This window comes from Eretmochelys imbricata, chromosome 1, assembly GCF_965152235.1.
Source record: "Eretmochelys imbricata isolate rEreImb1 chromosome 1, rEreImb1.hap1, whole genome shotgun sequence".
Lineage (NCBI taxonomy): Eukaryota > Metazoa > Chordata > Testudines > Cheloniidae > Eretmochelys > Eretmochelys imbricata.
Window position 1 is genome coordinate 346439078 of NC_135572.1, and position 233267 is coordinate 346672344.

The 233267-nt window shown below is 41.2% G+C and overlaps 1 protein-coding gene across 4 annotated transcripts; it reads left to right on the plus strand.

The window, feature by feature from the left end:
• Positions 1–15800: 15800 nt before the first annotated feature.
• Positions 15801–230765, plus strand: USP6NL (USP6 N-terminal like). 4 transcript variants are annotated; one of them, XM_077836674.1, is made up of 15 exons: positions 15801–15889; positions 21683–21772; positions 117723–117796; positions 121560–121642; positions 147373–147412; positions 155564–155644; positions 173642–173749; positions 182121–182230; positions 186608–186656; positions 188725–188845; positions 193175–193269; positions 205984–206049; positions 206139–206238; positions 210258–210410; positions 226782–230765. In XM_077836674.1, the coding sequence occupies exons 2-15, from the start codon at positions 21769–21771 to the stop codon at positions 228230–228232; spliced, it is 2535 nt and encodes an 844-aa protein (XP_077692800.1). In that variant the 5' UTR covers positions 15801–15889; positions 21683–21768; the 3' UTR covers positions 228233–230765. The 4 variants fall into 4 exon arrangements, with proteins under 4 accessions (XP_077692800.1, XP_077692807.1, XP_077692815.1 ...); XM_077836681.1 differs by having other exon boundaries at positions 15805–15966; XM_077836689.1 differs by lacking the exon at positions 15801–15889 and adding an exon at positions 15907–16039.
• The last annotated feature ends 2502 nt before the right edge of the window (positions 230766–233267 follow it).

Genomic DNA, 233267 nt, shown 5'->3' on the forward strand with positions numbered 1-233267 from the left:
ATGGCAGCCAGTATCAAGCAGAGTGCCCTGGGGGATTGGTCCTGGGGCCAGTTTTGTTCAATATCTTCATTAATGATCTGGATGATGGGATGGATTGCACCCTCAGCAAGTTCGCGGATGACACTAAGCTGTGGGGAAGTAGGAATGGGACCAGAGTGACCTAGAAAAATTGGAGGATTGGGCCAAAAGAAATCTGAGGTTCAGCAAGGACAAGTGCAAAGTCCTGCATTTAGGACGGAAGAATCCATGCACTGCTACAGACTAGGGCCCGACTGGATAAGCAGCAGTTTTGCAGAAAAGGATGTGGGGATTACAGTGGATGAGAAGCTGGATATGAGTCAGCAGTGTGCCCTTGTTGCCAAGAAGGCTAACGGCATATTGGGTTGCATTAGTAGGAGCATTGCCAGCAGATTGGGAGAAGTGATTATTTCCCCCTATTTGGCACTGGTGAGGCCACATCTGGAGTATTGTGTCCAGTTTTGGGGCCCCCCACTACAGAAAGGATGTGGACAAATTGGAGAGAGTCCAGCAGAGGGCAATGAAAATGATTAGAGGGCTGGGGCACATGACTTATGAGCAGAGGCTGCGGGAACTGGGCTTATTTAGTCTGCAGAAGAGAAGAATGAGGGGGGATTTGATAGCAGCCTTCAACTACCTGAGGAGGGTTCCAAAGAGGGTGGAGCTCGGCTGTTCTCAGTGGTGGCAGATGACAGAACAAGGAGCAATGGTCTCAATTTGCAGTGGAGGAGGTTTGGGTTGCATATTAGGAAAAACTATTTCACTAGGAGGGTGGTGGTAGAATCTCCATCCTTAGAGATTAAGGCCTGGCTTGAGAAAGCTCTGGCTGGGATGATTTAGTTGGAGTTGGCCCTACTTTGAGCAGGGGGTTGGACTCTATGACCTCCTGAGGTTTCTTCCAACCCTAATTTTCTATGATTCTTTGATGATAATAGTATGCTGCCTTTATTCAGTACCTTTCATTCAAGGATCTCAGAGTACTTTACAAATACTAGTTAAACTTCATAACCCCAGTGAGGTGGATACACAATTGCTTATCTTATCTCCTTTCCCAGCTTTCAGTCTTATTTCCCTCTGAGAATGAGAAACCCAGCTACCATCCAATCTGTGGCAATTAAAGGGGAAACAAACACCATATATTTTAATGGAATAATTATTTTTCCTTTTATTCTTCAATGTATTTCACTATATGTCCTCCCAAACTGGAAACTCAGCCATGGGTACTTTGTTTCAGTTGCTTGCTGCTATACGTTCCCTTGTTTTTAATTGCTTCCTTGTAAGCCTCCAGTTTGTCTGGTTCCATTCATGCCCCAGGAAGAGGTTCCAAGTTTTTAAAAGTTCATTTCATTTCATTTCAGAAAGGTTTCATAATAAGAACAAGGGAAAATAACATAATCTTGTTTTAAAACATTTCCTTCCTCTGTTTTGCTGATAGAATCTAACAATTCACTACCATCTGGCTGGCAACTGGTACAGATTTTGTTTTAAAGGTATTTGTTTCTTTGGTTAAAAGGCGTAAGAACAACATAAAAACAGCCATACTGGGTCAGACCCAAGGTCCATCTAGCCATCTTCTGACAGTGACCAGTGCCAGGTGCCCCAGAGGGAATGAACAGAACAGGTAATCATCAAGTGATCCATCCCCTGTCACCCATTCCCAGCGTCTGGCAAACAGAGGCTAGGAATATCATCTCTGCCCATCCTGGTTAATAGGTCCATTGATGGACCTATCCTCCATGAATTTATCTAGTTCTTTTTTGAACCCTATTTGTCTTGGCCTTCAGAACATCCTGTGGCAAAGAGTTCCACAGGTTGACTTTGCGTTGTGAAGAAATACTTCTTTTTGTTTGTTTTAAACCTGCTGCCTATTAATTTCATGGTGACACCTAGTTCTTGTTCTTAGAAGGAGTAAATAACACTTCCTTATTTACTTTCTCCACATCAGTCATGATTTTATAGACTGCTATCATATCCCCCCTTAGTTGTCTCTTTTCCAAGCTGAAAAGTCCCAGTCTTATTAATCTCTCCTCATACAGAAGCTGTTCCATACCCCTCATCATTTTTGTTGCCCTTTTTTGAGCCTTTTCCGATTCCAATATATCTTTTTTGAGATGGCGTGATCACATCTGTATGTAGTACTCAAGATGTGGGCATACCATGGATTTATACAGCAGCAATATGATATTTTCTGTCTTATCTATCCCTTCTTAATGATTCCCAACATTCTGTTACCTTGACTGCTGCTGCATATCGAGTGGATGTTTTCAGAGAACTATCCACAATGACCCCAAGATCTTTCTTGAGTGTTAACAGCTAATTTAGACTCCACTTTATAATCCCAGCTATACATATGTTTTCCAATGTGCATTACTCTGCATTTATCAACATGGAATTTCATCTGCCATTTTGTTGCCCAGTCACCCACTTTTGTGAGATCCTTTTGTAGCTCTTAAGTCTGCCTGGGCCTTAACTATCTTGAGTAGTTTTGTATCATCTGCAAATTTTACCACCTCACTGTTTACCCCTTTTTCCAGATAATTTATGAATATGTTGAATGGGACTGGTCCCAGTACAGACCCTTGGGGGACACCACTATTTACCTCTCTCCATTCTGAAAACTGACCATTTATTCCTACTGTTTGTTGCCTATCTTTTAACCAGTTACCAATCCATGAGAGGAACTTCCGTCTTACCCCATGACTGCTTACTTCGCTTAAGAGCCTTTGGTGAGGGACCTTGTCAAAGGTGTTCTGAAAATCTAAGTACACTATATCCACTGGATCCCCCTTGGCTACATGCTTATTGGCCCCCTCATAGAATTCTAGTCGATTGGTGAGGCATTATTTCCCTTTACAAAAACTATGTTGACTCTTCCCCAACAAATTATGTTAATTTATGTGTCTGACAATTTTGTTCTTTATTATAGAGCACCTACTATTAAGAATGTTCCTCTGATCAGACAGGTCCAGATCACAACCCCAGATCAAAACATTCTCCCACTTTTTGAGAGGGTTAAAAATGGTCTCTGTAAATGGCCTGTACCTTTATAATGGGCCCAAGTGAAATGTTAGATCCAAGCTGCTGCAGACATGTGGGTGGTTGTAAAATCCAGATCTGACCCTTTTGCAGCTTGAACCAGACTCTAAAACTAGATAAAACCCTGAACTGGAATCTGAAATCCAACTAACTACTCCTCAGTGAACTTTATAGGGACTGATTGGACTTGAAAACCACCTCTTTGGCTCGTGGGTTGAATCCAAAACCAGAAGGGACTTATTTTCTGGATCTGGTTTTTGTGACTCAAGGTGGTGGGAAATCTCACAATAACAGATCAAGAACTTTTGATGCTGTCAGACCTGGCTGGTTAGCCTCCGTCGCAAACTCTGATCTATAGCCTAAACCCAGTCCTGTTCTAAATCTGAACACGCAATCCTTGGCCTGCTTCCTAATTTGTAATTTCAGGCACGGAGATTGGCAGAACTGTAGGTTAGTATCACTGGCTCAAATTCAATCTGGCTTTAAGAAGGTTCAATTCCACTGCAGTCATGCCCACTTACAGTGAGGCTAAATTTGACTCATTGGGTCAACAGAAATTACAGTGAAAATGAAGGATCAGTCAAAATAATCTCTAATTGTTTAGATTCCCCTATAGCCCTTGACTCCAATTTTTCTAAAAGTAAATGCTATGCTTGTAAAGTTATCGATCAACTAGGGATGGTAGTCCACCATCTAGCCATCAAGCAAGCAAGCACAGCACAGCAGTGGCAGTGCAAGCCTCCACCAACTGCCCCACCAGCATAAAGCTGGAAGCACCGGTCTAGTTTCGATGCCCATTCAATCCACAACATTGCTCAGAGACCTCTGCTTATGTTCTATGATGCAGGCACTTGTTTAGTGACCACCAGCTCATTTCGTATGGTCCACAGACAGGTGGAAACAAACCTGGGTCAGATTCAAATTCATCTATTCTCAGTCCCACAAGCCATCACAGTCCTCAGGGATTGGCACTTTAAAGAAAACTCTGTCCTGTACTCAATATGTGGCCTTTCCCTGCATACTGCACTGTTTTTATATATTCTCATATCATTTCATGATTAACTACTGTGTGTATTCTTTTTTCAACCCAGTATTCTTTTAATTTTTACATGGAATTATTTCAAATGCAACATAACATAATTAGCTTCCATGTAATCTCTTCTCATTATGATCCCATACTTGACAGTGTTTGCAAAGAAGCTTACTTGAGTCTTAAGTGCGCAACTTTAAATCATGCTGACGAATGAGAGAATGACCCTGTTACAAAAGCTGTTGATGCAAAGGACACAGCCCTGTGAGTTTCCCAGGTTAAACAGGCAATTCCAGTGGCTTTGTCATACAGGTCTGTTTAGAGACAGCCTTCATATGCTGGGCACATAATTTTTTTAAGTCCTGCTCAAAACCTATGACAAGTTGATTCAGTCTCTCTCACCATCCGTCTCTCCCCAGAATCAACAATAACCCTTATTAATTTTTGCTTCTAACAGAGTTCCCAAAGAGATGGTATAGTTTCTATTAAGGTGTCAACTCTCAAGATAAACTGCATTTTGGAAGCGTTCTCAAACAGCCATCACATTCCTGGTAGTATATTAAAAGAGATTATGTGTTGCCTGAGACAGTCAGCCTTGTCAGGTCAGGGCAAAACAACATTTCAAGCCGATTGGCTCATATATCTCAAGGTATGTGTGCCCTTGCACAAATTCACTTTTTCCCCCCCGGTATTTAAGAAAATCGATGCTTCCTGTTCTTGATTGATCTGAAATGCAGTCAGATTGAACCCTGAATATATTTTCAGCTTGGGAAGGGGGGGGGGGAGAGCATGGCAGTGATAATAGTAAATTACTATGATAAATAGGAATCTAGGATGACTGAAAACTCTATTATTTGGTGTCTTGGCTTTCACAAAACTCCTCATTTGCTTAATGACTTTTGTGATGTGATAAACAATATTTATATCCCACAGGTGGGTAGGCCAGTGTCTCTCCTTTGCTAAGGTAGCTTTGTGATGCTCCAATGCTGCGAAGCTGCCTTTGTGGTCAGATGTAGGGGAATCCTCTGGTGGTGTACTGCTAATGTAATGGCTACGATTCCAGTTCCACCCTGTAGCATAGGGGGTATAGTCAGGTCTTCCATTTTCCCTGGCAAGTTATGCTGAGGTAATGGCCTGTTTGGGAACCTTAAGGCTGCTTTATCTTGCACTGGGGACTGGTCTAATATACAATGTCCCATGACAGGGGGAAGATGTGTTTTAAAGCCACGTTTGTACCTCCACCCTGTGTTTTGGCTGAGCATGCCTCAGCTGAACATGACTATCAGGGCTGCAGATGTATAAATTACAATTTTATAGTCAATTCTGTTTGCATCACTTACGTTTGAACAGAAGACTTGAATAATTTCCAATACTATTCTGTGGTAATTTTTAAAAAGGTAGCTTTGGTGTACATTTTATTTAGAAATATGCAAACAGAAGAGTCAGGGAAAAGACTGTGAACATCACACTCTTGAACAAATGTATTCTGATATCCCACAAGGAGCTCTACCTGAGTGAACTGAATATGTTCCTTATCCATCAGAATCCATTACACTTCTCTATATGCCTGTCTGCTTGTCTCAGCAGCAAATGGAAAAGATACTGAAGATTAACTTTTGCACTATATTAGACATGTAATTACAGCTTTTGCATTAACAAACACTATAGCTCCGTGTACCTACAATTTTCCATTATAGTCTCCTGTTTTCATTTGTTTGTAACTTTATGGGAAATTCTTTCTTGGCATTGAAACTTGCCATTCTTGCTGTCAGCCCAGAGATGAATTTTTCTGCTAAATATGAGGAAAATAATTTCAGTCATTTTTTGAGCAGTGGATGAATGGCATAAATTAACTTTAGCTTTAAGTGTAGTTGTGTTCTGAAAAGTGACTCCATAAAAATGGTATCCTTATATTCCAGATTTATTGCTCATAATGGCTCCCTATCAGATCTGCACAGTTTACAAAAACACACCTTTTCCAATTGCAAGCCTTGAAAACACACATGGGAATGCAAAACTCTAAGCTGGCATCTTCCCTTGTTCTGCATCATCACCAATAACCCTCTGCTTTATCTTAGTACAACTTAATTGGTTTCTTTCCTGTTCTATCACATCCCCTTCTCCTTATGGTGTAAATTACACCATCTGATTATGTCCTCTTTTTCTCTCCATGATCGCCTCCCTGCTCATTCTGCTTTGGGAACAGGATCAGGCCAGGTAATTCTAAACTGACACCCCAATTCAGGAAAACATCCTGATTCAGGACAGCACTTAAGCATCAGCACATCATAAAACACATGCGTAAGGGCTTTCCTGAATTAGGCTCTTGGCCTTTTCTACACATCCAGGTATAGCTGCCTGTTCTATATAGAGTCATGGAGAAAGCTCTAGTGTAGCATCCGTGTTTGCAGTTTCCATTTGCTGACAGGTAATGTATTTTTTAGTATCTGTGTAGCTTTTAATTTCTCAGAAAGGCAATGGGGTACAACAGAAATTCTTTAAAAAGTGGTGTTGTGTTGTATCCATTTATTCAATTTTTCTGTGTAAACACTTTTTATCAACCCTGCGAATGTACTGAGGGCTCAATCAAAATTAAATAAGTAGAGAAAGGGACAAAGAAACAAAGAGGATATGAAACAGAGATAACAGAGGGGAGACAGAGACAGGAAGAGGTTAACGGAGAAAGGCAAGAAAATGGGAGAGGAGACAGAAAATATGAGAGAAGAGAGGGAGGCAGAGAGATGCAGAAAATTTGTCTTGACAGAAACAGCCCATTTGATCAGGCAGTGACAGGATGCACTACATACATTCAAAACCGATTAGGAAGACAGCAGCCAGCAGGAGCGGAGGCCTCAATCAACTGAGCTGAACCTAAGAAAACAAAAGAAGTCAGCTGACAATGGAACTATATGAGGCCAAATGAACAATGGGAACCAAAGGGAACAGAAAATAAGATTTAGGCAGCCAGAAAAATGAGAGGACTGCAATTCAGTACTAAAACCTGAATGGAGTAAAGGGCAAACACTCCTACTCAGATTCCTAGTTCCATCCCTTCCCACAACACACTTTTGCTCTGCTGCAATCTGCCCCCACTAATTATTTTCAATAACAGGCACTATTTTAAAGTTGAGTACATTTAACTTTACATAATATTGACATGCATTATTGCATGACACTGGAATAGCTGCCTGGCCCGTACTGTTCCTACTGCTTTAATGATTTCATATCAAATCACATTTCAAAAATATCCTTTACAATGGTTAGTGTAGTTTTTAAAATTGACAAGCCTCCAAGACTGAACGGTGAGTTTTGATTTTAAGGCTAAAGCTTGTATTTATTCAGATACTTACAGGTTCTCGGGCTGCATGACCATGCAATAATCAGTTTACACTTCAAGTGACACAGACTAAAACACCAAATCAGACACCTTAAAAGTGATCTGCAAGAAAAAAGGGAAACCCCACATGCTACACAAGAATGTGCTGAATTTCCCCACACTAACCAGGCTAAGATGAGTATGCAGCACAAAACCAAAGCAAACCAAAACCTTTTAAAATTTGTTTGAAGTCCAACAAATTCCTACTGGCTCTGCTATCATTTGAAGCCCCAGAATGCATCATTCTGTAATGTCACAGCTATGCTTTTCAGGGCCTGGAACGTGTCTTTGTCTGGGTTTGTACAGTGCCTAGCATAATGGACTTGCTCAGTGGGATAGGCTGCTACAAGCACATTACTACCATGCTCTGATACTTCTGCTTGGCTTCCAGTCTGCTATTGCTACCAATTTGAAGACTTGGTCCCGATTTTCAATGCCATTAGTGGGGTGGAACCTAACTACCGCAGCGATTCCATTTATACTGTGACCCACAAAGACAGCTGATAAAGCCCAGGATACAATGCCTAAGACTTTGAAATAAGATGTACCCGTTCAAAGAGTTCACCTGTGAAATGAGCTAGTGAAGGAGATGAGGCTCATTCAAAGTCTGATCATCCTCAAGACACAATGGAAGACCTTCCATTTAATGCCACCATAAACAGAATAGCGGGGACACACAAATTATACCCCCAAGCAGAACCTCTAATAACTATGGAAGGGAGAAGACGACACTGTGAAGCCCCCACAATGTCAATCCAGTTTACCTGGGAAGATCGTAGATACTACAGTGAAAGGCTCTATAGAAAATTTGCTGTTAGTCAAGGTTACAACAATAAGATGTCATGGTTCCGTTGGATGGTTCTGCACACATGTTGAAGGTTTCACAAATGTTTTAAAAATACTGTTTTATTGAAAAGAGTGATAGGTTTTAAAGACTCCATGGAAGGACAAAAATAAAGGGCACATCATACTGAGAAATAGTTGCCTAGAAGATCATACAGTCCTTATATTATGAACTTTGACATTTGTCTTGCATCTGGTAGAAAGAAATAGATTTAGGGTTACCAACTTTCTGATTGCAGAAAACCGAACACCCTAACCCTGCCCCCTGCTCACTCCATCTCCCTCCCTCTGTTGCTCACTCTCCCCAACCCTCGCTCACTTGCTCATTGTCACCGGGCTGGGCAGGGGGTTGGGAGTGTAGGAATCATAGAATCATAGAACATCAGGGTTGGAAGGGACCTCAGGAGGTCATCTAGTCCAACCCCCTGCTCAAAAGCAGGACCCATACCCAATTAAATCATCCCAGCCAGGGCTTTGTCAAGCCTGATCTTAAAAACTTCTAAGGAAGGAGATTCCACCACCTCCCGAGGCAACGCATTCCAGTGTTTCACCACCCTCCTAGTGAAAAAGCTTTTCCTAATATCCAACCTCCCCCACTGCAACTTGAGACCATTACTCCTTGTCCTGTCCTCTTCCACCACTGACAATAGTCTAGAACCATCCTCTCTGGAACTACCTCTCAGGTAGTTGAAAGCAGCTATCAAATCTCCCCTCATTCTTCTCTTCTGCAGACTAAACAATCCCAGTTCCCTCAGCCTCTCCTCATAACTCATGTGTTCCAGACCCCTAATAATTTTTGTTGCCCTTCGCTGGACTCTCTCCAATTTATCCACATCCTTCTTGTAGTGTGGGGCCCAAAACTGGACACAGTACTCCAGATGAGGCCTCACCAATGTCGAATAGAGGGGGACGATCACGTCCCTCGATCTGCTCGCTATGCCCCTACTTATACATCCCAAAATGCCATTGGCCTTCTTGGCAACAAGGGCACACTGCTGGCTCATATCCAGCTTCTCGTCCACTGTCACCCCTAGGTCCTTTTCCACAGAACTGCTGCCTAGCCATTCGGTCCCTAGTCTGTAGCTGTGCATTGGGTTCTTCCGTCCTAAGTGCAGGACCCTGCACTTATCCTTATTGAACCTCATCAGATTTCTTTTGGCCCAATCCTCCAATTTGTCTAGGTCCCTCTGTATCCTATCCCTGCCCTCCAGCGTATCTACCACTCCTCCCAGTTTAGTATCATCTGCAAATTTGCTGAGAGTGCAATCCACACCATCCTCCAGATCATTTATGAAGATATTAAACAAAACCGGCCCCAGGACCGACCCCTGGGGCACTCCACTTGACACTGGCTGCCAACTAGACATGGAGCCATTGATCACTACCCATTGAGCCCGACAATCTAGCCAACTTTCTACCCACCTTATAGTGCATTCATCCAGCCCATACTTCCTTAACTTGCTGACAAGAATACTGTGGGAGACCGTGTCAAAAGCTTTGCTAAAGTCAAGATACAATACATCCACTGCTTTCCCTTCATCCACAGAACCAGTAATCTCACCATAGAAGGCAATTAGATTAGTCAGGCATGACCTTCCCTTGGTGAATCCATGCTGACTGTTTCTGATCACTTTCCTCTCATGTAAGTGCTTCAGGATTGATTCTTTGAGGACCTGCTCCATGATTTTTCCGGGGACTGAAGTGAGGCTTATTGGCCTGTAGTTCCCAGGATCCTCCTTCTTCCCTTTTTTAAAGATTGGCACTACATTAGCCTTTTTCCAGTCATCCGCGACTTCCCCCGTTCGCCACGAGTTTTCAAAGATAATGGCCAATGGCTCTGCAATCACAGCCGCCAGTTCCTTTAGCACTCTCGGATGCAACTCATCCGGCCCCATGGACTTGTGCACGTCCAGTTTTTCTAAATAGTCCCTAACCACCTCTTTCTCCACAGAGGGCTGGCCATCTATTCCCCATGTTGTGATGCCCAGCACAGCAGTCTGGGAGCTGACCTTGTTCGGGAAGACAGAGGCAAAAAAAGCATTGAGTACATTAGCTTTTTCCACATCCTCCGTCACTAGGTTGCCTCCCTCATTCGTTAAGGGGCCCACACTTTCCTTGGCTTTCTTCTTGTTGCCAACATACCTGAAGAAACCCTTCTTGTTACTCTTAAGGAGGGGGTGAGGACTCCGGCTAGGGGGTGAAGGCTCTGGGGTGGGGCCAGGGATGAGGGGTTTGGAGTGTGGGATGGGCTCCAGGCTGGGGCAGGGCGTTGAGAGGGGGTGTGGGCTCTGGGGTGGGGCTGGGGATGAGAGGTTTGGGGTCCAGGAGGGGGCTCTGGGCAGGGACGCAGACTCCTGGAGGGGGTTCTGAGCTGGGGCAGGGGGTTGGGGCACTGGAGGAGATTCGGGCTGTGCGCTCCAGGCAGCACTGATCTCAGGCAGCTCCTGGGAAGCGGCAACATGTCCCTCTGGCTCCTAGGTGCAGGCGCGACCATGGGGGCTCTGTGCACTGCTCGCAGGCACTGCCCCTGCAGATCCCATTGGCCGTGGTCCCCAGCCAATGGGAGATTTGGAGTGGACACTCGGGGTGGTGCCTGCGCTGCGGTAGGGGAAGCGTGCGGAGCCCCCCTGGCTTCCCCTCCGCCTAGGAGCCAGAGGGACATGCCAGCTGCTTCCGGGAGCTGGCAACTGCGGCTAACTGGACTTTTAGCAGCCCGGTCAGCTGTGCTGAGTGGAGCCACCAGGGGCCCTTTTTGACCAGGTATTCTGGTAAAAAAAACAGGTGCCTGGTAACCCTAAACTGGTTACTTTATTATAGAGAGACTTTAGCCTGGTGTGTTGGTCTTTTGAGTATAGTGTGTTTTTAATTATCACAGCACAGTAATATCAGAATTCAGCCCCTTGCAGTACTGGGTCCTAAATAAAGGCATAAAAAGATGAAGTGCTGACCTTCAGAGGGCTCAGTGCCTTCACTTAGTTGGCATGCAGTGTGCCCAGAACACTGTAAGATCTCGGACTGTGTCAGCAATAAGGGCCTGCAGCTGCGCCTGACCAGTAAGTCAATCAATGTGTGCAGCTTGGCCACAGCAAAACCACCTGATTGGCTAAGGCAGTGGTTCCCAAACTTTTTACATCTAGCCGACCCCCCCATCTGCACTTCTTCCCCTCTGGGAGCCATGGTCAGGAGCTGTGGCTGGGAGCGGGGCCGCAGTCAGGGGCCGAGTTGCATCCAGGCTGGGGACCAGAGGCCGAGGCCAGGGCCACGGTTGGGGGTGAGTCTGGGGCCAGGCCTGGAGCTGTGTTTGGGGCTGGAGACCAAGGATGGGGCCACGACTGGGGGCCAAGGCTTGGGGTGGGGCTGGGGCCATGGCTGAGTGTTGAGCTGTGGCCGGGCTGGGGGCTGCGGCACAGCTGGAGGCAGAGTGGGGCTAGGTGGCCATGCCCCCCATAATGTTCCTCTGTGCCCCCCCCAAGGGTCATGCACCACAGTTTGGGGACTACTGGGCTAAGGTATTCAGATGGCTTGCTCTTAAGCCAAGCGGCTTCAGTAGATCAGTGGCTGCTCAATGAACATACCTGTGGATTCTCTGCCTCCCTGTGCTTGTCTCACTCCAAGCCCTGCATCCAGTCTTGCTTCTGCCTTGCAACTGCTCCTGCGTTCCCTGACTCCAGATAATCAGTTCTTTGACCATCAGCACTAATTCCTAGGTCTGGCTCTGTCTTGACCCTGGGCTCAGGCATTTGGACTCTGATCCTTGGCCCTGGTTCTGACTCTCTGTCTTGATCTTTGGTTCTGGCATTCAGACTCTAACTTTAGTTCTGACCTTCAGCTCCAGTCCCCAGCTCTGACTGTGCCTTGACCTTGGGCTCTCGCATTTGGACTCTGTCTAGTAGGCCTGACTCCTGCTCTGACCATGAGGACTGCCTAAGACCTGACAGACTGTAACTTTTTAAAAACTAGGATCATGGGCGAGACTCTTTGTTGATGTAAATCAGTACAGCTCCATTGAATTCAGTAAAGACACCAACTGATGAGCTGACCCTGTGTCTCTTATTTGCTTCTAAAGTACCACATATATATTTTTTGATCTGTATAAATAAGACTGATTGTTGCTCTTCTGTCTAAGCACTGCAATAAAAAGGGAGTGCTGGTGGAGACATTACCTGTGAATTGTAGGGTTATTGCTAACACAAGCATGATATCACTGTCAGCCACTCTGAAAATTCCACTTTTAAAACAATTTCACAACCACTGTTGTAACATTACAAGAGAAACCAATGATCATGCAGGAAACAGAAAATGATGACATATAGTTTGAATGTGTAGTAAGTGGAGGGCAGATGGGTTAGGTGAGGGAGAGCGCACTCTTTGGAAGACATTTATCTTAAGTAACTAGCCATTTAGGAAGGGAAAATATCCCCAGCTTGAAGAAAACTAAATGTGTTTATGTATTCGAAGAGCTTCTAAAATCTTGAACAAGACAATTAAGACTTTAAATTGGAAGGAGTAAGAAAAGGCCATTGTAAGTCTCTCCAGCTTTGTGAGGTGCTGACATGCCAGTCAATCACAATTACTTTCTAAAATATTTGAAAGGGTAAATCACTGCCATTTGTGACTTTTCCTCTGAACAGGATGAGAACAGAGGAGACATATAGACGCTACAGATTTGATTCTCCACTGTCTGCACCTTGGAGTTATATTATCGCTGTACAAAGTCAGTGTGAAATGCTACTACTCTCACATCCGAGCACCCTGATTTGCCAGACTTTTTCTGAGAGGCTGTATCACTGAGATGGGGGATCTGCCATAGTAGAAACCTTGGGTTTTACTTCCAGCTCTGCCAGAAGCAACCCAGTGCAACCTGTTATTCTTTCTGTAAAATTGGGAGGGGGCTTGTACTTACCTCCTACTCAGGATAAGCACCTGAGATCTTGCTCAATAATATGCACTGGGCAGAAAATTCTTAACACCAGTTAGTAAAAGAGGTTATCTTTATCAGCCACATTTGAAATCTATTAAAAAAAATAAGCTTGTTTGACTAGATCTCCCATTAAGCTATGCTGATAGACATTCAATTATATTATCATCATTTAATTCTTTACTGATTGAATCCCATATCAGGTATTCCATTATTTTGCCTGGGCTTGTTGTCAGGCTAGCCAGTCTGTAATTACTTGGGTCATATGGTTAAATAGTAGCACGACAGTAGATTTTTTTTAGTCTTCTGGAACTTCATCAGTATTCTAAGATTTATTAAAAACAACATCAATGGTCTAGAGAGCACAGCTCATGGATGCAAGTTATCTGGAGCTGCAGATTCTAAAATGTTTAACTTTAGTAGATTCTTTTTAACGTTGTCATTAGTTACTGTTGAACTAGAAAGTATTTAATCATTATAAAATAAATACATTATCCAGCATCTTTCAAAATACAAAACTTCTTATTTAACATTTGTTTTTTCTGCACAGTTACTATTTCTGTTTAGTAATGTATCTATATCCTTATCAGGAAAAAAGGAATCCTAATATGTTTTAAAAAAGAATCATACCGTCCTTATCTTCCTAGCTGTATATTCTTCATACTTCTTTTCCTAATCATGTCCTATGTAGTTTCTTAACTTCTAATTTATGTTCATTGCTGTCAACCTTCCTTTTTTTCAATGTGTTATATATATATATAATTTATTGTTACTGTTTGCTTCCCTCTTGACTACAATTTTTTTTTTTTTTTCTAAATCAAAGTAGCTGCCTTTGGTGATTGTGGAACGGAGAGATTTTAGGCATCTAATGAAATGTTTCCAAACAGCTCCAGCTACCTTTCATATTTTTCTGTTTATTTTTCCTTCCCAATTTTGTTCCTAATTATTTTCAACTTTGGTAAACTGGCCCATTTTAAAGCACCAGGCATGTATGTGTATATTATTTGTACACAACTAACAGGACTGCTCACATGTGGGAAGTTACATGTGTGCATATGTAGTTCTAGGATCAGGGGCATAGAAGTCCCTACCCTGACAAGTAAACTTAAGGTTGATGCCACTCTCCACTCTGTAAGGTTCTGCCACTACCTTGCATATCAGCTCTCATATGTTTGATAATCACTATGCAGAGCCTTCAGCAGTTCCTAAATAAGGCATTTAAGTAATTTAGGAAGGTAGTGTTATCTAGGGATAGGATGAGGAGTTAAGAATACTGGATTCTGTTTCTGGGTATGGTTGTTTGCTGGTAGTTTTGTGTGTGACCTAGGTTATGTACTTAGGCCCAGATCCTCAAAGGTATTTAGGCTTCTAAATACCTTTGAGGATCTGTGTCTTATTCTCACTGTGCCTCAGTCTCTATCTATAAAATGGAAATTATATTTGCCTATTACAGTAAGTATAGGGTGTGGTGAAGAAGGATTAGTTAGTGAATGTTAAAAAGCTATGAGATTAAAGACAAGAACAGAACCCAGAACTACTAATTCCCAGAGCATCTCTTTTCCAAAATGTCTCCATTTATCTGTCATTCCTCTTCTTCAAATCAAATCCCTCCTAACAACTTGTTTCTTAAAGCCAGCCTCTACATAAGCAACTCATTTCTGCAGCTCTTAGCAGCTGCCCGAACTACTGCACTCCCCCTATACACTATTAAAAAAAAATTAAAAAATCAAACTCCCAACCACCATGGCAATGCTGTTAGATCTTGTGATATTTGCTGTTTTGCTTAAGATCCTAGCTCTGAAAGAAATAATGGGAAAATCTGTTTTCTTTCATTTTTTTTAAAGTACATTTCTAATCTTCCTGGTGGTGGAGAAAAGCTCAATCATGTGCTCGTTACACTTCAGAAACAGAATAATAAAAAGCATTTCAAAGGTATTAATTCTTTTTAAATGTCACCATTTTTTTTAAAAGATCCGATTTTGGGGGCTCGATTGATGCTTTCAGGAGACGAGGGGGTCAGGAGTCTTGTACAACTCAAATGAACACAACCAGAAGTGTCTGTAATACAAAAAGAAAAGTGATCCCCCTGCTGAACTTCCCTTTCCCCTGCCTACTTGTATTGTTACCCCACTAATTCTCCTCCCAGCCCATCCCATCCAAGTCTCAGTGCTGGCCAGCTTATCTTCGCCTTGTGTCCACATGAGATTGCAAGCGTCTTGGGCCAGGGCCCCTGCCACATTTAATACCTATACAGCACCATGCATGCCTAGCCGCTGTCACAGGGAGCCATGCCCAGTGGATCCAGCGTTACCTGACTCCAGCAAGGGCCAGCCTTCCCTTTGCACACAGGGAGAAGCACCTGCTCCCGCACAGGGCAGCACCTGGGCCCCTCAGCCTCGTTGTGAGCCCAAGATGGCGGCGGCCGCGGGCTCGCCCCGTGTGGCGACACTCGGTCCCCCTCAGCCTCGTTGTGAGCCCAAGATGGCGGCGGCCGTGGGCTCGCCCTATGGGGCGGCGCTGTGGCCGCAGGCGGGGTGGGAGTGGGGTTTCCATAGCTGCAGTGAGTAGGTGTCACACACCGGGGCGCTTCCTGGTTGGAGGCCGCTGGGGCCGGGGCACTGTACGGGGAAGCGCCTGCGGGGAGGAGGCGGACGGAGGCCGAGGCAAGGTAGGGACGGGACGGGACGTCCGGCCACTGCGCTCCGACTTGGGACCGGCGGCCGCCCCGCTCCGTCCTCACGGCCGGTGGGTCATAGGGGAGGCGGACTCCTCCATTCCGAGCCGCGGGGGGTGGCGAGCCGGGCCCCTCCACTCGCGGGTAAGGGGTGGGGCGGACCTTTCTGTTCCGAGGGGTTGAGGAGGCGGACCCCTCCATTCCGAGTGCTACAGGGGTGGAGCGCCGGAGCTCTCCATTGCGGGTGGGGGGAGCCGGACCCCGCCACTCACGGAGGGGGCAGGACCCCTGTCAGCTGCAAACCAGAGAAGGGGCGCAGGCCCCTCTGCTAAGCCTGTGTGTGTGTCTCCGCCCTGTTGGGGAGGGGGCCGGTGAGGACAGTGTCAGGAGGTGGGGAGTTCCGGGGGCTGGCTGGGGAAGCATCATCGCTGTGGGGAGCCTGGGGGGCGGTGCCAGCGGGATGAGGGGGTTTGGGTGATCCAGGGGGAGTCTGATGCCATCGCCGTTGAGGAGATGGGGGAGCTCAGATAAACTGGGGGCTCTTTGGTGTCACTGCCTTTTGAGCCGAGGATGGGCTCTGCCTCAGGGCGATGGGGGGGGGGGGTATTGGATAATTTGTGGGCTCTCTGGTGTTGTTGCTGTTGGGTGTGTGTGTGTGTGTGTGAGAGAGAGGCGTCACTCTGCCAGATAACCAGGTCTATGATAACCTCTCTCTGTTGTAATTGCTGTTGGGGATGGGGCTCTGTGTCAAGATGGCTGGGGGCTCTTTGGTGCCATTGCTGTTGGAGAATGGCGGAGTTTGGGATAATTGAGGTCTGGATATTTGAAGTAGCAATGGGAACTTTCTGGCGCTAATAACTATGGACACTATCAAAACTCTGGGTTATTTTCTTGAAGGTGCCAGCTGGCCAAGCCTTGAGACTGAAGTGCGCACGCTTAGTATAGAACAGCCTGACTAAACAGGGTTCCCACATAGCGTGCTGCTGATATACTTCAATCGCCATGGCGTTCTCAGTCCTTGGCATCTACTGAGACTGCCAACAAAAGAGCTGGTTGTCAAACTATATTGTGGTTTTTGTGGACATCTGTCTGCAGGGAACTGGAATGAAACCAAAGTTATTTCACTGTTGACTGGGGCTGGATTCAGATGAAGACAGAAATGGTCTGCCTCCTTCTACCATCTCACGAACCATTCAGTTGCTCGTGCACACTTAAAGAACAACTTTCTTTGTGTAATTGCTGTTTGGAATAAGTAGTGGCACAGAAACTCAACTGCTAGGGGCTGACTGGACTTTAGCTTTAATGGTGAAGTTTGATGGAATGAAAGTATATTCCTTCTCTACCACAAATAAGTAGCTTTCACGGGGGACCAGTGTTGTATAATATCTTCACAAAAGAGTAACTTTTGTATGATTACTTAATGTGTCACTAAATTTGAGTATTCTATTAGCTTCTAAAGCTGCTATTGCACCGTAGAAACACAAATTTTGTTAGGCTTACATATACTAAATCCAGGAACCAATTAACATTGCAGAGAGCCAAAAGCAATTTGCTGAACACTTTTTTGTAGTATAAGTACTCCAGCTGTGCTCAAAGAAGAGGGTGTGTCATTGTGCTTATTTGATTTGTGCTTCTACTGTATGCTTCCTCATTTGTGGTTAATCAGTGAGTCAGTTTAGATTATTAAACAGTAGTATGCAGTGTTGTAACTGTGTTGGTCCCAGGATATAGAGCAAGAAAGTGGGTAAGGTAATATCGTTTATTGGAACAGGGCAGAAGAAGAGCTCTGTGTAAACTCGAAAGCTTGTCTCTTTCACCAACAGAAATTGAGCCAATAAAAGATATTACCTCACCCACCTTGTCTCATTAAACCATACGGCAGTTTCATTATTGTGAATTTTATGTTCTCTCTCTCACTTGGGCATAACTAAACACCAGATCAAATTAAGTTCTTAATTTGTTGTAAGTTTCGCTTTAGTGGCACTGCGCTTAGGTGACTGTGCTTGCCTGTTTTTAAACTTTAACAAATCTTTTATATAATGTTACTGATTATAACTTCTTACTTCAGATGCAAACTGAGTGCAGGGTGAAATATTTTTAGATTACTGAAATTGCCTTTAAACCAGCAGTCCCTTTGCTCTCTCATTATGTGTCTTGGAAACTAATAATTTTAGATGTTATATTTTGTTCATTTGCTGCCTGTCAGAATTTCAGATATACCCTTGTGAAAGCTCTGAATCTGTTACCTTTTGAAGGATAATAGCAGTTTAGGCTTCTGGGGAAAGTAAATTACACCAAAATAATTTCTTTGCATTTAGGCTCTGTTTTGATCACTTTATCATGATTTTATGTATATAAACTCTGTGGGTATATGACACACTTGGTAAATCTTCAGGACAAAGATCCTATGGTCTCTCTGCTTCCTGATGACTGGAAATGTACATTCTTTCTTATTTGAAACGTCTGTCCATCTAAGTTAAAATGGTACTAAAATTGAGTATGCACAGAACAGTAATTAGAGCTGAATTTCTAATTATAATTTTAAAGGAATCTCATACTCTTGTGCATTGTAAGATTCTACTTTGGCATAGCATGGATGATGCAAACTGCATAGAACAAGGCTATCATATCCTGTAATTTAGTTACAGCCCTGATTACATTCATGATGGTTTACGTAGAAATTACAGTTTACAAGAGGAAAGTTCAGAGTCAATGCTGATACAATGTTAGGTGGGATATGATGTATTTCGATTTTTTTTTAAGTAGATGTGAAGTTGGTGTTTCCTTCCCATACCTGAGATATCTAAATACTCCTTTCAAAGCTAAGAGGTATTGGTAGCTCAGTGACTGTGTGGGCAAACATGTCAGCATTTAAAGCTCAGTAATAACTTGCATACCCTGGAAGGATATTAGAACCTGCTTTATTCATAGAGGCAATATTGGCCAGGCTTAACTGTTTCGGAAAAGAGTACAGGACATAAGGTATTTATTTTCTACCTGGCTAGCTACCGGAAGGCAGAAAAGACGTTGATTCAACATCTTACATGAAGATAACCTTTCTAAGGGACACATCTTCACTACAAAAAAAAACAATTAACGGTTTGCTGTCTCACTGAGGAGCATGTGTGTTACAATACTTCTTAATGTTGTTGGTATGTAAGAAAACAGTCTGTAACTTTTGCAAAAAAAATCACCAAACACCTTTGTTAAAAAATAAAAAAGATGCTAAGTGACAATTCTATAGATACTTACTACATCATTTTAAACATCCCCTCCTTCCCCCCCGCCCCAAATTTTACCACACAGTAATAAATATGCTCTTCTTATCAACTGTAAAATGCATATTTGGTCACAACACAGTAGCCTCCACTCTACCCCCTACCCCCATATTATTCTTTCATCAGTAATCTAAAAATACTAACAACACACAATCTTAAAAAACAACAACAACAAAAAAAACTGCATGTACATATTGATCAGCCTCAAATGCAATCCATGTCCACACTTTAACTATAAATTTGACAATGTTACACCTTTTTTAAACTACATATGCAGCATTATTCTTGAGGAACAGAAAGTATACTTCAGCATAAAAATATTTACTGATATGTCTCATTTAACAACGTATCTTTAAAGAAAATATTTAGTTAGTGAAATCATTTATCACCGCCCTTCTTACCCTCCTCCCTCCCCCCGATTAGAGTTCAGGTTACAATATAGTGAAATACGCATTTCTTCATACTTAATAAACACACTTTGTACTTAATATGCGGGCAGTGTAAAATTTATGATCACCTTAACTACTAATTTCCTTAGTTTTTAGGGTGCTTGGATTTTGTAAATGATGTGGTGGATAACTACGTTGTTGTCACTTAACAACACTGACTGTTTTTCAAAACTAAGGGTTTGCTTTTGTTTATAGAGCTGTGTTTTCCTGTCCACGTCAGCAATAGAAAGTATTGTAATTCAGATATCCCTACTAAAGCAGAGCGCTGTGCTAGTATGCTGTTTTTCCTGTAGTGTAGGTGAGACAATATCCTCCTAAAAACACATTTGAGTGCAGGGCTCTGATTCGCCAGTTGACTCCACACATGCAGTCCAATTGCAAGATTGGGGCCCAAATCTGTATAATTCCAGCCATAAGGATACTCTAGTATAATAACTGTAATTAGTGTAGTAAGTGATTAAATGTAGTGAACATTACATTTGCTAATTTTGACATCAATAATCGAAAGAAAACTGACAGGACTGCAGTTCTAATGATATATTTTAACTAGGCATTTTATTTTTGTTTAAGCTGTATGTGCTTAGATGTTCAATTTAGCAGTCATTCATGGAGAGAATCAACAGGACTTGAAATGTCAAATTTTTTCTTTAGCAATTGCAGCATCTCACAACTTTGTGTTCTTTTGTTTTTAAATATGGTTACTCAGTGTGCTTCCATTTTCTTCTCCCTCCTAAGTCTGTCCTTCTCACATTCCCTCCAGTGCACAGGGGCTGGTTGCAATGTTCATTGGTGTTTGTAAAGCCACAGCACTGTTGCATTTTTCTTTCTAGCTGTCCCTTTTGCCCGTTTTAGCAATTGATCCAGGAGTGGGAGCTGGCTCAACAGTACATGACTATGCTCTTTCCTTTACTCTTTTGGCATTTGCTGCAAATCTGTAAATGTTATGCTCAGTCACACTTTTAAAGAAGTTTGATAATTGTCTCTCCTTGTGTGTATTCTCTTTAGCCTTATGAGATGAAGAGAGTTGAGACTTGAAATCTGAGTCAGCAGAAGGAATTATCTGGTTTGACTAGCACAGGTGGTCAGACTCTGCAAGTTATATTTGGTTCTGGAAAGAAGAAATAGATCATATTAGAGAATATTCCTTAGTTTACAGAAAGTCTATCCTTATGCAGGTATTGAAAGAAAACTCTCTTTATAGCCTAATATATAATGGATTTTGCGTTTCTTGTTTTTGGTTTTAAGTTAATTATGAGAGAGTCATCTCAATTTTAACTGTTTTCATACATCTGTATAAAATTGCTCATAGCAGCAGGATGGAGGTTATTTAATAAACATTCTAAAGCGTACTTTGCTGTGCTTTTACTATTACAAATTAATGTTGCATGTTTAGCTATGGATAAAGCCAGGCATGTATTGTTTAAAAAAAATAAAAATAAAATCAACATCTGTCCTACTTAGGTGTCTTGTTTCGGTTTGGATTTTTATATTTGACAGATATGATGGCTTACACTCACACTAGATGGAGTTGTCACTTTTCAAGACTTGGTTTCTTGGAGGAGCGGGGAAAGTATAGAAGTTAGTGCCAACAGCGTATTTATTTACTAAATTTTGTGTATGGTCATCTCGTTATAGAGTACTTTTTACTGCATCTTCCTGCTAACTGAATGTACTTGGGAGGAAGTATGACTTTTATAATAACGCTACATCTACTAGAAAAAATGTGATCAATCTTGTATTTCATGCCTTATGAACATTTATTACCCATAAGGGAGCAGTTAATGTTTATGAATTAGTCTTTGAAGACCTACTAGAATGACTTTTACAAGAAAGTGAGAATTTTAGAAGATTAAATTTCAAGAATGTTGTTTCATATCATAAAACAATGAAATCCAACAATTAACAAAGACACTTTTTGGTGTGAGGTTTCTTTCTTGAATTTTTTTTTTTTTTTAGAAAGGGGATGACAAACTAAGGAAAGTAATTTATTTTGAAAGAATCATTTTTAATTGTTTGGGTATAAGTTTGTGAGAATAATACCCTTTTCTTTCTTTGTTCAGGACATGTATACCTCTGAGAAACCTTTTCCAAGAAGATACCTTGGTTCTATACCTGTCTCGGGCTATATGCAAAGAAGTTTCCAGTCATGAGTGAGTAAATTCCTTTATTTTACCATATCCTCATAATAGAGTTCAAAATAAGGATTTGTAAAACTTGTTTCACAGTTTAAAAGAAACCTATGCGTCTGTGTTAGGTTTTGAAAGTTCCTCTTTCACAAAAAATATTTAGGTAGAATTGACATCTGGAAAGGTTCCTCTTTTATTTAAAAAAAAAAAATAAGCCAAGGTGATTCTTAAACCAAAGAAAAATTGATTTATTGAGTAGAATTTATTTTATGAACAAGAAAAAAATATGGTTATTTATGTTTTTATAAGAGTTGCTGTGCTGACAAGATTTTGGTATAATTTAGGGAGGAAAGTTCTGAAACAAGTTGATCTTGTTCATTTGAATCAAATATGCCACAGGCTTTGAGCTAGAAAACTTCTTTGTGTTACTAAAGAACTCCAAAATATGTGGGTGTCCACTAAATTAGAATATTTGGTACAAATCTAGCATAAAATGAAGGGATTTCATTTAAGGGAACAGGGAAATATATTAACCAAGTTCCAGTGAAGAGGTGTGAAAGCAAATGTGCTTTGGCTTGTGTTTAGGAATCTGATGATGAGTCTGGCAAAAAATAGAGAAGGAAGGAAGCCAAAAGCTCCAATATCGGGTCTAAGACCATATCTGATTGTGGAGGTTTCTCTTTTATTCCTTTTCTAGCAAATTGAGGTGGTGGTTGATCTTTTTAAAAAAAAAAAAAATGTGAGTTGTTTGTTAAGAGTTTCACACTGGTAAGACCTAGTAAAATCCATGACAGCAACACTAACTGGAGTTACATTCCATAGAAACTACAGTGAAACATCTTAATACAGCCCTTTCACAATTACAAGTACTGTATTATGTAGTCAGAGGGCCATATCAAGTTTAGTTCAAGACTTAATCTGCTTCTAAATTGTGAGTTCACTGGTTTGTCTTTTTTTAAATCTATTACTTCACTTCCCAGTGCAAAGAACCACAATGGTATTCCTCTTTCTATCTGTGTTAGCAATAGCTAACTAATAAAACCATGTCCATGACAGTGAAGTCTTCATTAACAACATAGGCATGCACAGAACCTATGGCCTGGATCCCCTGACTGTTGAAGACATTGGCAAAAGTCCCATTCATTTTTAACGTGGCCCTTGCTTAAATAGCTTGCTTTGAGGAAAAACAGACGTTAATTTCAGCGCCATTCAAAACAAGGGAAAACCATTTTTTCTTGTCAATTAGAAAACCGGCAAAACTGATAGAGTAAATATTAATTAATCTGCCCCCCTCCAAAAAAAAAAAAAAAAAAAAAAAGACTGCAGCTATCTAAAAAGAACTATCAGGTTAATTTACTGAATGTAAGTGGTATTATTTAGCTGTCACTGTGGTTGGATGCTGTTTCTTTATGTAAAATCAGTAAAATGTTTTTTCCTGCACACAGCAGTTTGCATGGGATCTGGTTCTGTTTAAAACATTTATAATATTGCATAAATAACACCCTTCACTGATGATTCTTATTAAATATACCAAGCATTCCATAAACTTGAATATACCAGTTTGTCAAAGGCTGCTAGTTTAGTCTTCCTTGATCTGATACAGCATCAAGGACGTTGTCAGTGCCTGGTGAAGTGTGGATATTTTGTTTTGTCTGATAAATTTAGTTTCCTCTCAGAGCATAGTTGCTATGTCAGTCTGGTTCATAAAATATTCTTGTGATTGTTGTTTATAGAGTCATTGCAGGTTTTGTAACAATGAATGATTTCAGTGGAGTTTTGGTTGAGTATGGACTGGAGGATTTGGCCTGATATTGGGAAGCATAAGAAGTCCATTCTGAAAATCAGTTCAGATAAAAGTTAACACTAGCATTGCTAAGGCCAACATTGTCAACCGTGACCACAGATTTGGGGTGCTAGTCTGAGGTACTATAGACCTGATTTTTCAGAAGTGTTGAGTGGGAGCTATGAGCTCGGCACCTTTTGAATATCAGAACTCCAGCATCTCAAGTTGGACATCTGTAATCAGTGTCTGTTTCCGAAAATTGAGCAGTTTTTGTTTGTTGGCATTAATGTTACTCAGTATGTAGTCACCTGTATTCAGGGGAGCAGCATATCTTTCGGTCAGGTGCAGTTGCTCCTTTCCATGATAAGTCATGGATTTCAAGGACAGAGTTGTAAAGATGCCTTTTCCTCTAAATGAGATTAGAGGAGAATGTTTATTTACAGATGTTAGCTGTAGAAAGTATTACAACTATATTGCCTGGGGGAAGCATTAGTTAAAGTTTGCTTCCTTAAAAATGTCTTGCAGTAAGAGTTGTTCCCTGTAATATTAGATTATGCTCTTCTAAATGTCTTGTAGACTCAGAGGTATTTCCCATGTCAGGGAAAAGATATTTACTTGTATCTATCTCAACGTATAAATTATGTCATTATTCACCCTTGCATTGAGAAGAGCTAGGGCCTTATCTGCAGTCAGATACCTTTAAAGTAGTTTAAGTATGCAGTTCTCGTTTTTCCTAATTTTCAGACCTGGTAGTGAAGTTCCAAATGCACGTTTGATGTGTAATATAAAATATTAAAATTTCAATCTCTTTAATGTGCTATGAAATATTTTAGATTATATTGTCTGTTCTACCATCTGAACAGTGTGATTGAACATAAAAGCTAACATGTAAGGCCTTGGTACTGCAGATGCTTATCAATAACTTTTAAGCATGTGAGTAGTTTCGATTGACTTCATTGGGACTACTCCTGGTCTGAAAGTTAGGCCCCAATCCAGCAAACACTTACAGGTTTAAGTGAAGAATATCTATGGAAAGATAACTTCTGTGTATGATGGATTCTATTGCCCATGGATAATTTTTCTTAATAGATTATATGACATGTTCAAATGTAAGTGGCTTTTATTGTAGTATTTGTTTCACTGGGTTGATATCTAGTGCTTTTTATAAATGTCTGCTGAGTTTACAGAAAGACAATTAAATCCAGCTGTCAAATCACACATATAGTAAAATTATTTGTACAGTGTGGCAACCAGATGATACATTGAAGACATGGTAAAGATGTGCATTATGTTGTAGTTAACTATTCTGGATTTATTTCATATTTAAAGATAAATTACTTACTGCAAAAATCCTGGCTGTACCTAATCTTGCTAAAATCCCACAAGCAGGAGTTTGTTCAATCTGTTTGTAGAAGTTTTTTCTTCTTAGTGACATTTAGCTGCAGGAAACTTTTACAGGCTGTCATTACAATTTTCCTATGATTACAGGCTCCCTGCTTTTAGTATTTTTTTCTTTTCTTCTTTTTTGTTTTGATTACTCCATTGAAGAAAGAGAAGGTCAACGCAGTGAATTTTATTCTTTGAGCTGCTACATTAACTTGAAATTTAGAAACAATGAAATTTAAATGTTAGTACACACTGTTGTACTAAATACTAACATTCTTGCAACAAGCTGCTAACAGCTTCAGTTTTTTTAAATCAATGGGATGTAGTGCTAAGGCTCTTTCCTCCCTCCCCCCAGATCCCTCCAAATAAATTCTACTGTCCTATTTATTTGTATAAAATGATTCTGCTTTGACTACGCGTACATCAATTTCCCACACCCCCCAAAAATCTTACAATGCACAAGTTTGGGAAAATAACTTGCTGTTTTGCACGCATCAGTAACATTTCTTACTTTATAGATACATTGGGCTTTATATATATAGGGCAAGAACTCTGACGTCTTTTTTTATTTGGAAAGTGGATGCCACTGCGATCTAAATAATAAATATTGATGCCTTCAGATAAGAACAGACAAGGTGGGACTAGTAATGATGAGATCTGAAGCCTTTTACTTCTTCTAGGCCAGTGTACATTACAGACACTGGTAACATGTTCTGTGGATAAAGCGGACTCAACTGTCAATCTGACACTTTTTCATGAGAAATAAACTCATACATAGATGACCCCTGCTCCCCCCCGAAAAGGGCCCAAAGAGAATGGAGCAGACAGGCATCATAGAGAAAAGCATTGCGTGTACACATTTGCTCACATGGTTGCAATTGAGAACTGAATATCCTGGACCTCTGTTTTTGTAGGGCTTCCTGGCATTTGCACATATCTTATCCTGTTAAACGAGATCTGAACTTTGGGTTATATGTTCAGTTTTTCTAAGCCAGGTTGTGTTTGGAGTGAACTTGTAGGGCTAAGTTACGGTGTTCTGTAACACAAATGCTGGCAGACACACAGTTCTCTGTGCTATCATGAAGTGTGAGGCTATGTGTTTTGTGTATTCCATATAAAGAGGTTTTTCAAGTAACTCGAAGACTGATTGATTAAAAAGGTTTTTAAAAATACTTTTACAGCTGCTGCCAGTGAGTTGCAATAGAACATCAAAAAAGGAAGAGAGACCAAGTGGCTCTCATCCACAAAATAAACTGCATCCCTTGGAAAACGAAAAAGTGAATTTAAATGTACTTATAATGAAGGGTAATAAAGAGCTGCCAAAGAAGATTAAGTTATTGCTTTTTATATGCGATGTATTGAGTTATTTATACAATCATTTTTTAACAACACACAGCTTTATAAATTCTGCCTAAATGTATGTTGTATGAATGTGACTTTTTTCCAAAAGTTGTCCTAACTTCACAGGATAGTATATGTTCTTCCAGTCATTATATTTCTAAAGAATAGGAAGATGAAAAAATGAAGTTTTTGTTTCTGGCTCTTTATCCCTGAAATTTGAAAACATTAGTCAGATATCAAAAGTTTGATGATAGAACCATGGGGGATTCTATCCTGGGAAAGAGTGACTCTGAAAAGACTTGAGTGGATAATCAGCTGATCCTGAACTCCCAGTACGATCCTGTGGCCAAAAGGGCTAATGCAATCCTTGGATGTATAAACAGGAGACTCTTGAGTAGAGAGGTTATTTTACTCTGGAATGCTGTGTCCAGTTCAAGAAGGTTTCAGAGTGGTAGCCGTGTTAGTCTGTATCAGCAAAAACAATGAGGAGTCCTTGTGGCACCTTAGAGACTAACACATTTATTTGGGCATAAGCTTTCATGGGCTAGAACTCACTTCGTCAGATGCATGGAGTGGAAAATACAGTAGCAGGTATAAATATACAGCACATGAAAAGATGGGAGTTGCCTTACCAAGTGGGAGGTCAGCCTAAGGAGACAATTCAATTAACAGTAGGATACCAACGGAGGAAAAATCACTTTTGTCGTGGTAATGAGTGGCCCATTTGACAAGAAGGTGTGAGTAATAGTAGGGGGAAATTTACTATGGGGGAAATCAGGTTTTGTAATGACCCAACCACTCCCAGTCTTTATTCAGGCCTAATTTGATGGTGTCCAGTTTGCAAATTAATTCCAGTTCTCCAGTTTCATGTTGGAGTTTGTTTTTGAAGTTTTTTTGTTGAAGAATTGCCACTTGTAGGTCTGTTGTTGAGTGACCAGGGAGATATAAGTGTTCTCGTACTGGTTTTTGAATGTTAGAACTCCTGATGTCAGATTTGTGTCCATTTATTCTTTGGCCAAACCGGACACTCTCTATGCAAATGTACATGGCAGAGGGACATTGCTGGCACATGATGGCATATATCACATTGGTAGATATGCAGGTGAATGAGCCCCTGATGGTGTGGCTGATGTGGTTAGATCCTGTGATGGTGTCCCTCAAATAGATATGTGGACAGAGTTGGCACCGGGGTTTGATGCAGGGTTTGGTTCCTGGGTTGGTGTTTTTATTGTGTGGTGTGTAGTTGCTGGTGAGTATTTGCTTCAGGTTGGGGGGCTGTCTGTAAGTGAGGACTGGCCTGTCTCCTAAGGTCTGGGAGAATGAGGGATCATCCTTCAGGATAGGTTGTAGATCCTTGATGATGCGCTGGAGAGGTTTTAGTTGGGGCTGTAGGTGGTGGTCTGTTACTTTCTTTGTTGAGCCTGTCTTGTAGTAGGTGACTACCACTACAAAAGAGATTTTTTTCCTCCCTTGGTATCCTACTATTAATTGAATTGTCTTGTTAGACTGACCTCCCACTTGGTAAGGCAACTCCCGTCTTTTCATGTGCTGTGTATTTATACCTGCTACTATATTTTCCACTCCATGCATCTGACGAAGTGGGTTCTAGCCCATGAAAGCTTATGCCCAAATGAATTCAAGAAGGGTCTTGATAAATTGGAGAGGGTTCAGAGATTTGCCACAAAGAATGATTAAAGGATTAGAAAACATGCTTTATACTGATACTCGAGGAGCTCAATCTATTATTTTAACAAAGTTGAAGGGATGACTTAATCATAGTCTATAAGAATCTACATGCGGAACAAATATTAATAATGTGTTCTTCAGTGTAATGGAGAAATGTATAACATAATCCGTTTGAAGCTAGACTAATTCAGACTGGAAATAAGGTGTAAATTTTTAAGTTTGTGTAATTAATCACTGGAACAATTTACCAAAGGTTGTGGTGGATTCTTCATGAGTAGCTGTTTTAAATGGATTGCATGTTTTTCTAAAAAAATGCTCTGGGAATTATTTTTGGGAAGATCTATGGCCTGTGTGGTACAGGAGCTCAGACTAGATGATCACAGTGGTCTCTTTTGATCTTGGAATCTATGAAACCATGAACTCGGAATTCGAAAGAGCTGTAGTGCGTACAAAGTCACAAATGCTTAGACTGAAAAACTCAAGATGTATTCACAGTGAAATAGTTTAATATTTTAGTGATCGCTTTTATTTCTGGGTTGTTGGGGTTTTTTAAGTAATGGGAATGAACCAAAATTCACCAGTTAAATATAAGATTAGTAAATTGCTAAGCACTATTGCATCTTAAAACTTGTGTGACTGACAACATTCAATGCAGGGTATTTACAAAGGGAAATATATACTGCATATTGTGATGGATTGTCATCCCTGGGGTGCAATCTGGGTGCCGTGGGAACTGCTGTGCCCCCTAACCAAAAACTGAGTTGGCCCTTCTCACATTGCTCTGCTGGTGATTCAGCCAGCCTTTCCAGGCCCTGTTATCACCCAACATGACAGCATGTGGCACCACACACCCAACTGAGCTACCTGAGTGCTTTACCTTAGCCACTCAAAGACAAAGAGCCAGTTTCCCAGCTCCCCAGCCTTGCACCCTTGCTGGAGTATAAACCCAGAAGTATATAGTCTTGCACTGCACGGGGATCTGTACAATACAAGCTCATTAATATTCGCTTCCCCCTCGGCATGGAAAAGATATGCCACAGCCTTTATTTACAGAGCTGAGAGTTTCCCAGACACTTCAGTCAAAACACACTGGTTAAGATAAAACCTAAAACAAGCTTATTAACTACAGAAAGATTTTAAGTGATTATAAGTGATAGCAAACAGATCAAAGCAGATTACATAACAAATAAAAAGCCACAAACTAAATCTAATATGCTAGATAGATGAGATTTGAATTAGCAGTTTCTCACCCTGAAACAAGCAGTTTACTAAGTTTCCATACACAGGCTAGAAATCCCTTTAGCCTTGGACCAGCACTTCCCCCAGTTCAGTCTTTGTTCCTCAGGTGTTTCCAGGAGTTCTCTTGTGTGGGGAGTGGGGCCAAGAGATGATGTCACTTCCCAACTTATATAGTTTTTCCATATGGTGGGAACCCTTTGTTCCAAACTCCTTTCCCAGTTCAGCTTGTGGGAAAAATACAGGTACCAAAATGGAGTTCAGTGTCAGGTGGTCTGATCACATTCCCTTGCATGCCTTGCTGAGTCATAGCAGCCATTACCATAGGCTGGGTGAAACGTTCACAGGAAAGCTAAGCTCTTCTGCAGTCCATTTTCTTTGTTGATGAGCCATTAGCATTGTCTAGCTTCTTCGTTGTTGTACCTGAAAGGCTAGTTGTGGGTGTCACCCAGAGTAAGCACATTTGAAATACAGATATATAGTCAATATTCATAATGTCAGATACAAAAATGATGCGTGCACACAAATAGGATGATCAGATTCAGCAAATCATAACTTTTCCAATGACACCTCACATGACCCATCTTGTACAAAATGCATCATAATTATGCCAAAATCATATCACAATCAGATTACTATAATGAATATGGGATGCAGTGTCACACATATCTTGGTTGAAAAGACCTGTGAACTGCCTCTTCCTGAAGCTACACAGCAGAGGAATTTAATAGTAACTTGGTGTGGCATGGCTCTCGGGCCTTAAGGAGAAAAAATAGGATAATCGTGTTAAGCCCAGTCATGGGCATAGTAGAAAGACAGCGTAAGTAGTTAAAAACTTAAATCTGTACTTCTAGTGACCTTTTTCAGTTAAACACTTTTACTTTCAGGGGTTAATACTTTCCTCTCTTGCTGTTTTGTTCTTGGCATATCTTGCCTTTTGGTCTACTCTTCTCTTCCTTCGGTCTGCAGTTTTTTACTTTAATCACCTGGCTGGCTTCTCTGCACTTCAGAGATTGCAGTCAGCACTAGAGGGAACAGAGTGGTTACAGCAGTAGCACCATGCTAGAGGCAGGTATCTGGCCTAAATGGAGAATTGGTGTTTAGGTCAGAATTACTAAGTTATGGAAACTTCCTTGCCTTTGAGAAAAGGCCTTGACTGAGCTGTAATTAGGAAGTTCTGGAGAGATCAGAGATTGGACTAAGATACTGTATCTTAATGTGTAGAGCACTTGAAAGTGGAATTTCTGTCAGCTGATATATAGAAAAATGTACGTTACTATCACTTTTACTCCCATAATCTGTTTTTTGGCACATCATAAACTATAAGTTTACTTTTTAATAATACTTGTGGATAAACTTCACTGAGGTCAGTACTAGATACCTCACATAGCTGGATTATACTGCCTTTGTCTAGTGCTGTCTGGTAACTTAATTTCAGTGCTGTGCTTGAAAGTGTGAAGCACTGTCTAAGTGTTAAGTGTCCTTACTACTTTATAGCAAACTGTCAGACAGCTAGTTAGAGGCTGCATTTTGTGTCTGCAAAACAGTGATAACAACATGTCACAATGATGAATTGCTAAAGGGAAGTGGCCTCCACAGACAAGACCCTGTCCACTGATCTATACCTCTGTCAAGGTTCCTCCCCCACTCTGAACTCTAGGGTACAGATGTGGGGACCTGCATGAAAAACCTCCTAAGCTTATCTTTACCAGCTTAGGTCAAAACTTCCCCAAGGTACAAAATATTCCACCCTTTGTCCTTGGATTGGCCGCTACCACCACCAAACTAATACTGGTTACTGGGGAAGAGCTGTTTGGACGTGTCTTTCCCCCCAAAATACTTCCCAAAACCTTGCACCCCACTTCCTGGACAAGGTTTGGTAAAAAGCCTCACCAATTTGCCGAGGTGACTACAGACCCAGACCCTTGGATCTTAAGAACAATGAACAATCCTCCCAACGCTTGCACCTCCCCTTTCCTGGGAAATGTTGGATAAAAAGCCTCACCAATTTGCATAGGTGACCACAGACCCAAACCCTTGGATCTGAGAACAATGAAAAAAGCATTCAGTTTTCTTACAAGAAAACTTTTAATAAAAATAGAAGTAAATAGAAATAAAGAAATCCCTCCTGTAAAATCAGGATGGTAGATACCTTACAGGGTAATCAGATTCAAAACATAGAGAACCCCTCTAGGCAAAACCTTAAGTTACAAAAAAGATACACAGACAGAAATAGTTATTCTATTCAGCACAGTTCTTTTCTCAGCCATTTAAAGAAATCATAATCTAACACGTACCTAGCTAGATTACTTACTAAAAGTTCTAAGACTCCATTCCTGGTCTATCCCCGGCAAAGACAGAATATAGACAGACCCACAAACCCTTTGTTTCTCTCCCTCCTCCCAGCTTTTGAAAGTATCTTGTCTCCTCATTGGTCATTTTGGTCAGGTGCCAGCGAGGTTACCTTTAGCTTCTTAACCCTTTACAGGTGAGAGGAGCTTTCCCCTGGCCAGGAGGGATTTCAAAGGGGTTTACCCTTCCCTTTATATTCATGACAACCTCTTAAGTAAAGAGTCCCAGAGCATATTATGTGACGGTGTGAATTTTGTTCAGGTGGATGAGGTGATTCCACATGGACTATATTTCAACATATTTCCCTACATTTAAAGAAAAAAAACAGTGCAAAAACTTGAGGAAATAACTTCTCTTGTGTCGTGATTTTACCCTTGCAGATGATAAAATCCCTTTGCTGCTTGTCAAGCAAGTGGCCCAATAGAAAATGAGCATTTTGGTAATATGCAGAATCTAACTCCAGTTTTCACTCCACAGGACAATTATACTTCATGCCTCTGAGGAAGTGAGCCAAATGGAGGTTTTTTTGAACATGGTGTTTTTTTTCCCCCAGCAAGTGCCTGTTTTTGTTAATCACTAGCTTTGTGGAAAGCTATTTTGTTTCCCTTATATGGGTCTTCCTTTAGACTGAAGACATTTTGTTTAGTTCAGTACATTGCCATGTTGTTGTCTTTTCTTGGGAAGAATGGACGTTAGTGCCTGACATACAGTGACGTCCTTCAGGACCCTATAGTCAGGTCTTCCTGTCCCACTTGTCAGAGGATGAAGAAGGAAGAACTGCCACTGTGAAATGGCAGCTCCTTCCTTTTGAATTTATGGGCAGCTAGGCTTCTACAGCCATAGTATCTTTAGCAATACAGCATCGAAGGTAAACTTCTGCAGCCTCTCCCTGGCACAAGGACAGCATGATTCCTCTGAAGAGGAATTGGAGAATGGCAAGTCTCAGTGAATCAAGGCATGCATTTGCTGATAGATCTTTTGTATTAAGCTGAGTCTGTACTAGAGACTTCAGCTGACGTAACTACATCGGTCAGGGGTTTGAACAGGTGCAATACCTGACCACTGTACCTCTTCCGACAGAAGTCCCAACTGTAGGCATAGCTATACTGGCAAAGCTGTGCTTTTACCGGTACGGCTTGTTTTGCTCCTGGGGGATGGCTTTACTTTACCAGTACAAAGTGCAGTAATGCTTGGACAGCTGCGTCCACACTAGGAATGCCTTGCCAGTATGTATTCCAGTAAAGCTATACCATCAAAGCCTTCCTATTCCTGGGAGTAGGCAATAGTAATACTCTCTTGGTGATGTGAATTATCTTCAAATCCATTCATAGGAGAACATTTCCCACTATATGTGAAGGGTTGGGAGGCTTCAGATGGGTTGAAGGGAGATTTCCAAAAGCAACTGATCCTGAGCAAATAGAAAGCTTTCTAATGTGCGTCATGATGTTCCTCTCCTTTTGTCTGTGCTGTTGATCAAGCAATAATCAGCATTGCATTGGAAAGACTGAGCAACCACCATCCACCAGTGGCATAGAATTGTTGATAACACTAAACATTAAGGAACAGCTTTTTAAATGGTTGTTTCTTATTGTTCAGATGTTCTAATTCAGCATATCAATTTGCTGATTTTAAAGATATGCACTTATTTTAAACTACAATGATTGATTTGTGGTTAACCAAAAAGCTACACTACTCTGTGGCATTCCTCTGTTCTTAACATGTTTTCTTATTGGATACAACCTCTTTGATTTGTAGTACAGATGGAAGATGCTGGGGATTGATACCTTATGTGGTGTAATGCAAGTAATCCCAGCAGGATTCCACGACTGGTTCTGTTTTTGTTTAAACTTAAGATCTTTTCTTCATTTAAACCATCTAACTTGCTGACTCTTAACTGTTGTTCAAAGGGTGTTTGCAGAAGTTTTGTGCATTAGGTAGCTATGTTGAGGTGCTATTATATCTAGCAGCTGGTGAAAAAGTTGTTTAATCTCTCATTGGAAAAACTATAGTTAAAATCCTTGCCTCAAAATTATACAGAAGAATGGCCAGACTGGACGGGGGGGACAGGACAGATCCAGTCTGGCCATTCTTCTGTGCCTTCTCTGCTGGCCAAAATTTTTAAAGTGAGTAGGAAAGTATATACAGTAAAAGCTGTTTTATACAGTACTTCACCAACCAGAAATCTCTAGAAACCGGCATTTCTGATCTTCATTGAAATTCTGGTTTATAGTCTGGTTGGCTTGGGGTTGGCAGGCGGTTGCGGCACGGGAGGCGGTGTGGAGCGCGGGCTCTGGGAGTGAGTTTGGGTGCGGGAGGGGGTTTGGGGCACGGGAGGGGGTGTGGGGTGTCGGATCCGGGGGGCGCTCACCTTGGGTGGCTCCCCACAAGTGGCAACCTGTCACGGCTGCTCCTACACAGAGCCGTGGTGGGCAGCTCCTCACACTGCCCGTGCCCCATGCGCTCACTCCACAGCTCCCATTGGCTGGAACCCTAACTTCTCAGAATAAATTTGGAAATTTTGAATTAAAAAGTCTGTAGTTAAAATATGTTGGTGGTTCCTTTATTTTTTTAACTTCCTCCCTTGGTCTACATAATATATAAGACCAATCTGTAGGGTTAAAACCAGCAGTTCTCAAACTGTGGCTGTGGACCCTTGTACTCTGGAGAGAGCTGGCTGATTACATGATGCTGTATGTTTTCTTGGTTTTCAGTTGTTAAATTGCCTTAAAGGCAGCTACAAATACGTCATATACTTTCCTGGTGTTACATAGAAATGTAAGTGATTTCTGTAGTTACAAAAACAGTATTTTTCAATAATAAATGGTAGGGTAGGTAGGCTGCAATGCACTGTTTGTATATTATGGTGATTGGTAAACTTACAAAAAACTTACGTGCAATTGTTCAGGTGTGTATGTAATCTGCACAAATGTGATTGGAGATGTCTTTTGAGATATGAACACACACTGAAATAGCTTGAGGACTTCTGGTGTGTACATGGGGAAATAGCTGCATGATCTTGATCATTTTGTTGACCACTATAAATGTGGTCAGCTTGTCGTAGTCAGTTAAAAGTATTCTGTTGTAAAACAGATGTAAAATGATGCTAAATATTAATGTTTTTTTTTGGTGAGGGAGGGAAACTTACCACCAATCTGTGAACAGAAACATCTTTTGATTATTATTTTTGCTGTATTTTTATATAGAATTAAGTACAAACAGTACTGAAATTATTCAAACTAATACTAAAACGTAACTCAGATTCTTCTAAACCAAGATCTGAGGAGGTTAGATGGAGTGGAATAAGCACAATCTACTTCCTGAATCAGTCTAAAAATTCCATGTCCTTTCTAGAAAACAAATTGAATGAATGTCTGTACGTTTCCAGCCTCCTTCTCGGCCGTGCATGCACGTCCATATGTCTCACAAATACCCCAATGCCTTGTTACATGTGTGTAGAGTGCTTAGCACAAGGGAGATGCGCTCTCTCTCTTACACGTTGATGTAATACACTTAGACTTCTGTAAGACATTTGACTTGGTACTCCATGATGTTTTAATTAAAAAAACAAACAAACTATAATGAGAAAATTAACATGGCACATAATTAAGGCTACGTTTTTGTCACTGATATTTTTAGTAAAAGTCATGGACAGGTCATGGGCAATAAACAAATTCACTGAAGCCCATGACCTGTCCCTGACCTTCACTAAAAATATCCCTGACGAAAGGGGTAGGCGGGTTCAGCACCCATTCCTGCTGGGGCTCCCAGGTCCTCCACCGCTGTGCTGCATGGGAGCTCTGGAGTCCCCCTGCCCATGGGGCTGGGCTGCTGTGGGGTCGCCTTGCCCCTGGGGCAACTGGGAGCTACAGGGTCTGCTAGCTGCCTGCTGTGGCTGGGCAGCTGTGGGGTCCCCCCACAAGGTGGGGCTGGGAGCTGTGTGGGCGGGGCTGGCTTGGAGCTCCAGCCCTGGGGCAGAAAATGTCACGGAGGTCAATGGAAGTCACGGTTTCCGTGACATAATCATAGCCTTATACATACTAAATAGATTTAAAAAGTGGCTGACTGGTACCAAAATGTAACTGTGTAAACAGGAATCGTCATCAAGTGGGTGTGTTTCTAGTGAGGCCCCACATGTATTGGTTCTTGGCCCAATATTATTTAACACTTTTTTCAGTGTTCTGGAAGAAAGCAAAATCATCACAGATTAAGTTTCCAGGTGACCTAAAAATTGGGGGACTGGTAAATAATGAAGACAGGTAACTGATACAGAACAATTTGGACCACTTGGTAAGATGGGTACAAGGAAACAATGTGTGTTTTTTAATACAGCCAAATTATTATTACTACTTATTATTTGTATTACTGTAGTGCCTACAGGCCCTCGTCATAGACCAGAATCCAATTATGTTAGTTGTTGTACACAACACAAAGATGAAAATGTATATGTATAGGGACAAAGAATGTAGGCCATAGAGTCCCCCATCCTGTAAGTATCTGGAACAGTGATTCTGAAAAAGACTTGGTGGTTAATCAGCTGAACATGAGCTCCCCATATGACTCTTTGGTGAAAAGGGCTAATGTTGTTCTTGAATGTGTAAAAACAGGTATCTTGAGTAAGATCAGAGTGGTTATTTTACCTCTGTATTTGACATTGGTGCGACTGCTACTGAACAACTATGTTTAGTTCAGGTGTCAACAATTCAAGAAGGATGTTGAAAAATTGGAGAGGGTTCAGAGAAGAGCCATGAGAATGATTATAAAAGATTGGAAGACATGCCATATCGTGATAGACTCAGGGAGCTGAATCTATTATTTTAACAAAGAGAAGGTTAAGAGATGACTTGATCACACTTTACAAGTACCTGTGTGGGGAATAAATATTTGATAATGGTCTCTTCAGTCTAGCAGACAAAGATAACCAGATCCAATGGGTGGAAGCTAGACAAATTAACATTGAAAATAAGCTGAAGCATTTTGACAGTGAGGGTAATGAACCATTGGAATAATTTACCATGGGTTGTAAATTCTCCATCACTGACCATTGTTAAATCAAGATTGGATGGTTTCTTAAAGTAATGTTCTAGTTCAAACAGGAATTATTTCAGGGAAGTTCTGTGGCTAGTGTTGTGCAAGAAGTCGGGCTAGATGGTAACAGTGGTCCTTTCTGGTTTTAGAATCCATGAATGTGTTCACTGTACCTAGCACTATGGGGATGACCCTTCTGGCTGGGACATCAAAATGCTTCAACATAATAAGTACCGTATATACTTGTTCATTAGCCCGTTTGTTTACAAGCTGATCCCACCCCCCCAAGATGGATAGGTTAAAAATAGTAAAAACTGTATGACCCTATATTTCAGGGGTTGGCAAACTTTGGCTCCTGGCCTGTCAAGGTAAGCTGCTGGCAGGTCGGGACGTTTTACCTGGAGTGTTCACAGGCACGGAGCCCCTCAGCTCCCAGTGGCCACGGTTCACTGTTCTCAGCCACTTCCCGCAGCTCCCATTGGCTGGGAACAGCAGTTCACCGAGGGGCTCCATGCCTGCAGACTATGCAGGTCATATGGGTGTAGGTAGGATGGAGGTTTGTGAGTTTGTTGTTTATAAAAAAAAAAAAAAAAAAAAAAATTGCCTAAACCTGGTTGGAACATTGGGCACTGTCAGACTGAGGCTGCAGACCAGACCACTGAGAACAGCAAGTGTATGCAATCTGCTGCCTGGAAAAACAGGTGATTGTGGAAGTTTTTGTTAGGTCAGGTCCCCATTCTCCTACATTTTGGTTTTATCATCTTTACTTTCAGAAAAGGGAGGCCCTGGCTGCTCCTGTACACCCATTTGACTGTCTTCTAAGTGAGAATTGCTGCATACAGAGGCCTTGTCTACTAGTGCTTTTCCTGCCCTTTGTCTAGCATCAGTGCAATGCCACTAGTGGTAACAAAGGCACACAGAAGTTTTTACCATGTTATTTTATAGATCGAGAAATTGTGATAGAGAGAGGTGCAGTGACTTGTAGATGCGGTGTAATCCTAGAGTTAACCATATCTAGCCAACATGTTTTAAAACGCTGCTTATCCCAGTCTACTCTGAGTGCCAAATTGTATTGTATTTTAACTTGCAAGTTAAAATATGTTAACAACATGTTTTAAAACACAGTGCTTTGTCTGAGTAAAACTAATAGTGCTGGTAAAAAATATGCACAGCAACAAGTACATGTCCTAAAAAGGAAGGTGGAACATTGTGGATTTGCAGGCTCTTAAAATCAGTTTTCCAAATTTAAATGTTTTAAATGGTAAAATCTCTGTATTAGCCTCCTTTTACTATTTATTTTAAATTAATAGTTGAGTAAAGAAAGTTTCACTTGTCTGGTGGTGTTGGCTAGATTATTATGAAAAGATAAATAAAATCAAAGTCTAATCAAATATATTTAAACTGAAGGCTTTAAATGATTTAATTGGGGATTGGTCCTGCTTTGAGCAGGGGGTTGGACTAGATGACCTCCTGAGGTCCCCTCCAGGCCTGATATTCTATGATTCTATTTCCCATTGTATATCTTGGCCTTATGGGTAAAGGAAAATTCACACTTTAGTGAGCAGTATTTATTACTGCTGTCTGTTCTGTGCAGCTAATGAATCCACATATTTTGCAATGGTTAAATAAGGTATCGTATCTTCTCTGCAGTGGTGGTGGGCAGCTGCATCCTATTATTTCTTGAATTAAATATCAACAAAGGCATGTTTCATTCAGTGAAGAATTTGATCTTGCTAACAAATAGAGACAGATGGAATTGTGTAGTTACCTTGGTGGTGTGTAAGAGGGTAAAATGATCTTGTTAATATTTTTCTCAGCAGAAAATTGAAGAAAGACTGTTTAAGGACGAAAATATATTCTTTTTCTCCATTGTCTCTTTGAATTGATCTATAGTCTTGTTAGTCTTTAATATAATTCCTTTTGGCACAATATGTAGATTTTACAGAATCACTTAAAACCACAATAGAGTATTAAAATGCAGTTGTGAATACCATTAAAGTTGTGACACAAAAGCCAGGTTGTACAAGGTTGAAGAAACATCTTGCTGTACCTGTTATCATGATATATTAGTAACTTACATTTCTGCTTTGAATATCTTTTTTTGGCTAACTGTTTTATTGCAACAACCTCAACTTCATAAAATATTATTTCTATTTTAATCTTCTAATATGTAAATTTTTCCTTTGTAATCTGTCAATTGTTAATGTACATAATTTTTTAAAAAGTGTATTATGGCTCTAACTGTAATATATAGTGTATGAGAAATTGTATACTTTTATTTTTTCCCTACAAATGTACACTAAGATGAGATTTGGTGCCTGGATTCCTATGAAGGTTTCCATTGATTCCATTTCTCTGTCAAGTTTTATTAGATGAAATCTGATCTACAAATGAACTGTTAGGATATAACATTTTAAAAAATAGATCAGTTAAAACGGTATTTATAGTTGTATCATATTTGGCTTTATTTTTTAAAAAAGTGTAGACTTGGTTAATGTGGATTGGTGTCTTGTGAAATATGTTTTGTGGAAGAAGTGGGGTGAAGAATCATTAAGAATCTGTATTCACTGTTTTCATAACATCCAGGTATCTAGGCTGACATGACTGTATTGAAAGGACTTAAGAATAGTTACTAGGGCTGTCGATTAATCGTAGTTAACTCATGCGATTTAACTAAAATAAAATTAATTGTGATTAAAAATTAATCACGATTAATTGCAGTTTTAATCGCAGTGTTAAACAATAGAATACCAATTGAAATGTATTAAATATTTTTGAATGTTTTTCTACATTTTCAAATATATTGATTTAAATTACAGCACAGAATGCAAAGTGTACAGGGCTCACTTTATTTTTATTACAAATATTTGCACTGTAAAAATGATGAAAAATACTCTTTTAATTCCCCTCATACAAATACTGTAGTGCGATCTCTTTGTCCTGAAAGTGCAACTTACAAATGTAATTTTTTTTGTTTTGTTACATACCTGCACTCAAAAACAAAACAATGTAAAACTTCAGAGCCTACAAGTACGCTCAGTCCTACATCTTATTCAGCCAATTGCTAAGACAAGCAAGTTTGTTTACATTTACGGGAGATAATGCTGCTGGCTTCTTATTTACAATGTCACCTGAAAGTGAGAACAGCTGTTCACATGGCACTTCTGTAGCTGGGGTTGCAAGGTATTTACATGTCAGATATGCTATATGTTCATATGCCCCTTCATTCTTTGGCCACCATTCCAGAGGACATGCTTTCATACTGATGACGCTTGTTAAAAATTAATGCATTTAATTAAATTTTGACTGAACTCCTTGGGGGAGAATAGTATGTCTCCTGCTCTGTTTTACCCTCATTCTGCCATGCATTTCATATTATAGCAGTCTCGGATGATGACCTGGCACATGTTCGTTTTAAGAACACTTTCACTGCAGGTTTGACAAAACACAAAGAAGGTACCAGTGTGAGATTTCTAAAGATAGCCACAGCACTCGATCCAAGGTTTAAGACTCTGAAGTGCTTCCAAAATCTGAGAGGGACAAGGTGTGGAGTATGCTTTCAGAAGTCTTAAAAGAGCAACACTCTGATGTGGAAACTACAGAACCCAAACCACGAAAAAAAGATATTCAACCTCCTCCTTGTGGTATCTGACCCAGATGATGAAAATGAACATGCATTGGTCCGCACTGCTTTGGATCGTTATTGAGCAGAACCCATCATCAGCATGGATGCATGTCCTATGGAATGGTGGTTGAAGGTGAAGGGACATATGAATCTTTAGTGCATCTGGCACATAGTTATCTTGCAACGCTGGCTACAACAGTGCCATGTGAACGCATGTTCTCACTTTCAGGTGACATTGTAAATGAGAAGCGGGCTGCATTATCTCCTGTAAATGTAAACAAACCTGTTTGAGTGATTGGCTGAACAAGAAGTAGGAATGAGTGGACTTGTAGGCTCTAAAGTTTTACAATGTTTTATTTTTGAATTCAGTTTTTTTTGTACATTTGTAAGTTCAACTTTCATAATAAAAAGACTGCATTACAGTACTTCTATTAGGTGAATTGAAAAATACTATTTCATTTGTTTTTTTACAGCACAAATATTTGTAATCAAAAATATAAAGTGAGCACTGTACACTTTGTATTCTGTGTTGTAATTGAAATCAGTATATTTGAAAATGTAGAAAACATATTTAAATGGTATTGTTTAATTGTGTTAATCACAATTAACTTGTTTAATTGCTTAACAGCCCTATTAGCTACAGTACCTTTGCTATTCTTAGAGTTTAGAGTTACAGCTAAACAGTTCTTTATCAAAGTTTCTCAACAACACAATTGTGAAAAATAAGGCAGGCTACATTTCTCAGATTTCTGGATAGCTACTGTTGCACAATTAGTGTACAGTACAAATGGACTAAGGGCATGACTGCACTTCCAGATGTAGAGTGCTTTGAGTTAAACCCACCTTTGGAGAGTGCAGTAGGGAAAGCGCTGCAGTCTGTCCACACTGACAGGAACAAGCGCACTGGCGTGGCCACATTTGTGGTATTTGCAGCGGCATTGGGAGTGGTGCATTACGGGCAGCTATCCCACAGAGCACCTCTTCCCATTCTGGTGCTGTGGCTTGTGGGAAGGGGGCGGAGGGTGCAGGGCATTCCAGGTCCTGTCCCAATGCCGCATGAGGTATTGGTTTGCATCCCAGCAATCCCTGTGCTTCCGTCCACATTTAGCTCCATCTTTCAGTGTTTTTTGTACTGCGCGCTCTGTCTTTCCTTTCAGTCTGCAGGAATGGAACCCGAACTGCTGAGGAGTATGCTGACAGTCTCGCGAGTATGTCACGTTTGACAGTCAAGTTATTCCTTATGATCCAAAGTGACAGTGAGGGCTCAGTTGATGATGATATCCACTCGAATAACGCATATGACACGAGTTTGCTTGTGCATTCATGGACATGCTCGCCACCGTGGAACGATGCTTTTGGGCTTCAGAAACCAGCACTGAGTGGTGGTATCACATAGTCATGCAAGTCTGGGATGATGAGCAGTGGCTGCATAACTTTCGGATGAGAAAAGCCACTTTCATGGGACTGTGTGAGGAGCTCGCCCCCACCCTGTGAAGAAAGGACACAAGACTGAGAGCTGCCCTGATGGTGGAGAAGAGGGTGGCTATTGCAATCTGGAAGCTGGCAACTCCAGACAGCTACCGATCAGTCGCTAACCAGTTTGGAGTGGGGAAGTTGACCGCTGGAATTGTGTTGATGCAAGTTTGCAGGGCCATTAATCGCATCCTGCTCAGAAGAACCGTGACTCTGAGTAACTGTGACTCTGGGTAACGTGCATGACATTGTGGATGGCTTTGCACAAATGGGTTTCCCTACCTGCAGAGGGGCGATATGGCGCACACATTCCAATTCTGGCACCAGCCCACCTAACCTCTGAGTACGTTAATCGGAAGGGATATTTCTCTGTGGTTCTCCAGGCACTTGTGGATGACCGTGGGCATTTCACTGACATTAACGCAGGCTGCCCTGGAAAGATGAACGATGCATGCATCTTTTGGAACACTGGCCCGTTCAGGAAGCTGCAAGCTGGGACTTTTTTCCCAGACCAGAAGATCACTGTAGGGGAAATCGAAATGCCCATTGTGATCCATGGAGACTCTGCTTACCCTTTAATGCTGTGGCTCATGAAACCCTACAGAGGGAGCCTTGACAGGAGCAAGGAGCGGTTCAACAACAGGCTGACCTGGTACAGAATGACTGTGGAGTGTGCTTTTGGGCATTTAAAGGGCCGCTGGCACTCTGTATTGGAAGCTGGACCTGGTCGATGACAACATCCCCATGTTTCAGAGTAACAGCCGTGTTAGTCTGTATTCGAAAAAAGAAAAGGAGTACTTGTGGCACCTTAGAGACTAACCAATTTATTTGAGCATAAGCTTTCGTGAGCTACAGCTCACTTCATTGGATGCATACGTCGGATGCATCCCCATGGTTATATCCACGTGGTGTACCCTCCGTAACATTTGTGAAGGGAAGAGTGAAAGATTCACTCAGGCATGGAACGCAGAGGTTCAACACCTGGGGGCTGAATTTGAACAGTCAGAGAGCAGGGCTATTAGAGGGGCCCAGCGCGGAGCTGTGAGGATTAGGGATGCCTTGAGGGAGCAATTTGAGGCTGAAAGCCACCAGTAATGTTTGGTGCCCTGCACGGGAGCGAAGTTCAGTGGTTCCAATGTTAGTAGGAATCTGTGTTTGTTACACTGACTTGCAGTGCCTGTTTCTTTTCTGGGCTAAGGTATCTTTTACTTTATGCAAGAATAAAGAATGTTTTCAAAGCCAAAAAATCCATTTATTGAAAAGAAAATTCATGTATTGAAAAGAAACAAAGGGCAAAGGGGTGGGGTGGGGGACGGTACAATCACAGATTTGCGTATGTCCTGTTATCATATTCAGCCTTCCTGTCTGGAGTGCTGTGTAATGAGTGCTGCACTTCAGGATGGCTATACTGCATGGTGATGGGGATTGAGTGCAGTGGGTAAGGGTCGTAGTTTTCAGGGCTGGGTGCTGAAGCTACAGGTGTTGGAGGCAGCTGGTGGCGGTAAGAACCCGGATGTTGGGGAAAGTGGGTTGGAGGTGACATGGGGGCACAAGGGAAAGAGTTTTGGGAGAAGGGCTGCAGGGGGTGTCGGGCACGGCAGTGCTCCGCCTGCATGGCTATGAGTGCCTGGATCGAGTCTGGTTGGCACTCCATTATGCTTATCAGCTGATCCATGCTTTGCTGCCAGAGCACTGCGCTTTTCTGTCGGCGCTCCTCATTCTGCTGGCGGATCCTCCTTTCACTGTCCCGCCACTTCTGCACTTTTCGATTTTCATTACTTGAATGCTGCATTACTTCATGCATCATGTCTTCCTTGCTTCTACATGGCCTCTTTCTGATTCTTTGGAGTCTTTCAGCTGGTGATAACACGGACGGCTGCGAGCTCAAGGTTGCATCTGTAAAGCCAAAATGCAACACTTAACAGAGGCAGCATTGTTCACACCAGACAGAGCAATGATTCTTCCGTATTTAAGGGCAAGCACAGTCTACGCAATAGCATAATTTGCCCGTCCTAAAGTGAGCGCACATAACCCATGGGAGTCCGAAAATGGTGGGTAAGCACAGGGTCAAGTGTGACTGATTGTTTCACGGCTGTACTGTCCTCTGGGTTTCTGTGCCTTGGGGAGAGCCAACAGCTGTAGGAGGCCCCCATCCTGAACACGGTCCCCACATTTTCCCCAGGAGTTCGTCCTGGAAGATATCTTGCTGCTGAGGGTGACCTGGGAAGCAAGGGAGGGTCTTCTACTTCAATGCGGATTCCGCCCTGGCCCATTTGCAGCTTGCCTGTGTGGAGCAATGGTCCCCCCGCCCCTCACGGCACAGTGGTGTGGACAAGTTAACCTTACTGGGACAAGGAACATAGCGGCTCTCCCGAGAAACCTGCACAAGCATATTGCCCAAGTTCTGGATGAGACCTTTGAAGAGATCACTGATGCCGATTATCATGATGTGAGAGAGCACATCAATGCCCTATTCTGCATCTAGGCATGCATGCAGCCCTAACCCTCCTCACCCCAAGATCCCGCACCGAATAACTTCCTTCCAAAAATAAAAGCCGCTTACCGGGAACCTCCTCTGGTGTTGTCCTTCCCCAAGCATTGGCCGCTGCGACTGGCTACCTTTCTCCTGGCTTGAGAACAGCTCCTGGCTGCATGCGTCTAGGGATTCCGGGGTGTCTTCCTCCACCTCAGCACCCTCACTCCCGCTTTGCTGCTGCTGCTCCTCTTCATCCTGCGTTGTTGAACTGGGCTCTGAAGTGTCCATGGTGGTACTCGGAGTGGAGGTGTGGTCGGCCCCAAGTATTGCATCCAGCTCTTTGTAGAAACAGCAGGTTGCAGGGGCAGCACCAGAGTGGCTGTTTTCCTTGCAGGCTTTGTGGTAGGCATTCCATAGCTCCTTCACTTTAATCCTGCCCTACAGCGTGTCCTGGTCATGGCCCCTTTCCATCATGTCCCTTGCTATCTGTCCAAAGGTATCGTAATTCCTATGGCTGGATCGCAGTTGGGACTGGACAGCTTCCTCCCCCGAAACACTGATGTGGTCCAGCACCTCACCATTGCTCCATACTGGGAATTGCCTGGCACGTGGAGGCATGGTCACCTGGAAAGATTTGCTGAGAGCGCTCCACGCCTGGCTGAGCAAACAGGAAGGGGATTTTTAAAATCCCCAGAGAATTTAAAGGCGGGTCTGACGGTTGGTCACCTGAGGGAGGGCAGTTGCGTTCAAAGTGATGACCAGAGTGGCTAGAACAGGCATTGTGGGACACTTCTGGAGGCTGATCAGAGCGCACTAATAGACCAGGGCGTCCACACTGGTGCCATGGCGCTCCAGTGGGGGTGCACAAAACATTATTCCACTCGCCGAGGTGGAGTACCAGGAGCGGACCAGCCACGGAGTCAGTGCACTCTACGTGCCTTGCCAGTATGGACGGGTAGTGAGCTAGTGCACCTGGGGCTCCTTTAATGCGCTGTAATTCGCAAGTGTAGCCAAGTCCTAAGATTGTTGCAGGTACTTGAACTCATTTATTTACATGCTTAAATTTGATGAAACGTTTTGCATGTGACTGGTTCAGTTACCATAAAACTGTACCCAAAAACTGCACAACTCATGCATTTTGGTGGAAGGGACTATTAGTGTAAAACAGATCCCTGTCAGAAAAAATGCAGGATAGAGTACCCTACAAGATTGCTTTCAAAAGCTGTATCTGTCATTTTTTCTGATGTATATTTTAATATGTGGTTTAAACCTGGCTTCTGAAATTATGCCAAATACAGTCCGTCCTTGGCTGTGCTTGGAGCTAAACTGTGTTCGACTGCACCAGTGGCTGGCATCCATTATCAGCCGGTAGTAGTTTAGGCCCTGATCTTGAAAGATGATCCATCTGGGAGAACCCCATTGACTTCATTGCGTCTCTACAGGGGCACAGGAGTTTGTCTAGCCTGGCTCGTAGAATAAGGGTTATAGCTAATGTAGAAAAGGCCTAGGAGGGAAGTGAGGGAGGAGTACATGAGTAACGGCAGTAATACCACTTGATAGCTATGTGCACAGTTCGATAGTTATTTCAAAGCTTAAAAAAATTATTCATGACTACTGCTTAATGTAACCATCCATATTAGCTGGCTTCTTGTATGCTCTCTTCCCGTCCCCGTCATTCTTACGTTCCTGGTTGGAAGTTTGTGTACATTATGGATGAATGCTGGCCCCACTGAAGTCTGTGGCAAAATTCCCATCGACTTAGTGGGGTCAGGATTTCACCTTATGACTTCCTCCAGTTCTGAAATGCAGACATGGCCAGAGTCTTCCAGGAAAAACCAGTAGAGAAGTCTGGAATTTGTAGTGTGTATTTAAAAAAATACACAAAAAAAATCAGACTTTTCTGAAAGAGAATTTTCATGCCCCTGTACATTCTAAATTAGAAAAAGGGGGTGCACACTTTTTTTTTCTGCTTTGCAGGTCTCCTTTTAAAGTGAGAACTAGCAAAAAGAAAAAAAGTATCTTTCTTCTGAAAAAAGACTTTATCCAAGAACTGAAACACTGATTCATAGCCCGTTTTTGGTCTTCTGTATTTTTGTAACCTAATAAACTTTATAAAATAAAACTTCCAACCCGTTTGCTTCTGAGCCTAATTTTTCAAAAGTGTTAAGTGATTTTTAGAATCTCAGTTTTTGAGTTTCTAACTTGAGGCACTTTTAGAGGGGGCCTGACTTGCAGAAAGTGCTGAGAACCTAGTCTCTGAAAATTGAGCCCTTTTAAAGTATCTCAATCTATGCCTTGGATTTTAAACTGGAACATTTCACAAGATGCAAGCAGTTTCCTAGCATATGGTACCACAATTGCCGCTATGATCTCTTGAGGAAAGTAGATTCTTTTCCCTTTCATCTCTCTCGTGATCCTCTTCTCCACACAGTTCACTTGCACAGTGCTGCAATAAGTGTCTGAGTCTCATTAGGTTTTGGAGATTTATGGGAGGTATTTGGCAGAATCCTAGTGTTCCATATTAATAACATTCTAGCTATAGTAGACTATTTACATTCATTAAATTTTAAGTGTAGACTTTAGTTCAGAGACTAAAGAATTAATTCAAAATATTAGTGAGAAAGGGTAGATGTTGTTAATATTAACTTAAGTCATGATGTATTGCCTATTTTAGAGGTGCTTTTAGGGCCTATGTGTTTTGAGACTTTTGAAGAATAAATCCGATAGCTGAAGTCAGAGATGACTATTCTGAAACAAAAGTCCCTCACGATACTTCACTTGTTTTTAGTATTTTATTAACTTGGCAAAATTCAGATACTGATACAGTATACTGAACAACTATTTTTGGTGAAGGGAGTTTAATCTTTCTTCCCAAATTACTATGCAGATGCCTCATCAATATCTCACTGTTTGTAAGTCACATATCTACAAAGGGCCTGTTCCAAAATCAAATGTTTTACTTATGCCTATAAATTAAGAAATGTTTAAAGCCCAAAATGTCAATGGGTGAAAATTTGCCTGCAAGTGAAAGAATAGTTATTTCTGGTAAGAGTTTTGTTTCAATTTCTGAGCAAAAAATTTTCTTACTGGGACTGGTTAGAATCCATGTGGAATTGGCTAGATGCTGTCATGTGTAATTTTATAAATTGTAGCCTTTAGAACCAAATGCTCATTTCAGTCATGAAGGAAGCTAGCCCTAACTAATACTAATAAAAGATGCAAGTGGCTAGTCTTCTATGATAAATATATAAACATAAGTCTTGGCACCAACAATTGCAGAACTAACCAAATACTGTAGTACAGACCTTAAAGATATTCTTTGTTACTGTGTCATTTTATCCCTGATCATACTTACCCGCTTCTTTAGGTGGTAATGGCAAGACACAGGCTTATCCATCTGTTACTGATTTCGGTGGCAAGGATTAGACCGCTAGATCAGTGGTTCTCAACCAGAGGTACGTGTACCCCTGGGGGTAAGCAGAGGTTTTCCAAGGGGTACATCTACTCATCTAGATGTTTGCTTAGTTTTACAACAGGTTACATAAAAAGCAGTCTAGTGAAGTCAGTACAAGCTAAAATTTCATGACAGACAATGACTTGTTTATACAGCTCTATATACTGTACACTGAACTTAAGTACAATATTTTATAATTATATGATAAAAATGAGAAAGTAAGCACTTTTTCGGTAGTAGTGTACTTTGATACTTCTGCATTTTTATGCCTGATTGTGTAAGCAAGTAGTTTTTAAGTGAGGTGAAATTTGGGGGTACGCAAGACAAATTGGACTCCTAAAAGGGATACAGTAGTCTGGAAAGGTTGAGAGCCACTGCTCTAGATGATCTGTACTAGGTATATTCCCCGTATTGCTGTATGTGGTATTTAACTGTCTCCCTGTCCTTTATGGTTGGTAGCTCTTTATATCTTTGGCTTTGTCAGGATGCGAAGGCTGGTTAATTTTGAACATATTTGGACACCACGTTTTGAGTTCTTGTATGTGGCAACAAGGCCATATACAACTCCCATTTTAAGATCTCTATTATGTTGGTTAGGGTGACCAGATAGCAAGTGTAAAAAATCAGGACAGTGGTGGGGGGTAATAGGTGCCTATGTAAGAGAGAGCCCCCAAAATCAGGACTGTCCCTTTAAAATCGGGACGTCTTGGTTACCCTAATGTTGGTGAAGAAGTCTGCATAGATATATCGGTGTGCTGAAATTTGTTTGCCACAGAAGAACATGGAATTCACGTTTTTACAGAGAATCTTCAGTTTTTACAGTTCGTGGGGGGAAAAAAAAACATACAGTGGAACCCCAATTATCCAGTTTAATCAGGACTGGGGCCAGATCAGATAATGGGCAGGGCTCCTGCTGTCGGCTTAAAAATTATATATGTAATTTTATAAAATACCAGTAAAATGTGTTCAACTGAAACCTATATATTTTGTGGCTATGGAAACTAAAGTTCAGCATTTCATTTTAATCGTGGAAAAAGATGGATTTTTATTCTTTTTATTGGAGAATTTTGGTTTTTTTTTATCTCTGAAAACTAAGATGGTTGCTCATTACTGAGCTGCCTAGTAGAGTCAGAATGCAGCTCAATTCCTAGGAAGGCTTGATTTATTTAAAATTGGAAACAGAGTGGCTATGATTAAATTACATCTAGAAAATGCGTGGAGTTTTATTGTTCCTTGTTTGCATTCCCTTAAGCATTTTTTCTTTAGTAGCATGTACATCTTCCTTTCTTTAAATGAGGGCACAACAAACTCATGCTTTTTTGGGTAGCTGTAATGCTGGCTGATGCTTGATGGCTTTTTAAAAACCTAGACAGAATGCCATGAGCATTTAAAAAACTTTCCAGACTAAATATTGGAAGGAAAGATAGGGAGAAAACATTGCTGGGATTTCCTCAAACTTAAGAAGCAGACTTTGCAAGCATTTCTGACAGATTTCTATTGAGCCATAGGTTTGAAGAATAGTTTCTTGGCTCCCTTTGTGCTGTAAATGTAATGCCTCCTGGCAGTACATTTCATAAAAAGCTGTTTTCAAAGAACAGCTAATTGTAATTATGTTAAAGGAGGCATTTTTGATCTTGAGTGATGAGAACTGACTAATCAGAATGGAGGTCATTCTTTCTGTTTGGTGAAGGATTGTTAAGAGCTGATCATAGTGATCCATAAAATCCAACATCCGTTAACTTTCTGTATATAACAACTGGTTTCAGAACATTACTACCCTGCACTTAAAGTAGACTATAGCAACTTATATGGAATAATGAAGAAGGCTTGAAGATTTAACAGGTGTATATTCCATAGTCAGCTTGACAGGTATTAGTGCTGATTTCTTACCACACCAAGTTCTATTAAATGCATTAACACTAATTTAAAATTGAGCATGTTTCTTTGAACAAAATCTGTTTGATTTTAAATATTTGTATGTAGTGGAATTATATAAGGTGCACTTAATTTCCCTTGTGTGTCAATACTGAATCAGTCTTCCATAATGTTCAGAATTCCTGCAAGCTGTTCGTGGCCAGCTGTAGGTGAATCACTGTAGGTAATCATTTTTTTTTTTAAAGATTATATGTCATGAAAAGCCACATCTGTATCGAATGCATATTTCTAAGAAAACTATCAGTGGCCGATGATTTGAAGATGAGAAAACAAACTTAAACTATTGCTCTGTAACCATTCAAGAGTAAAAGGAGACTGACTACTGTCTCGTTAATTTTTGGGGATGGGGGGAGAGATCAGTAGGACTGACATGAAGCCCAGGGAAACCTGTCTGTTTCTTTAGAAGCTGGAGTCCTTGTGCAACACTTTTTTTTTTTTTTTTTTTTTTGACAGGGAAAGTAGCAGCCAGTAAAACTGGTGTCTAATACTGCAATGTGTGAGTGAGTATTCCTAAATTATTCATTACATTGTTTATCATGAATAACAATCTGTCTTTGCTTCCGACTCATGCTGGTTTCGTCACTCTTTTTATGCTTTTGGCAAACAGGATGTTCAGATGACCTTGTTTAGATTCCCAAGGCCACTTTAATACTTAGAATTCTTTACTTTCTACAGTAGAACCTCACTAAGAGTAGGAAGGGGAAACACAATGCAGGTTATTGAATGCCGAAGGAGATCAGTGCAGGTGACCTCGTTCTCCCTGATCCTGAAGTTCTGGTGCATCTTGCTTCAACACTGGGAGCATGCAGCAACTATCTTTGGTTTCACTCCGTGGCATGGCTCGTTGCCACCTGGAGCATTGAGGCAGGGGCTTACTGAAGAACATGGGAATTGGAGAGCAGTCTTTCTAAAGGCTTCCCTCCCCCCCCTCCCCTCTTGTGTATCTTTTTACATTCCCTTTGTAGCCCCACCAAAACTGCCAGACAACTAAGAGCTTGGTCATTCTGCATTTCTCTGCCTTATTACCAACAGGAAGAGGAAACAGCATCACTCCTACATTTAGTAAAGTTCTATAACCCTTTCCTGGGTGTTACCCCAGAGCCATGGAAGGGCTTGGGGACATTCTCTAGCTTTTTCCCCCGTTGGCACAGGGAGAATATAACTCCTATGAAACTACCTCTTATACAACAGCAGTTGCTATTCTAAGCATGGAGTGCAGCCTCTTCTTCACCTATTCTGTGAGTTGCTTTTACAAAGGCCACCATACTCTCCTTGTTCACACACTCCAAGAACTCGCTTTTGTGGAAGTGAGATAGTCCTCTTTAATTAAAAAATTCTTTTAACAGAATCCTCAAGATATGCTCATGCTTAACTGGGTAACAGTGTGGTCTTATTGGAACCCTGATTCTACCTCACTCCTTCCCTACTTTTTCTTTATCCTTACTTGTTATCCCACCTCAAACTTAAGTTGTAAGTTCTTTGGAGAAAATGCTTTTATCTTTTTCTATGAAGAGTCTTGACCTTAGCTTTTGGGCAGTGTAAGAATAATTTATAGCATTCTGTTCTGTGAACAATAAACTTGGAAATCAACTTTTCACTGTGGCTTTGCTTTCCCTGTTCCCGGCCAACGGGAGCTGTGGAGTCGGCACTCGGGGTTGGGGCAACGCACAGAGACACCCTCCCCCCCCCCCATCTCCTCCTAAGAGCCGCTGCTGGACATGCTGGCTGCTTTCAAGAGCAGCACGGAGACAGGGAGGGAGCCTGCCTTAGCCCTGCTGCACCGCCGACCGGACTTTTAGCTGCCTAAAATCTCTGATTGGCTTCAGTAGCCTCTGGGAGATGGAGCCCGATTCCAGGAGACTCCCGGTGAAACTTGAAGGGTTGGCAACACTACTAGATAATCTCCCCCTCCCCCGCTTTCAGTCACCTGGGGTCAGTGTCCCCTCATTGTTCTGGTCTGCTGTTGCAGTCCAAAGTAACTCCCTGGCTCTCAAGCCCTTAAAGGGGCACACACCTTTTCCAACAAGCCAGACAATGCCCCCCTGTGAGGTGAGGTCAGTCTAAACAAGTGCTAATAAAAAAAAGCCTCTGTACCACACAGTCATGAATTCAATAGGTTGCTTAATTTAAATTAACTTTCTTAGTAATTAGTCTAGAGTTGTATTTTTGCTCCCCTTTGGAATTATCATTTTCATTTCCTGCCTTACTATCCTGTGTCCAACTGTACAGGCATCTCAGGGATAGAGAAATTACAACAAAATTTTAAAATCCTTTAATTAGAACTAAAATGGCTTTTCTCTACACAGTAAAGTCACTATTATAAACCCAGAAGTCTTAGGAGATGTACCAAGGTTAGAAAGGGGGATTCCTGTTCTTCTAATAGGATAAAGCACATTTTTTGAACAGGAATAAATTGCACAGTAGTGGTTTCTAAACTTCCTATTGATCTAGCACTTGATTATTTATGGTGTAAGGGGAAGAAAGTATTTCTTTGACAAGTTGTCTGACTGAAATTCTTGATTGTGCTTTGTTTAAACCAGGTATGATGGCTGTTTGGAATGCTGTAATTTATGGTGGGGATGGATTAATGGGCAGAATGTAGATGAGTTTAATGTGATAAATGTAGTTTCTCATGCATTGTGTGTGTGAGAGAGAGAGAAAGATGCACAGAAATGTGTCAGCATAGTTAAAATCACAGACGTTTTTACTCTGCAGCTAGAAAGTGGAAAGAGCTGACCTACCTCCCCCTCCAAAACTTGAGCCATGCAGTGTGTTCAGGAACAAAAGGTCTAAAGGCCAGAGCACTGGTCTTGCTGTGCCTTGGTTGTAGCCTGTGGTTTGTTTTAATGTTATGGTTTTCCTGGAATATGTAGTTGGCTTCCTAAACTGTTCTCTGTGTGTAGTCCAGGCCACATGATTCTTCATAGGATTTCAGTTTTTAAAAACATTCACGTAGAAAGAGCTGGCTATCAATCATTTTATGCACCTTTTATAAAAATGATTTTCCCTTCACCTTTTGTTAGCTTGTGGATTACTTTGACAGAAAAGATTTCTGAATGATCAGTGTACAGTTTGCAAAACGGTATTAAAAATTAATTGTGCATTTGTTGCAATTCAGCTGTTATCATTGCTTCTGTCAGGTAATTTTAATACTTTAGTTGAAACTCTGTTCTCTGTGCCTCTGGCGGTGAAAGAAAAGAATGTTTGAAATACACCTAGGATTTCTAGTGTGCAGCATAATGTATAAGAATTATAGTGATATTGTATAATAATGTCAGAGAGGGGTGGGTGTGTGTTGTGTGTGAAGGAGGGTAGGGAAAGGAACCAAAGGGGTCTTTTTAGCAGGTGCTTGAGAATGTGCTTGATGGTTTTGGCGTTGCTGGGAACTTGGAGTTTAGTAAGCTAGATTTTTAGTTTCATTAGTAGATCTGACAACAGATTTCATTTTTCTTCATTACTATATTTTCAGATTTCTTTGAACCAAGAGTTTTCTTTAAATGTTTTGCTAAAAAAAAAAATGCACTGAAATATGCTTTTTTGGATGATGTGCCTGAGGGATTATGTTGCATCTGTCAACTTTTGATTTCAAGGAATTTTAGCTGTTTTTTTCCCTTCAGTTTTTTGGAGAAGTATTTTCTTTAAACTTTATTCATTGAAAAGGTTCATACAGCCTTTAATATGTAACTAATTTAAAATGCCTTATGCTAATACAATCGGCGGTCCTTGAGGGACTGATTTTGTCTCCATATGTAGAAGCCACTTTAAATCCCTCTCCTCAGACTGTATAGTTGTCATGCAGAAATTTTTTTTCTGAAAGGTAACAGAATTGCTCCTGCATCAGTTTTGTTTGAGCTCACTGAAGACAGATATGTAATGATCTACAGTGATGAAACCTGTTGGAAATCTAGAGAAGCAGCTGGTGTCCTTGATCTTGCTAACCAGTAATGATTCAGGTGTTACAGATTGTGAAGGAGCTTGTGTTGCCAGCAAGACGTAGAACAGATGCTGTGAAGAAAGGTAGGAGCAGCATTGAAATATTAATTCTTAGCCCTTTAAGCAGTTTATCAATTAGGATTATCTCCCAGGTTTGTTCTCGTATAATTATTTGAAATGTATAGCCAACCCTTATTATAAGGTTGTATATTGTTGCACTCTGACATTCGTTTATTGTAGTTGGCTTTGAACTACATTAAACCCATTGTTATTTGCAACTGCAGCTGTTCTAAAAAGAATCCTAATCAGATTTATTGTGCTAAAAATGGAGTTTATTTCAGTATTTGTAACTACTACTTTTTCATAAGGACCATTTCCTTCTCTTTCTGTACTAGAAATATTTGCCTTGTGCACATATCTGAGACTGTGAAAAGTTCTGTGTAATCTGATCAGAATCGCTTTTTTGAATTTAAGTATTTTAAATTGGAGTAAGAATAAAAAAAGACTTAATCAATACTGATTGAAATGAGATAGTAACCCATTTTAAACCCCTAAACAGCAACACAAATATGGAATATTTCTAACTTTAAAATCCTAAATGGCTCTTGCAAACAAATGTTGCCAAACTTTACCTGAAACATTTTGTCACTGTTTAAAATTAATTGATATTAATTGCTTTTGTTAAACTGTTCAGTGTGTCAAATATTTGCTACATTTCTTGGTTAAAGTGATAAAATTTTTTGCAGAAAGTGTTACGTTACACCTGATCAGAAACTTGTTAAAATGCTGGAGTTTTTAAATTAAATTTCCCATTTTTAGTTTAGTTTATTTCAGTTTATTTAAATATTTTTAGAAGAATGTTTGATGACAAATGTGTTGTTTGAAAGGACCCTTAACAATGAAAACTGGGTTTTAAAAAAGCCTTTTATAGAAATTCACTTCCTGAGACTACAGCAGTATTTTTCATAGTGTGTGTAATTTGCCTTAAGGCATTCACTATGTAAACATCTGTGTTTGATTTGTCTGCATGTTTTGTGTGCCTCCTTCTCAAGTAGGCTCTGAGAGGCCAGTGACCTGATTTTAAATCACTCATACCACCAGTATTAATCCAAAGTAACTCCAGAGAAGTCAGTGGAACTATATCATTGTAAAACCAATGTGAGCGCAGAATTGGGCCACCCATTAACCAAAGAGCGCAGGTATTGAATAAAACTGAACTTCCTAAAATTAGTTGCGTATCTTATTTGATTTTGTGGCAATTTGGCTAATTTAATCTGATCAATGATATTATACAATAGTTTCTTGGATGGACTCTTCAGTCAGTTTGATTTATCATTTTATGAATACCCATTTATAATTAAAAAAATGATTGAGGAGCAGAGATTCTAGTCTCCCTTTTGATCTCTGTGCTTAGCTTCCATTGATGACAGTGGAATTTATATACATGCACTGATGGGGAAATAGACTGGATTGTTTGATATGAGCATAGCTAGTTGATCAGGCAATTTATGGAGTAGTGTTTGATTTACAGAAGTAGTGGACTAACTGTGTTTAATCCCCCCAGAAGTCCACCCCCCCCAAAAAAAGAAAAAACACGTGATTATATAAATTTTCACTTTGCATTGAAATCAAGATTAGTTTTGGGCTATGTCTGGAAAAAGCTCAGGGAATTCAAATTAATTTTCATAGTTTTGTTTTTCTAGCTCTTGTTAAATGGCTGTGAATTTGTTCTTCCTACATCTTGGTCATCATATAGCCAAGGCTCACAGGCTGCTAATGACTAACTAGGTTCTAGCTGATACTTTTTAACTTCATTATACACTTGTATAACACTATTTAAGGTTGAGTTTCTAATATTAGTTTCTAATATTCTGAAGAAATCATCAAAAATGGGAAAATGTTAGGAGCTAAATACACAGCAGTGTGAATATTCAGTTTTATATCACTTGAAGCTGTAATTGAATTCAGCCTTGGACAGTTTGTGTATGTGAAGGACTACATTCTATAGAATGAGTCATTCTTGTTAGTGTATTCAGTAAATCGAAAAATAAATTTTGTAGAGGAAGAGTTGCTTGGAAGCCCAGTGTATTAGAATGTGTGGTGGATTTAGTGAGGCATGATAGATATGTGAAGCTTGTATAGATGTTTTCAAATCACTGTTAAATGGCAAAGGTCAGTCTGGTTCACGGATACTCTTCTCCCATAAATAAAAAGTGCTGGTTTTGTTATGAGCAAAATGATTTGTTACAAAAAAATCTTACTTTTTTTTTTAATTTTAAGATCACATTTCTCAAAATCTGAGACTAAATCCTGTCACGACTCTGCTAGTCCCATATCTGACACTAAGAGCAGGTCTACACTATGGGGTTAAGTTGACCTAAGTTTGCAACTCCAGCTACATGGAAAACGTAGCTGGAGTCGATGTAGCTGCGGTCAACTTAATGTGGTGTCTACACTGTGCTGAGTCGAGGGGAGAAACTCTCTGAGAGAGAACTGATGTTCAGAATGACAGAGTGGTCTTTGCCAGGTGAGGGCACTCCAGATGTCAGGTGAAAATATGCATCATTTAAATATTCTTTAATTCAGGCCCAGTGAGGGCAGAGGTATTATAAAATGGTATAATACATATATTAATGAATTTACATATTGTATATAGTTCTTTTAAAAAATTCATTACTTTCCCATTGAAATGTACAAGCTAATGACCTATAAATCAGTATTTTTTAAAACTAATTTCCTCCCCCCCCCCCCACACCAAAAAAAAAAAAAAAAGCTTATATCCAGGCTGAGACCTGGAATGGCAAATGTTAGCCAAGAGCACATTTTTACAGCCATAGCTTCAAGACTTGAAAACAGGAGTTTATAGTAAAGCCAGTAACAGATCTGTGTATTATTTCCTGGAGGATTCCAGAAAGCTTGCTAAAAGAAAACTTTTATCACCCATACTTAGAATTTTATTGGTTGCACTGTGGATTTAACAGGCTAGTTGAACAATTTGCCAAAGCAGTCTATTCTAACTGCATGTCAAAAAGAGTCTTGAGCTTGTTTTCACCCTAAGATGACCCAGGGAACCAATCAAATTGGATTTAGTTTAGAAGATCTCATGATAATGTGACTGAAGAAATGGACTAACCAATATAGCTCCAAATCCAGCAAACACTTACACATATGAGTAAAAATATTTCCATACATAATTTTTTGCAGGGCTGGAACCATACCTGTGTTTTGTATTTAATATTCGCTATTGCTGAATAATAGAGTTCATTGTCCATTTAGCTATTCGCCAAAACAGTATGTACAGTGGATTGTCAAAAATGTAATGCTGATAAACAAAATGACAGTTAATGACCAATAATTTTCATTTGTTTTATAAATTTTAAAAAAAATTCTAGATTTGATTTTTGCTTTAAAGGGCTGCTGTCAGTTTAAATCCAAGCCAAACTAGGTATTGTAAAAAAAAAACAAATTTTATACAATAGAAGTGTTTTCATGACTCTCAAAAATTCCAGTGGAAAGGTTATTGAACTATTCCTTTTGCATTACTGCCATCCCCAAACCATTATGCTAATGGAAGGCCAATTAATATTCTCAGTATCTGGATGAGACAATACAAGTGAAAGGCTAGTTAATTTTCACTGTTCAAACTCAGAGAAATATTAAAGGTAATGATATTTGTAAAAACTTTAATTTTTTTTTAAAAATCTTAGGGCTTTTTCTTATCTATTACAGAAATCTTTAAATTCTTTTAATTATTAAAGGGCAGATCTGAAGACATAGAAGTTAATATGCTCCCATTGATTTTAGTGGACTCTGGGTCAGTGCCTTTAAGCTAAGACACCCTAGACAAAAATCTCTCAAGAATTATTCTAATTCAAAGCTAGACATTCCTCAACACTTAAATCACCATTCTAAAAGGTGTGTTATGCTTATTTCTGTCAATGATTCCAGCTATGTTGAATGGAGAGTGAGTCTGGCCCCTGGCATTTACCTGTTCTCAAAATATATTCACTAGTGGTTTAGGCCTTCTGAAATTGATTTCTGGATTTTCTTCCCATGGTTTTACTGAAAATCTTGCAGGACTCATTTTCTCGGTGGCTGCTGCTTCAAATGCTTTTGTACTGAAACTTTGATTGGGGCAGAACTTACTTAGAACTTACAGGATGTGATGAGCTGTGGCTTAGGCTTAGGAGCACTGGCATAGATATAGCCATTTAGGAGGTCTGTGTTGTTACAATATCTATTGTTGTATACCTATTCTATAAGAATACTGTGGAAGTATAACATTGTATAAGTATAACGTTGTTTAAGGGGACATGCTGGATACATTGTATATGAGAGGGCATGCCAAAACATGTTACAAAGTATCTGAGGGAGCACACCTAGGGACAGTTAGCTTTTGAATGGAGAAGCAATTAAGATAGAGTCAGCACGTCTAAGATAAGAAGCAGGCATCAGAATGGAAGGTGTGAAGGGCAATTAGTTAAGTTAACTGGAAGCTGTTAAAGGAGATTCTTAAGGGTGGCAGGTAATTGAAGATACGTGACTGGTCTCAGGGATCTCGAAGGGTGGTGACTAAAATCTTTTTCTTCTTTTGTCTGTAACTTCTCTGTAACTTGTTCTCCAAAAAACTGTATAAATTAAAAGACACAAGCCCCACTCAGGGGGCTCACTTCTAAATGTATTAGCAGAGCAGCTTTGCTAATAAAACAGAGTGGTCTGATAAATTGTGAGTCTGAGTCAAACTTTGACAATACCTATTGTTGATAAGCATACAGTTGTTTTCCCCAGAATTTAGTAGTTTAGTTGTCTGGGTATAATGAACAGGTGCTGTTAGATAAGAATCCTTTGTTTGGCTGGTGTGTTCATGAATGCGTCTTTCACTCCTGGAGTTAGAGGTTCAACTTATGTCAAAATAAAAAAAATCGTCTTAGCTCTTTTGTTCCTTATCACAGAACAGCCATACAAAATTGTACATTTGGCAGATATATCATCTTAGTGTTAGAATAGCAAGGATATTGGGATGAAACACTGAAATACTTTGGTAGATTAGAAATCACAGGTAATTAAAACCTTGACTCTTAGAATTACAAAGGTGCTTAACATACCAAGGTAATAGATGCCTTAATAGCTAAGAGAAAATTGTTTCTGCCTTCTGATAGATTGTAGTGGGGAACAATAGATTTGGTCACTGTCCATTTAGCAGCACTGGATCATAACTTCAGGGTAATGCTGTTTAGATGAAAATCTACTGTGTTTCAGTAGGCAGAGGACTATACCAAAGGCAATGAATTCATGGTAGTGTATGGGAAAGCCCATGAATATCTTCCATTCTAAGGTTAGGGGATTTCCAAAAGCTTGCACCTAGAACAATGGGATATCGGTTGGGCAGGATAACCTGTTTTTGATTTGTCAGTAATATAGGTGATAACTTTTGAAGCTTCTGCCTGAATTTATGCACAAATAGTGTAGGGCCTGGGCTGTGCTCTTCATTGTTGGCCTTGATGATCAATGAGGCAGGAAACTGGCAGCATTTTTTGGTTTATCTTCTTTTGGAGGATATAGAATGGCTTGATTTTTGTTTTTCTCTTGTAAAATGCCATGGGCACTTGCTGTAGGAGTTCTCTTGTTACTTTGCTGTACCATCACTCAAAGTATCATAATCATAGTCCTTCATGGGAACCAGAAAAACTGCAGAAACTAGTCTTCACAGCATTTCAATCTCTCTATTCAGCCTAGCCTCTTTGATACAAAAGCTACTGAGGGTTTTGCCTTTAACAGGGATTTCAGCGTTAGGTCTTCCCCTTCTTATAAGGAAATCCCTTCATAGTTAAAGTGGAAGAAACTCTTAAGATAGGCTTTTGAAGAAATGGGTCATTAAAAAAATATCTTGATATTACTCTTGCTTTTTTTACTGCTTCTTTCCTTGAGAAAATGTCACTTTCCTGCATTCCCTCCCACTTCTCAGAAAAAACTTTTTTTTGTTGTCTTCGATTTTTATGCTATCTTATATTTGGATGAGACCTTGAAACCTGAGGTTCAGTCTGCTCTGCACTGATACTAGTGATTTTATGACACTGTTAAGGTAGGGATTTTCTCTATTGCCTTAAATTTCCTCTCCTCTTCCCAAGGAAACCTATGCAAGAAGTGGCTGCCTGTCTGTACTACAGATTGAATCATGTTGTAATTGGATCCTCTGATATGGTTGTACTTGTACTGTATATGTGCCCTTAGCTTAATATGTAGGTTCAAGATGTTGTGGGGAGTTTCACCCCACACTGATATATCTCTCGGATAATTAAACAATATGCTTATTAGAGAACAAATGACTTATAATGAGTGTTCTAACTTATTAAGGGGACTTTTATCTAACATGTTCAGTTTTACGCCAAGTAATATTAGTTTTTGCTACCATTCAGTATCTCTGACTTTCAATACTGCTATCTTGTACAGAATGTAAATGTGCTACTCCTACTGCATTCCTTATCCAAATAATTAATTGCCCTTTAAAAATGGATGGCTTATACATATATCTTTCCTTCTCACTTGTTAGACATCAGATGAAGTGATTAGGAAAGGTTTCAATACTGCTTAGCAATATCTAGTCATTAATGACTAGATGTGTTTGTTTTGGTTTTTTAGTATTAGGTATGGTTATATTATCAACAAAATGCTTGGATGTTATGTCAAGGGATTTATCTGTGGCTTACCAAAATTAGTTCAGATATTTTGAGTTTGATTCGGTTTTAATGAAACTTTAGAAAAGTGAGGTAATGTGAATTTGTATGCAGTAGTGCTGGTCAACTACAGTTTACTCCTGGGGGAATTCTGCGCCAAAAAATTAAGTTCTGTGCACAACATTTAAAAACTGCAAAATTCTGCTTATGCTATTTGTCAGAATAACACAATGTAATCATGCCAGTTCAATTATTTTGATAATTTTATTTCAAAATACCTGTCAGTAGGTATGTCCTTAAGAGTACAAGCAACAAAAAAGATTGAGGAAAAGCTCTTTGACAAATAAATTCCTTACTAGGCATATTAATAGAGAACTTTGAGTAATAATTCGTTTAAGCTACAATACAGAAGCATATTTCCCACACCCCTTAGAAGCAGTGCAAAGGCTTGGGGGAGTCAGGGGTAACGAAGCTGAGGGAGAGGGAAGTAATTGCTGGGAAGGAGCCTGGGAGTGAACCTGGCAGGCTGTTGGGTATGGGTGGGAGAAGTATGGAGCCATGTTTTTTTGGCAAGGGAGGAGGGATTGTTAGGGAATTGGGGAGCCTCTCCCATGCAGACCCTGGCTGATCCCTAGCCTCTTCCATTCAGTCAGGCACATCTCCCCTGTCCCCATGTGTCCCTTCACTCCCCTGTCCCCATGTGTCCCTTCACTCCCCCGTCCCCACGTGGTCCTCCACCCTCTGTTCTGTGGCTCTGCACCCTCCTCTCCTGTCCCCATGCGTCTCTTCCCCCCTACTCAGCCACCCCCCATCCTCATGTGTCCCTGCACCCACTCTCCAGCCCTGGCTCAGTGCTGTCAACCCACTACTCCTGTGCCCCCTCCCCAGTCTATGCCCCCTACCAGCCCTTCTGAGCCCCAGTCTGTGACCCACCAGCAGCTCTTTGTGGCCCGCTCTGTTCCCCCCTGCATATCCTGTGCCTCCTCACCTGGCCCCAGGGTCTGTGTGCTGTGAGGAACGCAGCCATTGCCCCCTCCCTAACCGTGGCTCGCTACTCCAGCCCATGAGCAGGCTGCTCTCTGTTCTGGTGCCACAGCAGCCCTTGGTGGGCAAAAGGTGTGACTGCAGTGCCTCTTTGGCAGAATCTATTTTCTACAGGGGTGGAGGGAATCTGCAGGGACATGAATTCTGCACATGCGTGGTGGCACAGAATTCCCCCAGGAGTAACAGTTATTGTCTGAAAAAGAGGGTTGGTTTGTTTTGCGTTGTTTGCCCCTTGGGTCAGCCAACTTCATTACGTTAAAATGTACATCTAACCAATGAAAGCAAAAAAAATTCGGAGAAAAAGAAATAACTGTTTTGTGTGTGAATTTGAGGTCAATGAAAGAAAGCAAATAAACTGGCTTGAGATAGGCATAGTACATGAAGTTGCTCTCTGGGCTTCCTATCATAACTTGGCACTCAAATGTGTAAAAAATGTAAATGAGTGTCTAAATACACACGAAGAAAAGGAGTACTTGTGGCACCTTAGAGACTAACCAATTTATTTGAGCATGAGCTTTCGTGAGCTACAGCTCACTTCATCGGATGCATCCGATGAAGTGAGCTGTAGCTCACGAAAGCTTATGCTCAAATAAAGTGGTTAGTCTCTAAGGTGCCACAAGTACTCCTTTTCTTTTTGCAAATACAGACTAACACGGCTGTTACTCTGAAATCTAAATACACACACTAACTTGAGAACTTAATTTAAATTCTTGCTTCTGCAAACACAGTAAAATCTTAATTTTTCTCACTGTCTCTGAGATCATCTTGTTCCCTTCCTCCCTATTTAAAGAATAAAAGAGTTCTGGTATTGTAATTGCTGTGATCTTTGGTAGAGAGAGAGGCATAAGATAGGCACCAGCCAACCCTTTTGGGATGAAAAGTGTGTGTGTGTGATCATATGCTCTTACACTGGAGAATGTGATTTTTGGTCCAGTCATTGGAGAAGAATTTTCATGGTACTATGTCACTGAAGCAGATTTAGCAGGAGCAAACTGAACCAAACTGGTGTTTTGTGTAGCATGGATTTCCGTTAGCCCTCTGTGACACAGAGGCCCATTTGTGGTTTACTACTCTGTGTCAGCAACTCCAGTCAGGCCTGACATATTCACTGCACCTCATACATTTTTCATGATATTTATTTAAAAGGTGACACATATTATATAGTTTAAAATCTAATATCTCCCTGGTCATTAATATTCTTGCATTACAGGGTCTGTATTAAGAGTTATGGATAAGAGTTATTTATGTCTCTGAAATGTTTGTAACAACTCTGTAGGTGAAATGATGGATACTCTCTGATTCTAAGTCCTGGAGGCTGTGAGCAGGCAAAGGAGACAAAACAGGTTTTTCCCTATATAAAAGGGAAAGAAAGTATTGTGGCAGACACCCTGTCCAGGAAAGAGGGCTCTGACCTGCTGTCTCAGGTCAGCCAGTGGCTAACCTTCCTGCAGCAAAAGAGAGTGGAGGTGTGACCCTAAGAGCATCTCGGTGCCAGAGGGCAAGGGGCTTACTGGTATCAAATAGAAAAGGAGTACTTGTGGCACCTTAGAGACTAACCAATTTATTTGAGCATGAGCTTTCGTGAGCTACAGCTCACTTCATCGGATGCATACCGTGGAAACTGCAGCAGACTTTATATATACACAGAGAATATGAAACAATACCTCCTCCCACCCCACTGTCCTGCTGGTAATAGCTTATCTAAAGTGATCATCAGGTTAGGCCATTTCCAGCACAAATCCAGGTTTTCTCACCCTCCCCCCCTCACAAATTCACTCTCCTGCTGGTGATAGCCCATCCAAAGTGACAACTCTTTACACAATGTGCATGATAATCAAGTTGGGCCATTTCCTGCACAAATCCAGGTTCTCTCACTCCCTCACCCCCCTCCAAAAACGCACCCCCATACACACACAAACTCACTCTCCTGCTGGTAATAGCTCATCCAAAGTGACCACTCTCCAAGTTTAAATCCAAGTTAAACCAGAACATCTGGGGGGGGGGGGTAGGAAAAAACAAGAGGAAATAGGCTACCTTGCATAATGACTTAGCCACTCCCAGTCTCTATTTAAGCCTAAATTAATAGTATCCAATTTGCAAATGAATTCCAATTCAGCAGTTTCTCACTGGAGTCTGGATTTGAAGTTTTTTTGTTTTAAGATAGCGACCTTCATGTCTGTGATTGCGTGACCAGAGAGATTGAAGTGTTCTCCAGCTGGTTTATGAATGTTATAATTCTTGACATCTGATTTGTGTCCATTTATTCTTTTACGTAGAGACTGTCCAGTTTGACCAATGTACATGGCAGAGAGGCATTGCTGGCACATGATGGCATATATCACATTGGTGGATGTGCAGGTGAACGAGCCTCTGATAGTGTGGCTGATGTTATTAGGCCCTGTGATGGTGTCCCCTGAATAGATATGTGGGCACAATTGGCAACGGGCTTTGTTGCAAGGATAAGTTCCTGGGTTAGTGGGTCTGTTGTGTGGTATGTGGTTGTTGGTGAGTATTTGCTTCAGGTTGGGGGGCTGTCTGTAGGCAAGGACTGGCCTGTCTCCCAAGATTTGTGAGAGTGTTGGGTTATCCTTTAGGATAGGTTGTAGATCCTTAATAATGTGTTGGAGGGGTTTTAGTTGGGGGCTGAAGGTGACGGCTAGTGGCGTTCTGTTATTTTCTTTGTTAGGCCTGTCCTGTAGTAGGTAACTTCTGGGAACTCTTCTGGCTCTATCAATCTGTTTCTTTACTTCTGCAGGTGGGTATTGTAGTTGTAAGAAAGCTTGACAGAGATCTTGTAGGTGTTTGTCTCTGTCTGAGGGGTTGGAGCAAATGCGGTTGTATCGCAGAGCTTGGCTGTAGACGATGGATCGTGTGGTGTGGTCAGGGTGAAAGCTGGAGGCATGCAGGTAGGAATAGCGGTCAGTAGGTTTCCGGTATAGGGTGGTGTTTATGTGACCATTGTTTATTAGCACTGTAGTGTCCAGGAAGTGGATCTTTTGTGTGGACTGGACCAGGCTGAGGTTGGTGGTGGGATGGAAATTGTTGAAATCATGGTGGAATTCCTCAAGGGCTTCTTTTCCATGGGTCCAGATGATGAAGATGTCATCAATATAGCGCAAGTAGAGTAGGGGCTTTAGGGGACGAGAGCTGAGGAAGCGTGGTTCTAAATCAGCCATAAAAATGTTGGCATACTGTGGGGCCATGCGGGTACCCATAGCAGTGCCGCTGATCTGAAGGTATACATTGTCCCCAAATGTGAAATAGTTATGGGTAAGGACAAAGTCACAAAGTTCAGCCACCAGGTTAGCCGTGACATTATCGGGGATAGTGTTCCTGACGGCTTGTAGTCCATCTTTGTGTGGAATGTTGGTGTAGAGGGCTTCTACATCCATAGTGGCCAGGATGGTGTTATCAGGAAGATCACCGATGGATTGAAGTTTCCTCAGGAAGTCAGTGGTGTCTCGAAGGTAGCTGGGAATGCTGGTAGCGTAGGGCCTGAGGAGGGAGTCTACATAGCCAGACAATCCTGCTGTCAGGGTGCCAATGCCTGAAATGATGGGGCGCCCAGGATTTCCAGGTTTATGGATCTTGGGTAGTAGACAGAATATCCCAGGTCGGGGTTCCAGGGGTGTGTCTGTGCGGATTGACCAGTTCAGTGTACCCCAACTCACTAGGGTTATAATCTGTATCTAAAAGGTGTCCTGTAACGTCATTGGAAAGCCATTAACTCACAAATCATTAATATTCTTGCTTGATATATGTACAGGGTATATATTGGGTTATGGATATATGCGGGAATTAGGACTAAAGTGTGTTTAAACTAAGCATGTTGGGGGAGTTGGTAGACAGGTCTGTCCTAGACAAAGGAATGTGTTTGCTTCTCTGACCAGCCCCAGTGTTAGGGAGAGACAGTGAAGTTTTGTTTACAAAGCTATCAAACTATAAGTGGGGGAGGAGACAGCATGATGAAAGGATGAGAATGAAGCCTGGTCTGGGTTTTACTTTCTAAAGAATATATTGCAAGGTTTGCTGGTCTGTAAAGACTTGAGGTTGAATCTCAAGTGATAAGCAATTGAATCAACTGATTGTATACAAATATTACTATATTATAAAAGTATATTGAGGGAGCTTTTTTATGAAAGCTTATGACACACTGGTGATATCATCCTGAAATAAGAAAAGGAGTACTTGTGGCACCTTAGAGACTAACCAATTTATTTGAGCATGAGCTTTCGTGAGCTACAGCTCACTTCATCGGATGATGTATGTTTTAACACTCTATGAGGAATTATGAATACTCGCTGCTATTATGCTTTATAGCCTGTGACCTAACAAAGGGAGAAACAGGCTTTCCCCGAAGGCAAAAATGGTAGGTATCTACCTGACTCCAATAAAATTCAGGAAGGTGTGACCAAAAACAATGGAAGCCCCTTTTACATTCAAATCAGCAGGGGGATGAGAAGACCAGAGGAAGGAAAGAACAGCATGAGGTCATCCTCCCTCTTGAAACAAGATAATTCAACTTTGAAAGATATAAGCAAAGACAGAATTTTTGGTATCCACTAGTAGATGGACACAAAGGAACAGAGCTCTTGCAAGCAGACAAAGTGGGTCCTTCAACCAAGGGGGAGTTGAAGTCTCTGGAAAGTGAATATAGATGGAAAAACCTGCTTAGGCAAAGATCTTTCACCTAGGAAGACCAGGGAAACCAGCTGCTTGTTCTTTGTGGAAGATTCTGACTGAGAGAGAGTAAGCTATGGCTGGAAAGAAGAAAGACTGGTGAGATAGCTACCTTGAACAAAGACTACAAGTCTTAGTCACTAAAAAATGTGTTCTGTTTTTACTTGTAACTCTGTCTTCATTCCATATACTTGAACTCACTAAATCCCATGTATATTTTGTTAATAAAATTGTTTTATTTTTACTATAAACCAGCTCAGTTCTGTTTGAAGGGAAGGGTATATTTACCACGGTAAAGTTAAGCTGTAATGTGCTTTTGTCTTTTTAAAGGAGCAACAAACCTTATTATTTCTCTGAGTGATCCCGGTGAGGGCTGGACACTTCAGGGCACATGGTTTTGGGAAAATCTGGGAAAGCAGTGTGTTGGGGGTTACCTTGCTGGTTGTAAACAAGGCTGGTGGAAGCCAGAGTGAGGTTGTGGGGTTGTATATAGGTGGCTGGGGTCAGAGCTGCTGAACCAGGGCTGTCTACTACACAGAGGCTTCGGGTGTTACCTGTTTGTTGGTATGCTGGCTATGATAGTCTCAGGTGGGGAGTTACAGCAGCAAAGCATTTGAGGTACTCAGGACTACAGGTCAGGTGATGATCACTCGTCCTGGATTGCACTCTGGATGCCATGACTGCTGCCTGTTCATTGGCATTTTAAACAGAGAGAACTCTGAATTCCAGCCTGATGATAGATGTGTGTGTCGTGTGTCTTTCTATCTCTCTGTTTGTTTAAGATTGTAAGATGTTTAGATCAAGGACTCTTTGTACTATATGGTGCTGAGTGCATTCTTGGTTTTAAACAAATTATATACTTTTTTAAGATATAAGCTTTTGAATGTCTTGTTTGTACAGCTCCTAGCATATTGTGGTATTAACAGAAATAAATACATGGAGACCGGTAGAGTCACATCTGCCTCCCTGTCTGCATGCCCTGCACATTTACCTATGGCACTAGAAGTGGTGCAGGAGTCACAATATTTCCTGCCTTTTCATATTTGATCTGTTGGAGAAACAGAAATTCGTCTACTTTTGTGGTGCTGGCACTAGTCATTAATACTACAGTACTTTTACTACCTCAGCTGGCTGGCTAGATCCCTGCAATAGGCAAACTTTTTTTTTTAAAATATATAGGCTTCTTTTATCTTTTTGTTTCTTAGAAAAGAAAATAGTTATCAAAATTGAAAATTCCTATTAAAAATCTTTCCATATCAGGTATTGAATTGACTGATTCTTTAACTAACAGAGTGACGCTAAATAGTCTGCACATCCACCCATCTTTATCCACATTTTCTAAAATGCTGGGAGTGCTAGCCTCCAACCGAGAGCTTGTTTGGCCAAGACCAATATCTCTTAAATAGCCTTTCCTTCAGTCTGCCGTAGCAGAGGGAACCTGGCAGTCAGTTACAAAGACCAACCAAAAACAAGGTAGTTTTTGTAAGTACCCTGATTTTTAAGGAGATTCTTGAAAGAGAAGAGGAAAGACAGTTTGTACATGAGGAATTAGTGACTTTTCAAATGCTTATGCAAAATTTTTTCAATTTTTTTTTGAGCCAGGCTGTGGGTTGACTCATCATGTAGTTTCTGGTCTTTAGAGATGATATATCTTGATGTGAATTTTGCAACATAGGTACATCTCTACTTTTGGTATAAAGAAATGTCTAGGAAGGGAGTTGTAAATTTGACTGCATGTCATTGGATATTAGCCTAGTATTTTAGAATTTGTGGCAAAGCAAATCATTTTACTAACTTAATGTAGATGTACTTTCAGGTGAACATTTCATTGATACTTATATTTGGGGAATATGATGAGGATTCTCCAGCTTTTTATGATAGCAAAAATTATTTTGGCACATACACAGGCTTTTTCTTTTGGATCCTCAGTGTTACATTTACAATAAATTATACAATAATATCTATCTTTTATTAGATAATTAAAAGGCCCTCTTTTCCCTAAAGATAAACTTGCAATGTTAATATGATGTATATGCATAAAGCAGTTAGAGCTGACCTAATTTTAAAATTATTGCTTTTATTGTAACCCTTGAGCAATTTTATACTCTCATGCTTATCAAGTTTGGAATTAATATGTTAAATATGAATATTAGCCTCTGGGTTTAGCAATTGTGACATGTACACAGAATTTTTTATTCACTAACTCCTGTGACGGGTGAGGTTTTGTGTTTGTGTTAAAAAATACAGTGTGTGAGAATAAAGAGTAAAAACAGAAAATAGCTGGTGTGTGGAAAATAGTATGGTGCAGAATCAAATGCCAATAAGTGGATTATTTGGTGAATTAGAACCTGGTAAGTCTTCAAAGTGAGACGGTCTCAGCCAGAGAGCCACAACAACAAATGATTATATTAGTCTGTTGGCTCATAATGTCTTGGCCTCTTTCCTGAGTTCACACAGCTTCCAGGATAGTTTGTCTGGCTTCTCCAAAGTGTCTTGTCTTTAGATGCTTTCATGTACCTGTACCTCTTTATGGCTTATAGGCAATCTTGCATCCAGATGCCTTGAACCGAAAAATAACTTCCACTCCACTAGACCAGAGGCTCTCAAACTCGAGGGTGGGGAGAACATGGAATGTATTCTGGGGAGGCGAGAGAAGCTTTAGGGGAAAAAGATAACCTTACTGCGCACATTCAGAGCTGGGCAGCCAGAGAGCTGGCTGGGTACCCAGCTTTGACGGTAGAGCTGCCACCGTCAGAGCTGGGCACCCAGAGGTGGCATGCTATCGTATTGGTGTAAACTACTACAGACACAAAGAAAGGGGGCGTATTCAAATATGTATGAGAACCACTGTCCTAGGCAGTAGTTTCCACTGTTAACCAGTTATGTCATAGCAAATCTAAATACTACGCTCCCACTGGAAGAAGATATTTGTCTCTTCCAGCTGGCTACAGTAGTTCCATTGTAAGAATTAGAAAACCATTATAGATCAACAAAAGTGTCTTTCAGTAAGTAGTCTCATTGGAAGCCCAAGGAATCTGTCCCTCCCAAAAATTACAAATCAATGTTAGCAGTTAAGCGACCCGGAAAAATGTTAATTCAACCCGAATCTGAAGTTCAAACAGAAAACCTAATTAATGTCAGTTAATTAAATTCTTGGTGGGAATGGGAAAATAAGTAAACAAATGTGCAAATCTCATGCTAATCAGAAGCCAGCAAAAAGCAGTCTCTAACTTCACCTGTGTTACCAGTATTCTGAGCTTATTGAGGCTTCATTATGGGGGAAAGTGCACAGACATCACTCATAGCTGTGGTGAATAGCCTTCTGTCTATAAACATAGGAACTTCATCCATACTTATCTTGCTAAAATTCCTTTGATACTGTTAGTCACCAGACCAAGCTGAATGAATAAAGATCTCAAACAGGTTATTAAGAGAGCCTACAAGGAATAGATGATGTGATGGATCCAGGGCTGGCCCACAACGTTTTGGCATCTGAGCTGGAGAGCTCAAATGACGCCTCCATGCCTCCTCGCTTGGGCCAAAACTTTGGAAGGTCTCAATTCTACCTTCTTCCTGTTCTACTCCTCTTGGTACTGCTCTGCTACCTACCCCAGTAAAGGAGAACTAACAACTTAAAATGCCCTGTTCAAAAATTTTAAGTAACACTCAACTTTCAAACCCCTGAACAGCAAATGTAACTTTTCTTGTCTGCATAGTAAACACTGACATTTGTATCTGTTTGAATAATCAAAGTGGTGCTTTCTGTGCCTTCTTGGTTGCAAAGATTTGAACTGCTTCCTGAAGGTCCACAGTCTGGGCAAGTTTATGCTTTGTTGAGATGGTTGCAAGGCCGACCAGCCTCTCCTGTGTCATTGTGGAGCACAGATGTGTTTTTATTAACTTCAGGTTGGAGAAGCTATGTTCTGCACTGGCAACTGTTACAGGAAGTGTTAGAAGTATGTGCAGAGCAACAAAAGCATTTAGAAAGAGGGTGGTCATCTTATTTATGCACATATATTCCAGAACGGCCTTTGGAGTTGATCCTGCTGAAATGTATCTTGAAAGGGCTTTCAGTTAATCACCTAACTCACGCGCATCAATGTCACACATGTCGTCATGTGTCAACACTGTCTCTAGTGCCCTGCATTGCTGGTGTAGGTGGTCTTCAGGTATAGTGAGGAGTTTTGGAATATCATACAACATCCCTAATATACTTCTGTGTTCCTTGAGCTGCATGAAACGATTAACTAACTATTGCACAGTCTATCACCCGGTTAAAGAATTCAACTTTGAATTGTTGTTTGGGGTCTCTTATGGGATTATCCTGTGCCTCGTAATCAAAATGTCGTCTTCTGTGACTCTTGTATTCCTGAATGGGGGGGAAAATAGTTTCAGTGTGAAGTTCCTCTGCCAACTTTTGTGCACTCTTCAGAACATTTTGAAATCCCTCATCTGACCGATAAGACTGTAGGTATGACTATGCTTTGTCCAGTTGTTCCATTGCTCCAGATATATCAAGGTCAGGACCTTGGAGTCTCTTGCTTACAACATTTATTTCAAGCAGTATGTCATGCCACAACACTAAGCCACACAGAAATTTGAAGTTATGTATGTTTCTGGTGATTCCATTTCCCTCTGCCACTGTTCTCCCATGAACAGTTCCTGTCATAACATTATCCTCCATAATGGCAACTATGGCATCATCTATCTTCCCAATTTGGTGTTTGATAGGCTTTATCACCTCCACTTGTCTTTCCCATCATGTGGCACTCAGTGGTTTCAGTGTCAGAGAGGATGTTGCTTCAAAATTTGCCATTGATGAGCTGATGCAGAGAAAAATACATAGATGCTTTGAATTACATCAAAAAATTCAGCAACCTCACTCGAAGCTGATGCTACATCACTGACCACCAAGTTCACTGAATGAGAACTGCATGGGACAAAAAAACCTCGAGAGTTTAACTCTCGGATCCGTGTCTGCACTCCTTTGTTCTTTCCTCTTGTGTTGGCACCATTATCGTAGCCCTGATGTCTCATGTCAGCTACCGCAATTCCCATATCTTCCAGCTTTTTAAGAAGCACATTTGTCATACCAGCTCCTGTAGTATCATCAGTGTCAATAAATTCTAGAAAATGGTCTCTGACAGTCACCATTGCAGGGACATTTTCACTAGGTTCGGTGGTTTTTACAAAATGCACCATTAAAGTTATTTTTTCCATATGGCTGATGTCAGGTGTGCAGTCCAGAATAACAAAGTAATATCTTGCTGACTTCAGATCTGCCACAATCTTCTGTTTGACTTTTGTTGCCAGTAACTGTATAATCTCATTTTGAATTTTTTCCAAGGTAGTGGTGTGTGTACATTTCTTAGGTGGTGACTCTTAGATGCTCCTGGAGTACAGTATCAAACTCGGCCATCAGCGCCACAATTTTAAGGAAGTTTCCATTGTTTGGCACATACAACTAATCTGAAGTGCCATGCAGTGCTAGGTTTTGGGTAGCAAGCATTCTCACAATGGCAATGAGCCTTTTCAGAACATTTTGCCAGTAAAGAGAAACTGATGCAATCTTGTAGCAGATCGTCTATGGTGGCCTTTAACCTTAGTCTCATCTCAAGCTCTTTCCACCTGTGGAATGTTCTCTGGTGATTTGCTGCCTTCTCATGGCCTGCCAGATTCTTCCAGTCCTTTGTTCCTGTAGAACCCAATGTGGCTGGAACATTAGACTGGAAGAGTTTGCAACAAAAACAGTGTGCAGCATTCTGGGTTTTTGAGTACATAAGCCGTGGCCTCTCCACTTTGTCACCATTGGGGATTTCACAACAGTAATGTGTTGGATGGAAACTTCTGTTTTCATTGTCTTTGGGGAACATGAAGTTTTTCACTTGCTGTGGCCCAGGCAGTATAAGAAAGTCCCTCAGGCTGCTGCTCAAGTGGGTCCACAGTCTTGGATCATCTAGACTTAAGGAACTAAACTCAGTAACAGCTGTTTCTTGCGTCTCCACCACACTCTTCTCTGATCTACACTTTTCTTCAGGAATGTGCCTGGTTACATCCATTTGGGATGGACATATGGATGCTGCAGTAGGTGCCAGGTCACCTGCACTCTGACTAACTGGAAGATCAGGCATCTCCTTACCACTCTCATCCTCACTGGGGCCGGAAGGCTAACTGTGAACTTTTGTGTCTATGTATCTCAGGAGAGCTCCTTCCTACTTAGATAGAAAAGCTTCCTTTGCTTTTTCTTTTTCTGAATGCCGCCCCAGAGGGGCGTTTTCTTCTTTCACTCATGACTGCTGTTCTGTGCCAGCTATAGTGGCTCTCAACACTCAATTGAAGGGGACAAATAAGCAGTCTGGTAGCAGGGCCTGAGTGAGGGAAGGTATCAGCGTCTTAAGGGCCTAACTGGCTCCTACTACTTCAGTTGACTGCCTGTTCTTCTCAAGTGGGTTCAGGGAAACAGCAGGAAACAGGAAGCTCCCTGAGAAACTGGTGTTAATCAGTCCAGGCTTCTGGGGTTTCTAGAGAGGTACATAAGAGGCTCCTCCTCTCTCTCCCTGCAGCTCCTGCTGCTTTGTTATTCCCTCTCACCTTTTCTCCTGCCTGCCTGTTATCTCTCTTGTGCCCTCGTTCCTCCAGCACAGCACTCCACCATCTCTGTGCATCTAGAGCAGAGAGAATACATATTTACCAGCAGAAGACACAATTTTCTATACTCTGGGTCCTAGTGGCGCCCTCCACAGTCTGGCACCTGAGGCCTCATGGTAAGGCCAGCCCTGAATGGATCAGCAAGGAAAGCTACTTCTTGGAGGTCAGAAAGTATAGGGAAAAAGTGAGCAGAGTTGGACTTCACAAAGGAAATTAAATAGGAAAGGATTATTTTTTGAAAATTAAAAAATTTCAAAAGGAAATTATCAGTAGTAAAAGGATCTATAGCCATATAAATAAAAAGAAAACAAAGATGAAGTGGGCCCACTAAGCATAGAGGGGAGGTGGAGATTAAACATAATCTAGGTGTGGTCCAACATCTAAATGAATACTTAGCCTCAGTTTTTAATAAGGGTGATAAGGAGCATAGGGGCAGTGGCAGGGTGGCTAATGGGAACGAGAATATGGAATAGAAATTACCACGTTTGAGGTGGAAGTCAAACTCAAGCATTTTAATGGGACTAAATTGGGGGGCCTAGATAATTTCATTCCAAGAATACTAAAGGAACTGGCACATGAAATTGCAGACCCAATAGCAAGGTTTTTTAACAAATCTGTAATCTCAGGGCTATGGTTGCCAACTTTCTAATTGCACAAAACCAAACAACCCTGTCCCGTCCCCTTCCCCGCTCGCTCCATCCCCCCTGCATCCATCGCTTGCTCTTCCCCACCCTCGCTCACTTTCACTAGGTTGGAGCAGGTGGTTGAGGGGTGTGTGTGGGGGGGGGGGTGAGGACTCTGGCTGGGGGTGTGGGCTCTAGGGTGGGGCCAGAAATGAGGGATTCAGGGTGTGGGAGAAGGCTCTGGGTTGGGGGGCAGTGAGGGCTCCTGCAGGCTCTGTGATGGGGCTGGGGATGAGGATTTGTGGGGGCAAGAGGGGGTTCTGGGCTGGGGCTGAGGGGTTGGGGTGTGTGTTTGGGCTCTGGGGTGGGGGTGGGAATGAGGGGTTTGAGGTGAAGGAGGGGGCTCCTACAGTCACCCTGCAAATAAGCCTCTGGGCTGGGGTGCGGGAGGGAGTTCGGACTTCTGGCGGCGCTTACTGTGGCTCCCAGGAAGTGGCTGCCAGGTCCTTGCAGCCCCCAGGCACATGGGTCACCAAGGAGGCTTTGTGCACTGCTCCCACACCCACAGGCACTGCTCCAGCAGCTCCCATTGGTCGTGGTTCCTGGCCAGTGGGAGCTGTGGAGCCAGCCCTTGGGGTGGGGGCAGTGTGTGGAGCGTCTCTGGCCGCCCATGAGTTTAGGAGCTGTAGGGACCTGGCGGCTGCTTCTGGGAGCAGCACGGAGCTAGGGCAGGCAGGGAGCCTGCCTTAGCCCTGGGCCCTGGCTGCGCTGCCAACTGGACTTTTAACAGCCCAGTTGGCAGTGCAGACCGGAGCCGCCAGGGTCCCTTTTTGTCCGGGTGTTCTCGTCGAAAACTGGACGCCTGGCAACCCTACTCGGGGTGTGTGTGTGTGAGAGAGAGACCCTATGATGGGAGAACTGCTAATATAGCACCTATTTTTAAGAAAGTGAGAAGGGGCAAGTGATCCAGGAAACTACAGGCCTATTATTAGTTTGATTTCAGTTTTACGCAAGGTCTTGGAATAAATTTTGAAAGAGAAAGTAAAGGACATATTGGTGAGTGGTAATTGGCATAAAATACAATGTGGTTTTACAAAAGGTAGATCATGCCAGACCAACCTGATTTCCCCCTTTGAGAGGATAACTTATTTTTTTTTAGACAAAGGAAATGCAGTAGATCCAATCTACCTGGGTTTCAGTAAGGCATTTGATACAGTTACACATGGGAAATGTATTAGATAAATTGGAGACAATGGGGATTAACATGAGAATTGAAAGGTTGATAAGGAACTGGTTAAAGGGGAAACTACAATGGGTCACACTGAAAAATGAACTCTCAGGCTGGAGGGAGGTTACTAGTGGAGTTCCCCAGGGATCAGTCTTGGGACCCATCTTATTTAAAAAAAATTTAATGACCCTGGTACAAAAAGTGGAAGTGTGCTAATACAATTTGTGGATGACACAAAGTTGGGAGGTACTGCCAGTACAGAGGACGACCAGAATATTGTACAAGAAGATCTGGACAACCTTGAAATCTGGAGTAATAGAAATGGAATGAACTGTAATAGTGTAAAGTGCATGGTAACACATTTAGGGATTAACAATAAGAGATTGGGCTGGGGGTTGGGGCACAGGAGGAGGCTCGGGACAGAGGTTTGGGCTATGGGAGGGGTTTCAGGATGCCGGATCTGGGGGGTGCTCACCTTGGTTGTCTCCCTGCAGGCGCCGACCTGTCCCTGCTGCTCCTACGTGGAGGCACGGCAAGTGGCTCTGCGTTCTGCCCCCACCACGCCCTGAGCACTGGCTCCATGGCTCCTATTGGCTGGGAGCCACAGTCAATGGGAGCTGCAGTGGCGGCACCTGCCACACTTCCACCTAAGAGCAGCAGGGACAGGTCGCTGCTGGCAGGGAGCTGCCCAAGGTGAGCGGCTCCGAGTTCCCGAGCCCCCTTCCGTGCCCCAGCCCCGCGTTCCCTCCTACGCTCCGAACCCCTTGTGGCCATTCCTCTGCCTAGGAGCAGCAGGGACATGTCGCTGCTTCCGGGGAGCCACGTAGAGCCAGGAAGGGAACCTGCCAGCCCCACGCCAACCGGAGTATAAATCAGACTTTCTATTTTCTATGAACACATAACTTTCTATGTTATCTGCTTGGTACAGGGCTGGATAACACAGCTTTTACTGTACTAATTTATCTAAGCTCCATTGCTTCTTTCATACCCAGCATAGACAAAGGTTCTCCACTCTATGGACTAATAGTCTGTAAAACTTCTCTAAAACAAAGCTGTATTTGCACTAAAGGTGAGGGAGATGGGAACTGAAATCCTTTCATTACCTTTTGTGTACATTCTTAGATAAAAAATGGTTAACTCAGTGCTTAATAGATATTATGCAGTAATGTCTACATCAGTGGTTCTCAAACTTTTGTACTGGTGACCCCTTTGACATAGCAAGCCTCTGAGTGCGACCCCCCCCCCCATACATTAAAAACATGTTTTTATATATTTAACACCATTATAAATGCTGGAGGCAAAGCGGGGTTTGGGGTGGAGACTGACAGCTCACAACCCCTCATGTAATAATATCGTGACCCCCTGAGGGGTCCTGACCCACAGGTTGAGAACCCCTGGTCTACATGTATTTACTCAAATTACCTGCCTCTCAATAGCTTCTTGCCATACTTATTTCTTTTAAGCTGTAGCTGTGTCTTCCTCTCTATCTCCAGCTGCAAGGTTATTTTCTATATATTTTAGGGTCCTGGTGCTCAGATATTATAGTGGTGGATGGCAGTATAAAACCCAAAGACAGGCAGTGTAAAACAAATGTAAGAAAAATATTAGCTAGGTCAGTGAAATTTTCTGTGTTGATAGGAAAATTTCTCAGTTCCATGAAAATGATACTAATCTTCTTTGTAAAGTGCTTCGAGATCTGCTATGTAAGAACTAGGCATTATTATTGAAATCTTATAATAGTTTTGATAAGGCTGTCCTACAGTCACCCTGCAAATAAGCCTCTGCTTACCAGCACCTGAGCAAACACTTGTTAGTCATCAAGAGTGGAATCTGTATGGACAATCACTTGAGGTAAGAATGCTTACTTACCTTACAGTTTCAGAGTAACAGCCGTGTTAGTCTGTATTCGCAAAAAGAAAAGGAGTACTTGTGGCACATTAGAGACTAACCAATTCATTTGAGCATAAGCTTTCGTGAGCTACAGTTGCATCCGATGAAGTGAGCTGTAGCTCATGAAAGCTTATGCTCAAATAAATTGGTTAGTCTCTAAGGTGCCACAAGTCCTCCTTTTCTTTTTACCTAACAGTGAATGTGGTACTTCGAGATGTGTTGTCCACACAGATTCCATGACTTGCCCTCTTTTCCTGCTGATCAGAGTCTTGCTTCTTTGGGATTCTTATTGACAAAGGAACTGTGTTTGGGTTGCAGCCACCTCACTCTTTTTGCCTTTGGCTTTGGGGAACACCAAGGTACTCTGGAGCTGGCAGGGCTCCCATGGAACACAGCTACACCTGATGCTGTTCAAAGGAATCTGATCTCATGTGCATGCACCCCTGGAGTGGAATCTGTAACTTCAAAAAGGGAACTAATAAAAAATGGGGAAGCTAGTTAAATGAAAGGATGAAAGCCTGTAAAGTGCATAGAGACTATTTAAAAACACCATAATAGTCTCAAACTAAATGTGTATACCCCGAGTAAAAAACAGTGAGGACCAAAAGGGGAAAAAAAAAAATGCCACCATGGCTAAACAGCAGAGTAAAAGAGATGGTTAACAGCAAAAAGGCATCCTTTAAAAATTGTTTTTGGATGAAAGTCTAAGGAACTGTCCCAGATTAAGGTTTCAGTACAGGAGGTTTTGGAACAAATTGATCAACAATACTAAGTCACCAGGACTAGATGGTATTCACTCGAGTTCTGAAGGAACTCAACTATGAAATTGTAGAGCTACTAACAGTGGTATGTAACCTATCACTTACATCCAGCCATCTAGTATGGAGGCTGATTTAACATCGATTTTTTTAAAAAAGGTTTCAGAGGTGTTCCTGGCAAATGCAGGCCAGTTAGTCTAACTTCAAGCAAATCGGTTGAAACTACATTAAAGAACAGAATTATCGGACAAATAGATGTACCCGATATATTGAGGAAGAGTAAACGCAGCTTTTGTAAGGGGAATTCGTGCCTCGTCAATCTATTAAAATTCTTTGGGGGTGTCAGCAAGCATGTGGACAAGCGTGATCTAGTTGATGTAAGGTACTTGGACTTTCAGAAAGCCTTTGATAAGGTCTCACACCAAAAGGTCTTAAGCAAACTAAACAATCTTGGGACATGAGGGAAGGTCCTCTCATGATCAGTGAGCTGTTTAAAAAAAAGGGGGGGGGCAACAGAGGATAGGAATTAATGGTCAGTTTTCAGAATGGAGAGAGGTAAATAGTGGTGTTCCCCCCGGGGTCTGTACTGGAACCAGTGCTGTTCAAAGTGTTCATAAATGATCTGGAAAACGGGGTGAATTGTGAGATGGCAAAATTTGTAGATGATACAAAATTACTTAAGATAATTAAGTCCAAAGCTGACTGTGAGGAGTTACAAAGGGATCTCACTGAACTGGGTGAATGGGCAGCAAAATGGCAGGTGAAATTCAATGTTAATAAGTGCAAAGTGCACACTAGAAAAAATAATCTCAACTACACATACAAAATGAGGGGGTCTAAATTAGCTGTAACAATCATGAAAGAGATCTTGGAGTCTGATAGTTCTCTAGCATTTGCTCAGAGTGAAGTGGCAGTCAACAAAGCTAACAAAGTTAGAAACCATTAGGAAAGGGATAGATAATAAAACAGAAAATATCACAATGCCATTATATAAACCCATGGTATGCCCATTCCTTGAATACTGCATGCAGTTCTGATCTCCCCATCTGGAAAAAGTACAGAAAAGGGCATATAAGGAGAGAGTAAAAAAACTAGGACTGTTCAGATTAGAAAAGAGGTGACTAGGGTTGGATATGATACAGGTACATAAAATCATGAATGATTTCGAGAATGAATAGAGAAGTGTTTTTTACCCCTTCACATAACACAAAATGGTCATCTGATAAAATTAATAGGTAGCAGGTTTAAAACAGACATAAGGAAGTACTTCTTCACACAACACACAATCAACCTGTGAACTCATTGCCAAGGGATATTGTTAAGGCCAAAAGTATAATTGGGTTCAAAAAAAGAATTGCATAAGTTCATGGAGGATAGGTCCATCAAGAGCTATTTACCAAAATAGTCAATGACTCAGCCCCATGATCTGGGAGTCCCTAGACCAGTGGTTCTCGATCAGGGGAATGCAGAGGTCTTCCAGGAGTTACATCAACTCATCTAGATATTTGCCTAGTTTTACAACAGGCTACATAAAAAGCACTAGCCAAGTCAGTACAAACTAAAATTTTATACAATTACTTTTTTATATTGCTCTGTATATTATACACTGAAATGTAAGTACAATATTTATATTCCAATTGATTTTTTCATAATTATATGGTAAAAATAAGAAAGTAAGCAATTTTTCAGTAATATTGTGACACTTGTATTTTTATATCTGATTTTGTAAGCAAGTATTTTTTAAGTGAGGTGAAACTTATGGATACACATGACAAATCAGACTCTGAAAGGGGTACACTAGTCTGGAAAGGTTGAGAGCCGCTGTCCTAGACCTCCAACTTCCAGAAGCTAGGACTGGATGACAGGATGGATCATGCAGAATTGCCCTCTTCTGTCCATTCCCTCTGGCACAGAATACTGTTGAAATACAGGACACTGGGCTAGATGGACCATTGGTCTGACTCAGTATGGCCATTTGTGTGTTCTTATATAATGTTATGTTCAGTTGTTATGTATGCTGTCATCTGAAGAAATATAACCAGCTGAAAAGGTGGTTGTCCAAATATATAGAGCACTTAGGTGTCATTTTATAAAGAAGTGATTATAATAGAAATTTTTGTTGTTAAGTATCTGCTTATATTTTTTGAGGTGTGTATGCTTAGAATGAATTGTTGTCCTGCTTCACTTGCTGTACTTGACCGATTCCTAAATCTTCTTTAACTGGCAGTTTTAATAATTCTCTTTGCTTCCCAATGAATGGAATGATTGTGGTTAGATTCAGATTGTCCTGTGCAGTAGTTTTCCATGAATACTGAACCATTCTTTGTAGAGGTGAACACTTTTTTTTTGTTCAGTGATGAGGTGGTACAACGTACATCCATAGAACGTAGTATGGAATGTTTGTTGTATCCTCTAAAAGCATAGTTTTTTATTGACATGGGGAAAAGTCAAGTTTCATTTTTTTCTCATTTTACTGCTATTAGGTTGAACTAGTATTAATGTCTAATGTAACTTAAAGTTTGCACTAGCTTTTAAGTTTTGTTTTTGTTAAATCTTACTGAATCCATATGTAAATGTAAACAGTTCAGGTTTGCAATACTACTTAGTTTAGAATGTATGAATGTAGCTTCTTTTAAAATGTGCAGTAGCAGTTCCCCTTAGTGAGTGGTAGAGCTACTGAAGTGCTTGCTGCCCTAGAAAAATATTTGACAGATTGTGGCAATGTTGCAAGAGAAATAAAGACTGCATGATACAGGAAGCTTTCTTTTTAAAAGAGAGAACTGAATTAAGATTGATGGGAAATGCTGTTCGATGTGATTTGTTTGGCAGAGCCTATTTGATATAAATTTTGAACATATTCATGGCTATTAATGTACTATTAGTGGCGAAATTTAGCTTTGATATTTGTCAGCTGTGTCTTGCATTTCTGATGCCTTGAAATTCTAAGTCAAGCCCTCTGCAGTAGTCTGTATAAGCTTCCTCTTCCCCTCTTTCCTTCCTTTTATGTGTTTCATGGCTTTCATCAGTTTGGTTTATTAATTTGTTGGGATGAAAACAGATTTCGAATATAAAGTAAAAAATGTTTTTCAACTTCGGACTTCAAAAGAACTTCTTTTTATGAAAAGATGTCACAAAATTGCTTTAGCAAGCAAAGGATTTCAATTCCCTCTTGTTTTCTTAATGATATCTTTTTCGCAATTAAAAAACTCAGATGAGTTTATTTCCAATGCGTACCTTTTTGTTTGAGACAAATCTGTTGAAAAGTACTCCGGTTAGGTTTGTTCTTAAGTTCTGGATTTCAGCACAGGAGCCTGCACCTGTTCAGTACATCATTTAATCTAGGATTCTGTCTGTGTCAGCCCAGATTAGTAATAGCTGTATGGAAGTTGTCTGTCTAGTTGTCTGCACTGTCTAGAATATAGCATGATGGTGAAGTTGGAAGAGACAATTACATTAAGTTACAGTCATCTTAGACCAACACTCCAAATACTTGGTGAAAGTATGGTGAAATAGGGGTAGGACACATCTGTTGAATAGGTTTCAGAGTAGCAGCCGTGTTAGTCTGTATCCATAAAAAGAAAAGGAGTACTTGTGGCACCTAGGAGACTAACAAATTTGTTAGAGCATAAGCTTTCGTGAGCTACAGCTCACTTCATCGGGTGCACTGTTGAATAAATACAGCAGCTTGTGTATACGGCAACTATCTATATCTTCTTAAGATGACTAATTCCAGTAAATCAGTTTTAATAAACACAAACTAGAATGGTCTCCCTTCCAATCCATCTCTCTCTAATCCCTTTTCATGGCCTTTAGGAAATGGCTGGGTTTTCCATCTTTTTAAAGTCTCCATGACAGTAGTAAATTCTTTTTATATTATTCCTTCCCCCACAGCAGCCTGCTTTACACAGTGCTTAAATTGTAAGGAAAGAGGTGCCAAGGCTTAAGCAGAGCGCCCTGCATGGAGGACGCCATTATGCATACCCCCCGCTAACGTGACCTCACACTCATAATGCATGTAAGATGCCATAACAGAAATAGTATGAAAAGAGATGCTGGGGCTGAGCCACTGCAAGCCCCAGGAAAAATTAAGCTGTGGCTTTACAGCTCCCTCTGGTGATGCACGTTTTGGAGTTGCAGACTCATCTCTCCTCAGTGTCCGGACTCAGAGGAAGGAAGTTGCTCTAAGAAGCTTTCCCGAGGCTTTGACTTTTCACTCCATTGCTTTGCATCTGTGCAGATTGGGTATAAAACACTACTCTTCTAACTTTTTGGCTGTAAATGACTTAATGGTTGCAAGGCAGTGGAGAATCAGGCCCAATATTTGATATAATTAGTTCTATGGGAAGACAGTAGGATACCAGAACAATTCAATAATACACTGGCCTAAACATCTAATTTGGTGTCTGCTTATTGTCCACTATATATATATTTCAACATATAACTAATATGTTGAATTATTCTGGTACCCTATTGTCTTGTCACAGTTCTCTTTCTCCACCCTACATGATTTAACTTTTTAAGTTGAAAGCTTATTGTGTCAAGCTGTTTCGGTACCTCAACCGCTCAGGCTTTATTTCCATAATTTTTAACACTGCTGCTTTTTTTTCTCATTTCCCACATATCTTCTCTGTTTCTTTCATGTGTGGCATTTTTTGGCCACTTACACAGAACTTCTAAATAATCTGTTTTCTGCTTTTCTGAGCTTAGAAAGTGCTGCCATTTTACGACACAGTAATTATATAGGTCATCTACTCTGCAAAATTTTGTGCATCTGGGTTCATTTTGTAGTATTGGAGCTGAACTATAACACTGAGGTCTGCACAGTGAATACCTCTAAAAGGCAGTTTTGACTTGTATGGCTACATTTATGTTGTGGTAGTTCATAGCTAGCTCATCACAACAGATCTGGATAATTTTATGATAGAGGAACAGTCTTGTTTTACACATTCATCATAGCCTGATATCTATTAGAATCTGATTAGTTTAATTGCAGATCCATGTACTTTAAGTCTTTATTCTTTAATATTTTTACTTTAACAGAACAAAAACAAAATGAATAAAAATGGTTTATTTAAAAAAGAAAAGAAAGCTTTGTTTCGCTGCTTTACAAAACCAGTGGTTCAGTAAAATATCTCCTCTTGCAGACAGAATAACATGTTGGGAGTTGTTTTAATAAAGGCTGTATAACAACATTGCCCAGGAATTGAATCATATTTTCATGGAAACTTCTCAGCATTCAGTTTTGGAGAGGGACTCAGTGTTACATAAGGTATCTGATGTTTTTATTCTTATTACCAGTTATTTATAGCACACATCACCATAGTAAATGAACCTTCGACAGTGCTGTTGTCATAAAGTCAGCCGCTGGGGCTATGTAAACCTGCCATTTGTCTGCAGTTTCTAGTGGTAGCACACTCCCACACAGCTGTGTGTTTGTTTGTGAACTAAGAGCTTTTTGTCACTGACTTTTATAGTTATAGTTATGTAGAATGGCCAAATTCATGGTCCATTCTGGTAAATTTCATGGTCATAGGATTTTTAATATTTGAAATTTCATAGTTTCAGATATTTAAATCTGAAATGTCATGGTGTTGTAACTGTGTGAGGTCCCGACCCAAAAGAGTTGTGGGTGTGTGTCACAAGGCTATTGTAGGAGGGTCACAGTATTGCCACCGTCACTTCTGTGCTGCTTCTGGTGGGTGGCGCTGCCTTCAGAACTGGGTGGCTGGAGAGCAGTGTCTGCTGGCTGGGAGCCCAGCTCGGAAGGCAGTGCTACCAGAAGTAGCAGCACAGAAGTGAGGGTGGCATGGTATGATATTGCCAGTCTTACTTCTGTGCTGCTGGCGGAGGTGGGTCTGACCCAGTCCATGCAGGAGAAGAGGAAGTCCTGTCCCTCTGCAGCCCAGCTGGGATTAGCAGCTGGAGCCTAGTGCACTGTAAGAGCCCCCAGCTGGGGTGCCCCCTACCGTGGCCTTCCCCAGCGCTGGTGGTTAAAGGGACCTTGGGCTGCCTGTGTGTGTGCTGGGTGACCACAGCACACCCTTGACCATGGCACCCTGAGCGGTCGCTCTCATCACCCACTTGTAAGGCCAGCCCTGCCCATATCATGTCACCCTCACTTCTGTGCTGCTGCAGGCAGCGGCACTGCCTTCAGAGTTGGGTGCTTGGCCAGCAGCTATAGATCTCTGGCCTCCCAGTTCTGGAGGCAGTGCCCAAGTAAGGGCGGCAATACTGGGACCCCACTACAATCGCCAGATTTCATGGGGGAGGCCAGATTTCACGGTCCTCAATATGTTTTTCAGGTCCATAAATTTTGGTAGGGCCCAATTTATAGTGCATATTTATTTCCTAGCTAGCACATTTTAAAATCCCTCATGGATAGGGGGCAAACTGTAGCTCTGAAATGAAATGAAATGTTTGTAGTTTTCACATGTGTTAGCAGGCCATGTACCTGGTTTTTGAAATTTTTGTTCTGCTTGTGTAAATAAAATGATAGCAAATAACTTTGACGAAAAATTAATTTATTAGATCATCACTGAATTTGTAGCCTTTCAACATCCCATAATTATTGAAATGTTTAGAGTGTTCAACCTTATCGTATCTTTTCCAGGAGCCAGGTATATTTAATATGTGTTTATGAAGTTGAGGGAAGCACTCTTACTGCTTTATAGTTACCTTCTTCAGAGACAAACCTTGGCTATATCATTGAAAAGGATTTCAGGTCAAAGGGAAGACAGCTAAGCTGGGATTTTAGTGTACTGAAGAGAATGTATTCAGTGGTAAGGTTCAAAGAGAACACTCTTTTCAAAGTGAAATATTGTAATCCCTCCCCCCCTCCCCCCCAGCCTCCCAAATTATGTGATTGTTTTAGTTTCTGCTAGTGAAGATTGTTGAATGAGTTCTGCTCTTCAGTCTTTTCCCCAGCAATATTGTTAATCTATCCAGCTATGCTCTTGGAACAGAGTCTTCTGCTGGGCTATCTCGGGGCCTCTCCTTCTGTCCCTCCACCCCCAGGAACATGATATAGTTCTGTGGTAACCTAGAATCCTATTTTCGACGTCTCTGACTCAAGGAATATGTCCAACACACCTCTGAACAACATACTAACCCACAAAGATGTTCCTACCAACACTACAAAAAGAAGGATTCTGAGTGGACTCCTCCTGAAGGTCGAAACAACAGACTGGACTTCTACCTTCTACATAGAGTGCTTCCACCGACGTGCATGGGCTGAAATTGTGGAAAAGCAGCCCCATAACCTCAGCCGTGCAGAACACAATGCCATCCACAGCCTCAGAAACAACTCTGACATCATAATCGAAAAGGCTGACAAAGGAGGTGCTGTCGTCATCATGAATAGATCAGAATATGAACAAGAGGCTGCTAGGCAGCTCTGCAACACCACATTCTACAAGCCATTACCCTCTGATCCCACTGAGGATTATCAAAAGACACTACACCATCTGCTCAAGAAACTCCCTGAAAAAGCACAAGAACAAATCTGCACAGACACGCCCCTAGAACCCTGACCTGGGGTATTCTATCTGCTAAGTAAGATCCATAAACCTGGAAATCCTGGACGCCCCATTATCTCAGGCATTGGCACCCTGACAGCAGGACTGTCTGGCTATGTAGACTCCCTCCTCAGTCCCTATGCTACCGGCACTCCCAGCTATCTTCAAGACACCACTGACTTCCTGAGGAAACTACAATCCATTGGTGATCTTCCTGAAAACACCATCCTAGCCACTATGGATGTAGAAGCCCTCTACACCAACCTTCCACACAAAGATGGACTACAAGCCGTCAGGAACAGTATCCCCGATAATGTCACGGCAAACCTGGTGGCTGAACTTTGTGACTTTGTCCTCACCCATAACTATTTCACATTTGGGGACAATGTATACCTTCAAATCAGCAGCACTGCTATGGGTACCTGTATGGCCCCTCAGTATGCCAACATTTTTATGGCTGACTTAGAACAGTGCTACCTCAGCTCTTGTCCCCTAATGCGCAAGTAGAGTAGGGGCTACACTGATGACATCTTCATCATGTGGACCCATGGAAAAGAAGCCCTTGAGGAATTCCACCATGATTTCAACAAGTTCCATCCCACCATCAACCTCAGCCTGGTCCAGTCCACACAAGAGATCCACTTCCTGGACACTACGGTGCTAATAAGCGATGGTCACATAAACACCATCCTATACCGGAAACCTACTGACCACTATGCTTACCTACATGCCTCCAGCTTTCATCCAGACCACACCACACAATCTATTGTCTACAGCCAAGCTCTCCGCTACAATCGCATTTGCTCCAACCCCTCAGACAGAGACAAATACCTACAAGATCTCTATCAAGCATTCTTACAAGTACAATACCCAGCTGCTGAAGTGAAGAACCAGATTGACAGAGCCAGAAGAGTACCCAGAAGTCACCTACTACAGGACAGGCCCAACAAAGAAAATAACAGAATGCCACTAGCCATCACCTTCAGCCCCACCCAACTAAAACCTCTCCAACGCATCATCAAGGATCTACAACCTATCCTGAAGGACGCCCCATCACTCTCACAGATCTTGGAAGACAGGCCAGGCCTTGCTTACAGACAACCCCCCAACCTGAAGCAGATACTCACCAGTAACCCCACACCACACAACAAAACCACTAACTCAGGAACCTATCCTTGCAACAAAGCCCGTTGCCAACTGTGTCCACATATCTATTCAGGGGACACCATCATAGGACCTAATCACATCAGCCACGCTATCGGAGGCTCGCTCACCTGCACATCTACCAATGTGATATATGCCATCATGTGCCAGGAATGCCCTTCTGCCATGTACATTGGCCAGACTTGACAGTCTCTATGTAAAAGAATAAGTGGACACAAATCAGACGTCAAGAACTATAACATTCAAAAACCAGTTGGAGAACACTTCAGTCTCTTTGGTCACTCCATTACTGACCTAAAAGTGGCAATCCTTCAACAAAAAAAACTTCAGAAACAGACTCCAACGAGAGACTGCTGAATTGGAATTAATTTGCAAACTGGACACCATTAACTTAGGCTTGAATAAAGACTGGGAGTGGATGGGTCATTACACAAAGTAAAACTATTTCCCCATGTTTATTTCCACCACCTACTGTTCCTCACACGTTCTTGTGAACTGCTGAAAATGGCCCACCTTGATTATCACTACGGAAGCTTTTTGTTTTGTTTTGTTGTCCCCCCACCCCTCCTGCTGGTAATAGCTCACCTTAAGTGATCACTCTGGTTACAGTGTGTATGGTAACACCCATTGTCTCATGTTCTCTGTGTATATAAAATCTCCCCACTGTATTTTCTACTGAATGCATCTGATGAAGTGAGCTGTAGCTCACGAAAGCTTATGCTCAAATAAATTTGTTAGTCTCTGGGTGCCACAAGTACTCCTTTTCTTTTTAAGGTTCAGTGTGAGCTTTGTCTTTTGACCTTTCTCTCTGTCTCCTCATGAGCATCCCTTCCGAGTGCCAGGCCTGCACTTGTATTTCTCTCAAGGTGGAATCATGCAGTTCATCCCCACTCAGTCTGAGTCACCAGATTACAGTACCCTGTTTACTAACCCTGTCCTCAGCAGGTCCAGCTGGGTTTTGGTCCCTGCTATAGGCTTTCTTTTGGGAGCTTAGGAGCAGTGGGAAAGGGGAGTGACAGAATACTGCTAGTTCAGAATGAAGTAGTATTTATTTATCCTTCAGAATATAACAGAGAGAGAGGAAATGGGTTAAAACAACAGAAGGCCTGTATGATTATTCTGTTACCTAAACCTTAGCCTTTTCTTGCATATTTAGATAAGCTCCCCTCTTTCCAGGCATCCCTCCATATTGGGGGGCTGGGTGAAATTGGCTGTACCCTTGGAACTTCTGCCACTTAGTTTGATCCTCAGTAAGTGTGTCTGCCCTAGTTTTATTTTTTTCAAAGTCCTTTTGTTTGTTGTGGGGCACCTGAATCTGGTTTATGCACCTCTCCAAGGTGGTTGCAGGTAGACTTTCAACTGTGGATTTACTGTACTATCCATTTGAGCACTGTCAATTGCCTGGTTCCTGAATACATGTGCGGATCAGAAAATTAAGCCGTGATGTTCTATAGAACCAGCCACACTACAGTAAGCAAACCGAGAGAGAGAGAATATTCATAAAAATACAGATATCTCCCACATTCTTGGCAATGAATTTTGCTATCTCTTCATTTTAGTGCTGATAAAAGTTGCAAGTATTAACGTTCCTGAGGGAAGAGAATTGCAGACATTATCAAGGTTGCAGTGGTAGCATTAAGATATAGTACTGTTTATAATTTTATGATAAATGATCAAGTGAAAAGATGCAATGAAATATTTTGATCCCTGTCACTGAATGTATTAACATGGACATCACTGAATAAATGACTGAGAAATTTCTTAAATTTAAACCAGATTTTATAAAATATTTTCAATACAACATAGGAATTAATCGAATAAGTATTCTTGTATCCTACAATACATACTATTTGTAGGTATATGAGGATGAGAACTACACTTAACATGAGTGTGTTCCTTTTGTCCAGAGCTCTGATTCATTTATATAGTTTGTGCCTCTTTTTTTCTTTTCCCTTTGCTTTCTGCTGCTTTTTTTCTATGCTCCAGTGGAGACCCAAGAGTAAAGCATACCTATGTAGGATGTGAGCGTAACTTTACTGTACCAGGTGTCTCCAATAGATTGTCAAAATGCATGTTGGCGAGATGCGCCTAGTATATACATAGGTGAATTTTAAAATCAAAACAAATAATATAAATTATTAAAATCATACTAAAATTTGAAGTGATATTGAAGGTGGTGGAACAAATAAGATGATTAGAATGACATGGCATTTGATCCATTTTATCACAAATATCTGTACTACAAAAACCCTGACAGACCTATGAAGAGCTTTGAGGGCAAGCAAATGTTTCCTTGGTCTTGGACCAACAATGAGAAAGGAAGAATGTAGTGCGTGAGCTGATCCTTCTAGGTCACACTTCAGGCACCTGGGCAAAGTGGAATGGGAAAGTCTGTCCTGCCAGTGCTGAATTTGGTCAGTGGATAAGCAAAAATTAATTTTCAGGGCTTGTCTAAACACCGTTTTTAGTATTGATTTAACTAACTTGTGGGGATACTTTATGTGGCAGATATGACTTGTCCTGCAATATCCTTGGCAAACCTTATGGGATGAAGTTTAATAACTTTGGGGTCCACTACATTAAAAATGCGATTTTTTTGTTGTTGTGGAATTATATGTAACTTCTCTAGAAGATGTGACTAATGCAATCTCTAGGAAGAACTGCTTGGGGCAATGTGTGTGAAGTGTTTTTCCTAGGAATTTCCCTTTGAAGTTACTCCTTGAGTAGCAAATTATTGTCTGGCTGATTATCTATTCACGGTCTTTCCAAAGACCCAAACTTGATAATAGGAGTTCTTGTTATGGGCAAAAGGATGTCATGAATCTGAAACTACAGGAACACCCTTGTGTGGCATTTTGAAAGACTGCTCACCTGCCAGAGCCCAGGTTGAAGTTGAAGGGTAATCTCTGGTAAGCTTATTAGCAAGTCTGTAGGTTCTTCTATTGTTTTTAATATGTTTTCTCTGTAATATTTTTAATTTAGGAATAAAATGTGCTTGCTTAAAAAAAGCTGTATAGTAATTTATACCTGTGGGAATTGCACTGTTCACTGTCTCTGAAGAGAAGGCAAAAGGCAACCTCTCTTTTGCTGGGGATTTCACAATGTAGTCAGAGATTGTGCAGTCTGGAAACACCCTGGTTTGAAGGGAGGGAGACGTGTGTCTCCACCCAAGACAGCCAAACAGAAACTTAGAGTGGGTGCACTTGCTAAGCTATAGACGCAGGGAATATAGGTGCATTTGTCCTGATATGTGACACTTCGTACTGGTTTAAATTGTTTGTATCTGTTTGTTTAGTTTGTATTGACAGGAACTGATGAGGAATAGTTTTAAACCGGTATGAGTGTCTACCCTAAGGGTCTGCACCAATTTTGTTAAATTGGTGCAAAAACTGCATGTAGCCTAGGTCTCATTGGTTATTCTGACATGTTCCATAAACTTGGGGTGGTCTTTTTGGGCCCAAAGAGTACAAGATACCCTCTGATAACTGCACTTCAGTGCTGGCTGGGGAACTCCCAGTATGGCTTGATTTATTCTCCCCTCTTCTGCAAACAGTGGGACTGGAAATAGTGGAAACTTGCTGGCTGAGCATGACCTCCCTATCAGGCGGTAAGGTTGGAGAAAGTAAGAAGCAATAGCATAAGCTGCATTTTTACCCCTACCTGGTCTGTTAACCAGCAATATGCTCTACTTATATTTTGTTAGCAGTTAACTGGATATGCCCTAGGTTCCACACCTTAAAGCCCCAACCAGTAGATTCGTTTCCCCAACCTGCATCCATCATCGGCGAGAAACTACAGACAGGCTTAACTAGTGAAACAGATTTGATTTATTTAACAAAGTTTTAAACAGTAACTGATAGGACCCCCAAATAAAAGAGTACACAAAAGGGTATTCAGGTACAGGTTGGCTTAACAAACTGACATGAAGTCAAAGTCCCAAACCCACAAGACAAGTGAGTTTACTACAGGTAAGGTACAGATACTACACTAAGTTCAGAGGAATGGACCCACGACAATGGACTTAATGGACCAGGTACAACAAGATCCTCAAACACAGGTAAGACAGGAACTGATGAGCAATAGGTAGCTGGAACAGGAGTTTGGATCTTCTTCGAGAGATCTACGGAAGATTACAGGAGTCTTGGCTAGGAAATACAATGTGCTGCCACGAGGAAGGACAGCCCCTTCTCTCAGGTGCAGCAGTCATTTATGTTCTCTTTTTACTAGGTGGAATATGTACCATGTGACCCTTGCTCTTTTTCTGCCTTAGAGGGAAAAAGGTGCCAATTATGTCATGAAGAAAGTCACCAAAATGGTGGACAAACAACAACAACTATTTAGAAACAAGATGGCAAAGTGCCTAAACAAAATGGAGTTTGTAGATTTTCTCCTACAGGTCCACTTCTCTTTTCTAGTAACCCTCTTCAGCCCTTTCTACCAGCCAACTTCTTTCCATCACCTCCCACTCATCCCCTAGCCAGCTTGTAGATGTAAAAATCATGAGGCTGATTGTGCATGACTATTAAGTGCACTTAAAATGTTGTAGGGGGGACTTTTCTCCTCCTCTTTGCCCCAATCCTATTTTAATCTTTTAATAGAATCCATGTGAGCACCATGATTTAACATAGGTGTTTGCTTACTCAGATTTTTAAAACTAGTGTACTTAATGCTGCATAAATATGACTAATGTATAAGTGGGCAGGTATCTAGAACTGCCCGAATGTGGTTCAGCAGTTTTATTCAAATATAACTTGAAGCAATGAGTAGATTGTCACAGGGGAGCTTCCGAGCACCACTCATACTTTTCACAGATCTCTCCCGGAGGCTTTCCATTTGTACTGTCATATATAAGTATGTTTGTACTTATCTGCTCTAAGTTGGTTAACTTTCAAAAGCAGAACTGTAGCAGAAGAAAGCTGGTTAAACCTGCAGCAAGCGGTTGACAAAACTGCAGCATGTAATTTAAAACTAGTTTACTCAGTGATTTGGTGGAGAGAATACTGCTTCAAACAATGAGGCTTTTAAAGTGAGATGTAGGTTAGAGAAACAGGTCTAGGTTCTGAGCCACACCCAGAGGGGGGCTGATCACAAGGGATCTAGTTGTAGCTCCCTGATTATAGGGCTGGTTCTCTGCTGTTCTCACTTTACATTAGAACAGCTGGGGGGCTGCCCTAAACCACACCAGATGGCTATGGCTCACAAGGAGGCTGTCCACCAGCCAATGATAATTGGAGGGCAATGTCCTTGGACTAGGACTCTTTTTGTTTTCTATTCTGGGAACTGTGGGAGGTAGGAGGGTGAAGTAGAAGCCAATTATACCAGCTATCTGCCTTCTGGTGACTTGCCCACACTGGAAATACTCAACAGAAGAGAGATGGCTGTGTCATTCAGGAGAAGCAATGCAAAGGAGGATGAGTGGTCCTTAGAATCTGGTCTGCTGTATTTGTAGGGGACTTGAGTGTAATTCAGAGTTAGTGTATCTACCTTGAAGTTAGAGATGGTGTTCCAGTGTGTGTTGTGTAGCTGTTGAGTTGGACTGTAAAGCATAATGTGGAGAAACATGAGATAGCCAGCAAGTGATTTATAAGTAGAAAGCTAATATAGTTTTCTGTTACTGAACAATTGAAAATGTGGTATACAGGAAAAGTTTGTAATTCTGGTTAACTATTAAATACTAGTTTTTTCAGTTCTCAACTTCTTCCATTCATGACCATCAAGCTACTTGCTTTTAGTAACTCCAAAGCCAATATCCAAGAAGTCTGTTTATTAAATGCAATGCTTAGGAACTTCTTAATTTCACATTTTGAAGTACAAAATTGTTTCTGAAAATTCTAGGAATTGCACGTTCTCTCTCTGTCTCAATAGTATTGATTATTTGGAAGAACTTGTTCACTACTTGAAGGGTTCGAAACAATTCTTTTCTATTTGCGTAATATTTTTAGTTTTCCTAGACAAGTCCACACAATAGGTTTGGAATTGGAATAGCACAAAATATTAAATACATAAACTGCAGGGACTGGAGTTTATGAACAAATATCATGGTTGCTTGCTTACTTCTAGATAGATGACCAGTATTTCCATTTTTTGTATTGTATTGTATTTTGTGCTGAATAAGGGAAGCAATTCTCTGAGCACAGTTCAGAGCAAATATGTCAGAATATGTGGATTGCTTGAAGCAGAGCTAGTGTTTAACACTTCACTGAGATGAGTTTTTTTCATACTTAAATGATACAAGTTTATTCTTCAGGACTGAGGTAGAGACCATAAACTAATCAAAGTTCATAGTGTGTGGGGTTGTTTTCTCAGTGTAATAAGAATTAACTTTAAGATAGCTTACCAATTCTTGGATCTAGCTGTCCGTAGTAGGGCATACATTAAGTATCCACAGAGTTTTTTGGACTGTTAAATAAAAAGGGTACTGGCAATCTCCAAGGGAGAAATCCTGGTCCATTTTAAGTCCATGGGAGTTTTGCTGTTAGCAGGGCCAAAATTTCACTCCAGATCTTCTAGCCTGAATGATACTTTCATTTGTGCTCAGTTCATATAAGATAAATATTTCATATTTCTAAATCATAACTAATTAATTTGAACTCAAAAAGTTGTTAAGTTAAAGGGATACCCTTAAATTGAAACCGTGCAAATTTTAAGAAAACAACAACAAACCCCAAAACTTGAACTAAAATAACTTCAGATACTAAACCAGTCTCCCTTGCCTATACTTGTAGTTTTATAGTCCTATTTTTAAAATCTTGGTGTGGAAGAATAGCACAAACAAGGGAAACTGATTGACTATTTGTTAGGGAAAAGCTGCTCACGGTGTTGTCATATGGACAAATACTGAAAACCAGAGAGATTTGTCTCTAATCTTTCAGTTTATGGTAACCATAGGTGTTTTGTTGCAACAATAATGGCAGGGAAATCAGACCAGAGATTATTTTTTTTTAATTGCTGGTATACCTTTTTAATAAAACCATGTACAATTTGAAATACAAACTAAAATAAGAACATTGTCCAGGAAACACAATTTCCCTCTTCTGGGAAAAGCATAAAGGAATATATTTCTCATGAAAATGTGTCCGGCACCAACCTAGCACCCAGCAAATACCTGCTAAGAGCTATTGATTCCTCCAGTCTGTTCGTGGAATAACAATTAAATATTATTTAGTGACTTGTCAAACCCTTATAAAGCTACTAAACACTAGTAGTACAGTTATCAAATGGTATAAAAGTTAAGTGTTTGTAATTAAAAATAGTCCATCTTTTTATCTAGGCTGCTTTTTTAGTCACTGTAGTACAGGGAAATATAGCTTCAAATCTAACATCCTTTTTATGTAAAAACTTTAAATTGGAATATTCCTTCCTTTTTAAACTATTTTGAGGTCTGACTCTTCCTTCTTGTGTCTTTGGAGCCAAACTTAAAAATCCTGTTTGTGTAAACAAGTATTTTCCAATATATTCAGCTACTTAGCATGTCTCTGGAGTTCAAGTATCTTATTTTTTTATTTAGAGTAGCTGGGTGGGGAGTAGCAGAAGCCAAAAATCTTTGATATCCCACTAGAGAACTCCTCAAATTGGAGAAAGTTACATGGGTATTATGCAGTCTCCCAAAGTAGATGTACCCTAGGTAGCCACTTTGCCAACCTCCTTCTCTGTACGCCATAGTGACTTCAGAGGAAACTCCCTATGCTCTGGAGGAAAATAGGGAATCCTGTATCCTCCTCGAGTACTTTCTGTTCCATGGGATAAACTTTTAGAAATGGATACGTATTAGACATGTGGTAGCCTGAAGAGGCCCTGGTCAGGTACGGGGACCCGACCACTTTACCGTCCTCTGTATGGCCCGGAACCAGGGAGGCGGTGCAGAGAGGAGTAAGTTCTTGCTTTAGCTGAGAACTGAAATGAATTAAATTGAGCCAAAACAAGGTCACTTGAATTTTGAATGTGCCCCCACATACGGGTTTGTTTAATGCAGTTTAACTAATCCACTTTTAATTCACACCTTTAGTTAACTACATTAATTTTCCTGAGTGTCCCCATGTAGACAAGCCCTGAATAAGTCCTTGCCACCCATACTCTTGTAATATCAAAAGGATGGCATCAGGGTATTGGGCAGCACGTTTCTCCACTGCCTTGCCCAGGTGGCTGGAGATGCTCAGACAAGATTAATTTTATATGATCCATGGCTTGCTGATCCCAAAATTGGCTAAGTAGTAGCATTCTACTCTAAATAATCTGATCCCCCTCATACCCTCCTCTGGAGACAAAATTCTCATGGAGATACTCCCTGGACCACAAGGTAGAGGGGCTATTAGAACATGTTTGGAGAAGAAGGCAATTACTGTAACTTGTGAAAAAGTAGTAAAACATTCAATGAGGGTAAATTATTGACAGTGGATTTCTGTTGTTAGCCAGTATGTAGTGCATAGGGTGCACGGGTGGGGGACTGGGAAAGCTGGGAAAATCTGTAGAACGTAATGAGCACATGATCAAACTTGTACTGCTAAGACCACCATGTACGTGGGATGAGGTCAGATACAAGTTCATTTTTAAAAAAAGAAACAACCTCACTAAAAGAAAAGGAGTACTTGTGGCACCTTAGAGACTAACCAATTTATTTGAGCATGAGCTGTAGCTCACGAAAGCTCATGCTCAAATAAATTGGTTAGTCTCTAAGGTGCCACAAGTACTCCTTTTCTTTTTGCGAATACAGACTAACACGGCTGTTACTCTGAAACCTCACTAAAGAGTCCCAAACCAACTGTGCTCTTCTGAGGTTTTTTTGGGCAAAGTCTAAGCCAGGAATAGAAAGTTCACTAGTATCAATGAATTTTAAAACAGCTTTATCTTTTGTATAATTAATTTTGGCTAATTTTGAGAAAAAATGATTGATTAGAAGACACAAAATGATGAATACATTATGGTGTCTTTACTTAAAGCTAAGTCTATTACTGTGAAGTGTATAACTCGTTTGTATAAAATGTTCAGAATTCTGTTTTTGTCTAAAATTGGAACCATGTGATTAGAGCTGTACATAATAATGCTGCAAATCTTAGTGCTAGTAAAACATTGACACATTATTACTGATAATATAATAAAGTAACTAGAAATGTTAGAATAAATGTAAAAGTAAATGTATTGAAAAAAGTTCCCTTTTTTTAATAAAGGGAAGATAGTTAAACCCTTAAATTTGAAAACCTTGAAAGCATATTTGCAATCTGCCACAAACTAAATGGACATTTAGAAGTCGTCTTGCTGAACTTTATAATGCCATTAAACATTGCTTAATATAAACCAGATCACTAGTAAGGATTCTAGTGTTTTAGACAGCAATACAGAATGCTGAACATTTTGGATGGAAGAGTTATGCACACTATACTTAATGTGTGAAAGTCTGAGAGAAGCTTATATTGTTAGACGTAGACAATTATATCTGCCTACATAAGCTTCTCTCACAGACATCTACACATACACCATCAATTTCCTAGTGAATCAGTGTTGCTCAGTCATAGTCACCAAGGAAGGTCACATCCAGACACACCAACTTTGTCCTCTGTGAATTTAACGGGAAAAAAATCCTTGCTACAACCTTGATGTGTTTCCTGGATAAGAAATAATGCAAAGCAGTACAGATACCAGAAATCAACACAACCACACTGCTAATGACACATAACTAGTGCCCTACCAAATTCATGGTCCATTTTGGTTGATTTCACGGCTGTGGAATTTTAAAAATCATAAATTTCACAGTTTCAGACACTTAAATCTGAAATTTTATTGTGTTGTAACTGTGGGGGTCAGAAGGCTATTATAGGGGGGTTGCAGTATTGCCACCCTTACTTCTGTGCTGCTGCTGCTGCGTTCAGAGCTGGGCTCCCAACCCACAGTCGTGGAGCTACCTGCAGCCAGTGGAGATTCCCAGAGGTGAGTTTGACCCAGCCCCAGGAGCGGCCCCTGCAGGGAAAGAGCAAGTCCAAGCCCGGCTGAGACTGGCATCTAGAGACCAGTACAAGATAAAGAGCTCCCAGCCCTGCTTTTCCCCTACACTTGCCAGATTTCACAAGTGAGACCGGATTTCAGGGGGGAGATTAGATTTTAAGGTCCATGATGCATTTTTCACTGCTGTGAATTTGGTAGGGTCCTACACATAGCCAAAGGAACATAAATGATAGAGGGAAAAACAAAATATTAACAATTGTTAACACACACCATTTTCATAAGGGTAAATTTATGCAAAATTTGAAGCTGCAAGTAGTAGGAAATAAAGATGAATTCCACAAGAACATTGTCATCAAACAAAGGGAATTAAGGTTGACCTTGGTGACTGGTTGAGTAGTGCTCATTTGATAGAGAGAGCTAGGAAGGGTGAAAAAAAAAAGAATCCAGTCTGTCTTACCTGGATTTCACAATGTGTTTTCTTGTTCGTGTTTAGTATATGCATGTATGAAATACATACTATTTGTAAAAATGTGTGTGAAAATAGGTTTACATTTACTAATGTATGACCTGAAAAACCAAGTGACTTTTTGTACTTAATAGTGTTTCCCTAAGGAAAGTAAAACACTAGCCAAAAGATGGGGTAGACAGGAGACTCAGTTACTTTACAGTCTCTTCTTTTCCTTTTTTCCTTTTCTCTTTTTCTTTTACATTTTCATGCAAGTTTCTAGTTGTTATGGTTGCAAAGAGAGCCTTGAAAACATGCCCTCAGTGTAACCTGTGCAGCAATGTCTGAGTGAGTTTGGAAAGAGCCTCAAACAGCTCTGATATGTGAACCATCCCATTCATTTCAGTGGGTGTTAAATCAGGTGCAAATGATAATAGTTTACTATTATCATTACTGTTAACTATTTCACTGCTTATCAAAATATGTAAGAAAAAGGAAATACCATACCCTGAAGAACTATACAATCTGTTTTAAGTGAAAGCTAGTTGTGCCTACATTTCAAACAAAATATGACATGACTGAAGGGATTGATTGATTTTATCATCCTGGTGGTTCAGCTTTCAGAATAAATCTGTGGAGCAGTAATTTAAAGGATGTTATTCTGAGAGACTGTAGGGACGATGGTGATGGTGATAAAATTCTTGGCAATGTTTGTTAATGCCACTTGTGTGGTAACACACCTCAATGCACTTTAACATTAGTAGATTAACTGCTGTATTAGTATTTTATTAAAATATAAAATAGTATAAGGATTATGGCACAAATTATTGGAGAGAAGTAGACCCTGGTGTCAGAAATCAATAGATGCAAGCTTATGTACTTTGGTCACAGGTATGGAGATGCAGATAACCTTGACAAAGTTATTATGATGGAGGGTCATTGTAATAGGACAATCAGCGAGGAAATGGATGGATAGTATGCAGTCGATCCCTGGAAGGTCAGCTGCTGAGTGCTCTAAGTTAGAGATGGTCATGAGGGCTTCTGAAAATTCTGCTATAATGTTATTGATATTCAGACATGAATAAATGGATTTACTTATTTATGGCAAAAATTGGGAAAAGTTGTGAAATTCATGTTTAAGACTGACAATGACTTAAACAAATGTGGAAAGCCAAAAGCACATTACAAGTATGTGAATTACAGCCAGAATAGGAGTTTTATGAATTCTTTTTGTCAATTTAATTTTTTCATGGAAGGTTGTAAAATGCATATTAGAAAGTATATTGTGTTTTATAGAGACTGCTCTACAGTTTCATAGCTTCTGGTTATAGTATTTATGGAGACAGTGCTTCACTGTCTTCTTAAACAGTGGCAATACAGTATGTTTTGATCACCCAACAGCTGGTTGCAGGGTTGTCATTAATCTAGACAGAATAGTGGTTAATTTCTACGTCTAGGATGATTTACACATGAAGTGAGTGATACTTGATCTTATCATAAGTGCCATTCATTCATACCAGCCAGAGACAGAAAATAATTAACTGTAAACAAGGACTGATACTGACTACACCCATTGGAGGAAGGAGAGCTAAAGATGACCTAATCTGAGAACATACAAAATTAGCTAGTTGTAGCACAAGCAGAACTGGTCCATAGATACTGTCCTGCCAAGCTCAAAATGTGCCCAGCCCAAGTCTTTCATTTAACTTTTCTGCCATAGAATATTTGTCTTAAACATTTTTACTGTATTTCCAGAATCCTGTTTGTTTTTCTTGAATGGAATATTGTCAAATCGCTTGTAGGGAATTCTGGTAGTTAGAGCAGTGGTCTAGCCGCCCTGATATCTCTGGGCTCTGGCAGAGATTTGCTGTGTTGACCTTCAGTAAATTAAAACCTGTCTCTCATCCACAAGTGTTTATCCATTTGCACATAGGGTGCAGCTGTAAAATGGGCATTTAATTCCCAGTGTACTGATGATCTCTCTACCCCATAATTCACATGATTAAAAAGTGTACTGAGCAAAGAGTGAATAGTAGGATGCTGTAGTGAAGTTTCAGATTACAGCTTCCAAATTGGATAAAAATATTAGTTATAGTAAAGTGCAGTGTAAAGGCTAAATATTAAGATTTTCTTAGTAATTTATATAAAACACTATAATGTGAAGTGTTACTAATTAAAACCAAACGCATCAAATTACCAAAATATATTTTGTGATGTGCTTTTTTGTTTGCTCACTTACTTGCTGGTAAAATTCAGTCATTTTCAGTGTTCTCGCAATAAGGAGTACACATTAGTAAAGCTCTACTATAAAAACTTGTACCTACTTAATAACGATGTTGAGGATTGATGTTAATGTTTATAAAGCTTCTTTGGATGCTCAGATGAGTTGTTATTTAAGTGTGGTGTGGCCATAGTTTATTTTTAAACTCTTTGTAACTGTGTGACAAACTCCTGAGTTCTAATCTTGTCTCTGACGCACTCTGTGATAAATTGCTTAACACCTCTGCCTCAGTCTCCTCATTTATAAAGAGTAATAATACCTACTTTATTGGAGTCCTTTGAGGATTGTTTGTAAAAGTGCTTTGAAGTTGATAGTTGCTGTAGTATTATTTATTTATAATTTATCATGGAGCCTGGTTTCCAAAGAATCCTTATTTCATCAGTGTAATATGCAGAATCTCACAGGAAATCTTACAGAACTGTCAGTCTTCTGTTGCAATGAAATTCGGTCGTTCGTAAAGGTGAGTGTTTTAGTCAAGTTCCCTACAGCCTAGTTAAATTTTTGCTTTCCTGTGTTATATATGTTACATTCTCTACCCCCATCTCTCCCCTCTTCCCCCTCACCCCCCACATGCCTATAACTACAGCCAAGTCTATTGAAGAAACCTTAATAGCGTTCAGCTTATTTTTGGCACATGTTTGAACGCACTTGGAATGTGTTTTCGTGTAGAAAATAGCCACATAGGGAAACTTGAACATTATTTAAAAATCTCTGATTTCTGAGTAGCAGCCATGTTAGTCTGTATCCGCAAAAAGAACAGGAGTACTTGTGGCACCTTAGAGACTAACAAATTTATTTGAGCATAAGCTTTTCGTGGGCTACAGCCCACTTCATCAGATGCATAGAATGGAACACATAGATAGATAGATAGATAGATACATACATAGAACATGAAAAGGTGGAAGTTGCCATACCAACTCTAAGAAGCTAATTAATTAAGATGAGCTATTATTAGCAGGAGAAATAAAAAAACTTTTGTAGTGATAATCAAGATGGCCCATTTCAGACAGTTGACAAGAAGGTGTGAGGATACTTAACATGGGGAAATAGATTCAATTTGTGTAATGACCCAGCCACTTCCAGTCTCTATTCAAGCCCAAGTTAATGGTATCTAGTTTGCAAATTAATTCCAGTTCAGCAGTTTCTCGTTGGAGACTGTTTTGGAAGCTTTTCTGTTGCAAAATTGCCACCTTTAAGTCTGTTACTGAGTGACCAAAGAGGTTGAAGTTTTCTACCAGTTTGTGAATGTTATGATTCAGCCACACTATCAGAGGCTCGTTCACCTGCACATCTACCAGTGTGATATATGCCATCATGTGCCAGCAATGCCCCTTTGCCATGTACACTGGCCAAACCAGACAGTCTCTGCGCAAAAGAGTAAATGGACACAAATCTGACATCAGGAATCATAACATTCAAAAACCGGTAGAACACTTCAACCTCTTTGGTCACTCAGTAACAGACTTAAAGGTGGCAATTTTGCAACAGAAAAGCTTCCAAAACAGTCTCCAACGAGAAACTGCTGAACTGGAATTAATTTGCAAACTAGATACCGTTAACTTGGGCTTGAATAGAGACTGGAAGTGGCTGGGTCATTACACAAATTGAATCTATTTCTCCATGTTAAGTATCCTCACACCTTCTTGTCAACTGTCTGAAATGGGCCATCTTGATTATCACTACAAAAGTTTTTTTATTTCTCCTGCTAATAATAGCTCATCTTAATTAATTAGCCTCTTAGAGTTGGTATGGCAACTTCCACCTTTTCATGTTCTATGTATGTATCTATCTATGTGTTCCATTCTATGCATCTGATGAAGTGGGCTGTAGCCCACGAAAGCTTATGCTCAAATAAATTTTAGTTCTAAGGTGCCACAAGTACTCCTGTTTTTTTTTTTTTTTTTTTTTAAATCTCTGTATTTCCTCTTGTCTGACTACTCCTCTGGAAAAATAACTGTAGTTCTCAGGCCAAAAACTAGCCCTTTCATGTGAGTCTTTCATTTTATTGGGTATGTTTTGTGTAATTCCTCTTGTGAGTTTGATTTAAAAAAAAAACAATTAAATACAAAACAAAAAAAAAGGTAGGAGAACACACCTGTTTACAATCACTATCCTTGAACCTTGTATAAGAATTTCAGGATCATTAAAATGTCAGTTATCTATTTTTACATAATTCAGAGGGATCTATGTTGAAACATACTAAGCTATTGTGTAATGAGCAAGTTAGTCAGTTTGTACAAATCCCTTTCATGCTCTTTCCCCCACCAAAGTTATACATTGAAAAGTAAGGGAATAGCTTGTAAGATAAGGAAAAATAAATGTAATTCATTTTAACAGGCTTGTTACAGTCATTTATCATAAGAAAAGTTGGTAAAATACTTTTAAAAAATTATATAGAAAAACTGTTACCCACAAGGAACCACACTACCTGAAGCAAATATGCGGAGTAGTGGAGAGCACACCAAATAGGTCTGCATTCAATTATAATGAACTCTTTGGTGTTGATCATGTATCCTCACCATAGTTACAAGGGCATTTGGTATTGGTACATTTTATTAACATACTACTTCGAGAAGATAAACCATCTAAACTTATTACTGTTGAATATCTGATACAGGCTAGCAGTTAATGTTAAATACATTGGAGCTAAAGATAATTTCCAGATTCAGTACCACAATGAAGGGTGTAAAGAGGAGGGTTAAAACCACTGGAAAAGTCATTTGAATCAGTGGGAGGCATCAGTGAATAGGATAAATAATAAAAATGAAACTGATTACTTCTGTAATAATGCCTTGCACTTTTAGGGCCCTACCCAAGGCCAACTGAAATCAGTGGGAATCTTTTCTTTGACTTCATAGGAGTTGGATCAGACCCAAATATGTCTTGCATCTAGAGTTCGCAAAGTTCAAGTTATGCAGTGAATCACTTACAGGATCTGCAACAGTGTTTGTTGTTGTGTCCCAGTCCCCAGATGTAACCCCTGGATAATTACTAGCATTTTGTTGAAGAAAATATGCTTAAAGGCTAAATATGCTTAAAGGTTAGATGGATGTCTTGATCTGTATGTATGAATATGTGAAATTTGGGATTGCTTTCCAGTTCTGAGGGTACTGTACTCACAGTTACAAGCTTTCATCACGTCACACTCCCCCTCATATCCGGCCTGGGTCAGGGAAACTAATGATCCAACCAGCGGACCAAATTTGGTGACGAATCGTGGTCACGTGCTACCTGAGGCACGTTGCTCATACTCGGAGGAGGAGGAGGAAAAAGATGGATTCTGTCACTTCTGAATATTGAGCAAGTTTGTCTAGGAAAGGATTGCCATCAACTCCTGAAAGTGTGTGGTGTTTTTGTTGCTAGGTATTTCAGATTCTAAACTTAGATACCTAGACCTAAAGAGAGACTTAGGGTTCTGTCAATAACTTAGAGAATAAGGAAACCCTGCAGTCCGTTTTTAAGGAGTGCTGACCAGGGACTTCCAGATGGGTCTCCAGCTCAGGCAGAGACTGGAAAACTGAACTATATTTCTACAGATTTACATTGTTTCCTGCTTTCAGAATTAAACTTGTTTCTAAATGAGCAAAGTTCAAAATGGGACACCTGGAACTATACCTCTCCAAAAGTTTTGAATACGGTCTCTTTAGTTTGTGGTAAACACCAAAAAGAATTCTTAGCCAAGAGTGTGGCTGTGAAGATGATGTGTTTCAGGAACAACGTATAGTGAAGCTGCTTGTTCAAATTCACTTGTTTATTATTAGTTGGAATGCTGGCTGTAGGCAGCAATGGATAAAACTTGTGTGTAGGCTGAAAGACGCTTCTTTTGAACAAACACAATCTTTGTTTGAATGATTGTGCTTCCCCCTTTTCTAATAGCAGTGATTCCATTATAGCTATGTGGACTACAAAATGACTTGGCTATCTGAAGCAGTTGGAAAAGAGGAAAGAGAAATTTAGCATGTTTTACGCCACTTACTATTTACTTGATACAGTAATATGATCCAAAAATAAATGAATTTATGACATGAAGACTAAGACAATGTATAATTACCAGGACCAGACAGGAAATCAAAATCTAAAGAATGGTAAAATATTTTAATTTAAGTGCTTTAATTTAAGAATCTATAATTCTTATTTAGCTTCCTTAAGAATTAGAAGAGGTTGTTTACTATCCTAGCATATCTAATTTCTGTTTTACTTTGCCGATGGACATCTAATAGTACTAAAATAAAGCACCCTGGCTTTAACAATAGAAATTTGAAGAAATGTAATTTAAATTTTAATACCATTTCTTTTCTGACAAATCTTATTATTTAAGTGGTATTTCAACTTTTTTCCAACCTAATTTAAAGTTGTTTTCACAGCTCAGAAAATCTGCCTTTGAAGTAAGTGTCAGGTTTCAGAGTAACAGCCGTGTTAGTCTGTATTCGCAAAAAGAAAAGGAGTACTTGTGGCACCTTAGAGACTAACCAATTTATTTGAGCATGAGCTTTCGTGAGCTGCTGTAGCTCACGAAAGCTCATGCTCAAATAAATTGGTTAGTCTCTAAGGTGCCACAAGTACTCCTTTTTTTTTTTGAAGTGTGTGTGTGTGTGTGTGTGTGTGTGTGTGTGTGTGTGAAATAAATACAGTAAAAGGGGTTTAATATTTTCCAACACCTGTTTAGAACAGGTTTAGTGTGTGTGTGGTGTGGGGGGACAGGATAGTTGCCATGATAAATTATTATTTTTAAAATGGAGAGACAAGGTGGGTAAGATATTTTTTTATTGGACCAACGTCTATTGGTGAGAGAGACAAGCTTTTGAGCTACACTGAGCTCTTCTTCAGGTCTGGGAAAGGTACTGACAGTAAAGGTACTGTCACAGCTAAATACAAGATCAAACAAATTGTTTAGCATAAATAGTTAGCACATATTCTAGGGACCATTCAAGGTACAGTGGCCTGTTAGCACCTCTTTGAGTCATAGGACAAAAAGGAGGGTTGGTTAGTGTGTTACAGATTGTTTGTTTGAAATGAGTCATAAATCCAGTGTCTCTATTTATTTAGTCCATGACTTTTAGTGTCTAGAAAAGTAATGAATTTAAGCTCTCAGGCTTGTCTTGTGAAAATGTTGTGCAGGTTTCCTTTGAGGATGACGACTGATAGGTCAGATATAGAGTGATCACTTTGTGAAAAATGTTCACCCACCGGTGATACGGTGTTTTTGTCGTATATCATTTTCCTGTGTGACTTTATTGGAGAGCATAGTGATTGTCTGGTTTCACCCACGTAGTTGCTATTGAGTCATTTAATGCACTGGAAAAAGTACAGCATATTATGATAGGCATGTGTAGGACATATAGATCTTGAAGGGTGTGTTGGGCAGGGTGTTGATCATTGTAGCAGTGGTGATGTGTCTTTAGACTTTATATCTGTTGTTCTGGCAGGGTCTGGTGCCATTTTGAGTTGGTGTGCCCTATTCTGTGGGGAGCTTGCTTCTGATGATGAGCTTGGCGAGGTTGTGGGATTTTTGAAGGCCAGGAAAGATTTCTTTCAGGATGGGGTCCCCATTGCATAGGAGGAGTTGTAATTATTTCACCTGATCAACATCCTCTACAGCAAACAGGGAAAGATTAAGAATGAGCTCTCAAAACTGGATACTCCCACTGAAAGCATCCGATGAAGTGAGCTGTAGCTCATGAAAGCTTATGCTCAAATAAATTTGTTAGTCTCTAAGGTGCCACAAGTACTCCTTTTCTTTTTGCGAATACAGATTAACACGGCTGCTACTCTGAAACCTGTAATTATTTCATGATACTCCATATGGGTTCCAGTGTGGGTGGTAGGTGACAACAAGAGGTATGCGGTTGGAGGGGGTTTAATTTCTGTATTGAATCAGATTCTCTCGGGGTATTTTGATTGATGCGATTTACTTCTGTGGTGCAGTGTCCTTGTTTGTTGAAGGCGGTTTTGAGTGCGTTACGGTGTACACCTTGGATTTTCTCCTTGGAGCATATTCTGTGGTATCTGAATACCTGGCTGTAGATAACAGATTTCTTGGTGTGTTTGAGGTGGTTACTGGATCTGTGAAGGTAGGTATAGTGATCCGGGGGGTTTCTTATAGATGGTTGTCTGTAGGGTTCCATGGTTGAAGCTGATCGTGGTGTCCAGGAAGTTGACTGGGAGTGTTGGAATGGGAGTGTTCCAGAGAGAGTTTAATAGATGCATGGTGGCTGTTGAAGTTGTGGTGGAAATCTGAAGGAGTTTGTCATCTGTCCAGAGGATGAAAATGTAATTGGTGAATCTCAGGTGTTTCATTGGTTTTGTTGTATTTGTTCAGAAATTTTTCTTCAAGGTGGCCCATGAGGCAGTTGGCATATTTGGGAACCATCCTCGTACCTTTTGGCTGTTCCTGTGGTTTGGACAAAGTTTTGTTTTTAAATGTAAAATGATTGTGGTTGAGGATGAAATGGATGAGTTTGGCGATTGTCATGTAAATATTTGAGGCAGCCAGCTATGCCGTTATTGTGAAGGATGTTGGTGTACAGGGAAGTGGCAACCACCCCTTCTCCCTGTCCCCTGACTGCCCCCTGCCACCCCATCCAACCCCTCCTCTCCTTCTTGACTGTCCCCCCAGGGACCCTTGCCCCCATGTTCCCTGCCCTCTGACCGCCTGGACCCCTATCCACACCCGCACCTCCTGACCACCACCCCAAACTCCTCTGCCCTCTATCTAACCCTCCCTGCCCCCTTACTGCGCTGCCTGGAGCACCGGTGGCTGGCGGCATGGCTGCACCAGGACAGGCAGTCGCGCTGCCTGGATGGAGCCAGCCACTCACTGTGCAGCACAGAGCACCAGGTTAGGCCACGGATCTGCAGCTGCCCTGCCTGGCAAGAGCTCGCAGCCCCACCGCCCAGAGCATTGTACCAGCGGCGCAGTGAGCTGAGGCTGCGGGGGAGAGGGCTAGCCAGCGGGGCAGGAGAGTCCCGGGGGCCGGATGTGGCCTGTGGGGCCATACTTTGCCCACCTCTGCTCTAAATGCTGCAGAGTTTGTGGAGGAAGTCAGTTGTGTCCTGGAGGAAGCTTTGTGTGGTGAGTGGTTTGAGGATGGTTTCCAGGAGTCCTGATATTCTTCGGTCAGAGTGCATTGGCCAGTTATATCAGTTACTCACTGTAAAGTACTGTGATTTTAAAATAGGAAGGGAGAATGAATATTATTGTCATTAAAAGAACCCTCTGATTTGACCACACAGTTTAAAAAAAACCCCATACCCTCCAAATATCATTCTGAGATGAGCTTTGAATGTGGTGTTGCAGATGCAGAACAGCTGTTAATAGTGCCTGCAGTTAGTAGTTTATACCAATGCAACTGGCTGTTTGTGCTGTGGAATGTGCAAGCAAGCAAGAATTTGAGTGAAGTAATGGGAAATAACTTTGCATCTTCCATGGCTCTTTGGTTCCTTTTTACCCCTGCAGCTGCAAATGAATCATGGTGAGGAAAATGACAAGATAGTGGGGCACTCCTTTTCAATATATATGAAATAATATGATCCTTTTTACTTTTATTGCACCTTTCATCTGAGCACCTTGAAGTTTACAGAACTAAATTAACTTAGTCTTTCAGCAGCTAATTATAACTAGCAGATGGAACTGAGGCACAGAGAAGTAAGTAATAGTGAATCACTGGCAGAGCTGAGATTATAACCTAGTTCACTTAATTCCCAGCCCAGTGCTCTCTGATAGTCTTTTGTTTGCAGGGTAGTAGGGCAGTTTTTGGACATCTTAAAATTCAGTAACTTTCTCATAACTTTAATTGCAAAAAATTCAATGCCGTGCTTCAGCAGCCCGTGCTGCTCATGTTACTAGGTCTTCTGTGCTTATTTGGATTAGTGTTCCGATTATGGCCCTACTAAAATCATGGTCCGTTTTGGTCAATTTCATGGTCATAGGATTTTAAAAACAGTAAATTTCATGATTTCAGCTATTTAAATCTGAAATTTCACAGTGTTGTAATTGTACAGGTCCTGATCCAAAAAGGAGTCACAAGGTTATTGTAGGAGGGGGTTGCAGTACTGCTGCCCTTACTTCTGTGCTGCTGCTGGCGGCAGCGCTGCCCTCAGAGCTGTGCAGCTGGAGAGTGGCAGGTACTGTCCAGGAGCCCAGCTCTGAAGGCAGAGTCACCGCCAGCAGCAGCACAGAAATAAGGATGGGTTGGTATGGTATTACCACCCTTACTTCTGCACTGCTGCGGGCGGGGCACTGCCTTCATAGCTGGGCGCCCGGCCAACAGCTGCCAGTCTCCAGCCGCCCGGCTCTGAAGGCAGCATAGAAGTAAGGGTGACAATACTGAGCGCCCAGTAACTCCCTTTGGGGTCAGGACACCCAATTTTAGAAACACTGATCTCCCCCCTGAAATCTATATAGTATAGGGTAAAAGCACACAAAAGACCAGATTTCATGGCGGGAGACCAGATTTCATGGACCATGATGTGTTTTTCATGGCCGTGAATTTGGTAGGATTCTAGTTATGATACTTGTAGCAGAGAATGAAATGTGGAACATTGATTGGAGGGAGGCGAATCTGAGAAACTATAAATGACAATGGGTAGAGAAAGTGGGGTAGGTATCTTTTATCCATAGGGAAAGAGAGATACTAGTGTTACTCTCTAGGGAGAGAACATTGTGGTGTATTAAGTTTCTTGAAGGCCAATTTATAAAATTATAAAGGATTAATAAATGATAAATAGTTGCTTTAATAAATGGTTAATCAGTTGCTATATATATATACTCCAACATGTCAATAGGTTACCTGTAGCCAGGGTTCAAAATCATCTATAATTTATAATCCTCTATAACACATACCACTCATATCTGTAACATGTTTATAGCATCTTTTAATCATTTATTCACTCTTTATGAACTACTTATAAAAGTACCCTTAATGTGAACAGGGATCCAGTCCTTAAATAAAAGTGTATACATAGAACTGTTTTATAATCATCAAACAACCTGAGAAAATATGTTGTGCTGATATATTGTCCCATCTACACAGTTGTGTTGTGTCTCAGCTTTCAGTATTCTTCTGAGGTAGCTGTGTGTGTGTTCACTGAAGGGCTTGTGAGATTGACATGTTCTGTTTTAGTTGTGTTAAACGTTAGACTTTGTAAATTACATTGCAGAGAGCTGAATTGTTTAAGTACCATTTCTCCTTCAGTGATCTTGTTCTTTGAATGGTTATCCTGAAAGGAAAAAACCCTTAATGGGGTAGGGGCGGGAGGGGGGACCCTTCATTATAGTACGTTCACATGCAATCTTATTCCAGATTATTTTTTAAAAGTAGTGTGGTTTATTCTTTATTTTCATTTGACTACATTATTCTTCTCTGTTTCTTTAACTGATAAGTATGGTTGCTGTACACATTTCAGTAGCTAAGTTGCTGCTGTGTTCTACTCCAGAGATAAATGCATTTCAGTTATATATTTATTTGTTTTACTACATCTCACTTGCTTTTGTTTAGCACCTTCTGTCCCTTCCTAGGTTCACTGGAATTTTCTTTTACTTTCCTAGAATACTTCAGGATTATCTATTTTTCCAGAGTTGTCTTCAGTTATCTGTCCTCTCTCTCCTTTTTCTCTGAAAAGCATTTCAGTGAGAAATGCTTGGTGCTCAGTTCTTTAAGAATCAGGTCACTTGTATAGGAGTCTAAATATGGATTTAGGAGTTTTAGCTAGAATTGCCAATTTTCTACTCGCACAAAACCAAACACCCTTGCCTTGCTCCTCCTCCAAGGCCCCATCCCCGCTCACTCCATCCTCCTGTCCTTCTGTCGCTTGCTATCCGCACCCTCACTCATGTGCTCATTTTCACTGGGCTGGCTCAGGGGGCCGAGGTGTGAGTGGGGTTGAGGGCTCCGGGGGGGGGGGGGGGCGTGTGGGCTCTGGGGTGGGGCCTGGTATGAGGGGTTTGGGGTGCAGGAAGGGGCTCTGGGGTGGAGCAGGTGTTGGGGTACACGGTGTGTGTGTGTGTGGGCTCTGATATGGGGCTGGGATGAGGGAGTTGGGGTGCAGGAGGGGGATCAGGGCTGGGGCAGGGGATTGGGGTGCCTGGGGGGCCTTCAGGGGCGCAGGCTCTGGGAGGCGCTTATCTCAAGCAGCTTCTGGGAGCAGCGGCATGTCCTCCTCCAGCTCCTACACGGAGGCTCGGCCAGACAACTCTGGGTACTGCAGACGCCTCCCCCCCCCAGCTCCCATTGGCTGTGCGGAGCCCCCTGCCTGCCCCTACACATAGAAGCCAGAGGGGGGACATGCCGGCTGCTTCCCGGGAGCCGCGGGGTGCAGAGGCTAGCAAGGAGCCTGCCAATACTGCTGCGTGGCGCTGTCACCCGGACAGTCAACGGCCTGGTCAGCAGTGTGAGGATCCCTTTTCGACTGTGTGTTCTGGTCGAAAACTGAATATCTGGTTACTCTAGTCTTTGCTTTGAATATATTTTTAAAGAAAATCTTGTCCCGTATGTATAGGAAATCTATTTTATGTCAGTTTCAGAGGTATCTGTGATGGGTTGGATCACAGAAAACCCCTTGAACTGCAACTGATGTGCTGGGACTACCTCTAAGCCCATTTTCCCTGGCAGCTTGGGACTTCAGACTTGGTTGTGCCAGACATGCTAGCCTGCTACAAACACAGACCCAGGTCTGAATCACGTCCCACACAAGCTGCAGGCTTAACTGAAAACAGCTTAAGAAGTGTTCCTGTCTTCAACTCAGATGCCCAGCTCCCAATGGGATCCAAACCCCAAATCCATTTTACCCTGTATAAAGTTTGTACAGGGTAAACTCATAAATTGTTCGCCCTCTATAACATTGATAGAGAGAAATGCACAGCTGTCCCCCCCCCCAGGTATTAATGCATATTATGTGTTAATTAATAAGTAAAAAGTGATTTTATTAAATACAAAAAGTAGGATTTAAGTGGATCCAAGTAATGACAGAACAAAATTAATTACCAGGCAAAATAAAATAAAACACGCAAGTCTAAGCCTGATACAGTAAAAGTGATTATAGATTAAACCTCAGAGATGTTCCAGTAAGCTTCTTTTACAGACTAGCCCCCTCCTAGTCTGGGTCCAGCAATCACTCACACCTCTGGAGTTACTGTCCTTTGTTCCAGTTTCTTTCAGGTATCCTTTGTGGGTGGAGAGGTATCTCTTGAGCCAGCTGAAGACAAAATGGAGGGGTCTCCCAGTGGCTTAAATAGAATTTCTCTTGTGGGTGGAGACCCCTTCCTCTTTCCTATGCAGAAACCTAGCTACAAGATGGAGTTTTGGGAATCACATGGGCAAATCAAGTGTCCATGCATGACTCAGGACTTTACAGGTGGCAGCCATTGTTCACATGCTACCTTGAATGTCCTCAGGTAGACTTCTTATATGGATTGGAGTCTTCCAAGGTTCCATTGTCCATTAAGTGTTTCTTGATTGGGCACTTAACTTGCAAATTCCTTTATTAAGAAGCTGACCAAATGCCTTACTGAGGCAACTTAAAATCAAACAAGTACACAGCCAATATTCATAACTTCAAATACAAAAATGATACATGCATACAAATAGGATGAATATGTTCAGTAGATCATAAGCTTTGCGGAGATATGTTACATGGCATATGTAGCACAAGACATATTCCAGTTATGTAATATATAGATTCATAAGCATATTTCCATAAAGCATTATGGGGTCCAACGTCACAGTAACTTAAATTTGAAGTTTTTGATTTGTTTTCCTCTGAGACCAATATGCTGGACTCCCTAACAGGTGGAGAAATACAAGAGTCTAAATATTTTTAAAACCTCTTCTAAAATATTGTTTTCATTTTAAAATATGGCACATGCAGCAAACCTGGTTGTCATGGAAGTTTTATTGATATTCATTTGGGATGTCTGCCATAACTCACTTGTGGCTTTGTCACTCATGAGTAACGCTGACATCCGAAACTCATTTGCTTTCCTTTTACAGAAGATCTATTTAGGCCTCAAAATGTGTTGCCTACGTCTCTTGAATAAGGCTATGTAATGTTTTGCCTTCCATCATCAGCTTGTTTCATCAGGGTGTCCAATCCTACTTCCTGTTTTCAGAAGGTATTCTAACTCTTCCTGAAACAAGAGGATAATCCTACACCCCCAAGTGGGGGAACAGGGAGCAAAATAAGTTGTCTGTGCTAAATATTGCTCAGATAGCAGAGGAGGAAGCAGTTATACTGCTGATTATACCTGTTGTGATTAGGGTTGCCAACCCTCCTCGTTTTGCTGGGAGTCTCCTGGAATCAGGCACTATCTCCCAGAGGCTACAGGAGCCAAACCAGGAAATTTTAGGTGCTAAAAGTCCGGCAGTGCAGCGGGGCTAAGGCAGGCTCCTACGGCCCCTGGAGTGTGTGGGGGAAGAAAGAGGTCTCCAGCACTGGGGGCAGCACGTGACTTGGTAGCTCCCATTGGCTGGGAACTGCAGCCAATGGGAGCTGCAGGGGTTGTGACTCCTGCAGCGGGGCTAAGGCAGGCTTCCTGGCTGCTTCCTGGAGTGGCGCGGGGCCAGAGCAGCCAGGGAGCCTGCCTAAACCCCACTGTGCCGCCGGTGGAGCCCTCACCTCTCCTGCTCCCCAACCCCCTGCCCCATCCTGCACCCAAACTCCCTCCCAGAGCCTGCACCCCTCGCCCCCTCCTGCACTTGAACCCTCGGCCCCAGTCCAAAGTCCCCACCTCATCCTGCGCTCCATCCCAGTGCCCCAGCAAGTGAGTGAGGAGAGTGAGAGATGGAGGGAGGGAGGCGGGGCCTTGGAGAAGGGGCAGGGGCAGGGCCTCAGGGAAGGGTGGGTGGGTGGGGCAGGAGTGTTTGGCTTTGTATGATTAGACAGTTGGCAACCCTAATTCTGAGGCCAGTCCACACCTACCCAGTTCAGCAGGCCTTACTTTCCCTTTGATTAATTTAAAAATAGAAGATGAGGTGCAAATAAGATAGCTGCTACTTTCTAATGCTCTGTATGAAGTTAGTTGGCAGTTGGAATCCAGTTTTTTTGGATAGGTGAACACATCTAAAAATACTAGCACTAATTGGCACCTTTGTTGCCAGCCTCAGAAGAGAGGTCAAGTATTAAATGGGCTTGGAAGTTTTGGGTTTCTTCAGGTCAGGTTGGAGGCCCATTGGTACATTAGAAACCTTCACTGGTGGTATCAGTACTGTTCCTGTTCTGTGGATAAATAGGGGACTTAATCTTTGAAGCCTGTCAGTATATATCTGTAACGCGAAGTATAAACATATCTTTTTTCAACCTTTATTACTTAAGGTTAGCCTTTGGTTTTAATTTGAAAGTAGCACACAAATGTGGAAAAGTCAAATGTACAAGATGAGCTGCTTTATTTCTAAGTGTCATTCTCTGAGTGTTTTCCCTGCTAATATAAAAGGAACGTTCTCCTCTCCCCACCACTCCTCCATATTCCGTGTTTAGCTATTAAACATATGCTCATGAATGATTATAAACTGGCTGTGATTAGAGCCCTTTAAATAACCAGGAAGTTTGTTTTTCATGTGTTTTTACCTGTGGATTTTTAAAAAAATATCTTTAAAGAAACAAAATCCAGTCAATACCACAATGGACCATGACAAATGTCATTATTGTTAATCATCATTCATATATTTTAAGGCGACATGGAACTGTTATGTCTGTCATGGCCTCTATAATGTAGACCATTACTGTCACTTGGGGATTCCTATGTGTAGCTCACCAACTTTGTGGTTGAACTAAAATATGTCGTAGAAAGATAAGTCACTTCTTAATCTTCTCCTTGATTAGTTAAATAGATTGAGTTCCTTTAGTCTCTCATTGTGAGGAATGTTTTCCAGTTTTCCTTAATGTTCACAAATCATTCTTATAGTTCTTCTTTTTTCCCTTACTGTCTCCAATTTTTCAATTCCCCTTTAAAAGCATGGACACAGTATTTCACTAGTGATCTCACCAGTGCTGTACACAGGGGTAATATATTACTCCTTCTCAGTGTTACCTTGGTTAATACATCCAGGTATTGTGTGTGTTCTTTTTTGTGACATCATCATGGAGTAGGAGCTCATATTCTGGTGGCTATCTACAATGACTTTGTAGTGCCTTTTGAAGTCACTGTTTTCCAGAATACAGTCCCATATCCTGTGAGTATGGACTGCATTCTTTTCTTGAGTTAGGCTATGTAAAATATGTTTTGATTCTTTGCATCCAGCCATCCAAGTGACCCTGATTGTTTTGTGTCAGTGACCTGTCCTCATTGTTATTCACTCACTGCCAATCTTGGTCATATGCAACCTTGCTTAGGAATGAATTTATATTTTCGTCCAGGTCATTGATAAAAATATTGAATAGCATCATAAGAACAGATCCCAAAGGAACCTGATGAGTTGATAATGTCCCATTACCAACTCGGATTGATAATTCCCCATTGTCAACCTCATTTGAAATCTTATCAGTTGGCCTTTGAATAAATCATTGATTTTTTTGAATAATGCAAATTTTAAATCAGAAAAGTTTAGAATGTTTTTAATCATAATTTTTTGTTGTAGATCTTCCATACAGTACTACGCCTAAGTGATTTTGTAAATTTTGCTTTTCATTGTGATAAAAGGTGGTAAAATTATTTTTTTTTTTTTGGAATTGTGCAGATATTTCAAAAATAACTTTTCTATCAGATTTCTGTTTTTAGATTTAACTCAATGCTGAGCCATTATGTAACTTCTAACTTGGAAATATTTAAGCACCCTTTCTGTAAGGAAGACCACGCTATGTCCTTTAACTCCCAAAATATACCCGGTTGTCCCCATTGCAAGCTGCTCTCCAATTTTTGTGTGTGGATGAATTAACATATAATTAAATTAGTTTGGTATAGCTTAATAGAAGGTTGAGAATAGGCCACTTCCACCTTAATTGAATTGGCTCGTTAGCACTGACCTTCCCCGTCCCCCCCCCTTGGTAAGACAACCCGCATCTTTTCATGTGCTGTGTATTTATACCTGCTTACTGTATTTTCCACTCCATGCATCTGATGAAGTGGGTTTTAGCCCACAAAAGCTTATGCCCAAAAACATTTGTTAGTCATTAAGGTGCCACAAGGACTCCTCCTTGTTTTTATTGAAAAGGACAAGCTCCCTGGCCTGAGGAATTTACACTATAAATCACCCGATAACATGAGGAAATATGACTTCAGCAGCGATGGTGAGGAAAGGAGGAGAGATATAACAAAGGGAATGGAATATAGTTTTGGAAGATGTGGGGAGGCTGTGGAAAAACATCCCACAGCAGCATGAACTTTTGGTACTTCTGCCCTCAGTAAGGGAAGGTTCATTTGAATAGGGACATAGTTCTGCTCCCCAAAATGTAGAATTCATGTCTTGATCCTGTTTAGAAATACATTTCTAGAGTTTCAGGAGTGAAAGCAGGGTTCTACATCTTTACAGTTGTCTGCCAAACAAAGATTTTGTCTTCTAAGGCTGGGATGCTGTAAAAACTTAAACTTAAAGTAGCATTTTTCAGAAACATAACTACAACGTTAAGCGAGAAGTTACTGTACAGGTACTGTATGTTGCCCGAAACCTGATTGCAGATGGGACACCTGCACGTTTTATTCTATCAGCTGTGGTTTTAAAAGAACAAAAAAAGAAAACCACCACATCAAATGCGAAACTTAATGTGTTAAGAATTTTCTAACAGCAATTACCTTTAACTGGCTCCTTGGTTAACATAGTAAAGCTTTTATTTTTTTTCCTTTCGTATTAAGGGATACTTAACTCTCATTCATTGCTCATTACAATCCATTTGTTACAGTTAATCTTGTATTGAGTTAGGCATCAGTAAGAAAATGTGTTCTTCTCAAGACTGTTCTGCCTTTATTTGTAGTCTGGTTAGTGGAAATATCTAGGAAAGCCATTGTCCTGGAAAATAGTCATAGTAAATCGCGTAAGGAAATATAAGGATGGAACAAATATTGAAAAGTATGTCAATAAAAAGTCTCTTCTTGGAATATGATGCTTTTATGTAGAATCCCTTAAAATTTACCATTTTTCATGGCATATACTTTTGGAGTGTTTCCTTTCTAGAGAAATAATACACTACAACGATGCTCACTTCAAGGAATAAATGGTGAATGAAAATAGAGTGTTGAAATGAATGTATTTTTTAAATACCAAATGTTTTTTGACAGCTGTTTTTTTCAAAATTTATTGCTATTTAAAAAAAAAAAAGATGAAAATCTTCCATTGGTGGAAGATTGTTTCCTTCATTAATTCTGATGCCATAACCATTTTTGAATTCGTTACTTGATCGTTGTCAAATGTTAGTTGGTAAGATATCTTAACTTTCTTTCATCTTACATGCCTCCTTTACCACTGGAAAACTAAGGGTTGAGTTTACTTTTTACTTTGTGATTGGAGCCAGATAAGCTAGTCGAGTTGTTCATGCTCTCATTTTATTTTCTACTCCCTTCTCTCAGTCAACAAGATCCTTTCTAAGGGTATGTCTACACTACAAAATTAGGTCAATCTTATAGAAGTCGATTTTTAGAAATTGATTTTATACAATCAATTGTATATGTCCATACTAAGCGCATTAAGTCGGCGGAGTGCGTCCTCACCACCGTGGCTAACGTTGACTTTCGGAGCGTTGCACTGTGGGTAGCTATCCCACAGTTCCCACAGTCTCCCCTGCCCATTGGAATTCTGGGTTGAGCTCCCAATGTCTGATGGGGCAAAAACATTGTCACGGGTGGTTTTGGGTACATGTTGTCAGTCGCCTCTCCCTCCATGAAAGCAACAGCAGACAATCGTTTCGCGCCTTTTTTCCATACAGATGTCATACTGCCGTCAGCAGACGGTGCAGTAGGACTGCTAACCGTCATGATCATCCACCGCTTCTGCTGCAACTCTGCTCTCCTGCTTTCCTGGTACCATGAATCCACCTCTCAGGTCCTCTCGTCGTTCTGTATAAATATCTTATTCTCGTGGCATCCGTTGTCATCCACCGCTTCTGCTGCAACTGTGCTCTACTGCAGACGCTATACTATGGCAAGCATGGAGCCCATTCAGTTCACTGCTGCTGTTGTGAGCATTGCAAACACCTCGCACATTATCCTGCCATATGTGCAGAACCCGCAAAAGCAGGCGAGGAGGCGACGACAGTGCGATCACGATAGTGATGAGGACATGGACACAGACTTCTCTCAAAGCACGGGCCCTGGCAATATGGACATTATGGTGGCAATAGGGACAGGCTCATGGAGTGGAACGCTGACTCTGGGCCCGGGAAACAAGCACAGACTGGTGGGAGCGCATAGTGTTGCAGGTCTGGGATAATTCCCAGTAGCTGCGAAACTTTCGCATGCGTAAGGGCACTTTCATGAAACTTTGTGACTTCCTTTCCCCTGCCCTGAAACGCAAGGATACCAAGATGAGAGCAGCCCTTACAGTTGAGAAGTGAGTGGCGATAGCCCTCTGGAAGCTTGCAATGCCAGACAGCTACTGGTCAGTTGGGAATCAATTTGGAGTGGGTAAATCTACTGTGTGGGCTGCTGTGATCCAAGTAGCCAATGCAATCACTGAGCTGCTGCTATCAAGGATAGTGGCTCTGGGAAATGTGCAGGTCATAGTGGATGGCTTTGCTGCAATAGGGTTCCCTAACTGTGGTGGGGTGATAGATGGAATGCATATCCCTATCTTGGGACCTGACCACCTTGGCAGCCAGTACGTAAACAGCAAGGAGTACTTTTCAATGGTGCTGCAAGCACTGGTGGATAACAAGGGATGCTTCAACAACACCAACGTGGGATGGCCAGGAAAGGTGCATGACACTCACATCTTCAGGAACTCTGGTCTGTTTGAATAGCTACAGGAAGGAAATTACTTCCCAGACCAGAAAATTACCATTGGGAATGTTGAAATGCCTATAGTTATCCTTGGGGACCTAGCCTACCCCTTAATGCTATGGCTCATGAAGCCATACACGGACACCCTGGACAGTAGTAAGGAGCAGTTCAACTGTAGGCTGAGCAAGTGCAGAATGGTGGTAGAATGGGCATTTGGACATTTAAAAGCTTGCTGGCACAGTTTACTGACTAGGTTAGACCTCAGCGAAACCAATATTCCCATTGTTATTGCTGCTTGCTATGTGCTCCACAATATCTGTGAGAGTAAGGGGGAGATGTTTATGGCGGGGTGGGAGGTTGAGGCAAATTGCCTGGCGGTCAGTTACGCACAACTGGACACCAGGGCGATTAGAAGAGCACACCTGGGCGCCCTGTGCATCAGAGAAGCTTTGAAAACCAGTTTCATGACTGGCCAGGCTACGGTGTGACAGTTCTGTTTGTTTCTCCTTGATGAAAACCCACCCCCTTGGTTGACTCTCTACTTCCCTGCTAAATTTGACCTAAACTGGTAGGGTAGACCAGGGCTAATGCTCTGAGCCCAGTGCTACAGTGAAATGTTACTTCAGTTAGCTGGAAGGCTCCATCTCCTCGCATGTGTCAGACCTATCATCCTGATGTGTCATGCTGTTCCCGCTGCACTAGCTCTTTCTTGCCTAGCTTCAGTTCCTGATATGATCCGTCTCTTCCTTCACTGCTTCCTTGGGAATAGCCAGTGTCCTAAGAGTTCATTCGAGTGCTGCTACTTTAATAGTTCTGGTGTATTCTAATCCTGCAACTTTATGAATCTTGGGAATTACTCATACACTGTTAATTCTAAATTTTTTTTAGAAGTGGTAATAACGTGCATTGTAGCATTACTTGCAATATCTGAGTTCTTAAGGGTAAGGCACATGTGGAAGTTGTAGCCCTGAGGCCTTCAGTCTTCCAGTTCTTTTCAAGATTTAAACGTCCATCTTCTGGAAAGGTTGGAGAAAATACTTCAGCATTGGCATGCCAACCCTTTTCCACATAAGATAGCATTGTAACATCTCAAATCATGATGGATGTAATTTTAAAAAGGAGAAAATCAATGAATGAAGCACTATGGTTAGTGAAAGTTGTGAAAGAATCACAAAAACTCAGTAGTGGTATCTCAGAAGTTCCTCATGCATCTTATCGCAAGAAGCTTTAGCTCTTCCGTTTCTTATAATTGTATAGAAATAAAATATGTTGTTAGATTGCAGGTTTGAGAGTTGAAGTTACATCTGTTCAGCAGTTGGAACAGTGCACAATTTTATTGATCTTGAACAATATTCAGATTGTTACTTTTCAGGTTATACCACCATATTTCATTTCACTATATTTATTTTGGTACTCCTGGGACCTAATGTCGGTGTGATAAGATTTATTCTCTAATTATTTTTCAACAATTCTCGATTACAGAGAGAGTAAACCTCAGTTACGTTTTATTTTAATCCTGAACAGATTCAGATGCCGAACAGGATGCTGCTATCAAACTTGCCCAAGAACGAGCTGAGATAGTTGCCAAGTATGACAAAGTAAGTGCTCCTGTTAATAGTGTAATTTTGGCATTGACTATTAGAAATTGAAATGTGGTCTTCCTCTGGCAAGTTCAAAAATAAATAGCCTTCTCTAAAATATTCTGTGTGATATTCTGCATTGTGTTCAGTACACATTAACATTAGGAGAGCTTGCTTTATTTTTTTTCTACGTGTTTTTGGTGATGGTTTGATGATCTTAAGTTTCAGATGTATGTAAGTTGCTTCAGGGCTATTTTAAGATTTTTGTCATTTTTCTTTCACTTGTATTGAGGTGCCTGTGTCTTACATCCAGTAGGGTTTTATTTATTCTGATTGATGCTTTTTAGTCAAACCAAGGTATTGATCTAGAGACACTATTTTTTTTTGAGGATACACATACTTTAACTCTTTATTGATGCATGATAATATAAATTTAATGCTAAATCAGTAATGACAATCAAAAAGAAAAAAAACCCACATTGATTTGCTATTGTAACCTATTTTATGTAAAGAAAATAATTTCAGCCTGTGATGTTTTTGAACCATATAGCAAGTAAGACTGTCATATAATACAACTGGATTATGCATGCCTACATCTTACTCGCATAGTCTTATCACAGTATCATTGGTAGCCATACTACATGCTAGACCAGTGATACTCAGACCTCAGTGGTTCAAGAGCCAAATTAGTGATCAACATTACTCAGCAGAGCCACAGTAGTACCTGGCTATAGTAATATATGCATATTTAAATGGTATGACGGGGAAATACTTAGTTACATGCACACATATTTATATCTATAATACATCTATATCTATAAAATAGTAGTATATATTATTCTCACAGCAAAGAAGTTAATAAATTAGTGCAGGTTGATAACTTAATTGGTTAGTAACATAATAAAAGCATCCTTATTGGTTAATAGCTTAGACTGGTTAATAATTAAATCACACAGTGTTTTAATATGTGTTGCAAAGAGCTGCAGGAGACGCATTAAAGAGCCATTTGTGGCTCCCAAACCTCAGTCTAAGCCCTGGTCTACACTGGGGTGGAGGGGGGTAGTTGTCGATCTAAGTTACGCAATTTCAGCTATGTGAATAACATAGCTGAAGTCGACATACTTAGACCTACTCACTGCAGTGTCTTCACTACGGTGAGTCGACTGCTGCCACTCCCCTGTCAAATCTACCTGCGCCTCTCGCAGCGGTGGAGTACAGGAGTCGACAGGAGAGCGCTTGGGGGTTGATTTATCGTGTCTAGATTAGACATGATAAATTGACCCCCACTGGATCGATCGTTTCACACCAATTCAACGGGTAGTGTAGACATACCGTGAGTATGTACTGTGCTAGACGGTAATTTGTGGAGGTAAGGAAACATCATGCAAAATTTTATATAAAGTAAAGCTGTATCTATATAATGTGGAATATTAATGATTTTAAGGGAGCCATAGGGATTTTCTTTTCATGGACATTTGTTTTGTAGCAATAGCTTTAGTACAAAGTTGGTAGCAATCATGGCTGAAAGACTGTTTAGTTATAGTGGTGCAGCAGTGCCACTATAGTTGAGGTTGCATCACATCATCTGTTTAAAGGTTGACCTTGCTAAGTAATCTAGAATAGACAAACTTTTTCAGGTTTCTTTGAAAGTTGGTGTGCCTCTGAAGTGTGCAGGCTAGCATTAATGACTTAAATTTGGAGTCATTTGAGCCAGGGGTTCCAGATATGTAAGCTCAGAACAAAATAGAAACTTAAAAAAATGGCTAGGTGGGGTGTGTGTGTGTGTGTGTGTCTGTCTTTTTTTCAATATATATTTTATTTTACTTTATTTTCATTGTACAGAGCTAGAGGTCAAACTGTTGATATGATGACAAGGAACCCAGCAGGTCAAAATGGTTCTAATCTGTCACATTTTACCCAAGGTAGTGCACTAAATCTTTGGGTACCCATGCTGAAAACAGTATTTAAGAAAATATAAATTTTTAATATTATGCATGCATCAATATAGAAAATCAGCTAGAAGGTTAATGTTCTTGCCATTTTATAAGCTTTAAAACTCGATTCTTGTAAGCACTCTAAAATCTGAATAGTTACTTGTATTACACTGAAATTTAGTGCCCCTCATGGGGAGCAGGGGACAGGACAGCATTAGGAATTCAAATTCGCAGTCATTCAGCCAAGGAGTTCCTGAATTGCAGGCACTTTCAAAAATTGTTTCCTAGTGCTGTCTTGTACTGAGACACGTTAATGATTGGATGAATCACGATGGCTGTGAACTTACCCGTCAATTAATATAATTAAGGATAAGTTAATCACAAGCCCCCACCTAAGACAAAAGCATTTGTTTTTTTTTTAAACTGAGCAGCTGGAGGTTGCTACAATTTGTGAGTCAGGGAGTGGCAGTTTTATTTTGTGGGGAATGTAATTGAAGTCTTCCAGTGGGAAGGGAAATTTGGATATGTAATGCAACCTGGGAGGGGAGGGGCATTAGGGGATGAAGAAGTGGGGGGTTAGGGGAATAGGGATTTGGGGTTCCAGCGAGGGGAGGTGGCTATCAGGAGGGAGATAAATGGGGATGGTGTAGGAGGCAAGAGAGGGTGGGGGCACACTCCCTAGCTCTTCCAGTGTACCCTAATCTTCCTGCACCAAACACTCTGCCAGTGTACCACAACTCCTGCACCCCACAGCAGTCAGTGGACTTCAAGCTTCCTGCATCTCAACCCTGCCAGTCTGCTCCAGACCCCTGCATTCCAGCTCACCATTCTCTCCACAACTCTGCGAGTGCACCCCAAACCCCTACACTTCCAGCTCTACCATGATTCTGGTGGTCCATTCAATATTCTGGGAGACAGGAATTCTTATAAAATAGCCATCACAGCTGGTGCTAATGGAGACCGTTTCCAGCACCTTTATCACAGGGGTTATTGAATGTATAGGCATCAAAGACTGGCCTTACCCATGGAGGAGGCCTGGGCAAGTCAGTGCTGAGGCATACTGGCTGTCAGAATGGCACCTGTCATGAACAACAAGGATGTGTGTGCATATGCTCTCATCAGCTTTGATTTATCATTAGAAATTGCCATCTTCTGTATCACTCAGGCTTGTATGTAGCCTTGGGGAAATCTTCGTCGCCTCCCTCTCACTCTTCATATGCAGACAGTATCTAAATGTGGCTGCTCTTCATTCACATATGTCTAAGACTCATCATTTTCTTTCCGCCCATACAGCTAAAATGCTGCATGATCTCCCATCTTCACGACTTCAGCCACCTCCACCACTTCCTCAGACCTCTGTGACAAACATATTACTCCCACCCATTCTACAAAATGCAGCTGCTAAAATAATCTTTCCCTGTTGATCAGTCCATATCATTCCCTCCCTTTTTAATCTCTCCACTAGCTCTCCCTTGTCCACCACATCAAGTTAAAGACACATCTTGTCCTTCAAAGCCTTTTAAAATATTGTTCCTCACTACTCATCTGTTCTTCTTTTACCACATTGCACTCCAACTCCACCAGTGACCTTAAGGGTTGTATGAAAAAGACAACCTGATGAACTCTTCTGCAGTGGAAATACTGTTTACAAGAGTTAGGTTGGTGGGATGGTTGTGGAGCTTTCTCATCCTTTGTAGGTCAGGTTGGGAGTTCTGTGGTGGTGTTCTGGGGGACAGATATAGAATATGCCTTTAACTACAGAACTCATGTCCTGACTTTTTAAGTTTTAGATCAGCTTGCTATGTGGTGCCATAAGCCTTCATTGTTGCCTCCCTTTCTCTTTTTAGGGACGAGAGGGTGCCCAGATTGAACCTTGGGAAGATGCAGACTACCTTCTTTACAAAGTCACAGATAGATTTGGTTTTCTACAGTAAGTTGCTAGTTTGAAAAGGAAATAAGATTAAAAGTTTGTTACATCAAAAAATACTAATAAGTTGTATGCCTAATTGGTGAAAGTATTGATTGCGTAGTTGTAATAGAACTGCTGTGAGAACAGAATTACATTCAATGTATACATTTTAAATGGTCTTGCATTGTGGTTTTTCTATAATTGTATTCCCAGCTTTTTTCATTCTATGATTGAAATTGATCTGTTGTTGGGAATAGAAAGGTTTTGGACTATTTTATTTGGGTGTGAATGTTGTATTTAGTTACAGTGGATACTTATAATGCATCTGAATTAAGATTTGATAAGTTATTTGTATTTTTTGAATTACAATTAAAATTTGCAATGTTATTGTAGTCATGTTAGTCTAAGAATATTAGAGACTTGAAGAAAAAAGCTCCGTGTAAGTGCAAACATTTCTCTCTCACCAATGGAAGTTGGTCTTATAAGATATTACTTCACCTAGTTTGTCTCTCTAAAATTAAAATTGTAATATACATATAAAATAGTTGAAAAGTGAAGATCAGAAGTTTTGAAGCCCTAGAGAGGGAAGCTTCTTTTTATGTTTTTACTAATTTTTCCATCTTTTTCATTTTAAAAAGTGTAGGAAATTCCATACAAAATTCTACACTAATAAAGGAAGATCATGACTCTGCAAAAACATATGCCTATGGTTCAGGTTATTCACTGACTAGTCCCATTAAAGTTATTGGGACTGTTCATATTGTGTAAAGTTAAGCTTGAGCATAAGTCTTTGCAGGGATGGGGCCTAAAATTTCATAATTAAGCACTCAAAATCAGGAAATGCCAGAATCCAGATTGTGTGCACTCCTGGTGCATTCCAATATAGACTTGATCACATACTATTTATTAAAAAAATAAATTAAAATACAGGATTAAATTGTAGTATGTGATATTGTAAGTAAAGACCAGTATAACAAATGTACAAAAGGAGGCAGAGGGAAGATTGGTATTTCTTCACTTTTCTGTATACAGTAACACAGTCATGACAGTCTGTTAACATTGTCAGTTAACATTGACTTCATAGAGGACTGGATCAGGACATAAATAAGCCTCAAGACCTGGAAATGTCTGTACCAAAGCTGCCTGTGTTCCATTAGTGCCTTTAGATGGATGTAAGAGTATATTATTAGAAGACCAATTTACAGATATTGAACAGCACTGAATGATTTGCTAACCTTTCTACTAGCCAGTCAGGATTCTTCAGCATTTTTAGGCCATGTCTACACTACAAACTGTGGTGGATGCAAGTTATGTTGGCATACAGCCACTGAAGATTTTATATCGCTTGGGCTTTTGCATACTTGGCTGCTTGTGTCGGTGCTGGTGTACTCACCAGGGGTGCTTGTGTCAATGCAAACTGTGGTGCATCATGGGTAAATGTCCCAGTGTGCCACATACCACCATTGGGTACAGTGCTTTTTGGGAAATTTTTTCCATGTGTTGTGGGATAGAAATGACTTGCCCAGGAATTTCTGGGAGCTAGGGGTCAAGTTCCAAGCATGCAGCTTTTTCCATCTCAGAATACCATTCATATTCCATAATTTTCGTGCCTTTAAAAAAAAAAATCCCACAAATCCACATGGCACTTTTCTGTCTCTGCAATCTCTGACAGAAGCATGGAGCCCACAGAGCTTTGCAGTATTCTCGTGAACATTGAAAATACAGGATTCATGATTCTCCTGTGTTTGCAGACCTGCAGAATGTACTGCAATAATGAGGGATGTGAGGATTTCTTCTAGGCCAATTTGCTGAGGGACATAGAGACAAACAATTCAAGGCTATTGGTGGTGTTCCTGGAGCAGCTGCAAACCAGTCCGTACATGGCACTTCACTGAGAAACAAGCACTGACTGGTTCTCCATGCAGTCAGTCATATTGCCCCACCAAGCCCTTTGTTCACGGTCTGACGCAGCACTGGTTTATGGGATCTCACAGAATGTGTCCTCCCTAATCCTCTTCTTTCTCTTCCTCCTCAGTGTTCTGCATAGGTTGACCATAGCTCTATGCTGTTCAGGATGTGGTTTCACTGTGTCGCTGTAGCAGGGTATTTGTCAGCTGGAGACAAATTTGAGCATAGGCACATGCACAAATAAGTTCATGTAGGTGACTTATGTCAACCTAACTTTATAGCATGGACTAGACCTTAGCGTTTCATGGAAAATTTGTCCAACAGTGTTAAAAAAAAAAAAAAAAATAGTTCAGAAATTGGGAAGTCTAGATGGTTTGCTGGCTGGTGAAGACATTATTTAAAAGACCTAATAAATATGTTCTCATAGCATTCTTCCTCACTTCCTGACCATACTGTTCTATGTTGTTACAAGCTGTTAATTAGCTGTCAAATTTTGCCTTGGGGGTGGTTTTGCTTCATTAGTGGTGGGTGAATTGCTTCATTATTCCAGAGTTGGGTGAATTGATTCTTGCATATCTGGTTTATAAAGTGTTTTTGAGTCAAGTGGGATGAAAGATGGTGTACTTTATAAACTACTATTGTTACATTGCATGTATTTTGGGTAAAAAAGAGAAACACACATACATGGGGGGCGCGAAAGAAAAATTATTTCTTGTTGCTTTCCTAGGGCCTAGATCAAAGATCACTGAGGTAATGGAAAAAGTTTCCCATTGACTTTAAGAAGAGCTGAATCAAACTGCTGGAAATTTACAAACAGATTCTACAGTTAGGCATCGCTTATGAACTACTCCTTTAAGTTGATTGTTAATGCTTGCTACGTGAATAACCCTCTCTTTCTTGACTAACTTCTGAAGGTCACTCAACCCCTCACTTCTACTATAATTCTTTTTTCTGTTCAGCTAGTCAGTGTTCTGGAAACTCAGATCTCATGACCCTAGTCCTGTATCTTAATCATTAATGTCAATATTGAGGAGGAAATATGATCTATTAATTGGTACATAGTACTGTACAAAATCCAGTCCCTGTGTACTCAACTCTCTGGGATGGAAATTGAAAGATTTATAATACACAAAGACTGTATAAATTAGCAAAGATCTTAGGTCTGTGTAATTTGTGAAGAGACCTAGTATCTGTCTACTTATGCATTAATCCTTGAGAATGAAAGTTCACTTGAGTGCCATCCCTGCAGCTCCATGATTCTCGAACCTAGAACTCATTCTAGATGACATTTATGTTATTCTGAGATGTGCCATACTGCCCAAAGAAGAATATACTCAAAACAGGAATGTCAAACTCCCTTTGTGGGAAAGCCAATTTACACTGGGTTCGCTTTTTAATTGTGGTCACGGTCTTGTATCTTTTGCAGTACTGAAGCATCAGAATTTATCCCTTTGCCAAAGAATTGTGATTCAGGTTGTAAGCTTTCATATAAGGAAAAAAATAACTCTAGCTTTATGGTTGTAAAGATAACCTTGAAAATATGTACAGTGTAGTCATAATGCAGTTTATAGAAAGCCTGTAACAATGGCCCCAAGAGATGTGAACTGCCCCATTCTTTTCAATTTGCCGTTAACTCTGAAATCTAAAGGTAACAAAAGTCTGCATTAACAATTTCACTGGTTGATAGTTTTATGGGAACAAGCTTATCTGAAGGTTTTTGTCTTCCCAACTGTTCCTTACCCAGTTTAAAGACTGACTTTTTCTGACAGCATTTATAATGTCCTTGAATTGTGAAATAAAAAAAATGTAGAATATAGAAAATTGGAAATGTGGGGAAGTGTAAAATTCAACGAGACATCAAAATAAAAAATATAGGGAAATCTGTAGTGATTGTATATTTAATCTTCATTTTATTTAAAACTTAAAAGTTTAAACTGCTGCAGAATTTCTGTCTGATGCAGAGAAATGCGCAGAATGTAGGGAACTTATCACAAGATTAGGTCTCACGAGTAACAGACTTCAGTGGGCCTTGATTATCATCCATAGTTTGTATTTTTCATTCCTCCTCCTCATTAGAAGTCTGCATCCTGTTTGTATCATCCTTTGGTGGCTCTGTGGATGTACACCTTCGACTGAGCTGGCTGCTGATGGGCAGAAAAGTTTAAGAATAAAGACTTGGAGACTTGATCTATTTGGGCGAAAAATTTATTAGTCTTCCAGCCTTCAGTTGAGAGGGGCCAATCACCAAGACCTCCTTGGCTGCTACGACTACAACATGTGACAGACCATGGCCAAATTAAAGGTCTCGTTGCCCAAAGGGTCCAGGAAAGAGTTCTGGGTGATCCTTGAAGAGGGCATGGGGGTGGCCAGAGCAGCCTTCCCAGCAGCTTCGGGCACGGCAGACTCTGCACCTTGCACCATGGCCTTGGCCATTTTGATACTGAGGACATCCTGGCTGCTCTTCTCGGGTCTGTCGACTGAGGGTAAGCAGTCGATGCATGAACTCGCCTTCGAGGGCCAGGCCCTGTTTGCAGAACAGATGGACAGTAAGCTGCGTGGACTGAAAGACTCAAGCACTACCCTGAAAATTTTAGGGCTGTATGTCCCCAGTCCAGCCCGTAAGCGGTTCAAACTGTAGCTATCTCAGGATCAAGGGAGCCAACCCCAGCAGGAGCTGCCCCATAAGAAGAGTAGAGGCTACAAGTGCTGTCCGAGCCACCCGTCTCCACCCTCTGCCCAATTGGGCCCAACCTGCAATAAGCAGGAGGGCAAGCAGGTGATTTGAGGGTGCGCTCGAGGGCAACCTACCAGACTATACCCCGGCTCCGTCTTTCCTGCTGTTTTCCGACTGCCTTTCTTTTTTCCTCCGCACATGGACCACTGTAACTTTGGACTGCTGCGTCCTCAATACTGTAGTGCAGGGTTACACCCTCCAGTTTCTTTCTACCCCGCAACCCCTTTCCCAGTCCCTCTTCAGGGACCCCTCTCACGAGAGTCTTCTTATGCAGGAAGTAGAAGGGTTGCTGCAGCTGGGTGCAGTCGAAAAGGTTCCTCGTGAGTACAGGAACAAGGAGTTCTATGCCCGGTACTTTTTAATCCCAAAAGCTAAGGGCGGTCTACGGCCCAGCCTGGACCTGCAAGATCTCAACTAATACCTAAAGAAGCTGAAGTTCCCTGGCCTCCATCATCCCTGCCCTGGATCCGGGGACTGGTATGTTGCCCTCGACTTGAAGGACGCATATTTCCACATAGCGATCTTTCAAGGTCACAGACGCTTCCTACGTTTCATGGTGGGACCCAACCACTATCAGTTCGCGGTCTTCCCATTCGGTCTTGCGACAGCACTGAGGGTGTTCACCAAGTGCATGTCAGTAGTAGCTGCTTAACTCAGACATTGAGGTATCTAGATCTGCCTGTACCTTGACGACTGGCTCGTCAAAGGCCGCTCCAGGTCCCAAGTTCAGAGGAATGTTGCGGTGCTGCAGGCCATGTGCCCATCCCTGGTCTAGCTGGTAAATGGCAAAAAGTCGACGGTTCGTTCTGGTGTAGAGGATTGAGTTCAGCGGTGCTCGACTCCATCTGCACCAGAACATTTCTACTGCAGGAGAGGTTCCAAGCATTGGTGGACTGGGGTTGCATTCCCCTGACCACGACCGGGTTTGCCTGCACCTGCTGGGCCACATGGCAGCATGTACATATGTCGGCCATGCCAGGCTCCAGATGTGGCTCTTACAGCAGTGGCTAGCGACAGTCTATTCCCAGTCCAGAGGTCACCTGGAAAAGATCATTACCATCCCACCGACGACACTTACCTCGCTGCAATGGTGGACCCGACCCCAGGGTGGTCCTGGAATGGAGTTCCATTCGATGACCTTCGTCACTCCATCGATTGATATGGGACACCTCAGACCTAGGCTGGGGAGCGCATCTCAGCAATCTCCAGACCCAGGGCATGTGATTCCCAGAGGAGATGACATTGCACATAAACGTCAAGGAAATCAGAGTGGTACGTTTGGCCTGCAGAGTCTTTCTACCGCACCTGGCAGGCAAGGTGGTGAGAGTGGGGATGGACAATACGGCCTGGATGTTCTACATCAACAGGCAAGAGGGGAGCACACTCGTTGGCCCTTTGGCAAGAGGCACTCCGACTGTGGCATTTCTGCATCAACCACGCAATCCAGCTGGAGGCCTGTCACCTCCCCGGCATAAGGAATACGCTATCAGATTGCCTCAGCAGATTATTTTCCTCTTACCACAAGTGGTCGCTCCATCCGGAGGTAGCATGGACCCTCTTCCAGAGGTGGGGAACTCCCCAAGTGGACCTGGTCACATCCAGACAGAACAGGAAATGTCATTGCTTTGGTTCCCTACAAGGTCTGGGCAAAGACTCCCTGTCCGACTCCTTCCTCTTGTCATGGTCAAGGGGTCTGATGTATGCGTTCCTGCCAATTCCGCTCATCAATAGAGTCCTGTCAAAGGTCAAGGGAGACAAGGCCCAAGTCATACTGGTTGCCTCAGCCCCTTCCTGACCGACTGGATCTGCTCTCGCAGGATCACAGGCCATCTCCTACACCCCAGCCTCACCCCCCTCCACCTCATGGCATGGATGCTGCATGGTTGAACTTGGAGGAACCGGCCTGCTCTAACAAGGTCCAGCACATTCTCTTGGAAAGCAGGAAGCCTTCCAGGAGAGCCTTCCAGTACCTAGCCAAATGGATGAGGTTCTCCCACTGGACATCTGAGTATAGCGTCTCTCCAATGCACTCCTCTTTACAATTTATCTAAGATTACCTGCTCCATCTTAAGAACCAGGGGCTGGCCTTCTTCCATCAGAATGGACCTTGGTGGCTATCTCCACTTTTCATCTGCCAATCCAAGCTCAGATGGTGTTTTCACACAACATGTTGGTCTGATTCCTGAGGGGGCTTGAGAGACTCTTACCACTGGCCCGGGCTCCTGTCGTGCAGTGGGACCTTAACTTGGTTCTTTCTAGGCTCACGTGCCCACCCTTTGAGCCGATGGGCTCCTGCTCCCTCTCCCACCTGTCATGGAAGGTCGCTCCTTGTGGCGTTAATATCCATGAGACCAGTGTCAGAGCTTAAAGCCCTGACATTGGAGCCTCCATATACGGTGTTCTACAAGGACAACAAAAATAGTACAAAAGTGAGATTTCATTTCAAGGTGAATTCCTAACCTTGATATTAACTGTAATTTAAAACCACAGTGAAATATGAATTGTGAAACTTTGGTCAGTTCCAATGATTATTACAGTGGTAATTTGTTGTTTACAGTGTCTAATACTGCCTGTATCTAATGCATACTATTTCATTTTTAATAATTACTGCCTCAGGAAAACTATTCAAATTATTCACATTAATGTTATTTTCCGTTTTGTAATTCTTTTGATGAATTTTGGATGTACTATTGAAATTGCTGGATATTGAAAAGAAATTGGTGTGGCCCAGTTATTAAAATGTTTTTTAAAAATGAATGGTCAAAATAAATTGCTGGTAAATTGAGGCAATAGGGGCCATAAATGGGGCAGTGTTCTCAGAGAAGTACAAGGCAGTACAGTAATAGGGATTAACAGTATGATATTAATAAAGGGAAATTTTTAAGCTGAATATCCGGAAAAGCCTGCTGACAGATATACTAGGTTGCAGAATAGACTCCAGGGGAAGTGGTAAAAGAAATAGTCACAGATTGAAATGCCTTCAAGCTGTATGGAAACTGTTTCAAAACACTGTAATAGAGACTCAAACTAAACTTATACCCCAAATAAAAATAAAAAAAATTAAACCAAAACAGAAAGAGGACCCTCCCCCTCAAACCACCGTGGCTAAACAGCAGAGTAAAAGGCAGTTAAAAGCAAAAAGGCATCCTTTAAAAATTGGAAGTCATATCCTAGTGAAGAGAATAGAAAGGAGCATAAACTCTGGCAAATCAAGTGTAAAAATATAAGTAGTCAGGCCAAAAAAGAATTTGAAGAGAAACTAGCAAAAAATATAAACTAACAGCAATTTTTTTTAAGTTTATCAGCAGCCAAACAATCTGTGGGGCCACTGTACAATCAAGGTGCTAAAGGAGCACTCAGAGAAAACAAGGCTGTTGTGGAGAAGCTAAATGTATTGCATCGGTTTTAATTGCAGAGAGTGAGGAAGATTCTCCTACTAGACCGATTCATTTTAGGAGACAAATCTGAGGAACTGTTCCAGATTGAGGTGCCAGTAGAGGAGTTTTTGGAACAAATTGAAAAATTAAACAGTAAGAAGTCATCAAGAGCAGATGGTATTCACCCTAAAGTTCTGAAGGAACTCAAATATGAAATTGAAGAGCTACTAACTGTGGAATGTAAGCTATCGCTTAAGTCGACCTCGGTACCAGATGACTGGAGGATAGCTAATGTAACTTTTTTTTTTTAAATAAAAAGGTTCCAAAAGTGACCCTGGCAATTACAGGATGGTAAGCATAACTTAAGCACCAGGTAAATGGGTAGAAACTACAGTAAAGAACAGAATTATCACACATGTAAGACAAGAGCAATGTGACTTTTTTAAAGGGAAATCATGCCTCACCAGAGTATTAGAATTCTTTGAGTTTGTCAACGAGCATGTGGACAAGGGTGATCCAGTGGATATATTGTACTTGAACTTTCAGAAAGTCTTTGACAAGGTCTTTCACCAAAGGCTCTTAAGGAAACTTAAGCAGTCATGGGATCAGAGGCAAGGTCCTCTCATGGATCAGTAACTGGTTACAAGATTGAAAACAAAGAGTAGGAATAAATGGTAATTTTCACCATGGAGAAAGGTAAATAGCAGGGTCTCTCAAGGGCCCGCACTGGGACCTTTGCTATGCAACATATTAATAAATAATCTGGAAAAAAGGATAAATAGTGAGGTGGCAAAAATCACAGAGGTTACAAAATCAATGTGCAGTGGCAGTCAAAAAAGCTAACAGTATGCTAGGAACCATTAGGAAAGGGATGTATTATATTTTCTGTTGTCTTATCTCAGTATATAAATCCATGGTCCCTCATACTGAATACTGCATAAGTTCTGGTTGCCCTAGCTCAGTTAGAATTGGCAAAGATACAGAGAAGAGCAACAAAAATTATGAAGGGCATGGACCATATGAGGAGAGTGTGATATACTGCAGCAGAATCCAGACTAGGGTGGGGCTGTCACCCCTGCCTTGCAACCTTGGATGCCTTACAATGCCTTGCTGTATAGCTCCCACCTGGGCTGCTCACAAACTTCGTTCCAGCATGCAAGCCACACCCTGAGTGTTTGTGTGAAACTTCAGCCTGCCAGTTATACTGCCGGGTGACCCCAGCCCCACCTCCTCCTCCGCCTCCTCCCCTGAGTGTGCCACATTCCCGCTCCTCCCCTTCCCTCCTGGAGCTTGCTAGAGCTGTTTGGTGGCAGCAAGCGCTGGGAGGTAGGCGGAGGAGCTGGGACGCAGCATGCTCAGGGGCAGAGGCGGAGGAGGAGGTGAGGGGGGACGGGAAGCTTGGCTGCTGGTGGGTGTAGAGCACCCACTAATTTTTCCCTCTGGGTGCTCCAGCCCCGGGAGCACCCACGGAGTCGGCACCTATGATCTCCAGGACAGCACTGCAAGCTTCTGTACGTTCTGCAGATACAGCAGCACTATCTACTGCCTCTACGATCGTAATGAGAAGGGCATCTTGGCTGCATCTCTCTGGCTTCCCCAAGGAGGTACAAGGAACAGTGGAGGATCTGCCTTGGGAAGACCCCAAACTTTTCGGGGCCAAAATGGATGAGTTTCTGTATACCCTCAAGGACTTGAGGGTGACTCTGAAGTCCCTGTGTATCTCCTAGGACAAAAAGACGACAAGGCAGATATTACAACCCTCAAAGATTCCGGTCCACACCATATACGCAGACACACAGGTAATATGAGCTACGAGGCCAGAAACGGTGGCCCCCAAGGAGATGACAGCCTTCAAATCAATCTACCATGTCTCATCAACTAGCCACCAGCAAGTGTTTTCAAACTTTCATATCGTGGACTTTGCCTTAATATAGAGAGTTTATCTTGTTGATGCTTCCTCTTCCATTTACAATGCATGGGTAAGTAATTTTAGGAAAGAATTTAAGGTGAAATCCTGGTTACTTTGAAGTCAATGGCAGAACTTCTGTTGATGTCCTTGGAGCCAGGATTTTACCTTTATTATTTTAGCTGATTTATTAATGAATTTTAGCAGCTGGAAACAAGAACCATGTGACCAGCCTATTGTTTGTGGAGCACTAGCAAGTACTATGAAGATCACTATTGGAGTCTGATGATTTTTACATCCTACAATGCATGTAGTGGGAGCAGTTTGAAGAATGCCTGATTTTAAAGGTCTGATGACTGATTTGTATGCCATTTGGAACTTGCTGAATTCCTTAATTGTTCATTTTTCAAGCCTTCGTGCTTGTTTTTATTGAGAGGTAAAATATTTGTTCAGAAGCGGAAACATTTTATTTTTGATGTTAGCAGAACTCCAGTGAAGAACGTCTTCTGTCTTAACTCTTTCTTACTAAGATCTTTGTTGTGTTCAAATTCACACATCACCTTCCTGTTAGCTAGCTGGAGTTCCGTTTGCAAGTTGTATTTTAAAACTACAGTAAGGCAATATTAAGGTTGGACAGTTAAGCATTCAGAGTCAAGAAATGTCAAAATTAAAGTGGAACACACAACCCCAACTTTATCCCCTTGTGCAAATACATTTTAGTATAGTCTTTACATGAGCCCCTACTGTTGCTCACACAAAACAATGCATCATTATAGTGGACTGCCAGGTATACCTATCGTTAAGGTTTATACTACCTCTTCCGCATCCTCTGATAGGTGTGTGTAACACCTTGTACAATTTTTCCTACTTGTGTCCTTACTTCAGTGCCTTAAGCTGGGATTTTCAAAGGAGCCTATACGTCCAATATTTGCATGTCTCGTGTGCAACTACATCTTTCTAGAGCTAGTGCATGTTCCCAAAACATAGGACAGATGTAGGAGAGGCAGCATTTGGTGGCCCTGAAGATCAGTGGCTTTTGCATAAGGTGACACCTGCACTTCCTAACCTTCAGGCTATTCAGCATCGGGGGAGAACTAAAGACTAATATGAATACAGCAGCCTCAGCAGCTTCCTAGGGTGGAAGGGGCATAGCCTGTTGATAAGCTTTTGCTGTAGGACAGCAAAAAGCACACTTCCTTGCTTATTTCTCCAATCAGGCATGTCCCTGGCAACATGCAGCCAGAGCCTTCACACTCCTCCATATGGAAATCACCAAGTCACTGAAATATGACCTTAAGAAGAGCTCTGGGTCAGCTTGAAATCTTGTCTCACCCACACAAATTGGTCCAATAAAAGATATTCACTCACCTACCAAATCACTGAAAGACATCCTCTTGCAAGATTAAGCAGCCTCAGTCATCTGAAGTATGCTTGGATACTTTATTTGGCACCAGTCAGAGCTAATTACTTTAGTTGCTCATCTGGTATACAGTGATTAAGCAATAGGTCTCAAATTCTACACCTGTATTTCCTTTGTTTAATCAGCTACGGAGATCTATATTATCCACTGCAGAATTGTGTATATCTTTGTATCCTCTTTCTGTAGCTCTATCATCTGTGAAGGATGTGTAGTATTTTTTTTTTTAAGAGAGCTGCCAAAGGCAACAACTACTTGGAATTCTGGGATAGATATTGGTCAAGACTTGACTCTCAAAATCTGTTGGTCAAAAATATACTGTAACAATATGAAGATTTCTCTATCAATTTACAGTTTTTAAAAAGAAAACTATCAAGACAAGTAATAATAAACTTAATCTTACCTGCTTTAAGCGTCCCTTAACTTGTTTTTTTCCTCACCCCATCTCTCACTTTGTTGCTGTCACCCATTGTCATGTCTGAAATTGGAGTATAACGCTGCAGGGCAGAGACCACTATATTTGTTCTGCAAGCATGGGTGGCGGGTGAACTCCCCCCTTGGGGAGGCTAACCCCCTGGCCCTGGCCCTGCCCCTTCTGCCCAAGGCCCCGCCCCCACCTGCTGGAGCCCCAAACCCCCCTCTTGCCATGACCAGAGCCCCGAGTGCCCCATGGCCGGAGGAGTCCCAGCCCAAGCTGGCCCGAGCCCTGAGCTCCAGGTTGCTGGCTTCATGGGAGAGGGGGACTGAGGGCGGGGCCACAGCATGGGTTAGGGGAGGCTTAGCCTACCCTGGCCTTCAGTACCTGCCGCCCATGACTGCAAGTAGCACCAAGGTGTTGGAGTCAAGCATTGTTTGGGGCTGATTCTGGAAAGTGCACATTTGTACAAACTTTTTTTAAAATTAGAAGTCTATCATTTGGTATTGGAACATTGAAATTTAGGTCCTTGGACCAGTTTCTCAGCTTTTGTAAACTGAGGCAGCTCTATTTAGTTCAAGTATTGATTTCAGTGGAGCTGCACCAGTTTACAACAGCTGAGCTTTTGGCTCATAGTTTTATTCTCTTTATTCTAAGAGTCTGTTAAAATACTGAACATGTTTCAGAATAGTTTGCTAATGCTGGAGATTATTGCTTTGCCTGGGGCATACATCAGGCAGCAGAGATCAGTACTTTTTCTCTCACTAAGAGACTGATGTGTACCCATTTTTTTCCCCATCAAACTGTATTCTTTATGTGTGTTGAATTTTTATTAGTTGCCTAATGCATTTTTGCAGCAGGCGGCAAAAATGAAAATAATGAAGCAAAAAAATGGATTTCAATCAAGAACTGTTAGATACTCCATTAAATGCCTCCAAATGAAGGCATTGATTTTTTTTTTTTTAATCTAGCTATGTAATGTTAGTAGGAAACATTTGATAAGCATAATGTTGGTTTTTTTCTTCTTCTTTTCATTTCAGTTTATTTATGCATTGGCCTTGTTGGAATATTGTCTTTAGTCCCTAAAACATTAGTTCCTTTTAATACCATCGCTCCATCATTTATACATTCCCAAGATCACTTCTACATAGCTCAGAATAACACCATGGCTTCCAAAAGCAGTCATGGACCTGGGTCCTGCAAACCCTTATTCATGCAGCTGGTCTCACTGACTTGAATTTGGATGTCAAACATGTTTTGTGTGTTATAGTGAGGCATATAAAAGTAGTAGAGATTTACAGGAGAATATAAATTGAAGATGAAAACCAGGCTGCTGCAGCTTTGCATTGAGTAATATTAAAAATGGAAGTACTGTAACTTTAATTGATCTTGGAGGTAGAAATAAATAGAAAAACCCATACACCAAAGCTGTATTAACTTGGTGTACTAGGAAAGCTGTATTAACATTAAGTAAGGTTTTTGGAAAATGTGATAAAGCCATAGTTTATGGTGAGGCATAACCAATATCCTTCAATTCCTGGGCCCAGCCAGGCATTAATGAACTCAAGTGGCACCAAATTGTGCCTGTGTACTAAAAAATATCAGTGAAATGTTTGTTCTTTACAAAGATTAATTATGAATTCAAATCTTGTTACATTACTGGTATTTCTGCCTCGCATCCAGGCTTTCTGTCAGGGTTTTCCTCCTTCTCATCTGCATGTGAGGAAGGGTCAGGCCTGTCAGTCAAGATAGTGACTTGACTCCCACTTCTCTCGGGAGATCCGAGTAATCTCCGCCTCAGGCAAACAAATTTAGAGTTCAAAACTTAGTTTTTAATTTATTTTTGTAAATTCTCTTTGAGGCCTTGTATATGGGAGTTTGACTGGCAGAGATTTTATTTTCTTACGAAGTTTTTTTTTTACTCCTGAGAATAGGGAATTATTATCAAAGTTGTAACACAACCTTACATAGTGTACCATGAATTCTGCCTTACAATATGTGATGCATTTCCCTAGATTGATTCTACTCTCTGAAATTATGCATTGCTAATCAGCACTGGTGAAATTGTAGGGGAAGTGCTGTTAAATAGCAAATTCAGCTCCAATTAACCTTTTGGCCTTTATAACCTATTGTGCAGTCAAGCTTTTTTTAAAATGAGCATAGTGGAAGTTTTTTTCTTAGGTTAGTAATGCAAAGACAAAATAAATTTCAAGATTCATTTTACTAATACAAAAAAGATATTTTTGGTGATTTCAAAGGCATTCAGGAGTTTTTTAAAAAATATTTTTATTGCATATTTTAGAAGGATTAGAAAACATAACTAACAGTATAATATACAAATACTCTTGAAGATGTACAAGCTTCAGGTCACGAAACCATCTGTATCATTTTTCTTAATTATTATCATTCCTGTTTTAAAATTAAGCAGCAAGTCTGACTGAATTCTGAACTCTGGAGCATGCAGAATAATGTCACTCAGGGCATTTTCAAATTGTGCAAACCTCTGGATGTGATGATGGTGTTAGGATATGGATAACTTTGTATTTTAACAACCAATTATTTTTATTTAATATTGCATAACATAGCAATAGTGCACATGCTGTAAACTTCAGCCATGCCTCTTGTAGTACAGGACCCTGCTTTCCAAAATGGAGGATGAGCTTTGATCTGTACATCTACATTCTTATAGAATAATTACAGCTGCATCACACATCCTTTCCTTTTAATAAACAATTGTTTTAAGCTTCTGTGTTTGAAGATTCTGAATGCATATGGCACACGTCTTGCCTTTGCAGTAGTATTGCACCCATTTCTGAAATCAGCATTTTGTTGTAGACTGAAAGGTGGTGAGAAATGGGTGCTGCAAGGTGAATTCTAGTTCTGGCTACTTTGGAAAATTCTTTAATGGTCACTATTGCCCCTCCAAAAGCACCTTCTTTGTCAAGTTTGAGTCTGTTCCTAACCGTCTTGTGGATGATAGCTAGTATCTCTATGTCCAGTTCCTTCAGGATCAGAAGGATAGCATTCAGGACATTGTTCCACCTCTTTCTACTGTTATCTGTAGGGCCTACCAAATTCACGGTCCATTTTGGTCAATTTCACGGTCATCAGATTTTAAAAGGCGGTAAATTTAACGATTTCAGCTATTTAAATCTGAAACTTCACGGTATTGTAATTGTAGGGTTACTGACCCAAAAAGGAGTTGTGGGAGAGGTCGCAATGTTATTGGGAGGGGGGGTTGCAGTACGGCTACTCTTACTTCTGCGCGGCTGCTGGCGGTGGCACTGCCTTCAGAGCTGAGCAGCTGGAGAGCGGCGGCTTCTGGCCAGGAGCCCAGCTCTGAAGGCAGAGCCACTGCCAGCAACAGTGCAAAAGTAGGGGTAGCACGGTATGGTATGCCGCCCAGCACTCAAGTCAGCACAGAAGTAAGGGTGGCAATACCGTGACCCCTTAAAATAACCTTGTGACCCGCCTGCAACTTCCTTTTTGGTCAGGACCCCTAATTTGAGAAATGTTGCCCCCCCCCCAACGAAACCTGTATAGTATAGGGTAAAAGCACACAAAATACAAAATTTCATGGGTGGGGAGACGAGATTCCATGGTCTGTGACACGTTTTTCATGGCCGTGAATTTGGTAGGGCCCTAGTTATCTGCCTACCTTAAGTGAGAAGGAAAATCTGTGTCTCAGGATGGATTTTCCTTATGTTTTCTTCTTATGGTATCCTCAATAACTTTGTGTAGCATTTCTTCACTCATTACATAAAGTCTGAAACAGCAGATGGATACAGACAGGACAGTACAAAGCCATATTGCTGATAAGCATTGGTCATACACACCAGCAGTCTAACTGTTGTCAAGTTTTGTGTAGCGTCATGGCAACAAAGAGTTTTGAGGAGGGACTTAAAGGTGGATATGCACAGCACTGACCCATGTTACCCATTACTTATTTGGGAGGCATTCTCCATAAATATCCACAAAGCTACCTCCTTACCCACCTCCAAATTAGTTTTGTTATACAAAAGGATATCTTGGTTTTTGTTCTGAGCTCAGCACTGGACTTAAAATAATGGTGTGTGTGTGTGTGGGAAAGAAACACAAACAAAATTAACATTTAGATGTACTCTATATAAGGGTAGAACAATTTAAAGATGGGGCTGAACAAATGTAAAATTAATGCATTGTTTTATTCCTATTTGTAAAAGTAATTGGTATCTTCTGGTTCATTTTAAAGGTCTGTTTTTATTTTCTGACACATTCTGTTTACAATAATTTAATGCAGTGATAAATATCAAAACTCATCCCATGTAAGATTTGATATGATAAACTCTGATTTATACTAGTAGTTTTAGTTACCTTATGTATGACAATGTCAGTTAATTCTTTAATGGAGATGAGCAGCTCTAGAATATTTTGTTATTGGCTCATTTCACATTATAGGACATCGGTTTGAAAGCTATTAGGAAAGGGTGACATGTTTGCATACACAAAACAAGAATATATCCTACTGCTAAATATCATAGTATTTTTATACTAAGTATCACTCTTTTGACGACTTTTGTGTGTCATAGATCTTTTTCTCTTTTATCTTTTTGATTCTATTAGATAACTTAGTCAATATGTCTGACGATGCAGGCATTTTTCCCTAAGGTATAATTACTAATATTTTGTCCAGCCATGATGTAAAAGTCCTAAATATTGGAAATTCTGCTTTTTCTCTTTGGCTAGGTATACCACAGCCCAATATATAGCTCAGTCTAAGGATGTTTTTCCTCATATATTTAATTTTTTTATCATATTTATGCTAGTTTTACCCTCATATACCACACTAAATAACTCATTTCCCACCTTTGTTTTTCCACCCATCAAATATTTGCAGACTTACATTGCTGCTGCTTCTAATCTCTTATCAAATCTGTGCATATTTAGCTCTCTGAAATTTTACTTCATGATCATATTGGTTGCTTGTGAAATCCCTCACTTTGTCATTCTTTTTGTTAATGTGAGGATCAGAATTGAACCTTCTGCTCTAGGTCTCCGCACAGACCTCAGAATTTCAGTCCAAAAGGTTAATGTTGTTCTTCGAGTGCTTGGTCATGTCGATTCCATTGTAGGTGTGTGTGCACTCACGTGCACAGTCATCAGAGATTTTTGCCTTTGCAGTATCTATAGGGTCGGCTGTAATGCCATGCTCATGCTTTGGTATACCAGGCACCACTGACCCTACGGCCTCTCAGTTCCTTCTTACCGCCCATGACGGTTAGTCAGAGCGCCTTGTCTTCCATTGCAAGAGCGTTAGCAGTTCTTACAGTCCATTGTTCTGTCTCCTTTATTTTCGGTTGATAGATACTTGGACCATTAAGTTAAGTGTTAGACTAGTAGTTAGAGTCCCATTAGTGACCCCCACGAGAGCTGTTTAAAATATTTGGGGGAGTTCCACAGAAAGGACAAGTGCAGGATCTACAAAAACGTTCACCCTCGAACTCAAAAGGAGCGGGATATCTGCTTGAGGGCCCTCCATGAAGGCTGTGCTTCGTCCTACCTCGGAGCCCTCTTGATTGGACTCCACGCCTGGCACCGTTCCCCTTCCCAGCCAGGGACTCACCTCTGACTCCTGAGAGTGGCGGGGGGTCCCGGCCCTTAGCAGGGTCATCTGTGCTCAAAGCGGGCCCAGCAGCCAAGTAGGTTGTCCGGCACCACAGAGGCCAAGCCATGTGATGGACCCGGCTAAGGCCCCTGCATCTACGGGCAAGCCAGTTATGGGACCACCCTCTAAAGCAGTGGAGTGTCCCCGATCCCCGGACCACATCACCGCAGCCTCGGTCCCCGGTTAGAAGAGACAGGTCCCTGATGCCAAGGTTTCCACCTACAAGGCACAGGACACCTGAGAGGCGCCCTCCAGATGGCCTGGGATGCTACGGACTCGTCGGTCAGGGTAGTCGCCTCTGTGTTGGTCACGAGGCACAGCTCCTGGTTACAATCCTCCCGACTGTCCCAGGAGATGCAGACTAGCCTTCAGGACCTCCCGTTCGAAGGAGCAGGGCTCTTTTCGGAGCTGACTGATGCACGGCTTCATGGCCTTAATACTACCATGCCACCCATCGTTCGTTGGACCTACGCACCCCTCAGCAGGCTAGAAAGTTTTGTTCTGTGCCCCACCTCCATTGAGGTCCTGGGGCATCCCCTGGTCTAGTTCCTACAGGAAGAAGGACAGAGACAAAGGATTTAAATGTCATTACCCTTCATCTTCTCATTCCTCTGCCCAGCCTGGTTCTTCTAGAGGCCAAGAAAGCCAGAAGCTGGCATTTTGAGGATGTGCCCCTGTCACTTCCCAGGATCCACCCCCCTGCTCTTTCCTCAATAGCCTGCGCCCCTTTTGGTCGGCCTGGTCATGGTTGACCTCAGACCATTGGGTGCTTGACATAAAATCTTCGGTCTGTACCCTGCAGTTCGTGGCCACCCCTCCCTACCACCCCCTTTCCCCATCCCTCTTCAGGGACTCTTCTCACGAGCAACTCCTTGTTCAAGAGGTTGAGAACCTCCTACGGCTGGGGGCGGTAAGGGAGGTCCCTCCAGACTTGAAGGGGAAAGGTTTCTACTCCCACTATTTCCTAATCCCAAAAGCAAAAGGGGGCCTCAGACCCATTCTGGACCTGTGCCACCTCAACAAGTCTCTCAAGAAGTTAGTTTTGCATGGTCTCTCTGGCCTCCATTATTCCCATCCTGGAGGTGGTACACCACCCTCAACTTGAAGGACACATATTTCCATTTTCCCAGGGCTCAGGCGCTTCCTCCTTTTTGTGCTGGGCCAGCGCCATTTCCAATTCACAGCGCTGCCATTTGGTGTCTCATCAGCCGCAAGAGTATTCACAAAGTGCATAGTGCCAGTGGCCGCTTACCTGAGGTGCCGAGGTATTCAAATTTTTGGTCGAGGGACCATCAACTCGAAGCAGAAGAAACAGTTACTTACTGTAACTGTCGTTCTTGGAGATATGATGCAAACCCACAACCCACCCTCCATTCCCTCTGCATTGGAGCCTAGCCTTCCTGGTGTGAAGGATCTGAGTGGGATTGGGGCCTTCTATCACTCTCCTGTAGCCATCTGGCCCAACCCTGTCACAGTATGTCTTTTGGAAATAGATATGTCCTCCTTTTCTGTAGTTTAGAACTTTGATTTTCAGCGTTCCGTATTTAAGCATTCCCTATCTCAATCTGGAGGGATGTTAGTGGTCTAAACATCAGTTTTGAAATGCCTATACTCCCTAGAACCATCAAGTTGAATCCTGAGAGAATAAATTCAGTCCTTCATATTTCTAAAACAGATAAACTATGTACCATACACAGAAGGTCTTTCAGAAACAGTCTAAAAAACCAGGATCTTGTCGACCATGCATGGACACTGAAGACCCTATAGCAACTTAGGTACAAGTAAAGATGTGATCTGGTGTTCCTGGCCAGTGTTCCCAGCCAGCGTTCCCCTACCTCCACACTGTGTGCTATTTGGCCTGGCTGTAGCCCTCTCTCCCAGACATGACTGCATTTCAGTATGCTATATATCAGTGAAGTTTATAAAGAGCTTTGGGATCCTTCAGAATGAAAGATGATATATAAATCCAATTATTACTACAATTTTATTCCTAAATTGGAGTATTCAAAATGTTCATTACATTTTTAAAGCCAATTCCTTTAGTATTGATTTGGTGCAGTGCACTCATACAGCAAACATGGTGCAACAGCTACACCGATTAAGCAGGTCCCTTTTCCCTTGGTAAAGTAACAGGGGTGGTTCCAGAACAATCAGGAATTTGCTGGAACCAATTAAGGCAGGCAGGCTAATTAGGACACCTGGAGCCAATTAAGAAGCTGCTAGAATCTATTAAGACAAGCAGGGTAATCAGGGCACCAGCCTAGCTGGTTTAAAAAGAACTTCACTTCAGTCTGTGAGGGGCACTCAAGGAGTGGAAACTGAGAGGGCATGCTGTTGGAGGACTATGGAGTACAAACGCTATCTGGCATCAGGAGGAAGGTCCTGTGGTGAGGATAGAGAAGGTGTTGGAAGGAGGCCAGGGGGAAGTAGCCCAGGGAGTTGCAGCTGTCACACAGCTGTTACAGGAAGCATGGTAGACAGCTGTGATCCATCGGGCCCTGGACTGGAACCCAGAGTAGAGGGTGGGCCTGGGTTCCTCCTGTCCCCCCACATTGGATACCAGAGGAGTTGACCTGGACTGTGGGTTCCACCAGAGGGGAAGGTCCCTGGCCTGTCCCCCGACACACTAGGTGGATCAGCAGAGACTGCTGGGATTGTTCTCCTTCCTTTTCCCCATGCTGGTCAGTGATGAGGTTAGCTGAGTGAACGGCAGGTTTGAGCCACTAGCAAAAGTGGCCAAACTCTGGGCTGCCATGAATCTCTGAGGCAAGCAAATCCACCAATAAGCACAGGGCCCACCAAGGCAGAGGAGGAACTCTGTCACAATACCTTGAACCAAATTGTGTACTGGCCTGTGCCAGTGGTGAATTTGGTCCTTTAGGGTTAAACAAACAAACTTTGAATTTGGAAGATCAGACAAACCTGATGACTGAATGGGGTGAAGTCTACTGTATTATTATGATTATTATTTATTAATAAAATATATACTATTATATTGTTTACATTGTGCTTTAAACTGTAACAGTGGAGCTGTATATGAGTTTGCTAAAGAGAGGCAGTAGGTTGTATTCAGTTATAGTCTAAGAATTCATACTCTTTCCTTTTGTTTTGAGACAGCAGCTTTTTTGACTTATTTCACTGGCACTGGAGCTTGCTAATTACTATATGCAGCTTATTGTAATAATGGCCAAACACATATATCTGTGGTTATAATGTTGTAAAGGGTTATAAAATATGCAAACAATTTTATATTAGACAACTTATGAGTAATGTGAGGGTCTCTGTATTTTGAAAGATGTATGAAACCCTGCACCAGCCCCTTACAGGCCATAATAAATTGAAAGATCTAATTTCATTCATCACTTCAAACCTAATAGAAATGTGCATTTGCCAGCAAAACTTTTGTATTGCTCAAAAATAAATATGGTTTCTTTGGTGTGATATAGTATTTTTCATGTGCACACTCTGCAAAGATGAACTAATCCTCAATGTTTCTATGAGGCAGGGAGGTGGTAGTATTCCAATTCTGTAGATGGGAATAAGTGACTTGGCCATTGCTACAGAGTAAGTCTGTGTCAGAGCCCAGATTAGAGCTCTGGAGTTCCTGGATCCCAGTCTTATGCCTAGACCAGTACACCACGCCCTTCTCTTTATGTATGTTTGGACAAAAAATACATCCAGGTGTAATGACCTTTAATTTCTGCCCATTTAAGCTGACTGTACAGTGCAATTCGGTGGATCCTTTTTACAGAGAATAAAAGACTTAAGCTTTTGCTGCTATTAAATCCTTATTCTAGATGTGTGTTAAATTTGTCATGGCTAAAGATTTTCTCCCTGGTTCTCTCTTTGAATATCAAGTAGCATGTCTTGAAGGTGTTTATATTAAAGCCTGATACTCTTTCCCTCCCTCTCCATATACCCCATATCCATATTACTATAACTATTTAAAGTTGTTTTCACAAGGTAGAAAATAGATGGAGGATAATATTTAATTTAGAAATTCACATTATTACTGGACAGTGTGCACTGATCTAAAAATAGAAGAATGCAACTTTAAACAGCTTTGAAAGACAAAAAAGCCACAAATTGGTATGCAAAAAAGAAGGTAATAATAAAATTAGGTTCAGTTATGACCACTATTTCCTTATCTCTGATCCTAACAAGTGGCTTCTTATATTCAAGTTTATTAGCCCCATTACTTACCAAACATATTGAGAAAAGGGGAGTTCACTGATTTTTATTTAATATCCTAAGGGATGAGGGAGCTCATCAGCTGTGTGCCTTTCTCCAACCCTTTAGTGATAGACTTTTGTGTTGGTATATGTGCATGGGCAGTGTGATGTAGTGGACTTGAATGTAGGACCAGCGGCTATGAAGTCCTGAGTTCCAATCCACTGATTCACTTTGAAGCCTTAGGCAAGTCATTCAATGTCTCTACTTCAGTTTCCCATCTGTCAAATGGGAATAATATCTCAGAGACTGGTCATGAGGATTTTTTAGTATTTGTACAGAGCTTCGATGTTCTAATGTGCTATCAAGGTGCTAGGTATATTATTGTTCAAGCCCATCATTAAAGGATTAAGTTTTAATTTGTTCATCAGTTTATCTAAACTAGCGGTCCCCAAACTTTTGAGGGTTGCATCCTCCCTCCCCCAGGCTGTGGCCTGGAGTGGGGCCGTGGCTCCGGGGAGCGGGAGGGAGGAGAGGAAAGCGGACAAGGCTAAGGGGGCCACGGCTGGGGGCAGGAGCGGGGCCGCAGCCGGGCCGCAGTGGAGACCGGCAGCCGGGCCCACGGCTAGGTGCATCTCCCGGCCTCAGCCCCGGGCTGGGAACAGAGCAGTGGCAAAGGCTGGGGGCTGGTATGGGGCCAGGAGCAGAGCTGTGCTGAGGCTGGGGACAGGGCCAGGAGTCAGGGACATGACTGGGGTTGGGACCAGAGTGGGGCTGGGTGCAGGGAGGGGCTAGGTGGCACTCCCTCCCTGCCCCCTATGGGGGTTGGCCCATGCCTGCTGCACTCCCCGCCGGACATTCCTCCCCACCTCTTCTAAGGGCGTGCCTCACAGTTGGGGGACCTCTGATCTAAACTAATCTATTATAAAGAGAAGAGAGAGAGACACACACACACACACCTCACAAGAGAAAGGAGCCTTCTTGCGTCTACTCAGCAGACCCAGCTGACTGTCTTCCTTTGTGTGGATAAGCACTGCAGTTCTGTATAAAGTTTACATATTGCAGTTCCCTTGTAAGTCAGTTGCTGTATTTCTATAGGTGGAGCCAAAATTAGAGTTAGTCGGTGTGCTAGACTGAGGTAGGACAGTGTAGAACACATGCAGTACATAGTAAACTAGTGTCCAAAACAAACCACAACTAAAAAGTTAAGCTGCCAAACCAGACTAGCTTGGTTTAATAGCTGTGTGTCTTATATGAGATGCATAGAAATATGGAGACTTTAGAACACTGTCCTGTTTGCTGCTGATTTTGATATGCCTTGGCATTGAGAAAAGGCATCTCTTGTGTGTTTGGAACTAGTTGCTTGCGTAATCCATAAGGTCATGCGGAATGCAGCTACTGTATATTCATACAACACAAATGAAGCCAGATCTCCGGGTGCAGGCAGATGGTGCCAGCAGCTGAACAAGACACTTGAGAGTTGTCACTTGGGGAAAATGAAGGTGGTGATTGAAGACCTGAAAACACTTCTTTTTGAGTGAAGTTGTATTTATTTATTACAAATTTTATTCAAGGTAGTTTAATTTTAGGTGATATTGAGTATAATTGAGGGCCTACTTTAATATGGTTTAATTGATATACAATAAAAGTTGTTTTATCCAGCACTTCACCACTAGAAAGCTCCATAAAATGTCATTCCTTATCTTCATGGATATTCCAGTTTATAGTCCAGTTGGTGCAGGGCTGGCAGGGGGTTGGGCTGTGGGAAGGGGTTCAGAGCGTGGGCTCTGGGAGGGAGTTTGGGTGCAGGACAGGGTGCGGGGCAGCGGGTTGGGGCACAGGGCAGGGTGCTGTATCTGGGGGGCACTCACCTCTGGTAGCTCCCCACAAGTGGCGACCTGTCCCAGCTGCTCCTAGGCAGAGGTGCAGCAAGCAGCTCCCCATGCTGTCCCCGCCCCGAGCATCAGCTCCACAGCTCCCAATTGCAGCCAATGGGAGCTGCGGGGGCGGTGCCTGTGGTTGGAGGCAGTGCACTGAGCTGCCTGCTGGGCCTCCGTCTCGGAGCAGCTGGGATAGGTCGCTGCTTTCAGGGAGTCACCTGAGGTGAGCACCCCCGAGATCTAGCACCCCGCATCCTCTCCCGTGCCCCAACCTGCTGCCCTGAGCCCCCTCCCACACCCAAACTTCCTCCCTCTTAGTTAATTGGAATTTTTCACCTACTGGCACCCCCCGTTCCCCCAGTATGCTGGATAAAACAGCTTTTACTGTATAAAGAAAAACTTGTATGATAGAATAATGGTGCACATAAAGTAACAAGTCAGCCGTGTGATAGTCAAGCTGCCTTTCAATAGGTTAGAAGTTGTTACCTTGCTGTTTCTTTTCAGAAAGGCATTCAGATACCTTTAAAATGTTATCAAGTTAATTGATCAAATTGTTCTACTGTAGGTATATTATTCAAAAGATTAACTGTCTGGATTTTCACGTTAGTTTCCAGTATGTGTGCTGGAAGCCATGTGACCTAAACATGGGAATTCTGTAGAGGGTGTTTCCCTGAGCAAGCTCTAATAATAAAGTAATTCTTTTTCATCAATATTCAGCTCAAATGTAGACCCCGGATTTTAAATGCCAGCATTTTTTAAAGGAAGTGAATGTGACCATACATCACTTAATCATATTGTGCTGGACTCTGTGTTCCTTCAGTTCTGTGCTGACTGCAGGAGCAATGAAGAGGTGGAAGGAGGCTTTAAACTACCTTTGCAATTTCCTTCTGGCTCTGGCAGGGGTCCCTTTAGCCCAGTGGTTCTCAAACTTTTTGTACCGGTGGCCATTTCCACACAGCAAGCCTCTGAGTGAGACCCCCTTATAAATTAAGAATGCAGCAATTTAATTTAATGTAACAGGCACTTGTGGCTGACAGCCACTGCACCTGGCCGGGCTCATGACCCTCCCCCCAGTTTGAGGACCCCTGTTTTAGCCCTTGTGCAACTTGGAGGAGCTGGCATGTAATGGCCCCCTACCTAGACCACTAGGTTGGCAAAAGAATAGATTTGTTTTCTGATATATTGAGCTTAAACATTAGTACCTTTTCAACTTTGTCCCTTTTCTCCTTACAGTATAAGTGGTGTCTAAAATAGTGAATCATATAAAGACCCCCTTTTTTTGAGTCTGTTGCTCTGCAAGCACAAAGGGTTTTGGCATGACAGCTCAGCTCTTACCCTATGTGTTCAAAGGGTAGTGTCGCTTGTGAGTCCAGAGCTGTTCTCAGGTACAATTGCACATAAGTGACCTTATTATTTTTGCTCTTGTGTTTTTTGAGGGTTTCATATACCTAGAAAGCCTGAAAGAGGCCTTGGTGGTAAATTTTCAGTTAGAGTTCATATGATTTCAAGCTGCCTTTTCGAATTAGGGTGAGAAATGAAAGAATTCTCTTTATAGGTTAGATACCTACTAAAAGCACTTCATGCACTTTTCCCACCAATCTGAGTGAGTTTACTAGGTAATTGAAATATTGAAGCTTCTCCCTCTAGCTCAAAGATGGTTTGAGTCAATCTTTGTCACGAAACTGAGTAAAATACAAAAAAATAAAAACCTGTCTTCATGTCCTTTAGCTGAAAGTGGTAGACTCAAACAATTTTTACTAAATAGGACTGGCATTGATTGAAAACCATATGGAATGGACTAAGGATTGCTGGGCCCATATTTTGGAACTAGCTAATCTTTATAAGACAGAGCTATTCATTAGAAACATTTATTTGGGTGAAAAGATTTCATTAACTTATTTGAAACTGTACAGTATACATCTAGAAATCCTGTAGGACAATGACTTTAAATTCTATTTCACTGGCTTTTTTCATGGCAGAAAATAACTTTTTTTTAATGTATTCTAATAAGCATTTGACACTATTTTTGAAGCTAGGTTAACCCATGTTGATTCAGATGGCTTACTTTCTATTTATGCCATCTGTATTTTGCTTTTTAAAATTGTTGGGACTCTCTTACTGCACAAACCCTTGCAATGCTCTTCTGTGCTGTTGTGATCGCTTGCTGGAAATCTAGCAGTAATTTGCGTTAACAGTTGGTTTTCTGCATTCACCTCGATAACTACATATTTGTAAGAACCTATGAAAAAAATGAATATGTGACAGTTCAGCAGCACTAACATCTTTTTCTTGGTTTTTAGTTCAGAGGAGCTTCCTTTTCGTGATGCAGCAATAGAAAGGGTAAGTCCTATGCTCACGTCTCTTAAAACTGTAAGTAAGCGTCAACACTTGACAGTGTGTCCTTTATAATATGTATAAGTTTTTTATAACTGGGGGCTATAGTGTCATACTATGGACTTTCATATTGAAAGAAACACATTTCTCACATCTGCTAGAGGATGGCAATCTCCTCTTAAAAATCACACTTTTGGTTGAACTGCATTTCTGTTCATATACGACTTAATGCCATTAAGTCCCTCTGGAACTGTTAACACCTCTCTTGGTTTAACCACAAAAGGTCACTGCATTTTTTTTGTACATTGCTGCCTTCACATACATCCCAGGCTCTGCTGGCCTGGATGAATTATGGACAAACATAAGTCCCTAATGTGGCTGCATGTTGAGCTGCTGCTTAATAAGAAGGCAATTCCGTTAATGAAATATTTCAAGTTACGCTTGGCTCTTGCCCTAGTTCAGTTCCCTTTGGTTAATTGATACCCTTTACTATTGTCTTTTCAAGTTAATGTCTCTGTGCTGCTCAGATCAGCTCCTCCTAGTGCATGGAGGTGGGGGTGAGTGTGTGTTTTGAACAAATGCAACTCTCATAGCCTTTAAAAGCTGTCTCTTTGGAAAATTGCAATATGCTGAGCTACCAAGAGAAGCTGATGGGGATCAGTATAGGGCAGTGTGTGTGTGTGAGAGAGTAAGAGAAAGGAGTGCTGCTTATGAGAGGAGAAGAAAAATCCCCGAGTCCCTGTCTGTTTTGCATTGCTAGGTGGTTCTTGGTTCATGACAGCGTGTTTCTGCAACCTGAAACTGCATTGTTTTCCTGCAGTGTTTCATTGCATTTATAGCATAATGAGCATATATTGTTAACTTCATTTTAATCAGAAGGACACAGCTGTGTGTGAGGCTATGAATGTTCATGGTCTCAAATATTAGACAACTTAACAATTATTTTTCATTGTCATATATGATACTTGAAGCTCTGATTCACTTAACTAAGCATGAGATATATAGTATCCTTAAGCTATGCTATGAAAATAGTGTCTAATTCTCATATCCCATGTTTTAATAATACTGTCCCAGACAGAGTGTTTGCATAGGAACTATATTAATTGTACACTTTCCAATGTTAAGTTGCAAATGTAGTTACTTTTTATAATTACATTGTATTCTAGTTATACTTTTGGTGATATCCTGACCTCTGCTGGCCTGAGGCTGCGGTTTGCATTACTCCAGTCAGTGACGCTTAGTTCTCTGAAATGTCTGTTACCACAGTAGTTGATAGGGCAATTAGCATGTAAGTTCATTGTGGGCTAATAATAAAGAAAAGATGGAGGGTTTTTTAATTAACTTATCTGGCAGTGGGGACCTGCCCAGGCTTTTTCCTGTATCATTTCTGACCTTGTGTGATGCCCAGAAGCAAATATTGGTGGTGTTTTGACCAGTTTGTAGTTTACATAAGGAGTCTTTTACTTCTTTCCCGTTAAATTTGAAACTCTTTTCCCTTTGGTCACAACCTGTCCTTCATACATGTTCCACTGTACAGCCTAAATTGCTTTTCTTTGTGTAACATGGATGGGGTTCGTGTGACTGCTCAATAACTACTTTTGATACTTCATTGCATAGGTCATTTGAATGCTTAAATGCCAGAAACCATTGAAGTATGTTATAAACCAATTCACCTTCAAATTTATGCAATGTTTTAAAATGTAAAATTAGGAGAGGCACCATGGTCCAGTGGGTGGAATACTGAACTGAAGACCTGGGTTCTATAACTGGCTCTGTCTCTGATGTCCAAATCGCTTCATCTCTCTGTGTCTAACCCTAACTCTTTTCAGAGTAACAGCCGTGTTAGTCTGTATTCGCAAAAAGAAAAGGAGTACTTGTGGCACCTTAGAGACTAACCAATTTATTTGAGCATGAGGTTTCGTGAGCTACAGCTCACTTCATCGGATGCATACCGTGGAAACTGCAGAAGATGCATCCGATCAAATCCAGGTTTTCTCACCCTCCGCCCCCCCCCCCCACACACACAAACTCACTCTCCTGCTGGTAATAGCTTATCCAAAGTGACCACTCTCCCTACAATGTGCATGATAATCAAGGTGGGCCATTTCCAGCACAAATCCAGGTTTTCTCACCCCTCCACCCCCATACACACACAAACTCACTCTCCTGCTGTTACCAGCAGGAGAGTGAGTTTGTGTGTGTGGTTTCTGGAGGGGGGTGAGGGAGTGAGAGAACCTGGATTTGTGCAGGAAATGGTCCACCTTGATTATCATACACATTGTGAAGAGAGTGGTCACTTTGGATGGGCTATTGCCAGCAGGAGAGTGAGTTGGGGGGGGGGGGGCGGAGGGTGAGAGAACCTGGATTTGCGCTGGAAATGGCCCAACTTGATGATCACTTTAGATAAGCTATTACCAGCAGGACAGTGGGGTGGGAGGAGGTATTGTTTCATGGTCTCTGTGTGTATATAATGTCTTCTGCAGTTTCCACGGTATGCATCTGATGAAGTGAGCTGTAGCTCACGAAAGCTCATGCTCAAATAAATTGGTTAGTCTCTAAGGTGCCAAAAGTACTCCTTTTCTTTTAACCCTAACTCTGTGTCAGTTTTTCCTTGCTCTGTCTTGTTTGTTTAGACTGTAAACTCTTCCGATTTTAATAGTTCTTACTATGTGTTTGTACAGCACCTTGCATGATGAAGTCCTGACCTTGGTTGGGGTCTCTACCAAGGCACTACCCTAGGCTCTCTACTCTAGGTGCTATTGCAATATTAATAATAAATAAGAGAGTGTCATAAAGATGGATATTTGCCAGTTAAGATTCATCCCTTTCCAATAGCCCATTATTTATTTTACTTGGAATAAGATTCCCTCCCAATTTCAGTTTGACTCTAGTATTCCCAGAGGCAAAAATACTTCCAAGTTTGACTGTCTACACTAGCACTTTTGTTGGTAAAACTTTTCAGTCATGGGTGTGAAAAAAAACACACCCCAACCAACATAAGTTACACTGATAGAAGCACCGGTGTGGACAGCGCAGTGTTGGTGCAAGATGCTATCCTACTGACATAGCTACCCCTGCTCGTTAGAGGTGGGAGAGCAGCTACACAGGAGACCTTACAGAAGTCCAGCTGCAGCGGTGTCTAGTGTAGACGTAGCCTTTAAAACCTACTGAAGAAGACAGAACAATGGTTTTCTTCAGAGACTACTACATGGACTCTAGATTTCCTGATAAAGCAGCAGTATCCGTCTTCTCTGCAATGTGCTGCTTGAGATGTAGCCATGTATTCCAAGCAACTCTTGTTGGATGTGAAAATGCGCATTGCTTAGGTTAAAAAAAAAACAACAACCCACAACTGTCCAAAACACAAACTTAGAAGGCTTTAAGAACCAGCATAGACTGACCCAGGAGACAAGAAGCCTGAATTAACCTAAAACTGAAAAGAGTTCAGCATTAGAGGCTCAGGGAGAAGATGGGATTTTATTTTTCTGACCAACTAACTGAATAACTTGCCCAGAGCAGAGACCTGGCTTGCTTTACTGGAGACTTGTATGCAATTTGCCCCCTTTCCCTCCCAGCCTAAATTACATCCAGAGAAATAATTTGGAAAACTTCTGCTACAGGGTTATTATAAGGGATCACTGTATTTTCTCAGCCTCACTGTGAAAACAAAAGAGTGCAATGATCTAGACCTAAGGTATGTGGGAGTCAGCAGTTTTTCTACAGTTCCTTTTTAAGCTAAATGTTACAAGATAGAAAATAAGAATATTTTTAAAAGCTGAAGATGCCAGTGTCTATCTGCAAAATCTCATAAAGGTGCCTCAACAGCATGAAACTCCACAAGAACCTCAGGGCAATGAAATGCAATGTGAAAAGTCAGATAAGTAAGACTGGCAAAGTAGCAATATCTGACTCGACCCTGTTAGTTTAATACCTGATGGTATTAAACCACCCAAGAAAATGGATATAATGTTGTTGTTTCATTATAATGTCATCCATGTATTTACTATGACCATATTTTTCATTTCCACTTTATTGTGGAAAACGCTCTATGGACACCTTTAACTTCCTAATACTTTCTTTCAGGTTTTCAGACCTGTAGTTATATCCATCTGCTTTATTTCTGCATAAATTCTGCTGATCAGAACTTAACTATTACCTTAGTTCTAAAGTGTAAATCCACATGGGGTCAATTTATGATATGGGGTCATTTATGAAATTACGGATCAGCATATTTAAAAATGAAATTTTTGTTGTGCATCCACATTCAGATTTTTCTAAAGCTATCTCATGAGTGTTTCCTTCCTTTTTTAATACCCAACATTATGAACTAACAATAGCTTGCCATATTATTTATAGGTGAGTCAGAGAAAATTATGCACATTGTGTTTCTACTCTATTATAATGGCCTGAAATGCTATAAAATCACTATTATGGTTTCTGACTGGCAGGAGCTTATTTCTGGTGTGTTTCTATTTAACACAGTACAATGCTATCATCGGCCTACACATGGCATTTGGCTGTTCCACACATCTTCTGGGGCAATTATCAATATAGTGTAACTTTTTTTTCTAGCAAAACCCTGTGTGACAGTACAGAAGTTTTGTGTGTGTGTATGTGTAAATTAAGCTTTTGTGTGCAGTTGTGTACACAGCTTTTAAAAGCATTTCTGAAATAGTTGGCCTTTATCTTATTACACAAAACAGTAGGAGTATACATGGTTTAATTACAATAAGATATCTAATACAAGTGGATTGTCCTTGCCTCTATACTTAGGCTAGATGGATGAAGAGAACAATAACTGTTAAAAACAAGTTGTTTTCCAGTTCACTTCATGAATTTTATCATGGAATTTAATTTAAAGATGGAAAATAACTGTAAGGACACTTATCGCTGTGTGTGAAGACAAGCCCTACAGTGGCGCAGCTGCACTGCTGTAGTGCTGTGTGTGAAGAAGCTACTATGTTGATGGGAGAGCTTCTCCCGTCGTCATAGTTAATCCACCTCCCCGAGAGACGGTGAGAGAAGCTGTCCCACCCCCATGGTGCTGTCTACACAGGGGTTAGGTCAGCATAACTACGTTGCTAAGGTGTTTGGATTTTTCACACCCATGAGTGATGTGATTATACCGGTATAGGTCTGTAGTTTAGACCTGGCCTCAGCCCTGTTTCTGCTAGTTCAGGCTTGGACCAACTTTTGTTGGTGAGAGACACAAGCTTTCGAGCTACACAAGCTTTCTTCCGGTCTGAGAAACTAGTTCAGGCTATGTCTACATTAGCACTTCAGTAGGTAAAACTGATGTTGCTCAGGGGCTTGAAAAAAAAAATACCCTTGAGCGACATAAGTTACACCGACAGAAGTGCCAGTGTGTAACTGCCAGCTGACATAGCTCCTGCCATTCATTGGGCATGGTTTAATTATGCCGATAGGAGAGCTCTCTCCTGTCACCCTAGACAGCAGTACAGCTGTGGCACTGTATGGGCTCTAGAGTAGACATAGCCTCAGTGTGTCATTGCTATAAACAAGGTGGAACAGATTGTTTAGCATAAGTGGCTAACATACATTTCGAGGGACCATTCAAGCTTAAGTGGCTCATTAACACCCCTCCAGTCATAGGGAAGAAAGGAACGGAGGGGGGAAAAAGCAGCTGGGGTGGGGTTTGGTAGTGGGTTACAGATTGTTGTAATAATCCATAATCCAGTGTGTCTATTCAGACCATGATTTTTAGTGTCTAGCAAAGCCTGGGAGCTTAAATTCATAACTTCACCTTGAATGGTCCCTTGAAATGTGTGTTAACTACTTATGCTAAACAATCTTTCACCTTGTATTTAGCAGTTACACTGAGTTAGGCTATATCTACACCACACTTTTGTTGGTAAAACTTTTGTTGGTCAGGTCGTTCCTGACCTGAAAAAAGTTTTACCGACGAAAAGCGCCCGTGTGGACAGCACTTTGTTGGTGGGAGACTTTGTTGTCCTGCTGACAAAGCCAGTGCTGCTTGTTGGGGGTGGTTTTTTTTTTTGCCAGCAGAAGAGCTCTCTCCTGTCGGCAAAGAGCGGCTACACAGGAGACACTACAGCAGCACAGATGTGCCGCTGCAAGGTATGTAGTGTAGATACGGGAGAGGAGTTAGATTAGATTTTTTAAAAAAATTCCTTCTCCTGCTCATTTAAATAGAATATATGCCTATGGGTACCCGCATGGCCCCACAATATGCCAACATTTTTGTGGCTGACTTAGAGCAACGCTTTCTCAGCTCTCGTCCCCTAATGCCCCTACTCGCGCTACATTGATGACATCTTCATCATCTGGACCCATGGAAAAGAAGCCCTTGAGGAATTCCACCATGATTTCAACAATTTCCATCCCACCATCAACCTCAGCCTGGACCAGTCCACACAGGAGATCCACTTCTTGGACACCACGGTGCTAATAAGCGATGGTCACATAAACACCACCCTATACTGGAAACCTGCTGACTGCTATGCCGACCTACATGCCTCCAACTTTCATCCAGACCAAACCATACGATCCATTGTCTACAGCCAAGCTCTACAATACAACCGCATTTGCTCCAACCCCTCAGACAGAGACAAACACCTACAAGATCTCTATCAAGCCTTCTTACAACTACAATACCCACCTAGTGAAGTGAAGAACCAGATTGACAGAGCCAGAAGAGTAACCAGAAGTTACCTACTACAGGACAGGCCCAACAAAGAAAATAACAGAATGCCACTAGCCATCACCTTCAGCCCCCAACTAAAACCTCTCCAGCGCATCAAGGATCTGCAACCTATCCTGAAGAACGCCCCATCACTCTCACAGATCTTGGGAGACAGGCCAGTCCTTGCTTACAGACAGCTCCCCAACCTAAAGCAAATACTCACCAGCAACCACACAACAAAACCACTAACCCAGGAACCTATCCTTGCAACAAAGCCCGTTGCCAAATGTGTCCACATATCTATTCAGGGGACACCATCACAGGGCCTAATCACATCAGCCACAATATCAGAGGCTCGTTCACCTGCACATCTACCAATGTGATATATGCCATCATGTGCCAGCAATGCCCCTCTGCCATGTACGTTGGTCAAACTGGACAGTCTCTACGTAAAAGAATAAATGGACACAAATCAGACGTCAAGAATTGTAACATTCAAAAACCAGTTGGAGAACACTTCAGTCTCTCTGGTCACTTGATTACAGACCTAAAAGTGGCAATTCTTCAACAAAAAAACTTCAAAACCAGACTCCAATGAGAGACTGCTGAATTGGAATTAATTTGCAAACTGGATACAATTAACTTAGGCTTGAATAAAGACTGGGAGTGGATGTGTCATTACACAAAGTAAAACTATTTCCCCATGTTTTACCCCCCTCCCCCCCAAGACGTTCTTGCTAACTGCTGGAAATGGCCCACCTTAATTATCACTACAGAAGGTTCACACATCCCCCTCCCCCGCTCTCTTGCTGGTAATAGCTCACCTTACCTGATCACTTTGGTTACAGTGTGTATGGTAACACCCATTGTTTCATGTTCTCTGTGTATATAAATCTCCCCACTGTATTTTCCACTGAATGCATCTGATGAAGTGAGCTGTAGCTCACGAAAGCTTATGCTCAAATAAACTTGTTAGTCTCTAAGGTGTCACAAATCCTCCTGTTCTTTTTGTGGATACAGACTAACACGGCTGCTACTCTGAAACCTTTGTTTTCTGTGTTGTAATTGAAATGAATATATTTGAAAATGTAGAAAAATATCCAAAATATATTTATAAAAAATCTCAATTGGTATTCTATTATTGTGTAATAGTACAATTAAAACAGCAATTAACTGTGCTTAATTTTTTTAATCAAGTTAATTTACTTTGAGTTAATTGCTTGAGTTAACGGTGATTAATTGACAGTCCTTATATAAATAAATAAATAAAAGCACATCCAGGCTGACAGCTCGTATGCAAAGAAATGGCTTTTTGCAAGGGAGACTAATTTAGCAAAGGTGATGCCACTGGTGCCACTATAATTCTTGACGTTAAATGCTCCTGCAGAGGAAAATATCTTGGTTAAACTTGTTTCTAATACTCTTAGAAGACTCTAAAGTAGATATTTTGGAAAAAACTAGGTCTGAAATTATTAATTGTCATTTTATTTCAGCAAAAGCACCTTGAAATTGAAAGAACTACAAAATGGCTAAAAATGCTGAAAAGCTGGGAAAAATACAAGAACAGCGAAAAGGTAAGTTATTCGTGTTTTTGGTCAGTTTCCTCTATTGAATGTAGCAGTATTAAATTAAGTATGGTGATAATTCACACCTCATTTCAGAAAAATACATTTAAAAATAAAAATGAAAAGCTGTTTTTATGATTGCATGGTGCAACAATGTAATAAATTAACAAAGAAACTGGTGTTCAAATACAGGATTTTTGAAGGACAGCATTTTGGGGGGCCACATGGCATATTCAGAACTACCATTGCCTGTAAATTCTTGTATTGCATTATAATTGTGGAGTGGAATTGGGACATGCACGGCCAGGGAGTACACACTGTTAGCGTGCATGCTGCATAATATCTGTGGTAGAAGGGGAACTGTACATCACAAGACGAGCAGGTAAATAGAGAGTAAACTACTAGTCTTCAGGAGGAATAGTCAGCACACAATTATATTTGAAAATAGTTTAAAAACAGAAACAAAAGCTTTTATAAAGTTAAGCTGAGAGAGGCCCAATCCAAAAGTCCAGATCAGAACATGAGAACTCTGGAAAAATTTGGATCTGAATCTTAAATTTATTATTTGACTTTGTGCCCGTTTGTATGCTGAACATTATTGTAGTGTTTAATGCTGAAATTTTTAATCAAACTGATATGCAGGTGGTGTATACTCATCAGGGAATCTGCTGGCTCTTCATTTTGAATCCTTTTAAAATTCTTTGTGTGATATTAAGCAGGTAGCTATGTAGAGAAACAGCCTCCTTTTGCAGCCACAGGTTTGGTGGATGGGCAAAGAGAGCCTCTGCTACTTGTATACTGAAAGTTGTCTTGGGTTCCTGCCAGGGAGTTTGACCAGTCATAAATTGTGATATCTAACTACATGTTGAACAAACCAGACACCATGAGGATGCTTTAAAGTAGCTTTAAAGGATGCTTTAAAGATTCTCTTGGAAGTGGTTTCCTAGAGTAAGCTTTAACATACAGAACAAATAATTAAAACCTAAACCTTAAGTACAGCTTATTTAGTTACATTTTCCTTGTGTTGATTTCATGTGACTAAGCAAAAAATGCAAAGTGCCCTTCATACAGGTGGATCCTCTCTGTGGTGGAAATGATCCCTCTCTCTTAGGAGGGTGATGCTTACATGTTGGTGCACTGGTTTTGCTGAATTTGACAGGGGGCCATCCCTGAAATACTGCCAGTAGCTATTTAAAAGTGCACATTAATGCCACACAACAGGTCAGGACAAAAGGTGAAGAAAAACCTTGTTCAACTGAAATTACAGGGAAATTTTAAGTAGGTATAATTAGCCATTTGGTATTTAACTCAGGATTCAGCCAGAGGTTAACATCACTAACTGTCTTGAAAATGGCTGTGGGATTTTTAATGACCACAAGAGAGTTTTTTGACAACAAATGAAAATAGACTACATCTACATGTGTAATAGCTGTACTTCTGTGTGTAATGGCTTCCTCATGTGGAGAGACAGTTGTGTAATGCTAGGGTACTAGACTGAGAGTCAGGAAACCTGGACTTTTTTCTAGCTCTGTCTTGGGCAGTTCACTTAGGGTTAGGTGTTGTCCATGTCTTGCACAGCCAAATAGGGGAATTAGGCCCTGTAGCCTCCATGAGGCCGTGTAAGATCTACTTGGATCTTTGTTCTCTGTCTCCTGCAGCGCACAGCCCTTGCATTCTCACTCCTCCTTTACTGTGAGTGAATTGGTGAGGAGGGGCTAGAAAAAGGCCAGAAGTGGGTGAGAAGCCCAGCTGTGTCCCTCCAGGCAATAGCAAGCTGAATAGGGCTGGTGTTGCTGGGGAGAAGCAACCTACACGTTTCCCTTGCTACAGCAAGTTACAACCTGCTGGAGAAAGGGGGAATGAAGGAAGGAAGGAATTGTTACTCTCTGAATCAGAGTTTCTTCCCGAAGCTGGAGCGGTGAACGTACTCTACCCTTTCTAGGGTTACATACTTCAAGGGTTTCCCGGACGTAGCCTCCTTTTTGAATTTCCTTTCTCTGTCCAGGCAGATTTTTCAAATAACAGTCAATGTCCCAGCTTTTTGCAGCGCAGACAAACTGCAGCTCAGAAAAAGCCCCGATTGGTCCCTCCCCTGCATCTCTACCTGATTGGTCCATTCTCCTGCAAGCCACAACTGCTGGATCCCACCCAGCCAGGCCCCAACTCTGGGGAGGGAGTCCCGCAGGGAGGCACTGACTAGCGGCTGTTGCTGCATCCTGGTCTTACACCAGTCGCCCTGCCACTGTGATGGAGCAACACAGTTCCCACCCCCAGTGAGTATCCCTGCTGCAGGTATCCCCAACTGTACCCCTCTCCAGCTCCTCCCCCCTTCTGGCTGTGTCCTCTTCTTGGGAAACTAAAATATGGTAACCCTAATGTGGGCTGAGAGTGAACTCTCGTAATATATCTCTACACAGCAGTTGGGAGGGCACTTCACAGCATGGGTGGACAGACACTTGCTACCTCTGCTTGAGCTAGTGTGCTAAACATTGCAGTGTGGCCACAGCAGCAAGGATGGCAGGTCAGGCTAGCCACCTGAGTGTGTACGCAGGGGGTTGGGTGCAGGATTGTACTCAGGTGTCTAGCCTGAGCTGCTGCTTGTGCTGGTGTGGCCACACTACTATTTTTAGAATACTAACTCAAGCAGAGCTAGCAAGTGTCTGTCTACCTGCTCTGAGAAGCACCCTCCCAGCTGCTGCATAGACATATCTAGCTCTTCATTTTTCCTAGTACCACTTCCCATCTGTAAGATGGGCATAATGATGTTTACACAGTTCAGTGCTAAGTAATGTGTGCTTGCTGTCGCCCTCTTTGGAAGGAGATGGAAGAGGTACTGGTTACCTGCGATAGACTTCTGCCCTCCCTTCCTGCAAATGTCTTTTAATACCCATTAATATTTCTGTAAAGGGCAACACACAAATTGCCCATTATGGCAGGTTTTACAAAACTGTTTATTTTGATACATAGTTTAAAAGTACTAGACTGTAACTATAGCAACAGTAGCTTTAAGTGATATAGGGGCCAGTTGTGTGAGAGAGATGGTGTCTTCTGTAAGAAACACCTTTGCCGGTTCAGACTGGGGATCTTAGGCCATGGCTTCACTTGCGAGTTGGAGCACATTAAAGCGGCTTCGGGCACCCTAACTCACGACATGTCCACACTGACAAGGCACATAGAGCGCCCGGACTCCGCAGCTGGAGTGCTTCTGGTACTCCACCTCTACAAGGAGCATAATGCTTGATGCACCCCAACTGGAGCGCCGTGGCGTCAGTGTGGACGCCCTAGTCAATTAATGCGGTCTGATCGGCCTCCAGAAGCGTCCCACAATGCCTGTTCTAGCCACTCTGGTCATCACTTTGAACTCAACTGTCCTGCCCTCAGGTGACCAACCGTCGGACCCACCCTTTAAATTATCTGGGAATTTTGAAAATCCCCTTCCTGTTTGCTCAGGAAGGCATGGGGTGCTCTCAGCGAATCTTTCCAGGTGACCATGCCTCCATGTGCCAGGCGATCCCCAGTATGGAGCAGTGGTGAGGTGCTGGACCTCATCAGTGTTTCGGGGGAGGAAGCTGTCCAGTCCCAGCTGCGCTCCAACCGTAGGAATTACGATACCTTTGGGCAGATATCAAGGGACATGATGGAAAGGGGCCATAACTGGGACACACTGCAGAGCAGAGTTAAAGTGAAGGAGCTGTGGAATGCCTACCGCAAAGCCCGCAAGGCAAAGTGCCGCTCCAGTCCTCCGCTCCTGCGACCTGCTGTTTCTACAAAGAGCTGGATGCAGTACGTGGGGACAACCCCACCTCCACTCCGAGTACCACCATGGATACTTCAGAGCCCAGTTCAACAAGGAAGGAGGAGGAGGAGGAAGGCGGGAGCGAGGGTGCTGAGGAGGAGGGAGACGGCCCGGCATCCCTAAATGCATGCAGCCAGGAGCTGCTCTCAAGCCAGGAGGAAGGTAGCCAGTCGCAGTGGACAGTGCTTGGGGAAGGACAAACACCAGGGGAGGTGCCCGGTAAGCGGCTTTTATTTTGGGAAGGAAGTTGTTTGGTACAGGCTCTTGGGGCGAGGAGGGTTAGGGCTGCATGCATGCCTAGATGCGGAATAGGGCGTTGATGTGCTCTCACATTGCGGTAATTGGCCTCAGTGATCTCTTCAAAGGTCTCATGCAGGAGCTGGGCAATGCGCTTGCGCAGGTTCCTTGGCAGAACTACTCTGCTCCTTGTCCCAGTAAGGCTAACATGTCCGTGCCACTGTTCCGTGAGGGACAAGGGGACCATTTCCGCACACAGGCAAACTGCATATGGGCCAGGGCAGAAGCTGCATTGTAGTAGAAGACCCTCCCTTGCTTCCCAGGTCACCCTCAGCAGCGAGATATCTTCCAGAATGAACTCTTGTGGAAAATGTGGGGACAGTGTTCAGTATAGGGGCCCCCTACAGCTGTTAGCTCTCCCCAAGGCACAGAATCCTAGAGGACAGTATGTCCGTGAAACAACCAGTCCCCCTTGTCCCTGTGCTTACTTACCATTTTGGGGCTCCTATGGGTTATGTGCACTCATTTTGGGATGGGCAATTCTGCTATTGTGTAGACTGTGCTTGTCTTTAGGTACGGGGGAATCATTGCTCTGTCGGGTGTGAACAATGCTGCCTTTGTTAAGTGTTGCATTTTGGCTTTACAGATTTTTTTCAACCTTGAGATCTCAGCCATCCTTGTTATCATCGGCCAAAAGACTGCAAAGAATTAGGAAGCAGCCACGTAGAGGCAAAGAGGACCTGCTGCATGAAGTGATGCAGCTTTTTAATGAAAATCAAAAGGCGCAGGAGTGGCGGGAGAGCGAAAGGAGGGTCCGCCAACAGAATGCGGATCGCCGGCACCAAAGCATGGAGCGGTTGCTAAGCATCGTGGAGCGCCAAGCAGACTCAATACAGGCGCTCCTAGCAATGCAGGCGGAGCACTACCACGCCCACCCACCCTGCAGCCCTTGTCCCAGAACTCCTTCCCCTGTGCCCCCATGTCACCTCCAACCCTCTCTCCCCCATATCTGGGTTCTTATCGCCACCAGCTGCCTCCAACGCCTGTAGCTTCATCACCCAGTCCTGCAAACTACGACCCTTACCCACTGCACTCAACCCCCATCATCATGCATTTTAGCCAGCCTTTGAAGCGCAGCACTCATTGCACAGCTCTCTAGACAGGAAGGCTGGGTATGATAACAGGACATACGCAAATCTGTGATTGAACCGTTCCCCACCCCACCCCACCCCCTTGCCCTTTCTGTTTCCCAAGCAGTTGTGTTTCTTTTCAATAAATGGATTTTCTTTTCAATATTTGGATTTTTTTGGCTTTGAAAACATTCTTTATTATTGCATTAAGTAAAAGATTCCATAGCACAGGAAAGCAACAGGCACTGCAAGTCCATGTAGCAAACACAGATTCCTACTTACATTGGAACCACCGCTCTTCACTCCTGTGCAGGGCACCAAACATTACTGGTGGCTTTCAGCCTCAAATTGCTCCCTCAAGGCATCCCTAATCCTTGCAGCCCTGCTCTCTGGCTCTTCAAATTCAGCCCCCAAGTGTTGAACCTCTGAGTTCCATGCCTGAGTGAATCTTTCATCCTTCCCGTCACAAATGTTATGGAGGGTACACTACGTGGATATAACCATGGGGATGTTGTCATCGACCAGGTCCAGCTTCGCATACAGACAGTGCCAGTGGCCCTTTAAACAGCCAAAAGCACACTCCACAGTCATTCTGCACCGACTCAATCTGTTATTGAACTTCTCCTTGCTGCTGTCAAGGCTCCCTGTGTAGGGTTTCATGAGCCACAGTATTAAAGGGTAAGCGGGGTCTCCCAAGGATCACAATGGGCATTTCGACTTCCCCTATGGTGATCTTCTGGTCTTGGAAGAAAGTCCCAGCTTGCAGCTTCCTGAACAGGCCAGTGTTCCTAAAGATGCGTGCGTCATGTACCTTTCCGGGCCAGCCTGCGTTAATGTCAATGAAATGCCTATGGTGATCCACAAGCGCCTGGAGAAGCATAGAGAAATACCCCTTCCAATTAACGTACTCGGAGGGAAGGTGGGCTGGTGCCAGAATTGGAATGTGTGTCCCATCTATTGCCCATCCGCAGTTAGGGAAAGCCATCTGTGCAAAGCCATCCACAATGTCATGCATGTTACCCAGAGTCACGGTTCTTCTGAGCAGGATGCGATTAATGGCCCTGCGAACTTGCATCAATACAATTCCAACGGTTGACTTCCGCACTCCAAACTGATTACCGACCAATCGGTAGCTGTCTGAAGTTGCCAGATTGCAATAGCCACCTGCTTCTCCACCGTCAGGGCAGCTCTCAATTTCATGTCCGTGCGCCACACCTTTTTTGTCCTTTCAGTCTGCAGTTTTTACCTGCTGTTACCTAAGATTAGATAAGAGTATTTCTCACTATATTCCAGTTCTACTTTGGGCTTGTCGTCTTTGCAAACTGCCCCACCTCATGGGTCAGCTAGCTCCAGCTTTAAGCACCACTTAACTTGAGCTAGAGATTTTTGTGTGTGGACTGAAGTGGCGTTAGAGGTAACACTTGAGTTATAAAACTCGAGTTTACTGGATTGTGAAGATGCACCCTTTGGACGTTTGACAGACCTTCATGCACAGTTAGCTTCACTGTTCTGCCATATGACAGGTTTCAGAGTAGCAGCCGTGTTAGTCTGTATCCGCAAAAAGAAAAGGAGGACTTGTGGCACCTTAGAGACTAACAAGTTTATTTGAGCATAAGCTTTCGTGAGCTACAGCTCAGTGTAGCTCACGAAAGCTTATGCTCAAATAAATTTGTTAGTCTCTAAGGTGCCACAAGTCCTCCTTTTCTTTTTGTTTTGCTATAGACGTTCTTCTGTCATTTGTGGGTCTTGCATACAACAGTTTTAAAAATAGGAAAATGTGATTGTAAAACCACAATTGGACTCTGTTGCAGCTGAAACCATTTTTAACTCATGTGCATGTTTGTTTTAAAACTGATAATATTTCAGGTTGATAGTGTCCCTTTAAAAATCCACAGGGCCATTTTATTTCCTGAGTTTCATTTGAGAGAGATGTATGTGTGTGCGATTCCGGTGCCTGGGGCGCACAAGTAGCACTCCTGCTCAGATGAGTGGGGTGTGTGTGTGTGGTGTGTTTGGTTTTATGTGAATTATTAGTAACGTATTAATTTTATATGTATCTAAAATAATACAGAGCACATTAATAAATTACATTGAAAGAAAAAAGTTAACCTAAAGTGTTACTAGTAACAAAAATAAGTGAGGTATTTTTTCAAGTATGAAACTCAATTTTTGAGTTTTGAATAAAGTTAATTGTTACTTTGCAGACTAAGTGCAAGAGATTGGCTGATGATTATATTTTTGTCTGTGTCCCCATCTTCTTTTTTTATTGTCAGTGTAAATGTAGCTGGATCAGGAGTAGTACTGATTGTGGATAATACATCTTGAGCAGCATTTTGTGGGCAGAAATTTGCTTTTTAAATAACACTCACTTCCTAATTCCCAATAAGACAATAGAGAAGGTACTTGTACTGAGTAAATTTGTACCTCAGGTGTGATGGGTGATGCTATTGAAGTGTCATATTGCAATTATAAAGTGGGTATGATTGAAACAATGGCCACTTGTGCATGCCATTAAGATGGACATTTACTGTTCCCAATAGAATGGGGAGTACCTCGTTAAAGGCAACTAATTGAACAAAGCACTATAAATAATGGCAGGGATAATAGAGCTTTATTCAGCAAGGGGCTTTATTTGCCAAAGGCTAGGAACTCATCGTCCACCCTGATCATCTGAACACTGCTGAGCACACAGAGACTCTTAAAACAAGAATTGAGTACTTCTCCCACCCTCTCCCCATACACACAACATGAATGATCCAGAGCACAAACTGAGTAGAGTTCCAGCTTCCCAAAATATGCCATAGATGGTAAGATTAAAGTATTGTTTATTATTTACTATTTATTAGAGAGCTGTTGCTGCTTCTCGGTAAAAGCTCTAATAAAGAGGAGGGGTGTGTGGCTAGCGCTTCAGTTATTGTGAGTGGGGGACAGGCACTGAATGTGGTAGCTCCTCAACCCTGCCATTCTTAAGGCAGCAAGGAACAGTGCTACAGTTGCTGGAGTAACTCCTGTCTTTCTCTTTCTGTCTTCTCTTTGGGTGTCCAAAAGCCAGAGAAGCAGCTTGTACCTAAAGAAAACTTACAGGCATTATCTTAGAGCGTCCCATTCCACCTCACGTCCCTGCAGTTCGGGAGAGGACTGCTCCTGAAATCAGTATATTAATAAAGCACCGTAAAGAGAATAGCACCATATTATTGCAGAGTTGTGGACTGTAATTGTAGTTGTGAATCCGTTTTGGAAAATGCAGTAATGAGATATTCCAGGAATGCAGAAAAAAGAGAGGAGGAGCAGGCCCTAAGGATAGAACAACCACGAGAACAACTAGTGTAAGTAGTTGGGCAGGACTTCTGTAATGACCTTTCATAATATATTACTGAGAAGGTTTTGCCTTCAAGAAACGTCATATCTGTGTATGAGAGTGAATTTATTTGATTATATTCCTCGAAAACTTTTTTATTCATAATTGCAAAGTACAGTTTTCTTTAATCCTCTCTTTTGTAAAGCTGCTTATCTACTGCTTCCTTAATTCTTTCCTTCTTAATTTTTCAGTTGGCGTTAATGGGAAAGCATTCGTGTGTGAGACAGAGAAAAAGAGAGAAATAATTTTAGGTGAAACTATATCTGCCACTTCAGATTTAGGAAATATTTTAGAGGTTATGAAAGATGTAAGACAAAGTCCTGGACACTGAATTTCTTCTTTAGTCATGTTTTATCTCACTTTGTTGCCCATATTCCTAACCTGTGTTGCAGAGGTAGGAGTGAGGAAGGGAGTTCATTCAGTCCTTAACTTCTCTGCTGATGCAGCTTACAAAGGTGCTAGTTTGAATGGATTATGAACATCTGACCACTAGTAACTGGACTGAGACCAAACAGCCATCTGAAGGTTAAGATGTCAAGTCTTGGTCAGATTTGAACTGGTGACCTAAAGGTAATCAAAAGTGCCTTAATAGAAACCATCTTAAAGGTAACTCAATAGCCGCATCTCAAAATGAAGCCCATTGGTTCCAAAATAATAATTATTCAGAAACCTCTTCAAGAACAGGTTGCACTTTCAGACACTGTAATGGTCTCCTGAAGCTACATAAACTACCCTTTTGCCTTTTGCATGTCTGTTGCTTGTCCAAATAAAATACTACTCTCTTCCAGGAGCAGCTTCTTATGTAGAAGATGTCTATTGAATGGCAAAGTTCCTCAATTTCTATCGTTCTTGACACCAGTTCTTCTAGTTTATGCTTTTACTTCCTAATTGTATTCTACAGTAACAAGCCAAGGTACATCAAGCCATCAGTCACTACTCATATTAAAGCTTTCCCGACTTAATGTGATCACAATTTTCAGGAAAGATTAAATAAAATTCCACTTACTATCTTCCCATTCGAATATTGACAACGCTATATGTCTGCCTTTCACAGTCTGCCTTTAGCTTTAGTTGAGAAGCTATCCACAGAGAGGGGGGGTTGGGAAGGGAAGGAGAATCTGCCAAGAAAAGGTAGCTAAGTTTATTTTAGAATTCATAGAGGATGTGATAGTCAAATCTCCACTTGCTTTATGTTCAGTCTTCAAAGCCTGAATAAAGTATCACTTTCCCCTCTCTGAGATTTTAGAATAAGATAGTGCAGAGCTCTTATGCTTGCACTCTCCTGTTATTGTTACAAAACCCATGAAAGATGAAATAACTAGTGAAAGCTCCATTATAGCAATACATTCCTTTAGGACCTCAGGATTTGATTCTTATCCTTGCCATGATTGATTCTTTTTCAGCTGGTGGCCTCCCTCAGCCTTCTGGGTGCCCAAATGACGATTCTCACTCTTAACAACTAGGTTTTCTGATAGCTGCCTCATTTCCCTTCCTGAGCCAATTAGATTTGTGAGCTTGCTCTTGCAACATGGCTTGAGAAGTGTCTTGTTTTTTTATTTTTCACAGATATTTTCACAGTAGCCCACAGAGTATGTGGGAACATTTTTGGGGTGTGTGTGCAAGTCTCATTAGGTAGTATGCATTTTACAGTCAGGTAGATTGACTAATTGGCTGTTGTAACAGATCTTGTTGAGCACCCACCTTGTGGCCACTTACAAGATTGCTGTGAGGAGATCCAGATGCTCATGTTTTAAGCCTCTGGAGTCTGAATAGAGCCCAGTCTTGGCACCAGCTCAGGGTGCATAGGTCCCCAATTGAGCACCCTGTCCTGAGAATTTAGACCTTGTGGCCCACTGCATAGTCCCTGAAAGCAGTGCAGAGCTCTCAGAATTTCCCTGTAGATCAAACATACCTTTGATGGAGTTCTGGGAGAGAGTGAGAGTCTTCTAGGTTACTGTTAACTTTCTCATGGGGCATGTGGTAAGGTATAGCACATAACCCATAGAACTCTGCACAGAAGTCAAATACAGTAAAAAGAAAAGGAGTACTCATGGCACCTTAGAGACTAACCAATTTATTTGAGCATAAGCTTTCGTGAGCTACAGCTCACTTCATCGGATGCATCTGATGAAGTGAGCTGTACCTCACGAAAGCTTATGCTCAAATAAATTGGTTAGTCTTTAAGGTGCTACGAGTACTCCTTTTCTTTTTGCGAATATAGACTAACACGGCTGTTACTCTGAAACCTTTCAAATACAGTATTGCTCTTTACTTATCACACAAGAAATACAGACCTATAAAGATATAATGATCTCTACATGCATTTCCTTGCCTCAGTTTCCTCACTAATACAGACCATTTTTTGGGCTGGGGTCAGAGTCCTTTGAGGTCATCCAGTGTTTTTCTGTTGCAATGCATCGTTTGTGTGCAGAAGTATGGAGCCTTCTCCCCCACAGCTCTTCCTCTCTGACTATGGCCTGTCAGTCCCCTTCCCCTCTCCTGCTCAAACGTCCTATGTCTCTCCTTTGAGTTTTCCCCTTGTGAATCCTTTTATATTCTCCTTCTTTTAGTCTGTAGCTTTGTGCTACTTGGGAAATTTCCACTCTCCAAACTCCCAGCCCCCCTGCAGATCAATTTGACTGAGCTGGTTTCCCACTCCAGCAGTCTCCTTAGCATAACTATTGTGTAGTCAAAACACAGTTATTAAAGTTAAGTCCTCCCCGTTGTACTCAGTCTTGTGTACCTGCTGCAGGTCCTGTCTGCAGTGGTGGAGACACATACATAGGGGCTTTCCATGATACAGCAGTTTCAGAAGAACAACTTCATAATGTCAACCAGAATTCCTAAGTTGTACAAACAGATCCCCCAAATCATCACAGATACTCATCTTGCAAAATCAAAATGAGTTCGTTTTTAAACTTTTCTTTTCCGTTTTAATTCATGCCATGTGTTTTCACTTCAGAGTTGGAAAGAGCTACTTAAGGATTCAATTCTACAGCCACTTTCTCTCTCTCTTAAAGTGAGGGGGACATATTCTCAGCTAGTGTAAATTGTCATAGCTCCATTGAAATCTGAGTTCAGTTATATCAATAGTGCTATGACAATTTACCCGAGCTGAGGTTCAGCCCCAGAGTGTGCCAGATGTAGAAGCTTGCATTTAAAAAAAAAAAAAAGATTACATTTTTTATGTAATACTTGGATAATTTTTTCATCATGTTTAATGCTAAGGGCACTGTTCCAATTTCATAATGCTGTGCTGTTATGGAGAAATATTTTCAGACAGTAACAGTTAACTGAAATATATGATAACATCTCTAACAAGAAAAACAAATATGTAAATGTAGCGCTGTAATTTCTTTTAAATCAGATATTGTTATAGTTTGGTTAGTGAAAATTCCTCCATTTCTGGAGGACTGTAATAGTTCTAGTGTGTGTATTTTGTTTTGTTTTTGAATCTAGAGAGAATACAAAATCTGTTTATGATCATGCAAGTCATATGATAATATACAAAAACAGCTATTTCCAACACAGGTATATAACTGTATATTTGCTATATAGGGTAATAGCAATGTACAGTTTAATGGTGATAGACTAAATATGCTAATATTCCATTTGCTTTTTCATTTGACTTTTCTTTAACAGTGTGGTAGCTGAAGACTTATCATAAAGGAGAGGTTTTCTGTTGTGTATAGCTACTGGTTTTGCTGAATATGGTTCGGCTCTCTCTTTCCTCCTATTAAAAAAAAAAATCTTTCACATTCCTTTCCCTTCTTATTGCCTGTGTAATTGAGCCTATGTCATGAAAGATTTTCTTCCTTCAAAGGAGATATCAATCTTGTTTCTGGCAGCTTTTGAGCTTCTTTCTGTCTCTGAAACCTGTCAGACAATGGGAGTCCTTAATCTAGCGTTCTGTTGTGTTTCTAGTCAGAATCTTGCAACATCTCTCAATAATGACAGGATCTGCCTCTGTTTAAATTCAGCAATAGTTCTGAGAATGAAGTCACTGGATCTGAGTCTGTAGGGCCTGCAGGGAAGACCAAAATGAGGTGTGGCATTATTCTGCAAGTTGTCTACATGCCTCTCCAGTACTGCAAAACTTCTGATCAAGTCAATTACAAATGTTTGCTCACATCAATATTTTCCTGTAGCTTTGAATAGCCCTGTTGGGTCCTAATATTTTTTCAATGGACGATGTTCTGCTTTGTGAACCTTTCACTTGTTTGTTCAAGTTATTTGTGCTGACTGTTCTTCCAACTTCGCTTTCACAGAAGTTCTGTCAGCCCTTTTATCATCAACCTTCAAGTCAGGATTTCAGAGAGCTGTCCTAGTTGCTGGTTGTTTCAGCCTGAGTGGGCACATAGCGTGGTAGAGTTGCCCACTCTGTTGAGACCCTGAAAACAAATCTCTCTCCTTCCTTAGTGTCACTCATTTTCAAAGGGTATTTTGTTTAATAATGCAGTGCTCAGGCCTTTGGCTGTTATTCCATACCATGATACAGTTTTGTTTTTATTTCAGCAAGAAGTTTGTATCACAAAGTATAGATTATGGAGCGTCCATTAAGTGCAGATGCTCAGTATCCTGCTGACCTTTCCCCACTCCTCCTTTTCCCAACCCTATGTGTTTATTTAGAATATAGATCTGTTAGTAAATTTTTCTCCAGTGTATAGGTTGTTGATTAAGAGAATAATTGATGGAAATGGATGAAGAAACAAGCAACAACATTGTTACGAAATGTCAAAAATGCTAGTTATTAAAGTACACCTGTACTTCAATAATTATCACCTGATTAGGAGAATGGCATGATATAGGGGACTAGTAATAGGATAGGACCTTTAACTTACTGATTACTAGGTCAATTCCAGCCTAGTTTGATAGCTACTGAAAGTCATTATTATCTGATGGCTTTTGGATGGATATTTGGAAAAGAGCTGCATCATTCCAAAGTTCCAAACAAAAAGTACCACAATTGGTGTCCGAAAATGGGCCCTGAAGAATTAATCACTTTCTCACTTATGGGTAGTTATCCCTGCAGATGAAGGCTGAGACAGACTGGGCAGGGGAGGTTGCCACCTTTCTAATGGCTGGTAACCTGACCAGCCTCTTCCCCAAGGCCCCACCCCTTCTTCACGAGTTTCCCTTGAAGCCCCGCCCCCGTCACTTGCTCCTCTCCCCCGGTAGGGTTGCTACCTCTGAGGTACATCTGCCCACACATCCTTTACAGACACTTGTTTGAACGTCTCCATTTTCATACACACACAGTGGGAGATTTGCTTCATTAGCACACCCATTCTGGAGAGCAGAGGAAGGGAACTCCCCCTTCTGCATGTACAGCTGGGGTGAAAGGGAGGACTCCCCCCTACATTTATACAGATGCCCAGATTGGCAGAGAGACTACCCTTATTTCCACCAGTACCTAAGAGAGAAGAAGGTCCCACCCACTTGCACACAGAGTGAGTGTGTGGAAGGAAGAGGAAAAAGGTGCTTCCCATTTGCAGCATGCCGACCCGAGAGAGGAGGGGGGGGAGCACGTCTCCCCACCCCATTTGTTGCACACCTGCCAGTTCCCACACCCTGCCAAACTCCAGGCTGAGAAACTTTCTGAACTTTCCCCAGTTGGGAGTAGGCAGGGCAGGGAGAGCTGGGTGCTGTGATTGGCTGGATGGGCAGGGCCCCGGGCTATGATTGGCTAGGCTCTGTCCCCCTCCTTATGAGGGTGGTGAACTTTCTCTCAGCGGGTTAAATTCAAATTGGCAGCAAGCAGTTTCCACAGATTTAAAAAAAAAGGGGGGGGGGCATCAGGGTTTGTCAAATGGCACCCAGACACACAAGCTGAAACCTGGACTGTCCAGCTGAAAACTGGATGGGTGGCAACCCGTCTGGTGGGACTTTGTTGAGTAAAGCCTGGTCTACACTTAAGTTTTACAAGCTAGGGGTCTGATTGTTTACTGAAATAGTTAAACTGGTAAAAGCCCTATTGTGGATGCAGTTGAGTCAGCTGATATAAAGGTGCTTTATACCAGTATAGTTAAAGCAGCAAAACTTTCTAATGTGGACAAGGCCTTACAATACAGCTGTCACCATGTCTTTTCTGTGGATAAACAGAGGATTGCAGCCTCCAAGATGGGCAATCCAATTCCTTTTACAAGCAATACATTTCACCCAAAATTTTTAAATGAAAATTCTCACCCAAGCATTTGCTGGCCTTTTTTAACGTGCATGAAACTGACAAAATAATGTAGAAATTTAGGTTATGGAATAATAGCAGCAAAATGTATATGCTAAAATCTATACACAACCCCAGTGTGTCTGATTGTGCCTTTAGACAGCAAGCTTTTTGAGGATCGCAATCTTTCTGCTTGATGTGCATATACTTTTTGCAATGGTGAAGGATTGTGTACATCTGCCTTGTATAGTAGAGATGACAATTTAGTGATAAATTTCCCTATCTCTGAGAAGCTCTAAGTTGGCCACTACTCTTCATGCTTTTTAGCTTTTCACATTGTACTTTTGAATGGGCCTCTGGTCCTTGGATTATTAAAAATGAAAGCATTTTAAAAATTTAAATAATCGCCTAGTGTCACTAGTACATTCCTAAACCTAAAGCTTAGATCTGAACTACTTGAAAATGTATCTTTAAAATGGGGATTTCTGTTGCCCAAATAGCCTAAAGTTTACCCCAGTGGCTTGTTTACTAGCCTTTCACCTCTGGAAACTTGAGTTAAAATCAGAAATGAAAATAAGACTAAGATTCTCTCTCTTTGTGGTGGGAGAGTTGTTTTTAAATTGCTGCCTAGATTACAATCATAATTCATACAGATGTTTTATGTATGCAGTAATTTGTCACTTGATCTACTGTGACTTTCAAAGCATGTTAAATTAAAAAACAATCCAATAGATCTATTATTGAATTACCTCTCGTTTCGTTTATAGTCAATGTTTTATCCGCATGAAATGACTACAAAACCAGTTACGAAATTTCAGAAGAAAGATCTATGTTTTTTAATTATGCTGATATTGTGTACTGTCTCATGCTTTCAGTTATGATATACTAGGATAATGGGTGAGAAGAAATGCAGTACACAGTAAGAGTCAGTCTAGATTTTCTGTGATAAAATAACAGCAAAATCTTTAGTATACAAGTACTACAATGGTGGGTACAACATAAGATGCTGCAAATGGAAAAGTAAATAGAAACAATTCATTCTTAATCTCCAGTCCATTTGTCCAAATATACTTTTTAAAATTTGCAATAGCCTACATATTCCTCTTTGGGTATATGGGGTGTGTGTATTTATTAAAAAAAACTCAAACTATATAAATTCAAAGATATTTTTATGTTAGTCACATATTGGTCAGGTTTATATCTTGAAGTATATTAACACTGTAACATGCTGCTTGCTCCATAGGGGAATGAGAAATGTATTGCCCTGGATATAGGAGCATCAGAACTATTTGATTTAATACTGGCCTATTGTTTGCTCTTTTAGTGATATTTCTACTGCTAACCAAACTAGCTATGTTAAGGTCAGAGGGATTTCTGCTTACCTCACAGCTATTGAGACCTGCTGTGGGTGAGGTGCATGTGCTTGCTTAACCATATCTCCAAACGGATACTATTTTGTAGGTGGCATTCAAAGAAATACCATCATTTAAAAGCATTGTTTCCAGGAATGATTGATGCAGATATTCAACTTGTTTTGTAAGTGGGAAGAATGCTCCAGAGTATCATCCATTTCTGTTCTTCATCTCATTTCCTTTCCTCAAAGGGTTCCACACTGGGCCACAAATCCTGTGGCCAATGGAGGGTTGGATGAGTCCTCACTGATCTAACCTTTGGTTCTGGTTCATGCAGGATTTTCCCAGTGTTTGACAATTTTGGTGTTGTTTCCTGTAGCCCAAGTACAGTAGAATGTTTTAGAGGCAGGACTTCCAAAAAGAATGGAAAAACATGGGCATTGCTTTTACGTGCTGGTAGATGGGCTGTGTAATTGGAAGGAGATATACAAGGACTGAGTGGTGCCTTTCTCCCCCATTTCTCATCCTTTCTGTATGTGTCTTAGTGCAACAACATATCTATAGGGAAATTAATTTGTATTGCATAATTAAAACTAGCTTTCACAACATGTATTGGCATTGAATCGGGCAATACTGTTACATCATGACTATCTACCATACAGGTTTCAGAGTAACAGCCGTGTTAGTCTGTATTCACAAAAAGAAAAGGAGTACTTGTGGCACCTTAGAGACTAACCAATTTATTTGAGCATGAGCTTTCGTGAGCTACAGCTCACTTCATCACGAAAGCTCATGCTCAAATAAATTGGTTAGTCTCTAAGGTGCCACAAGTACTCCTTTTCTATCTACCATACAGTATTTGTCACTGCAGCCAAAAGCATTAAATCCTTTAAGAATGCATTTTTGTATAATTTGTAACTCATAATGCACAGCTAAGCGGAAAAAATGTCTGGTTACTTATTAGTTGACTCTGATCAGATCTCTCCAAATGTGACAGTTACCAGAATATCTGACCTGAAATCTGTTAGTTTGATATGTAATATTTCCTGTACTTGTGATGGTCTTATACTTGCATGCACTTTAAATCAGGGTAAGTCTACACTGCAATCAAGAGGTTTGAGTGCCGTTTCTGTAGGCATACCTGAGCTAGCTAGAGATCAAAGCTGGCTCAAGTATCAATAGCAATGTAGCCATGGCAGCAGGGGCAGCGGGATGGCTAGGCTCCTATGTACAGCCCCGCCCACGACGATGGGTACATACTCAAGTGGGTAGCCATGCTGCCACCCATGTTGCTCTGGCTATGTTTTGAGCTAAATCAAAGTTGTTTTGGGTATGACACATGAGCTGCGCTCACACCTCCTGATTGTTGTGTAGACGTATCCTCAGTGTTACAGTCCCACAAGACATTTTCAAAAAGGATAGTGCCACATGTTTTGAGTGTTACTGATTTTTCAGAGTTGTAGTATACTACTGGATTATCTTTTTTCCCCCTCTCAGAAACTTTAACTTCTTAATTCACCCCGCATAATAATAGCGAGTTATGTGTGGACTACTTTGGAACTGATTTTGTTTATGAGCTTAGTGCTTATGCACAGGGCCAGACTGACAACGCTTCAGGTGTCTACTCATGGAATAAGTATAGCACAGGCAGCAGCAATGCAAGTTTCTCCAACCAGTCGTGCCATTGTGCACGTCCTGACCTGGAAGAGCCTCTTCCAGGAATGAGAGGATAGTTCAGTCTCCATGTCTCGTCCTTGGCCTCCCTGCTAAGGCTGCCAAAAGGGATCCCAGTTACCAGTATTTATTAGACACGCTGAACCTGCCAAACTACTTCCAGTCCTACTTCAGGGCTGATTGATAATATTATGACCTTCTTCTTTTGATAATAATGCTTGATGCAGGGAAGGCCCTCACTCACCTCAAGGTTTTCTGGCTTGTTCTGCATTCAGTTTATTTTTTTCTTTTTACAGTTCCATAGGAGAATTTATAAAGGAATCCCACTGCAGCTGAGAGGCGAAGTCTGGTGTTTACTACTTGATGTCCCTAAAATGAAAGAAGAAATGAAAGACTTTTATAATGTGAGTTTGCAAAATTTCCCCTTAGAATTACCAATCACAAACTCTTAGATGCTGGGAAATATTGAGCTTTTATTTTATGCAATGTAGCAAAAGGAGTAGAAATTGTATTTAACTGTATTTTCAACTCTCTCGCCAAAGAGAAACCCATGGGGGCTCAGCATTTGATCCACTTACTTTTTGGTTTTGTAATTTATGTAATTCTTCCGATTCCCTCCCCCATCAATCAAATAAATAAAGTGCAGTTCTACTCAGAAAAATAACTATAAAAGTAGCATCATTTTACTCAGCAGAATCTCCCCCTGCCCCCAAAGCCCTATCTGTTTAATTTAGTGAAAAAAAGTAATGGGGGGGGGGGGTTTGTGTGTGAGTTTTTTCTCCTTGTATTGTTTTTTGTTTTTTACTCTTATTAGCCCTGCAGAACCAACACAACTTTGTGGGAGTGAACTTTTACCCACGTGTGCACACTAACTCCAGAATGAGTCCTTATTCTGAATTAGCTTAATCCACTTTGGAAATTTATTAAGTTAATTTGAAATAAGAACATACAAACAATAAGGAATACAGTTCATCCACTTGAAATTGACCCCCTGCTTTATTCTGGATTAATTTTCATGTGCGGACAAGCCCTAAAAAAAACCCTGAAGACCTGTAAGTTTGATTTCTGCTTTGCAGAAGGAAAGGAGTACTTGTGGCACCTTAGAGACTAACAAATTTATTTGAGCATAAGCTTTCGTGAGCTACAGCTCACTTCATCAGATGCATTCAGTGGAAAATACAGTGGGGAGATTTATATACATAGAGAACATGAAACAATGGGTGTTACCATACACACTGTAACCAGAGTGATCACTTAAGGTGAGCTATTACCAGCAGGAGAGCGGGGCCGGGGGAGACCTTTTGTAGTGATAATCAAGGTGGGCCATTTCCAGCAGTTAACAAGAACGTCTGAGGAATGGAGGGGGGGGAGGGGGGGTAAACATGGGGAAATAGTTTTACTTTGTGTAATGACACATCCACTCCCAGTCTTTATTCAAGCCTAAGTTAATTGTATCCAGTTTGCGAATTAATTCCAATTCAGCAGTCTCTCGTTGGAGTCTGGTTTTGAAGTTTTTTTGTTGAAGTATTTCCACTTTTAGGTCTGTAATCAAGTGACCAGAGAGATTGAAGTGTTCTCCAACTGGTTTTTGAATCTTCTAATTCTTGACGTCTGATTTGTGTCCATTTATTCTTTTACTTTGAGACTGTCCAGTTTGACCAACGTACATGGCAGAGGGGCATTGCTGGCACATGATGGCATATATCACATTGGTAGATGTGCAGGTGAACGAGCCTCTGATATTGTGGCTGATGTGATTAGGCCCTATGATGGTGTCCCCTGAATAGATATGTGGACACAGTTGGAAACGGGTTTTGTTACAAGGATAGGTTCCTGGGTTAGTGGTTTTGTTGTGTGGTGTGTGGTTGCTGGTGAGTATTTGCTTCAGGTTGGGGAGCTGTCTGTAAGCAAGGACTGGCCCATCTCCCAAGATCTGTGAGAGTGATGGGGCCTCCTTCAGGATAGGTTGTAGATCCTTTATGATGCTCTGGAGGGGTTTTGGTTGGGGGCTGAAGGTAATCGCTCGTGGCGTTCTATTATTTTCTTTGTTGGGCCTGTCCTGTGGTAGGTGACTTCTGGGTATTCTTCTGGCTCTGTCAATCTTCACTTCAGCAGGTTTCTTCACTTCAGCAGGTGGGTATTGTAGTTGTAAGAATGCTTGATAGAGATCTTGTAGGTATTTGTCTCTGTCTGAGGATTTGGAGCAAATGTGGTTGTATCGTAGAGCTTGGCTGTAGACAGTGGATCATGTGGTGTGGTCTGGATGAAAGCTGGAGGCATGTAGGTAGGAATAGCGGTCAGTAGGTTGCGGTATAGGGTGGTGTTTATGTGACCATCGCTTATTAGCACCGTAGTGTCCAGGAAGTGGATCTCTTGTGTGCATTGGTCCAGGCTGAGGTTGATGGTGGGATGGAAATTGTTGAAATCATGGTGGAATTCCTCAAAGGCTTCTTTTCCATGGGTCCAGATGATGAAGATGTCATCAATGTAGAGCAAGTAGAGTAGGGACATTAGGGGACGAGAGCTGAGGAAGGGTTGTTTTAAGTCAGCCATAAAAATGTTGGCATACTGAGGGGCCCTGCGGGTACCCATAGCAGTGCCGCTGATTTGAAGGTATACATTGTCCCCAAATGTGAAATCGTTATGGGTGAGGACAAGGTCACGAAGTTCAGCCACCAGGTTTGCTGTGACATTATCGGGGATACTGTTCCTGACGGCTTGTAGTCCATCTTTGTGTGGAAGGTTGGTGTAGAGGGCTTCTACATCCATAGTGGCTAGGATGGTGTTTTCAGGAAGATCACTGATGGATTGTAGTTTCCTCAGGAAGTCAATGGTGTCTCAAAGATAGCTGGGAGTGCTGGTAGTGTAGGGCCAGAGGAGGGAGTCTACATAGCCAGACAGTCCTGCTGTCAGGGTGCCAATGCCTGAGATAATGGGGCGTCCCCAGGATTTCCAGGTTTACGGATCTTGGGTAGCAGATAGACTGCTGAATTGGAATTAATTTGCAAACTGGATACAATTAACTTAGGCTTGAATAGAGACTGGGAGTGGATGGGTCATTACACAAAGTAAAACTATTTCCTCATGTTTATCACCACCCCCGGTTCCTCAGACATTCTTGTGAACTGCTGGAAATGGCCCACCTTGATTATCACTACAAAAGGTTCCCCCCCGCCCCGCTCTCCTGCTGGTAATAGCTCACCTCAAATGATCACTCTGGTTACAGTGTGTATGGTAACACCCATTGTTTCATGTTCTCTATGTATATAAATCTCCCCACTGTGTTTTCCACTGAATGCATCAGATGAAGTGAGCTGTAGCTCACGAAAGCTTATGTTCAGATAAATTTGTTAGTCTCTAAGGTGCTACAAATACTCCTTTTCTTTTTGCAAATATAGACTAACATGGCTGCTACTCTGAAACCTGTCATTTTGCAGGAGGAGGCAGTCATGGGTGAAAGACCATACTAATAAGTAGCCAGAAAGTAAGCTTGAAGCACTATATCTCATGATCCTGCCCTCATCTTGTGAAACTTTGGCAGTAGTTCCCACTGTTGTCTTGGAGCTGGAGGCAGATTTCTTTAAAAAGAAAGTATGGTGGTAAATAAAAATGTTCAGTACGTTTTAAAAATAAAGCAATAACTGGGTTGTTTGACTCCAGAGGAGTTTCATGTATTTGAATCAGAGTAACAGCCATGTTAGCCTGTATTCGCAAAAAGAAAAGGAGTACTTGTGGCACCTCAGAGACTAACCAATTTATTTGAGCATAAGCTTTTGTGAGCTACAGCTCACTTCATCGGATCCATACTGTGGAAAGTATAGAAGATCTTTTTATACACACAAAGCATGAAAAATGGGTGTTTACCACTACAAAAGGTTTTCTCTCCCCACACCCCACTCTCCTGCTGGTAATAGCTTATCTAAAGTAATCACTCTCCTTACAATGTGTATGATAATCAAGTTGGGCCATTTCTAGCACAAATCCAGGGTTTAACAAGAACGTCTGGGGGGGGGGGTGTAGGGAAAAACAAGGGGAAATAGGTTCCCTTGCATAATGACTTAGCCACTCCCAGTCTCTATTCAAGCCTAAGTTAATTGTATCCAATTGGCAAATGAATTCCAATTCAACAGTCTCTTGCTGGAGTCTGGTTTTGAAGTTTTTTTGTTGTAATATTGCAACTTTCATGTCTGTAATCGCGTGACCAGAGAGATTGAAGTGTTCTCCGACTGGTTTATGAATGTTATAATTCTTGACATCTGATTTGTGTCCGTTTATTCTTTTACGTAGAGACTGTCCAGTTTGACCAATGTACATGGCAGAGGGGCATTCCTGGCACATGACATATATCACATTGGTGGATGTGCAGGTGAACGAGCCTCTGATAGTGTGGCTGATGTTATTAGGCCCTATGATGGTGTCCCCGAATAGATATGTGGGCACAGTTGGCAACGGGCTTTGTTGCAAGGATAGGTTCCTGGGTTAGTGGTTATGTTGTGTGGTATGTGGTTGCTGGTGAGTATTTGCTTCAGGTTGGGGGACTGTTTGTAGGTGACTGTAGCCGTCAGCTTCAGCCCCCAACTAAAACCCCTCCAACACATTATTAAGGATCTACAGCCTATGCTGAAGGATGACCCAACACTCTCACAAATCTTGGGAGACAGGCCAGTCTTTGCCTACAGACAGCCCCCCAACCTGAAGCAAATACTCACCAGCAACCACATACCACACAACAGAACACCAGGGGGACACCATCACAGGGCCTAATAACATCAGCCACACTATCAGAGAGATTGAAGTGTTCTCCGACTGGTTTATCTCGTTCACCTGCACATCCACCAATGTGATATATGCCATCATGTGCCAGGAATGCCCCTCTGTCATCTACATTGGTCAAACTGGACAGTCTCTACGTAAAAGAATAAATGGACACAAATCAGACGTCAAGAATTATAACATTCATAAACCAGTTGGAGAACACTTCAATCTATCTGGTCACGCGATTACAGACATGAAAGTTGTGATATTACAACAAAAAAACTTCAAAACCAGACTCCAGCGAGAGACTGTTGAATTGGAATTCATTTGCCAATTGGATACAATTAACTTAGGCTTGAATAGAGACTGGGAGTGGCTAAGTCATTATGCAAGGTAACCTATTTCCCCTTTTTTTCCCCTCCCCGCCCCGCCCAGGACGTTCTTGTTAAACCTTGGATTTGTGCTGGAAATGGCCCAACTTGATTATCATACACATTGTAAGGAGAGTGATCACTTTAGATAAGCTATTACCAACAGGAGAGTGGGGTGGGGGGAGAGAAAACCTTTTGTAGTGGTAAACACCCATTTTTTCATGCTTTGTGTGTATAAAAAGATCTTCTGTACTTTCCACAGTATGCATCTGATGAAGTGAGCTGTAGCTCACGAAAGCTTATGCTCAAATAAATTGGTTAGTCTCTAAGGTGCCACAAGTACTCCTTTTCTTTTTATGTATTTGAATGTTTGGTCAGAGGGAAAACCATTAAAATCAAGCTTTGAGAATAACCAAGATGAATTAATTTAATGTTTGTAAAGCACTTTGAAGATGTGAAGTACTCTGCAAATGTTTATAAAACAGAACCTTGTTAGTTTGCAGTAATTATTGGGGAGAATATTGCAATTTTCTGAATTTTGAGAACTTAAGAGAACAAACACAATAAAAATAAGCAAATCTAGATGTCATGAAATGTGCTTTATTGATTTATTTTGACAACTGTATTTTACTTTATTATAATATTTCATAATGTCTTAGCCAATGTTCTAATAGCGTAAAGCACATTTCTGTAGGGTTTTTTGTGTAAACATATTTTAAGTCTTCGGCTTTTGCGACCCATTTCAGCTATCTGTTGCTAAATCTTTGCTGAGAAATGGAGGTAGTAATTTTACATAAAATATGGATAAGTGAGGTTCTGCTGAATTCACACAAGAATCAATATGCCTTTTATAAATATAAATCTAAAAGAATTTACAAGCTAGTCACAGAAATTTGTGATGGGGGAACTATCTACATAGAAAGTATGCCTAGACATAAGAATAGCTTTTTGGTAGACTATCATATATATAGTACAGGTTCAGTTACTGTGGTGTATCAGGCATTTGGAGGACAAAGATGAAAATATTAAGGAAAATGCCAAACAAGGAGGAGACCTATTCTGTGACATACATATAAGATATAGGAGAAGATCCTTTTTCTAGTGTGGAAGTGAGGACATATTTGGAGTTCTTTGGTTATGATTGTCAGTCTAACCCCCAAAACGGGGTAGACACAGAAGCATGGTCTATCCACCTCCCATCCTACAATATATCTTAAATTTAAAATTGTATTGGGAACTTGTAAAGTGATTATACAATTCAACCCAAACAACATACGGAGAAGTGAAATACAAAACAAACAAAGAAACCCAATCTCGAACTTAGATATTGCCAAAGGGCCAGACCAGTAAGTAAAACAATGAAACCTGTAAGCTAATGCTGTCATAGCAGTCTTCACTTATCCTTTTCTGCCTTGGTAGGATTTTATCAAGACCTCTCGTAATAATCATGAAAAAAGTCATCATCCAATTTGGAAAGGTGCCAGCTATGTGCAAAGTTGGGAAACTGAAAACTATACTCCGGAGGGAGTTCTGCACCAAAAAATAAAAATTCTGCAAATTTTATTTGTCAGTAAATAATTGTGGAGACTCCAGCATGGCAGTGGGGAGCACAGGCCACTGGCTGCATGGAGTTGGGAGATCACTCTGCAGCCACCTTTCCACCTCCCCGGGACAGGGACTCGGTGGTGGGGCTGCACCCGACCCTGACACAGCTCAGGGGCTGGGCTTGCTTCAGAAACACCGCAGGGCCCTGCCTCTCTGCACCAGGTGTAGGCAGGCAGGCTCAGCTCAGCAGCATCCAAGTGTAGAGGGGCTTAGTGTGGGGGGGATCCAAGTGTGTGGTGAGAGGGTTCTGTGTGGGGCAGTCTGGGTATGGGCAGCTCAGTGGTGATCCGGGGTGGGGAGTGGTGTCTGGATGCACAGGGGCTCATGGGGGAAGGGGGGTGTCATAAATATAAAGGGAAGGGTAAACCCCTTTAAAATCCCTCCTGGCCAGAGGAAAATTCCTCTCACCTGTAAAGGGTTAAGAAGCTAAAGGTAACCTCGCTGGCACCTGACCAAAATGACCAATGAGGAGACCAGATAATTTCAAAAGCTGGGAGGAGGGAGAGAAACAAAGGGTCTCTGTCTTTATGCTGTTTCTGCCGGGGATAGACCAGGAATGGAGTCTTAGAACTTTTAGTAAGTAATCTAGCTAGGTATGTGTTAGATTATGATTTCTTTAAATGGCTGAGAAAAGAATTGTGCTGAATAGAATAACTATTTCTGTCTGTGTATCTTTTTTGTAACTTAAGTTTTTGCCTAGAGGGATTCTCTATGTTTTGAATCTAATTACCCTGTAAGGTATCTACCATCCTGATTTTACAGAGGTGATTTCTTTACTTCTGTTTACTTCTATTTCTATTAAAAGTCGTCTTGTAAGAAAACTGAATGCTTTTTCATTGTTCTCAGATCCAAGGGTTTGGGTCTGTGGTCACCTATGCAAATTGGTGAGGCTTTTTATCCAACATTCCCCAGGAAAGGGGGGGTGCAAGTGTTGGGAGGATTATTCATTGTTCTTAAGATCCAAGGGTCTGGGTCTGTAGTCACCTAGGCAAATTGGTGAGGCTTTTTACCAAACCTGGTCTAGGAAGTGGGGTGCAAGGTTTTGGGAAGTATTTTGTGGGGAAAGACGTTTCCAAACAGCTCTTCCCCAGTAACCAGTATTTGTTTGGTGGTGGTAGCGGCCAATCCAAGGACAAAGGGTGGAATATTTTGTACCTTGGGGAAGTTTTGACCTAAGCTGGTAAAGATAAGCTTAGGAGGTTTTTCATGCAGGTCCCCACATCTGTATCCTAGCGTTCAGAGTGGGGAAGGAACCTTGACAGGGGGTTCTGGTGCAGGGGCAATGAGACTGCAGGGGGGTCCAGGTGAAGGTGGTTGGGGCTCAGCAGGGGAGTCCAGGTGCTGGGGGAGTGGGTCTTGGTGGGATGGGGTCTGGGTGCAGCGTACTTGTTGGAGTGCTCCTGGGGAGGTGGGAGTTCAATGGGCCTGCCTAATGGGAGAGCCCTAGCTGCTTCTGTGGCTGAGGGGATGCCACATGCTGGGCTCCCACTTCCCCCCCCAATTCCCCTATCCCCTTTGCTGCTCCATCCCATCCCATCCCCCTTCTCCACTGCCCCCATCCCACCCCTCCTTCCTCTCCCCTCCCTCCCACATCCGCCCCCCTTGCCCTGCCCCATCATGGGCACTCACTGTTTATACAGAAAATAGAATGGCTCCCAGCACACAGAAGGGGAGCACAACCAGCACTAGGATCCAGGAGGCAGCATTTGAACACCAACTTCCTTCAGCCGGGCAGCTCTGGGCTCACAGAAATGGTGGTGGTGGGGAGGGGAGGGTAGTGGCATGTGACCCTGCGTGCCTGCCCATGCCTTGTCTCTGTTGGGGGGCAGTGCCCCCCAATTATGCCCATGTGTGTCCCCACCCCCAACTCCTGCGTTGCTTCTCTTTGCTTCCCCATCATTTTCTATAATAAGCATTGTAAGTTCACAGATTACAAATGTTTTTGTCCACCAATAAATTCTGTGGCCTTAAGCAGTTTTTCTTCCTATTTTAAATGTCCACAGAGTTTTGCCTAATTTCATTTCTTTATTGCCATTTTTCCTAGAAATTAAAACATCGAGCACGAGGGTCTTCACCAGATATCAGGCAAATCGATCTTGATGTAAATCGAACATATAGGGATCATATCATGTTTAGAGACAGATATGGTGTTAAGTAAGTAAATAAAAATGTATGTAATTTAGTCATTTCTTGTTTGTCTTTCAGATAGATCTTTACCTACCTAAGACTCTGTTTACTACCCAAGAAGTATGACAAAGCTTTGAATGTAAAAGTTTCAGATTTCAGAAAGTACCACATATAGCTTAAAGGAATGTAGTCTCTGAATAGTTCAAAATCAGATTGTTTAATCTCCAACCTGCTAGCTTTACCCTTTAATGTATTAAAGCTATGGCCACTGGAAATCTAAAGGAAAAAATCTAAATTCTTTATCCCCCAGATGCTGTAGACATTTTTACAAAATCTGAGAAAATTTGTTGGCCTCTATTTAAAACAAATTCAGAGCACAAGAAAAGACTAAGTTCTTTAATAAATTATGTATATCTTTATAAAGTAATGTTATAAAAACAATTTTTTCTTACTTTTTTGGTAACTTTAATCTCTCCCCTCTAGCCTTTTAGCCTTCCCCTAGATTTTCTGTATTTTCCCTCTTTTGCAGTGTAGCTTTGAGAACCAAATAAAACAACTTTTTAGCTATGAACATGTAATTATTTATGTAATTAAACCTTGCCACCTTAATACTTTTACATTTTTTTGCAATATTTTATTTTATAGTTGTTGGATAAAGAATGTTAAACTATTTCACTATTTAAACATTTTTAACATAAACATACCAAATGACAGCATTGTTCTTAGGCTTCAGGATCAACACCCCCATTGAGATGAATGAGACACATCTCATTCCTCTTCAAATGTATCATTTCATTCTTTTTCAGTAGCTTCTGGAAGACCTCACTGCATTTGTTCACCTTCCAAAGGTTATATTCACAGTCATAAGTGAGATAAACTAAAATGTGTTATTTTGTTTACTACTTTGTTGTTCATATAATTGTAGAACATTGCGTAGGATACTTCACAGACAAGTAAAAAATTCCCCAATATCTGTGTCCTTGAGAATGTAGAGTCTAAATAAAATCCTTAAATTCTGTAGACGTCTAGAAATAAAAATTTTGGGCAGTGACCCTAAATCCGTGGTAGAACGTGGAATTTCCACATTGTGTATTTCCAGTGCCGCCACTTATGGCATTTGGGGAAAGTTCAGTAACCATATCCTGCACTAAAGAAATGAAGTCCAGTTTGTTTTTATTCCCCTGAAAGTAAATTGCTTTCCTTTTCAACAGTTTGTATTCTTCTGAATGTTTTTGTGTTCATCCTGTTTTAGGCCTTTAGTGGGAACGCTTAGGGTAAATAGTATTAAAATGTTATTAGTTAAAGCTTAGTTAATGTTAGACAATAATGGTGATATTGTGCCCTTTACGTTTAGTTTCTGTTTGGCTACTTCCTGCCATCTGATTTGTGCACCGAGTCCCTGCGAAGTTTGACACCTCATAATTAGGGCCCTACCAAATTCAGGGTCCATTTTGGTCAGTTTCACAGCAGGAGGATTTTAAAGTTAGTCAATTTCATGTTTTCAGAAGTTTACATTGAAATTTCAGGGTGCTGTAACTGTGGGGGTCCCGACCCAAAAGGGGATCGTGGTTGGGGGGGAGGGGTTTGCAAGGCTGTTGTAGGAGGGTTGCTGGATTGCCACCCTTACTTCTATGCTGCCTTCAGAGTTGGATTCCAAAGGCATCAGCCGTGGAGCTTCCTGCAGCCAGAGGAGGTTCGTGGCGGTGAGTCTGATCTCCTCTCTGCTGCTGGAGCGCCCCAGCTGGGGGCTCCTAGCTTCTGGTCACAGCCATGCTGTGGAGGGACAGGACTTCCTCTTCCCCTGCACGGCTGCTCTCTTGGGGAGATGAGTCCCACTTCCAGGTACCTCCCGTAGCTTCAGGAAGCTCTGCAGGTGTACTCTCTGAAGGCAGCTCTAAAGTTAGTGTGGCTTCTTCCCCTGCATGGGCACTCTGAGAGTTTGGTCCAAGTTCAGGTTCTAAAATCTGTGGAAAAAGATAAGCAGAATTGCTCAAACATGATGAAGACCGGCTCTTAGTTTGTCCTGCTAAAAAGAATTTAAAGCAATGTAGGTTAAAATATAAATAGTTTAAAAAGCAAAGATGTCTTTGCTCAGTTAAATCCTAGACCACTTACCCCAGGAGAAGTTAGACCAAGATTTTCTAATCTAATGTATTCTTAATTTAATTTTCATGCATCTGACATATGAAAGTGTAGTGTTTCATACATACATTGACATTAAACCTTGAGAGAAAGCTGACTGCTCTTTTTTGTTTTAAAATTCTTAAACTGAATTAATGTAGTGTGATGCAGTATTTTAAAATGCAGAACACAATCTGTTTATGACGCCCACCTGTAGATATGAATGAAGCCTTTTACTCACCTCTTTGTTTATCTTCCAATGCAGATTGTCTTTAAAATATGCCCCCTTTTCCTTGTGAAGTGGGTCTGTGTTGGATGACTAAGAAATATGTGGTTAAATGCAAATTTTCTTGAAATGAAAATAAACATACGTTAATTACCCAATGCAATCAAAGACCAAATAAAGTGAAAGACAGAAATTGTCCTTTCAAAGAAATAAGACTCAAATTTAATATCTAGTACCATAGTAATTCATCTTCATTCAACAGTTAAAGGAAGGTTGAAACTGAAGTCCAACTTTCATTCTTTTGCCCATCCATCTCTCTCACACACACACACACACACACACATACATACACACACACACACGTTTATAAATAAGTGGTATCCACTCACATAATCATGCAGTGAGCATGTTCAGAGGAAACACTGTTAATTGACCTGGGGAAGTGCTCTACAAGGCTAACAGATTATTCCCTCCCATCTCCATTAATGGAAAACTTAACATTTTTTGTTGACGGTCAGCAGAAGTGTAAAAAGACATTTACACGTTTTGGTTCAGTGATGGGGAAAGGGAAGAATGCATTGGGGATGCAGGATAGCTGATTAGACCTGTGCAAAACTCAGCAGTTTCATTTCCATGGTTTTAAGTTTTGGTTGATATTGGCTCACATTCCCAGACTCTAAGTTCTGAACAAACCTTGAAGTTTGTTTGCTGAAGTTTACACACAGTTCCATCAAGTCTTGGATTTCATTATGAAAGTTCTGCACAGCTCTACACTCAACATTACTCAATTCCTGAATTGGAGAGGAAGCTGAATTCACACTTTCAATTCTAATGTATTAACAAATAGTAATTTAGAACGTGGTGGGGTAATATAGAAAGAAAAAGGGAGAGTAATTATTAAATAGGGCAAAGTTTTCTCAAAGTATGTATGAGAGTCAGCAAGTTGTGTAAGACTAAGCACAGGAATAGGAGTCAGTCTCCCAAATGTTGTTCCTGGGTCTGCCACTGATGCTTCGTGGGACCTCAGAAACAACAAGAAGACCGGTGGCACCTTAAAGACTAACCGATTTATTTGGACATAAGATTTAGTGGGTAAAAAACCCACTTCTTCAGATGCTTCTTCCCCTGCACGGGGACTCTGAGAGTTTGGTCCAGTCCAGGTTCTAAAATCTGTGGAAAAAGATCAGCAGAATTGCTCAAACATGATGAAGACCGGCTTTTAGTTTGTTCTGCTAAAAAGAATTTAAAGCAATGTAGGGTAAAATATAAATAGTTTAAAAAGCAAATTCAATATTTCATTGTTAAAACAAGAGCAATCAAAACTGTCAGAATATTTTGCTTAAGGATATGCCTAAAGATTAATAAAAAGAAATTAGTGAAGGAAGCATGTGTGTGTGGGACCTCAGGAAAGTCATTTAGGCCTAAATTTTCAGAAATGGTCTCTAGTTCTGAGTGCCTCAATTTTTGAGTGCCCAGCTTAAGACACATTGGGCCTGTTTTGTTTCAGAATGGCTGAACCCCCGTAGCTCCTGCTAAAATGAATAAAAGCTGCTGATGTTCAGCAGTTCTAAAAATCAGGTCCAAGGAGTCTCTCATCTGCCACATAGGGTTGCCAGTTTTGGTTGGACGTATTGCTGGAGGTTTCATCACATGACAGTCTTTAATGAAAGTTTAATTTTTAGTTCCTGGTTACTCCAGGGCAATCCTGGAGGGTTGGCATGCAAAACTAGTGGATGCTTTGAAAATGTAACTCTTACCCAGTTTATGCCTCAGTTTCCACAGCTGTAAAATTGATATCTTCCCCACTTATCTCCTAGAGGTGTTACATGTATTAGTTATTAAGTACTTTGAACATGTAAACCGTTATAAGTAGTAAGTATTGTTTGATTATAGTACATCTGTTTTGATTATGAAATATATTTCTCTAAATTTTTGAAATTAGACAAATTGGAGAAACAGATATCTAGAAAGTAGATTCAATAGCTTTCTGGTTTGTTTTTGTTTTTTAAAAAAACAATATTAAATATTTCCATTTACTTACCGTCTTGTTTCTCCAGGCAACAATCCTTATTCCATGTTTTAGCTGCATATTCAATATATAATACGGTAAGTCATGTTTCATGTACATTTGAGATAAAATATGGGTCTTTTAAACAACGTTGCGAAAGTTACTGAACATACTTCTCAACATGCATAAAGATTTGAACTGTTGCCAGCTCAATCTGGCTGTTGTAGGGTTGGGAGCTTGAGTTCAAACGTTGCTGAAGCAGTGGCCAGCACGTTCGCATGCAGGCGCCATTTCCCACAGCTCCCATTGGTCAGGAACAGAGAACCGCAGCCACTGGGAGCTGCGGGGGGCGGTGCCTGCGGATGGTCAGCATCCGCAAAATGTCTCGTGGCCTGCAATCAGATTACCCTGATGGGTCGCAGGTTGCCCACTACTGCTATATGCCATTGTAGATAGTCTCATCATACCATTGCCTCCATAAATGTATCAAGTTCAGTCTCAAAGCCAGTTAGGTGTTTTGGCCCCACTACTTCCCTGGGAAGGCTGTTCCAGAACTTCACTCCTCGGATGTTTAGAAACCTTCATCTAATTTCAAACCTAAATATATTGATTGCCAGTTTATTTTGTCAACATTGGCGCTTAACTAAGAACTCCTCTCCCTCCCTCCTATTTGATCCCACTGACATTTGCAGAGAGCAATCATATCTCCTCCCCTCAGCCTTCTTTTGTTAGGCTAAACAAGCCAAGCTCTTTGAGTCTTCTCTTGTAAGGTAAGTTTTCCATTCCTATCATGAATGGCAATGCTTTCCCGAATGGGGTTTTTAGATCTCATGTTATATGCCAGAAATGTTCCAGGTTTGTAGCATCTAAGTCTGAGTTGCCTATTAAAAACATAAGTAATGTAAATGTTGTCAGATGTCCACTTCTGTGCTTACACATTATGCCCCCATTCTGCAAACATTTTTATAATTGTGTTTAACTTAACACATGAGTAGTTCTATTTAAGTCAATGAGACCGTATGTAGAACTGAGTCTATGCAGAAATGTTTGCAGGATTATTCTCATTATAAGTAATTATAGAGGTCATCATTCTTAAATATCACTTTGCTTCCCTTCCAGCATCATATCTATTTAAAAGAAGTTTTAGTTTTGCTCTCACCAGATTGAAAGCTCTCTCTTTTGGTGCAAGAAGAAGCTAATATTACTGTTTTTAATTCTAGAATTATGTTTTCTGCGATTTAAATAGGTGCCCTAGATTTTTGATTGTATGGTGGTTAGGGTTAAAACTCTGATAACAGGGACTTTTTTTGTTTTCCACAGCACAATTTATATTACATGAAAGATGCTGTTTAAAATCAATGGATATTGTATAAACATTGGCAGTGTTTAAACAAGTAGAAAAAGATTAGTATTTAGGCTTGTTGTATTTTTTTCTCTTATATCACAGTTGTTTCAGACTTCTTAGCTAGTTTCCTTTTTATCTTTCGGCATTAAAGCAAATTAAAAGGCTTCCTTGGCCAAAGTTCTTGCGACGAACCCATCTGTCTAAAAGACTTTCTCAATAATTATCTCTTTCTCATCAAATATACATTAGCAGCTGGTTTTGTAAAGTCAGTAATAATCCTTACTTAAGCAGTCTGATGTTTCTTATTGCTGGTTCCCACCATAGGAGTTAATATATTAGTACAGTAGCCTTGTGGGGTTTCCTGTTTTTCATTGCTACAGTTTTTGAATAAGAGGAGAGATTTCTCTGTCTCACTTGTTTATGTATCTGCAATATCTTCTTGCTATATGTTGTGCTGCTCCACATGGAGAATAGAAAACACATCTGTTCTGGGTGTAGGTTCATATAAATTATATGCAAACATTTTAAAATAAAGGATTTAGTGTACAAATATACTGTATTTTAATGAAAGGCCAAAGCCAGTTCAAGCACCAGTTGGAAGACAGTGAATTATCCCTTCTAGTAGAATATGTTTTGTCTTTGAATAGCCATGGTAATGGAGTTTAAAGGAAAATTTTAACCATGAAAATTTGAGGGGTGTGTGGGTTTGCAATATTTAGAGAGCTTATGCCAAAAATGGTGTATTTTCTCATGTTAAAAAATACACAAATAGTTCTTTTGCTTGTTTACAAAGTTAATGTTTCCTGTCCTCTACATTTCAGGAGGTTGGATACTGTCAGGGAATGAGCCAGATCACAGCTTTACTCCTCATGTACATGAATGAAGAAGATGCCTTCTGGGCCCTGGTGAAACTACTCTCAGGTCCTAAACATGCTATGCATGGTATGGAATTTCAGTTCATGCAGTACCATTTAAATTTCAACGTGTCCTAATCAGATAATAAATTGTTTGAGACAGGGGCCATATCCATTTGTGTGTGATCGGTGCCTAGCACAGCGGGGCCGTTATCTTGTGTGGGGCTATTGCATGCTCCTGCAGTACAAATGATGCTTAATAATCTCTTAATATATATGGTTAACACTTATCTGCAATTTCCTATATGATTGTTTTATAGGTTATATTCTACGAGTAGTCATCAATGAAAATTTCCCATCCTCTAATGTTATTCTGCTTGTGTCCCATTAAAAGATTTGTGTGTGTGTAGTTTATTCTGGGAAAATACCCAAAAGTTCTCTTAGAGCTGTCACTTTGTTTAAGTGTATCAGTGTCTCTGCTTCAGCTCTTAGTGCCACTGATTTGTTCTGTACAGTAATGTTACAAATGCCACTTCGTCAGAGCCTTGTAAAATGCTGATAAAGCTATTATTCTATGTTAAATGCTGCACTTACAGGTATTTATTCTAAGGACTGTGTTTCTGGACTTCATTGCTGATATTCATGGAAGTTACTTCAGTTATCTTTGCCTGGCAGTGTCGAAATTCGGTTATGCAGACATTTATATAGCAATAGAATAATAATGAAAATTATATAAAAAAACCTGTTAAACGGCTGTGACATCAACTGGCAAAGCTGGAAATCCACAGTTAAAACTAATGCTGTAGGTAGGCACAATGGTCTGAGCTAAGGTAAACTGTTGGCAAGCTTTATCTCTGCCTCACACAGAATTCTATCGTTCCACCATTTTGCTACTTAAATATAATTGTGTTTTCTCTCTAATTTATTTGTTACTTTTAAATTTTAGTATTTTCTGTGTGTTCTTTACCTTCTGACAGTGGCCAGTGCCAAATGTTTCAGAGGGAATGAATGGAACAGGGCAATTATTGAGTGAGCCATCCCTTGTCATCCACTCCCAGCTTCCGACAGTTCGAGGGTTAGGGACATCCGGAGCATGGAGTTGCAGCCCTGACTGTCTTGGACCTTTCTTCATGAACTTATCTAATTCTTTTTTGAATCCAGTTATACTTTTGACCTTCACCACATCCCCTGGCAATGAGTCACACAGGTTGACTTGTGTTGTGTGAAGAAGTACTTCCTCATATTTGTGTTTACTTGCTCACTATTAATTTCATTGGGTGACCCCTGGTTTTTGTGTCCTGTGAAGGGTAATATTACACTTCCCTATTCATTGTCTCCACACCATTTTTCATTTTATAGACCTCTGTCATAGCCTCTTCTGAGCCCAGTCACCAACTTTTTAATCTCTCCTCCTACAGAAGCTGTTCCATACCCTTAATCATTTTTGTTGTCCTTCTCTGTACCTTTTCCAAACCAATGTAAACTAAACTAATCTATTCTTATTATTTTCCAAACTAGTTTATCCATCTGTAGTACATATGACCCCTGTACACCTGTAGGCTTTCCCCCACCACCACCCAAGGATGCTCTTTTGGGCCAAAAGCTAGTCTTCTATAAACTATTAAATAGGATAAAGAATGTCCTCCAGATTCTAAATGTTGGTGTTTGGGCACATCACACTGTTACCAGGAGAGATTCTTGCCGTAGGATTTGTGCTCTTAACATGACGCCTCTGAGGAACTCCCATAGAATAAATGTCTAAAGCGATTAGCTTTTGCAGGGTCATTTCATACTGCTACAGTGAGCCCAAGTGCACCCAACTGGCTGATGGTGAAGGAGCTCCATGAGGGTTGCTGTGTGTGTTCATGGCCATGAGTGTATGCTCCTTTTGCTTGTCTGCACTGAGCTGGTAGCTAACAAACACTACTGCCAGAGCTGGGCATGCACATTTTTCCATATATGAACAATTGTGCTATGAGCAGGCTGTAATAAATAGACTAGAATAAAAATAAGTGTGTCCCATCTCCCCCTCACAAACCATTACCATCACCTGCATAAAATGAAAATGGCTGGATTTAATTTTATGAAATTTGTTTTAAAATATTCCCGCCCAGGCCAAATTATTGCTTTACAAGTTTGAGCATGGAGCAAATTCTTTTCTATCAGGGCTAAAAAATCTCTAAAAATGTGATTAATAGAATACTTAGCACTCTGAGATTCTCAAATGGAAGGTCTTAAGTGCTTTAGAAGTATTAACTAACCCTTACAACACCCCGGTGGGGAAGTTTGTGTTTATAGATATGCTAACATATAACCTTAACTATAGTTTGAATGAATAATACCCCCCCCCCAAATAATCAAATGCACTTCAGTTTATATACCTAAAATCCATTTACAGCAGTGAAAGCATTACTGTAAACACTGAAGATGCTAAAGAGTAAACTTTCAAATTGATTTACGTGAAGTGTGCATGCACATTGCTGTTTGCATTTCTTCCTGTGTACATCTTTAAAAAAGCAGCCCTTAAACTATTTCAAGTCTAAACTGTTGCTATGCGTGTGTTTCAGTTCTAAACCGGGGGGGGAGCTGTCTCTTCTCACACTAGATGCCCATGATCAAGACATCACTCTCTGAAGTCATAGAGTCATAGAATATCAGGGTTGGAAGGGACCTCAGGAGGTCATCTAGTCCAACCCCCTGCTCAAAGCAGGACCAATCCCCCAATTTTTGCCCCAGATCCCTAAATGGCCCCCTCAACAATTGAACTCAAATCAGTGGCTGATAGTGATGGCTGAATAGTGCAATTAAAAAAAGATGCTGCCTAGAGTAGCAGGGCTAAAAAGTTCCTCCCTATAATAAACAAAGCACTTTGCTTCATCGGCCCCCGACCCGTGACCTGGGGACTCAGGCTGTTTTTCCAGTGCAACCAAGTGTCTCTCAAAATACAGAACCCGACTAACCCCTGGTATAAGTCCACTGAAATCAAGGGATGAATTTGACTGTAAGGGTACATCTACACTGCAGTCTCCAAATCATAAAATGTAGGTAGCTGACCATGAAAATGATTTAGATTTTTGAAAGCTGTTTCCCTTAGGATTTCCATAACTATTTTCCAGATTCAGGCTAAAGAATTGGTGTATGAAGGGAAAGAGCGGCAGTACCTTTGAATATTATTAATGATGTGCAATTAGTTTTGAGGTACTGATTCACAGTTTATGTAAAAAGAGAACAATTTTGCTTAGCTGAATGTAGGTAACATCAGACATTCCTTTTTTCACATGACAGAGGAGTCGCTATATTAACATACGTTCCATGATTCTGAGATAGGAGATCTTAATATTTAGTCACTCTGCATATTGTCTTTAATTATTGAGTTGGCAACTGGCTAGAAGGCATCTTTTGGTTTTAAAATTTGATTCTATTCTGAAAACTGGTTCCGTTAAAATAGTATTTTGGGGTCCTTGTTTATTATGCCACTAACTTCCATGTTGTTTGCAGTGTTGTAGCCATGTTGGTCTCAGGATAATAGAGAGGCAGGGTGGGTGAGGTAATATTCTTTTATTGGACTACCTTTGCTGAAAAAATACCAGGAAGAAGAGCTCTGTATAAGTTGAAAAGCTTCCTACTTTCACCAACAGAAGTTGATCCAATACAAGATATTACCTCACCCACCTTGCCTCACTAACTTCCATATCAGCTATCTCAGTTTACAAGTAGAAATGTGTTTTTCCCCTCGTTGCCTGCCCTGCAAACTCAACTTAAGCAATGAAATTCAATCTGGGTGCTTGCATTCTCAGACATATTGCCAATAAAGTTTTTGCAGATTACCTATGCCCTTAGTTTCACTGTACATGCCCATGGTCTTCAAATTATGCTCTCTCCTTATTAATTCTACATCTGTGTGGGGAGCCCTGCCTAATATTCTCATTCTCTTTAACCTTGCTGCTGCACAAGTTCTGGCAGCTGTGTGGTTTGTGTCTGTCCTGTGAATACACGTAGAGAGCAGACTTGCTAAGAAGGTGCCTTTCTGTGCTCACTGTTGAGGGCAAAACTACGCTTCAGATTTCTGTTTTTAACCTTTTTTGGAATCTGTCATTTAAAAAAAAAAAAAGCTGTTTGCCATGTGTTTTTACAGTGGTGCAGACTAAATCAGAGTTGATGCAGCTTGTATCCATCATAGCTATTATTAAATTGAAAATAAGCAATAGGAAAATGGTTGAGATTTTACCACAGTAGCTTGAACAATAAAACCTACACTTATTCTTGCATCAATGTAGTAAAATGTACTGTATAAATTATTTTGAGTGTAATTGTGTAATTGAAACCAACACACTTTTAAATCTTTAGATATCTTGTAGATAATTTTTTGTGAAACTTATGCCTGTTACATGCTGCATGTTTGCTCTTTTTTTCCTAGGCTTTTTTGTTCCTGGTTTTCCAAAACTCTTGCGGTTTCAAGAACATCATGAGAAAATATTGAAGAAGTTTTTGTCTAAACTTAAGCAACACTTCGTAAGTAAATCTGCCAGATAAAAGTAGTATTTATTGCACTAAAGCCAATCATCTTGTTTCAGTCCAGTCCAATCTGTTGATTTAGAATGGTACGAATTTGGGGGATGGATGTTGGGTTCTAACCGGCAAAAGTCCTATTGATGTTATATGAATGAAGTCATGGAGTCTTGGCTGAATTGGGACATTGATTGGGCTCTTAAAATAATCAGATTGGGAGTCACAACTCTGAGTGCTGGTTTCCTGAAAATATTTGTGTTTCCAGTAAATGCAATTCAAGATTTTACTATTTAGAAACCCCGTGGGCACTGAACACCCTTTGTAAAGGATTTATCATGTGCAGAACTGACCACACAGTGCCTCTGGGCCAAGGAGACTTTGTAATCAGACAACTTACTCTTCTTTGAGTAGTGTCCCTATGGGTGCTCCACGTCAGGTGCTCATGTACCTCTTGAGCCCTTGATCAGAGATTTTCCGTTAGCAGTGTATGCTTGGCAAGCTCTTGCATCCAGTGTATCCTTATGCCTCATACAAGCGTATATGGGGCAGGCCCACTGACAGCAATTCTGGGCCCCAGGGCAGAACAGTTAGTGGGCCCCCTAGAATGGATGGGTGCGGCATCTCCTACCGTTGGGCTCAGGAGAACCTTTGCTTCTTTCCAGTCTCCTACTGTCTGTGTTTCTATGGATCATTTTCTCGAATACACATTTGCCAACCACAGAGAGCCTAACTTTCAGCTCTTCCCCCTGGGTCTCCATCTAGCTGCCTTTCCCATCCACCTGGGACTGGTGCAAGCTCCAGAGCTGCTTCAGAATTTGTTTGTTTCTCAGATACCACTCAGCCTCTTCCCCATTATATCCCAAAACGAGTTTCCTCTCATTGGCCTTTTGGAGGATGAGGCAGAATAAATGGCATTTTCTGTAACAGTGTCACTACCTGAAGGCGCTGTGTCCGGAATCTGCAGTGCAATGTCTCAACACTGAAGAATTCCCTCTCCCCCTCCTTCACCAGGCCAGGGGTAACCTGATGCCCTAGTAACCAGCTGAGACCTGCCTTTTTTTTTTTTTTTTTTTTTAAAGGTATTTCCAGACAACCAGTCAAAAGACTAAGAATGTATCCAAAGGTACTTCAGCATGCAAACACCATAACTTAGGTCCCAGTGGGGAACCATTACAGCTGTTGTTATTTATGGATTTGTATTACAGTAGGACCTATAAGTCCCAACTGAGATCAGGGTCCTGTTGTGCAGGGTGCTGTACATGCTCATGGAGACAGTTCCCTGCCCTACAGAGAATACAGTTTAAAGAGACAAGACAAACAAAAGGATTATCCCCATTTTACAGTTAGGAAATTGAGGCCCAGGGAGATTTTGATTTATCCAAGGTGGCATTCTGTCCCCCCGGCCCCACCCAAACTAGCCCACAAGCAGCCAGAGAATTCCCTTGCCATGGGCACTGCATTGTCCTACACTGCCCCCACTGCACACTCCAGCCGTGGGAGGCAGGAAGTCTAGGGCAGAGAATTGAACACAGAGCTCCTATTGCTGAACCCCCAGGATCGTCCATCATCTCTGTATAAAAACTCTTCCCAGAAATAAGTATGAACTTCCAAGACATGACAATAAATACACTAAAAGGCAGTCAAGCTGTTTGACCCATTCCTAAAGCCTACAGCTAAAAGAACCCCAACACTCTACATTTGTGGCATATAATTCTGCACACGTAATCATTTGCATATGCAACAATCTGAAAAGGAGGCCAAACTGAGGTTCCTTTAAAAATATAAATGCCTAAATTTAGGGAACACTTAATATAATGTTGCCTAAAGGTTAGAGCAGCACACTGGGTTTTATCTCTGGGTTCTATCTCTGTGCCACTGATTCATTGGGTTTCCTTAGGCAAGTCATTTAATCTCCCTGAGCCAAATTCATTGTGACTTTATGTTCCAGCTAATCCCCATCCCTCTGCCAATTTGCCACCCAGAACATGAAGGAAAATCCCCACTGAAAGTCTGGCTGAAACAGAGTACTAATATATGGGAGGCGGAGGGTCCCAACATTAACCAGTGACCAAAATAATGATTAAATTTACCGACTGTGTGCTCTTGGGTTTTTTAAACCCACAGCTGTGGATGTATGAAAATTCTCACGATAATCCCCCAAGGCTTGTATGTCCCTCTTTGACATGTTACTCATGCACCAGCTGAAGCTCTTTTTGGAGTGTTACATTCTTATTCATAGATTCCGAGACCAGATGGGTGAGTCTGACCTCCTGCATAACCCAGGCCACTGAACTTCCCAAAAATAATTTCCACAACAGATTTTTTTAGATCTTGATTTTAAAATGGTCAGTGAGGGAGCATCCACCAGGATTATTATGAGTGAACATAAATAAATCCTCTGGTGAGACTCCCATCACTGTTCCCTTTACAACAGTCCCAACAGCAACATCTCCCCACCCCCAACTACCAGCCCCGATCTTCAATCATCCCATCACCCCCAAACCATCTCCAAATACCAGAGATAATCCACTAATGAGATCAGCCAAAGAACAGCCCCCAGCCCCAAATCAAAATAGCCTCAAATACCCCTTCCCCCCCCCCACACACTAGCCCAGCGCTGTCACTGAAACACCCTCCCTCCCCCTTCCAAGACCCACTCTCCTCCTCCTGGTGGACCCCAGACAAAGCCCAGCCAGCTCCCAGCGGTGTGCTGTCAGCGCCTTTGCTGCAGATGTTGGACCAGTGGCTGCTGGATCCTGAGTCTGATCTCGAGTCTGACCCCACTCTTTTCCTCGCCCCCCTCGCCCCCAAAGTTGTCCCTGCCTAGCACTGTGCCCCCTACCCTGCTCTTTTCCTTTCCCAGCCTGGCTCCCTACAGCCATCCCCAGCCCGGTTCCTCTGCCCCCAGCTCTACCCTCTGAGCTTAGTTCCCACACTCTGTTCCCAGCCCAGCAACTCCTACCCCTCGGCTCACTCACATGGATGCAGAAAGTTTTGCTCCTGGTTACAAAGTTGCAGCAATGGTTGCCACAGCTAGGTCAGCTCTGCCCCCCGGCACAGCTCAGGGGCTACTGCCCGACTCACCCTCCGGCTGCCCAGGGCCCCTCCTGCCCCAGCACTGTCCAGCGTGGTGCACAGAGCCTCGTGGGCCAGCCCAGCAGAGCCACTCTGCAGCCCACGGCAGGTGCTGGGACTCGGGTGCGCACCTGTGTGATTTAAAGGGGCCCAGGGCTCCCGGTTGCTGCTGCTACTGCGGTGGTGGCCGGGCCCCCCAGGCCCTTTAAAATGGCCCAGGCCCCTGGGCAATTGCCTCCTTTGCCCTGCTCCCCTGTCGGTGGGCCTGTGTGGGTGAACTGCCCTCAGTTCCTTCTGAATCACCTCGGACTGAGATGGAGCCTTAGCGCATCTACCATGAACATGCCTCGGCTATTCACTTTAGCTATAGTTTTGGGGTTTAGTATTATTTTAATGTTAGTTGTCATATGTAACTAACTGTAAAGGATCTAAATAGTGAAAGGATTGACTTTCTTTCATCTTCCTCCCCTTCCTTCTGGGAGCCTTACTCTCCTGGCAGAGCATGCCTGGCTTGCCAGGTTTCAAACATTGCCTGTCTTGTCGAGAGGCTATCCTGGTTAGCAACAGCCACTACAGGTGTGTCCATTGCTTGGGAGAGTCCGATGTCTCCCAGAAGTGCAACTTCTGCCTGGCCCCCAAATCCAAAGCTAGGAGGGACAGGGAGATTAAATTGAGGCTGCTGGTGATGGAGTGCTCTTTTCAACCTGCTTCTGAGTCAGCTCAGAAGATTCCATCCACCAGCAACCCCTTAAGTCTCACCACAGGTTTCCGCTAAGAAGGAAGACAATGTAGGCCTCAGGGGAAGCTTTGAAGAAGAGGAGCTTGAACTCTCATTGTAAGGAGCTGGCTCCTAAAAGTCCTCAACCTCTCAACTCAATACCATAGACGCAAAAGACTCCTCTGTTACCTGGGGTTTTCTGAACCCAAAACTATGGTAAATAGTCTGTTTTCCAAGCGGCTTCAGGACATAATTCAATGGGGACACAGCTTCTCAGTGTGCTACATGATTGGTACACACAAGAGTGCTTTCACCCAAAAATCCTTGTTTTTATTGAGTCCCAAGCACACATCTAAAAGAACAATAGTCTAGAGCACCCCAGATATAGTTACCCAAAGACTAAGATGGTGATGAGTGGTCAGCAGCAGGTTTCTGGTGGCCCACCTTCGTCCTAGCCACTGGGAAGTTGGATGTCAGTCTCCTAGCTCGTCATAATCTCTCTCCGAACTTCTCCACATTGTACACTCTAAGTAATCTTTTTATAGATTGCTCAATACAAAGCACATAACTTACAGTAACCTCTAGTGGGCTAACAATTTCCCTAGTAATAACAAAGAACTCATAATTCTACTTATCAGCAAAACAATTTCCAGCAAAAAAACCTCATGATCACAGATCCAAGGTCAGCTATTCACATCCTCTCCCATTCTCATGAATCTGTCACTTTATCAGTCCTTATTAGCAACACTGCAGCTGTGCAGCTGTTTTGTCTGCTTGCTTTGGCAAAGACCAAATTATTCCTGACTACGTGGTGTTCTCACTTCAAAGGAATGGTGGCTGAATACACAAGATGGCTACAGTTATGTCAAGTCCTGTTCTCTCATAACACTTACTCCAGTACTGGCGAGGCTGGAAAGTCCCAGAGCTCTAAAGAAGAACATAGCTCTGACAGGGCCCCATCACTGTCTATGAGGGACAAGGGGGGCGAGGATAAGCACTTCTGCAGACTGGTACCCTCTGACACAGCTCTGCCATTGGTACCTCTCTGTTTTGCACCGTTGGTACTGGGCATACCAAGGCACCAGGCACCATTGGCCCCTGTACAGTATGCTCCCAGTCAATGGTACATCTTTGGGTACCACATCAGTAGTGATCTACTCAATACAGCAGGAATTCAGGTACTCTAGTGAGTTGTCAGTGATGGAGAAACTGGAGTCTATGCTGCTCATAGGTACTGAGTGTTGCTTGGTACCGAAACCCCAGTCTTTGGATTACCATCGCGCTCTCTTACCAGAGGACTGCCTACCCTTTTCTGCTGTTTCTCTTCCCCTTCCCCCCCACCCCCCCATTAGAGGTTATTGAGGAGGGTGAAGGAGACTTCCAGTTAGTGTTTTCTATCTCGGTATGGGGTTCTCCTATGCATCTGCATAGGAACCTGCTCTTTGACGCTTGTAGAAAGAAACTTGTGCACAACAAGAAGTGTGGTGGAACTGACTGTGAATCTCACCCCCTCTCCCATATGAGCCCTCTCAATGGCCATACTGAGATCTGTGGGCTGTGTATCGGCAGCAGTTTGCCACACCCCTGACTCCAACACATAGGAAGGCTAGAGTTTTCCAATAGTCTTCATAGAATCATAGAATATCAGGGTTGGAGGGGACCTCAGGAGGTCATCCAGTGCAACCCCCTGCTCAAAGCAGGACCAGTCCCCAACTAAATCATCCCAGCCAGGGCTTTCTCAAGCCTGACCTTAAAAACTTCTGAGGAAGGAGATTCCACCACCTCCCTAGGTAACACATTCCAGTGTTTCACCACCCTCCTAGTGAAAGAGTTTTTCCTAATATCCAACCTAAGCCTCCCCCACTGCAACTTGAGATCGTTACTCCTCGTTCTGTCATCTGCTACCACTGAGAACAGTCTAGATCCATCCTCTTTGGAACCCCCTTTCAGGTAGTTGAAAGCAGCTATCAAATCCCCCCTCATTCTTCTCTTCTGCAGACTAAACAATCCCAGTTCCCTCAGCCTCTCCTCATAAGTCACGTGTTCCAGTCCCCTAATAATTTTTGTTGCCCTCCGCTGGACGTTTTCCAATTTTTCCACATCCTTCTTGTAGTGTGTGGCCTAAAACTGGACACAGTACTCCAGATGAGGCCTCACCAATGTCGAATAGAGGGGAACGATCATGTCCCTCAATCTGCTGGCAATGCCCCTACTTATACATCCAAAATGCCATTGGCCTTCTTGGCAGCAAGGGCACACTGTTGACTCATATCCAGCTTCTCGTCCACTGTAACCCCTAGGTCCTTTTCTGCAGAACTGCTGCCAAGCCATTCGGTCCCTAGTCTGTAGCGGTGCATGGGATTCTTCCGTCCTAAGTGCAGGACTCTGCACTTGTCCTTGTTGAACCTCATCAGATTTCTTTTGGCCAAATCCTCTAATTTGTCTAGGTCCCTCTGTGTCCTATCCCTCCCCTCCAGCATATTTACCTCTCCTCCCAGTTTAGTGTCATCTGTAAACTTGCCAAGGGTGCAATCCACACCATCCTCCAGATCATTAATGAAGATATTGAACAAAACCAGCCCCAGGACCAACCCTTGGGGCACTCCACTTGATACTGGCTGCCAACTAGACATGGAGCCATTGATCACTACCCGTTCAGCCCGACAATCTAGCCAGCTTTCTATCCACCTTATAGTCCATTCATCCAGCCCATACTACTTTAACTTGCTGGCAAGAATACTGTGGGAAACCGTGTCAAAAGCTTTGCTAAAGTCAAGGAACAACACATCCACCGCTTTCCCCTCATCCACAGAGCCAGTTATCTCGTCATAGAAGGCAATTAGATTAGTCAGGCATGCCTTGCCTTTCGTGAATCTATGCTGACTGTTCCTGATCACTTTCCTCTCCTCTAAGTGCTTCAGAATTGATTCCTTGAGGACCTGCTCCATGATTTTTCCAGGGACTGAGGTGAGGTGACTGGCCTGTACTTCCCAGGATCCTCCTCCTTCCCTTTTTAAAAGATGGGCACTACATTAGTCTTTTTCCAGTCGTCCGGGACCTCCCCCGATCTCCATGAGTTTTCAAAGATAATGGCCAATGGCTCTTCAATCACATCCGCCAATTGCTTTAGCACTCTCGGATGCAGTGCATCCGGCCCCATGGACTTGTGCACGTCCAGCTTTTCTAAACAGTCCCGAACCACTTCTTTCTCCACAGAGGGCTGGTCACCTCCTCCCCATGCTGTGCTGCCCAGTGCAGTAGTCTGGGAGCTGACCTTGTTTGTGAAGACAGAGGCAAAAAAAGCATTGAGTACATTAGCTTTTTCCACATCCTCTGTCACTAGGTTGCCTTCCTCATTCAGTATGGGGCCTATACTTTCCTTGACTTTCTTCTTGTTGCTAACATACCTGAAGAAACCTTTCTTGTTACTCTTAACATCTCTTGCTAGCTGCAACTCCAGGTGTGATTTGGCCTTCCTGATTTCACTTCTGCATGCCCGAGCAATATTTTTATACTCTTCCCTGGTCATTTGTCCAATCTTCCACTTCTTGTAAGCTTCTTTTTTGTGTTTAAGATCAGCAAGGATTTCACTGTTAAGCCAAGCTGGTCACCTGCCATATTTACTGTTCTTTCTACACATCGGGATGGTTTGTCCCTGTAACCTCAATAAGGATTCTTTAAAATACAGCCAGCTTTCCTGGACTCCTTTCCCCCTCATGTTATTCTCCCAGGGGATCCTGCCCATCAGTTCCCTGAGGTTGTCAAAGGTCTACTTTTCTGAAGTCCAGGGTCCGTATTCTGCTGCTCTCCTTTCTTCCCTGTGTCAGGATCCTGAACTCAGTCATCTCATGGTCACTGCCGCCCAGGTTCCCATCCACTTGTGCTTCCCTTACTAATTCTTCCTGGTTTGTGAGCAGCAGGTCGAGAAGAGCTCTGCCCCTAGTTGGTTCCTTCAGCACTTGCACCAAGAAATTGTCCCCTACCCTTTCCAAAAACTTCCTGGATTGTCTGTGCACCGCTGTATTGCTCTCCCAGCAGATGTCAGGGTGATTCAAGTCTCCCATAAGAACCAGGGCCTGCGATCTAGTAACTTCCGTTAGTTGCCGGAAGAAAGCCTCATCCACCTCATCCCCCTGGTCCGATGGTCTATAGCAGACTCCCACGACGACATCACCCTTGTTGCTCACTCTTCTAAACTTAATCCAGAGACACTCAGGTTTTTCTGCAGTTTCATTCTGCAGTTTTTTTTGCAGTCTTCTCCCCAACCAGCCCACCAACCGAAGTTGGAGGAGTAGGGGGCTAGGGTGATAAGAAGGCCACCATTCAAACTCTTATTTGAGTGGTGGCCTTGTTTTCAGATAAGGTGATGATGCTTCCACCACCTTCCCTGGCTGACAATTTCTGGCAATTTGAGGACCTTATAAAGAGGTACCTGACACTCTTCAAATATGACTCCAAGAGGTCAAGGTCTAAAATCTTGAAGTCAGCAACATTCGGTAGGGTTGTGTTACCTGTTAATGAGGCTTCCTGCCAAAGACAGTGCAGCAAACACCTGCTACCATTCCACCAACTTGTAAACGGGAGGATAAAAAATATTATGTTCTTCCCAAGGACTCCAAATTTTTGTTCTGCCACTCCACACCTAACTCCCTGGTGATAGATGCAATAAATGAATGGGGTAAGCAGTGCTACTCCAAGTCTACACTGTATGACAAGGACCAAAAGAGTCTAGATCTTTTTGAATGGAAATCTTACTCGTCAATGACCCTGCAATTTCACATCACAAACTATAGGTAATCATGGCCAAATATAATTTTATAAACTGGCTTTTATTGAATACTTTCCACAGGAACATAGGGAACAATTTTAGCCCATCATCTCAGATGGTGAATTTTTAGCCAGAACCATTTGCTCAGCCTGTTGTCAAGATTTATTAAATATTTGGGAACCTTTACCCCCATGTTAGAGTTCCTGTTCTGACTTGGGACCTCAATCTGGTATTTAAATATGTCATGAGACCTGCATACCAGTCAATGGCAACCTGTTCCACTTATATATGAAAATGTCCTTTTTAGCATCTGTCACATTGGCCCCTTGGGTCAGAGAAATTGGGGCCTTGATGGCGGATCCCCCCTTTATGGTGTTCTTCGAGGACAAGGTCTCTTTACGCCCACACCCTAAATTCTTACCTACGGTACTATCAGAATTTCATCTTAAGCAGTCCATTCATCTACCAGTGTTTTTTTCCAAAACTGCAGACATCTCAACGGGAGACCTGTTTGCCTACCTCAGATGTTAGAAAGGTATTGGCTTTCTACCTACATATGACCACACACTTTTGGAAGTCACCTAGGCAGTTGTTTCCATTGCAGACAAATGCAAGCGGTTTGCAGTCTCTCTTAGAATCATAGAATCATAGAATATCAGGGTTGGAAGGGACCCCTGAAGGTCATCTAGTCCAACCCCCTGCTCGAAGCAGGACCAATTCCCAGTTAAATCTCTTCAGAGACTGTCGAGGTGGATCTCTTGTGTATTGTTGCCTGTTATGATACAGGTGCTGCTCAACCCTCCCAAAGGGTGATAGCACACGCTACCAGATGAGAAGCAACATCCACAGCATACTCAAGTACAGCCGCTACATGGGCTTCAGCACATACATTGTCTAAGCACTCTGCTTTGAGCCGTGCCGCCAGATCTTATGGGGCACTTGGTAATGCGGTACTATCTTCAGTTCTAGACTCAATTCTGAAGCTCCCTCCTCCTTCTAGGGATCCTGCTTGGGTGTCACTTGAAGTAGAGCATCCATAAGGACACCTATTGAAGAAGAGGCAGAAAAAGATGTTCCTCTTCAAAGTACTACTTGAAGTGGAGCACCCATAGGGATCCTACTCAAGAAGAGGTCACCTTCTGCAGGAATTACAGTTCTTCAAGATGTGTCCCCCAATGCGTGCTCCACTACCCACCCTCCTTCCCCTCTGCTTCAGACTGTTTTCTTAGGATATTTGGCTGGAGAAGGAACTGAGGACTATATACCCTCAGCGTGCAGCACAAGGATACATAGGACCCAAGTGGGTAAAAAGGATGCGGCTATTAGAAAAATCTCTGATCAAGTGCTCGAGGGGAGCAGGCACATCTGAAGTGGAGCACCCATAGGGGAACAAATCTCGAGGAACTGCAACTACTGTAACCTCCGTGACAGGAGGAATGAAATTTTTTCAGAACTTGGGCATAAGAAATAGAGTGTACACTCTGTTTACCTCTCGGTTATGAAATCCTTGGGCTGGGACTGTGTTTGTTATTTTCATTACAATGTTGAGCACACTGAAGCCAAACAATAAGTAATGTTCATGTAACCTTTTTAGTGGGAATGCAACACACATGCATTATGGCGAGAATAACTTCCTGATGACTGTAGCTGGCTCAGATACTACTTAAATCTGTTTCTATTGAACATTAATAGTATATACACTAAAATCTAATCAACTTTTTTTTTTACAATGTGCTGAGTCTTGTTCAGGCCATGCTATGACATATATTAGTTTGGAAATGTTCTCTTCATTGCAGTAAAAGATTAATCCAAAATCACAGGGTATATCTTACGATTTTTTTAAACTACTGTGTAGTGAAAACAGAGATCCAGTAGCTCACTTGCCTCTGGAATGAAAATTATGGCTTCCGTTTTCACGGTAGAGTTCATGCAGGTTTTGGACTATAGGTCAGAGCTTCTTATTGCTTTAATTTTGGAGGATTTTGGCTTACCAGGCATAGAGCCGCCGGTTATGCTCTCGGCCCTTCGTTTTTGCTTAGGTGCTTTTAATAAATCAAAGTAAACCAATAAGTAAAATAGTATTTAATAAGAGCAATAGGATATGACTAGATGATAAAACTTCATGGTGGTCAGTCATTCTGGTGATATGATGTTATTGTCCATATCCATTATAATATATTTAATAACCAAGAATAGTTCTTCCTCAGAACCTCTTGAGAACGATCTACAGAGTGTCAGCTACAGTATTTCTAGTGTAGACATGCTTTATTTAGAGCGTCTTAATAGTTCCCACCTTCTGAGGGACCTTTCAGCCACTTGCAAACAGGAACATCTGAAATCTCAATAAACATGCATTACTAGAACCTGCTAGATCTTCTTTGAATTATATATACCAGGCCAGTTTAGCTGTGTTGATTTTTTTTTTATTGGAACTACAACAATTGACACCAACTGAGAACCTGACCCACTATATTTTCTTACATGTGGTCGACTTTTGATTTACCTTATTTTACTGGGAAATTGCCAAACAAGCCCATTTGTTTTAATGACTCATCCTATAAATTCTTTATTTTTTAGGATTGTTTCAGATGCTTTTAGAAGTTAATTGTCACAATTTCTCACTGGGGATATGCCACATCTTTCTTACAGTAATAGTACCTATGAATAATTATTTTCAAATGGAAGTTATGGTTTACAGAGTCTCGACTATAACATAATATAACATTGGACATTAAAATTAACCAGTCGCTACTCTATATCTCAAAACTGCAAGACTGAACTATGCCATTGGTTTTACTGATCTAACACAGGCCTGAATCCAGAGAATAATCAGTAGTTTTATCTTTCCAAATACTCCACCTCTTTAGAAACTTCCATTATATATACCTTAAAATGAGAGAGAAAGCTGTAACACTGGTTGAACAAAGAGATTGAATTTGTTTACGTACTAGATTGTGATGATCCCTGCTGAACCTGTATGAGCAATGAAGAACAGCAAGGAATGGCAAAACATGTATGGCCTGTGAATATGCCAGATGACTATTGATTCTTGTACTGTCAGTCCCTCATTAATTCAGAACTTATGTTTCCGAAACTTGTGAAATAGCTGACTGTGACAAGCATGGAGGCTTAATTTAAAATTGTGCTATCCCATAGTCATCAGAGAAGACAAATTCAGTGTCACTTAATTTCTTGGCTGCCTCACCACTCAAACAGCAGCCTAGTCTCCAAGACTTTCACATTGTAACTAATGCTACAGTGCTAATGCAAGTGACAGGAATGGCAGTTGTTTTACAATTACAGAAAAGTATAAGCATGTCATGTCTCTTTGCTTCTTGTTACTGTTAGTTGTATTGATACTCAAGATACAGAAAGTTATTTCAGGCATAGCAAGCTTTTTCCTATTTAGAAGGAAAGTAATTATTTGCTATGCAGAAATATAAACTGTGTACATGGTGGGAAGACAGCAGATGACTAATGGAATACAAAACCTTTCATCTCTTAAACCGCTAGTTCAAACTAAGCCCCTGTTAGTAAGAAGTGAAATTCATTATCATTCTAATGATTTGAGGTCCTATGTGAAATGAATTGATTATCTTAGTCTGTTTCCTGGTGGATAGATCTCCACCTCACAAGATCACCACCTCATCTAGCACTAATAGGCACCCTTGCTAGCAGCCTTGTCAGCAGAGAAGTTAAAGATTAAATGGGCCTGCAGACTGAGCTCTGGCTCCTCCAGAACATGAAAGAAACATGCACTCTCTTCTGTACTTGTTTTGACAATAAGTGGAAGACTTAATGTTTCCAGGGGTACCTGTTAATATTCATCCTCAAACATCTACATCTCTCTTCAGAAAAAGGAGATGAAGGAAAAATATAAACAAGAGAGAGAAACCTGGACTGAAGCAACGTTGTTTGAAATAGAATTCTTTTGTGTGAAGAATGCCTGAACGCTATGCCCAGACAGCAGTAGCAGCTAAGTTCAGTTGTACAGTGAGCAAGTCTTAGGGCAGGAGTTAGTCTAACAGCTCACTTTAAGTTTTGGGCTGAAGGTACTTTGCTATTGCTCCAGGTTAAAAAGTGGGAGGCCTTTATGTGCTCGGCAGTACATTGCAGTGTTCTTAATAGAGTATTTGTAAATTGTTGCTTTTTACAGGACTCCCAGGAGATTTCCACTAGCTTTTACACAATGAAGTGGTTTTTTCAGTGTTTCCTTGATCGTGTGAGTATCTGTATATTTTTGTATTTCTATTTTTAGTCATATGTTAGGGTAAGCTGTTTTGACATTTCTGGCTGATTCTGTCATTGCAGACTCCCTTTACATTAACTCTCAGGATATGGGATATCTACATACTTGAAGGAGAGCGAGTGCTCACTGCTATGTCTTACACAATTCTGAAACTACATAGAAGTAAGAGATCTCTTATAAACTTAAATGCTAAACAAAGATTTGACTAGTTTTTAAGTAGTCTATTGTTTTTTAAAAATAGTCATTTCCTCTATTTGGCTTTTATTGTTAAAAATAATATATTTGCAAATGTTTTTTTCTCCTGTTTTGATCTCTCCTTTGTGACTGCATAATCTTTCATCACAGCACAGCGTGACTGTGATGCCCTCAAATTAACAACCTTCTAGATCATGCTATATAGCTGATGCTGGAATTACTGTTCTGCAAGGAACTGACAAAGAATATTGTTCAATTGCATGGCAGGACTTGAAAAGCTAATTATCTGATATCTTGGGTAATTGTGCCAGGAAATCTTAAGTGACTTTCAGGAGAAGAAATGTCTTATTTGGTAGAGTAAATTACTCATTATTATACAGTTGAACAATAGTAAAAAGGGATTTAAATTGTATTTACTCAGTAAATGACACAGCCTCTAGAAAATTGTGGGAATAAGCATTGTAGTTACTTGGGTTCTGGTAATTCTTTAATGTAGTGTTTTGCTAGATCAAAAGAGGGTTAAGAGTCTCAAGTTTGGCCCTTTCCTGTTTTTTGCTTTTTCCCTACTACAATTTTCCAGAAGCTGTTTCCTTTAGCTGGCATGGGGGATGACATGATGCATCCAAGCCTAATTCTGCTCTTTGGTGGACCATCTATACTTAATGCCACTCTGTGGTAGATACTGCTTCTCTTTTTCTTACCAGCTACTAAAATAATCACCTGTATAATTTTTCTTTTAACTCTGTTGCTTGGCTTGGCTTGGCTTGGCTTGGCTCGGCTCGGCTCAGTGCATTGGCTACATAAAAATCTGGTACATAGGCAGTCTTTCTGTGTTTCTGGCTGTTATAGAAGGTATTAAACTCCCCTTATTGTAAGCAGCAGAAAACAATTGTGTGAAACGTAGTTTTAGAAAAAATTCATAGCTGAAACAGATTCTCTCCACTCCACCCCCAGTTGCCTTCCTAAAGCAAACCAACATGTTAGTTTCCTAGCTGCGTGCAGTTACTCATCATAGGTTAATATGATAATAAGCTACAACAGGTTGTTCATTACTGTGCTGTTGATGCACTGAGAGAGACAACATCTAAGACATGGTACCTTCAGCCACGAGGGAAGTATGCGAAAAGCCAGTCTCCCTCATACAACCAATGAAATCTTTGCATGTAAATTAGCTGTCGAATAAGGATGTTGAGTGACTTACTTCTGATACTACTATGGTCTAGGACTGTTGGCATGGCATAGATACATGCCTTGATGTGTCATAGGTGTAATTCCTCTGATGTCAACAAATATCTTTGAAACCCTCTGTTAAAGTGTCCCATCCTCCTCTAGTGTGGTCCACACAGAGGATAACAACAATCTACTACTACTTTGTTACTCCATTAGCTCAAGTGGCAAAGATCTGTGGGGTGGATCTACAGGTTCAAATCCTGCACATAAGCGATATGGGTGTTAATATGATCCCACATGATTAAATTAGGGTTAATTTCAGGGTTTTTTTTTTTAAACTAGAAAAATTACACACACAACTACCTTAAAAAGAACACTATTAAGATTGCAAAGTCAAATTAGGAAATTCCAGATTGAAAATTGCCCTGTGCCATATTAATTTTTGGCCCCTTTGTGTGCTTGTGCATTATGATACAGTCTTCAATTTCAAGATCATGTGATCATGTAATTGTACTCCTATTAGCTTTTGTTTCACATATACTTTGCAGTAAGAAGAAATACAGACATGAGTTAAAGCTTTACATTTTGATGAGTAAACCCTTTAAATACTAGTAATCACCGACACCTAAAAGTAACAAGGTTGCTGTAGATTTTTTATTAGAATATATTGGGAGCAGGGGAGCCAACACCTGAACTGGAGTTCTGAAATCTAAAAGCAAACAAATCAAGGACTGTACGTATTGCGGCTTTTTTTGAGAGAGAGTTGGTCTAATGATATTGAGCATATCATCTAGGAGCCTGAACATCATACTGCCAAGGTAAAATTTTCAAAAGCATTTATGTCCCATTTTCTGAAATGACTTAAGAGCCCAAGCCCCATTGACTTTAAATCAGACTTAGGCTCCTAAGTGCATATGTCACTTTTGAAAATGGGTCTTGGGCTCCTAAGTCACTTCGATGCTTCTGAAATTTTATCCCTAGTTGTGGTTTCAATGCTGTCTTCTTTTGTGGCCTTGAATAAGTCATATAGGCCCATCAAAGAAGTCTCCAGGGCTCCATGGGAGTGCAGAGGTCCATGTGGAGGACTTTGCAGAATTACTATCTTAATCTCGCTGGGTAATTTACCCCATTTAACTATGGGGATGCTGCATCGCTATCTCTCTCAGGAGCTGCTTCTTAGTTTGTTCATAAAAATTTTTGAAGATGAAGAATGTTTATAATTGTTATACTACTTAAAATGTTCAAGAATCTTAAGAACAAGTAATGGTAGGAATCAGATTTCAGTCTTCCTCTTTATTTGAAAACAAAATCAGTATAATTCTTGTCCCACCCCCCTTTTTTTTGGTTTGATTTTGTTTGTTTTAAGTGAAGAGTGTTCAGTCTCAAGCCTCTGAGAAACAATAGTGATAATTTGGAGGTTTTTTACCTTAATACTAGCCTTTTAACATGTTCAGTGTAGCACCTCACTGTGTAAAAATATCAAGGACTCTTGGAGTATGTCTACTCAGCAAAAAAAATCAAAAAACAAAAAACCCTGCGTCTGGCTCATGGTAGCTGACTCAGGTTCATTGGACTCCAGCTGTGAGGCTGTGTAGACTTGCAGGCTCAGGTGGGAGACCGAGCTCTGGGACTCTCCTGCCTCACAGGCTCCCAGAGCCCAGTCTCCAGCCGGAGCCCAGAAGTCTACAAAGCAATGAAACAGCCCCACAGCCTGAGCCAGCCATGGGTGTCTAGTTGCTGTGTAGACATACCCTTTGAGCAGTGTTTCCTGAAGGAAAGACTGGGGAAGCACCAACGAATGGACCACATTGGGAGGCAGAGAAGAGGCATCATGGTCAAACCTCTCATTTGTTCTCCAGAGTCCCAGCTTTCAGTCTTGTCTGTGCTTAAAAGTTTTGTTTTTATAGCTACACAGGCAAAACCGTCCTAGTGTAGATTCATTTATACTGTCTAAAAAGTGTTTCTGCTGATACAGCTTATTCTGATTCAGTGAGCAAAATAAGCGATACCAGAAAAAAAGCATTTTTTGCCAGTATAACTGCTTCTACAGAAGGTCTTTTGCCAGTATAGCTACGTCGTAATAAAAATCATCCCCCTTACCTGACATAGCTATGCTGGTAAAACTTTTAAGAGTAGAATTGGTTTTTATATATATAAAAGAAAAAGCTGGAGTTTAGCTGTTATGACTGCAGAATAAAGCTTCAAAATGTGACCTGAATGTAACTGACGCAGCAATACATACCTGAATCTGCAGAGAGCCTGAAACAATCTCTCTTGCTCTACACTGCCACAGTCATTTCAATGAGTACTGACTCATTTGCAAATGAGGGCACCTTAAATGTCTTAAATTTTCACGGCTCTTCAAAGAATTTTAAAAGGAGGATAAGTATATTATGAACCATTTCCCAAGGTGGGGGGGGCAGGAGATGGAAGATATATAAATGAAAAAAAATCTGTTGATTTTAATGTGTCATATCGGAATTTTAGGGGTGTGTGATTAGTTTTATTTTTCTGAGGGGGACCTTAGTTTTAAAGTTTCAAACACTGACCGAGAGAGAAATATATGGGTACAAAAAAAGAGAAAATGTTTAGAGGGGTAATGAGTGAGTGTGTTTTATAGCATGCTTAGTAAATGTCTAGTATAAAATAACTGCCTGTGATTTTTTTTTCTGTTTAATTAGTTAGATGTGTTTCATTCCATTTGCAAAATTGTTAAAAGACTCTGTAAAGGCATTTCAACTCTGTAGTAGACTTTTTCTTTGGATTTTTATCATAAAAACTTATTTGTCCACAATAATGTTCTTGTTCCAATCTAGAACATCTGCTGAAATTACAAATGGAAGAACTTGTAGAATTTCTTCAGGAGACTCTATCAAAGGATTTCTTCTTAGAAGATGACTTTGTAATAGAGCAGCTCCAAAATTCGATGTCTGAACTGAAACGAGCAAAGTTGGATCTACCAGCAGCTGGTAAGAAACTTCCACCACACATACTGATCTGTACCTTAAGAACTTTTTTGGACAAATTAAGTATATAGTTGCCCACTTGTAAAGTGTTAATTGCCTGCCATTAACATCCATGAATACATTGTTTCCTCTTCACTACAAAGTGGTTTAAAAAAAAAAAAAAGGTTAGCACTTTATTGCATATATATGCAAAACACTTAATCTTTCTAGGTTCAGGTAACTGAGTTGAATTAACTTTATTAAGTTGAACTTTTAAAATGGGATGTTTATAAGCAAGAAGATAAAAATCAGGGGATGCTTACTTTTCAAGCCAACAGATTTCAGTCCAAGGTTCTAGATTGTTGTGTAGATTAACAACTGCACAAACTGCTATTCCCTCGAAATATAACCAGAACAAAAAAATCCTCCTTTTAGTCAGATACACCCTTTGAATGCCTTCTAGCTAGTCAGACTTCCTAGATCTTGAACTGATTCACCTCCTCCTTTCCCTCAAAAACTTTGTCTCTATGTTCTGTAGTGGAAGGAAAGGGGTGTTTGTTACTTTCAGCACTATGTATGAATTGCGTAATGGAGCACTCCTTTCTGTGTAGATATTCTTTCACCTTAAAAAAAACAAACCAAAAAACAAAAACTCCATCTTTAAAAATATCAAATTATCTTATGATGATTTACAGCTCTCTATAGCTATAAATACAATTTTATTATACACAAAAATATGTTAAAAGAATATTATTAAGGTTGTAAAGTCAAGCACTCAAAAAATAGGAAATGCCAGAATTAAGGTTGCTCAGACCACATTAATCTGGCCTCCTTCCGCATATGCATTGTGATACAGTCTTTAATTACATGCTTACTTGTTATTTTTTATCCTTGTTCATTGTGTGGCCCTGGACTTTATTTAGTGCACACTATTCAACTGTGCTCCAAAAACAGAATTATTAATGTCCTCATGCAGTTTCCCCCTCCCACCTATTTGTTCAGTCTATTTCTCCCATGCAGTCTGGTGGTTGTCCCCTCTGCATTTGAGTCAGGCTTCTTGCTCCACATTGCCTGGATGCCAGCAAGAGAGGTCATTGTGAGCACAGGAGAAACAGGCTCCCCGCCTCGGTTCCAGTGCCAAACGCACCACAGCCCGGAGCAGCTGGCAGCTGCAATGACGGGAAACTCCGGCTTCGCACCTCTAGCCCTGGGATGGGGCACGCTTAGGGGCTCAGCAACAAGGGCACAAGTGTACTCTGAAAGCTAGAGCTTTCCAAAGACAAAGTCATTAGAATTTTTTTTAACATTGCAAAATGTATTTTCCCTACATTTGGTCTCAGATACTGAACTGTTTTGGCTGAAATTCTCCACAAAAATTCAGCCGGAGGAAGATACCCAACATGGAAATTCTCCATGTTGAAGTTCGGTAAAGTTATAAGACCCTGCTTTGTGTTGCTTATCATGGAAAGGGTTGGGCTGCTTTAATAACATGCAGTGCTACTTACCCCAGTATAGGCTAGTTCTGAGCACTAGAAGGTGGGAGCGTCTCTCTCCTGTGTTCCTCTTGCTGACACCCAGGCAGCTTGGAGAAAGAAGCTGCCTGACTCGAATGCAGAGGGGATAAGAGCCAGACTTGTAGCTTGTGACAAGGAGCTTGTGGGGTGGGGGACTTGGACTGGAGGATGATGAGGAAGGCAGCTGGGGCTAGCTGGGCAAGGAGACTAGGGCTGAGAGCTAGAGGGGAGAATGGGACTGGGTGGGCAAGAAATCTGGGACTGGGAAGTACTGGGGCAAATGGAAGGAGGTGAAGGGGAAGGAGGACAGATCTGATGAGGAACCACAGGAGAAATGGGAAGAAAGGTCTGTGACCACTAGACCACGCTCCTCTCCAGATCCGGAAATGGAACCCATGATTCCTTAGTCTCACCATTCCTCTGCTGTCACCAAAAATCTGTGAAACCCACTGGCCAAGCATCTCTTTCATCCCCTTCTAGTGCTGGTCAATTCAGAAGATGACAGCAAACTACTGCTGTGAGTTATTCCATTAACTCAAGTGGTAGTGGTCTGTATGGTGGATCTTAAGGTTCAAAACTGCTGATGACCCAGGTGATGTCAACATGGTGCCACATGACGGAGTTTTTTCAGTTTTCTTTTTTAAAAACCTAGGAATTACACACACAAAACTAAGCTAAAATAACGTTATAAAGTCAACTTATCAAAATTTAAGAAATTCCAGAATAAAGGTACCTGAGCAACATTAAATTTGGCCTTTGCACTTGCATGTGCATTATGATACAGTTTTTAGTTACATGATCTTACGCTGTTTTTTCCACGGGACCTGTGCCTCATTCAAGTGTGTGGTGTGTTATGTATTTGTGGGGGAAGTATGGGTTTTTACATTATCCTATGAGGAAGATTAATATTTAGTGTTTATTTTTTGGAAGCGGAAGAGAGTTGTGAAGTGCAGAATTTTTACTGTCAGTGGAAATATGGTGTATGAGTGTTAAGAGATGTCCCCTAACTTGGCATTTCCTTGCTGTTTAGGGTTTATTTTGGGGGGGATGGGAAACTTAATTAAGTTTTTGTTAATGAGAATTTCCAAGGGTTTTAATAGGACAATTAATAGGATAAGCAACAAGGGCAGTAAGGTTGGACATTAGGAAAACCTTCCTAACTGTCAGGGTGCTTAAGCATTGGAATAAATTGCCCAGGGAGGTTGTGGAATCTCCATCATTGGAGATGTTTAAAAGCTGGTTAGGCAAACCTGGGATGGTCTAGATAATACTTAGTCCTGCCATAAGTGCAGGGGTCTGAACTAGATGACCTCTCAAGGTCTCTTCCACTCCTACGATTCTATGGTTCTATATTAGAGAGTCAAGAACCCACTCTGACTTCCCCTGAGGTGTACAGGAATATGGAAGTAGCTGGAGATGTCTGAGGTGGAGATCAGGGGAGAGAATGATCAGAGGGAACAGTGTGGACAAGGGAGGCTTCGAGAACAAGAACATCTTGGTATGTGTCTCGCTACCCTGGCATCCCCAGGACACTGATGAGGCAGAGGAAGCGCTGCTGGAAAAGGGATGATTGGGTACTGGTAGAGAATGGGGACTTGTTTTCCCCCACAACTCATCTCATCCTGGTGACCAGGGAGATGGGATGGGGGACTCTAGTTCTCCATCAACAAATGAGATGGGACAGTTTAGTGAGCTAACTAGGCAGTGGGTTGTAGGGTCCGTCCTTACCTAATAGTTTCAACACATCCAGTATTCCTGGGTTAGGGAGCCTGTCAAGTATGGTATTTGCTCTGCTGGACCAAGCACAGCTCTTCAGCTCAGAGGTGCCTCTGTCAATGCTCCATGGCTTTGACAGAAGTATGAGAGTCCCCTGCTTTGGAGATCACAATTCCTCCCCTTTGGGAATCCTATTAACCTCTCCTCCCCGACCCCATCCCTCCTGGCCTGCTTGAATGAGCCTGGGTTTGTAGCATAGGGGAGATATGTACACACTGGTGTTCATTGTCTCTTACTTCAAGATGAGGGAGGGAAGCAAGAACCAGGTCGGATAGGCCTTCTCTCCCCATTTTCAGATTCCTGTTGAGAGGAGAAAGAGATTAAGTGAAGTTTCTCAATCAGATGTATGCTCCAGTGGGAGTCAAATAATCTGTGAAAGCATTTTCCATTTGATTTTCTTCTTCTGAAGGAGAGGTGTCAGACTGAGGGAGACTGCCCTATGCTGTTTCTCATCATGATAGAAATCATGTTTCTCTTCCGTGTGTAACCCACGTTTATACAGTGTTGCTCTAACCCCCTTCTAGGGGCTAGTCCTTATACAGGGCTACAGCCTTTGTCTGCAGAAGCTGGGTTCTTTAGGTCAGGCAGTAGGGGCTCTTCCTTTTACATCCAGAGGTCCCCGGTTCAGGCCTTGCTGCTGCCCACTCATCCTGCAGTGTCACTTTAAAGCAGAAAGAAGGATTGGGTTTATACCAAGTTCTCACCAAGGGTAGTGAAATAGGACAAGTGTTCAATCCTAGGTCTCCCTTGGGAGGGGAGCAGGCATGTTCTTTAAGGAAGTGAGGTGTGCACTGGAGATGCATGTATTTGAGTGTTTGATGTATCACAGAGGAAGGGGAGGGGGGCTTGGTATTTAGGAGTAAATATCTCTGGGGAATGATAACCCATGGAGGTACAGGGCATGTATCTCTACCATAAGAAATTATGGAGTTGGAATACAAGTTATACTCCACAGTAGACAATGCAGATCTTCAGAGTAGCAGCCATGTTAGTCTGTATCCGTAAAAAGAAAAGGAGTACTTGTGGCACCTTAGAGACTAACAAATTTATTAGAGCATAAGCTTTTGTGAGCTACAGCTCACTTCATCGGATGCAGTGCAGATCTTGTTTGTTAAAAGGTGCGGCTCTTGAGCCAAGAATAGTTTGTTTTCAGAATTTCTTTTGCTCTTACTTTTGGGTAGCCAAAGTACTACTGATGTGAAAAAAATAACTATTTTTTAACATGGGGTGTGCTGCTACTTAGGTAAGATCACTGCAAACAAAGGTAACTGTGTTTTATTGCTGGATGGTGGGGGGGGCGGGGAGACTTTGATTTTCTTTTATTTCTGCCTTAGTAGCCTGGGAAACTCTCTGTATGTGTGGCATATTTTTGTTTGGGGTGAGTGGAAATATTACTCGCTTTTTTCACAAAATAAATATAAAATACCTTTATCCTAATCCTCGGAAATCTAGCAGATTTGTCTCCTGTTATCCTTAGCTGAGTAAGTCTGATGCTTCGTTTGTTCTTCATGTGAATTTCACAAGCCTTTGGTTTTTCTTCACTCTGATGTTCCTTTTGGTTTTTTCTAATCACTGTCTTCAGGCAATAATATTTTTCTACAGGCTCTCAGCATTCTCTTGACATTTAACCTTGCTCAAACCTTGTCTGTCTGATTCAGCTACTTGCGTGCTCTTTAGCCTTTTTATTTATTTATTTATTTATTTTTTAACGTAAACTTGTCAAATTACTATATGCCAGGTAGCAATGCATAGAAAAGCTAGTCTGGGCATGTAAGCATCCATTAGAGTCTGGGGGGTGGAAAAAGTTTGTTTTATCTTTTTTTCCTCAACTAAAATTGGAGAGAAGTACTATTTCCCTTCTTACATTCTTGCACTGAGCAACAATAACATCTTTAATTGTTATGAACTAAAAACCGTTTAAAAAGAACATAAAACTATAGCCTTCATCAGACTGTATCAGTCATCCAAAAATAGCAGAGAGCTAATTAAGCTCAGCGGAATTCTCCATCTGTCAGTCTCTGTTAGTACAGGAAAATCCAGACACCCTGTTTGGGCAGGCTGTGGTCAAATATCAAAAGAGGTATTAACTTTGCCCAGCACTTAAAGTAATGCAAGTTTCCTCCTGGAACAGCATTCCCTTGGTTTCTTCTTGTGTGGCTTTAAACTCAGAACCAAAGAGCTCCCTTTCTTCAGAAGAAGGGCAGGGGGATGAAGAGGCAGAAAAACGTCAGTATTTGGGGTTTTTTTGTTTGTTTGTTTAAATGGTTTTCCAACGTGTGTTGAGATGAAGCCATTAAATACTTAGTGTGAACATCCAGGTTCCAGGAGCACAATGAGATCACAATCAAATTAGTTGCCATGGAGCTAGCCATAAAGCATAGGGCACCCACTGAAATGTCAAACACCAAAGCCAGGAATATTGTTCATAGAGCAGATTGCATATCTGGCAGAATCCTCTCGTGAGTCAATCTGTGCAGGATGGCCTCTGCTAACCTGGTGGAAGCTTTAGGAATGTGGAGTGCTTCAGAAGATGCCTCATAGTTTCAAGCCCCTCCTTTCATCAAGCCACCAGAAGGACTACAAATGCTCACGTAGAGGCAAGCAACCCTTCTGAGATTTCTCCTGTGCATCCCCTCAAACAGTCTTAGCAGAAGAGAAAACATCATCTCCTGGGGCCATTACAATGCAGTGAGGGGTACACGGCCAAGAAACAACTTCTGAAATCTGCTAATGCACACTACCTCTAAGTCTGCATGACTCCAATCTCCATCCTCCTGATGGACCCTTTTGGAACAGGCTTTTACGCTGTGGGTACTTTGCTCTGTAGAGCAATGAGTAATGGAAGTAACTCATTGAGTTATGCCACTGAGTTTAAAAAAAAAAGAAAAACTCTGCAACACAGATTCTTTACTTCCCAAGTTTCAAAAATACTTTGAAATTCTCCTAAATTATGAGAATAACTTCCCACCTATTCTCAGTTAGTCACAGAATCAGTAACAAAATCAGTGTGCTTCCAAGAGGCCAGCCTCCACCTTCTCTGTAGACCTTAGGCAGTTGGGTGGAAACTGGATCCTGAATCTAAAGTTCCTGAACAAGTCAGTCAGGTCAGAATTCAAAATTTGAAGACCCTGAAGTCCACTCTTGCAGCAACCTACCATCCATATTGTGATCCACAAAGCACAAAAGTGGTCCCAAAAATCATCCTGTGACCCAAATCTCGCATTTCTTCATGTCTGTAAAGCCTTCAATGGAGCTACACCAATTTACAGTAGCTGAGAATTTCTCCTGAGGTCCTCTAGTAGGCACTGCTCCATTTTACATAGCCACTCTTTCTGTCAAATTCCAAACCTAGAATCTGCCTTTGTCATTTTACACTCTGTGTGTGTAGTAACCCTTGCTTTAATGTTTGGCTGCCTCAGTTGCACCCACATTTCTGGCTTTTCTGTGTGCAGAAAAATTAGTGGGAAGTTTGAATATCATGTTTTTCACAGGTTTTGTTTTTCAGTTTCATATTTTTCTATGAATTCTGCAGCCAGGTATGTAATATTTTAGTGATAATCTGCCAAAGGATGTATGCCATTAGCTGTAAATGTTAGACAGTGAAATGCATCTTATGACACTGATGAGGCAACAAAATTATGAAACTCTGCTTGATTTACTATTTCTAATGCTAGGTATCTTTTATTGTTTTTTGTTTCAGAGGAATTTGGGATTTTTCACTTATATGTTTGGAGAAAACAAACGTAGCTATTTTTTTATTTTTGTACTGCACTTTATTTATTAACCAACTAAATCAAAATACATTTCTATCATGTGTTTCTGATAATTTTTCTAGTGCTTGTCTGATGTGTATTTTCTGATGTTTAAAAGAATAGTAGGGCATGGAGTGGTGTTATTTCCAGCAATTTTATATATTGGTTCTGCACTATTTAAAAATCTTTTATTGCTTGACCTCTTTAGTTTGCACATTTTTAGATCACTATAAATGAAATTATGATGCAACTGCTGGTGGGTCACAGTTTTTTTAACTGAATCTTTCAGTGCAAACAAGAATTTTTCTCAAGAAGTGTAAGAATTAGTGATATAAAATGTAATGTGATTATAACTAGCAAATGACTATAAAAAAGTCACCTTGCTTTGACACAAAACTACCCTGTGAGTCTGCTAAGCATTTTTAATTAATTGCATTATTTTTATTCTAAATAAAAATGTTTATAATTATAAAGTGAGTTTTTGCTACCATTGGCACTGCAAACCTAACATAGCTACAGAAGAGCAAACTGTGTATTCTCATCTGCCTCGTGCTCCATCATCAAAATTGCCATCCAAGTTATAACTACAGAATCCCCTTTTGTTGATGATGGCATTTTGTGGAGCAAGAAGGTAGTCTGACTTTCTGATAGCAACTTGAACTTCCGGTACAATCAGTAACATTTTAAAAAGTCCATTTTGACTTGTAAATGGAGCAAATAAGATGGAGAAAGTCACTGATGCTAAATAAACACAAAATACCAAGATGTCATTTTAACTGAATAATTTTTCTGACCCTTTACCATGCTTGAAAACTGTATTAGAACAAAGTGTGTATATGCTTGCGCTGAAATTAAGGACTAGACTGTTGTTCACCGGAGAGAGCACTTAAAGCTCTCTACTCCAATTATATGTCTGTTATTCAATACAAGAAGCTGTTAGTGCCTACTGAAGCAATTAATCTGTAAAGTCTTGTAGTTGGGATTGATTTCCACTGGGTGGTGACAGAGACTTTTTAGATCAAGAGTAAATCAGTAGAATAAAAACCCTTTTAATGTGACTCTAATTTCAGATCATTTTAGGAATAGTCGTATTGTTTTCCCCCGTTTTTTGCTGCTCTCTCTGGTTTTTGGTACTGATGCTGAATGGTCTCCCCTAACTTTAGACATAGGACAACCAAATCATTACATGCTTCCACAAAAAAATGGCACTGTATCAACTCTGTAGTCAGGGCCGGCTCTAGGTTTTTTGCCGCCCCAAGCAAAAAATTTTTTGGCTACCCCCCTTGTTGGCCGGAATGCCGCACCTGGAAATGTGCCACCCCTGGAAATGTGCACATAGGCGCCGACTCCATGGGTGCTCTGGGGCTGGAGCACCCCTGGGAAAAAAATTGGTGGGTGCTCTGCTCCCACTGGCAGCTCCCCGCCCTCACCCACCCAAACTCATCTACACTCTGCTTCTCCTCCCTCCACCCCTGGGGGACGGGGGAGGAGGGGCGGCGGCGTGAGCCCCCACCAGAGCAGGGTAAAGTCAGCACCTATGAGTGTGCTGCCCCTGGAAATGTGCCACCCCAAGAACGTGCTTGCTTGGCTGCTGCCTAGAGCCGGTCCTGTCTGTAGTTTCTCATGCAGAGTTTCTATCAGATTCCTTTTGAGGAAGGCCCAATAATTAAACCTTTTGTTTAGTTTCTTGGTATGTTAAAGGGGAGGAGGAGGGAGAAGAATACAATTTCACACCTCACTATGGATCTAATAGTGGCAGGCTAAGAAAAATCCAGTTGCCCAGAAAGCTCCAGAAAACAAAACCAGCACATTTGGGCAATAATAATGTTAATTATTACTACCAAAACAGCCACCGGCAGACAGTTTCCACTTCATGTTTTCTGTTTTTTCAGTTGCCCTATTAATATTATCTTTTGGTGCAAATGCATCTTAAAGAGAAGATTTGTTAACCTTTATAAACGATATAAAAATACCCAGCCCAGAAACTACTGCTAACACGATAAAAATGGGCCCTGCAGTCAAACAAGTGAGTGTGCCTTGAATGTTCGTAAACTCAATCTTTGGACCAATGGTGGAAACAAATTCCAGTTAAGGCGGCAACACTGAGACCACCTTGTTGCTAATTCTTAGGTGTTCAGATCTGGAGACTCTTAGCAATTGATCTTAAAAATCGCAGTTGAAGGGGTCAAGGTAAAAGTGTGCCTGAGGCTGCAGGTGAAGCTTTAGGCGGAAGTGTGGTGGAACATGATGCAGAACTTGCAAGGGAATATTTGGCATGTTACTGTGACAAGTCATGAGATGTTTTATTTGCATACTTTTTCTCAACAGAGGGGCTTGCGCATTCTCTCTCTGTTTCTATGGTTATTTGCTTGCTCTTTCACTCTGGGTATTTATTTTTATTTTTTTTCTCATTTTGCTTTTTTTAGAGGTGAGGATGTGAACCTGTTTTTCTTTTTCCTCTGTTCCTACCAGCACCCGACATCGTGGTCTTCCTGTTCGCTACTACCCCCCAAGTGTCTCCTGGTATTTTATCTCTGGCTTTTTCACTACATTCATGTACATGATTTGCATGCTTCCTTTGTGAGTTTGAGTCCTATGTATTTGCATTAATATGCATGGTGACGGGTGTGCAAATTATTCTTCCTGTTTTTATTTCATGTGCCTCAAAGGATTTCATTTTCTTTAATTTTAGGTTAATTTAAGAGCTCTTATTGTTTTCAAGGGCAGTAATTTATTTTTGACATCTAATGCAGTTGATAGCCCCCAAGAATGATTGTTTGTTGATTTCTAGTAGGTATTAAACACACATTTTATAGCTTAAAACAAAGTGCTTTTTTTTTAGGAGGTGGCAGTGGTTTGGAATATGCCTTTATGCTGTAAGATTCTTGTTAGTGGTCCATGCCACTACCCCATCACTTTTGATGATGTCTTTAGTCCTGGTTGTGTTATGGTAAGAAGTGGTCAAACCTTAGTGAATGTTAATCTGAGCATGACTGAGCCTGGGATTCAGGTATGTGTTTTGCTGCTTTGCCTGTTAGGAAAACTGAGCATAGCTAACAGAGTTTAGTAAAGTGGCTGTATCTAAAGGGTGGAGTGCAAATGCTTATTGACTGATCCAGACAAGACTTTCGATGGTTGAGTGTGAGGCTAAGTTAATTTGTGTTGTATGGAGGCTTTATGATGAAGATGTAAAGCTGTCTTTTTTTTCATCCTATATCTTATCTTTTGTTTTCTATGCAGACTCTAAGCTCCAGTATCATCAAATCATAGAAAGCTAAAGCCTGGTATCACGTTATTAGAGTGCCCACGGTTTTATCTTTCTAAAGAACAGTTGTAGGCTTGGAACATTTTGGCTTTTACTCTGGTCTTAGAATTCATTCTAAAGTTTAACAGCTTCACAGTAGTGTTCCATAACTAATATTACGGTGTAGGGTTGTTCTGACATCCTTTTTATAACTATAATTCAGGTTATTGCATACATCATATAAACCACACACACCAATGCTAATGCACTCTGTTACTGTGGACTATGCGAGAAAGATTACAGAAAATAATCTTCAAAGCAATGTAGAATTCAATAAAAAATGTCTGCAATAGTCTCGCTTGGGTTTTATGAAAGCTTAATGGTAATTAAGAGATCTTAAGTGTGTCAAATTAAAAAAACCAAAAACTTATTGTTCAACCAAGCACATTTCAAAGGATTCCAATCTGCTCTATGTGACTTTCTTCAAGACTGTAAGAGAAAGGAAAACAGTTGATGCTTTTAACTGTGTATATGCAAATACAGAAAGCATTGATGTAGGTACTGGAAGAACACTGGAATGCATATTTAAATATGAATGCAACTATTTATTGTTTAAAAATAGATGGAATAGTGACATTTCAAGCATGGAAGACATTATTGACAAAGGAGGACTATTTTTTCTTAAGACGACGTTTATTGCATACAAGCACATTAAATTATCTGTGTTAAAATTACACCATTATAGTTATTGGTTTCAGAGTAGCAGCCATGTTATTCTGTATCCGCAAAAAGAAAAGGAGGACTTGTGGCACCTTAGAGACTAACAAATTTATTTGAGCATAAGCTTTTTTGAGCTACAGCTCACTTCATCGGATGCATTCAGTGGAAAATACAGTGGGGAGATCTATATACACAGAGAACATAAAACAATGGGTGTTACCATACACACTGTAACAAGAGTGATCAGGTAAGGTGAGCTATTACCAGCAAGACAGTGGGGGGCGGGGAGGAAACCTTTTGTAGTGATGATCAAGGTGGGCCATTTCCAGCAGTTAGCAAGAATGTCTGAGGAAGAGCGGGGGTGGAGGAGGGGGAATAAACGTGGGGAAATAGTTTTACTTTGTGTAATGACACATCCACTGCCAGTCTTTATTCAAGCCTAAGTTAATTGTATCCAGTTTGCAAATTAATTCCAATTCAGCAGTCTCTCGTTGGAGTCTGGTTTTGAAGTTTTTTTGTTGAAAAATTACCACACACCACACAACAGAACTACTAACCCAGGAACCTATCCTTGCAACAAAACCCTTTGCCAACTGTGTCCACATATCTATTCAGGGGACACCATCATAGGGCCTAATCACATCAGTCACACTATCAGAGGCTCGTTCACCTGCACATCCACCAATGTGATATATGCCATCATGTGCCAGCAATGCCCCTCTGCCATGTACATTGGTCAAACTGGACAGTCTCTACGTAAAAGAATAAATGGACACAAATCAGACGTCAAGAATTATAACATTCAAAAAACAGTCGGAGAACACTTCAATCTCTTTGGTCACTCGATTACAGACCTAAAAGTTGCATCAACAAAAAAACTGGATACAATTAATTTAGGCTTGAATAGAGACTGGGAGTGAATGGGTCATTACACAAAGTAAAACTATTTCTCCATGTTTATTCCTCCCCACCTCCAACCCCCCCACCCCCTGCACTGTTCCTCAGACGTTCTTGTCAACTGCTGGAAATGGCCCACCTTGATTATCATTACAAAAGGTTTTTTCCTCCCGCTCTCCTGCTGGTAATAGCTTATCTTAAGTGATCACTCTTGTTACAGTGTGTATGGGAACACCCATTGTTTCATGTTCTCTATGTATATAAATCTCCCCACTGTATTTTCCACTGAATGCATCTGATGAAGTGAGCTGTAGCTCACGAAAGCTTATGCTCAAATAAATTTGTTAGTCTCTAAGGTGCCACAAGTACTCCTTTTCTTTTTGCAAATATGGACTAACACGGCTGCTACTCTGAAACTTTTAGGTCTGTAATCGAGTGAACAAAGAGATTGAAGTGTTCTCTGACTGGTTTTTGAATGTTATAATTCTTGACGTCTGATTTGTGTCCATTTATTCTTTTACGTAGAGACTGTCCAGTTTGGCCAATGTACATGGCAGAGGGGCATTGCTGGCACATGATGGCACATTGGTAGATGTGCAGGTGAACGAGCCTCTGATAGTGTGGCTGATGTGATTAGGCCCTATGATGGTGTCCCCTGAATAGATATGTGGACACAGTTGGCAACGGGCTTTGTTGCTCTTACAACAACCCATAACTCCTTACAGATCACCTGAAAGTTGCAAACTACTTAACAGCATATAAAACCGACATCGCTTCTATATAAGTGATATATATCACTATCTAATGTTACACAAACTTTTTTTTTTGAAGGACATATTGTATGTTTTTGCTTCGCAGTTCAGATTTCATTCTTATCATTAAAATACAGTTTAGTATTACACAGAAGTGCTTCATTTTTCTGAAATGCTGCACTCCTTAATTTAAAAAAATTAATTGAGACAAATAAGATGGGAAAAACTAATGACATATGGCTCTAGTGTTGCGAATATTTATTAAGGGTGAAATTCATGCCTGTGCAGAAGACAAGCACAAGGTTTTAAGTTCTGCATACACCCTAGTTGGAGGGCATAAGTGGGACATAAATGATTTAAAGGTTTTGCAGAGCCTCTGTAGGGAGTGAATTCCACCCCAAAAAGAATATGGGACAGTTTTTTAACTGTGTGATGTAGTGTTCAGTATATTGTCTTGGAAAGCCATCTTTATGAAGAAATCTCTCAGCATTCTTAAAGCACCTATCATCATAGTTTCTATGTACTCTATATGGATTGTGTAAAAAAAACAGAACCATGCAGAATAACATTCAGTTCTTTCTTACTGATCATGTCATCTGTGCGATTTGAGTGCACTTGCTGATTCAGGTTTTCTAAGACATTTGTGGATTTTCTATTAGCCTCTTCATAATTTTTTCCTCTCTTTTTCTTTTTCTGTGTCTTGGAAATTTGTGGGAAAACCATTGTAACTTAACTTTATTTTCTTAATCTTCAACTTGAAAGTTTCACTTATCTTCTTTTGAAATATAACTGTAAGAGTGGCACGATCTACCACTCTGCATAGGGATGCTGGACTCTTCTGTGACCTATCAGGTTAGCAGGAGTTAGTGCCCTGCATAAATGAGCTGAGTGAATTCTGCTGACTCTTTGTGGCAGGAAGCTTGTTAACTTTGCCAAGTTATGAGACCTTCTGATTAGAGTGTATGACCTGATTAGAGTATAACCAGTGATAGACACAGGAAAACTTAAGAACAGTCAGGCTGGAAGGATTAAGTTTAGGCTGATGTTTGTTTTAAATTACCAGTGCAGCAAGACCTCAGGCAGGGGGTAAGTTTGACCTTACACAGCACTGTAGACTTCATTTGGAGCAGAAGGAAAATGACCACGAGCATACAATAAGCATGAAACTGACATTAGTTAGGCAAGTAGCAAACAGAGACTTCTCTGTTAAACTCTCATTTTGTTACTTTATCTCTCCCACCCTCATCATGTTTCTGTTTTGTGAACCTGTCACCTTCTGCCTGACACCTAGACTGTAAATTCTGTTTTTATTTGCCTATGCAGAATCTAGCATAATGTGGCCCTGATCCTTGATGGCAGTTCCTATGTGCTATCCAATGATGATCTGTTTCTGCCATCCCCCTCTAATGAGAATCAGCTGTCAAAGATTTAACTCGTATTATTGTTTGTACAATTTCCATGATGTGATTAATACTTCTAAGCAGTATATTTTAGAGAGACAAGTATGTCTGAGTGTTTGTTCAGATGCACTATACAGATACGCAGAATGAATTGTTCGTACAAATAACTGGTGACGACGAGATGTTAACCTTTAACTTCAGAGTTTCGAGTGATAGACGAAAGTTTCATGGTCCTGTGTCTCTACTGCCTCAATGAGGATCAAAATACTAAATTATTTCTCTACCAACCATTTTACATAGCTTTTCTACATAAATTTTCAGGAAAACCAGGGCTTTTTTTCTGTCCTTTTACTTAGTAAGCTGATATATGATAGAGTTTATTTGGCTATGCTGTCTGATTTTTAAAAGTTACAGGCAAATTTTCAAACAGATTTTGTGGGAGATGCATTTAAAAATTAAAACTTTTCTGTTTATAATATGAAAGAAATTGCTGTGCATAGGGAAGCTACAATTTTATGAGGTGTAGAAATAAGATTAAATATTTACCAGTATAAAATAAATATTTACCAGTATTAATTTAGAAGGGGGAAATAGCTATGACTGCTGAAAGGAGAGAGTAATTTGAGCAGAAATGTTGGTATAAATAGTCATATAGGCATTATCAGACAGGTTGTATAGTTATCATTTCTCTGTTTATAATTAAGTCTTTTACAAGGTTACAATCTGGAATATTGTGTCCCCTTAAGAGACTGACATTTAAACACTGAATGACATATGTTGTGCTCATAACCAAAAAAGAACTCTCCACTTATATGCTGCTCTTAAGTAAACGTTGTTGTCTTTCACTGCCATCTTAGTCAGAACAGAAATATCCATGTTCCCATGTGGCATTCAGATTCTGTGGTGATGGAGACCATAGTAGTACCTAGATATTTAAATAAATTCTCTTCTAACTACAATGACCATAAAAAGAACGGAAGTTAAAAAATGAAGGTGGTAAGCATAATCTTTTAGTTATACTGTACTTTATGAAAAGAGGCTGATTGGCTGATACAGTAGTTACACTTAAATGCTTTGTCTAATGTAACCATTAGTCCATTTTAGTGAACTTACTGTTCAGTGTTTAACAAAAATCTATGTTTAAAAAATAAAAGCTCTTGTATAGTTTGGGTGTATAGCTACGCTGGGTACCCATTTTTCTTGTGTTTTGAAGTCTCTTGGCCTTGTGTTTCACCTTGCATGGTATAGTTGTCTAGCATAACTGCACACCTGATTGCATACTTATACTAACAAAGTTAAGAAACAAGCATTTATATGCTGAACTTATTTCTGACTTCCCGGGGTCGTTAGTGTGTGTGTGTGTGTGTGTGAGAGAGAGAGAGAGTGTGATGTAAAGGGTTTCAAAAATTTGCCAGACAGCTGCAAGCCAGTGGTCTAAACCTAATAGGCATATTTCAATAAGGAAGAAGTAGGAGCTCAAGGATAATGGCCTTGTGAGAAACCCAGCATCTCACCTTCAAATGCTGAGAAGGAGGATGGGACTGGGTTTCTTACCAAGGTTTTGTCCCTCAACCCCTGTTAGGACTCAAGGTAGAAGGTCACTAATAAAATTGAAGTCTTCCTTCTCTATGTATCTTTCGGAAGGGAGAAACCGCTATCTCTTTCCCCTTCCTCCAGAGCCTCTTAACTGCTTCAGTGGAATGGGACTTCACTAATCTACTCCTCCCCACAAGGTTTTTGTGGGGATGAAGAGGGTCCCCTCCATGAATACTCCAGTACTCCACTGCTAATTGGTTTCCCAAGCAGCAGTCATGTAAAAATGACATGACATATCCCAGTTTCACTTCTTTCCACAATGTTCAATATAACAGTGGTAAAACAGACCAGGATCTTGTTAATTGCACTCTAGTGCTTGGGAAAACTCTGAGCAGCAGGATAGCTGCTGCAGACTCAGGGAGGCAATCAGTGCAGTATTGAGTGCATATTTAGTTCTACTAGTATCTTTGAAACTGTAAAAGATAGGAATTTAGACAAAGTGTACCTAAAATCATATTTAGGCACTTAAACAAGTGGCCTGATTTTCAAAGCTATATAAAGTACGTTTATATGTCCATAAATATGTACATTATATATGGACCAGAACAAAAACCCTAGATCCAAATATAACTGAACTTTGGGTCTGAGATCTAAATCCAGAGTTGAATTTGGCTGGACCTTTGTCTTTTAAGTATTTTGTTTTATTTTGTTTGTGTGTGTGCGTGCCTTTGTGTGTGTGTGTTAAACTGGCGCACACAGTTCCAAATGAAGAAGCCTCAATTTACTTTATTTCTTCTTTTTTAGGTAAAGAAGATGAATTTCCAAAGAAGCCGTTGGGACAAATTCCATTGGAACCTCAGCCTGCCATGCTTAATCTTACTCATATGCTCAATGGACAGAGCAACGCTAGTAGTTCAAGAACACAGACAGCAAGAAGGACAGAAAGGAGACTATCTCCTGAAAAAGTACAAGAAAATTCACCAAATAACCGAAGAAGAATTAATTTACTGGAAAGGAAGCCTTCTTCAAAACGACAAAAGCCTGGACCAGTAGACCAGAGTGGGCTATCTAAGAAAGACGTAGATATCAGAAAAAAGCCTCAGTCAACAGTACAAGACAATTCTAGACAATATAACAATGCAGCTGCTAACCAAAATTCTAATGCTACTTCAGATACAAGAAGGGAATTTGTACCTAAATGGAATAAACCTTCAGATATCAAAGTTATTGAAAAGACTACAAAACTTACTGTGGAGATAAAAGGTAGGTCAGTAAACCATGCTATGTCAGGTACGCCACCAAGTCCTGGTGAACCACAGCCATTGAATGTAAAGCAAAAGATGAGGGGTTTGGATGCTGATGAAGGTAAGCGAGGGTCTAACGCATCGCAGTATGACAATATTCCAGGTGTTGACCATGAGAATGAGAATCCTGTTGAGGAGATGCTAGAAAGAGCTCATCCGCAAATTCCCAGGAATGTAACATACTCTAGCAGTCCTAGAAAGCAAGGTGCAAAAATTCCTGGCCCACTAAAAATATCCAACAATTATGCCATCAGTTCCCAACCGAGAAGCCCAAGATATTCATCTCAGTCTGATGGGTCAGATCACAGACCAAGTGTTAAACAACCACCACCATCTTATAGTAACCCACCTATGTACCATGGAAACACTCCAAAGCATGCCTCCAGCCCAATTAGTGCAAGTTTTATACCTTCACAGTATAATCATGGGAATCGAACCAACACTTCTGGTAGACCGTATGGTTCTATCTTTTCAACAGATTTTTCTCCAGATATACCACATATGAACTCCTATCCTGCCAATCGCCAAAATCCTATTTCTCCACCTTCTAGTCGAATAGAAGTCTTACCTGTTGATGCCTATCCTGGCAACTCTAGATCACCTGCAGGTGTCAAATTTATAATTCCTCCAGTGGATTATTTGCCAGACAACAGAAAGAGGCCGGATGCTGTTTATATGTATAGACATGAGATATATGGGCAGCCCTGGAACCAAGATGCTAACCAAAGCCACTTGGGTAACTTACAGAAGTATCCAGCCTTTCAGCCAACACCTATTCAGGACCATAATCTTCCAAATGTTTCTGTGGATAGTCCAATAAGATATAGGACTTCACCAACCTTGGAAGAACATGGTTCAGCACAATATCAATATTCAGGCCCACCAGCCCCTGCTCAGCACTACAGAAACCAAAATGATGGGATGTCTATGCATGAATCAGTGCTTCTGTGAGAATCAATCAATGCTAACTAAAAAGCAAGAGCTGAAAACATTAGATATATATTGCTGTGTTTATAATTGTCCAAGTCAGTATTTTATACAGAATGTGGGCAGTTCATGCAATTCTCTGATAAAGTAATAACATTATTTCAAAGCAGTTTTAAACTTTGGCTGAAAGGTAGTTGAGCTTTTAAACTTGCATTGAACCTATTGAAAGGGATCTGATGCACATAAACATAGCAATAGTAGAGTCGTCTGCAAAATGTGTCTAACACTACCATGTTTCTGAAATTTAAATAATTTGCACAGAGCTATGATCTTTCTGCCTAGCAACTGTAACACATTTGCAAGCTGTATTTTGACTGACATTAGAATGCAGTAAGTGTGCTTGTGCAAATACACAACCATGTACATGGAGAAGAACTAAAGAGTCTAAAATGTAGATGCATTTACTCTTGAGCTAGGTTAGTGAAGTAGTTTTATTTCAGTTTAATTATTTTCTTTGTAATTTATTTGATAAATGACCCATTCATTTTGGATGGCCTTCCCTGTCTTTGTATACAAACTGCCTCAGTAACCCAGGATCTGATTGAAGTTAAAGAGATGCTCTGGGTTGTTAATGTAATCTTACATGGGATGCTATTTCCCAGTTAATCTCCATTCCTTTGGCTGCTATCTTGCCTTTCCCTCAGCCAGAAGGAACAGACAAGCAAAACCATGGAGCCAAAAAGGGTGTCACTCTGTTCTGGCTGACAAATGGTGCTTAAAATCAGGGCAGTCTGAGCGTAGCAAGTCTTTAGGGTATGGGTGAACTTTCAGCACGGAATCTGTACCTTTGTACCCAAATCCAATGTTGCAAAGCAATGCTTTGTGTTCCCATTTAAGTCCTCTGAACTATTTGAGCACAACGTATACAATGCTAGAAGCAGAAACAGAACTGCATTCTCATTGCATGCAGCCTTCCCATGGGGTCTAATTTAGCAAACCAGTCATAGTGTGAGCTACTGGATTGCCAAATAGTCCTCTTATTGGTACAAGAGTATTGCCCGTCACTTGAAACTTGGGGGCAGAATATGGAGGTTGTGTAGCTATTTTGACCCTCTGTGTGTGGCGTAGGGTTGCCAACCCTCCAGGATTGCCATGGAGTCTCCAGGAGTTAAAGATGAATCTTCAATTAAAGATTGTCATGTGATGAAACCTCCAGGAATACATCCAACCATAATTGGCAAACCTAGTGCTATATGCATGCATTCAGTGCTCTTTCCCATGAGCTTGATAATGTCCGTTCAATGACATTTTGCTTTTGCCCTCCTTTTTCCAGAAAGCAATAGGTTCATGTCCAGGGTTGGGCAAGTGCTGCTGCACTGTCAGGCTGTTGAGAGATTGTGCGATGTGCAACCCTGACTGTTAATAAGAAGCTTAATAGACTCTTTGTAATTAAATATTTTTTTTTAAATTAGTGTTTGCAGCCTTTTGTACTCTACATTCTCCTTGGCTTTCATCCACTGTGAAAAGAAAAAAATTGCAGATTAAGTGGCGTACTTGGGGTGCAGGCTTGTGAGCTGCTGAATGTAGGAATTACTAAGCACTCTGAACTCTCATTGAAGTTAATGAGAGCTGAGGGTGACAAGCCTCTTGCAAGACTGAGTCCTTAGAGCTTTTAACAGAAAAGATTTATAATACTTAAATACCAAAACACTGGTAAGTTCTGGGATGCTTAAAAATCAGTCTTTGTTTGGGGAGGTTTTTGTCATTTGCATTTTCTTGGGGTGCGTTAGCTAAGTACATTGAACACTAGAAAACAGAAAAAAAATTCTGTTAAAGAAGGAGCAGTAGTGCCTATTCTTGCTGCAGGTTAGCTGTCTAGGTTTTAAGGTACAAAAGTAAAATGTTTTTTTTTAAAACATGGAAGTAACATTTAGTATATTTCACACACTTCTTTTGTGTATATAATGAGCGGTGTAATTTTTAATGAACTGGGCAGTTTTATATTTTAAAGATTGCAAACTGCAGTGAAGTAACAGTAGCTAAGCACTACACTGAAAAACTCTAAACTGAAATTGAGATGATGAATATTACTTGGGCTTACCTTAGTTCGGATTGCTTATAGCAGCTTAGCAATGTATGTATATAATGTGGTTAAGTGTAATAATCCCAAAGTTTTAACCATGGTTCTGTGATTCATAATAAATAAAGCTGTACAATTTACTTTGTGCTAGCAGCCTGGGACTGCTCCAAAATATGTATCAACACTAGTAAATACTGTAGATTTTTATATATAAAATATATACACACTATTTTCTTATGTCATCTGCAACAGTTTTTTAACTGTGTATTCTATTTTGATGTGGTTGCATTTTTAACATGTATAATAATAATAATAAAGTCTATGTTATGTGTCTTTTTTACCACGTTTGATTATGCTTGTAGGCAAAAGCCATAATTCTGGTCTTCCCAGGATAAACTATTATTTTTTAAAAATTAATGGTATACTCTTGTATAATGTATGCCCTATTTAATTTGTCTGTATGTGTTTTCTTTTAGACTGAGCAATATCAATATAATTCCTAAAATGCCTTGTCATTGTTTCAGAAGTTACCGAGTATTGATTGTAGTCTTCTTCATCGCTAAATGTAGCCCTCAGCAATGGCTTTAGAAACAAGGAGTCTGAACTGTCATCATAACTTTCCTGCCCTATCCCAGTGTTCTCACCCTATGTCCGTCAACAGCAGTGGACTTATTGACATGATAGGCCTATAAAATTTTACTAATCAGACTGAAAAATATAATTTTACTAATGATTTATATAGCAGAGTGATCTGAACTATGCTAAAGGGAAACTGGCACATCATAGTTTATAGAATAAAAGTCTTATTTATGGGTAAACTTCATCTGCCTATTTAAGGTAAATGCATTGCAAGCATCAAAGGAATTATTCATGTTAGTTACCAAAAAGCTCAATATTACAGGCCACAGTAGGAGACAACTCTATCTGTAGCTTGCAGTAAGAAATTCTGCATTGGCTGGTGTATTGGATTAAATGTCCTGATTGGAGCTTTTCCTTCTCTGCTTTTTATAATTCTAAAACATGCAAACAGTAAATATAGCTCCATAAACAAATTTAGGGCCCATTTTTTCCTTCAGTAACACTGGTGAATTCAGTGGGAGTTGTATCCCCATAATTGAGAGCAGAACTGAGCCTTTATGGTAAAAGTAAAACACATCCCAACATCCCCCACAAAAATAAACAAATTTAAAAGTGCCAGCACTGATGCTGAGGAGCTTAGCAACTCCTGGGCCATGGCTTAGGAGAGCTGTCTGAATGTTAGTCAAAAATACACCCTTGAAGTGAACCACTCAATAATTCCAGAATTAGATTTGAACAGTAAACAACATCAAAATGTCAAAAAGGCAGAACAGCCTAGCAAAGCAGAGAGGTAAATCCCTTTGATTCCCTGAGGAACACATGTACATTTTCCAAGAAGATTTTTTTTAAAGATTCCTACCCTGAGTTTCACATTATCCTAGATATGACTTTGAAATTGGACTTGCAAATTATAGATTTTTTTTCTCCCTCGTGAGTCCCATTACACTGCTTGCACAGTATATGCCACCAAATGCCCACCTTTTCTTTTCCAGCAGCGTTCGTTCAGCTGCCAGTACTTCAGTGAGGAAAAGACCCTTTTTATAGTTCTGTAAACATGGCATGTGTATGAAGATCTGTGAATGTAGCACACTTAAAGTTTAACATTTTAACCTGCATAGTTTGTCTTAGCATTTTCCTTTTAGGGAATGTCAAGCCAACGCAAATGCTTTTCAATGCACTGTCACAACAAGGAGATAGCTAGATCAGTAACAAAAAATCAGAACGATGATGGCAGAAATTTGAACATGGCCTTTAAAATGGTTGCCACATGTATCAGGCATGAGGAAAGAAACTGTTTTGGGGCTGCTTTGTGCCATAAGGAATTTTTTCCTGGAACAAAGAACCTGAGTTCTCCTGAGTTTCTTGGTTCCTCCACTGCCTAACGTTGACTAGTTTTGTTTGTACTTATATTGTAACGCATCAACAGAAAACCGCTCATGCTTTTTACAGGTACAAAAACTAGAGAGTTTGAATCTTCTGAGAACCAACATTTCATCCTCTGGCTTTTGACACTGATTTTGAAATTGGTTTGTTCTGCTTGTGTTGTTTGGGTAGGTCAGACAAAACTAAGCTGTGCTGAACTTCATTTTTCTTTTCTCCCTTCATTCTGGTAACCTCCCTTGACCCATTCTCTGGACTTTCCTGAACAACTGTGTTCCATTCTTACTCATCTACTGCTATTCATTGGTAATGCTGTCAAGATGGTTAAGACAACAGAGGTTACCATGTGTCTCTTCAGCCTTTTCCAGATAATGTCCAAAGCAAAACTGTATTCTGTGCATTGAATGCATTTACCCACAGGCCTTAATGATAAAAGTTTATTTAGGGGCACGGTAACATATTATACATGTTCTAAGCCTCTCTTGTTGTGGAAACTTTTTTTAAGGGGGTTTTAAAGGCTTTCTGAAGTGCATGTAAGTGAGAGAGAGTGTGTGAAATATTGGTGCTAATCTCTGAAGATCATGTTACACTTCAAAAATACAAAAGAGGTAGGGACAAATTCTTTCTTGGATATGTATGCACATTTCCCTTCAACACTCCACTTACTGTCTTTGTCTCATCTTTTTGCCTCCCTCTCTTGCCACTTTAGCTCTGACTGTGATGCCGGTCTGTCTGCTTTCTTTGTCCAAGAACTCTTTTAGAACAGTGGCTAAAATGATGCTGCATAGGGAGACAGCACATTAGAGGTGAGATTGGAGTTATGGAAACTGCTAAGGATATTATCTGGGGGTCTTCCTCCATATTTAGCAATGCAGGTGCAATTCAGAAGGGGAATCGACTAGATAAAAGGTATGTCAGCCTTCTTAATGGATATTAAGATATTCAGTATAGTCTGAATTTGCAACGCCTTTTCTTTTGGGAAGATGTGTTCAAGATAATTATGAACAGGTGTCTTCCCCA

Excerpts from the sequence above, each read along its gene's own strand:
- USP6NL (XM_077836674.1), top strand. Across the intron at positions 121,643-147,372 it reads GATAGATTTGGTTTTCTACA|TTCAGAGGAGCTTCCTTTTC; the intron begins GTAAGTTGCTAG and ends CTTGGTTTTTAG. Across the intron at positions 173,750-182,120 it reads AAATGAAAGACTTTTATAAT|AAATTAAAACATCGAGCACG; the intron begins GTGAGTTTGCAA and ends CATTTTTCCTAG.